The following is a 282,891-nucleotide window of genomic DNA, read 5'->3' on the forward strand; positions in this document are numbered from 1 at the left end:
ATCAGACAATAAATGCGCCCTTTATGGCCCTAAGATCTTAAATCGAGAAATTGGTTTATATTGCAGCTATATCAAAATTTGGACCGATCTGGGCCAAATTGAAAAAAGATGTAAAGGAGTCTAACACAACTCATTGTCACAAATTTCGGCGAAATCGGACAATAAATGCGTCCATTTATGGGCCTAAGATCTTAAATCGTCGGATCGGTCTAGATGGGGGCTATATCAAGATATAGTCTGATATAGCCCATCTTCGAACTTAACCTGCTTATGGACAAAAAAAAAATTGTGCAAAGTTTCATCTCAATATCTTTATTTTTAACTGTTGCGTGATTTCAACAGACAGACGGACATTCGGACGGTCATGGCTAGATCGTCTTGGATTTTTACGACGATCAATAATATATATACTTTATAGGGTCGGAAATGGATATTTCGATATGTTGCAAACGTAATGACAAAATGAAGATATTCCCATCCTTCGATGGTGGGTATAAAAATGATTGGATACAAATTGCGACCTGTACTTTGTTCACAAATTAACAAGGACGCACGTTTCGTGTTTTGTTTCACGGCCAAATATCTTCAGTTTGGTCTATAATTTAATCATGAATCGTCTTACAAACGAACAGGGCTTGCAAATTATTGAATTTTATTATCAAAATGCGTCTCTGTTAAGAAAATTCATCGCGCGCTTCTTCCATTCCATCGATGATGGTAATTTTTGGCTAAATAGATACGCTTATAATCAGAATTGTCGATTTTGGAGTGAAGATCAGCCAGAAGCACTGCGGGAGCTAGCAACCTTATTCTAGGCATTTTGTTTATAAAATTTCAAAAGATTGTTTTTCTTTCTCTCCTTAATTATATTCTTGATCGTTTTCAAATTCTAATGCGATCTACCCAAGTTCGTCAGTATGTCAAAATCGAAAGCTTTATGAGTCCGACTTTGGCTAAGAATTGGTGACCATTTCTGATGTTCACTCTTCCTTAATGAGGTGAAATTATTTAAGAAAATTTAATTTTTTTTAAGAAAACTTTTTCAACCTTCGTTTGTAATGTCTGTAATCCTCTCCTCTCTAAGCATACCTTTACCCTTAACGAAAGTGATAGTTTTTTTTATATTTTCATTTCGATGTCCATTCTCGTCAGCATTTCGTATGTTCCCAAATGCCAACTGGCATTGTATAACGATGCTGTCACCCTCATCGAAACATTTATTCATTCATGTGAACTGGACCTCGTATTGTCTCTTAATGGTGAGTAATTAAAGCGGTTTGAAAAACAAACATTAGGCATTAGTCAATTGCCATCCACCCACTATTATCCACCTACAATCGGTGATTGAAATTTGAATTCGAACAAATATTTTAAGCTATTTGTTGTGTTTAGTGCTTATTTTTTGTTAGCCACTCTTGTTTGAATGAATGAAAGAATCATTTCGGCGCGCATGTGCGTAGTCTATGACCACAACTTCAAGACTTTGACTTACTTAAGAGTCTTTTGGAAACAATTTTTAGTGGGTGTCTGAATTTCCAACACACTTGGTTGCTTGGTTATAGAAATGTTTCGAGATTGATTTTACTTTTGCTCTAATGCTCTTAGCCTAGACTGCCTACCCTCTGCCTAGCTAAGTTGGGGGCTATATGAAGTGTTTCTGTCATTTGTAATGGAACAACTTGTTGTTACAACCTGTTTGACAGCTAAAAGACGCAATTTGTGGAATACCTGCATCCATCGATGGTTGGTACAACAGCAAACATATCTATGGAATGGAACATAACAAAGCGCAGTGTAACCTGAAAAAGACAGTGTTGCCACTAATGGCAACTATCACTTGGGTCGTATATGGAGTGGGTGTTGAAGGTGATAAATGTTCTTTACAAATCAGCTTTCAAACCAAACCGGATAAATACTGAGGGGTCTTTTGCAGGATTTGACACAGTGAGAATATAAGGCCTATGGTGTATTTACGAGGTCTAAAGCCGCCTTGATAGGACACAATTATGGCATTGACTTTAGATTTTAACCTTTCACACAGTACGCTTCACATCATGGGATGAGGCGACTTATTCCTCTGTAGTTGGCACATAGAATGCTGAGGTTTCAATCATCGTATAAGTGTTCTTTAAGCCAGATCGCTCAGACGAGCTGATGATAGTTTATGATAATAATTTAGATGACAATCTATCGGCTCCTACTGCCTTGTTGGACTTCAGTACACAGAAAAAAATGGGTTTCAATTACGAAATTTATTTATTTATTGAAACTGCTTCAATCACGAAAATGTTAATATGGTAATAATAAAATGAAAATAATTACCCCTTGAAGGCACATAAAAAATTTTCGTTAGATTACTTTTAAATAAGGAAAAATTAGTTGTATTCGCCCATTCTATATCTCTTCCAACCAAGGTCCCCAAGGATACCCATTTCGATACTAATGTTTCAAGTAATTTTGTGTCAGCATAAGGTTCACCGAATATCCATCGTCATAGAAACTCAAAAGATTGATCCAGCTTAATTCAATGCCGTTTTTACTTGTTCAAGTAAATGGTAATTGCAATTACTGCAAGTAATAACCTCCTCATTGGAGTTGCACTTCAATGATCTGTTGAAATTTTTATACCCACCACCGAAGGATGGGGGTATATTCATTGGGTCATTCCGTTTGCAACACATCGAAATATCGATTTCCGACCCTATCTAAGGCGATCTAGCCATGTCCGTCCGGCTGTCTGTAGAAATCACGCTACAGTCTTTAATAGAGATATTGAGCTGAAACTTTGCATAGATATTTTTTTGTCCATAAGCAGGTTAAGTTCGAAGATGGGCTATATCGGACTATATTTTTTATTGAAATTTGGAACAATGAGTTGTGTTAGGCTCTTCGACATCCTTCTTCAATTTGCCCCAGATCGGTCCAGATTTTGATATAGCTGCCATCTAGACCCATCCGCCGATTTAGGGTCATAGACCCATTTTGCTGAAATTTGGGACAGTGAGTTGTGTTAGATCGGTCCACATTTAGATATAGGTGCCATATAGAACGATCTCTCGATTTATAGTTTTAGACCAATAAAAGGTGATTTTATTGTCCGATTTTGCCAAAATTTGGGACCGTGAGTTGTGTTAGGCCCTTCGACATCCTTCTTCAATTTGGCCCAGATCGGTTCAGATTTGGATATAGCTGCCATATAGACCGATCTCTCGATTTAAGGCTTTGGACCCATAAAAGGCGCATTTATTGTCCCAAGTCGCCGAAATTTGAGACAGTGAGTTAAATTAAGCCCCTCGACATACTTCTGCAATATGGCACAGTTCGGTACAGATTTTGATATAGCTGCCATATAGACTGAGCTCTCGATTTAAGGTTTTGAGTCCATAAAAGGCTCATCTCTAGTCCGATGTTGTCGAAATTTGGGACTGTGTGTTGTGCTAGGACCTTCGGCGTTCTTCTTCAATTTGGCTTAGATCGGTCCAGATTTGAATATAGCTGCCATATAGACTGAGCTCTCGATTTAAGGTTTTGGGGCCATTAAAGCTGCATTTATTGTCCGATTTCGCCAAAATTTGGGACAGTGAGTTGTGTTAGGCTCTTCGATATTTTTCCGCAACTTGGCCCAAATCGGTCCAGATTTGGATATAGCTGCCTTATAGACCGATATCTCGATTTAAAGTCTTGACCCCATAAAAGGCTCATTTATAATCGGATTTCACTGAAATTTGCCACATCCGTGTCGTATATGGTTCAGATCGGTTTTTTTTTTTTTTGAGATAAAGCTACTAAAAAGACCAATATTTTGTTATGCTCAATTGAACAATGACTTGTATTTATTGGTATTTGAGCAAAATCGGAACATATTTCGATATAGCTGCTATGGGGCATAAGGTATGCATTTTTCACTGGATTTTCACAAAAGGTGGTTTACATATACATATGCCCGAGGTGGTGGGTATCCAAAGTTAGGCCCGGCCGAACTTAACGCCTTTTTACTTGTTACGTTTATAACATTAATAAATTAAAATTAACATTTAAACTCTTTCCTTCCCTGAGTTATCGAATACATTTAATGAAAATTGACTAATCTCGAAAAAGTACCAAATGATTTGCAAGGGTACCGTTGTACTGTTGATGTTTAAAAAGTGTCAAAAAAAGTACCAAAGTATCAAAATGATAATCCCTGGTACAACCAGCTGCCATGGGATTGTCTGTATACAATAGAAGCGTTGGATATATTTGACTCATTCTCACTTCTTTTCGTAAAGGATATGTGCGAAAGAGACCACAATATCAATCAATGCACAATTTATACTATTAAATAACAATTTAATTCTTACAATTAAAAATATGTTCAGCGTATGCCTTGTTTGCCAACCACACAAAAGAAAATCGAATTCCTATGACAAAAATTATTAAAGCAATTAACACCTCGTTTGAAAATTTTCTTATATCTCAATATCATATTAAATTAGTAAAATTTAGTTCAATATTTTTCTGTGCATAGAATATTTTGATATTTGATTTTGTTCATTGTCTTTCAAGTCGAGCTTAATGACCAAGCGAATGCAACATCCAAAGCAGAGATTGATAATTGAGTCTTGAAGAAAAGAAATTGCCAGTTCCTCAGACAGTTCCTTGGTCATTAAGCTCGACTTGAAAGACAATGAACAAAATTGACTCGCATGACCGGCCGTTAAAAGCCAAACAGATGAAAAAGATAATATTTGATTTTTATAGAAGTTGAAATTAAGAAACGGCAACACTGGTCGCAGCACCTGTAGGTTCTCCTACGCTTTTTGTTTACTGATGGAAATTCAGGCTTTGAATTACACGTTAACTGCAAACTCATAGCCAAAAAATAAAACATTTTAGTATAAATTGAATAGAAATTAGATTTTATTGATCGTTTTAGTATATATTTTGTATTAATATTCTTCTCAGTGAAATGATCTAGCAATGATCTCTTAATGACACACATTTTTCATCACTCCTTCGTTACAGAGACTAGTTTAAGAGGTTTTCTTTTCTCTTTTATACCATAAAACCTTGTACAGTCACAGTATAAGTTACTTTTAGAGTTACGGTCGCTAAGTCAGGTTACCGCCTGCCCACCCACCTTACCATTATTGCTTTAAGACACAAGTTTGCCACGAGCTTCACCTCTAGTTGGGGTCGCGTCACAACTTCTTGTCAACTACATTTGAGATTTGTTTTGATTTAATTCGTTTTGTGTTTTAAACTTGAGTTTGGAAATCATTCCACCATCATGTTTACAACTTTGTTGTGATAAGCTTTTTTTCATTCAATTTCGCCCACTGGTTGGTTTATGAAGGCTTTATGATAGAGAGACTTTTTATATGTCTGTCTGTCCATTTGTTTAATGCAATGTAAATGATTTTTTCATTTTCTTGAAATGAGACCAATATTTTAAAACGGAAGTTCGTTAAATGACTTCCCTTGAATATGAATAAAATTAAAGTTGACATTGATATATATACCTACAACATTGTTTGTGAGCAAATTGTTAAAAAGTAGCAATAGATTTTTTTGTTAATTACTAATTGAACATATGTACAATACATATTTCTGAAATTATAAAAATAAATAAAACATAACAATAGACTTAAAACAAATAATATCTTCTCAAAATTTCAATAAATAATTTTTTTTCTGTTCATTAATATTATGAGAAGTTTTATTATATTAATGAAAAAACATTCATATTATGAAAATTTTCTATGCAAAAAAAAATCTATGAATATGATCGTTAAGTTCTTATGTTTGTGAAATTTTGTTTCATACCTGTCATACATTTCATAATATTTATAATTTTTTACACCCTCCACCATAGGATGGGGGTATACTAATTTCGTCATTCTCTTTGTAGCTCCTCTAAATATTCGTCTAAAACCCCATAAATTATATATTGGGTTGCCCAAAAAGTAATCGGATTTTTTAAAAGAAAGTAAATGCATTTTTAATAAAACTTAGAATGAACTCTAATCAAATATACTTTTTTAACACTTTTTTTTCTAAAGCAAGCTAAAAGTAACAGCTGATAACTGACAGAAGAAAGAATGCAATTATAGAGTCACAAGCCGTTGAAAAAATTTATCAACGCCGACTATATGAAAAATCTGCAATTACTTTTTGGGCAACCCAATACATTCTTGATCCTCGTAACATTCTAAGTCGATCTAGCCATGTCCGTCTGCCTGTCGAAAGCACGCTAACTTTAGAAGGGGTAAAACTAGCCGCTTGAAATTTGGACAAATACTTCTTATTAGTGTAGGTCGGTTGGGATTGTAAATGGGCTATATCGGTTCATGTTTCGATATAGCTGTCATATAAACCGATCTAGGATCTTGACTTCTTGAGCCACTAGAGGGCTTATTCTTATCCGATTTGGCTGAAATTTTGCATGAGGTGTTTTATTATGACTCTCAACAACTATGCTGAGTATGGTTGAAATCGGATGATAATCTGATATAGTTGTCATATAAACCGATCTGGGGTATTGACTTCTTGAGCGTTGCAATTCCTAACCGATTTGGATTAAATTTTGCACGACGTGTTAAGTTATGGCTTCCAATAACTGTGCTAAATATGGGCTAAATCGGCCAATAACCTGATATAGCTGTCATATGAACCGATCTTGATTCTTGACTTCTTGAGCCACTAGAGGGCGCAATTCTTATTCGATTTGGTTGAAATTTTGCATGACGTGTTATGTTTGGACTTCTAATAACTATGCCAAATATGGTTCTAATCGATCCATAACCTGATATAGCCGCCATATAAACCGATCTGGGGTATTGATTTCTTGAGCCTCCAGAGGGCGTAATTATTATCCGATTTGGCTGAAATTTTGTACAGCGGCATGACCTTCAACATACCAGTAAAATAAGGTCCGGTCTATAGCCTGATACAGCTCCCATATAAACCGATCTCTCTATTTTACCTCTTGAGTGCCTAAAGGGCGCAATTCTTACTCGAATTGGCTGAAATTTTACACAATGACTTCTACTATGGTCTTTAACATTCAATTCAATTATGGTCCGAATCGGACCATAACTCTGTTATCGCAAATATCACCTATATAGAATCTGCTTCCGCATCAGAGTTGGGTAGGTCCGGTTGGAACAAGTTCATTGGAATTTCGGCAACTTGTTCTATCTTTTTCTTTCTTATAGTTCCTTTGTCTTCTATTAACACCAATCCAGTGCGGGGGTTCTGGGTTCGATTTCCACCAGGGTTTTTGGTCTGGTCGGGTCAAATTTGACACGTTCTTAGAAAGAAAAAAAATTACGCCCCCTAGAGGCTCAAATATTCAAATCAGGCGTTTGGTTTATATCGGAGCTATATCAGGTTATAAATCTAGTTTGGCTAGTTTCCGTCAAATCGGGTGATATTTGCGCCTTCTAGAGGCACAAGAAATCAAATCTGAAGATCGGCTTATATAGCAGCTATATCAGGTTATAAACCGATTTGGACCATAATTGCAATAGTTAGAAATCAAAAGACCTCATGCACCTCATTTCAGTCAAATCGAATAAGAATTGCGCCCTCTAGAAATTCAAGAAGTCAAGATCCAAGATCGGTGTACATGGCAGCTATATGAGGTTATGAACCGATTTATAAGATTCTTAAAACAGTTATGGGAAGTCAAAAAAACAAAATACATCATGCCAAATTTCAGCCTCGTCGGATAAGAATTGCGCCCCCTAGAGGCTCAAGAAGTCAAGATCCGAGTTCGGATCTATCTATCAGGTTATGAACCGATTTAGACCATCCTTGTCAAGGTTATTTGAAATCAAAACAAAATACCTCATACTAAATTTTAGTTACGTCGGATAATGCCCATATGGGGGTAGGGATCTGCCTACATAATTAAAAAGAAATCCGAATTCAATTAAAAAATTATTGATTCAATTAATTTTTTAATTAAAAACATACTCATTTTCAATTAATTTTTAATTGAAAAATTTTCGTGATATTTTTTTCTGTGTTAAGTAAAAACATTTGACATTATTATTTGTTGTTATATACTGAGGCGGCAGCCCTTAACAACGGCAGTCGCGGAAAATCAGCGGTATTGAGCGGAGAAGTCTTAGTGAGAGGCCGGGCGGCACCGGCTCGATATGACAAGGCGAGTTATTGCCAACTTTGAGTAACCAATGGCCACCCTGTTCCCTTAGCGATTGATTCTTTGAGGCGGAACGAGCTTGCTCACCTACAGGAGCTTGATGAGGATAGCCATCAGTGTTGCCACTTAAGAAAAATTGTTCCTACCAAATGTAAGTAAAATACTACCAATCTCGACTAAAACCTACCAAATGTTTTACAAGCTAAGTATGCGGTATAAGTTTTTAACACCCACCACCGTAGAGTTGGCCATTTGCCGTTCCATTTGCAACACATCAAATTATACATTTTCAACCCTACAAAGCATACATAGTACTAGATCGTAAGATATTCATAGACCTGTACGTCCGTGAAATCAGTCTACAGTCTAATATTTAAAGAAGGCCTACATCTTAATATGGCGGCGGTTGCTAAAGCTGGCTACATTTGTGAGGTATCCTGCCATGTTAAAACTTCTCTACCAAGTGGTGTCGCTATGCGGCACGCCTTTCGGACAAGGCAAAAAAGGGGGCCCTTTATCCGTATTCCGTTCATATTAAGAACGGCACTCATTGATATGGAAGCATCCTTTATAACGATCTCCCGATAAGAAATCTTAGGTTCATAAAAGTCGTATTATTGCCCCGCCTTCGACGAACAAACAAATGTGAATAAAGCTATCTTGCAATTTAATTGTTTGAGCCCAGAAATACGCTTTTACTACCCATTTTCGGCGTGGACCCTTCAACATATGAGTATAGACCAGGTCTGACCATATTTGTATGTAATTGCCATAAAGCCCTGCTTTCCGATTGAAGGCATTGAACGCACAAAAGCAGTATTTCTTTCTCAGAATTTACTAAATTTAAAAGAGATCGCTTAACATTTGTACCAGTTACATTCAATATCGAAATTAATGCCCATTTTCCTGAAATTTAAAGTTGTGAGACCCCTTGTAATAGTATTGGCCCCTTGGCATCCATGATTTTATTCTGCACTCTCAACGAATACACAGAAACGACAGGAAGTGGAATAATTTTGAGTTTTTTATACGTTGGGAAAACCTACCAAAAATTGAGGCCAGCCTACCAAGAGAATAGAAAACTACCAATTTTGGTGGGAACATTCCAAAATTGGTAGGTTCGATATTGTACGTAAATAAAAGTACAAGAGTCTGGGCCACTCACAAGAAGGGGTTAATGGCCAAAATGTTCAAGCAAATTTTATATTTACAAAATTTTCTATGGAAATAATTTTTCAAATTTTTGTATGAAAATTAAATTTTCATGAACATAAATTTATAAACCATTTAGGAAATTGGGTTTTGAACTTCATTTCAATTTCACTTTCATACATAGGTCATCAAAGGCCAATCAGACCAAGTCGATCAATGGTTTTGCAGACAACAAAAAATACTCGCCTTTTTATTTGAAGAACAATTGTTCTTTGGTTTTTTCTCTTCCCCCTACTCCAGCGAGCTATGCCAAACAATTGCAATAAAATGAGTTTTTTTTGTGTGTGATGCAAACCCCAAATTAATGGGGGATTGTAAATCGATTTTAGACTCGCTATTGTCTATGACAAGCCAACAATCAACAAGTCAGTCACTCAACCATTTACCACTTTCAATGAAGCAGCAAACTAAGGCTTATGATGATAAGGTGCGGTAGGTGGGTGGGTGGGTGTTGTTTTATTGATTTTCCTCCTTCCCATATGGCTATAATGGGTCATTAAATTTTGTGTGTTTTCTGAATGGGTAACATCTCCGGACGATGGAGGACCGACCGTGGCCATACATACATACATATGTGTGTGTGGGTGGGTGCGCACGCACTTCATTCAACATGTCGTCATGCGTATTATGTCAACTTGATAACAGTGAAGAAGCAACCAAAACTAAACAAACTTTCAAATAGACTCAACCACTACTCACCATGGAAACATAGTAAGCTCACACATATGTGCATATGTGAGTATGGATAAGCTTTACTTTGCGCAGGCGTTTTGATGTTTTGTCATCGTGTCACATCCATGATCGCAGCCATCCATCCATCGATTCATCCCCGCATTCGATTTGTTCAATTCAATTTATGGCTTATGGCTTTGTTATGATTGTTCTTGGTTCGTTTCGTTCATTTAATGCCATATAAACTAAAATTGGTTGTTCGAAATTTAATTTGCAATCAAGCGAATACTTATTTATCGGAGCAGCCAATAGCACTCTCCGTCACTCGTTCGCCCATGCACACATATATGGTCACCTTATGTGATTTTTGAAACATTCGGTTTTAAGCGGGCTTATTCGGCTGTATATGTATGTATGTGTGTGTGTGTGATTGTGTTAGGTTTTAAAATTAGTGGTGGGTGATCAAGTCGCACGTAGTATAGCAACTCTTGGATTGATGCATGCATTCAACGGATGTGTTGCCGCTGCTGCTACTTCGTCCAAATGGACAGACAGACATGCGACGCCTGTTGACCATTTAAGGTTTTATTTGAAAAAGAAAACATTGATGACATTTAATTAAGAACAGAACACACCACCAAACAATTTGTTGCTTTGACCTAAAATGAATTCCAAGATTTTCGATGAATCCATGACTAATGCAGCCAGGTTTGAAAATGTGTTCTTGGTACTCAAGAAGACGAAAACAAATGAAATTTATTGAATTTGTTGCTATCCACCCCCAGTTTGGGAATCATTAATTAAACTGAGCCCCTCTAAAAATTAGGTCTACAAGGAGAAAGAAGATTTTTCCAAATACTTGTACAATAATAAAAACTTGTTTTACTTTATTTCTTTCTTTTTGTTTACTACGTAAATAAATCTTTACCCACTTTTTGGTAAAAGACAATGCGGTGACAAATATACACTTTCCATATCCACCCATACATCTGTATGTATGCACGTACGATAATTATTTAAAACTAGGCAAATCTAAAATCATCATTTTTGATTATCTCATAAAGTTTTTACCCCTCTTTTGTAACTGTTCACGATTGATTTGCTTAAAAGTACGTTGTTTGCGTTCATCATTATTCATGTTCTTGTAATAGCCAAAACCTCCACCGCCAACGCGTTTCTCTGGCCTCTGACGTTTGGCTGCTCCCACCTTCAAATCGACTACGGGTGGTACCAGGAATCCAAAACTTTTGGCCACTGTCTGCAAATCCAAAGTGTTGACATCGAAGATGGTTTTCAATTGATGAGAGTCATAGGCTCGCACATAGGATTTGAAAGCCTCTTTGGCTGACTGATTTAGGAAATAGTTTTTGGCAATAAGTTTCTCCAGCTGAAATGAAATATTTGAAAAAAAAACAAAATGTTAGTTTTAAAAACAAAAATAATCTCGCATAACTGTGAAGTTAAAGTCAGGAAGGACCTATGCTTGCCCTATCCATATTTTTGTTGTATAAAGAATGGAAAAGGGTAAATAAAGAGTAGCCGGTAATAAAGATGCGTGGACAAACAGCGGTATCGAACGGATAGTCTCAGTGAAAGGCCTCGAGGATCGGCTCTTGCACAAATACTGAGTGCCTATGATGCTCGATATGGCAAGGCGAGTTATTGGCGCCTTTAAATAACCAATGGCCAACCTGTTCCGGCGGCGATCGGTCCTTTGGACCGGAACGGCTTGACGAGGATCGCCACCTCTATATGCAAATGTGGCTATAACAACAACAGCATGTTATGGGGTAACTGCAATTGCGGTCTCGGACCGCCAGCAGTATCGAGTGGATAGTCTAATTGAAAGGGCGGGTGGTACCGCCTCTTGTTTAAATACTGAGTGCTTGATATTCGATATTACAAGATGAGTTATTGGTGCCTTTAAAAAAACCTATGGCCATCATGTTTCGCATGGCCAACCACATGGGAGTTGCTTGTACGTATCGGATTGACCAGGTGAAATCTTCATCGGCAAGGGCTGCCGTGAGTGTGTACGTGTTCGTCCTTTTTTCGTCGTGGGAGAGGCATATCCCGGAGTACCTTCTCCGCACGGTTCTGGTCCGTGCCGGGATTGAAAAGAACCCCGGACCCTGGTTCTGTTCGTTTTGCCAGTACCACCTTCATCATCGGTCAGTGTCGGTGAGGAGTAACCGGTGCATGGAGTGGGTACATTTCCATTTCTTGCTCTGGCCTTACGTCACTACGGGAGTATAGTCATACTGAATGTGTTGCATAGACAGCAGTGGGTCACAAGCGTCGTCGCCTCGCGTTGGACTATGTGAGTCCCCCGACCTCTTCCGTGCGGTAATATACGCAACAGCAGCATCACATCCCCAATATTGCCAGGTCAGTGCCGGTAAGTGTATCATTTTTGCAATTGAATTGCAACGGTCTCCGAGGCAAGATCGACGAGATAGTGGATTTTATGAGTTGAAAGAACATATTGGTTGCAACGATCCGGAAGACAAAGCTGACCAACACCAGCATATTGCACAGTTGTCACTGATACTATGTAAGGATCGCTTAAGGAGGTGGGTGAATCTTGTCCTTGGAGAAAGACCGCCACTCATTACACCCAACCGAGTCAGACTCAGATTCCTCTGGATACATCCCAAATTAATCGCAGATTTCCTTTATCTGAATATTCTACAGAACTAAGCAGACGAAAGATAGAACACAACTACAACAACAATAACTAACCTGATGTACATAAACAGACAAGCGACGCTTAAGGCTGAGGCAAATGGGGGCTGAGAGTTAGTTATCAATTGATCGTTCATGAGTGCTGATAATGCTTTAGAATTTGCGAACCCTGTGCGAGCTTTTTGGTTGGAAAGATGTCTGTAGGTTGCGAGGTCCTATGACCGAGTTTTTCACAAAACAAAACTGTACTTATCCTGGGGCAGAAGAAGCATAATCTAGGGTAGTAGTTTTTAATGTCGCTCTATTAATAAGGGAGAGGCGAACTTCAGATTGTTTTGTGCAGTTCAGGAAGGATTGACTGTGGTAAAGCACCTTTTGTGTCAATGCCCTTCATTTGCGGACTAAGGACTGTTGGAAACTTTCGTTTCTTTTTTCGATCACTAGCCTTCTCTAGAGGCTAGTGATCGAGGTTTCCAAATACAAGCCCTTCGACCTAAGCTTAGTACTCGGCTATGTTGGTCGGTAAGGCTGCATTTCGACATGTCTGCAAGTTTTGCTACTTTATAAGATGACAACAAGGTGTCTTTGTCCATACTCCTAACTGCTGCTGGCTAGCGAGTTGAGAACCTTATTCCTTGGTTCTTTCGTTATGGATTGGCGATGGGAGGAGAATGTCGTGGGCCACATTTAGCTTCTTCGGGTGGTTAATCGAAATTCTTTGTTCATCGGTTCCACGGAAAAACCTTACACCCTTAAGCTCCTCCAGCGATCGAATCTGTGCGATGAAACAACTTTGGTCCCTAAAAGAAACTTTCCAAGGATCCCTACGCCCAAATTCATGTATGTGGCTAAAACAACAACAATCGCAAACCTTACGAGCAAGTAAAGGTTGTTGTTAATTTGTAGGTGGAGGTCGCGATCCTCGTAAAGCTCTAAAAGTGCGTAAGCTCGATCCGGTTCGTACGAAAGAGCTGAAAAACTATCGATAATTGCAACATTCGATATTTTCGATATTTCTAATAATAAATATCGATGTCAATGCCCATAACCCTCATTTCAAACAGTTGAAAGTCATGAGAGAAGTCATCGTATAAAATGTTAGCCGAATCTGATGTTTGATGGATGTATCTTAAAGGATACATCCAGTTTCAAACTGCTTATTTTTGTTCAATATTGCAAAAAATTTAACTTTGTCGATAGTCTCGATAGGAAAAATATCAATCGATATTCAGACACGATAGTCAATGGCGTCAATAACTCGCCTTGTTGTATGGAATATCACAGGCACTCAGTATTTAAACAAGAGCTGCCTTCTCACTGATACTCTACACTCGATATCGCTGATTGTCCGCGACGTTTGTGTCTTCACCTTAAATAGGTTTTCTATGTACTATTTAAAGTCCAGAAAAATCATGATTGGCTGGACATATAAAAAAGTGGCATATGTCTGAACTTAGTTGAACCACAATTAGTCTGGTTTATTGTCGTTAATTTAATCAAATACCGGTATTCACTCGGTGTTTATCGTTTTCGCATAAGTTTACTGAGTCAGTATCCCCTGACCGACCGATTAGGATTTCATCGGGTCAATTCGGTACATATCAAATGCATTATATGGATGTAGTAGACCTCCAGGATATGCCTTACCTTGAATGTAACAGGCACTCCGTGATGTAGCTCAGCCAGAACGAAAAAAAAAACAAAAAAAAAACGTACATTTAGGCGGCAGACCCTCTCTGAGGAGAACATCATCGGTTCAATCCGATACATAAAACCGGCTGCCTTTGGATTGCATTCCACTAAGTAGTATTTTATGGCGGAGCTTCCCTACGATACTACTCCTAAATACCTTCTTTTTGAAGTCAATATGCCTACATGTCTGTTCGAAAAGTTATTGGAAGCTTTATTTTTATTTATTGGGTTGCCCAAAAAGTAGTTGCGGATTTTTCATATAGTCGGCATTGACAAATTTTTTCAACGGCTTGTGACTCTGTAATTGCATTCTTCTGCCAGTTATCAGCTGTTACTTTTAGCTTGCTTTAGAAAAAAAGTGTAAAAAAAGTATATTTGATTAAAGTTCATTAAAGTTTTATTAAAAATGCATTTACTTTCTTTTAAAAAATCCGCAATTATTTTTTGGGCAACCCAATATTTTATGATTTTGTAATTTTAGAGCTCCGTAGAGCTTTAATCCAAATTTTGAATGTCATATTTGCCATTTACTCCCAAATACTCTTCATTTGAGCCCCATAGTGTTCTCATTCACATCTCATACCGAGGGGTAAGAAATGCACTTCCAAAACTTTTTACAACAAAATTAACATTAGATTAGAGTGCGGCGAAGAAAGCTTCCCTGTGCTTTGCCTACCGAATTTTGTTTTCGTGTATGTTTCAGTTAAACTGTCTAGGATACATAGAAGTTTTAAAAATGATGGAAAGGATATCAAAAATCGAGAAAAAAAAATTTTTTTGAAACTTGATTTTTCAGGAACTTAACGTTTTAGATCAACCTCTCTACTCAATCACTTATTCACCAGGGGCTACCCGCCCATAGTATTAAACTAGAACTTCTTTGAAATGTGAAAATTTTCTATAGCTCATTTTATTTCGTACTTACCTGCAATTGAATATCAGCAATCTTATTCCATGAAAACTCAAATTCGTTTAGGGGAACTTTGGCTGCCTTCAGATACCGCAAGAAACCCAATTCTTCAGGGCGCAACATTAATAAGGCATGACCTGAACTGCCAGTACCTCGAGCAGTACGACCAACACGATGAATGTATTCCTGAAAGATTAAGAAATATGATAAAAAGAAAACAAAAATCGAAAAGTTGTAAAAGCTCACTTTTGGATCATCTGGGGGATCGAATTGTACAATCCAATCCACTTGGGGAATGTCCAAACCACGTGCAGCTACATCCGTACAAAGTAAAATACCCTCAGCAGCATTGCAGAATTGGAAGAAAGTTGTGGTACGTTTGGTTTGTTTTTGTTTACCCTATAAAAACAGATATGTACATTATAATCAGATTTCATATACATATACAACAAATAGTTGGAGCATACATGTATCGATGTCACTGGCAAATCAATGTAATTGAAAAGCTCATGATGATATTTCACAGACATGCAGGAAGAAAAGAATACCATGACCTTCTTCTTGCGATTCTTTTTCAGAAAAGTAAACAGCACTAATAAACGCTTTTCCGAAGGACACACAATATAACCTTGTTCCAAGCCACTTACAGTGGCGGTGTCCTTATTGTCATCAACACCCACATAAATGGGTTCCTTTTTCAAGGCCAATTTCGAGAGGGCGTCAATCTTTTCCGTTTGTGTGGCAGAGAATAGCATTGTTTGACGACGTTCTGTTGGTCAAGCAAAAACTACATTATTATGTCAAAATACTATGCAATTTCTCATACTTACTCGGCAACAAATTGACAATTTGTTTAAGCTCCTCCTCAAAACCAATTTCCAAAATACGATCAACTTCATCTATTACCAAACATTGCAGATTTTTATACAAGAAATCAGGAGAATTTTGCAAATGATCCAGCAAACGTCCCGGAGTGGCTACTAAAATATTAACACCTTTGCTAAGTTTATCATTTTCCACCTGTCGATTGGATCCACCCATAACCAAGCCATAGGTATGATGATGGTAAGCCATTAATTCCTTTAAAACTCCAAAGGTTTGCATGGAAAGTTCACGTGTGGGAGATATGATAATAACGCCTGTACCATTGCGAGGCATAAAACGTAGCTTGTATATAAGTTCAACAGCTGGTATTAAAAAGGCCAACGTTTTTCCTGACCCCGTTTGAGCAGCTCCTACCAAATCACGACCTTGCAGTAATGGCGGTAAGGATTTTGCTTGAATTTCAGTCATATCGGAGAAACCCATTTGTTCAATAGCTTTAAGAGTAGCATCCGAAACGATGCCCTTGAGTGAAGCAAAAGAACGATCAGCGTTATCGCGTCTAGATAAAGCTTCAGCGGCAGCAGTAGGATCCAGCTCATCAAAGCCTTCTGTTTCAACTTTCTTCGGCTTTTTCTCTTTTTGCGAAGAATCTTTTTTGAGTTTTTTCGCTGGGACTTCTTCTTCGTCGTCTTCATCACTTTCTTCGGAATCTGCAATGGCGAAAAAGGAAGTTAATTGTATAGTAAAAGTTCAAGTATTTTAACTTTTTTGTTTTATTTTATAAAATCAGTAAATTTTCATTATAATCACATGAGGTTATAGTCTCAAAGAGCTTAACTTGTCTTGGACTTAACTTCGAATTCGCCTTTGAATCATCATTTGACTGAAGTAATCATGACAGCACAAAATATGTACAGTTGCGGTTAAAATAATAGCAACGCAGCAAAATCATTGTTGATTTAATTGTTTAATACAGACTTTCTCCAATGCGACCACTGCATTTACCTTTACGGTATGTCAGTGCAAAACAGAATCTATTATATAAAAATGAAACTGTTGCGCTTTGTTTGTTAGTTTGCCTGTTCCGTATAGACTCAAAAACGGCTGACTCGATTTTCATGAAGGAGATGCGTCCACCGATTTAAGCGATTTAATAGTTTCCAAAAAACACGAAATTGGAACAAAATTTTGGAGTCAACTAACTTGGGGCGACGCCCCATCTGAAAACCCACCCGATCGGACATGTTTACCGACTGAGACAATATGGGTATCAAATAAAAGGTATTGAAGATTAGAGTACGAACTTGGCATAAAAATGTCACCCTTAGTGTCGGGGCGGTTCCCCACCTCCAAAAACACCACCCAACTGGACACTTAACGCTTTGTATCAAATGAAAGGTATTTAAAAGTAGAGAACAAATCTGACATAAAAATATATTCCTTGGTGTCTGCGGAGCCCCCACCCATCAAAACATATTTACCGATTGGGATAATATGGGTACCAAATGAAAGGTGTTTGGTTGAGTACACGTCTGCTATAAAAATTTGCCAAAACGGGCAAGAATTTCCAACGTCACAAAAAGGGTATAAAATGAAAGGTCTTTGAGTTCGTGTGTACTCTACTACCAAACGCCTTTTATTGCTGTCCTATTCTATCCATGACAGTTTATGGATAGATTAGGACAGCAATGAAGTCTTTGGTAGTAGAGTACAGTTTTTACCCTCAAATTGGGATGGATAGAGGAGAACCTGTGGATCTTTAAAAATGTGCTACCCGAAGAAGTAGTTTTAAAATAGGATATGAGTTTGGAACTGAACGAGACCCGTAGCCTTGAAGACCTTGATCGCCACCATAAAAATGCTTGACATTACGGGGCTCAAATAAAATCTTGCTCTAGCACGATGCTGATATTATTTCAGGGACCGCCCCCAAACTCCCTTCAACCCGGTCATGTTTGCGAACTAAGGGGGCAATTAGGCGCTCAAATAATGGATATTTGATAGTGGAAAACGAATTTGATATTCAATTTTGAGACCAAGTGTTTGGGGGTAGTCTCATCCCATAAACTCCCCCTTAAACAATTCCAATTGTGGCTCAAATAAAAGGAAATTAATAGTTGAGCACGATGCTGACATTTTTCAGCGCTAAGTGCGTGTGTGGGTGGCCACCCCACCCTATATACACCTCAACCTGGATATATTTGTGGATTATGGCAAAAGGGGCTCAAATCTGAAACCTGTTTTATGGCCAAGTGTTTCAGGGACGACTCATCTCATAAACTCCCACTGAACCACACATATGTACCGACTATAGTAATGTTTTTCAAATGTGGTTTTTGGGTGTAGAATATGAATCTGATAACCCCTTGCGGGGCAAAGGGTTTGCTGGATTGGAGTAGACAAACCACTCCAATGCAGCCAACCCAAGCAGAACTTTTTTCCTGACCGTGCCAGTACAGAACTCAGATAAAATAATAGAGTGAAAAAAGGCGGAATGTTGGTACAATTGTTCAACGTATTGGAGTAGTTATACTCAAAAGGCAGTCAAAAAATAGAAGTGAAAATATTGGAAAAAACTCACTACATATCAATGTTTTTAATCGAATTTGAATTGGAACGGTAAAAGAGCATCTCGTGTGTTATTTTTGGCTAATAATATTGAGATAATTTAAAATAAATTTGGCCGGAGAAAACATCGGAATGGGGACCCCATCGTTGGGTAAAAAAAAAATTTATAACTGAAGTAACAACTTACAGAGAAGTTTAAGTTTTATTGAGTTGTTTTGCAAAAATAGGAATTTATTTGTTGGGTTGTTTTGAAAAAAATTCCAACAGTGGGAAATAGACAAAAGTATTTAAAATAAAATTCTATTTTCCTACCAAAGTTAGACAAATTTGCAGACTTCGGCCGTGTTTGAGATTTTCTCCTCCTCCACATGTTCAGCAGTAAGAAATAGCAAAAGTAATTTGAATTTGATTTCATTAATTTTGAATTTTTTTTTAAATATGTATTTCTTTTAATTTAGATTCCTTTTACAGCGTAACTTCTTGCATATTCGTAATCTACTTGTTCATACCTTTGATTTGACACACTTATTGCCAATGTTTAAGAGGATTCCAAATTCTCCAGACCCCGTAGGTCTTTCCGGGACAACATTTCGGACCCTTTCATTTCATACCCATATTGCATAGGTTGGACTACTTCCCACCACAGGCCCGAACCCCAAAAACGGACATCATATTCGGGTTCCTGAGTTAGGGGGTACGCAAAAATTTGATATTTTTGCGAACTACCCCGTAAAATATATTGTAGTTCAGCCTCCAGGATACACGAAAGATTTCAATTATTTGTATTCCTTTCAACTGAGATCTTTGATCTGCTGCACTGCTTTTTTTACTTGTCTTAAAAGCGTCTTCAATGCTCTCCGACTAGTTCGACTTATTTTGCGCCACCTCTATTCATTCCAATTTGCACTTACCATCACCACTTTCTTGTTCATCTTCCTCCTCTTCGCCGCTAACATCATCATCGTCATCATGTTCCTCCTCCTCCTCTTCATCATCATCATTGTCATCACTGTCGGAATCTGAATTAACGACTTGCATTTGCTGTTTCTTTTTGTTTTGCTTCTGTTGCTTATTTGGAATCTGTTGTGGCATCTCCTGGAAATCATTATCAACTTCATCTGCAAAAAATAATGAACCAAGTCTCGGGCATCTTCTCGTATTGACTACAAGCAAAACTCACCATGATTTCCATTTTTAAGACTTTGATTCTTCATTTTTGCTGCTCCCTTTTTCTGGGCTAATTCCTTCTTCATTTTCTCACGTTTTTTAATCTTTTTCATTAACAATTTCTCTCGTATAGACATTTTTTTTAAATAAATTTCTTTAAAATTACTCTAATGTGTTTAGATGCGTTTGCACGTGGGATCTAAAAATCGATTGTTGACCAACCAATTCATCGACTTCTTTGTCAAAAAGTCGACTTTTAGTAGATAAAAATATCGAGAAGTCAACTGTGTTTTGGATAAAAAAAATCCATTAGTTATAACTTAAGTTTTACAAATTGATCATTGCTCGTATGTGTGCTGACAAGAAAATAAAATTTTGTCAGGACAACAAGAAAAAGACCTTCAACCAATGCTTCAATTATGACTGACTTCGCTTGCCGATAAAAGTTTATCGGAAAGGGTAATCGATTAAATAAATATACATATACCACCATCATGCTGATGCTGAGTGCAAAAGCAAAATACAAGAGGGTGAGGCAAGCCCGAACTTTCCGACTTCTGAGAGTAAACGAGTTGGTAATCCTTCAGCTGCCAAAAAAAAGACGAAAGCAATTGCTTGTTGCTTGTGAGTTGTTCAGATTTCAGCTATAGACTTTCGTAAATGTTAATCGAGTTGATTGTCGCACAATTTTATATTAAATAGTGATAGATTAAAAAAGTTATTAAGGTAAACTAAAGTCTTTTATTGGCAACAACAACTAAAGGGGTTCATAATGTTAAATTAATTAACGGAAAAACAAAATATTTATAAAATTGAAAAATGGGGTAGAAATTTTAATTTAAAAATATTTGGAAAAAGATTTCGAATGCAGAGTTAGGTAAGAGTTATGGCTAACAAGGCGCATAAAAAAGGCGTATAAGTGAGCTCCTAATTCTATGGGTCCCGTTATGACACCAAAAGTATACTGACCCCCTTCTTACCTCCTTTCAGTAATAGCCTCGTCCTCTCACGATCCGGATCACCCCATAGGATTTTCGTCGTCCTAATGACTATGTCGCTGTTCCAGTGTTACATGCGCGTTCGTCCCTCATGCCCTTAACTCAGACTTCGTCGACCCGAAAGGCTTGGGTTACAGAAGTTTATTAACGGCAGTCCTCTGGTCTTCACTGCCAAATCGTTTCCTTTTTACACTGCAAGACTGTTTGTTACCTTACCATGCTGGTTGTTATTGCCCTTATGGCCTGTTTACTGCCCGTAAAGATGTTCGTACACGATGCCCTCGCGTTAACACCACACCACCTAACGCATTCCGTAGTCGGACGGATCTCCGACTGCAGGACCGTATTATGATCAGGCAGTCTTTAAACAGATCGCAGTTCCTGGGTTCTCAATGTAGACCACCAGACCCACTTTGTCCTCTAGCTTTGAACCGTCCGTGTAACATGATGTTACAGATGGCAATACTAATAATACAATACTCGACCTTAAGTGTCGTCTCAGGCATCCGATCTGAAATGTCTTCAATTCCTTCCAGGTCTTTATCGTCACCTCGATTATAACGCGATGGTATGGCCCTACAAACATTTTTCATAATTTTGGAAGAGCACTCGTTCTCGCGATAAAAAAAACAATCTTCTGGAAGATTTTTGCGCAATTGTTCTTCCGTATGAGACGCAAAACAATCTTCTACGATGTTATTGGGCAATCTATTGCGTGTGAGGATGTTTTCTTACAACCCATTGCATTATAATCGTCCGTATGACTCGTTAAACACTCTTCTAGGTTATCATTGGACAATCCATTGCGTGTGTGGAAGTTTTAGCAACTCTTCGCGACGATTATTGAGCAAACCATAGATTTTAATCTCCAGAAGATTTGTTTATAAATCGCCTTGGTTAACTTTTCGCTATTAGGTTTGTTTTTATGCCAGGTGTAATTAGGACTTGTATCCCGGCACGAAATGCTGTGTGCACCACACGAGCTGGAACTTTGAGGTCCGATCTGTGTGGTGTTCTTTGATGTCACGAGAAGCTTAGCTACTAGCTAAGGGGCGGTTGCGAATAGTGGAATGCTCAACAGGTTGCGGATAGTGGAATGCTCCATGCAGAGCAGTTGCAACGGCAGACGCGGTATCGAGCGGAGTGGTCGCGTAGCACCAGCTCTTGCACAAATACTGAGTGCCTTTGATGCTCGATATGACAAGGCGACTTATTGGCGCCATTAAATAACCAATGTCCACCCTGTTCCCGGGGCGATCAGTCCTTTGGACCGGAACGAGCCACCTCCACATGAAAATGTAGTTACAACAACAGGATTTGTATTGAATTATGTTATTCGATATTTTGTCTTGAGTGGACATCTTCTACAACACCACTTGATTTAGTATGACGAATATGATGTACCGTAATTGATATTTGGAGTTTTGAATCAATTAATTTTTTATACCCTCCACCATAGGATGGGGTTATACTAATTTCGTAATTCTTTGTAACTCCACGTCCGTCTGTCTGTCGAAAGCACGCTAGCTTTCGAAGGAGTTAAGCTAGCCGCTTTAAATTTTGCACTAATGCTTGTTATTAGTATGGGTCGGTTGGGATTGTAAATAGGCTATATCGGTCAATGTTTTGATATAGCTGCCATATAAACCGATCTTGACTTCTTGAGCCACTAGAGATTTCAATTCTTATCCGATTTGGCTGAAGTTTTGCACGACGTGTTAAGTTGTGACTTCCAACAACTGTGCTTAGTATGGTTTAAATTGGTCTATAACCTGATATAGCTGCCATGTAAACCTATCTGCGGTCTTGATTTCTTGAGCGTCTCTAGGGCGCAATTCTTATCCGGTTTGGCTGAAATTTTGCATGAGGTGTTTTGTTATGACTTCCAACAACTATGCGAAGTATGGTCAAATCGGTCCATAACCTGATATAGCTGCCATATAAACCGATCTTCAATCTTGACTTATTGAGCCACTATAGAGCACAATTCTTATCCGATTTGGGTGAAATTTTGCATGACGTGTTTTGTTATGACTTCCAACGACAGTGCCAAATATGGTTTTAATTGGTCTATAACCTGATATAGTTGTCATATAAACCCCAGATGGGTCTTGATTTCTTGAGCATCTAGAGGGCGCAATTCTTATCCGGTTTGGCTGAAATTTTGCATGAGGTGTTTTGTTATGACTTCCAACAACTGTGCGAAGTATGGTTCAAATCGGTCCATAACCTAATATACCCGCCATATAAACCGACTTTCAATCTTAATAGTCTTTCATTAATAATAGAGCGCAATTCTTATCCAATTTGGCTGAAATTTAGCAAGAAGTGCTTTGTTATGACTTCCTACAACTGTGCCAAATTTTAATTGGTCCATAACGTGATATAGCTGCCACATAAACCGATCTCGGATCTTGACTTATTGAGCATCTAGAGGTCGCAATTATTATCCGATTTGGCCTCATGAACTTTAAAATACGTGTCAATTATGGTCTGGATAGATCCATAGCTTGATACAGCTCCCATATAAACCGATCTCTCTATTTTACTTCTTGAGCCCCTAAAGGGCGCAATTCTTACTCGTATTGTCTGAAATTTTACACAATGACTTCTTCCATCGTCTCCAACATTCAATTCAATTATAGTCCGAATCGGACCTTAACTTGATATAGCTCCAAAAGGATAAAAATAGATATCGGGAAAAGAACTCGACAAATGCGCTCTATGGTGGAGGGTATATAAGATTCGGACCGGTCGAACTTGGCACGCTCTTACTTGTTTTAATTGAAAACGATTGTAATACATTAGAAGATGTAGAAATTCGCCAGTTATAATGCAACGGCGGGAACTAAAAGGTATTCTCGTGGTATTACAATGGTCTAAAATAACGAAGTGTGTCCGATTACAGACATGCCACTAAAATCTAATATAACCTCCATTGAGTTACTTTCAACCATATTCCATACCATCGTCCAACATACGTGTATGTCATGATTCAGGATTGAATCCTTCGTGTATGTATGGTTCGATTGGGTTTATAACCAAATTAAGCGTCTTGAGAACCTGGAGGTGGTAATTCAAATCCAATTAGGGATAATACTTTAAAATAGAAATCGCCCAAAACTTGTTGAGTGTGATTAATGGTGGGATGTTTGTAAGAATCTGCCCTAATGAATATAACGCGCAGAGTTTCATGTGGATTGAATTAATTGTTCTAACATTTTCTACTAATGAACTGGTTGATAATCTCACATAATATATAAAAAAGTTGAAACAAGGGTTTGGAAAAGGTTAATGTTGTGTTTTTTTTTTAATTTGGCGTTTTAATACTTTATTTAACTTTCTTATTTAATATTGTGGCATTTTTAATTTCCTCACTGCTTTGGTCCTTATCACCCCATCCCCATATGGGATGGCTACCATCACCTGTGCGCTCTACTCGATTTCTAATCATTTGCGGTGAAACTGTCTTCAAATCATAAGCCCAACCGATTTTCGCAAAGAAATCAATGAATGTCGCACCCAAGTTCAAGGCATAGTGTCCCAACTCGCTTGCCTTATAATCCCAGGGGAATACGTGATGATAATTATGAAAGCCTTCGCCCACAGCCAAAATATTTACAATATTATTTTCAGTTGGATTATAATTCCTGAGAATAAAGAAAAATGTTAATGAAACAAAGTAAAATCTTGTAGAAGGACATAAAATGCTTACTTGTCGTATGGCCTATTTCCGTAGAGATGAGCAACACTGTTGATGGTGCCTATGCCATGGACGGTGCAAACATGACGCAACATTACAGACACAAAGAACGCATTCAAAAACGTTTCATTCCAAAAGTAAATTGGCACTATCGTGGGTATGATGTAACAGGCAAAAAGGGTCAAAATAAAATAATGTCTGAAAAAGAGAGAAAAAAAGAATGGATGGATTGCCATGATATTCTAAGTTGATGTGGCCATCTCCGTCCCTCTCCGTCTGAAGAAAATCACCACTAAAATCACTTTAGGGACTATATCGGGTTATTGTTATGGTGATTGAAAAATTAATATGGTAGCGCAGCGGTTAGCATGTCCATCTAGGACGCTGATCGCTTGGGTTCGAATCCTGGCTGGAACATCAGACAATTTTTTTAGAGGAAATAACGGTGCCAATAACTCGTCTTGTTATATTAAAAACCATAAACACTCCGTATTTTAGTAAGAACCAGTACCGTCTAGTTTCTCACTGAGACTCTCCACTCGAAGCGCTGATTGTACGCGACTGTAGTTGCAGCCACTTCGTATACCTACGGAACGTTCCACTATTTGCAACCTCTGGAAATGTCCGGTAGATCTAAGCTGGGTTTTCCATGATAAAGATGAACACCACAGAAATCCGAGTTCAACATTCCAACCTGTGCTATGCTCATAGTTAGCCTGGGCAGAATTGATCTATTGTTTTGATTGCTTGAGGCACAAGAGGGTGAAATTTGGCTGAAATTTACATCTTTGTACACCTCCTGTCATAACCGATCTACCGATTTGATTTTTGAGCGCCTACCGAGCGCAATTCTTATCTCAAAATTATAACGTCCAATGAACTATCCATCAGGGATGGAAAAGTCAGTACTTTAGCACTTTTTTTCAGTACTTTTTCCACCCGAAGAGTACCGAAGTACCCCCGTGACCGATTTAGTAGCTTTTGATGCACTAAGAATTGTTTTTAAGTATTCGGATGTTTTCGTATTTAGATAAAACAAGTTACAGTGTGCTAAGTTCGGCCGGGCCGAAACTTATATATCATCCACCATGGATCGCATTTGTGGAGTTCTATGCGCGGTATCTCTTTTTAGGCAAACAAAGAATATTGAATAAGAATTGTTATGCTATTGGAGCTATATCTAGTTAGAGTCCGGACCATTAAAGAATGCTGAACATTGTAGAAGTCATTGTGTAATATTTCAGTTCATTGGAATAATAAGAATTGCGCCTTGTAAGGGTTCAAGAAGCAAAATCGGGAGATAGGTTTATATGGGAGCTGTATCAAGCTCTTGATCGATTCAGACCATGTATGTTGAAGGTCATGAGAGAAGCCGTTGTACAAAAATTCTGCCAAATCGGATGAGAATTGCGCCCTCTAGAGGCTCAAGAAGTCGAGATCCCAGATCGGTTTATATGGCAGCTATATCAGGTTATGTTCCGATTTGCGCCATACTTAGCACAGTTATTGGAAGTCATAACAAAACACCTCATGCAAAATTTCAGCCAATCCGGATGAGAATTGCGCGCTCTATTGGCTCAAGAAGACAAGATACCAGATAGGTTTATATGAAAGCTATACCCGATTATGAAGCGATTTGAATCATGCTTAACGCAGTTGTTGGAAGTGATACCAAAACAATACGTGAAAAATTGCATTCAAATCGGACGAGAATTGTGCCCTCTAGAGGCTCAAGAAGTCAAGACCCAAGATGGGTTTATATGGCAGCTATGTCAAAACATGGACCGATTCAAACCATACTTAGCGCAGTTGTTGGAAGTGATACCAAAACATCACGTGATTTCAGTCAAATCGAACGAGAATTGCGCCCTCTAGAGGCTCAAGAAGTCAAGACCCAAGATCGGTATATAACGCAGCTATATCGAAACATGGACCGATTTGGTTTATTTACAATCCCAACCGACCTACACTAATAAAAAGTATTTGTGCAAAATTTCAAGCGACTAGCTTTACTCCTTCAAAAGTTAGCGTGCTTTTGACAGACAGACGGACGGACATGGCCAGATCGACTTAAAATGTCATGACGATCAAGAATGTCATCCATGGTGAAAGGCTATCCATGGTGAAAGGTATATAAGATTCCCCCTGGTCGAACTTAAAAATTTTCTGTAATTTTCCCCACCATGATATAGCTTACCTGTGTTGAAACATGACAAGAGGATTATTGAGCACATCCGAGTAATCAATGCCTTTGGCCTTTTCTTTGACCTCTTGTTGTTTTTTGACTAACAACCAACCAATTTGCGAAAAAAAGAAACCCCGTTTTGCATTGTGGGGATCAGCTTCGGTTTCTGTATATTTATGATGGACTCGATGATCACGCACCCAATGATATACGGAGAGGTGAAAACACATTGTCTGCATGTAAAGTATGAGCAATTCCAAGGGCAGATTTACTTTAAATGCGCGATGAGAATATAAGCGATGAGATCCAACTGTGATGCCCAGAGATGCAAAAATTCCTAATAATAAAGCTGTAAAGAAAGAATACATAAATAATTAAGTCTTCTTAAAATATTAGAAACCAATTAAAAAAAAAAACATTAAATTCGGCCGGCGATCACGGAATGCGTTAGGTGGTGTAGTGCTAACGCGAGGACGTCGAGTATAAACATCTTTGCGGACAGTAAAATTGTCATAAAGGCAATAACGACCAGGACGGTAAAGTCACAAATAGTCTTGCAATGTAAGAAGGAGATTAACGCCTTCTCTAAGGATGGCAAAATCCGTTTTTTTTTTCACCCCAAGCCTATCGGGTCGACGCCGCCCGAGTTAAGGGCGTGGGAGACGAAAGCGCATACAACCCTGTGGAACAGCGAAACGGTCGGTAGGACGGCGAAAATCCTATCGGGGATCCAGATCGTGAGAAGAAGAGGCTGTTACTTTTTTTTCCCACGTAACCAACACGAAGGGGATGTCTCCTATATATGCAGTGCATTGCGCTGGCAATTAGGAAAGTTAAGTGTTGGAGGGGGAAGGAAGGAGTAGTGTTTATTGATATTTGTCTTAAATTTCTAAACGTCAATGTCGGTGGAAATGACGTTCGGTCGACTGGCCAATTCATTACAAACGGATGTGAGTTCCTGGCAAACATTGTATTTCTGGTGAACATCCTAACGTCAGGGATAAGAAGACGAATATCCCTGGAACACAAGCCATGAAAATAACGAGAGCAATACAACGTTACCCACATTCCGGCGATGTTCAAGAGAAGTAATAGATTGGATACTTTACTGTCCCCAATCAACACCATCGCTCTCCGTTGAACCCGGTCAAGTAGCTCCAAGGATGATTTTCGAGCTCCTGCCCATATATGAGAGTTATGTTCCATCCTCGGCTTGATGTAGGTAGTATAGATATTGGGAAGATCAGAAGAGGTGAAATATTTCTTGCACCGCTTAAGAAAGCCCAAACACTTGAATGCTTCCTTCGACACTACATACGTGTTTTGATCAACGGACATCACATTGCAGTCAGATGCCCAGAACATCAAGAGCATCTGACTGCTTAATATCTATACCGTCGATAGATATCTACGATTGTAGTGGGTCAATGAATCGCTTGTGAGACAAGAAACAGCACTGCGTCTTCTGTACGTTAAAGTCTACTCTTTTCATTCTACCCCACTCGGAAATGGCGAACAAATCCTGGGAGAGCGTCTCATCCATAATGCGCTTCCTGTCCGCAATTTCTTGAGGACTGGGCCTATGGTCGAATGAATATGAATGACACAGACAATTGTCAACGGCAAATGAGAAGACTGGATTCAAAGTCTGACCCAATAGATCGTCTATGAAAATAATAACAAGTAAAAGCGTGCTAAGTTCGGCCGGGCCGAATCTTACATACCCTCCACCATGGATCGCATTTGCCGAGTTCTTCTCCTGCCATCTCTTCTTAGGCAAAAAAGGATATAAGAAAAGATTTGCTCTGCTATTATTATATTATTAAATGTTGGAGACCTGTGTAAAATGTCAGCCAATTCGAATAAGAATTGCGCCCTTTGGGGGCTCAAGAAGTAAAATAGAGAGATCGATTTATATGGGAGCTGTATCGGGCTATAGACCGATTCAGATCATAATAAGCACGTATATTTATGGTCATGAAAGGATCCGTAGTACATAATTTCAGGCAAATCGGATAATAATTGCGACCTCTAGAGGCTCAAGAAGTCAAGATCCCAGATCGGTTTATATAGCAGCTATATCAGGTTATGGACCGATTTGAACCATACTTGGCACAGTTATTGGATATCATAACAAAACACGTCGTGCAAAATTTCATTCCAATCGGATAAGAATTGCGCACTCTAGAGACTCAAGAAGTCAAGACCCAAGATCGGTTTATATGGCAGCTATATTAGGTTATGGGCCGATTTGAACCATACTTGGCACATTTATTGGATATCATAACAAAACACGTAGTGCAAAATTTCATTCCAATCGGGTAAGAATTGCGCACTCTAGAGGCCCAAGAAGTCAAGATCCCAGATCGGTTTATATGGCAGCTATATCATGTTATGGACCGATTTGAACCATACTTGACACAGTTGTTGGATATTATAACAAAACACGTCGTGCAAAATTTCATTCCAATCGGATAAGAATTGCGCACTCTAGAGGCTCAAGAAGTCAAGACCCAAGATCGGTTTATATGGCAGCTATATCAAAACATGGACCGATATGGCCCATTTACAATACCAACCGACCTACACTAATAAGAAGTATTTGTGCAAAATTTCAAGCGGCTAGCTTTACTCCTTCGGAAGTTAGCGTGCTTTTGACAGACAGACGGACGGACGGACGGACATGGCTAAATCGACATAAAATGTCGCGACGATCAAGAATATATATACTTTATGGGGTCTCAGACGAATATTTCGAGTAGTTACAAACAGAGTGACGAAATTAGTATACCCCCCATCTTATGGTGGAGGGTATAAAAAGGGAAATGACAGAGCCTTGTGGCACACCTGCGATCAATGTATACTCATCGGATGAGAACCTATCTACAACAACTCTAATGGTGCGATCTTTGAAAAAGATCGAAATAAATCGAACACAGTTATTTTCGACTCCAAAAGCGACAAGCTTTGATAAAAGTGCACCGTGCCAGACCCTATCAAATGCCTTGGAGATATCCAGAGCCACGACCTTACTCTCACCAAACTAGTGGATGGAGCGACTCCATCGTTCCGACAAAAATGCAATTAGGTCTCTCGTAGAGCGATTTCTCAGAACCCAAACTGTCTATCGCTAAGAAGTCCATTGGACTCTAAGTATCTGACAAGATGATGGTTAACCATACTCTCCATACCTTGGAGAGCGCGGAGCATATCGCAATTGGCCGGCAAATCGTAGGGTTGTTCGCCCCACCTTTTCTGGGGATGGGCTAAACGTTCGCAACCTTCTTACGCGCCGGGAAAACTCCCGCACGGTAAGCAAGGTTGAAAAGGTTGCGTAGTGGACGAGCAAGCGTCGAAGAACACTTAAAAAGGACCATTGTTGATATACCGTCCGGGCCCTGAGATTTATTAACGTCGAGATCCGCATAGGACTACGAGCTCGCTTATGTAAAATCGATGCGGCAAGTGATAGCATGTGTAGGGCATGCGGGAAGATGATGAGACGTTTCCTTTGTCATTGCCCGGCTTTCGCGTCTAACAGATAACTGCACTTAGGTGGGGACACAATACTAGACATGAACCAACTTAGGGGCGTGGCATGGAAAACAATTTAGGAGTTTGTAAGTAGCACGGAATTCTTAATTTAGATTTTCTCTTTCAAGGTTACTTTTTTTCGAGTGTTTAGAGCGCATAACAAGCCGATTACTGGCTTTGCGGATTAACATCCGCATCCTTATTTCAACCTAAAACTATTAAAATAAACAAGCTATGAAAAAAATTTTAAATCCAAACAAAGCATTTGACGTTCTAATGAGATTTGGATACAACTCTGCAATTGGAAAATTCCATCAGCTGGCAATTGACCTAACATTTTGTGAACCCTGGTATGCAGAGGGAGTAGAGATTAGGAATTTCAAGTGAAATTGAAAAGTCGACTTTTCGACTTCAAAGTCGATTATTCGTCTTTTTTAAATAGTGAAAGTAGACTTCGACTTTTTTTTCAAGATCTCTACTAGAGATAGGTAGAGAATCGTTAGGATCACTTTAGGGGGCTACAATTTCTTATCCCTAAATTCCACATACGATTGGCGACCATACAAGTAATTTGTGTTCCAACGTTCAATCTTGGCTGGGGGGGGAGACGTTGGTGATGTCCTCTAAAGACTCGCCATATCGAAAACATCGATAGATCTAGGTATACTTGGTTGAGAGGATGTTAGTCTTCGGGCTTACCGACCCTCATATTTGAAAAATTTCAACCTGACTACTCCTTGTTGTGTCCCAAAAGTCTTAGCTACTGGTATTTGCGGAAAAATAATTTCGAATGATATTCATTACTGTAACCATTGTACGACTTAAGTAGTGGGTTTACCCTGCTAATTTACATAAGTGGGATTAAACGTGTCCAAAGATAGATTGAGGTACTAGAATCTCGCTACACCCAACTTCCTAAGCAACAGTGGAGAAATTTCGTCGGGCCCCAGCGTCTTGAATGAAGTTCAGTACTTTGAAATTCTTAAACCTGACTTGAGAGGATTAGTCCCTCAAGCGCTTTGGCTTTAGCTCTATTTTAATCGAATCCACTTCTGTGTTCAGTCTATCGATCCGAATTGAGGACAGATGATGTTTGTAACTTCACCATTGTGAATTGTGGAGGTTAGGCGTCGGCCCTGAGAACAACGTTGACTAAAGACAGCTTAAGGTCCTTGGACACTCGAATTTTTGTCAATTCCCAGTTATTCGATTTTCTACTCTCCTTCTCCACTTACTTACACCTAGATTCGAAATGTCTTTCTCCAATTGATCTTTCCATCGGAGTTTTCCTCTTACCCTTTTGCATTTACCACCATTTTATCATTTTCTTCATTCTGATAACCATAAGCTTAGAAAGGCCTCTAGAGGGAGCTTAGCCCATGGTCTAAGGCTTAGCAGGGGTAGCTAAATTTTAGCCATCGGGGGCCCTTAGTACCATTTACTGTTCTAAATTTCAGCGAAATCAGAAAACAAATGCTACTATGGGTTCAAGACCAATAATAGTAGCATATATTATATGGCAGCTACATCCAATTAAAGTCCAATTTGATCCGGGTCTGTGCCAATTTCAACTCAATGTCTCAATTTTTGAAGACTGTGGAGAGATTACAGCAGACGGACAGATACACGTAATATACATATAAAACTTGAAAAAAAATAAAACAAAATTAAAAGTTGATTTTAATCAGACACAAACTTAAAAAAATTTATCTGGGGTTTGCGGTCCCGCACCAAAACCCCTGAGTAAATATGAGCGTAGAGAATGAACTTGACATGTACACTTGGAGTTAAGATTTTGCTCTCACCTTACAAATCATTGGAAATTTCTGATTCGCAATTTTATTATTCATATTAGACACTTACCAAATATGTTAGTCTGCCATTTAGCTGAGACCACTGAAAGATAGGCTCCATAAAATCCTCCAATATGTACGATAACAAAAAATAATACTCTTAGCCATATAATCTCCAATTTCTTTTTTTCGGCATTCTTCATGGATTCTATATCCTTAGCTAAGCCACCATCGTTGGTTTCAACATCCTCTTCAAACAGAACACCAGTTGTTTCAATTTCCTTTTTGGAGTATTGAGATGAACTAGTGGGTCTTTCGTGTGGTGCCATTTTTACTTAAAACATTCACAGGAAATTCTGGAAAAAATGTAGAAAATAAGAGAACCAAGTTGAAAAACAATCTTAATGGCTGAAAAAACATTCTTTAAATTTGGACGAGAAAAAAATCTTAATTTTGAAGATTTCTTCAACTGAATTTTAAGAAACCTAATTTTTCACGGTAAAAAAATTACTTTGGTGGAAGATTTTTTACTTGTTATTAATTAGCGTTTTCTTTAATGATGGAATTTAATGTCCTTAATTTAGTTTTTATAAAAGAATGCTGTTTTAACAAAGTATTTTTTTTAACAAAGGTGAAAATATTCTCAAGAGTTAGAAAATTGAGTTTGGGAAAAGACAAAATTTTACCTTCGTTTAGAAAAAAACCTAAACAAGTAAAAATGGTAGGTTCCTACCAAAATTGGTAGGCTCGTAGGTTAAACACTACGAGCAAATTTTTAGCCAAATCAGATGAAAATTGCGGCTTCGAGTGGCTTAAGATTTCAAATAGGGAGATCGATTTATATGGGAGCTATATGTGTAAAATTTTAGCTCAATCGTATAACAATTGCAACTTCTAGGAGATCAAAAAGTCACTTCGAGGGACCACTTTTTGTAGGAGTTGTATCCAAATCTGAACCAATATGGCCTATTTGCAAAACCCGATCTACCTCGATAAGAAGTATTCGTGTAAAATTTCGAGCGGCTAGCTTATGCATTCATCTGTTATCGTGATTCCAACAGACAGACGGACATGCCAAGAGCAACTTATGAAGTCCTGGCAAGAACGAGAGAAAAAATTTTCAGCGATGGTAATCCTTTTCTTGTGCTAGCGTCATTCGTTAGGTATTAGCCATATAAGAACTTCCACTCAAAAGGTGTTCTCTTTCTAGGCGCTAGTCAAAAATATCCTTGGTTGTCCTTGTCTGTAGGGGCATGGACGCAAATAAGGCTGATGTTGAAGAATTTGCCCTTCTTGCGGATTGTGGCTAGCCTCTCATCTACCGGAATAAACCTGGAGACAAGGTGTTTAATTCTCCGACAAACCACAAATCCACAGTCAAATCCCTGCCTCTTCTCATGGCGGCTATAATAAAGCGCGTCACCACACGTTGTTGTTGTAGAGCCCTTCTCGAGCCATCGCACTTCCTGTATGGCAGTAATGTCAGTTGTACTTCTCCTATAAAGAGTGCCAGATTCAGACACGCAAATCATGGTCCTTAAAATGTTTGCGGGGCCGTCATCAACATGGGGGGGGGGGGTCCGTATTTTTTCCTTCTTCGTTTTACTCAAAATAATTCATTCAGGTTTTGCGGGTGATGAGCTACTAACCCAACGCCCAAACCCATATTTTTATCGTCTACAGGTGAACTCGTGGCTCATTTTACCTAGGTGACATCTCGGGGAGGTTTATGTCCACATTTGAGATGAAGGAAGACCAATATATGCCTGGAATTTGCCAAGTCAAAACCAATCAGAAATGTTGCTTGGTTTCCAACATCCCCAAGTCAAAGTAAAGGATCTATTATTCGTATATTTCTATATTTTCACACTATTCAGGATTTAGTTTTGTTTGGGATTCTTTTTGATTCCTCTTCTGTATTAAACGATATGCACCACTACACATACCTTGTACAGAGTATTTGAAGATCTTCCTGCCTGTTTTGATTCTGTGAAACCACTAAACTGGCCTAACAACTGAAATTGGGTTTTTATCCATACAATTTAATGCACAATTGTATGGATAAATTTGAATGCTAATTATTCAATATATGATATATGAAATAATTAAATTTGCCTAAACGTGTCAGGGTTAAATGTAAGTTTATATATAATTGCAGAATTCAAATTCGAATGGCAAAGTTACACTGTGGAAAACAAAAATATAATGAAAAGAAAAAAATGAAAGAGAAGTTCAAAATATTGTAGAAAACTTGAATCAACGTCTTAAAAGTTTACATCGACGACAACCTCTTCAGGCGCCACCTTGTTCGTTGGAGAGTTTCCCGAGAAATGTGATTCAACGAGTAGTTCTAGTGTATCTTCACTAGACATTGTCCATACATTCTCTGGCGTCTGGATGTATCCTACCATAATACACTGAAAAAATAGAGTATCGTATTATGCAGTAACAAGTAAAAGCGTGCTATGTTCTGCCAGGCCGAATCTTGGGAACCCACCACCATGGATTCTGCTACAAATGTATACAAAATAAATTAAGTTGTATTCTACATACCAATCTTCTGTCAAACCAGCAAGAAGTTTCTAGGAACCTAATAAGGATGACCGAGAGAAAGGTATACATGGGAACTATATCAGGTTATAAACTGATTTTGGCTGTACTTGGCACAGTTTTTGGAGGTCATAACAGAAAACTACATGCAAAATTTCAGCCAAATCAGACAAAAATTCTTGAGCCCCCCTGGAAGCGGCTTCTAATCGGGAGATCGGTTTATATGGGAGATATACCAGGTTATAGACCGTTTTAGATCGTACTTGGCACAGTTGCTGAAAGTCATAACGAAACACTACATGCAAAATTTCAGACAAATCGGGCAGACATTACGGCTTCCAGATGGTCAAGAAGTCAAATTGGGAGATTGGTTATATGGGAGCTATATCTAAATCTGAACCGATATGGCACATTTGCAATCTCCTACGATCTACATCGATAGTAGGTATCTGTTGAAAATTCCAAGCGGCTAGCTTTACGCGTTCGACCTCTATCGTGATTTCGACAGACGGAGGGACGGATATGGCTAGACCGATTCAGAACTCTCTTTTGTAAAGAAATTTTGCTAAACTACGGTAGAATATCTTATTTTCAAAGAAATTGCAAATATTGGGTTGCTCAAAAATTAATTGCGGATTTTTCATATAGTCGCCGTTGACAATTTTTTTCACAGCTTGTGACTCTGTAAGTGCATTCTTTCTTCTGTCAGTTATCAGCTGTTACTTTTAGCTTGCTTTAGAAAAAAAGTGTAAAAAAAGTATATTTGATTAAAGTTCATTCTAAGTTTTATTAAAAATGCATTTACTTTCTTTTAAAAAATCCGAAGCTACTTTTTGGGCAACCCAATATTTCATCAAGTCGGATTTAATAAGGTGGTCTCACGTTAACAGCCGGCAGGCATTAACATGTCAGATTTTTGTTTGCATTCTCTTTGTTGTTAACTTCTTTCTCGCATATTCTCTGCTCATTTTCGCACATGTATACACACACGCAAACAAATTTCTGGCGGATTGCTCCATCCCTGCAAACATTGTCTATCGTGCGAGTCACTAAATCTGCACTCAAGGAAGTTGAAAAAAATCTCAGCCAATGTCATTTTTTACTCTAATAGTGTCTCGGTACGGGAGAAAACGTGCCACTTGGCTATATATACACATGAGTGATTAAATAGGAACTAATAAAAGTTTAAAATTCGATTATCAACGTCATTAATAAAAATAAATTTTTATTTGCCTAATATTTTTTTACCTTAAAATAAGCCTCACTCTAGGCTTATTTTTATTTCTCTTTCTAATTTATTTTTTTTCCAAATCAAGATTAATAATCGAAGATTTCACTTGAAATGATTTTCCCTGACTGGGATTTGAATAGCCAACCTTACGATTGTGGGGCGTATGCTATCCCTCTGTGCTACCGGCCTAAGTAAACATACATTCTCTTGTGTGGGGATTTTTGAGTTAGCGTCCAAAACAACAACAAAAAATCTATTTTTAAATTTTGTAGCAATAACAGTTGATTATGGGAAACTAATTAGCGAAACATGAATGATAAAATTCCGGCAGTAATGTATTTTGTTGTTTTCAATCATGAAATCTCTAAAAACTATCATACAAAAGGACCTAAAAAGTGACTATTCTGGGAGGGAGTGAGAAACTCGCTTCTAAATGTTTGGAGGGATGTGATTTGTGGTTGTTGTACAAATGAGACCACCATCAATTGTTTCGCCATGATAGTTCATATACTTAAAATGTGTATGGAAATTTCCTAAAAATTTTTCTTCATAACCAGTTTAAAAATCTTAAATTCTCGTTCAAAAATACTTGCGGAAGGCAACATTACATCCCAAATTGTAATCTGTGACATACCAAGACAAAATTTGAGTGGAAAAAATTTTTTTTGCTAATTTTTCTGAAGCTTATTGCCATATATTTTGAGGGCATGTCAGTATAAAGTCCACCACGTTGTAGAAGGAAATTTCGTATTAACCTTTTTAGTTAGTGGGGAATAAAATATGGTATACATGATCCTAAAAATATGTAAATGCACTTTTAAAACATTTTCATCATGCTTTTTTTTCAAAAATTTTATTAACGAAACTAATTTAGTTCATTTCAAGTTTTTTGCCTTGTAGGGCGAGAATAATTAAATGTCTAATTTAGTTTTTTAGGAATTTTTTACACACACTAAAAACAAAATTCATTTGTGTATAGTCAATTGTTTATGATTAAATTTATATTTTTCATAAATGGAGGGAAATGGTGCTGATCACAAGAATCCTAGTATAATATTTTTACAAGATTTCAGCAAAGTAGATGACAACTTCTTGTCAACAAATTTTTCTATTTCTCTGAATGTGTATATGTATGTTGATATATTTTGTCTGCCTTTGTATGTGTTGGGATATTTCGGCAGCGGCAGGAGTGAAAAGTGTGACTATATAACCAATTAAAGATGTAGAAGGAAAATTAGTAAATTGTTGTAGCAGTCTGCTTTTGTTGTTTAAAAGTAATTAATCCGAAAGGAACTTTAATTAATTTACTAACAAATAGCATTTAATTTTCAAATAAATTTATAGATTCGACTGGAGCATAAATATATTTTTCACAACACCTTTTATAAAAATAACATCCAACTTCTTTCAAGATTTCTGGTGCACCGAATGCAACTAAAAGCAGGAATTCAGGTAAATCCTATTAAAATTATTTTTATTTTTTGTTTGTTTATATATTGGGTTGGCCAAAAAGTAATTGCGGATTTTTCATATAGTCGGCGTTGACAAATTTTTTCACAGCTTGTGACTCTGTAATTGCATTCTTTCTTCTGTCAGTTATCAGCTGTTACTTTTAGCTTGCTTTAGAAAAAAGTGTAAAAAAAGTATATTTGATTAAAGTTCATTCTAAGGGGGCTTAAGTCTACCTGTCTTAGGTGTCGTGTGGTGGCATTATGGCTAACTCCCCATTGTGGAGTTTACTGCAACCCTTCCCTTCACCAATCAGTTCTGAGGTCCACCATGACTGTCGATGTTAAACCATTGGTGGACCTCAGAACTGATTGGTGAAAGGAAGGGTTGCAGAAAACTCCACAATGTGCAGTTAGCCATAAGACCACCACACGACACCTAAGACAGGTAGACTTATGTGAGTTATTCAGGGCTTTCCTAATCCCCTTGACCATTATGCCAATTCCTCCTCAGTTTTCAGCTTTAGTTAATTTCCGTTCATATAGCTTGGAATTATTATTCGAATTTTCGCAACTATAAATTAAAAAAAAATTTTAACCTTAATAGGTTTACTGTATGCTGTTCAAATATTCAAATAAGAATACCTATTGTAATAAATTCATTCAAATTCATTCAATATAAATACTATGCCTACATGAAAAGCCTATTTAGTATTTGGTCGCGTGGTAAAATAAATTAATTTTTAATTATACTGCTCGATATTCCGATAGATCCGGAATATTCGTATTCAAATATCATTACAATACCTAATGAATGCAAAAAAAAAAAACAATTCAATTGAACAAATGAAATCGTAAGTATATTTGAATTGCTTCATTCATTTGGTTATAAGCCCACAAGTTGCGGCTAGGGAAACTTTTAAAACATTTGTCTTAGAGCCAGAGACGATAACACTTAAAGCATCCTTGGTGTCGGTTTAGATGATCTGAAGATTTTTAAGAAACGTTGGGATACCTAACGTTATAACTTAAACTTTAAGGATAATGGTAAGCCAAGTATAGTCACATTGGTAAAAATATTCATTTAATTACATTTTCAGCCCATATTGTGATGTAAATGCTATATAAACCTATTTGCAATTTAAACAGCTTGCAAATGCAAGTTTTCCCATGAACATACCATTAAGGAACAGGGGCTAACATATCAATGAGTGCTGTCCGATTCAAGTGTAAGCTCAATGAAAAGGATTCTCCTTTTTATAGCCGAGTCCGAACGGCGCACAGTGTTGACTCTTAGTGTATTCGTTGAACAAAAATAGTTTGAAATTTTTCCTTTATAAAATCATCTGACGAGATCCTTAGATCCGGATTTAATGATTTACAACGTGCAATCCCATAGCCGCCGGTTGTACGTATCGGATTGACTCGATGGAGTTCTTCATCGGCAAGGGCTGCCCTCTCAATTTATAAGACACTATTACAACAACAACAACAAGTACGTGCAAACATTCAGCCAAATCTACCAACAATTACGGCTATATGGCAGCTATATCCAAATATGGTCCGATCTGGACGATATTTAACAAACAGGTGTAGAGGTTTATCAAAACGCACTGTTTCATCAAAACGCACTGTTTCTTCGTCGGCAAGGGCTACCGTCTCAATTTATAACACACTGTTACAACAACAACAACAACAAGTACGTGCAAACATTCAGCCAAATCTACCAACAATTACGGTTTTAAGGGGATCAACAAGTCAAATCGGGTTTTTAGTGGGTTTATTTTGTAGACCCTACCACCGGGTCGGTCTATATGGCAGTTTTATCCAAACATGGTCCGTTCTGGACGATATTCAACAAACAGGTGTAGAGGTTAATCAAAACGCACTGTTTCAAATTTCATCCAAATCGGATGAAAAATGCTTCTTTTATGGGCTCAATACTCTATATCGAGAGATCGGCCTATATGGCACCTATATCCAAATATGATCAGATCTGGAAGATATTCAATACAAAGTTTCAGAGGAGTACCGGAATTCGATGTGCCAAATTTCATCGAAATAGGATGAAAAATACTTTTTTATAGGCTCATTACACAATATCGGGAGATCGGTATATATGGCAGCTATATCCAAATATGGTACGATCTGTATCACATTGGACAGGAACACATTGTGCTAAATTTCATCGAATTCAGGTAATAAATGGATTTTTTATGACCTCAATACCCTATATCGGGAGATTGGGTGGTTGGTCTATAGGGCAGCTATATCCAAATATAGTCCGATATGAACCGCATTGCACAGAAATGGATAGGAGTCTACCAGAACTGACTGTGTCAAATTTCATCGAAATCGGATGAAAAATTACCAATTTATTGCTTTAAGACTTTAAATCTGGAGATCGTTCTATAGACCGGCTATATATAACTAAAATCCGATTTTATGAGATCAGATGGTCAATGTTTTTATACCCAAGATAACTGCAAAATTATAAAAACCCAACTTTTGGGTATAAATGGGTAAATACCCGGCAATTTACCCAATTTACCGGGTCAATACCTTTTGGGTATTAACCCATCGCATATCTCTACGAATGTGATACACAACAAGTAAGAACGTGCTAAGTTCGGCCGGGCCAAATCTAATATACCCTCCACCATAGATCTCATTTGTCGAGTATAGAATAATGGATAAGAATGGTTATGCTACTGGAGATATATCAAGTTATAGTCCGATTCGGACCATAAGTGAATTGAATGTTGAAGGCCATAGTATAAGTCATTGGGTAATATTTCAGTCCATTTGATATGAATTGCGTCTTGTAGATGTTCAAGAAGCATAATCGGGAGATCGGTTTATATGGGAGCTGTATCATATTGGACATGTATGCCGAAGGTCATGGGAGAAGCCGTTGTACAAAATTTCAGCACAATCGAATAAAAATTACGCCCTCTAGAGGCTTAATAAGTCAAGATTCCAGTTCCGTGTTGTCATATGGTTCTGAGGCATGAGTATTTGAGAGAAAGATTCCTCGTAAAATATTGGGTTGCCCAAAAAGTAATTGCGGATTTTTTAAAAGAAAGTAAATGCATTTTTAATAAAATCTTAGAATGAACATCAATCAAATACACTTTTTTTACACTTTTTTTCTAAAGCAAGCTAAAAGTAACAGCTGATAACTGACAGAAGAAAGAATGCAATTACAGAATCACAAGCTGTGAAAAAATTTGTCAACGCCGACTATATGAAAAATCCGCAATTACTTTTTGGGCAACCCTAGATGGACGGACCAGTTTGCGTTAATGGAGAATATAGGCCACGTATGAACCACGAGCTGTATGACGACGATAGCATTAGTAACACATAGCAAAATAAAACGCCATGTTGTCAGAATAGATGAAGAAGTTCAAGAGACAAACACGGTGGTACACGCAAACTGTACGATTATAGCATCCAGCACCCACAGAATATCCTGCTGGTAGGTCCCTAAATAGATCCAACCACCGTATAAACCGAAAACATTCATCGTTGTCTGACCTTCTATTCTACAAAAAGCATCCTTGGTCTGCTGATGTAGAGACTTTGGCCCCTAAAAGGTTAATTTTTAACCCGTTTCGTTAAAATTTGCAACAGTGAGTTGTGTTTGATCTATTGATATCCGTGCCAGGTATCAAGACCCAGATTGGATGATTGAAATACTATAATTATCGCAATTTCCAGTTGCTATCTTTGACATGAAAAATCTGACTTAACATTGTGTTTTTCGCCCACATTTCATGTTTGTCAATTATACTAGAATTGTTTCATGTAAATGCACTTAAACTAACATTTCATTAGCATGTGCTAATTTTGTAACCCAACACAAGTTGTGTTGAATGTAAAACTGCATAATAGCAAATTAAAGCGTTACATTTACAATGGATCATTTTAAGTTTTAAGCAGTAATTTATACAAATAGAAACGAAGAAATAAATACACCATCGTGAATTATATTCACTATATATAGAAAAAAGCTTTGATGAAGTCGGTGGAATGCCATTTACAGGATCCGTATAAAAACTTCTTTTTAGATGTTGTTCTAAGTAGCCAATGCTTATTATACCCTCCACCATATAATAGGGGGTATACTAATTTCGTCATTCCGTTTATAACACCTCGAAATATGCATCTAAGACTCCATAAAGTATATATATTCTTGATCGTCATGACATTTTAAGTCGATCAAGCCATGTACATCTGTCTGTCGAAAGCACGCTAACTTTCGAAGGAGTAAAGCTAGGTGCTTGAAAATTTGCACAAATACTTCCCATTAGTGTAGGGCGGTTGGGGTTGTAAATGAGCCAAATCGGTTCATGTTTTGATATAGCTGCCATATAAACCGATCTTGGGTCTTGACTTCATAAGCTTCTAAAGGGCGCAATTCTTATCCCAATTGTCTGAAATTTTGTACGTGGTATTTTGGCATCACTTTCAATAACTGTGCTATGTATGGTTTAAATCAGTCCATAACCTGATATAGCTGCCATATAAACCGACCTTGGGTCTTGACTTCTAGAGCTTCTAGAGGGCGCAATTCTTACCCGATTTGGCTGAAATTTTGCATGAAGTGTTCTGGTATGACCCCAACAACGTATGTAAGAAATCGGTCCATCACCTGATATAGCTGCTATATAAAGCGATCATGGGTCTTGACTTCTTGAGCTTTTAGAGTGCGCAATTCTTATCCAATTTGGCCGAAATTTTGCATGAAGTTTTTTATTTCGACTTCCAACAACTGTGTCAAGTATGGTCTAAATCAATCCATATCCTGATATAGCCACCATATAAACCGATCTCCCGATGAGATTTCTTGAGCTTATAGAGGGCGCAATTCTTATTCAATATGGTTGAATTTGTGACATGTCGTTTTGGTATGACTTCCAACAACTGCTTCAAGTCTAAATCGGTATATAACCTGATATAGATGCCATATAAACCGATCTCCCAGTGCCTCTGGAGGACGCAATTATTACTCGATTTGCCTGAAATTTTGGATTGTGTTTTTTTATGACTGGTGCAGATTGATAAGATTCGGCCCGGCCGAACTTAGCACGCTTTTACTTGTTACATACTTATCTCTTCTCGTTGTGAGTGCCCCCTGGAGGCACTGTTTCCAGGATATTCATTTGCTTTCCCATTTCCCTGCAGTTTATTCAGTGATTCCATGCACTCTGTCATGCACTTGGACCTTATCGACTGAAGTGCTTGAGTGCCACAATATTGTAAATATTAATACCGATTTATGCGGTTGGTAGATCCCATTATTTCGAATGCGGCACATATATCTGATATCAAGATTTAGCCATTAGTGAAGACTAATCATTAGTCTAGATATCCCTACACAATTTTTCTTGTCGGACATAGGGATCCCAAAGTCGACTTTCGACTAATCGATTAGTCGACTTTTTTTGATTTAAAATGATTAAAAATCCGAATAATCGATTTTGAAGTCGAATAGTCGAAAATTAAGCTGCACAAAAAAAAAAAACTGCACAGAGACAAGTTTGGCTTTGCTAATGTTGCTGCTAGGTAAGAACTCTTTCCAATTTTTCGATTCATTGCTTTTTGGTTCACTCTTGTTGCCATTAATAACTCGTGCAAAAGTTTATGTATATCCAGCCAAATTTTGGGATTACGTCATTATAAGTGTAAGATTCAGTTTTATGTTTATGGAAGCTTAAATTTGGCATAAATGTGTTTTTTTCCATTAACCGTTTATGTTCGAGGATGGGCTGCGTGAGACTATATCTTTTCATTGTCCCCGCATAAACTGGACTCCAGATTTGAATTAGAAAATTTTGCAAATTTTTGACAAAAAGTCGTAACGTCCACTTTTTGCAACATTCGATTTTTGATAAAGTCGAAATGTCGAATTTTGGAAAGAAAAGTCTAAAAGTCGTCTTTTGCCATTTTGATAGAAGTCAAAAAGTCTCAAAGTCGACGTGGGATCCCTAGTCCGACATAAGATTCTTGAAGACGACATCTTACATCAAACTCAGTGGCAGGTACTCTGACCCTTCGTTAGTTTTCCCACCGTATCCAGATTGGAATTATGAACAAGCTTGTTATCTTTTAACAGCTTAAATGGGTTCGTCAATAAGCAAAATAGTCGTTATTGGGCAGACGAAAATCCATATGTGATTCATGAATCAACACTTCATCTTCATCCGCAAAAAATAACTTTGGTGCCGTTTGCATGCTGGCGGCGCCACTGACCTATACTTCTTCCTCAATGTTGCAAATCGTCACAATGAATGAGCACCATGCTCACTGATTATAAGAAGATATTAACCTGGAAATTTTTGATAAAAATTACTGTACTACTATTCCTGATAGAAACGATTGGAACTATCCTACACATTCCAGGGAATGTGGGTATGCCTCTAGTGACATGTAAGCTAAGTTTTCAGGAAGGACAACGAATGATAGATGGTTACAAAGAGGGAGCTTTGAGCATTCAAAAACTATGTGACCTAATCTAGACTGGAAGAGGTCCACCGCTTTTCTGCCATTGGCTAGAACAGGCGTCTCAGTCATTGTGTCCGTCATGACAGGTCACTGTCTAATCGGAAAACATGCTGACAGACTGAAAGTCTTTTTCAGAAGATGTGAGGACATCGAAGAAAAGAATACTATAGAACACCTTCTGTGTGTGTGTCCAGCACTAGCAGTCAGAAGGAGTTTCACTATAGGTTCTCATTTCTTTGAGAACCTGTCTGATTTAACGGATGTGAACATTCGCAAGTTATTGGGCTTTTTAAAGCGAACTGGATGGTTCAACGGTAGGAACTAGAAGGTATCTTCCTTCTTCTGTTGCTGTGGTATAACAATGGGCGAAAACGTCGAAGTGAGTCTGGTGGCAGACTGCCACTTAAACCTTACCTAACTTAACCTTATCTGGACATGTGCACGCCATTTATTGAAGACCAAGTTTGATGAGCGTGTTATCTCTAGAAATGGCCCAGTCGATTGGCAGCCTCGTTCGAGCTATTTGTTGGGGCTGCATCAAGTCATTAGTCGATGCTAACAAGCCGACGACGTTGGAGGAGCTTAGAGCCAAAAAAAAGTGGGGCAAAGAAGTGACTTGTAATAAATTTGATGGCAAAACGACGGAAAATGTACCATGATCACAGGAAGACACGGACGGACGGTGTAGTGTGTCACTACACATTTTGTTGCCATGCATTGTTTGATGTCTTGTTTTATTAACGCTGGTCAAGTGTTCAACGAGTTCAATGCATAGTTTCTTTCTTTTGATGTTCACTCATATGTAGGACATTATTTTAGAGTTCCAATTGAAATTTAGATTCGTATTGAAATGAGTCATTGGCCAATGGGAATGAGGAATATCCCAACAGTAAATTCATGGAGTAGATTATTTGAATAGAAAATTATGAGTGACTGAATGTATGTTGAGATGATCGATATTGAGTACTTTTGTAAATATGGAATCAAAGATCGTACTCAATGCTGGATTTAAGAACTCAATGTTAGATTCAAATTTTGTAAAGGGTGATTTTTTTGAGGTTAGGATTTTCATGCATTAGTATTTGACAGATCACGTGGGATTTCAGACATGGTGTCAAAGAGAAAGATGCTCAGTATGCTTTGACATTTCATCATGAATAGACTTACTAACGAGCAACGCTTGCAAATCATTGAATTTTATTACCAAAATCAGTGTTCGGTTCGAAATGTGTTCATTCACCGTAACGTTGCGTCCAACAGCATCTTTGAAAAAATACGGTCCAATGATTCCACCAGCGTTGCTCGTTAGTAAGTCTATTCATGATGAAATGTCAAAGCATACTGAGCATCTTTCTCTTTGACACCATGTCTGAAATCCCACGTGATCTGTCAAATACTAATGCATGAAAATCCTAACCTCAAAAAAATCACCCTTTATATAAATAGTTGCTTGCAAAATTAAGAGACCAGACTGGTTTTGAAGACTTGTCTGAACAACTCACAAGAATTGCTCTACATTCATTACAACAGCTAAATCGCATCGGGAAATCATTTGTCCATCTAATAAAACCCGCAAAAGGATTCCGCTTCCTCAAAGAGGCATTAATATAAAAGGTGGTTTTTAAACGAAAAATACGGGATGGCCTTGACCAAGATTAGGGTGCAACATGTGATTAATGCAGTTTACAACCTCATGACATATTATGTTCATACTTTCAAACAACTCTTTGTCAAGGCAACCCGCATTATCTATCGATATTGAAAATGTACTACGGTAATCTTGCTGAACGCTAAAGCAGTTAAATTAAATGCCTAAAATTATGTTTTGGATAAAAAGTTCACAAAATATTGGCATTTTTTGGTTAAGATGGGAAAATTCATTGCTGCATGCAAAGAGACCTAATATATACATATGAAGGATCTTAGGCGAAAAATACAGGATGACCAGTAACCAACATTACTGTGAAATATTTGGATAATGGAGTTTACAACGTCAAGACCAAAGAAGGAATAATAATTATTGATAACTCTTTGATTTTAACGAGCTAATGACAAATTTTATCTATGTGAACGCGGAATCGGCAATGCCAATTCCGGCATAATTTCAGGCATTTGATGTAAACTGTTTTAGCAACCAAAGTTGTTTGACACCAAACATGGCAGCCAAACGAAAAATCAACTCAAAAAACTTATAAAATGTTCTATATCGTAAACGACATGTTGCACCCTAATCTCAGCCTTCTTACAATATCGCAAAGAAGAAGCACATAAACACTCTTTATAATTAATCTCTATTTGTTCTTCCCTAACAACAGCTAGAATATTCCTATGATATCTCTTTTTTGACAACGTTTAATATAAGAAATACTTTTAGGCACAAAGGTAATGCCGGTAACAACGGTTATTTCAGATACAACCGTATCATCAGTCAGTGTACTTTTTAGTACTGTGCAGTGCAAATAATGAGGCACACTTCTAGGCACTACACTAAAACCGGTAAGAACAGTTTAATAATATAAAATTATTGCAGATACATATATCAAGTAGTCGATAAGGCCATTGCATTCTTTTAATATATTGCAGTGCTAAGTATATAAAACCAATCAAAGAGTTAAGAGTTAGCGTCAAGTTGTTTTACATGCATTTTATATGGGAAAGCAAAAAAACTGACGCGGCTAGAGTCAGATTCTAGCGTCATGACGTTGAAATAGAATCTATTCTATTTTGACAGCGTCGCTCTTAATGTTCTCTTCTCTCAGCACATTTCTCACTGAAAATGTTGCCACATTTTCATGAAAATTCGTTACGTTGCCAACAATTTTCAGATAATTTTACTAAAAATATGGGAATCTTATATGAAAAAAATTAAATACTTACAAATTGCAGATGTTTGAGTGTTTAATTTACCAATAAATTAAAATTTTTAAGTGGTAAAATTACAATTCGGTTTAAATGCATTTTCGCATAGTTTAAAGTTATTAAGAAGTATAAAAACTATGATAATTAAATCATTTCTTTTCCATTTTCGCTGTTTCTTTTTCATCACTCAAATTTGACTCCAGACACCACTCTATTATTTGGTTTCGCCACTAGCGTTTTCTTTCGACTCTAACTCTTGACTGTTTGGTTGGGTTTAGACTCTAAGCCATCCAATGGCAAACTTGTACTGGATATTTAAGGGACATTTTCCAGGGGTATGATACGAATGCCGACCATCTGTCTGTCTGTTCGACTGCTCATGCTAATGGTCACATTTTTCACCCGGTTCCCCAAATTTGTAACAAAGGAATCTCTTTGGCTCTAGCTGGTGAATTTCCTAAAATGGGAAGACCAAAACTCCAATGGAAAGACCAAGTGATGTAAGATAGGAGCAAGAGAAGGACCACAGAAGATAGAGACGCTTGGAAATCAATTCTACGTTCGGCTAGTGGAACAAATGTTTTGTAATGGATATAGCTCCTATTTAATTTTATTACTCGATCTACACTTATAAAGCCTTAGCAGCAAATTTTTTATCCGATCTGTAACTCTTGGATATATTGTAATAGGATCTTTGCAGGAACAAGGAGGCCACTGTAGCGCAGAGTTTTACATGTCTGCCTACGCCGCTGAATGCCTGGGTTCGAATCCTGGCGAGAACTTCAGAAGATAATTTTTTCGACGGTGGTTATCCCCTACTAATGCTGATGACATTAGGAGAGGATATACTAAATATTTGAAAACATGGTATGACAGCCATGTAAAAAATTTAACCCAGAGAGGTGTCGCATTGCGGCACGCCGTTCGGACTCGGCAAAAAAATGAGGCCGCTTATTATTGAGCTTTCACTTGAATCGCGCAGCACTTATTGATATATGAGTAGTAGTTCCAAACCTGAACCAGATTTACACGAGAATCAGATGATGATCGACGTGGTGGTTAGTTGAGGGAGATGGTGGAAGGGAAACTTTCTGCGAGAATGGTTCTTTTTTGGTCAAGCCCGTGTTCAAGAGAAATCGTAAACCCATTAATCCGAAGCACACAAAACAAAACAAAAAACGGAAATGTTAATATGGCAACAGTGTAAAACAAGACTTCGTAAAGGTATTTATATGCTAAAGAGAGGCTCTATCCCCCTATCCTACGGTGGTGGGTATAAAAAAGTTGGAACCGGTGTTTAGAATAGGTAAATGTTTTGTATTTTTTATTGACGGTTTAATACTTTATTTAACTTTCTTATTTAATATTGTGGTATTGTTAATTTCCTCAATGCTTTGGTCCTTATCACCCCATCCCCATATAGGATGGCTACCATCGCCTGTGCGCTCTACACGATTTTTAATAATTTGCGGCGAAACTGTCTTCAAATCATATGCCCAACCGATTTTGGCAAAGAAATCAATGAATGTCGCACCCAAGTTCAAGGCATAGTGTCCCAACTCGCTTGCTTTGTAATCCCAAGGAAAAACGTGATGATAATTATGGCAGCCTTCGCCCACAGCCAAAATATTCACTATATTATTTTCCGTTGGATTATAATTTCTGAGGATAAAAAAAAATGTTAATAAAATAAAGTAAAATCTTGTAGAAGGTAATAAAATGCTTACTTGTCGTATGGCCTATTTCCGTATAGATGAGCAACACTGTTGATGGTGCCTATGCCATGAAAGCTACAAATATGGCGCAACATTACAGACACAAAAAAGGCATTCAAAAAGGTTTCATTCCAAAAGTAAATTGGGAAAATCGGGGGTATTACATAACAAGCCAAAAGGGTCAAAATAAAATAATGTCTGAAAAAGGAAAAAAAAAGGAATTGATGGATGAATTCTCGATTGTCTTGATATTCTAAGTTGATGGAGTAATGTCCGTCCGTCTGCCTTAAGAAAATGGGGCTATATCAGATTATGGACCGATTTGGACCACACTTGAAACGGTTATTGAAAAACAAGAGGTTGTGGGTTTTAACCCGCCAAGGTCATACACCTTAGTAAGTAATCGGTTTTTCGTGCATTCTAATCAATAAAAAGTAAAAGCGTGCTAAGTTCGGCCGGCCGAATCTTATATACCCTCTTCCATGGATCGCATTTGTCGAGTTCCTTTTTTAAAGGTTAAAAGAAAATAATTGCTATGCAAAATTTGCACATTTTGCTCATGAACATTCAACTTAGGAACTGAGGCAAACTTCTCACATATCAATGAGTGAAGTCCCATTCAACTTTAAGCTCTTTGATAAGGGGCCTCCTTTTTATAGCCTAGTCCGAACGGCGTGCCGCAGTGCGACACCTCTTTAGAGAGAAATTTTACATGGCATAGTACCTCACAAATGTTGCCAGCATTAGGAGGGGAAAACCACCGCTGAAAATTTTTTCTGATGATCTCGCCAGGATTCGAACCCAGGCGTTCAGCGTCATAGGCGGCCATGCTAACCTCTGCGCTACGGTGACCTCCATAATTGCTACGCTATATCAAGTTATGGCCCGATTCGGTCCATAATTGAGTTTAATGTTGGCGACCATAGTAAAGGGTGATTTTTTTGAGGTTAGGATTTTCATGCATTAGTATTTGACAGATCATGTGGGATTTCAGACATGGTGTCAAAGAGAAAGATGCTCAGTATGCTTTGACATTTCATCATGAATAGACTTACTAACGAGCAACGCTTGCAAATCATTGAATTTTATTACCAAAATCAGTGTTCGGTTCGAAATGTGTTCAAATTTTGACAAATTTTGTTCAGCGATGAGGCTCATTTCTGGTTGAATGGCTACGTAAATAAGCAAAATTGCCGCATTTGGAGTGAAGAGCAACCAGAAGCCGTTCAAGAACTGCCCATGCATCCCGAAAAATGCACTGTTTGGTGTGGTTTGTACGCTGGTGGAATCATTGGACCGTATTTTTTCAAAGATGCTGTTGGACGCAACGTTACGGTGAATGAACACATTTCGAACCGAACACTGATTTTGGTAATAAAATTCAATGATTTGCAAGCGTTGCTCGTTAGTAAGTCTATTCATGATGAAATGTCAAAGCATACTGAGCATCTTTCTCTTTGACACCATGTCTGAAATCCCACGTGATCTGTCAAATACTAATGCATGAAAATCCTAACCTTAAAAAAATCACCCTTTAGAAGTCATTGTGTAAAATTTTAGCCAATTCGAATAAGAATTGTGAGTTTTAGGGGCTTCAAAAGTAAAGTAGGGAGATCGGTTTATTTGTGAGCTGTATCAGGCTATAAACCGATTCAGATCTTATATTGAAGGTCATGGGAGAAGCCGTTGTACAAAATTTCAGCCAAATCGGATAATTATTACGCCTTCTAGAGGCTCAAGAAGTCAAGATTCAAGATGGGTTTATATGGCAGCTATATTAGGTTATTGACCGATTTGAACCATACTTAGCATATTTGTTACAAGTCATAACTAAATACGTCATGACGAATTTCAGCCAAATTGGATAGGAATTGCGCCCTTTAGAGACTCAAGAAGTCAAGATCTAAGATCGGTTTATATGACAGCTATATCAGGTTGTGGACCGATTTCAACCATTCTCAGCACAGTTGTTCGAAATCATAACAAAACTCGTCATGCCGAATTTCAGCCAAATCGGATAGGAATTGCGCCCTCTAGAGGCTCAAGAAGTCAAGATCTAAGATCGGTTTATATGACAGCTATATCAGGTTATGGACCGATTTGAACCATACTTGGCACAATTGTTGGATATCATAACAAAACACATCGTGCAAAATTTCATTCCAATCGGATAAGAATTGAGCACTCTAGAGGCTCAAGAAGTCAAGATTCAAGATGGGTTTATATGACAGCTATATTAGGTTATGGACCGATTTGAACCATACTTAGCACATTTGTTGAAAGTCATAACTAAATACGTCATGACGAATTTCAGCCAAATTGGATAAGGAATTGCGCCCTTGAGAGGCTCAAGAAGTGAAGATCTAAGATTTGAACCATTTGAACTTAGCACAGTTGTTGAAAGTCATAACGAAACACGTCAAGCCGAATTTCAGCCAAATCGGATAGGAATTGCCCCTTCTAGAGGCTTAAGAAGTCAAGACCCCAGATTGGTTTATATGACAGCTACATCAGGTTATGGACCGATTTCAACCATTCTCAGCACAGTTGTTGAAAATCATTACAAAACTCGTCATGCCGAATTTCAGCCAAATCGGATAGGAATTGCGCCCTCTAGAGGCTCCAGAAGACAAGATCTAAGATCGGTTTATATCGCAGCTATATAAGTTATGGACCAATTTCAACCATGCTTAGCACAGTTATTGGAATTTATAACGAAATATGTCATGGCGAATTTCAGCCAAATCGGATAGGAATTGCGCCCTCTAGAGGCTCTAGAAGTCAAGATCCCAGATCGGTTTATATGACAGCTATATCAGGTTATGGACCGTTTTCAACCATACTCAGCACAGTTATTGGAAATCATAACAAAACACATCATGCAAAATTTCAGCCAAACCGGATGAGAATTGTGGCCTCTAGTGTCTCGGATTTTCTTCGTCACTCCTAAGTATGGGGGTATATTCACCTTGTCATTCCGTTCGTAACACATCGAAATATTCGTTTCCGACCCAATAAAGTATATATATTCTTGATCAGCGTAAAAATCTAAGACGATCTATCCCTGCCACATAAAAGCCACATTTATTATCCGATTTAGCTGAAATTTGGGACAGTGAGTTGCGTTAGGCTACTCGACATGCAACTTTGGCCCCGATCGGTTTAGATTTGGATATAGCTGCCATATAGACCGGTCTGCCGATTTAGGGTCTTAGGCCCATAAAAGGCAGTGAGATGTGTTAGGCCCTTCAAAATTCTTCTTGGATTTTGGCTCAGATCGGTCCAGATTTAGATATAGCTGCCACATAGACCGATTTCTCGATTTAAGGTTTTGGGCCCTTAAAAGGCACATTTATTATCCGATGTCGTTGAAATTTGGGACAGTGGCTTAAGTTAGGCCCCTCGACATCTTTCTGCAATATGGCACAGATCGTTCCAGATTTGGATATGCTACCGTATAGACCGATTAAAGGTCTTGGGCCTATAAAAGTCGCATTTATTGTCCGATTTTGCAGAAATAAGGGGCAGTGACTTAAGTTAAGCCCCACGACATCTTTCTGCAATATGGCACAGATTATTCCAGATTTGGATATAGCTGCCATATAGACCGATCTTTCGATTTAAGGTCTTGGGAGCATAAAAGGCGCATTTATTGTCCGATTTTGCAGAAAATTGGGACAGTGAGTTGTGTAAGGCTCTTTGGCAACTTTCTGCGTTTTGGCCCAGATCGGTCCAGATTTGGGTATAACTGCCATATAGACTGATCTCTCGATTTGAAGTCTTGGTCTTTCACTGAAATTTGACACAGTGACTTATGTTAGGCTTTTCGATATCCGTGTCGTGTTAGATTGGTATATATTTGGACCAAAAAGACCAATATTTTGTTCTGCAAAATTGAACAATAACTTGTACTTATTAGACCACTCAATATCCATGGCGAATTTGGTCCAACATATTAGGACATATTTTAATAAAGCTGCTATGGGGGCATAAATTATGCATTTTTCACCGGAAAGGTGGTTTATATATATACCCGAGGTGATGGGTATCCAAAGTTCGTCCCGGCCGAACTTAACGCCTTTTTACTTGTTTAAAATGCGTTTTGACAGTTCTTTGGGCGAAAAGTCGAAGTCAGTACTTGGCTTTAACGTCCAACGAACTTGACTAACACAATCCATTGTGGAAGGTATATAAGATTTGAAGCAGCCTAACTTAAAATATTTTTATTAGTTTCTCCCCCATTATATTTCTTACCTGTGTTGAAACATCACAAGAGGATTATTGAGTATATCTGAGTAATCAATGCCTTTGGCCTTTTCCTTGACCTCTTCTTGTTTTTTCACTAACAACCAACCAATGTGCGAAAAAAAGAAACCCCGTTTTGCATTGTGGGGATCAGCTTCGGTCTCTGTATATTTATGATGGACTCGATGATCACGCACCCAATGATATACAGAGAGTTGAAAACACATGGTCTGCATGTAAAGTATGAGCAGTTCCAAAGGCAGTTTCACTTTAAATGCACGATGAGAATATAAGCGATGAGATCCAACTGTGATGCCCAGAGTTGCAAAAATTCCTGATATTAAAGCTGTAAAAAAAAAAAAAACAAGATATGGTCCGGTTCGGACCACAATTAAATTATATGTTGAAGACCTGTGTAAAATTTCAGCCAATTCGAATAAGAATTGCGCCCATTGGGGGCTCAAGAAGTAAAATAGACAGCACGATTTATATGGGAGCTGTATCGGGCTATAGACCGATTCAGACCATAATAAACACGTTTGTTGATGGTCATGAGAGGATCCGTCGTACAAAATTTCAGGCTAATCGGATAATAATTGCGACCTCTAGGGATCAAGAAGTCAAGATCCCAGATCAGTTTATATGGCAGCTATATCAGGTTATGGACCGATTTGAACGTTATTTGACACAGTTGTTGAAAGTAAGAATAAAAAACGTCATGCAAAATTTCAGCCAAATCGGATAAGAATTGGGCCCTCTAGAAGCTCAAGAAATCAAATCCCCAGATCTGTTTATATGACAGCTATATCGGGTTATGGACCGATTTGAACCATACTTGGCACAGTTGTTGGATGTCATAACCAAATACTTCGTGCAAAAATTTATTCCAATCAGATAAGAATTGTGCCCTCTAGAGGCTCAAGAAGTCAAGACCCAAGATCGGTTTAAATGGCAGCTATATCAGGTTATAGACCGATTTGAACCATACGTGGCACAGTTGTTGGGTATCATAACAAAACACGTCGTGCAAAATTCCATTCCAATCGGATAAGAATTGCGCGCTCTAGAGGCTCAAGAAATCAAGACCCAAGATCGGTTTATATGGCAGCTATATCAGGTTATGGACCGATTTGAACCATACTTGGCACAGTTATTGGATATCATAACAAAACACGTCGTGCAAAATTTCATTCCAATCGGATAAGAATTGCGCACTCTAGAGGCTCAAGAAGTCAAGACCCAAGATCGGTTTATATGGCAGCTATATCAAAACATGGACGGATATGGCCCATTTGCAATACCAACCGACCTACACTAATTTCAAAATTTCAAGCGGTTAGCTTTACTCCTTCGGAAGTTAGCGTGCTTTCGACAGACAGACGGAAGGACGGACGGACGGACAGACGGTCGGACATGGCTAGATCGACATAAAATGTCGCGACGATCAAGAATATATATACTTTATAGGGTCTCAGACGAATATTTCGATTAGTTACAAACAGAGTGACGAAATTAGTATACCCCCCATCTTATGGTGGAAGGTATAAAAAAAATTATAAGATTGCATTAAATTCGGCGAGTCTGAACCATGACTACTACCCATGGAGGTGGGCATAGATTCTAATAAAAATTTCTTAAAAAAATAGTTCAGTTTATTTAAGATTATTTCGAAGAGTGTATCAAGGATTAAATAATGCTTCCGGGTGTTAAAAATGTTGAATGTGGGCAGTAACTCATGATCAACCCATCATCTGGGCTGTATTGAATGCAATCCAAACTCAACAAATCGATTGAGGTTTCCAGAGGCCTAAGGGTCAAATTGGTAGAGCTGATTAAATGGGGGGCTATATCTATTTAGGAAACTTTCTAGTTTGTAGCGGTTTTAACAAACCATTATTCATTGGCTAGGTTCTGTTTAAAATGCAGATCGAGGAACTCTGTTGATGGGTGGGGTACATCTAAAGTGATATGGTTATATGTTTGGTAGAATTTGATGCACAGATTAGCAAGCGACGCAATTCATGAGGTATCTGGTCACAAGCGTGACACGATGGCATCAATTCCAATAGGAATTGAGGCGATTGTTTTTGCAGCAGCTTAGTTGTGCCTGAAATACTCTGGTGGGGCTGTAGTGGGAATTAACTGGCTGGCTGTAGTGGGAATTTAACTTCTTAAGGCGCTACAGGCGGCTCATGGTCTTCAAAACCAGCATTCAGGCGCGACTGTGTACAGCTACCATATCCCCTTCTTCCCTGTTTTGTGCCTATTTGCCACGCTGCTAGATTTAGAGGCTCATTTTGTAGCGCTAAGCCGCTAGATAATGTATCTATCCTAACGTATCTGGCAGCCGCCCAGAAGATTTAACAGCATTTACTGTTGCTGTTTTCTCAGCGCTATCCACATCACCATCTCATGGATGGACAACCGAGTAGAACATGACAACTGAGTAGAAAAGTTGTCTCAGTTCCTAGCTTGTCGCTTAGCTCGTGAATCCACACCCCTCGCCCCAATTGTTGCTGACATGGGACTTGAGACCCATACTTCTATTACAAACTTTGACACAAATTGCAGTAGATTTTACGGAGGACCTGTAAAGACTGTAAAATGGTGGTCTGACATTTGTTTTACATTCACTGTACATTTATGTTAGTGAACATTGTGGCTTAAGAGTAGGTGTTGCATATCATTAAATTTCTTGCATTGAAATAAGATCAATAAGTTAGAGGATTAACGTGTCGCCGTTGTCATCCAACAGGAGGCCTATAGCCATGAAAGAAAAATCCAAGATACATTTATTGCAGGTAGGAGTAGTTGGCCAACAAGAAAATGATTAGTAAAAGCAACTCTAATTTTGACTATGAAACTATTTCCGCCATTTTTGGTTGTTTGTGTGTTTTTTAGGGTGCCAGATGTGCCTTTACCCTGCCCTTAAAGGGCATTAAGCAACGTGTCTGGAGATAGATTGAAGACCTTGATCAGATACTAGACTGTTGGTACACCCAACTTCTTAAGTCACAGTGGAAAAATTCCTTCGAGTCCCAGTGAATTGACGTATGTTCATCGAAATTCTTTAAACGCAAACGCTTTAGCTCTGAGTGGCTCTCTTTTAATCGAATCCAGTTGATAAGTGTTGAGGACGGATGACGTTTGTAGCTTCGTCCATAGTGAATTGTAATGGTTAGACGTCGGCCCGGACAATAAGGTTGCCAAAAGACAGACTAAGAACCTTGGACACTCAAATCTCGTCACATCTAAATTTGTCAAAATCTTACTTACTGACTTACTTGTTTGGCTACCACAGCACATTTACAAGTGCCGCGATTTTGTGAGAGCCTTCTCCAATGGTATTACCCTTTGTAATTTGCCACCAATGTTTGTCTTCTGAATCTGGAGGTTCTTCATTCATTCTGATAACCATAAGTGTAGAAAGGTCTCTGCAGGGTGCGTAGCCCATGGGCTAAGGTTTAACAGGGGTAGCTTAATTTTAATTTAATTTTTGTACAAAATTTCAGCCAAATCGGAAAAGAATTGCTCCCTCTAGAGGCTTAAGAATCAAGATCCCAAATCGCTTCATATGGCAGCTATGTCAGGTTATGCACCGATTTAAATCATACTTAGCACATTTCTTGGAAGTTATAACAAAACACTTCATGCAATATTTCAGCCAAATCGAATGAGAATTGCGCCCTCTGGTGGCTCAAGAAATCAAGATCCAGATCGGTTTATATGGAAGCTATATCAGCTTATGGACCGATTTGGACCATACTTAGGACCGTTATTGGAAAACATAACAAATCACCTCACAACTAATTTCAGCCAAATCGTATAGGAATTGCGTCGTCTAGAGGCTCAAGAAGATCAAAAATAGCTTTATATGGCAGCTGTATCAGTCAAGAAGTCAAGATCAAAGATTGCTTTATATGGCAGCTATATCAGTTTATAGACCGATTTAAACCATACTTAGCACAGTTGTTGAAAATCATAACAAAACACCTCATGCAAATTTCAGCCAAATCGGATGGGAATTGCGCCCTCTAGTGGCTCAAGAAATCAAGATCCCAGATCGGTTTAAATGGTAGCTATATCAGGTTACAAACCGATTTGAACCATACTTAGCAGAGTTGTTGAAAGTCATAACGAATCATTTTATGCCAAACTTCAGCCAGATCGGATGAGAATACTTTATTTCGAAAGTAAGCGTGCTTTCGACAGACGGACGGACATGCCTACATCGACTTAATATATCATGACGAATGTTTCGAGGTATAACAAACGGAATGACGAAATTTGTATACCCCCATCCTATGGTAGAGAGTATAAAAACAACTGAACCTTTAAAGACGCCCCTATGTTTAAGGCTATTTCGCGACTTAAACTAGCTTTCATTGGTATGGAGACCTTAATTTCAGATTTGGGTGCGAGTCCTGGCACGACCATTAGAACATTTTTCAGCGGGGGTTATCCCCTCCTAAATCTGGCGACATTTGTGAGTTACTTTGCCATGTAAAAACCCAAAAAACTCTCCAAAGAGGTGTCACCCTACGGCACGCTGTTCGGACTCGGCTATAAAATATCCGCCTGTTCATGACCTTACCCTCCTGTTTGTTATTGTCCTTATGGCCATTTTACTGTCCGTAAAGATGTTCACATGTTAGTGCCACACCACTTCACTCATTCCGTGACCACCCGGATCTCCGCCTGTAGGACCATATTAAGGTCAGGCAGTCTAAAACAGATCTCAGTCACATTTTTTGACTTGTAACTCCCATAACTATCGCAACAGAAAAAAAGTAAATTTTATTAGCTTTCCAAATCAATTAAAAAAATTTGAAATCGGTTCCGAAATGCTTTCACAAGCAGTAAAAATAAAAGACCAGCTTCTGGGAAAATTTCAAAAAAAATTGTTAGTCAAATTTCTACGACACTATAAATGATATCCCACACATTTGGGCCTGTGTTTTTCCAACCAAAAAATTGGACCATAAATGCGATTTTGACAGCCCAAACTAAATTTTGTAGGGCCGAGGTGACCAACTTTGAAGGCCCACCAATGGGCCCCTGGGATTTCTCGAGTTCTAAAATTACATATAACTCCATATAAACTGGATAACACCTAAGCTATTAAATTAGGTAAAATTTCATAAAGATACCTCTATCCGTTCCCCTCGATTATATAGCGATGGTATGAGCTGTTCCCATCCTAAATCCATTCTCCCATCGCTTTAAGTCTCATAGGAGCAGTGGCTGTCTCACATTTAGACACATGCACACACTTACCAAACATGTTAGTCTGCCATTTGGCTGAGACCACCGCAAGATAGGCTCCATAAAACCCTCCACTATGTATGACAACAAAAAATAATACTCTTAGCCATATAATCTCCAATTTCTTTTTTTCGGCATTCTTTATGGATTCTATATCCTTATCTAAGCCACCATCAATGGTTTCAACATCCTCTTCAAATAGAACACCAGTTGTTTCAATTTCCTTTTTGGAGTATTGATATAAACTAAACGGTCTTTCGTGTGGTGCCATTTTTCCTTATATTTCTGGAAAAAAAAGTAGAAAGTAAGAGAAACGAGTTGAAAAATAATCTTAAGGATGAAAAAATGCTTTAAATTTGGACGAGAAATATGTTGTCTTAACTTAAAAGATTTCTTCAACTGAATTTTAGGATACCCAAATTTTCAAAAAAAAAATTCCTTTGTTAGAAGATTTTTTACTTGGTATTAAAGTATTTTTTCTTAATTTATAGTTTTTAATATCTTTCATTTTGTTTCTTTTAGAGAGAGTTGGAAAATTAACTTTGGGGAAATGACAAAAAAAAATCCTAAACAAGTAAAAATGGGGTTAGATTCGACTAGGCCTTATCTTGGCAACCCACTATCATGGATTCTGCTAAATTTATTTAGCAGAAGCTTAGTCGAAGGTTGAGCTTAGTTGAAGGGCAAACGTGTATTTTAAGTACAAACTTTCTGCTAAATCGACCAAAAATGTAAGCTTCTAGGGGTCGTAGAACACTTATTACGACATGGGATTATATGGGAGCTAAGTCAAATTATTGACTGACATTGAAAATAGTTACTATAGATTTTGGAAGTCATAATAAAACACTACGAGCAAATTTTAAGCCAAATCAGATACAAATTGCAGCTTTCGGGGGCACAAGATGCCACATCGGAAGATGAGTTTATATGGCAGCTATATATGCAAAATTTCAGCTAAATCGGATAACAATTGCAACTTCTAGGTGTACAAAAAAGTCAAATCGATGGACTAATTTATGCGGGAGCTGTATCCAAATCTCAACCAATATGGCCCATTTGCAATCCTCGATGACCTACCTCGATAAGAAGTATCCGTCCAAAATTTCGAGCGGCTAGCTTTACGCATTCGACAGCTATTGTGATTTCCACAGACAGACGGACCTGCTTCGTTCGACTTATAAAGTCCTTTCCTAATTCTAGCAACATTCGAACTTCCACTCAAATAGGTGTCACTCTGTGCTGACTCGACTATAAAAAGAGACCCCTTATAACTGAGCTTAAACTTGTATCGGACAGTGCTCATTGATATGAAAAAAGCTTAGCCCCTAGTTCCTAATGGAAATTTCGTAGGCAAATTTGCAATTTAGTTTTGCGGACGCACCCTTTTAATACCCTCCACCATAGGATGGGGGGTATATTAATTTCGTCATTCTGTTTGTAACTACTCGAAATATTCGTCTGAGACCCCATAAAGTATATATATTCTTGATCGTCGCGACATTTTATGTCGATCAAGCCATGTCCGTCCGTCTGTCCATCCTTCCGTCTGTCTGTCGAAAGCACGCTAACTTCCGAAGGAGTAAAGCTAACCGCTTGAAATTTTGCACAAATATTTCTTATTAGGGTAGGTCGGTTGGTATTGTAAATGGGCCATATCGGTCCATATTTTGATATAGCTGCCATATAAACCGATCTTGGGTCTGGACTTCTTGAGCCTCTAGAGGGCGCAATTCTTGTCCGATTGGAATGAAATGTTGCACGAAGTATTTTGTTATGATATCCAACAACTGTGCCAAGTATGGTTCAAATCGGTTCATAACCTGATATAGCTGTCATATAAACAGATCTAGGGACTTGACTTCTTGAGCTTCTAGAGGGCGCAATTCCTATCCGATTTGGCTGAAATTTTGCATGACGTCAAATAAGGTTCAAATCGGTTCATAACCTGATATAGCTGTCATATAAACCGATCTTGGGTCTCCACTTCTTGAGCCTCTAGACGGCGCAATTTTTATCCGATTTGACTGAATTTTGGCACGAAGTATTTTGTTATGATATCCAAAAACTGTGCAAAAATGTTCAAATTGGTTTATAACCTAATATAGCTGTCATATAATCAGATCTGGGGACTTGACTTCATGAGCTTCTAGAGGGCGCAATTCCTATCCGATTTGGCTGAAATTTTGCATGACGTATTTTATTCTTACTTTCAACAACTGTGCCAAGTGTGGTTCAAATAGCTTCATAACCTGATATAGCTGCCATAAAAACCGATCTGGGATCTTGACTTCTTGAGCCTCTAGAGGTCGCAATTATTATCCGATTTGCCTGAAATTATGTACGACGGATCCTCTAATGACCATCAACACACGTGTTTATTATGGTCTGAATCGGTCTATAGCCCGATACAGCTCCCATATAAATCGATCTCTCTATTTTACTTCTTGAGCCCCCAAAAAGCGCAATTCTTATTCGAATTGGCTGAAATTTAACACAGGTCTCCAACATATAATTTAATTGTGGTCCAAACCGGACCATATCTTGATGTCGCTCTAATAGCAGAGCAAATCTTTTCTTATATCCTTTTTTGCCAAAGAAGAGTTGCCCGGAAAAGAACTCGACAAATGCGATCCATGGTGGAGGGTATAAAAGATTCGGCCAGGCCGAACTTAGCACGCTTTTACTTGTTAATCAGCTTGTTATGCGCTTTAAATACTAACAAGTAAAACGGTATTAATTTCGTCCGGGCCGAACTTTGGATACCGATCACCTCGGATATATATTAAGCACATGTCGTCATAATACGTTGAAAAATGCATCATTTATGAGCAGCTATGTCTTAAGTCATAGTCCGATCGCCACCATATTCAGAAGGGCTATGTAAGGGTCTGAATATGTGGAATGGGAGCGTAATCTCTGAAGTTAGAAATAAACACCAATGAGCGAAGAACAAAGACACAAACTATGGAGAATTTGTTTGCTTTGTTCCTCAAATTGGGTTTATATTTGCAAAACCCCGAAGAAGTAAAGGGATAGAAAATTAAGAACACAACACAGAGTTAGGATGGGTGTAACAATTTTGAATTTTATTAGATAGACGAATAGGCGATCTTACCAGTTGAATGATTGGAAATGAACAAGAAGGAGTTCACGCCAAAATGATTGTCAAATCTTTCGTCAAAAATATATGCTATCCTCATTGATAGCATGAAGTTGAATTTGATGTTAGAAAGCGAAAGTAATTGGGAATTTCTTTAAAAAGTGTAGGGTTCGCGGTGTCAGCTTAAAATCACCTGGGATTTATTTTTTTGAAAAGAAAAAAACGTGTTTCGACGTAAACAGGGTCTTACACAGAAAATGCACCTTTTATGGTCCTAAGAGCTTAAATCTGGAGATCGGTATGTGTATGTAACAGCTATGTAAAAAAACATAGACAGATCTGAACCATATTAAACTTCAATGTCGAAGATCCAAACACGGACTACTGTGTTAAATTTCAGTGAAATCGAGCAATAAACGTGCTTTTATTGTCCCAAGAACTTTAATCGGGAGATCGGTATATATGGCAGCTATATCCAAATATAGCTCGAACTTGACCATACTCGGTACGAATGTCGAAGAGCCTTACAGAACTAATTGTGCTGAATTTCAGCGAAATTGGTTAATAAATTCACATTTTATGGGCCTAAAAACTTTAATCAGAAAATCGTTATATATGGCAACTACATCCAAATCTGGACCGATGTGGGCGGTATTGAACAGGGATATCGAGAGATCAACATAACTTACTATACCAAATCGTACAATAAATGCGCCTTTTAAGGGCCCAAGCCCCTACATCGAGAGATCTTTTTATATGACAGCTATATCTAAATCTAGACCTATCTGGGCCGTATTGAACAAAGTTGTCGAGAGGCTTAACAAAACTTATTGTCCCAAATTTCTGCGAAATCGGCTGATAAAGGTTGCTTTAATGGACCAGAGACCTAAAATCGGCAGATCGGTGTATATCGGGGCTATAGTCCGATGTAGCCCATTTTCGAAAACTGAACTTTTTTAATCCAATTTGAACATTTCTTCACTTTGGTTAGGGTTTCTAAAAGTCACTAAAAGTCACTCAGTTGCAAATTTCCCCATATTAATTACATTTAGGAACAGGGCAAACTTCTCACATATTAATGAGTGGTATCCGATTCAATGATAAGGGGCCTCCTTTTTATAGCCGAGTCGGAACGACGTACAGCAGTGCGACACTTCTTTGGGGAGAAGTTTTTTTTATCCGTGTTGCTTGAACTTCCAGATGGCAATACCTAAGTTCCTGTCAATCCAAGACTGTGCCGCTGGGAGCAATCCCATAGCCGCTGTGATTGCCTCACATTTAATCTGTATTTCTATGGGTCTGATGGCTGGAGTAGTCTCCAGTCGCCTAGTTGGTGTGGTCCTCATTGACCAGTCTATTCCAAGACAATATGCTCTATAAGCCTGTTGTATTATACTTACGTTGCATCTCCATCGAAGTCTACCAAACTACTGAGATAGTACTGAGTAAGTAATTATTAGTCGAATCACGCTCCTGTTGAGCAAGTGAATTATTTTCGGATTTTTTGTTTTTTTTTTTCAATCAACCAACACGCAGGGGATGTCCCCTATATATGCAGAGCATTGCGTTGGAGAGGATATTTAAGGATAGGAGGCGGAAAGAGGGAGTAGTGTTTATCGACACTTGCTTTGCATTTCTGGATATCGTAAGTAGCGGGAAAAACATACGCCGGAAGTTGATTCCACATACGAACCGTACTTGCGAAAAAAGAATTCAATCCGATCAGCTGGCCAATCGATTACAAACCGGTGCGAGCTTCTAGAAAATCTTGTATTTCAGACAAACAACCGCAAGTGAGGAATCAGAAGACGGATTTCCGAAAAACACGCACCGTGGAAGAATCGATAGAACAGCGCCACACAACCCACATTTCAATGCTCAAGGGAAACAATAGAGTTGGATATCCTACCATCTCCAATCAACATCAACGCCCGCCTCTGCATACGGTCAAACAAATTCAAGAATGATTTTGGTGCTCCGGCCCATATATGAGAGTTATATTCCATCTTCGGTCTGATGTACGTAGTGTAGATAGCGGAAAAGCCAAGAGGAGTTATGGACATTAAATCCCCAGCGACAATGATTTCACTGTCCGGAAATCCTCCAAAACTCTCGTTATAGAATCCGAAAGAGCGTCAAAACCATTAAGCCAGGAAGCCTACCTTTCCGTATTTGGATTTCTATATATAAAATCCGAAATCTATAATGTGTGTATCAATCCTGAATTAGATCTATAGGAAGTAAATTCTGTATCCTGTGAGTTCAGCTGTTGCCGTCTTTGTAACACTACAACGTTACGGGCATATACCCCAAGACCTTTGTGAGAAATAACAAGTAAAAGCGTGCTAAGTTCGGCCGGGCCGAATCTTATATACCCTCCACCATGGATCGCATTTGTCGAGTTCTTTTCCCGGCATCTCTTCTTAGGCAAAAAAGGATATAAGAAAATAGTTGCTCTGCTATTAAAACGATATCAAGATATGGTCCGGTTCGGGCTACAATTTAATTATATGTTGGAGACCTGTGTAAAATTTCCGCCAATTCGTATAAGAATTGCGCCCATTGGGGCTCACGAAGTAAAATAGAGAGAACGATTTATATGGGATCTGTATCGGGCTATAGACCGATTCAGACCATAATAAACACGTTTGTTGATGGTCATGAGAGGATCCGTCGTACAAAATTTCAGGCATATCGGATAATAATTGCGACCTCTAGGGGTCAAGAAGTCAAGATCCCAGATCGGTTTATATGGCAGCTATATCAGGTTATGAACCGATTTGAACCTTATTTGACGCAGTTGTTGAAAGTAAAAATAAAATACGTCATGCAAAATTTTAGCCAAATCGGATAGGAATTGCGCCTTCTAGAAGCTCAAGAAGTCAAATCCCCAGATCTGTTTATATATGTTGTTTATTATATGACAGCTATATCAGGTTATGGACCATACTTGGCACAGTTGTTGGATATCATAACGAAATACTTCGTGCAAAAATTCATTCAAATCGGATAAGAATTGTGCCCTCTAGAGGCTCAAGAAGTCAAGACCCAAGATCGGTTTATATGGGAGCTATATCAGGTTATGGACCGATTTAAACCATACTTGGCACAGTTGTTGGATGTCATAACAAAACACGTCGTGCAAAAATTCTTTCAAATCGGATAAGAATTGCGCACTCTAGAGGCTCAAGAAGTCAAGACCCAAGATCGGTTTATATGGCAGCTATATCAGGTTATGGACCGATTTGAACCATACTTGGCACAGTGGTTGGATGTCACAACAAAACACGTCGTGCAAAAATTTTTTCAAATCGCATAAGAATTGCGCACTCTAGAGGCTCAAGAAGTCAAGACCCAAGATCGGTTTATATGGCAGCTATATCAGGTTATGGAATGATTTGAACCATAGATGGCACAGTTGTTGCATATCATAACAAAACTCGTCGTGCAAAATTTCATTCTGATCGGATAAGAATTGCGCACGCTAGAGGCTCAAGAAGTCAAGACCCAAGATCGGTTTATATGGCAGCTATATCAAAACATGGACCGATATGGCCCATTTACAATACCAACCGACCTACACTAATAAGAAGTATTTGTTCAAAATTTCAAGCGGCTAGCTTTACTTCTTCGGAAGTTAGCGTGCTTTCGACAGACAGACGGACGGACGGACGGACGGACGGACGGACAGACGGACATGGCTAGATCGACATAAAATTTCGCGACGATCAAGAATATATATACTTTATGGGGTCTCAGACGAATATTTCGAGTAGTTACAAACAGAATGACGAAATTAGTATACCCCCCATCTTATGGTGGAGGGTATAAAAAAACAAGTAAAAGCGTGCTAAGTTCGGCCGGGCCGAATTTTATATACCCTCCACCATGGATCGCATTTGTCGAGTTCTTTTCCCGGCATCTCTTCTTAGGCAAAAAATGATATAAGAAAAGAGTTGCTCTGCTATTAAAACGATATCAAGATATGGTCCGGTTCGGACCACAATTAAATTATATGTTGGAGACCTGTGTAAAATGTCAGCCAATTCGTATAAGAATTGCGCCCATTGGGGCTCACGAAGTAAAATAGAGAGAACGATTTATATGGGATCTGTATCGGGCTATAGACCGAGTCAGACCATAATAAACACGATTGTTGATGGTCATGAGAGGATCCGTCGTACAAAATTTCAGGCATATCGGATAATAATTGCGACCTCTAGGGGTCAAGAAGTCAAGATCCCAGATTGGTTTATATGGCAGCTATATCAGGTTATGAACCGATTTGAACCTTATTTGACACAGTGGTTGAAAGAAAAAATCACAAGATATGGTCCGGTTCGGACCACAATTAAATTATATGTTGGAGACCTGTGTAAAATGTCAGCCAATTCGTATAAGAATTGCGCCCATTGGGGCTCACGAAGTAAAATAGAGAGAACGATTTATATGGGATCTGTATCGGGCTATAGACCGAGTCAGACCATAATAAACACGATTGTTGATGGTCATGAGAGGATCCGTCGTACAAAATTTCAGGCATATCGGATAATAATTGCGACCTCTAGGGGTCAAGAAGTCAAGATCCCAGATTGGTTTATATGGCAGCTATATCAGGTTATGAACCGATTTGAACCTTATTTGACACAGTGGTTGAAAGAAAAAATAAAAAACGTCATGCAAAATTTCAGCCAAATCAGGTAGGAATTGCGTCCTCTAGAAGCTCAAGAAGTCAAGTCCCCAGATCTGTTTATATGACAGCTATATCAGTTTATGAGCCGATTTGAACCATTTTTGGCACACTTGTTGGATATCATAAAAAAAACATGTCGTGCAAAATTTCAATCCAAACTGATAAGAATTGCGCACTTTAGAGGCTTAAGAAGTCAAGACCCAAGATCGGTTTATATGGCAGCTATATCAGGTTATGGACCGATTTGAACCATACTTAGCACAGTTGTTTAATATCATAACAAAACACGTCGTGCAAAATTTCATTGTAATCGGCTAGAGGCTTAAGAAGTCAAGACCCAAGATCGGTTTATATGGCAGCTATATCAGGTTATGGACCGATTAGGACCATACTTGGCACAGTTGTTGAATATCATAACAAAACACGTCGTGCAAAATTTCATTCCAATCGGATAAGAATTGCGCACTCTAGAGGCTCAAGAATTCAAGACCCAAGATCGGTTTATATGGCAGCTATATCAGATTATGGACCGATTTGAACCATATTTAGCACAGTTGTTGGATATCATAACAAAACACGTCGTGCCAAAATTCATTCAAATCGGATAAGAATTGGGCACTCTAGAGGCTCAAGAAGTCAAGACCAAGATCGGTTTATATGGCAGCTATATCAGATTATGAACCGATTTGAACCATACTTGGCACAGTGGTTGAACATCATAACAAAACACGTCGTGCCAAAATTCATTCAAATCGGATAAGAATTGCGCACTCTAGAGGCTCAAGAAATCAAGACCCAAGATCGGTTTATATGGCAGCTATATCAGGTTATGGACCGATTAGGACCATACTTGGCACAGTTGTTGAATATCATAACAAAACACGTCGTGCAAAATTTCATTCCAATCGGATAAGAATTGCGCACTCTAGAGGCTCAAGAATTCAAGACCCAAGATCGGTTTATATGGCAGCTATATCAGATTATGGACCGATTTGAACCATATTTAGCACAGTTGTTGGATATCATAACAAAACACGTCGTGCAAAAATTCATTCAAATCGGATAAGAATTGGGCACTCTAGAGGCTCAAGAAGTCAAGACCCAAGATCGGTTTATATGGCAGCTATATCAGATTATGAACCGATTTGAACCATACTTGGCACAGTTGTTGAACATCATAACAAAACACGTCGTGCCAAAATTCATTCAAATCGGATAAGAATTGCGCACTCTAGAGGCTCAAGAAATCAAGACCCAAGATCGGTTTATATGGCAGCTATATCAGATTATGAACCGATTTGAACCATACTTGGCACAGTTGTTGAATGTCATAACAAAACACGTCGTGCAAAATTTCGTGCCAATCGGATAAGAATTGCGCACTCTAGAGGTTCAAGAAGTCAAGACCCAAGATCGGTTTATATGGCAGCTATATCAAAACATGGACCGATATGGCCCATTTACAATACCAACCGACCTACACTAATAAGAAGTATTTGTGCAAAATTTCAAGCGGCTAGCTTTACTCCTTCGGAAGTTAGCGTGCTTTCGACAGACAGACGGACGGACGGACGGACGGACGGACGGACGGACGGACAGACGGACGGACATGGCTAGATCGACATAAAATTTCACGACGATCAAGAATATATATACTTTATGGGGTCTCAGACGAATATTTCGAGTAGTTACAAACAGAATGACGAAATTAGTATACCCCCATCTTATGGTGGAGGGTATAAAAAGTGAGAGGGTGTAATACCCAGGAACGTAAAAAGGCCATTGGATCTGCATCCTCACGCACCTGGGTTTGTGTGAATATGTCTAAGTATTTGACCTTGCCGGATATTGAAATAGTTCTGTTGGGGAAACGTCTTGCGTCAAATTTGTCCACTTCGTCTCTACCTAGAGAACAAGAGGATTCAGTCTTCTCTTTGTTAACATTCAGACCCCTAGGTCTAGCCTAATTGCTTGCCATCTCCTAATCACTTTTTGCATAGCTGATTCGGATCCCTATCCCAGAAGTATTACACCGTAATAGGTTATTTAGGAGTGTTGATAAAATTACCCCTGTGGCGTGCCCTGTGCCACTTTCTCCCTTATCTTTATGACATAGGATAAATTATGCGACCCACAATTAATTCACATGGTTCTTAGCATGTGGTTTGTCATATTGAGTAATAGTTGCATGATATTTTGACAATGCATTCTATTCATCAAAACTGGATTTTTTGTCGATTTAAATGAATTATTCACAAAACTTAATGAAGCCTTAAAATTTATTCGCCAGTCCTATTAAGGAAATCTGTCAAATAAGCCTACTTCAAATGTATGGGTTGCCCAAAAAGTAATTGCGGAATTTTTAAAAGAAAGTAAATGCATTTTTAATAAATTTTAGAATGACCTTCAATCAAATATACTTTTTTTACACTTTTTTTCTAAAGCAAGCTAAAAGTAACAGCTGATAACTGACAGAAGAAAGAATGCAATTACAGAGTCACAAGCTGTGAAAAAATTTGTCGACGCCGACTATATGAAAAATCCGCAATTACTTTTTGGGCAACCCAATACATTAAGTTTTGTAAATACCGATGTTTATGTTTTCAGTTTGTTTGCTTAAACCCCGTTTACACTGCTCTTTAAATCGGGATTTAATGGCTCGATCATCTGTTTTCTCTTTATAAAATCAGCTGGCGAGAGTTTTAAATCCAGATATAATGAACAGTGTAAACGCGGTTTTAATATTTTATGGAAATAAATATAATTTAAAACCGATTGTCGAAATCGTGACAATATGCTTTTAAAATGATCAGCCTATAAGTAGTGTTTTGGCAAGCAATCCATAGTTAGGCACTTATTGTATAATAAAATATCACCGTCGATGGGTTCATTCCTCGACCCAGCAGTGACCACAATTTTCTCATAAAAAATTTGAGAGTTTTTTGATTCACTTCAAAGTTATAGAAGGATTTTGAAAATATTTCGATTTTTCCTGTTTGCAAGAATTTTATCTTTCTTTACCTAAATTGTACCTTAAAGTTAGGTTGTCCTTTTCCCCCAGTCAACTTCCTTAACTTTCAACAACATTTTCCACTTTCATTACAAGAGTTACTGAAAGTAGAGTAGCTTCTATTCATTTATTTATATATTCTCACACTATTCAGAATTTTGTTTAGTTTGGGATTTTGTACTCAAGATTTAGTTTAGTTAAGGATTCTTTTTGATACTTTTTCAGTATTACACACGTACCTTGTCCTGAGTATTTCAAGATCCACCTGCCTCTTTTGTATTCGTGAAACCACTAGACTGGCGTTTTTACCGAAATTGCATTTTTATCCATACAAATGTGCATTAAGGCTTTAAATGCTAATTATTCTGTATACGATCTATGAAACGATTAAGTGTGCCTAATCGAGTCAAGGTTAAATGTAAATTTATACATAGTTGCAAAAATGCAAATTTGAATGGCAAAGTTACACTGGAACACAAAAATATAAATACAAGAAAGAAAAGGTTATTTATGGAAGATAAGTTCAAAGTATAGTAGAAAACACGAGGATCAGCGTTTTAAAAGTTTACATCGTCAACGCCTTCTGGCGCCACCTTGTTCATTGGAGAGTTTCCCGAGAAATGTTTATCAACGAGTAGTTCTAGGGTTTCTTCACTAGACATTGTCTGGCTTCTCGATGTATAAGGGATTGCAATGGGATTGAAGTCTAGGAGCTGCAGAATCCACCCAGGATTTGTTCTGAGCCATTTTCAGCCCGACCTATTATTTTTCCATTTGCCAATTAGTTCTGGGGTCGCTCATGACGGTCGAATATTGGGAACCCATCACCATGGATTCTGCTAAAAATGTATGCAAAACAAATTTAGTTGAAGGACATATTTTTATTCTTCATACCAAACTTCTGTCAATCCAGCAAAAATTAAAGCTTCTTGGAACAGAACAAGAATAGGATCGAAAGACCGGTTAAAATGGGAGCTACATATATCAGGTTATAGACTGATTTGGACCGTACTTGGTGCAGTTGTTGAAATGTATAACAGAACACTACAAGCAAAATTTCAGTCAAATCGGACAAAAATTGCGGCTTGTAATGGCTCAGGAAGTCAAATCGAGAGATCGGTTTATATGGGAGCTATATCAGGTTAAAGACCGATTCAAAACGTATTTCGCAAAGTTATTGGAAGTTTTAACAGACCACTACACTTTAAGGGCTGAAGGGGTCAAATCGGAAGATCGGTGTATATGGGAGCAATATCAGGTTATGGTCCGTACTTTGCACAGTTGTTGGAAGTCGTAACAGAACACTACATGCCAAATTTCAGACAAATCAAACAAAAATTGCGGCTTCCAATGGCTCAAAAAGACAAATAAGGAAGATCGGTTTATATGGGATACAGTGCGCTAGCAAAGTTTGTCCCATTTTTTATTTCTTTTTTAGTTAAATGTCGACAATAAGCGATGTTTCTAATAGTTCCTACATTTGAACCGTCCAGATCGCTTTAAAAAGCTCAACAACTTGCAAATGTTCCCATCCGCTAATTCCCAACTAAATGAGAACTTAATGTGGAACTCCTTCTGACTGCCAATGCGGGACACACACAGCTGATGTTCTACAGTTTCTTCTTCTTCGACGTCATATACACATTAGTGGAGCCATAACAAAAAATGTGAGCGAGCTCAGCCACATCTCGAAATGTATACCAATGGATGGATCAGGTAGATTCTTTACAGTAATATTCCACAAATTAAATTCATCTTCTCTTTTAAAAGAAAAACTCAAAATGCCTAAAGTAACAGGCAACCATAAAAAATGGCATAAAAATTTTTTCGGTAGACTTGTGCACTCTAAACAGCAGAATTTTTAAGTTGAAAAGCAATAAGAAATGTTTGCCCATATATCAGCCTTATGTTTGCTGAAGCAGCAGTGATGTCTGCTTCAGCAGACAAAAACTGTTGTTTTAGCAAACATTTTTGCCTTTTTTAATAGCAAATTTCGCTGAGTGTACTAATCGTCCATTAGGAGATGTTTGGGCTGGATGCCTTTCAATACAGAACGGTAGTTATCGACCTTACACATATCCTCGTTGCTCTCCATATTCAGGAAGGCTGTCATGGCATACAAATTTTACTTCTGTTGGAGATTCGTCTTGACATCTCGCACCACTACGTGTTGCAAAAATTGCTTACTTTTAGCCAATTAATTGCTGTATTCTATTTTAGTTCTGGTTAGATATGCCCTGAAGGGCAATAAAAGTTTCCAGTGCAAGTCTGTTTGCCCTGTAGTGGTAATGCAATTTGCCAACCTGTCAAAAATATTTGTGAAATTTATAACTAAAATTTGTAAAACGTATGTGGGCATAACATTCAAATACAATCTATGCATGAAATTGTATAAATAATAGGTTTTAATTTCATTTTACCATTCACAATGGAGGTATTTTTGTAAATGGCCGCTTATTTGTATGTTATTTGTTTATATGATGGCAATCCTGACAACAGGAAAATAGCTGATTTTAACGATTTCGGTTATCGTTCAAAGTGGCTACTGAATTAGAGCTGGTAAAATATCGATGGCACTATCGATATTCAATTTTTTGACTGAATATCGATTGATATTTTTCCAAAATATCAATCAAAACCAAAATAAGCGATGAGCCACGAAATCTATCTTTTAAGATGAACTGCGATTATAGAGGGCGCAATCTTCATCCGATTAGTTTAACATTTTATACAATGATTTCTTTCATTTGATCTGTCCATTGGCATTTCTTCTACATAAATCGAACTCCTGATGTTTATACCCACCACCGAAGGATGGGTGTATTCATTTTTTCATTCCGTTTGCAACACATCGAAATATCCATTTTCGACCCTATAAAGTATGTATATTCCTGATCAGCGTAAAAATCTAAGACGATGTAGCCATGTCCGTCCGTCTGTCCGAATGTGGTCTAAGGCCCATAAAAGCCACATTTATAATCCGATTTTGCTGAAATTTGCGATATCTTTCTTCAATATGGCCCAGATCGGCTCAGATTTGGATATAGACCATATAAACCGATTTCTCGATTTTAGGTTTTGGGTCAGTGAGTTCTTTTGTATTCGTGAAACCACTAGACTGGAGTTTTTACCGAAATTGCATTTTTATCCATACAAATGTGCATTAAGGCTTTATATGCTAATTATTCTGTATACGAGTTCTGTGAGGTCAGCAAACATTCTTCTTCAATTTGGCCCAAATCGGTCCAGATTCGGATATAACTGCCATATAGACCGATCTCTCGATTCAAGGTTTTGGGCTCATAAATGGCGCATTTATTGTCCGATTTTGCCGAAATTTGGGACAGGGAGTTGTGTTAGGCCCTTCAACATTATTTTTTAATTTGGTTAAGATCGGTACAGATTTGGATATAGCTGCCATATAGACTGATCTCTCGATTCAAGGTTTTGGGCCCGATTTCCCCGAAATTTGGGACCGTGAGTTGCGTTAGCCTTTTCCACAGTTTTCTTCAATTTGGCCCACATCGGTCTAAATTTGGATATAGCTGCCATATAGACCGATCTCCCGGTTTAAGGTCTTGGGCCCATAAAAGTCGCATTTATAGTCCGATTTTGCCGAAATTTGGGACAGTGAGTTATGTCAAGCCCTTTGCCAACTTTCTGCCAAATCGGTCCAGATTCGGATATAGCTGCCATATAGACCTATCTCTCGATTTAAGGTCTTGGCCCCATAAAAGGCACATTTATTGTCCGATTTCGCCTAAATTTGATTTGGGACAATGAGTTGTGTTAGTTCCTTTGGCTTCCTTCTTCAATTTGGCCCACATCGGTCCAAATTTGGCAATATAGACCGATCTCTCGATTTAAAGTCTTGGCCCCATAAATGGCACATTTAGAATCCGATTTCGCTGAAATTTGATACAGTGACTTATGTTAGGCTTTTCGACATCCGTGTCGTGTATGGTTCAGATCGGTCTATATTTGGATATGGCTACGAAAAAAAAACAATATTTTGTTCTACAAAATTGAACAATGACTTATACTTATTAGAGTAGTCAATATCCGTGTCAAATGTGGTCCAAATCGGACCATATTTCGATAAACCTGTTAAGGGAGCATAATTTAAGCATTTATTACAGGATTATGACGAAAGGTGGTTTACATATATATCCGAGGTGGAGGGTATCCAAAGTTTGGCCCGGCTGAACTTAACGCCTTTTTATACCCTCCACCATTGGATGGTGGAAATATGCGTCTGAGACCCCATAAAGTATATATATATTCTTGATGATCATGTCATTTTAAGTCGATCTAGCCATGTCCGTCCGTCCGTAATATCTACCATGGGCGTCGCCCCAATAGTACCACCCAAAATAAAAAGTGACAATAAAGGACTCGGGAGTAGAATACGAATATGATTCAAAAATTTAATCCAAGTAAATAGGGGCCAAAATCCAAAGTGGACCGATGGGGACAATATTGGACTCCAATGAAAGGTATTTGAGAGTAGATACGAGTTTGATTATTGAATTTTAGAAATTGGGTGTGATTACCAAAGGGGAGCCGCCCCAAAACCAAAACCGTCTCAAGTGGGCATATTAGGCGAACATGATAATATGGGACTCAAATAAAAGGTATTCGTGAGTAGGCTACGAATATGGTATTACATCTCAGATTCAAGTGATAGGAGGCTGCCTACCCCTCAAAACTCCTCCTTCCTGACGTGGTTATTGCGTTTAAGGGATGTTTCTCTCTTAAAGATATACTTAAGGAAGCCTTACGTACGACAGCGAAGTGGCTTACCGAAAGTGGTCTAGGTGATGTTCTTTTCTGCAGGAGACTTGAATTGTAATTCAAGTCCAACATTTTGGAAAAGGCAAGAAAGGTAACTATTAGGCTAGGTTAGTCTGAAGGGCACGCGACAACTAAACTCACGCTTCACCCGTCCAAATGTGGTCCATTGTGTTCACCCTAGAAAAATGTAGAATAGAAGAAGGAGGAGAAAAAAAAGATAAGCATGCACCACGGAACGATATAATGAATCTAATGTATAAGACAAGAAGAAAAAACTCACCGTTGAGAATATGATCCAGTGAGCCAATTCAGGCCTTTACAGAACTCCAAATTGACAAGAAGGTTAAGAGCCTGTTGGGAATACGGGCTTGGAAAGAGGTGTTCACCCATCCTGTGTCTTCACTTTGCAATAGCGGGGCTGTGGGGCAAAAGGTGCTCGATCGTCTCGGGCTCTTCTTAGTCATCGCATATCCTGCAAAAGTTAGTCTCTATCTGCGCTCAACGACATGCTTTCTCAGCCCCAGGATAAGCGACGTTCGGGTTTATCATGACAATCTGATCGGCCAGCCGCTCTCACATCCACCTGATAGACGATGCACCCGTCCAGAAGTCTTTAAGATTCCCTGATTCTAATTTGGATCAATCCTAGTATGTATTGCATAAACAAGGAAGGAGTGTCCTGGTACATAATCAGTCTGGCGCCACGTGTCATCATCCTCTCCCGCAGAAAAGAAATTAGAGAAGCTCCATGTACCTTATTTCCTTTGGAGAGTTCGAGAGAAATATTAAAATAAATGATTTTCCCAAAAAAAAACTAAGCTGATGTCTAAGGAATACACATTTGATTTTATTTTAATGACGATATTTGGTGAGTCACCCCTTCATTTTATAGATTTAATAAATATCTCAGTTGGACCGAGTTTTTCATTTGCTCTGTGTAGATATCATTATATTTTAAAGCCCATCAGAGAGATCAATGACGTTTTTCAAGAATAACTGCATTCGCAATTTCTTCTGGCCGTTGATCTTTATCGCCCCAACCCCAAATGGGATGACTTCCATCACCGGTTCGCATAATGCGTTGCTTAATAATGTCCTGGGGAACGGTTTTCAAATCATAAGTCAATCCGAATTTAGCACAGGTCTCAATGAATAAGGCACCCAAATTACTCATGGATCCACCCAACTCTGCAGTCTTATAATCCCAAGGAAAGACATGGTGGTAGTTATGGAAACATTCTCCTAATGTAAGCCAGGATATTTGGTTATTTTCTCCGGGATTCAAGCGTCTGAAAGAAAGAAGGTATGCTTAAGAATGCTTAAATTTCATGTTATTGTAAGGAGGCCTTACTTATCGTATGGTTTGTTGCCGTACAAATGGCAAACGCTGTTTATACACCATACCCAGTTGACCGAATAGAACCAACGAAGCAGCGCACTTACATGCCAGGAATTACTGAAGGTTTCACCCCATAAGTACATTGGTATTAGAGTTGGAATAACAAAGCTCAGCAATGGCATTAAAATGAAATAGTGTCTGAAGGAAAATTAAATTGTAAGTAACGAAATTTAAATTCTCTGTGGTTCTATTAAAATTAAGAAAAACGGTGGAAAATTGTCAAGATTGTTTTAAATTTATGTCAAATAGGTTTTTTCTTTGTTATTTAAAAAAGCTAAAGGGTGATTTTTTTGAGGTTAGGATTTTCATGCATTAGTATTTGACAGATCACGTGGGATTTCAGACATGGTGTCAAAGAGAAAGATGCTCAGTATGCTTTGACATTTCATCATGAATAGACTTACTAACGAGCAACGCTTGCAAATCATTGAATTTTATTACCAAAATCAGTGTTCGGTTCGAAATGTGTTCAAATTTTGACAAATTTTGTTCAGCGATGAGGCTCATTTCTGGTTGAATGGCTACGTAAATAAGCAAAATTGCCGCATTTGGAGTGAAGAGCAACCAGAAGCCGTTCAAGAACTGCCCATGCATCCCGAAAAATGCACTGTTTGGTGTGGTTTGTACGCTGGTGGAATCATTGGACCGTATTTTTTCAAAGATGCTGTTGGACGCAACGTTACGGTGAATGAACACATTTCGAACCGAACACTGATTTTGGTAATAAAATTCAATGATTTGCAAGCGTTGCTCGTTAGTAAGTCTATTCATGATGAAATGTCAAAGCATACTGAGCATCTTTCTCTTTGACACCATGTCTGAAATCCCACGTGATCTGTCAAATACTAATGCATGAAAATCCTAACCTCAAAAAAATCACCCTTTATAAAAGAACTCAATTGACAAATTTCAATTAATTTGAATAAGAAACGCAGCTTCCAAACGCTCAAGAAGTGAAATGGTGTCCATATTAAGGCAAGTCCTGCATTGCTCATTATCAACACCAAGCGACCTGTGTACATAAAATACTAGCTGAACCGGGCCCGCTCCGCTGCGCCTTCTTTAACATTTTAGTATCTTTTTAGGGTGTGGACACTTCGCCCTGAATGCGGATATCGAATTCGTGACATTGTAGCCTTTGACGGTGAACGCGTTCGAATCTTGGCGAGAACATCAAACAAAGCGGTGTTTATCCCTTCTCAATGTTTGCGACATTTGCGAGGTACAATGCCATGCATGGTCATTCAAAAAATTTTCCCCAAAGAGGTGTCGCACCGCGGGACTCGGCTATAAAAAAAGGTCCCTTATTATTGAGTTTAAACTTCAATCGAAAAACACTCATTGATGTGTGAGAAGTTTGCCCCTTCTCGGTTCCTATTGGAAATGTTCTTCCTTAGGGTAATGTTCTCATTAGGGGAGGAATGGCACCTCAGACATTTCGACTCAAATATAGATATCAAATTCGTGCTGCACTTCCAAATTCCTTTAATTTGAGCACCATTTTGCCACAGCCGATGGCTTGCCCGCTCGGTACTTGGACCCAAATTTTAATACCATATTCATTTTCTGGTCTCCAATACCTTTCATTTCACACCCTTATTGTGCCCATCGGACCACTTTTAGATATACGTGGCGTTTTTGTCTTCCAGACAAACGTACACAATCTATGAAAATTTTAAAAAAATCGGTTCAGCCAAGTATCATATAGTCATAATGGGTCTAATGGCGTTTTTGAGGGGTGGCGTGACCCCCTATACTTCGATCTACTCCCGAATACCTTTCATTTGAGCCCCATATTGAAATGAACGTCAATATGTCTGTTTGGGGGAGTTTCCTGGTTGGGGCACCCGATGGGTACTTAAACTCAAATTTTAATACAATATTCGTATTCTACTCTCTAATACCTTTCATTTGATACCTATATTGTCCCGATCGGTCCACTTTTGATTTTCGGTTACATTTTTGGCATAAGGGGGAGGGCCTGTCCCCTTCTGATATCGAAAAATTGTACAATATATCCTATGTTTCCTTCCAGACCAACCTACACAATATGCGAACATTTTGAGAAAATCGATTCCGCCGTTTTTCACTCTATACGGAACAATCAAACCGTGATTGGCTAATGTGCCCATTTTGGGCGTTTTTGTGGGGTGGAGCGACCCCCTATACATCGACATGAATTTGTATGCTAGATTCGTTATCTACTCCCGCATTCTTTTCATTTCCTACCCATATTGTCCTTATCGGTCCACTTTTGATTTTGGGTGGTATTTTTGGGGTCCGTTATCAATAAATTAAAAAGCCTATTCCTACTTCCTGACTATATTCGTAATCTACTCCGGAATACCTTTCATTTGAGTCCCATATTGTCGTGATCGTCAAATAAACCTATTTAAAGGGGTTTTGGCGCTGGGGTGGCCCCCACGTACTTGGACCCAGCTTTTATTATGAAATTCGAAATCTACTCTTGAATACCTTTCATTTGAATCCCATATTGTCCCGGTTAGTCCACTTTTCTTTTGGATGGTACTTTTGGTGTTAAGGGGAGGGTCCGCCCTCCTCCCGATATCAAAAAATTATATAGCCTATGTTTCCTTCCACACCAACCTACACAATCTGTGAACATTTCAAGGTAATCGGTTCAGCCGTTTTTGAGTATATACGGAACAAACAAACAAACCGACAACCAACCAAACACAAATTGAATTTTACATATAAGGGATTTGTGAAAATTTGGAGCAGATAGTTTAATTTCTTCAAAAAAAGCGTGTTTTCGATAGACAGGCGAAAATGGCTAAATTCACTGAGATTGTGGTGAGGAATAAATTTTATTTATCTTCACATATTCCTTACCTGTGTTGGAACATCACCAAAGGATCACTTTTCAAATCCGACATATCTATACCTTTACCCTTAGCCTTCACATCAGGATGTTTCTTGCACAACAGCCAACCAACATGCGAAAAGAAGAAACCACGCATAGCATTGTGAGGATCGGCATCGGTCTCGCTATACTTGTGATGCACCCTATGATCACGAGCCCACACATAGACGGAGTTTTGGTAAGCAACCGTATTGAGGATAAGTAAGAAAATCTTAACAGGCCATTTGGCTTTATAGGAACGATGTGTCCAAAGACGATGTGCACCAGCCGTAATTGCCAAACCGGAGGAGTACGATAGTATAGTAGCTGAAAATAGAAAAAAATATTCAAAATATTTAAATTAACTAATCATTTGATAGGTAAATAAATAGAAATCGACAGTATGACTTCTAAATTTTAACATGTTAGGACGGACTCAAGTCGGATAAAGCCGACCTTTTGATACCCTACACCACATTGGGTAAAATTTGTAATGTAGAATTTCAACCAAAATTCGTTCATATCGTTAAAATCGGAGGCCACCGTAGCGGAGAGGATAGTATAAATACGCTTTCGTGGCAAATTTTTTGAGGATCGATTAGGTTAGGTTAGGTTGAAAAGAGGGTGCAGATATTAATCCGTCCCATGCCACTATGGACATACACCTAAGCCAGTAATCGGCATGTTGTGCACTCTAAAAACTATAAAGTAACCCCTAAAAACAAAATTTTATGTTAGGAATTCCGTGCTGCTTACAAAATCCTTAATTGTTTTCAATACCACTCCCCTAAGTTGGTTCATGTCTGGTATTGTGTCTCCGGTATCTGTTAGACGCGAAAGCCGGGCAATGACAAAGGAAATGTTCCAACGTTTCATCATTTTCCCCGCATGCCCTACACATGCTATCACTTGCCGCACCGATTTTACATAAGTGAGCTCGTAGTCCCCTATGTGTCCCGTTATGATACCAATAGCTATATTGAGCTCCTTCTTGCTTCCTTTCAGTAATAGCCTCGTCTTGATCCTCCCATAGGATTTTCGCGGTCCTACCGACCGTTTCGCTGTTCCACAAACTTGCATGTGCATTCGTTGCCCAAAGATGTTCACACTCGACGTCCTCGCGTAAGCACCACACCACCGCAGGACCGTATTATGGTCAGGCACTCTAAAACAGATCTCAGTCCCTGGGTTCTCAATGTAAACCCCAGGCCCTCGCTGTCCTCTAGCTTGATCCATCCGTCTAACACGATCTTCGAGATGGCAATACTAGGGTTCCGTCAATCCAATCGACTTCAAGGTTCATCTCAAGTATCCGATCGGAAACCTATTCCCTTCATTCCAGGTTTCCTATCGTCGCCTCGATTATACCGCGATGGTATGAGATGCTCCCATCCTCAATCTATTCTCCCATCGCCTGAAGTCTCATAGCCGCAGTGGCTGCCTAACACTTAATCTGTATGTCAATGGGTCGGATATCTAGATTAGTCTCCAGTGCCCTAGTGGGCGTGGTCTTCATCGCTCCGCCTATGCCAAGACAACAGACAAGGGCATAATTTTATTCGACATGCCAAACTTCTGTTAAACCAGCAAAAATTAAAGCTTTAAGGAACCGAACAGGGATACTTGTGATGTTTTAGACTGATTTGGACCGTACTTGGCACAGTTGTTCGAAGTCGTAACAGAACACCGCATGCAAATGTTTCATCCAAATCGGACAAAAATTGCGGCTTGTAAGGGCCCAAGGAGTCAAATCGGGAGATCGGGAGCTATATCAGGTTATAGACCGATTTGGACCGTACTTGGAACAGTTGTTGAAAGTCATAACAGAACACTATATACAAAATTGTAGCTAAATTGGACAAACATTGCGGCTTTCAGGGCCTCAAGAAGTCAAATCGGGAGACCGGTTTATATGGGAGCAATATCAGATTATAGACCGATTTGGACCGTACTTGGCACAGTTGTTGGAAGTCGTAATAGAGCAATACATGAAAAATTTCAGCCACTTCGGACAAATATTGCGGCTTGTAAGGGTTCAAGTAGTCAACTCGGGAGATCGGTTTATGTGGGAGCTATATCAGATTATAGGCCGATTTGGACCGTACTTGGCACAGTTATTGGAAATCATAACAGAACACTATGTACAAAACTGTAGCTAAATTGGACAAATATTGTGTCTTCTAGGGGCTCAAGAAGTCAAATCCGGAGATCGGTTTATATGGGAGCTATATCTATTATAGACCGATTTGAACCATTCTTAGCACAGTAATTGGAAGTCGCAATAGAACACCGCATTCAAATTTCAGTCACATCAGACAAAAATTACGGCTTGTAAGGGTTCAAAAAGTCATATAGGGAGATGGATGTATATAGGAGCTATATCAGATTATAAACCGATTTAGACCGTACTTAGCACAGTAGTTGGAAGTCTATCTTATGACACTATCTGTAAAATTTTAGCAAAATCGGAAAAAAACTGCGGCTTCCAGGGGCTCAAAAGTCAAATCGGGATATCGGTTTATATGGGAGCTATACCAGGTTATAGAGCGATTTGGACCGTACATGGCACAGTTATTGAAACTGGTAACAGAACACTATGTACAAAATTGTAGCATAATCGGACAAAAATTGTGGCTTCCAAGGTCTCGAGAAGACAAATCGGGAGAACAGTTTATATGGGAGCTATACCAAGTTATAGACCGATTTGGACCGTACTTGGCACGGTTATTGAAAGTCTTAACAGAACACTATGTACTAAATTGTAGCAAAATCGGACAAAAATTGCAGCTTCCAGGGGCTCAAGAAATCAAATCGGGAGATCAGTTTATATGGGTGTTATATGGGTGTATATATAAATTTTTGCCAAATCAGACAAAAATTGCGGCTTCAAGAAATCAGATTATATACCGATTTGGGCCGTACTTAGCGCAGTAGTTGGAAGTCATAAGAGAACGCTATCTGCAAATTTTTAGCCAAATCAGACAAAAATTGGGGCTTCAAGGGGCTCAAGAAGTCAAATTGTGTGATCGGTTTATATGGGAGCTAATCAGGTTATAGAGCGATTTGGACCGTACTTAGCTCAAAAGCTCACTGAAAAAGTACGCGAAAACACCTCATATTACACAGCAATCGGTAAACGAAAACAACTGATATTGTATTATAATGGTTTAAATTTGTCGGGTCGATAAGTCACTTACCGACACCCATCTACCGGTTAAAGTTTATAGATAGAATAAGTAATAATCGTATAAAGTGTGTTAGTGTACTCAAAAATATGTACAAATTTGCACAAATTGTTACTGGAAGTCGTTCGCGTACTCTATTTGCCAGCAGCAAAGAACGGGAGAGTGCGTGAGAGCGAGCAAAATTGTGAGTATTTGGTAATTGAGAGCTTGCAAATTTCTACTGGACGTTTTTCGCAGCAGAAATTTGCAGCATTGATCAGCTGTTTAATGAAAACCAGCTGTTCAATTCAAACAAATAGCAAAAGAGAGTAAGGGCTGTTCTTACTCTTCTGCAAATTTTTACAGGCTAATTTTTACTAGAAAAGTACGTGAAAAACAACTTCCGTTAACAAGAAGAACAACGATACGAAAAATTGTAACCGGAGAATGAGAATCTGGCTCTTAAATAAACAAACTTTTTATACCCACCACCGAAGGATGGGGGCATATTCATTTTGTCATTCCGTTTGCAACCCAACGAAATTTCCATTTCCGACCCTATAAAGTATATATATTCTTGATCAGCGTGAAAACCTGAAGCCACATTTGGATATGGCTACCAAAAAGACCAATATTTTGTTCTGCAAAATTGAACTTTGACTTGTACTTATAAGACCACTCAATATCAATTTTCCATTTTCACCGGATTATGATGAAAGGTGGTTTACATATATACCCAAGGTGGTGGGTGTCCAAAGTTCAGCCCGGCCGAACTTAACGCCTTTTTACTTGTTATTTGTTATAAAATTTACCCACTTACCAAATACAAAGGTTTTTAATTTCACCGAATTTGTCAAGAGCAGGTAAACCCCATACAATGATCCTAAAGCAACATAGGATATGATAATAATATTTAGCCACGCTGGCTCCAATTTACGTTCTTTGGCACTCTTCAATACTCGAATATCTTTTTCCAACGCTGTTTCGGTCACCTCTAGGTCTTCTTCATTTAAAATTCCTGTTACACTATCAAACTCCTGTTGATTTGAGACCTGCTCAACATGGGAATGCATATTTCTGAAAGCAAAAAGAAGAAACGCATATATGTTGAATAAAAGAATAAATCATTTTATTAAGAGAAAGACAATAAAAAAAAAACTTTTTACTAAGCATAATCCTAGAGATAATAAGTCGTTGACTTTAACCTCCACATTTGTGAAGCAAGTTTGGTATTTACTTTCTTGATAATAACTCCGGAAAACATTGCAATTACACAGAAAAAAATTTGTTCTAATTTACTTAAGATTCGGTGCAAAGTTGCCAAACTTAAATTAAAGACGCACAATTTTCCAGGAAACAATTCTTTGGTGAAGTATTTTCTACTTCATATTAAAGCATTTTTTCTTATAACTAGTTTCATATATTCTTAACTTTTCAAGTTATTTCTAAAGACAACAATATTTTAACGAAGTTAAGAATATAGTTAAAGATTAAGAAACTGACTTTGCAACAAATACAAAGTTGTTCCTTAGGGCCACTGTAGCTCAGAGGTAAACATGTCCGTCTTTGACGCTGAACGCTAGGGTTCGAATCTCGGCAAGAACTTCAGAACAAATTTACAGTGGTGCTTATCCCCTGCTGCCGACACTTCTGAACTAATTACCTTAGGTAGTCCGCCGTGTAAAGTTCTCATATTAGTGGTGTCGCTCTGCGACAAGCCGTTAGGTACCTTATGAGAGAAGTATCCCCGCTGTTCCTTAATGGAATGTTCCTGAACAAATTTCCATTTACTTTTCGTTAAGGGCACAGAAATTCCTTACAAATGAGAGCGTCTTTAAATGTTTAAATTATTACCGAAATTCGTCCATTAAGGAAGCAATCTTTAATTATTTGTACACTTTTTTGTGAATGAATTCGTATGCGAAAAGCGTAGACCAAAGAGATTACATTACCCTCTATCAATTAAACCAGGTTCTTATAAAGCTAATGTATGCCCTAGCCTCAAAAAATTAATTTAGACAGATGATGTTTGATAGATTATTATGAAAAAAATTTAAAAAGGTGCATATTGGACAGTCCAAACGAAAAGCACCTGCGGATACTTTGTGGAATATAGTAAACGGAAGTATTAAGAAAAACAACCCAAATTCTAAAACGAAATTTGACCCCAATTTGATTGTCTCACAAATAGCATTTATTTTTAAGGTACATTTTTTAGGTGCAATCTTACACTTTTTTGAACAATAAAAATCACCATTGGTTTTCGCGTGATGTAAGAGAAGATCCAGCGGTGCGTGCTGAGCTACTTCCTCAATGAAAATATATTCATCTACATTTTTAAACAACTATTGGGTTGCCCAAAAAGTAATTGCGGATTTTTCATATAGTCGGCGTTGACAAATTTTTTCACAGCTTGTGACTCTGTAATTGCATTCTTTCTTCTGTCAGTTATCAGCTGTTACTTTTAGCTTGCTTTAGAAAAAAAGTGTAAAAAATTAAATTTGATTAAAGTTCATTCTAAGTTTACTTTCTTTTAAAACAATCCGCAATTACTTTTTGGGCAACCCAATAATTTAAGAGGATCACATGTGATTTCTAAGACTACCACAATTATAACGAGACAGTCAGTCAGTGTTTTGTTCAACTTTTATAAAAATGATCACAATTTTCGTAAAAATCACATTTAACAAAAATTTTAAATTGTAGATAAGAGTATCTTTACAAATGTTTTTTTTTTATTAATTTTTGTTTGTTTGTTATTTGAATCTATGGTCTTACAGCCTTATTCACAAAACTTAATGGAGCCTCAGAATAGATTTATTTGACAATTCTATCAAATCTACATTAAATTTTGTGAATACCAGCGTTAATATTTATATTTTATCACTCATTGACACACCTACTATTCGAGCCTTTAATTTTCTACTGTGTATTCCAAGACAACTTCTCGTCTCGTTCGAGTTTAAACTACTAAACTGGCCTTGCAATTGAAATTGGATTTTTATGCAAAATATTGTATATATGTAGCGGTATATGCAAAATTTTCCATACCCATTAATATGCAAATTTCTTAAAAGTAATTCAACTATAGTGTCATAATATTTCAGTAAAAAGTTGAAGTAGGCTTTCTTTGATTTAATTGTAAATTTATGCAATTGCAAATTTTAAATTCGAATGACACATAGTAATTGTTGGCTATCCTGCACAGTAGATCCGTATTCGCTGTCATATTCCTAGTTGAAATAAATTTCTGAAGTTTGTAAAAACATAAATTGGGACCACCGTAGCTCAGAGGTTAGCATGTCCGTCTTTGATGATAAATGCCTGTGTTTAAATTTCGATGGTTATTCCGATATAGTGCTGGTGAGACTTGTGAGGTATTTACCTTAGGCAAGGAGCCGTGTTAACTTTCCTACAAAGTGGTGTTGCTCTGCGACAAGCCGTTCAGACTCGGCAATAGAAACCGGGTCCCCTATCATTGAGCTTAAATTTTGTATCGGACTTCACTCATAGATATGAGTGAAGTATGCCTGCTGTTCTCTAATGGAATGTTGATGGGAAAATGTTCAGTTTTTCTTTTATATAATCTTTAATCTTAAAATAATAATTGTTAAGAAGGCTCTTCATTGTTAGCCTTTTCAGTTTCCTTATTAATAATATTGTAGAACAACCAATATGGCGGTGTTAGAAATGCGATGTTTCCTCTTATTAGATGATTGAAACTACACTAGAATTTGTATACCCTCCACCATAGGATGGGGATATACAAATTTCGTCATTTTGTTTGTAACTCCTCGAAATATTCGTCTCAGACCCCATAAAGTATATATTGTGTTGCCCAAAAAGTAATTGCGGATTTTTTAAAAGAATGTAAATGCATTTTTAATAACATTTAGAATGAACTTTAATCAAATATACTTTTTTACACTTTTTTTCTAAAGCAAGCTAAAAGTAACAGCTGACAACTGACAGAAGAAAGAATGCAATTACAGAGTCACAAGCTGTGAAAAAATTTGTCAACGCCGACTATATGAAAAATTCGCAACTACTTTTTGGGCAACCCAATATATTCTTGATCGTCATGACATTTTGTGTCGATCTAGCCATGTCAGTCCGTCTGTCTATCGAAAACACGCTAACTTTCAAAGTAGTAACGCTAGCCGCTTGAAATTTGCACAAATAATTCTTATTGGTGTAAATCGGTTGGGTTTGTAAATGGACCATATCGGCCCATGTTTTGGTATAGCTGCCATATAAACCGATCTTGAATCTTGACTTCTTGAGCAACTACAGGGCGCAATTTTTATCCGATTTCTCTGACATTTTGCATGAGGTGTTTTTTTATGATTTTCAACAACTGTGTATTGTTGAATCGGTTCATAACCTGATATAGCTGTCATATAAACCGATCTTGAATCTTGACTTCTTGAACCACTAGAGGACGCATTTCTAATTCGATATGACTGAAATCTTGCATGAGGTGTTTTGTTATGATTTCCAACAACTGTGCCAATTGGCGCAATTTTTATCCGATTTCTCTGACATTTTGCATGAGGTGTTTTTTTATGATTTTCAACAACTGTGTATTGTTGAATCGGTTCATAACCTGATATAGCTGTCATATAAACCGATCTTGAATCTTGACTTCTTGAACCACTAGAGGACGCATTTCTAATTCGATATGACTGAAATCTTGCATGAGGTGTTTTGTTATGATTTCCAACAACTGTGCCATGTATGGTTGAAATCGATGCATAACCTGATATAGCTGCCATATAAACCGAATCTTGAATCTTGACTTCTTGAGCCACTAGAGAACGCAATTCTTTGAATGGCATTTTGCATGAGGTGTTTTGTTATGATTTCCAACAACTGTGCCAAGTACGCGTTAAAGCGATGACTAACCTGATTTAGCTGTCATATAAACCGATCTGGGGTCTTCACTTCTTGAGCTTATATAGGGCGCAATTATTATCTGATTTGGGTGAAATTTTGTACAACGGCTTCTCCCATGACCTTCATCCTTTGCTTTGCTTTGCTTTCATTTCATTTCATTTCATTTCATTCATTTCATTCATTTCATTCATTTCATTCATTTCATTCATTTCATTCATTTCATTCATTTCATTCATTTCATTCATTTCATTCATTTCATTCATTTCATTCATTTCATTCATTTCATTCATTTCATTCATTTCATTCATTTCATTCATTTCATTCATTTCATTCATTTCATTCATTTCATTCATTTCATTCATTTCATTCATTTCATTCATTTCATTCATTTCATTCATTTCATTCATTTCATTCATTTCATTCATTTCATTCATTTCATTCATTTCATTCATTTCATTCATTTCATTCATTTCATTCATTTCATTCATTTCATTCATTTCATTCATTTCATTCATTTCATTCATTTCATTCATTTCATTCATTTCATTCATTTCATTCATTTCATTCATTTCATTCATTTCATTCATTTCATTCATTTCATTCATTTCATTTCATTTCATTTCATTTCATTTCATTTCATTTCATTTCATTTCATTTCCTTTCATTTCCTTTCCTTTCCTTTTCTATTCTTTCCTTTTCTTTAAGTAAATGCCCCTCATACTATGTTGTAAATTTTACCGTGGATTTTTTTCTCTTCTAGTTTCACTGTGTATTGTGCAACTTTTTTTGATATTAATCAATGAAGACTTTGTTTTATATTTTGACGCGTGACAAAATAAATTATTTATTAATTGCTTTGCTTGATCATTTATCATTTAAATACCAAATGAAATACAAACGTTTCAAAGTTATTATCATAACCCATATATTGTAGTTTAGCTCAAGCGACTTACAAAACATTTGTCCCAGATCCAGCGAGGAGAAAAAACTTTCATAAAAACATTCCATGTGGTATTTCGTGTAAATTCGTAGAAAATTGTTGTAACTACGCACTTTTAAGTGTAAATCGTGCGGATTATTGATATGGAAGCTACATCCAAATTCATAGCTTTTGTCTTTGGGCTTAGAAAGTGATATATAGTTATAGCATAACAACACATGCAACATTTCTGCTAATCAGGAATAATTGTAGACCAAATAGCTTGATCAAGACGGTTAATGAGGGATAGTAGAACTTATTCATATACCCACCACCACAGGTCATTCCGTTTGCCACACCACGGAATATTGATCTGCGACCCCATGAAGTATGAACGAATGAAAATATAAGTATATATAGATATTTCTTATTCAAATATCGTTGGGGATTGCAAATGGGCCATATAGGTTCAGATTTGGATATAGCTCCCATAGTAAGTGGTGTTGCTGTTACAGCAGTGTGTTTTATCTCATCCATTCGTCTGCTGAGTTCTGTTAAGTATCCTGACCTAGGAACTTTGCGAATGAGTTAAGGAGAATCCAGTGGAATCTGGAATCTAACACGTCGGCATCAATCTTAGGAGTTGAGGCTGCTGAACCGAAATTAAGTCAGAACTTCTCCGAGAGGAGAAGAGGGGCTAATCTCTTCAGGTGCCATGGGAATACTAACTGGACTGCCTGACGTAGAGGTTCTCCTTTGCAGCGCTGAACCTCAAATCATATAGATTCTTCCTGATATCTCTGGACGGTGGATGGGATGGTCTCTGCGATAGTAGCCCAGTAGATAGTGCAGTTAGGGACTCATATGCAAAACTAGTGCTTATCATTCTGAGCCATGTGTGCTTTTGATAATCCAAAAATATTTTATTATCTATACATTACATGAGCTGCTGTAGGCATGTCTATCAATGTCACCCACTTGTGATGTCCATATTTTATTATGCAAAAATAAAAGCGTTCGGTCGGGCCGAATATTATATACCCTCCAACATGGATCGCATTTATAAAGTTCTTTGCCCGGTATCTCTTTATTAGAAGAACAATGGATAAGAATTACTATGCTATTGGTCCGATTCGGGGCATACTTGGTTTGGATATAGGAGACCATAGTAAAAGTCATTGAGGCCACCGTAGCGCAGAGGTTAGCATGTCCGCCTATGACGCTGAACGCCTGGGTTCGAATCCTGGCGAGACCATCAGAAAAAATTTCAGCGGTGGTTTTCCCCTCCTAATGCTGGCAACATTTGTGAGGTACTATGCCATGTAAAACTTCTCTCCAAAGAGGTGTCGCACTGCGGCACGCCGTTCGGACTCGGCTATAAAAAGGAGGCCCCTTATCATTGAGCTTTAATTTAAAATCGGACTGCACTCATTGATATGTGAGAAGTTTGTCCCTGTTCCTTAGCGGAAAAAATTTCAGCAAAATCATAAAGGAACTGCCCTCTAGAGAGAAGTCAAGACCCCAGATTGGTTTATATGGTAGCTATATCAAACCATGGACCGATATGGCCCATTTACAATCCCAACCGATCTACACACTTTACTCCTTCGAAAGTTAGCGTGCTTTCGACAGACGGACGGACTTGGCTCAAGAATATATGTACTTTAGGGGTCTTAGACAAATATTTCGAGGAATTACAAAAAGAATGACGAAATTAATATACGCCCATCGTATGGTGGAGGGTAAAAAAGAATCTGATAATAATTGACGGTCTTACCAATCTTATTCTGATTACAAGTTTTATCGAGTTATGAACCGAATAAGAGCATACTTGGCGCAGATGTTAAGTCATAACAACTGGACTCAAAATTGCGTGCTCCGTGACATGACAATTAAAACCATGAAGGAAGGGTAAATGTCGGGCGGAGCCGACTATATATTGTAATACCTTATACCACCGAGTCTACGTACTACTTGTAATATATAGAACTTTTCCCCAAATCTAGTCAGACTTTAATTTTGCATACCTATTGAAATATCGAATAGAACCTTGTTAGATTTTTTAACGATTGCGATTGCTAATCGGCCACTTGTGGCTTATATAATCAGCCATTTTTTAAAGCCGAGTCTAAATGGCGAGTGGCTGGACGACACTAATTAGTAGAACAAATTTACAGGAGGGCACAAGACCAGCAACCTTTGTTACTAGCCTTTTCACTCGCAGACCTTAGATCCATTGTGTTCGTCTTAAAAAAGGGGAAAAAATAAGACGAAGAATACAAAGATCCACAATGGTAAAACGAAAAAAGTTAAAGTTTGGCCGGGCCAAATCGTGACACACATATGAACTTAATTGAAGGGCAAATGAGTACTTTGAGTACTTTGAATCCTATTTCAGCCAAATCGTATAAGATGGCTTCCATGGGAAGAGATTAATTCGGGAGATTAGTTTATAACTAGAGAGGTTATAGACCTATTTGAACCATTCTTAGCACGGTTGTTGGAAGTCATATTAAATCAATACGAGCAAAATTTTTAAATTTTATGATCAAACAAGGAAATACAAATTTTACATGCAATCGAATGTAGGGCAAATAAAAAGCCTTTTTTTGATCTAATAGTTAACGCTATTTGATCGGTTTTTATGTAAACAAAATGTTTCTACTTGTATAAAACAAGTAAAAAGGCACTAAGTTCGGCCGGGCCGAACCTTAGGATACCCATCACCTCGGGTATATATGTAAACCCCCTTTCGTCACAATCCGGTAAAAATTGGATAACTAATGCACCCAAATTCCGTACGGATATTGAGTGCTTATTCGAAATCGGGTAATAAATAAATCTTTTATGAGCTTCCAACCCTTTACCGGGAGATCGGTCTATATGACAGCTATATTTAAATATAGTCCGATCTAAACCATATTTGGGACCTATGTAAGCAGGCCTAAAACTACTCACCGATTCAAATTCCAGCGAAATCGGTTAAAAAACAAAGGTTTTATTGGCTTCAAACCCTTAATCGGGAGATTGGTCTATATGGCAGCTATATCTAAACATAGTGCGATCTGAACCATACCACCAGCGAAATCGAATAAAAAATAAAGCATTTATGGGCAGTAGACCCTTTATCGGCCGATCGGTCTATATAGCAATTATATCCAAATAGGGTCCGATTTGGCCCGTTCAAGAACTTAACCAGCGTGCATCAAAAAGACGTACTTGTACCAAATTTCAGTTCAAAATCTCAATTTTTGAAGGATGTAGAGTGATTACAACAGACGGACATCATTAAATCGTCATTCTACGACTATCTGAAATATATTTACTCTGTAGGGTCGGAAATTGATATTTCGATGTGTTGCAAACGAAATGACCAAATGAATGTACCCCTCATCCTACGGTGGTGGGTATAAAAATCATGTTGTGTTTGTTTGTGTGTTCCTTATAGACACAAAAACGGGTGAACCGATTTTTTGAAATGTTCACAGATGGTCCATAATGATCCCGTCGTGAAAAAGGGTATTACATTTTTTGATATCTGAAGGACCCTCCCCCTTACCCTAATTCTCAGAAACGCCAGATCTCGGAGATGGGTGGTGCATTTTAAGCGAAATTGTGTGTGCTCTCTTATAGTAACCTAAAAATAAAAATTGGGTATCCAAATTTCGAATGGCGTACCTAGGGGGGCCGCCCTACCCCCAAAACCTATCAAATATATATATAGACAAATCACGACAATATGGGACTCCAATGAAAGGTATTTATGATTATAAAAAGGTATCTGATATCCAATTGTCGGATCAAGTGTTTGGGGGACCACACCAACCCCCAAAACACCCCCAAATCGGACATATTTACCGACCATGGCAATATGGGACTCAAATGAAAGGTGTTTGCGAGTAGAATACGAAATTGATACCCACTTTCAGGACCAATTTTCTGGGGGTCTACGCCTTTTCCAAAATACCCCACAAACAGCAATTATTTACTGACCATCGCAATATGGGGCTCAACTAAAGGTATTTGGGAGTAGAATACGAATCTGATATTCAAATGTGGAACCAAATGTTTGGGGCAAATATTTACCTATCAATATGTTGCCAATGGCAATATAGTGTTGAAATAAATGGTATTTGAAAGAAGAGCACGATGCTGATACTTTTTCAGGGCCAAGTGTCTGGGGGACTGCCTCAGCCCTGAAAGCACCCCTAAATCTGACATCATGAGAATATGGGACTGAAATAAAGTCTTTTAAGAATGGACTTAAATGACATGAAACCCTCCGAGCGAATTCGTAGTCCAATGAAAGTCATATGGGATTCAGATAAAGGCAATTTTAATTTAATACTGTTTGTCTAACGATATAGATATACTATTGGGTTGCCCAAAAAGTAATTGCGGATTTTTTAAAAGAAAGTAAATGTATTTTTAATGAAACTTAGAATGAACTTTAATCAAATACACTTTTTTTCTAAACCAAGCTAAAAGTAACAGCTGATAACTGACAGAAGAAAGAATGCAATTACAAAGTCACAAGCTGTGAAAAAATTTGTCAACGCCGACTATATGAAAAATCCGCAATTACTTTGTGGGCAACCCAATATTTTCGTAGCATGGTATTTCACCAAAAGCTCTTTAATTGTCGAAAATAAATATTCAAAGTGTAATTTTGTTTCCTGTAAAGTAAAAGAAGGCGCAGCGGAGCGGGCCCGGTTTAGCTAGTTTAATATAAAATCATTTTATTAATCTGAACGTACCTTAAGGCACATACATTGTTTAGTAACATTTACTCGATAAAGAAATATCCATCCCAAAGTAGATATTTAAATGTGCAAAATCAACAACTCCCATAAGTAATTCTTGTTTGTTTCATTTATAGCATAACGAATACAGCAGACCACAATACAAAACCATAATGGAGTTGTTCAAAAATGCAAGTCTTTTACTGTTATTGTGTGTCATAACATCGACCTCTTCACTAAATCCACCGTTTTTCTGAAAAGAAGTTTACTTGGCGAAAATTTCCGTAATGTGAAACAAATAATTTTTTTTGCGTGAACATATGGCAATTCGTATCCAAATATATTAAAAATTCATGGGGATTTATTGTTTTCACCTCCCATTATCCTATGAAAAAAAAGGTTTCGAAAATTTAGTTTCTAGTATATAACTTAAATTTTTGCAAACAAAAGTTGTAGACTAACATGAGTTATTAGACACAATGCGAACCAAGTATAAAGTTAAATCCAAAGTTGATTCTCATAATTTTAGTTTTAGCCAGTTTAGTACTCGCTATAGGATGTTTTAAAATATAATTGCACTTTTAATTTCCTCGATGCCTTGATCTTTATCGCCCCAGCCCCAAATGGGATGACTGCCATCACCTGTCCGATGCACACGGTTTTTAATCATTTGCGGTGAAACAGACTTCAAATCGTAAGCCCAACCAGTTTTTGCAAAGAAATCAATGAATACAGTACCCCAATTCAGGGCATAGTGTCCCAACTCGCTTGCCTTGTAATCCCAGGGAAAAACGTGATGATAGTTATGCCATCCTTCGCCCACAGTCAAAATACTGGCTATAATATTTTCAGATGGATTGTAATTTCTGTAAAAAAGAAAATAGAAACTAAATGGAATATGGCGAAAACAGAGCTTCACTTACTTGTCATAAGGTTTATTTCCGTATAGATGCGCAAAGCTATTGATGGTATTTATGCCATGAAAGACGCATATCCAACGCAACATAGCAGTTACAAATAATGCATTGGAAAATGTTTCGTTCCAAAAATAAATTGCTGCCATTGTGGGCATGATGTAACAAATAATAAGGGTTAAAATGAAGTAATGTCTGAAAAATAGAAATTAAGTGAATTTTAACTGCTTAGTCTTTGAACCCACCAGGATGTGATTGTGGATACGTATACTAATTGCGTCATTTTGCTATCGAAATATAGTTAGATTTTAATAATAGTAAATATTACCAGCGAACGAAGCTCCCTGTTGCTCTGTCGTCCATGATGTATGTAAGGGATTTGTCTCGTCTAAATATAATGCATTTTCACTTGTTTTTGAATTACATTTAAAACTAGCTGGACCGGGCCCGGTCCCCCATACAACGAAAATAGTATATCGCTTGCCTTTATCTGAATCCCATATGAATATGGGTCTTGAAGATCCAAATTGCCTTGGTGAGCAAATACGTCCTATTTGGGGGTTGTTATGGTGGTGGGACGTCCCCTGGTCTACTCCCAAATACCCATCATTTGAGCTCCATTTTTCCATAGTCGACAAACATGACCGGTTTGGGGGATGTTTTGGGGGCGGCCACTCAGGGACTTGGCTTACAAAATATATATCAGATTCGTGTTCTACTCTAAAATACCTCTTATTTGAGCCTCATATTGCAATGGTCACCAAATACTTCCTATTTCGATGGTGTTATGGGGGTGGGGTATCCCCATAGAAACTTTTTCCGAACATTGATATCAGATTCGTGCTTTACTTCCAAAGACCTTTCATTTAAGCCCCATATTGCTTTGGTCGTAAATTAGTCTTCTTTGGGGGATGTTCTCGGGGATGGGCGGCCCCTCAAATACTTGGTCCCACATCTGGATATCAGATTCGTGTGCTACACTCAAATACTTTTATTTAAGCCTCATATTGTCATGGCCAGTAAATAAGTCCTGTTTGGGGGGTGTTTTGGGGAAGGGGTGAACAACCAGAAACTTTGTCCCAAATTTGGATATCAGATTCGTATTTTATTCGCAAATACCTTTCATTTGAGTCCCATATTGCCATGGTCGGTAAATATGTACGATTAAGGGGTGTTTTGGGGGTTGGGATGGTCCCCCAAACACTTGGTCCGACAATTGGATATCAAATACGATTTCTAAACTTAAATACCTTCCATTTGAGTCCCATATTGTCGTGATTGGTGTATATAAATATATTTGGTAGGTTTTGGGGTGGGGCGCCCACCCTAGGTACCCCATCTGAAATTCGGATACCAAATTTTTTTTTGTAGGTTACTATAAGAGGGCACACATAATTTCGCTTAAATCGCACCACCCATCTCCGAGATCTGACGTTTCTGAAAATTAGAGTAAGGGGGAGGTTCCGCTCCCCATTCAGATATCAAAAAATTTAGTACCCTATTTTCACCACGGTATCATTATGCACCATCAGTTAAAATTTCAAGAAAATCGGTTCAGCCCTTTCTGAGTCTATAAGGAACACACAAACCTACAAACACAAATTGATTTTTATACGAATTTTGAATTATATAAGCCCTTTGTACAACGTTCCCAATCACAGTATTTCGCCATAACCCCCATTGCTGATCATTGCATTATTAGCATGACGACTTCAACATCATTTTCTCTTCTGATAATCTTACCTATGTTGAAACATTACCAGAGGGTTGCTTTTCAAATCAGAAAAATCAATTGATTTTGCTTTGATTGTCACTTCTGGCTGTTTTCTGTATAAAAGCCAACCAATTTGAGCATAAAGGAAACCTCGTTTAGCATTATGTGGATCAGCATCGGTCTCCGAAAATTTATGATGAACTCGGTGATCGCGAGCCCAATGATATGCTGAAAACTGAAAGGCCATTGTCTGAAAGAAAAGTATCAGCACCTCCAAAGGTAGTTTTGCTCTAAATGCACGATGAGCATATAAACGGTGGGCACCAACAGTAATGCCTAGAGATGATAATATTGTCAGGATGAAAGCTGTAATTAAATACAAAAAAAAGAGAAAGCTTTTTGCATAAGACCCCTTAAAGTAAAAAATATTTATTCCTCATCATCAAACAGAAAAAATTAAAAACTTTGCTCAATTAATACCAGTAAGGAAGGGCAAAAGTCGGGCGGTTCCGACTGTATGATACCCTCCACCTACCATATATGTACAGTATGGGAGTTATATCCAATTCTTATCCAATGTTGATGGACTTCGGCGGATGTTTTCGGATGAGTTATTAAACAATCCGTATCGAATTTTGAGCAAATATGTTCAAACTGTAATAACTACGGTTCACAAATAAAAACATTATTGCAAATTACCCAAAATCTGATTTATCATAAATATGGGAGCTAAATCTAATTCTGAACCGATTTCGAGCAAACTTCTCAGATAATGTAGTAGTCGTCGAGGAATGCGTTGTGCAAAATTTTGGCAAGATTGATCAAAAAATGCGATTGCAATGGCTTTAGAAGTGAAAATCGGGCGATAAACATATTAGACAGTAATATTTAAATCTGGGGCGATTTGTATGAAATTGACCAGTAATATCGAGAGTCATAAGAAAATCCTTCCTGCCAAATTTCAAGAGAATCGGTTAAAAAATTTGCAATTTATTACAATATTTCTCAACATCTAACGAACGAACATATATAAGGGAGCTGTATTAAAATCTGAACCGATTTCGAATTAACTTCGCAAATAATGCGATAGTCGTCAGGGAAAGCACTGTACAAAGTTTAGGCAAGATTGGTCAAAAAATGCCAAAATCGTGCACAACTCTTTCCTCGATGCCGACAACAATATCTAAGAAGTTTGTTCAAAATCGGTTCAGATTTGGATACAGCTCCCATATATATTCGCCCGATTTGCAGTAATAATGCAATAAAATGGTCATTTGTTACCCGATTCTCTCTAAATTTGGCAGGAAAAATTTTCTAATGACTCTCGACATTACATAAATTTCATGAAAATTGGTTCAGATTTAGATATAGCTCTCATATATATATATATATATATATATATATATATATATATATATATATATATATATATATATATATTTTTGTCAAACGCATGTTATGACGACACTAAAAACTTCAACTTTTTTTCGCATATATAGGTTCCATTTGCACCCTTTATTATATAAATGTCGAATTTTCACTCCTCACACCTCGAATTTATTAACTTTTACTGACATTTCGGGAATCGTATGATGTGAACCTTTCTTGCGACTTTCTGCATGTTTTGGCGACATTTGTCTCAAAACGTTGTTGCCACATTTTTGGCAACATTTAATCATTTAACGCCGTGATGGTCAATCGGCTTTGAATTTCAGTCATTGTTTACAATTATATTTACGGTAGCACAACATGTAAAATAAATCAACGAAAAAAAACCTGTGGGGATCATAGTCAACCCGTGCGTCCCGGCTTATTGAGTTGGAAATCCGAGCTACGATTTGTTTGGTGTTCATCGTCAATACAACAAGCTCAGCTGGGAGCTACCGGGCGCGTCCACAGAAATTTGAGAAATTCGTATTCATCTAGTAAAAAAGCTTTAGGATCGCCCGAGCCGAACTTTCGATACCCACCATCTCGTATATAGTATACGTTAACCACCTTTGGTCATAAACCTGAAAAAATTCATAATTATGAACACATTGTAGCTATATGGAAACATGATCCAATTTGGACTGATGAATACAATTCACTGTTCAGGTTGCTAAAACAGAATATTGGACAATATAGCAGCTGTATCTAAATATAGAATGATATGAACCATATAGGGCACGGACGTCGAAAAGTCTAGCATAGGTCACCATGCCGAATTTCAGCGAAATCTGATAATAAATGCGGCTCTCATGGGCCCAAGACCTTAAATCGGAAGATCGCTCTATATGACATTTATCCAGATATAGATCATATTGAACGTGGATGTCGTAGGGCCTAACACAGCTCACTTTACGGGTCCGAGGACTTAAATTGGGAGATCGGTATATATGGCAGCTAAATCTAACTATAGACCGATCTGAACTATATAAGGCGCAGAAGTCGAAACGATTTATATAAGCCACCGCCCAATTTCATCGAAATCGTATAATAAATAGGCGTTTTATGGGCCCAAGACCCTAAATCGGGAGATAAGTCTATATCAAAGGCCTGCGCTACACCATTACTAGTGCTTTCAAGACAATAATAACTATGAGTACTTCAATACCTAACATGAGCATTTCAAGACCTAAACTCTTTGTTTAAAAAACAACATTGTATGAGAATTGAGAACTGAGTTAAACAGATAATAATTGTTAACAGGCAACAATTGTTACCTGTGAACAATTCGTCGGCTTAATGCTATCTTGTTCCATTCGCTATTTTTGAGTTAGGAACGGTTTGTGTAAGATTAAGAACACTTTTTCACGTATCGCATTTAGTTTTCGACAAATTGAGGTTAAATTATGCAAAAAAATATGACCTATTTCAATGCATTTGGCAAACATAAAGTGTTTTCATCTCAAAATAAACACGTTAAAGTGCATTAAGTTCGGCCGGACCGAACTTTGGATGCCCACCACCACGGGTATATAATAAAACCAACCTTCGTCATAGTCCGGTGCAAAATTCATAGCTCAATATCTCTGTTGTTGTTGTAGTGGCGACATTTGCATGTGGAGGTTGGTGGCGATCCTCGTCAAACTCTTATAGATGGCAAGGTCGCCCCGATCCAAAGGACCTATCGCCGCAGGAACATGATGGCCATTGGTTATTTAAAGGCGCCAATAACGCCTTTAAGCCTCGAGCGTCATAGGCACTCAGTATTTTTGCAAGGGCCGAGCGGCACCCATCACTGACACTCTCGACTCGATACCGCTGATTGTCCGCGACTGCAGTTGCAGCTACTCCGTATATGAAGCATTCCACTATCCCCAACCTGTAGACGCACCCGGTAGCTCCTAGCTGAGCTTATCGTAATGACGATGAATACTACACAAATCGGAGCTCAGGGCTACAATCCGCGTGATGCTCAGTCATCCCGTGCCGGTAGTTGAATATCTCCATTTTAAAGACTGTAGCGTGATTTCAACAGACAGACGGACATAGCTAGATCGTCTTAGATTTTTACGACGACCAAGAATGTATGTACTTTATAGAGTCGGAAATGAATAATTCGATGTGTTGCAAACGGAATGACAAAATGAATATACCCCTATCCCTCAATGGTGGGTATAATAAAGTGGCGTACGGAACAAGATAGCATGACAGCGACGAATTGTTATCTGTTTATTCAGTTCTCAATTGTCTCACACAATATTGTATTTTAAACAAAGAAATAAAGTCTTGAAATACTCATGTTAGGTCTTGAAGTACTCATGGTTGTTAGTATGTTTTGAAAGCCCAAATGAAGTCTTGCGCAGGCCTTTGGTCTTATGGCAGCTATATCCAAATATAGCTTAATCTTAACTATACCAAGTACGAATGTTGAGGAGCCAAACGCAAAGTATTGTGCTAAATTTCAGCGGATAATAAATGTGGCTTTAATGGACATAAAACCTTAAATCGGCCGATCCTTCTATATGGGGGCTATATCAAGATATAATCCGATATAGGCCATCTTCGAACTACACCTGGCTACATACAAAAAAAAAAGAATCTATGCAAAGTTTCAGTTAATTATATTAATTTTTAAAGCATGTAGCGTGATTTCTGCAGACAGACGAATGGACATGGCTTTATATGTTATGGATGCCACCGTAGCGTAGAAGTTAGCGCGTCCGCCTATGACGCTAAACGTCTGGATTGGAATCCTGGTAAGACCATCAGAAAAAAATTTGTAGGGGTGGTTAGACCCTCCTAATGCTGGCTACATTTGTGAAGTACTAGCCATGTATAAACTTCTATCCAAAGAGCTGTCGCACTGCTGCACGCCGTTCGGACTCGGCTATAAAATGGAGGCCCCTTATTATTGAGTTTAAAACTTGAATCGGACAGCACTCGAATGATATGTAGAAGTTTGCCCCTGTTCTTTAATAGAATGTTAATGGGAAAATTTTCATTGTGACAGACGGACACGACGCGATCTATATTTTATCATTGGATTCCCTCTTATCGATAGCATCTATTAATAAAGGATAAAAACTGCATATCATAGAGCGGACACATGTTTTTCACAATTTTTGAACACCTTTAAATTTGGGCCCCAGGAACACAAATCTAAAGCGTATTTTTGGAACAACGGCGGGTGAGCCTTCGTAAACTCCTCTGCAATAACTTGCATACATTCCGCCTTGTTTAGCTTTACAAGCCTTTGTCACATAAAACACACATCAGATACTTGTTCCTGGAGTAAAACCACATCTCTAACTTCTAGAAATTTAATTTTTGCTCGCTTGTGTAATATATACATGGTTGCGAAGGTATGTTTTCAAGTATTCAAATTATCAAGGTATACTTAGGCAAGGTAGGATTAACACATTGTACAATAATAGAAGGTATCGTCACGAGCCCAACAACAACGAAATCAACTATACAACCCTGTGGGGTTGGGGGTAGAATTTCCCACTCTTCTGTCAAATTTCTGTACACTGTCAAATTGACATTCTAGTTTTTATTTGCAAATCCACGTGCAGCAGCCAAAAAATTAAATGATTTGTGATTAATAATATATAAATTATAATTATAAATTAAAACAATAAAAATATCGAAAAATAAACAATTTGTTGAAAACAATTTAAACTCCAAACAAACCATTTGACATAAGAGTGTATTTGGGTACAACTCTGAGATTGCAATATTTCATCAGCTGGGCAGGTGATGTTACCTTCTATTATTGTACAATGGATTAACACTAAATGCTGGTACATGTTCGTTTTCGTTCCCACTGCGAAAGGTTTTATGTACCGGAACGATATAGCCTTCTCAGAGGCTGGTCAAGGATCGCTACCCCCCTTCCACACGCAAGGGTGGCTACAACAACAACATGTTCGTTTATCGCGATGTTATGACATATGCTTTGTGGTTATTGTACAAAAGAGACCACCTTATAAATCAGTCTTGTTGTTATCTTTATTCTCTCATATTCTCTGCTCACGTACGCACAATTTCTGCACACGTACATACTCACGCAAACAAATTTCTTTGTTTGTGTTGGCAAAACGGCGATCAGCTTGATGGCAAGATGGCGAATTCCCCATATGATTTTTATGTTGCTGTACAAATGAGATCACCTTTAATTGTTCCGTACAAATTATTTTACCGTACAAATTAAAGGCTAGTACTAACTTTGTTTTTCACCGGTGAAAACCCATATTTTTCGCCGGTTACTTTTTGGAAATCTACACATTTATCAATATAAAATAAAAGTTTTATTAAAATTTTACAGTAAAGGTGGGTATTAACTTCCTGTTTCACAGTGAAATACCCATGTTTTTCACGATTACTTTTTTGAAAAACTACAAAAATCTTACTAAAAACATGAAACTTTATTTTATATTTCATAATGAATGAAATCTGCACGTTTTTTTGCTTCAAAATCTATTATATAAAAAAGTAATCGTGAAAAAATATTCATTTTCACGGTGAAACACGAACTTAATACCCACCTTAAGTAATGAAGAAATATCCACTGAATAAAATCAGCGTGGTTTTTTGTTTTAAAGTCTGTTATCTAAAAAAAGTAACCGGCGAAAAATGTGATTTTTAAAGGGTAGTACTATGTTCGGTTTTTACAGTTGGAAACGCATGTTTTTCGTGGTTACTTTTGCGAAAAACTAAAAAAATCTTAATGATAACATAATAATTTTAATAATATTGTTTCATAAACTAAAAGGAAATGTACTACTGAATAAAATCAGAAAGTTTTTTTGCCTTTAAATTTACTATTTAAAAAAAGTAGTCGTGAAAAAATTTCGCTAAAAGCGAACGTAGTACCGCCCATAACGGTGAAAAAGAAGTTAGTACCAGGTAAGTACTATGTTCGCTTTTCACAGTTGAAAACAAAAACAATGTATATATAAAGATAAGTCTTCACTCTCCCACTTTTTTGGCGTCTAGCTGCAACGATTAGAAATCTGACGTTTTCTTTTGTGCTATTCGTAAGAGTCACCTCAAGAGAGAAAAAATAGAAAATCAGTGAACATAAAAACTATTAAAAACATAATTAAATTAACAAAAATAAGCTAACAACAAAGTTAACAAATGTTTTGTAAAAATAATGTTATGTTTAAAAGCAAAATAGTGTCCACAATCGACTGAAAACTAGCCAAATAAGTTTTATTGCTCATTAACGGTACTCTCAAAATGTCTCTCTTCTCTCAATTTTCTTCGCTTATTTCTAATCTTTGCAGCTAGCGCAAAAAAAGAGTCGCTTGGCATATCTGTAGTATCTACCGTCTATGGTTGAAAACGCATGTTTTTCGTGGTTACTTTATTGAAACACGATAAAATGTGAATGATATCGTAATAAGGGCGGTACCAACTTCTTATTTCGCAGTATTTTTCGCTGGTTACTTATTTTAGATAAAAGATTTTAAAGCAAAAAAACACACTGATTTCATTCAGTAGGACATTTCCTCACTACTTACGGCGAAATTTTAATAAAAATGTTTTTTTTATCATTGATATTTGTGCAAGGTGGATTTATGAAGGTGATCTCACGCGAACAGCTGAAAGCAGCCAGCCAGTTTGACGGTATTTAGATGTCCGTAGTGGAATTCAGTACGGGGTTTTATCGAAAATCGTTTCGTTAAAAAGCGATAGCAGAAATTTTAAAGAATTTGGTATTCAGTACCCTCTTTTAACGATCATCGACATCGTTAAAATCAACTGTTTTCGTCAACGTATCGAAAATCGAGAACTAAACGATGGAAAATTATTTGGTGTTTACTTTGGCGAAAGAAATAAAGATAATTATTTACAATGGATTAAGGAGCAATTATTCTCTTGTTTTTTTTTTTCTTAAAACATTTAGGATATGTGTGTGTGCAATAAATTAACAAGCCTGGTGGCGTTCTTTTCGTAATATAAAAAAGTTTTATAAATTGGTATTGATAACACTTTGCCTAAATAATTGTGTACATTTTATTTAGGTTTGTGATGTTTTTATATTAAATAAAAGAAGAATTTCAAGCTTTCAAAAGAATTTCTTATTATTTTAGTCAATTCCTCTTTGTGCTTTTCGTTGTTTTTGGGAGAGTTGCCGGAGAGAAAAACTAGATAACGATTTCTTTTAATGAGGAATTAAGGCCAGTGTACACGATACGTTTGATTGACAATCATCGAGTGTACGTGTTGATTACAGGTTTTGCCAAAAACGATACATCGATTTTTTTTCTTTTCTTTGATTTTATTTCATTTTTCATAGTTTACTTCTCATTTTATTGCTTTAATTGGCACATAATGTGTTTTCCAATATCTGCCAATTATTGATTACACATTTCTTTGTAAACTGTAATCGATAGGCGTCATTCATCGAAAAAATCAAAGTGATTTTGATTTTTGGCCATGACTGATGATCATGTGTAGGTGTGACGCATACACCTTTGTTTTTCACTAATACTATCACAATGATCATCAATCAGACGTATAGTGTAAACTGGCCTTTAGAGAATAACATAATCGTTAGTGCAAACGAATTTTTTGTCGATTAATTTAACTAAACGAACTTCGTTATAAGTTACAGAATTGCGGTACAGTTCTGTGTTAACATTGCGTGTGTTCGCGTACTCAAAGTGGCAAATTTTGATTGGAAATGTACGCGAACAGAACTATTTACAACAACGTTCTTTTTCAGGGTTCACAAAGAGAAGGTTAGGTCACCTGCCCACAGGGCTGCCAGTCGTGACGATTTTACGTCATTTTGACGATTTTTTATCCAAAATTTGGCACTTTGACGCTTGACGATTTTGGATTTGAATCCCTTTATAAGTTGACGATTTTTTTGTTGCTCTATTTGCATTGACATTAGCCTCAAATTAGAAAAAAAAGTTCAGAATTGTCTTTTATAGCTCACTTTGTGTGACAAATCCGTATCATTTTAATGTGAAAAATGGTTAAGTTTTAAGGGCGATGTAGATTTTGAATTACTTTAGCGTGTTACTCTTTGTGTATATTTCCATAATTAAAATTGTGAAAAATTATATATTTATGAAAATAATTATATATTTAGGAAAAAAACTAACACCCGTATTCACAAAACTTAAAACAGCCTTATAGTAGGTTTATTTGACAGTTCTATAAAGGAAATCTGTCAAATAAGCCTACTTTAATGCCACTTTAAGTTTTGTGAATATGGGCATAAAACTATAATAAAAAAATTAATTAACCCCCAATATTTTTGAAGTAAGGGCATTGGTAAACTTTCTATTAGCTCGTTCACCCTTTGAAAATCTCACAATTTAATTGATTTTGACCAGTTTTATTTACCGAAAATTTTTGACGATTTTATTTCTCAATTTTGACGATTTTTTGCGAAAAAGACCTGGCAGCACTGCCTACCCAGCTGAAAAAATTTTTTGCAATTCCAGAGTTGTTACAATCCCACTAGAACGTCAAATACGTTGTTTGGATTTTAAATTTTTTCACATTTTGTTAATTTCTTCACATTTTAGTTGCTTTAATTTGTAATTTACACGTTTATAATCATAGATCTGATGATCTTGTGGCTGCTACACATTCTAATGCAAATAAAAACTAAAAGAATTTTGACAGCCTAGTGGGAATTTGCGCCACCATCGCCACAGGGTTGTTTAGTTGATTTTGTTGTTGTTGGGCAGATGACCTAACCTTCTGTTAGTGAACCCTGTTCTCTTTGATTGTGTCTCTCTTTCTCTTATTTTACCTGCACACGTACACACACCAGCGCAAATTTCTTTGGCTGTATTGAGAACAATGTCATTTTTGAAATGACATTTAGATGACGAGATGGCGGACTGCAACATATGATTTGTGGTTGTTTTACAAGTGAGATCACATTTAACTGTTACACCATGATATTTATGTAGTAGCTGTGTTCGTTTACTTTCCAGTAAATATTTGCCAGTAAAACTTTGCAGGAGAGTAAGAACAGCCTCTATTCTCTTTTGCTATTTATTTCAATAAAACAGCTGAATTTCAAAAAACATCTGTTCGATGCTGCGAATTGCAGCTGGGAAAAAACCTCTAGCAGAAATTTGCAAGCTCTCATTTACCAAACTCTCAAAATTGTGTTTGCTCTCACGCACTCTCCCGCTCTCTTCTGCTGGCAAGTAAAGTACGCGAACGACTTCCAGTAAAAATTTGTGCAAATTTGTACAAATTATTGGGTAAACGAACACAACTAGTTTTTCAAAAACGTAATCGCCAAAAATGTGGGTTTCATCGGCGAAAAAGGAGGTTAGTACCAGCCAATACTTTGAATAAAATTGTTTCATAAGTTAATAGCGGTACTAACTTCTTTCTTCGCAATATTTTACGCTGGTTACTTTTTTAGATAACAGATTTTAAAGAAAACAAACACGCTGATTTCGTTCAGTAGGATATTTCCTCATTACTTACGGTAAAATTTTAATAAAATTGTTATTTTATCATTGACATTTGAGCAAAAAATTGCAAATTTTGCCCATGAACATTCCATTAAGGAACAGGGGCAAACTTCTCACTTATCAATGAGTGCAGTCCGATTCAAGTTTAAGCTCAACGATAAGGGGCCTCCATTTTATAGCCGAGTCCGAACGGCGTGCCGCAGTGCGACACCTCTTTTGAGGAGAAGTTTTACATGGCAAAGTACCTCACAAATGTTGCCAGCATTAGGAGGGGATAACCACCGCTGAAAATTGTAAGATGGTCACGCCGGGATTGAGCAGTTTTTCAAAAAAGTAATCGCGAAAAATATAAGTTTTCATCGGTGAAAAACGAGGTTTGTACCAGCCTTAATTAATATTTTTCGCGATTACTTTTTTCAAACACTAAAACATATCAATGATTAAATAACAATTTTATTAAAATTTTAGCGTAAGTTATGAGAAAATGTCCTACTAAATGATATCAGTGTGTTTTTTTTTTTTTTTTGCTTTAAAATCTGTTATCTAAAAAAAGTAACCAGCGAAAATTGTGGCGAAAAAAGAAGTTAGTTCCGCCCTTTAGAAGAAACGTTTAAAATTACATAATAATTAAACAACATTAACAAATCGCATGATGACAAAATACAAGCGAAAAACAAACACCACCGTAGCTTATTTTAACAGACATAATTCGGTGCATGCGCATTTTTAGTAACTGTTTAAAGACTATTACTCATGGTACAACTAAGAGGTAGCGTCATTAGCAGAACAACAAAAATCGACCACCAAAGAATCTACCTTGAGCGGCAAATACCGTAATGTCTTGTTTATGTCTTGTTTACACTTAAAGGTGGGTATTAATTTCGTGTTTAAAGGTGGGTATTAGCTTCCTGTTTCACAGTGAAATACCCATGTTTTTCACGATTACTTTTTTGAAAAACTACAAAAATTTCACTAATAACATAAAAATGTATTTTATATTTTATCAAAAGTATTGAGGGAATGTCATAATGAATGAAATCTGCATGTTTTTTTGCTTCAAAATCTATTATATTAAAAAAGTAATCGTGAAAAAATATTCATTTTCACGGTGAAACACGAACTTAATACCCACCTTTACCGTGAAAATGTAGTTTTTCAAAAAAGTAATCGTCAAAAACATGGGTATTTCACTGTGAAACAGGAAGTTAATACCCACCTTTAGAGCAAATCTAGATTTGCGACGAGCTTTCGCAAAACTCGTGTTTTGCGACGAGGTTTTCCATGATAATACGTCAAAGGAACGTGACAAAGATAGTGCCAAAGACCGAGAGTCTAATACTATCTTTTTATAAAATCTGACATTCATTTAGAATGTCAGATTGGGGAAGAAGAAGAAGAAGAGGTTTTCCATACATTTTGAGTGTGAGCAAATCTACTTATTTGAGGTGATTTGCAGCAAACCTCCTTCGAAATTGAAATGCAACACTGCGTTTGTATCGAATACCGGTATTGGTAGTTTTGGCCAGCAGTTTTTGTCAACATCTGACAATTTCTTATTGAATTTATAAAATTTGGTGTTAAATTTAATAAAATCGTTTCACACATTTAATTGCAGACCACAATATATGTGTTAAACACAATAAAAATTCTGATCACCATAAAAATGCTTTCAAAAACATCCCTGTTGATAAATGCAAATCTCTTTAATCGTAGTGTTAAAACCCCGTTTACATTGACCACTAAATCCGGATTTAATGTAAACGTGCTTTAACGGTTTTGGGAGATTATCTCAAATCAAGTAGATTTGGATGCTAGTGTAAACATGATTTTACACTACAACCCAAATCTACTTGATTTGAGATAGCTTTAAGTAATGAAAAAATATCCTACTAAATAAAATCAGCGTGTTATTTTGTTTTAAAGTCTGTTATCTAAAAAAAGTAACCGGCGAAAAATGTGGATTTTCACCGGTGAAAAAGAAGTTATTACCAGCCTTAAGTTGGTGTTATGTGTGTTTTATGTAATGTAATTGTCCTTAAATGGGCACTTGCGACGTTGACGGTTGTCAAAACATTACCTTCGTTATAAATATCATTGTCGCCAAAATTGTCTATTCATTGGCTATAACCCCGTTTACATTGGCCACTAAATTTTTAATGGCTCGATCACCTCGATTTAATGGCTCGATCACCTGTTTTCCCTTTATAAAATCAGCTGACGAGAGCCTTAAATCCGGATTTAGTGGCCAATGTAAACGGGGTTATAGCCAATGAATAGACAATTTTGGCGACAATGATATTTATAACGAAGGTAATGTTTTGACAACCGTCAACGTCGCAAGTGCCCATTTAAGGAATGCATAGTGGTCAAGCTGTGGGTACCAATTACAGCGACTACTATAATCACTTACTCTATACGCTTACATATCTATCTCTAACGGGATTTTACCGTTCGAAACGAACATTCTAGAAGTAGAAATTCGCGAGAATACTCTCGGTTTTGATTGTATTATGAATACAGTATTCCAGTGTTCTTTCCTGTGTTAAAACGTTCGGCATTGGCGTGACTTTGGTGCTCATTTGCACATCCATCGTTTTTAATTTTATTAAAAACAGGAGGACAAAAGAGAAGAGTAAGTAATGTGATATTTAAAAGAAATTATTAATGTTATAGATTGATTATTGATGTTTTGATTCTAATTTGAATACAGTATTCCAGTGTTCTTTCCTGTGTTAAAACGTGCGGCAATGGTGTGGCTTTGGTGCTCATTTGCACTTCCATCGTTTTATTAAAAAAATAGTTTATCCTTTTATTAAAAAAAGAGGACAAAAGAGGAAGGGTAAGTAATGTGATATTTAAAAGAAATTATGAATGTTATTGTGGTAGCGATCCTCCTGCATATATGAGCAAGCTTGTTCGGAAGCTTTTTAGGAAGAGTCGGTGAAGGCCGGCTTATCGCTGGCACTACTTTGTACCGATGATTGTACGCGACTGCAATTGCAGCCACTTTCAACCGTCCGCAACCTGTGGACGCGGTGACGATGAACAGCGCACAAATCGGTGAACAGGTGCTGATAGTCAAACAATTAATTTCTAAGTGGCAAGCAAAACAAAATAAGTGTCTTTGAGTATTTTTCATATAAGCACTCAAGAGTGCCATGAGGTCTGATGCAGTTCTCTGATTTGGATGTGGAGATGGCGATTCTCGTCACATTAATTTGGGCTTTCTGTCAGCATGATTTCATGCACTCATGCTCACGGACGAAGAATTTCAATTCAATCAAGCTCACGCACGATCACGTGACTGGATTTGGATCTCACTCACGAATCACGTGACTCATGCGTGACTCACAATTGATTTCATCTGACTTAAGTTTTTCGACTACCAACTATTCTAAGCTAACACAGGTACTCGGACGAGGACCTGCGTTATTTGTCGTAGGAATTTGAATTATATATTTACCCCAGAGTTGTCGACGTCGGATGCAACAGTGATGAGGCAGGGAGACTGTGGAGCATACCTGGCATCACTTTATCTACCTTTCGACTCTCCGACACCGCCACCCACGTCGGAGCTGCAACGGCTGGCGCAAGATACGACGGGACTCACGGAGACACCGGAATCTGGGAATGATGGGAGTGATCGAAGGATTCGCATCACAGAATTTATGGTAAAGGAAGCCCTGAAGAGCTTCAAACCTTTCAAGTCACCCGGACCTGATGAAATATTTCCGGCGTTAATACAGAAGGAGGCCGACTATTTGGCGCCCCATCTGGCCAATATTTTCACAGCGTGCCTTAGACTTGCATATACTCCAAAAGCTTGGCAGGAGGCAAGGGTGGTATTTATACCCAAGCCAGTTGTGCAACACCAAAGGCCTACAGACCTATAAGCCTTACGTCCTTTCTACTCAAAACCATGGAACGTATTGTAGGTACTATGATAAAGAGTAGGACATTCAGCGAACTGCTGACTGTGAAGGGGTTTGAATCCGTCTGCCACGCAGACGATATTATAATACTTCTAAGTGGTATGGATCCGAACCAACTATGGAGAAGGGCCGAAAAAGTCTTGCATATGGCATACGACTGGGATAGACCTAGATGTCTACAAGGTCAAATACTTAGGAGTGATCTTGAACAAAAAACTGAATTGGAAGTGTCACATTCAGGAACGCGTCAAGAAGACTTACAGATGTTGGGCACTACGCAGACGGGCCGTAGGCTCAAACTGGGGCCTGAATCCAAGGACAGTCCACTGGCTCTACAGGAGCGTGATTAGACCCAGGGTTACCGTTGACATTTTTCGGAAAAGGGTCAAAAAAGGGTATATTTTTTGAAAAAAAAAGGTCACAAAACGCTATTTTTTTTTCAAAAAAAGGATCAACCCCTTTTTTTTTAGTTGAATCTTCTTGTTTGACCCATCTATAATGAAGTTGGGGACTATTGTAGCTAAGAGATTACATTCCCACCTTTGACGCTGAACATCCTTTTTGAATTTGGCTCAGATCGGTTCAGATTTTGATATAGCTGCCATACAGAACGATCTTTTGATTTAAGGTATTGGACTCATAAGCTGGTTTACATATATACCCGAGGTGGAGGGTATCCTAAGTTCGGCCCGGCCGAACTTAATGCCTTTTTACTTGTTTCTAATCCATTTATATTAAAATCCGTATTACAGATGTATTCATTGATAAGAACCACCAACCAACATTTGTTGGTGGTTGAATCGAAAAGCATTTCTGGAAATGGAACCAGAAGTGTTATATTCCAAAAAGGGGGAAAAAGGCACGTTGGACTTGTTGTATGCAAATCTAGTAAGTATGACCATCATTATGCCAACTTATATATTATATTTCTGCATAATAGTTGCATTAAAAGAAATTAAAACTCTTTATGTTCATTTAACAGATAATTACAATTTTATAAATGAAAGAAAACATCAGGAAGAAAAGGGTAAGTTATATTTCATTTAACTATTACCAAATATCTATCAGCAAAAATTTACGAGATTTTTAACTTTTTAGGCCACTTACAAAAAACAAAGCCGCTAAGCACTAAATCAATCAATGAGGGAGGTCGCCCATCTAACGAGGAAGAAAGTCGTCTAAACAAAGACGAAAGCACAATTTCCAAAATTACACCTGACATTGAAACTAAAATCGGTAAGTAGTAACATCAATTAAAGCCGTATTTATTTATTACAAATCTTTCTTATTTAAACAGCAGTATTTACAAAAAGTGTTTATTATAGGTTTAAAATCAGTTTTACATACTATTCACCTTTTACTTAATAGACTGATTTTAAAATTTCTCATTCAAAAACATATAATCAATCTACGACGCCCTCGCCTTAGACTGTTTTGAAAGTCTTCACATTTACCATTTACCATCATTGAGCTTAAACTTGAATCGGACTGCACTCATTGATCTGTGAGAAGTTCGCCCCTGTTCCTCAATGGAATGTCCATGGGCAAAATTTGCATTTTTACATTTACCCAGTTCGGTCAAAACGTTTTCCTTTCATCCGCCATACATATTTTCAATTTATAGACATGTTTTTTTGTGAATACGGCTGTTTTTTGTACTGAATACTTAAAATATCAATCAATTAATTTTCAATTTGGTTTGTCTACATATTTCACTTTCCTTAGAAAAATTATACACATCAAAAGAGGATAATGGTCGACCAAACAATGAAAGAGAAAGCCATTCAACTAAGAAAGAAAATTTTCCAACCAAACACGTCCCAACAAATAACATAAAAGCACCGCAAACTCAAGTTAAGTGCAGTAAGTAAATATACATACATATATAAAATTAAAGTAGTATTCATAGTAAATGTATAACATAGATGTAAATTTTTTTTCAAATATTTTTACTCATAGACGTACTCTAAAGTAAAACAACAAAACATTTTCCAATACGACTTATTTTTATCCGAACCTTTTTTGAGAACTCGAAACCAAGGTACAAGGCGTATTAAATTAGTCTTTCCAAGGCGTATTTAAGAAGGCGGGCACATCAGCACAGCTCATGGAACGTCAATTAAATTTCAAAAATTCAAAATTTAATTTTTTGTGTTTTATGATTGTTCTATTAATTGAATAATTTTAATAGTTCCTCAGTACAAAACCAGACATTAAAATGAAGAAGATTAGAAGCCAACATGCATGACAATACGGCGGTTAGGCGGTCTGGAGAAGTTTCCTCCAATCTGCCATTTAAAGCACCTACCCCTACAATTTCAGGGCAGTGACACTATGGGTGCTAAACCTTCTATGACCCCTCGTCATCCCCACAAATCAAGCCTAAATCTGCCATATGTCCAGCGCGACGTCAAAGTCTTGACATTGCAATGGCTTCTCAGGACTCAGTAGGGAGAGTGGCAGATCCACAATATCTAGGAGAGGTCCCCTAAACACTAAGTTAGGACATATTGGTGGATAGCACTAACTTCATCTATCATGTACTACTAACGGCCATACACCAATTCGCCGATGCTCCCCCTTATTAAATACGCCTTGCTCGTGACATCTCAAATTTTCGAGAAATTTGCTTTGACCAATCAGAAAAAGTTTTATTTATTTTTGAATGTAAAAGGAGGAAATAATAAATTTGAAAAATGCACACAATTCTCATTAGCTCTAACACTGGAGTTACATACCATGCACAGAATGCGTACTTACGCAATCTAATGCGCCCATATGCGTTTTCAAGGTTGAATCACGTACCATGCGGCTTTGGCTGCACACGATCATCCAAAAATCAGCTTTTTTTATGTCATTTCCAAAGATAGGTTAGGTTAGGTTAGAGTGGCAGTCTGCCATCAGACTCACTTAGACGTTTTCTTCCATTGTGATACCACAGGAACATGAGAAGGAATATGCCTTCTAGTTCCTAACGTTGAACCATCCAGATGGCTTTAAAAGCCTAACATCTTGCGAATGTTCACTTCCGCTAAGTCGGACAAGTTCTCAAAGAAATGAGAACCTTAAATGGAACTTCTTTAGACTGTCAGTGCAGGACACACACACAGCAGATGTTCTATTGTCTCTTTTTCCTCATAGCTTCGGCAAAAGTCGTTGGTGGCAACCTTCAGTCTGTCAGCAGGTTTCCGATCAGACAGTGACCTGTCATGACGGACACATTGACTGAGACTTCTGCTCTAGCCAGTGACAGGAAAGCAGTAAACCTCTTCAAGTCTAGATTAGGCCACATAATTTTGGAATGCTCAGGCCTCTTCGTGACCATCTACCATTCGTTGCCCTTCAGTGCATCAGATGGTGTCGTCCTCAGTGCGGCTGTGATGCTCAAGCAAGCCATCCTTTGGATCCGGTTGAGTATTGAACAGAGGGTTGTTGTTGTTGTTGTTGTAACCACATTGGTATGTGGAGGTGGCGATCCTCGTCAAGCTCCGTATGTGAGCAAGCTAGTTCCGGTCCAAAGGACCGATCGCCGCGGGAACGTTTAGGCCATTGGTTATTTAAAGGCGCCAATAACTCGCCTTGTCATATCGAGTATCATAGGCACTCAGTATTTATGCAAGAGCCGGCGCCAACCGACCTCTCACTGAGACTCTCCACTCGATACCGCTGATTGTCCGCGACTGTAGCTCCAGCTACTCCGTATATGGAGCATTCCACTATCCGCAACCTGTGGACGCGCCCGGTAGCTCCCAGCTGAGCTTTTCGTAATGACGATGAACAGCACACAAATCAGAGCTGAGGGTTCCAACCTGTGTGGTGCTCATAGTCATCCCGTGCCGGGTGAACAGAGGGTGGACTTTTGAAGCGCCGTCAAACTACAGTATACACCAAGTGCATGACGCGCGGTTTAAACCCCCCACTTTGCCAATGGCTCTTTTGCAGGTATATAGGGCAAGAGTGGCCTTTCTTGCCCATTCCGTAATGTTGAATTTGAAGTTCAATTTCTTGTCCAGCAAAACATCCGCATCGTATTAGCCTAAAAGAGAAGCGGACTTCTCTAAATTTGTGATGATAAGAAGTTATAGTTGAGTTGAGCACTATAGTTATAGTTGAGTTGAGCACTATAGTTATAGTTGAGCACTCATTGTGCCGCTGTGTGTCACATAGTTGACGAGCCCACAATGGCGTTGCATAACTTACCATGAACAGGCCAATTGCTCTGTATGTGTAAACATGGTCTCTTTAACAGCACCCCAAGTGCTTGAGGTGCATTCTAGGTTTCACTACCATGACACATTTTGTTATTAATATCTATGTTTCAATCATGCACTTTCCCCGCAACTCAGTGCCACAATATTTGCTTAATCGTAAATAACTCCTCATTTCCACAACTCCTGGATTAGTTCATTCAAGTCCATTGGCCAATCTTGGCAGCATACTATATGCACTCTTAACGGCCACACACCAATATAAAAAAAGCCATCCTCGTAACCAACAAACTTTAACCTCTTGCTTTTCAAATGACCTGAAAATCCCACAAATATTTATTAGCCTCAAAAAGGGGTTCTCATGAAGGGTAACCGTCCTGTGGTGATTGGGTTCTAGTCACAATATTCCTATTTAAACCTATCATCTTGGTGGTTTTGTTGGTAAAGTCTCTGGAGCTTAGGGTAATTTTGAAAATTATTAAATGTTTTTTTTTTAGCTTGACACTCATAAATAAATAAACTTCATTCTTCTTGCTCTGATTGGTTGAAGTAAATTTGCCGTAAATTTGATATGCTATTCACCCAAGGTGTATTTATAAGGTGTGCGCATCAGCACAGCTGATGGAACTGCAGATGTCAAAACAATTTTGAATTCGCCGTGCGAAATTAAACTTTTAAAAATTCAAAATTAAATTTTTTGTGTGTTTGTATGATTTTGTATGTTCAATTAATAGAAGCTGATAGCTACCGGTCATGACCACAGCCCAGCGGAAAAATGCGGCGACTTAGAGGCCTGATATCATTCCTTGTTTTGCATCCGCGAGGCCTGATCTTCCCTTTCCTTGTTCATATCTTTTTAACATTGTGTGACATTGCCAGGATAGTACTTTCCAAGTACTTAAAAACATCAGAAGTCCAATAGACACTCACATGTGTTTCATATATTTTATGGGGTACTTCAGAAGGAATGCATAAAGACGGGAGAGGCATCCCTTGTCAAACATTTAGAAGTTACAAGGTAGTCCTCTTGGAAACTTCATTTTGGGAGGCATACGGTCCTTCTATTAGAAGGCCTTCAAGAGCTGTTATCAGTATTTAAGTGTATGTAGGAGACCTATTTCTGCGCAACAGCGCTAAGTGTATCAGAGGAGGAATAGCTGCCGAAAGAAATGCAAATCCTGTGTTAGTTCGCCTCTCCATGTGTCCAGCGCTATTATATAGTGAACATTAGTTAACCCTGCTATCTTGGTGATTTTGTAGGGAAAGCCTTTGGAGCTAATGGGAAATTTAAAAAATTTTAAATTTGTTGTTTTGCTTTGACACTTAAATATAAATTAATTTCTGGGTCTCTGATTGGCTGAATCAAATTTGCCTTAAATTTGAAATGTCAAGGCGAATCGAATTTTATTCGCCTTGCTTACAAGTTTTGACATAACGAGTTCCCAAAAAAGATGCTTTGTTGTAGCAATTCGCCGATGAGCACACCTTATAAATACGCCTTGCTATTCACCAATATGTAGTAACTTGGTGTGTTTAAGGGACCCTTCCTAGATATGGTGGAGCTGCCACTTTCACTACTAAGAGTCCTGACAAACCATTGCAATATCAGGACTTTGGCGTCGGACTTACGCTTGATTTGTGGGGATGAGGAGGAGTTATAAAAGGTTGAGCACCTATTGTGGCACTCAGCTGGGAGTTACCGGGCGCGTACACAAGTTGCGGATAGTTGGATGATTCATATACGGAGTAGCTGCAACTGCAGTCGGACAATCAGCGGTATCGAGTGGAGTCTCAGGCACCGGCCCTTGCAAAAATACTGAGTGCCTATTATGCTCGATATGACAAGGCGAGTTATTGGCGCCTTTAAATAACCAATGGACATCATGTTCCTGCGGCGATCGGTCCTTTGGATCGGAACGAGCTTGCTCACCTATGGGGATTGATGAGGATCGCCACCTCCACATAATGTGGTTACGACAAAACATTAAATAATATGAACTATTGCTGTCGATTCAAATAATCGCTTTCTCTTCGTTATTGGAAACAACAGGACGACTATCATGCAAGCGGCAATGCGTTTCATCACAAGAAAAATTAAATTAAGAGTAATAAGCTCTTTAGCATGAAATATTAATTTAGACATCTATTTTTGACAACATTTTGTGCGATGTCAGTACTAATGTTTCTTGTTATTATCGATTATTATTAAAGTTTGTTTATACGATTACACCTGGCAAAACTCAAAGCGGAGTTTACACGATACATAAAACTTAAAGTACGTTTACATTGGCCACTAAATCCGGATTTAAGGCTCTCATCAGCTGATTTTATAAAGGGGAAACAGGTGATCGAGCCATTAAATCCGGATTTAGTGGCCAATGTAAACGTACTTTTACATTCGTCGATTTTCTGTTGCTTTTTTATATTGGATAAACAAGACATGAAGAGTAAAAATGAAACGCAAAAATATTAATATAAATATTTGTAATCTATATATATAAAAGAGACGCGTGACTGACTGATTGCTGACTGACTGACTGATCATCGCCCAGCCCAAACGGCTAAAGCTAGAATCATGAAATTTTGCACGAATGTTGGTCTTGGGTCAAAGGCACGGTATAAGGCTGGGTTTGGCGAAATTCGTACGTTAAGGTACGAAAAAGTACCGAAATGGTACTTTTTTTGCCCAGCGCGAACGGAGAGGGCTAGGCGAATGATTTTGGGCTCAAATTAAAGAGCGTCTCGAAAAAATAAGATCTGGTCAAAAAAATCGTACCGGAAGTGGGAGAAAAAGTACGTTTAGTACCAAAATTGGTACCATTTGGTACTTTCTTTGTAAATTGAGCTAGAGCTCTGAATTTTAGAACTTAGGTTCACCATGGCAACCTAAATTAGGTGACTATAAGAGTTTTTAAAAATTTGTACATTAAGGTACTAAAAATAGTACCAAAAAGGTACGAAATTGGTAAACTTTGTACAGGACGGATAGATAGAGGTAGAATTTGGAAATTTGACTTAAAACACATATGGTCTAAAATGATAAAGGTGAAAAGAAAAAAATTAAAAAAAAAATTGGCGGCGGGAGAAAACGTACGTTTAGTACCGCAGTTGGTACCATTTTGGTACTTTCTCTTCATGTGGTTGATAGTAGACAGGAGTAGTAGGAATTTGGTAATATTTTAGAGGAACATCCATTTATCAAATGTGGATGATAGTAGATATGAACTGTAGGAATTTGGTAATATTTTTTATTACCATCCATTTATAAAATGTGGTTGATAGTAGATGGGAGCCGTAGGAATTTGGTTATATTTTATATTACCTCCCATTTATAAAATTTGAATGATAGCAGATAGGAACAGTAACAATTTGGTAAAACCTTATATTCATCCATATTGCAAATCTGGGTAATAACAAATCGGAACTGTAGGAATTTTATAATATTTGAAACGAACATTCATTTTTCAAATGTGAAATTTTATGCGCAATTTTTAGAAAACTTGATAACTTTATAAACTGAGTGACTACCTATTTCAGAAGTCCTATACTAAAAAGCGGACTTCAAAAACGAGTGTGGCGAAGCCTACCACCGGGACGCTAGTTTATAAATAAAATTTGAAAAACATGTGAGAACATAAAAGTCAAATAAAATTTATTAGGATATGTTCACTTCATTTCATAAATAATTGGTTTAGTTTTATTTTGCCATTGACTATAGAGGTGTTTCTGTGTAAACAAGCTTTTAATTAATATTGGATGTGTTTGTGCAGTTCAATGAAATTTGTATGAAAATTACATCTATCCAGGATAACGAAGTTCTAGATAGATGTCATTTTCGTTCATATTTCATGGCCCTGCACTATATATGAGCGAGTTAAAAACTCGCTAAAGTTAAACAATATTTTTTTTTTATTCAGTAATACTAAGCCTACTCGGCCTGAAATTCGTATTACACAGTATAATTAACCTAAGTGTATAACAACATAACAATACGATAATAATAATTTGACGACTAATTTGTAATTTTGACGACTAAAAACACTAATTCACGTGAGGCAGCACAGAATGAATAATATGTGAATGAATATGTGTTTGTAAGAAAAAGTTTGCCCCTGTTCCTTAATGGAATGTTCATGGGCAAAATTTGCAATTTACAAAAAAAAGTTGAAATTGATTGTTGTTGTAGTAACGACATTTGTATGTGGTTGTGGCGATCCTCGTCAATCACTATAGGAAAGCAATCTCGTACCGGCCAGTAGGACCAATCGCAGCAAGAACTTTATGGCCATTAGTTATTTAAAGGCGTCAAAAAACCGCATTGTCATATCGAGCATCATTTGCACTAAGCATTTAAGCAAAAGCCGGCGCCGCCCGACCTCTCACTGAGACTCTCTACTCCCAATGCCGATTGTCCGCGATTGCAGTTGCAACTACTCCGTATTCGTAGAATGTCACTATCCACAACCTATGAATGCGCAAACGTATTTGTCTTTCGTACTGTCTTGTACAGGACTAGGCAAATGTTGTCTTTACCTTTTTAATTGTACCAGGTATAGCCTATGGAGTTTTTGTAAATTTAATCTAGTTATCGATAACAGTAATGTCATCGCATGGATGTTTTGATTAAATACGTTTAACGAAAGCGCCGTTTTAATAATAAAGTTGCAGGATTCTCCCAAAATGCGTGTATTACTACGACAAAAAAACAAACATAAATATCCTTGAGGCTGGTTTAAACACACGAGTAATGTGTGTTTGGTTTAATAGGCTATTGATTGCTAATCTTTTACCCAAAGGAGTCAGTGATAGGGGACGGTTTCAAAACAAGATATAAACGGAATAACTCCACAGGATGAAATGTGAAAAAATGGATAATAGAACAGCATAAACCCGTCATATACATACATACTTTCTTTGGAAACGGTGAGTGTGGAATAAAAGCATTAAGCAGGTGCTATTCAAACATATAGTTACTCATAGAAGCCGCCTTTCCCCACTACATATCACCAGCGTAGACGATGTAATGCATTTTTGAATTTGCACCCTTTATAACTATATTCTGATAAGAATTCTTCTACTTTTATCGTATTTTGCATTTATTATCCATTTTCGCCGTAACAGTGAGTAACATGGAACTCTTCACATCCGAGTATGGATTATATCCGCAAATGTTTGTATGTAGCTGCCATATAGCCCTATTTCCCGATTGATGACATGACAAAAGTTCCTTTTCTTACCCAGAATTTACGGAATCAGTAAAAAATCCCTTGGCACTCGTACAAATTACAGTCAATATTATTGCTTCCGCTCTTTTTTCTCCGAAATTTTAAACAGCGAGAAACATAGTTGTTATAACAGTTGTAGATTGTCCAAGCATAGAAGACATTGACGATAATGTCAATAGAACTATCTTTCGAAGATAGTTGTCCACTTCGAGAAAGGACATCAGCCCAAGAAAAATCCTGGATGACCAGGGAGATTCGCAATAAAGGGAAAGAGGTCTGCAGACTTTATAACAGAGCACGTAGTATATTGGGATATGTATTATGCACGTCTCAAGGAATACAATGAGACTACCAGAAAGGCAAAGCGTGCCTCCTGGGGGCTTTTCTCCTCTCAGGTCCTTAGCGTTAATGACGCCGTCAAAATGAAAAAGTTTCTCTCAAAAACCCTTGTCCAAACTGAAACGTTAGTGGACGACATGGGAGTGAGAGCAGAGATAACGGAGGATATGTTGAGGCTTTTGATAAAAACCCGTTATCCACAGGATACGACGGGACTCATAGACACACAGGAATCTGGGAATGATGGGAGTGCTCGAAGGATTATCCTCACAGAATTTATGGTAAAGAAAGTCCTGAGGAGCTTCAAACCTTTCAAGTCACCCGGACCTAAAGGAATATTTCCGACGTTAATACACTCATAGAAATTTGTTAATAAAAACAGTAAAAATGTTTGCTGAAACAGCAGAAAGTCTTCTGAAAATGGGAAAGCAGTAATTTGTTGCTGAAACAAGTAACATTTTCTGCTGTTTTCAAAATTTAAAAAGTTGAAAAAGGCTCAAAAATGTCGTAAACATTTCAAAATTTTGTATATTCCATCTTACTTGTCAATGTTACAAGCATATAAGTTAAAGTTTTTTCAAATTTCCTACAATTTGGTAACTTTTGATAGAATTTACACAACAGCAGACAAAATAACTACTGCAGTTATATCATTATATTATATCGCTTTTAAACAAAAAATTAACGCCTAAAATTAAAAAAAATTTTAATTTTTATGTGTAGCAAATGCCTGAATTGTTGCTTAGAAGTTCAAAAATGTATTCAATACTTACTAAATTTTTTTTAATTTTTAATTTAATAGCAGCAGACAGTGTTTGCTGATATCAGCAGACTAATTTTTTTGGGTGTACAGAAGGAGGCCGACTATTTGGCTCCCCATCTGGCTAATATTTTCACAGCGTGTCTAAGACTTGCATATACTCCGAAAGCCTGGCAGGAGGCCTTTCTACTCAAAACCATGGAACGTATTGTGGATACCATGATAAAAAGTAGAACATCCAGCGAACTGCTCAAATACAAACAGCATGCCTATGTCAAGGGAAGGTCGGTGGAGACCGCTCTGTACGAGGTTGTGCTTAAAATAGAAGAATCCTTAGATGCCAAGAAGTACACATTGGCGGTATGCATTGACATCGAGGATGCTTTTAACAAAGTGCGGACCGACACACAGATCCAATCCTTAGACCAGTACCGGGTGGACCGGGTCCTTATAGACTGGTCCTTATACATCATATGCTAAGGAACAGGTGGATAAATTGTTGGTCCCATGACATAAATATAAGGGAGAAATTGGCACAGGGCACGCCACAGGGGGACATTTTATCGCCACTCGTATGGGTGACCACCATTTATAACCTATTATGAATGCTGACGGAGGGGAGATTTGAACCCGTCTGCTACGCAGACGATGTTATAATACTTCTAACGGGTAAGGATCCGATCCAACTATACAGAGGGCCGAAAAGGTCTTGCAGATGGCATACGACTGGGCTAGACCTAGGGGTCTCAATGTCAACCCAAAAAATACCAAAATCTGCTTGTTCACGAGGAATACATAGGTGGGCCAATTTGACGCACCACTTTTCCTCAATAGAACGATTTCGATATCTGACAAGTTCAAGTACTTAGGTGTGATCTTGGGCAGAAAACTGAATTGGAAGTGTCACATTCTGTAGCGTATTAAAAAAGGCTCACAGATGTTGGGCACTAAGTAGCATACATAGGGTCGTATGCTCGAAATGGGGCCTGAATTCGAGGACAGTCCACTGCCTCCGGAAAGTAGGATGGAGCCCAGGCTCCTTGACATATGTATAGAGACACTCGCCACCAGTTAGATAGTTGGGTTCCTTGCATGGTTGGTATATTAAAATATGATCTTACGAAAAACAGAGTAATTTGAGAGAATTATATTCAGGCCTGTTCCGGTTTTCGAAAAAGCAAAACGAAAGAATTTCTTTGCCTTATTTCTTGCAAACCTCTTAACGTCGATGTTTGAATGCATACTCTAATCAAAGCTCTATATAGTTAGAGCAACCTCAAGTGATTTCAAATCTTTAAAGGAAGGGGTTTATAAAATATAAGCAAAATAATATTTTGCGTTTTGCGAATTCGGAAACCGGAACAGGGCTGATATAAAATGAATTTGGTCTTGAAACTCACGGTTATTTTAAAGAAATTTGGCAAACAACTTAAGCATTATAAAAATACAATCTTATTTCTTTTATAAGTGCAAATTATTAATGATTATCTATATATGTACATATGTATGTCAGTAAATCTTAAATTTAAATTTAAATCTATGGGTCGATTATGGATTGCAACCCAACTTCAGTTAAGTTGACAATGGCCAAATTTGTTATAGGAATTTCCATTTCTGTATTAAATTGCATATGTTTTTCAAATCTACTTAATAGCTGAACGCTCAAAACACTGATATTGAATGAAACTGGGAAAAATCATTGTTTTATGTCTTGGCAACGCAACTTTAGTTGCGCTACCATTAGGGTTTTGCATTTCCCGGCTTTTTTCATTCCCGGGAAAACGGGAAATAAAAACTCTTATATCCCGGGTTCCCGGGAATTCCCGGGAATTTTTTGGATTTATTATTTTCATTCAAAAAAACACAAAATCGAGGTAGAAAAATAGTTTTTATTTTAAAAAATTTAGCAAAATTGGCGTTCAACGTGGAGGTAAAAATATTTACTTGTTTTCGCTAAAAGATATTGTTTTTTACAATAATTTCAGATGTTTTTAAAATAATGTGCCTTTACTACAACCAAGGCGTTTAGAAGTTTACTTGACATAAGATTTCTAGTTTTAGTGAAAAATTTCCAGCAATGGAAAATGTTCTTTCGCATTCTACCAAGTAGGTTTTATTGATAAAAAGTAAAAAGCGTGCTAAGTTTGGCCGGCCCGAATCTTATATACACTCCATTTTGGATCGCATTAGTCAAGTTCGTTATCCGGTATTTCTTTATAGGCAAACAAAGGATAATGAATAAAAATTGCCACGCTATTGAACTTATATCAAGTTATAGACCGATTCGGACCATGCTTTGTTTGGAAGTTGAAGACCATAGTAGAATTTATTATGCAAGAGGCTCAAGAAATATAATCGGGAGATCAGTTTATATTGGAGCTATATAAGGTTAGAAACCGACTTAGACCATACATAGCATAGCTGTTGGAAGTCAAAACAATACACTTCAGGCAAATTTTCAATCAAATCGGATTACAATTGCGCTCTCTAGAGGCTCAAGAAGTAAATATCCAAGATCGATTTATATGGACCGATATAGCTTATTTACATTACACTAGTAGAAAGTATTTGTGCAAAGTTTCAAGCGCCCAGCTTTATTCCTTCGGAAGTTAATGTGCTTTCGACAGACATACAGACGGAAAGACATGGCTAGTTCGACTTTAAAAGTCATGACGATCAAGAATATATGTATATGTACTTAGTGGGGTTTAAACGAATATTTCCAGGTTCTACGAACGAAAAGACGAAATTGGTATACCTTCTTCCTATGGTGGAGGGTATACAAATTAATAAAATACCCATATATCAATATTTTCCGTTTTTCCCGGGAAAAATTAAAAAATTTCTCGGGAATTCCCGTCCAAAAAAATACGGGAATTCCCGGGATTTCCCGGCTCGGGAATTCACGTTGCAAAACCCTAGCTACCATCCATAATCGACCCCTTAAACTCATTTTGTTTTTGGATTTACTTCCAGCTTAGACAAATGGGATGAATTTCTCCTGCACAGTGCTTTTTGCACAACAAATTTGCCTAAACTTTCTAAATGGTTTTTGTTGTTCTGATTTTCTACGATATAGAAAACAAATCCATTGGTCTACACTTGACGTAAATCCAACAATAAAATAAAATAATTTTGTGACCAAAATAAAAAAGATCAAAATAACATAAATTAAAACTTGGAAACTTTTGTTTGAAGGGGTTAACCAAGACAAATCTAGTCTGAATGTCGTCATGATCGCTGCTGATATTACAAAAGTTGTAAAACAATCAGATACTCCAGTTTTAATTTCACCACCAACATCAAAAAACTGCTTACGTCCATCAAAGTCATCCTGCAATAAAAAACCACACCGTCATCGAACTCAGGACAAATGCAGTAATATTGGCATGATTGCGGCAGATTTTGCAAAAGTAGGAGAGCCTTTCCTCCAGGACAATTTGTCTACTATAAACACTGCTCAGAAACTAGACCTATGTTCGTCGCCTAAAGAAGATCCTCCAGGTATAACAAATACTTTAGGATTGTTTCAGAACTCTCTTGTTATACCTTCAATACCTAAAACCCACTTGCCTCCGAAACCATCAACGTCCTCCACCAATATAAACTCAAGATCGACGAGTTCAATTTACTTGGATTCCCAGGACAAATCTGGATTGGATATTACCTTAATTTCTACAGATACTAAAAAAATCAATTCTGCTATTAGATTTCCAATAAACCAAGATGATTTATCTACTTATGACACTATTCCGAAACCAGAATGTAATTTATCTCTTGAGAAAATCATGCGCACTGAAGAGGATCCTCCAGGCATTACAAATACCTTAGGATTGGTTCAGAACTTCAAGCTATGCTCGTCAAGAGAGAAGTACCTGAACATTAGAGAGGATCCTTCAGTTATTATACCTCCAGTACCTGAAAGCCACTTAACTCCTAAACCATCAACGTCCTCTTCCAATATAAACTCAAGATCGACGAGTTCAATTTACTTGGATTCCCAGGACAAATCTGGATTGGATATTAGCTTAATTTCCACAGATACTAAAAAAGGCAATGCCGCTATTAGATTTCCAATAAACCAAGATGGTTTATCTACTTATGACACTATTCCGAAACCAAAATGTAATTTATCTCTTGAGAAAATCATGCGCACTGAAGAGGATCCTCCAGGCATTACAAATACCTCAGGGTCTGTTCAGGACGTCCACCTGAACAATAGGGAGGATCATCTTGTTAATGTGTCATCAACTCAGCCATGTTTAACGACATCAACGTCTTCCTCAAACATAAATTTCAACTCGACATTTTTGTACGAAGGGATTTCTCAAGAAAAATGTAGTTTGGTGGATGTTAGCTTAATTACTGCAGATACTTCTAAATGCAATACAAGCGTTGAAACCTCATTGAACCAAGAAAATACGTCTACTTCACAATACGTTCCAGACACCGATATAAGCTCGGCATTAGAGCAAAGCACACAAATTATAGAGGAACCTCTTAATATAAATCTGGTCACGGTTCCCCTTACAGGCAAAGTGAAGAAAAAGCATTATTGCAAATTTTGCGGTTCATTGCAAACTCAAATTGGAAGGCATTTGCTTTTGAAACATAAGTCCGAGAGTGAAATAAAAACTGCGAGCAGGCTGCCTGCAAAGAGTAGTGCTCGAATGAAAATCTTGGAAAAGTTGAGGAAAGAAGGGGATTTTGTGCACAATACAAGTAAATCCATAAACACCGGCATATTAATTGTGCCAAGAAATGCACAAAAAAAGTATAAAACAAGTAAAAGCGTGCTAAGTTCGGCCGGGCCGAATCTTATATACCCTCCACCATGGATCGCATTTGTCGAGTTCTTTTCCCGGCATCTCTTCTAAGGCAAAAAAGGATATAAGAAAAGAGTTGCTCTGCTATTAAAACGATATCAAGATATGGTCCGGTTCGGACCACAATTAAATTATATGTTGGAGACCTGTGTAAAATTTCAGCCAATTCGTATAAGAATTGCGCCCATTGGGGCTCACGAAGTAAAATAGAAAGAACGATTTATATGGGATCTGTATCAGGTTTTGAACCGATTTGAACATCATTTGACATAGTTGTTGAATGTAAAAATAAAATACGTCATGCAAAATTTCAGCCAAATCGGATAGGAATTGCGCCCTCTAGAAGCTCAAGAAATCAAATCCCCGGATCTGTTTATATGACAGCTATATAAGGTTATGGACCAATTTCAACCATACTTGGCACAGTTGTTGGATATCATAACGAAATGATATATAGCAAAAATTCATTCAAATCGGATAAAAATTGTGCCCTCTAGAGGCTCAAGAAGTCAAGACCCAAGATCGGTTTATATGGCAGCTATATCAGGTTATGAACCGATTTAAACCATACTTGTCACAGTTGTTGAATATCATAGCAAAACACGTCGTGCGAAATTCCATTTCAATCGGATAAGAATTGCGCACTCTAGAGGCTCAAGAAGTCAAGACCCAAGATCGGTTTATATGGCAGCTATATCAGGTTATGGACCGATTTGAACCATACTTGGCACAGTTGTTGGATATCATAACAAAACACGTCGTGCAAAATTTCATTTCAATCGGTTAAGAATTGCGCACTCTAGAGGCTCAAGAAGTCAAGACCCAAGATCGGTTTATATGGGAGCTATATCAGGTTATGGACCGATTTGAACCATACGCAGCACAGTTGTTGTATATCATAGCAAAATACGTCATGCAAAATTTCATTCCAATCGGATAAGAATTGCGCACTCTGGAGGCTCAAGAAGTCAAGACCCAAGATCGGTTTATATGGCAGCTATATCAAAACATGGACCGATATGGCCCATTTACAATACCAACCGACCTACACTAATAAGAGGTATTTGTGCAAAATTTCAAGCGGCTAGCTTTACTCCTTCGGAAGTTAGCGTGCTTTCGACAGACAGACGGACGGACGGACGGACGGACGGACGGACGGACAGACGGACGGACATGGCTAGATCGACATAAAATGTCGCGACGATCAAGAATATATATACTTTATGGGGTCTCAGACGAATATTTCGAGTAGTTACAAACAGAATGACGAAATTAGTATACCCCCCATCTTATGGTGGAGGGTATAAAAAAAGCTATTGATATGGTTTGTTGCTCCATTTGCAAAGGTTTTTTTTCGAAATTGAGTTTTCGAACACACCGGAGAATCTGCAGCAAATTCAACAAGATTAGAAGGAAATCAACTATAACGGCGGGCAAAGAGCTAACTCAATTTTACCATCCAGCGGCCAGTCCAGTCCTAAGAACAAAGATTTTACCGGTTCTTAAAGACGACGCAGTAACAGATTCCATAAGGTTCGATGAACTTATCATTAAATATGGAACAAAGTTGGCACATAAGTACACATCCCCCCACAATTATGAAATGATTCGTGCGCAGTTGAGGTATTTAGGCAGGTTTAAGATTGAGGCTAAAGTATTAGACAATGAAATCACTGAATTTAAAGACGTTTTTAGACCCCAAAAACATGATTTGTGCATAGAAGCTATAAAAAAGGTGGCAAGTTGGAATGAACAATGGCAATGGTATGACCATCCACAAGTGGCCATAACACTTTCATCATTAATTAAAAAATGTGCGTACACACTGCAAGCAGAATTTGTCAAAGAACAGTTGGAGGAGAATAAAAAAAACGTCAGTGATTTTATCTTATTATGGGAAGAGGAGGCGCCCACGATGATAAATAGAAAAGCCTTTGAAGATCAAAATAATCAAAAGCGCGTAAAAAAAATTGTCTTACCAACAAAAGAAGATATTCAAAAATTGTATAATCATCTGAAAAATCTAATGGTCGGATACATGTCGAAATTGACACACTTCGATATGCAAAATTACATTGAATTAACTAAATGTACTTTAGTGCTTGTACAAATATTTAACAGAAGAAGGGCTGGAGAGGTTGAGCGTATCCAAATTGCTAATTATACCAATAAAGAAATTATTACAGAGAGAACGGAAAAAGAGCTTCTAAGCAATTTATCTAATGATTCTATACATTTTGCTAAACAATATGCGCGACTAGCTCTAAGAGGTAAACTCGGCAGAACAGTGCCGGTTCTTCTCAGCCCATTAGTCGTGAAGGCAATCGATATCATATTAAAATACCGTAAAAAAGCAGGGATAACTGATAAAAATCCGTTCTTATTCGCAAACCCTTCTAAATCTACATGCCAATACTTTCGAGCATGTACTTTGATGAGAGAATTCTCTATTGAATGCGGGGCAGAAATGCCAGAAAGTCTTCGTGGAACCAAATTGCGCAAACACATCGCAACACATATGTCTATGATCAACGCGGAAGAAGCCTCCATTGACAAGTTGGCTAATTTTATGGGACACCATAAAGACATACACAAGAATGTATATCGCGCAACAATTCCAGCAGCTGAAGTTAACTGCGTATCACAAATTCTGATGGCGGCAATAGGAATTAATGATGGCGGTGATGAAAGCGATGAGGAATGCGGTGGAGATAATATAGACAATAGAAATGGTGGTGGTAATGTTGATGATGGAGTTAATGTTGATGATGGAGTTAATGTTAATGATGGAGGTAATGTTAGTGATGGCAGAAATGTTGGTGATGGAGGAAATGTTGGTGATGGAGGTAATAGAGGTGACCAAGACAATCAAAGCCATGGAGGAGAATCATGCGATCAAAGCGATCAGGATGAGGAAGAAGATCCGACTTGCAATGCAAAGAAGAAAAGAAGAAGTAGTAAGTGTTAAAGCTGGTACTATGTTCGTTTTTCGCCGATTACTTTTTTTAGATAAAAGATTTTAGAGCAAAAAATAAATAAACTCGCTGATTTCATTCAGTATGACATTCCCTTATTCCTTTAGTAGAATTTTAATAAAATTGTTATTTTATGATTGATATTTGCATATTGTTTCACAAAAGTAATAACGAAAAAAAAACGGTGAAACACGAACATAGTACAATAGTACCTTTACGTGTTTTTCGTAGCTTTTAATCAAGGTTTCTGATAGTTAACAATTTTTTTTTGTCAAAAAATATTTTATATATATATATTATATTTTTATACATATTTTATGCATATTTTAATATACAACTTATATTTTTAGCTTCACCCTATGGGAAAACTAAAAGGAGAAGATGGTCGCCAGAGGAAATTCATGTGCTTCGCTCGGAGCTGGGAGATCTGGGAACACTGAAAAAACTTCCTACAGTAATGGAATGCCTCAAACTTAAAAGTAAATATAAAGTTTTGGAGAAAAGAACTCCCCATCAAATAAAAGCTTATATAGACAAACAAAAAAGGCCATATAGGGACCAGGCAAAATAATTTTATTTAAACATTTTGGGTTTTGAGCCTTATACAAAGAAGCTAATTAATAGTATTCTTGCGTTGTTGTTGTTGGTGTTGTTGCTGCTTGTGTTGTTAGTTTTGTTGCAGCGCAGCAATGTGTTGTGCACTGCTATAAGCTTAATATGATTTAAATCAATAATTCATTACTATTAAAAAGAGACTGCTAATTGTAAATTTTTATTATCTTTAAATATATATAATAAGTTTACCATTAATAATTTGAAATAAAAGTTTTGCTTTGTAATGTTTGTTCAATGGATGCTTTTAGAGAAATAATGAAAACATTGTGAAGGATTATAAGGTAAGTTAAATCTCTACATAACAAATAGTGGATAAACTGATCACCACAGACAGCTAATGCTAGATAGACGGCCTAGACCACTAACTATTTTTCTTTTTGTCACTCGATTCGTTCGCCAAGTCATTGAAAACAGCAGCGGTCTAATTACGGTATTCGTGATAGCGTAAAATCATTCGAAATCTGCCTATTGTGAATTGTGTTTCTTTATTAAACAAAATTTATTGATTTTTTTAAGCAAATGTTTAAATCGATCATAATTTTTAAACAATATGTCATTAAAATATGTATTAAAGTGGAATAAACTCCAAATAATACGATAAGAAATTTCATTCGATACGAAAGCGTACTCAATCACTGATGCGTTAATTAGACCCCTGATTTTGTTAAGGGAAAACAACTGTTTTTCATGACATGGCAAACGAATCGAGTGACAAAAGAAAAAAAGTTAATGGTATAGGCCGAGAAGAACCACGTTAATTTGGTTGACTGTTGTATTGGGGCGGGCAATCGCCATGGCTCAATAATAAAGCTGTCTCATGTAAACAGGTCAAAAAAAAAAGTCATCATCCGGCCAAATTTTACGGCACAAGTTTATAAATAGCAGCACAATTTAATTTATGTACTATTATATGATTTTTTGTTGTATTTAACCATGGGAATAAGACTGTGTTTGAGAAATTAGTGCAATTTCTATTTCTATAAAAAAAGGCGCTGATACTAACTGCCTGATCATTGCCCAACCCAAAAGGCTAAAGCTAGTATTTTGAAATTTAGCATGAATGTAGGGTTTAGATATAATCCCCCTTATTCCGGTTGTCGAAGGCGTAGTCGAATTTCGACAAATGTTAAAAATGGTATTATGGTTGTCGAAGACGAAAATAGTTGGTATCACCTAAGGAGCATTCGACTATTAAATTTTGTGAAAACGATCGATTTAAAAGTTAATTTCACTCCAAAAGACATCACACCTGTTTCTTGCAAGAGTATGGAGCCTACTTTTATATTATTTTGTTATTTACTACAATTTGTTTCTGTTACCAAAGTGTCGAAGGCAATAAAGTTACAGAATACCACGAAATGAAAAATTCGCCTTCGACTACGACTGCTGTCGATTTTCGCCTTCGACAACAGGAATAAGGGTGAATGATTTATCATAGTCCACAATTGCTTCATAAACAATGGGTTAGAAAAACACGTACAGGAAAATGTTAATAGGTTGATTATGCATTGCAACCCAACTTCTGTTGATTTTCCACATCCGTATAGAAAGCATACTTTTTATATCCTACACCACTACTGTGGTACAAATCGTACATTTTGGCACCAAAAGAACTAAATAGTACAAAATACAAAATAGCTAAATAGTACAGTAAAGTATATGTTTGACGATTAGAAGATTATTTTGAATTCGTAAATTTTGTTACTAAAACGTACAAAATTGTTCCTTCTTTACGGATTGAGCTTCTTGGCAGTATATATTGGGCGACTCGAAGATTTTTTGAAATTTGTACATTCAGGTACAAAATGGTACTTTCTTTATGAATTAAGTCAGAGCTCTGAAATTTAGGACAGAGGTACGCCTTGGTGGTATATATCTGGCGACTGGCAGTTTTTTTTTGAAATTTCTACACTTAGGTACTAAAACGTACAAAATGGTACTTTCTTTATGAATTAAGCTAAAGCTCTCAAAATTGGGATACAGTTACAACTTAAAACAATAATCAAAATGACGAAACAACATACTCCTAATGTGCTTCGTATTATGGCAAACGATATGAAGATTCGTTACACATACTTCGCGATGTTCTATTCATATAATCCAAATCGCCATATCATCATATTTATAATTACAATTATCACCTTTAAGATTCTGTGAAGGAAAAGAAAAATTTGTGATGCCTGTTTTTCTTATAGGACTATTTGCCTTATTATCAGACAAAATATATTTTGTACTCCACAGGATTTTATTTATTTTATTTTGAATTTACATATATCATTTTTTCGACATTTCTAATGCATTTTCATTTGCTTTGGCAAGTTAGTAGAACAGAGTTGTAACCCAATTTTTATACCCTCCACCATAAGATGGGGGGTATACTAATTTCGTCATTCTGTTTGTAACTACTCGAAATATTCGTCTGAGACCCCATAAAGTATATATATTCTTGATCGTCGCGACATTTTATGTCGATCTAGCCATGTCCGTCCGTCTGTCCGTCCGTCCGTCCGTCCGTCCGTCCGTCCGTCCGTCCGTCCGTCCGTCCGTCCGTCCGTCCGTCCGTCCGTCCGTCCGTCTGTCTGTCGAAAGCACGCTAACTTCCGAAGGAGTAAAGCTAGCCGCTTGAAATTTTGCACAAATACTTCTTATTAGTGTAGGTCGGTTGGTATTGTAAATGGGCCATATCGGTCCATGTTTTGATATAGCTGCCATATAAACCGATCTTGGGTCTTGACTTCTTGAGCCTCTAGAGTGCGCAATTCTTATCCGATTGGAAAGAAATTTTGCACGACGTGTTTTGCTATGATGTCCAACAACTGTGCCAAGTATAGTTTAAATCGGTCCATAACCTGATATAGCTGCCATATAAACCGATCTTGGGTCTTGACTTCTTGAGCCTCTAGCGTGCGCAATTCTTACCCGATCAGATTGAAATTTTGCACGACGTGTTTTGTTATGATATGCAACAACTGTGCCAAGTATGGTTCAAATCGGTCCATAACCTGATATAGCTGCCATATAAACCGATCTTGGGTCTTGACTTCTTGAGCCTCTAGAGTGCGCAATTCTTACCCGATCAGAATGAAATTTCGCACGACGTGTTTTGTTATGATACCCAACAAGTGTGCCAAGTATGGTTTAAATCGGTCCATAACCTGATATACAGGGTGGCTGATGAAAGCCGCTACCAAAAAAAAATGTAATAACTTTTTTTCTATTTAATAATAATAATTTAATAATTAATTTAATTAATTAATTAATTAATTTAATTAATAATAATTTAATAATTAATTTAATAATTTAATTTAACATGAATAAAAGAAAAATGTATTCCATACACCGAAAAAAAAATGTAGCAATATTCATCATTGTAGCAATATTCATCAGCCACCCTGTAGCTGCCATATAAACAGATCTTGGGTCTTGACTTCTTGAGCCTCTAGAGGGCACAGTTCTTATCCAATTTAAATGAATTTTTGCACAAAGTATTTGGTTATGATATCCAACAAATGTACCAAGTATGGTTGAAATCGGTCCATAACCTGATATAGCTGTCATATAAACAGATCTGGGAATTTGACTTCTTGAGCTTCTAGAGGGCGCAATTCCTATCCGATTTGGCTGAAATTTTGCATGACGTATTTTATTTTTACTTTCAAAAACTGTGTCAAATATGGTTCAAATCGGTTCATAACCTGATATAGCTGCCATATAAACCGATCTGGGATCTTGACTTCTTGACCCCTAGAGGTCGCAATTATTATCCGATATGCCTGAAATTTTGTACGACGGATTCTCTCATGACCATCAACAAACGTGTTTATTATGGTCTGAATCGGTCTATAGCCCGATACAGATCCCATATAAATCGTTCTCTCTATTTTACTTCGTGTGCCCCAATGGGCGCAATTCTTATACGAATTGGCTGAAATTTTACACAGGTCTCCAACATATAATTTAATTGTGGTCCGAACCGGACCATATCTTGATATCGTTTTAATAGCAGAGCAACTCTTTTCTTATATCCTTTTTTGCCTAAGAAGAGATGCCGGAAAAAGGACTCGACAAATGCGATCCATGGTGGAGGGTATATAAGATTCGGCCCGGCCGAACTTAGCACGCTTTTACTTGTTTTTTTTGCATCTAACTATGCAAATTTGCCCATGAACATTCCATTAAGGTACAGGGGCAAACTTCTCACATATCAATGAGTGCAGTCCGATTCAAGTTTTAAGCTCAATGAGGGGGCCTCCTTTTTATAACCGAGTCCAAACGGCGTGCCGCAGTGCGACACCTTTTTTGAGGAGAATTTTTACATGGCAAAGTACCTCACAAATGTTTCCATAGGAGGGGATAACTACCTACGGTGGCCTCCTAAATATACTTTTTTTTATTTACCTTGATTTAAACTTTTTATAAATCGCTGCCTACGACAAATACTCCGAACAAACACTTCCACTGTCGATGAAGAAGTCCGGAAAAGAAAATAAACTTGGTTGGGTCATATCATAGCGAGAAATGTCTTACACTTGAACCCGTCGGACAGCGAAGGGTGGGACGCCCGAAAAAAAAAACCGGCGCATATATCGTGGAATCAAGCCAAGGCTTTGACCAACGATAGAGCTCGATGAAGAGTGCTTGTTGATGCCCTATGTTCACATTGAACAGTTAACTATTGGTCGCATTTTATTGTAATCAGGGATTCGGCAAAAATGTTTCCATTGGCCGTGGAAAAATCCTAATTAAGTGACAGTTCTTAAGTTAAGTTGCCATTAGACGAGCCGACAAGTCATATGCAATTTCAAAAATAGCCACGCTGAAAGTTGTACACATCCTGTGATACGTCAAAAAATTTAACATGACAAATGGATTTTGGAATAAATATGCAACTTTTTCGATTAAATCGATCTTTTATTTCATCGAACATACATGTAGACACATGTCTATAGAAAAAAAGTGCAATACATACGACAATACATGGCGATTAGAGAGCACTCTATTCGTATTTGACGTACATAAGACAAGTTTACCTCCTAGTCAGAATGAGGTGCAAGTAGCAGTGACCCGACTGAAAAACAACAAGGCTGCAGGAGCCGATGGGTTACCCGCTGAACTATTTAAGACCGGAGGCGACACGCTGATAAGGCGTATGCATCAGCTTGTCTGCGCGATCTGGCTAGAAGAACGCATACCCGATGATTGGAGCCTCAGCATATTATGTCCCGTACACAAGAAATTAGACAAGACGGTATGTGCCAACTACAGAGGAATAAGTCTCCTCCCCATCGCATATAAGATACTCTCGAGCGTACTGTGTGAACGTTTAAAGCCTAAAGTCAATGAGATAATTGGGCCCTATCAATGCGGCTTTAGACCTGGTAAATCCACCATAGACCAGATATTCACACTGCGCCAAATCCTGGAAAAGACCCGAGAAGGACAAATCAACACCTACCATCTCTTTGTCGACTACAAAGCCGCCTTCGATAGCCCTATACGTTCAAAGGTATTTCAAGCCATGTCTGAGTTTGGTATTCCTGCAAAATTAATAAGACTCTGCAGGATGACACTTGCTGAAACACGCTGCTCAGTAAGAATAGGAAAGAATCTCTCCGAACCATTCAATACCAAACGAGGTTTCAGACAAGGAGATAGCCTATCGTGTGATCTCTTCAATATCCTGCTAGAGAAGATTATACGAGATGCAGATGTGAATAGATATGGCACACTATTCACAACAGAACACATGCTACTCGCCTATGCCGACGACATCGACATCATAGGTCGGTCACCGAGAGTAGTAACTGCAGCCTTTGAAAGAATCGAACGAGAATCGGCGAAAATGGGTCAGGCAGTAAATGGAGATAAGACGAAATGGTTGGCATCAACTAACAAAAAGCCTAGTACATCCAATCAGATAAAGGAAGTGGAAAAAGTTGGGAACCACAACTTTGAGATAGTCAAAAACTTTATCTACCTAGGCTCCGCTGTAACCGAAACTAATGACACCAATTTTGAAATAAAGCGAAGAATAATACTGGCGAACAGATGCTACTTTGGACTAAGTAGACAGTTTAAAAACAAGGCCACCTCTCGACAGACGAAGATTACGCTATACAAGACACTGATACTACCCGTGTTGTTATATGGTTCTGAGACATGGGTACTTGTGAAAGCAGACGAGGCAGTGCTTGGAGTGTTTGAGAGAAAGATTCTTCGTAAAATATATGGACCAGTTTGCGTTAATGGAGAATATAGGCGTCGTATGAACCACGAGCTGTATGAGCTGTATGACGACGATAGCATAGTTACACGTATCAAAATACAACGGCTGCGTTGGCTAGGTCATGTTGTCAGAATGGATGAAAGAGCTCCAGCAAAGAAGGCTTTTGAAGCCAAACACAATGGTACACGCAAACCGGGACGACCAAAAGCCCGATGGAGAGATCAAGTGGTGGGAGACACCTCGAAACTTGGTGTCAGAGATTACAAAAAGAGCGCAGAAGATCGAGGCGCTTGGAACGATATTCTACGTTCGGCTCATGGAACAAAGTTCTGTAATAGCCATATAAAGTAAAGTAAAGTAAGACAAGTCTTATGATTACAGAAAGTGACATATCGTATGACTTGTCGGCTCGTCTAATTGGGGCTTTAACGACTCAAAGCACTCTTCCAGACTAGCACAATTATAGATCTAAGATCGTTTTGTACCAAGTGTGGAAGGCCTATCGGCATCACGGGATCTAACCATCACTGAAAACCTCTGGGGCATAAAAAACAACGTCGACATTGAGAACGAGTATGATCTAGATCGCACAACATTACGGCATAGTTGTATTAAAGATCAATCTACCTATTAAGGGTCTTAAGCTCATAAGAGGCGGAATTACTACCCGATTTCGATAAAAATTGGAATAGTGAGTTTTATTATGAACGTCGACATCCACATCGTATGTGGCCGAGGTAGGTACATGTTAGGATATAGTTGTCCCGATCTGCTGATTTGGGGTCTTAATATGATAAAAAGCCTTATTTCCCTATTTGGCTGAAATTTAGAATAGTTGGTTTAGACCAATTTTCCCTTTGGCCGAACAAATTTGGTCCAGATTAGATCATATTTTGCTATAAACATGAAACATGGAGTTGCATTCGGCCACCCGGCGTCAGAACCTCATATGCTCCATATCAGACCAAGTGTGATCTAAAGCCATAAAGTCCTTATTTATAACCTAATGTTTGTAACTGTGTTTAAGGCTTGTGGCACTAGAACCGAATATGATCAAAATTGGCCCACACGTGGACATTGAGTAAAATCGGAACAGAGACGGATTTAGACCATACTTGGCATGGATTTTGGAGGTTATTGGAAAAATTGTTAAGAGAAATATGTCAGCCAAATCGAATAATAATTGGGTCCTCTACAGGTTTACAGGAAGTAAAATCGGCAGGTCGGGTTATACGTTAATTTTATCACCGGCTTAGCCAATATGTGGCGAGTATGTTAGAGAAATTATGAAAAATTTCAGACATATCCGATAGAATTGCGCCCTCTAGGGGCTGAAAAAGCACAATCGAACAAGATCGGTTTCATTTCATTTCATTTATTTCATACAATGTAATTCAAAGTCAGAAAATTCTTAAGACCTAATATCGTATTACAATATCCTAACTATCTAAAAAATACTACTAATAAAAGTTAAGTAATAATTTTTAATTTAATTTAATTTAAGACTAAAAACATAAAATAAAATTAGAGAATTAAAGAGATATGAAAATTATAGAAGAGATAAAAATCGGCTCCCCAGCCATAGAAATAAAAAAAGTGGAAAGAGAAGCTAAAATCCCCCATCGAATGATTTCAAGAACTATACTAAAACTATTACAATAGTAATCAAATGATACAATAATATTAGGCAGCTATATATGGTTATTGAGCAATTGATACTATACTTGACAAGAATGCAGGTCACAAAAGAAACCAAATTGTGCAAAATTTCAGACAAATCGAATGGAAACTTCGCCCTCTAGAGGCTCAAGAAGTCATTTCGGTAGATCGGTTTATATGGGGATTTCATAAAGATATAGTCCAATATAGACGACGATCTAGAATACATATAATCGGTCTTATATATTGCTTGATGACAAAATTAAAATATCGCTTGCCCCATGACGATGTGTATAAAAAGAAAAAAAGAGGCAGTAAATAAACAAAAATGAAAAAAAAATTTAATTAAATACACCCAAAATCCAGTGAATTTGATTAAACAAAAAGGACCTCAAGCCGAACAAAAATCGCATAAATAAAATTGAAAAATAAAAAATAGTCAATTTAAATATAAAGGAGCGGGAGTGGAGCGGAGCGAAAAATTTTTTGCCGGAGCGGAGCGGAAAAACTTTTGTCGGAGCGGGAGCGGAAAAAAGGTACCCGCTCCGGATCCCTGTTTGTAATATGTATATTAATTATACTCCAACTGAAAATAAAGGACATATTTGCAAAATGAAACCTCAGTTTAGAATATACATACACACCAAGTATGATCGGAATCAATCATTAGTCTGATAAGCTTCCATATAAACTAATTGCCAAATTTACCTTTTTAGGTACACTCATAGGAAAAAACCTGCTGATAGCAGCAAACATTGTCTGCTGACTGTCTGCTATTACAGCAGTAGTTCTGCAATTTCAAAACAGCAGGCTTACTGCTGAAAAGTCTGTAGTTTGCTGAAAATTACTGCTGCTTTATCATGAAGGGGATATTAGAAGAAACAAGTAAAAGCGTGCTAAGTTCGGCCGGGCCGAATCTTATATACCCTCCACCATGGATCGCATTTGTCGAGTTCTTTTCCCGGTATCTCTTCTTAGGCAAAAAAGGATATAAGAAAAGAGTTGCTCTGCTATTAAAACGATATCAAGATATGGTCCGGTTCGGACCACAATTAAATTATATGTTGGAGACCTGTGTAAAATTTCAGCCAATTCGTATAAGAATTGCGCCCATTGGGGCTCACGAAGTAAAATTGAGAGAACGATTTATATGGGACCGATTCAGACCATAATAAACACGTTTGTTGATGGTCATGAGAGGATCCGTCGTACAAAATTTCAGGCATATCGGATAATAATTGCTTCCTCTAGGGGTCAAGAAGTCAAGATCCCAGATCGGTTTATATGACAGCTATATCAAGTTATGAACCGATTTGAACCTTATTTGACACAGTTATTGAAAGTAAAAATAAAATACGTCATGCAAAATTTCAGCCAAATCGGATAGGAATTGCGCCCTCTAGAAGCTCAAGATGTCAAATCCCCAGATCTGTTTATATCACAGCTATATCAGGTTAAGGACCGATTTCAACCATACTTGGCACAGTTGTTGGATATCATAACGAAATACTTCGTGCAAAAATTCATTCAAATCGGATAAGAATTGTGCCCTCTAGAGGCTCAAGAAGTCAAGACCCAAGATCGGTTTATATGGCAGCTATATCAGTTTATGGACCGATTTAAACGATACTTGGCATAGTTGTTGGATATCATAACAAAAGACGTCGTGCGAAATTCCATTCCATTCGGATAAGAATTGCGCCCCCTTGAGGCTCAAGAAGTCAAGACCCAAGATCGGTTTATATGGCAGCTATATCAGGTTATGGACCGGTTTGAACCATACTTGGCACAGTTGTTGGATATAATAACAAAACACGTCGTGCAAAATATCATTCCAATCGGATAAGAATTGCGCACTCTAGAGGCTCAAGAATTCAAGACCCAAGATCGGTTTATATGGCAGCTATATCAGGTTATGGACCGATTTGAACCATACTTGGCACAGTTGTTGGATATCATAGCAAAACACGTCGTGCAAAATTTCATTCTGATCGGATAAGAACTGCGCACGCTAGAGGCTCAAGAAGTCAAGACCCAAGATCGGTTTATATGGCAGCTATATCAAAACATGGACCGATATGGCCCATTTACAATACCAACCGACCTACACTAATAAGAAGTATTTGTGCAAAATTTCAAGCGGCTAGCTTTACTCCTTCGGAAGTTAGCGTGCTTTCGACAGACAGACGGACGGACGGACGGACAGACGGACGGACATGGCTAGATCGACATAAAATGTCACGACGATCAAGAATATATATACTTTATGGGGTCTCAGACGAATATTTCGAGTAGTTACAAACAGAATGACGAAATTAGTATACCCCCCATTTTATGGTGGAGGGTATAAAAATAAGATACAAATGAAAATGTGAGTCTCAGTGGACGTTTATAATCACCACTGGATATAAACTTCCCATAACGTTTTTTCTTTAAATTTAGATACAAAAGGCCATGCCAATCATATATACATTAGTAAAGCATTCGTCTACAGTAATATTTCACAAATTAGAATCATCTCTTCCAACAAAATTTCAAAAAAAGTAAAAAAAATGCCTTAAGTAACCACAACAAGTACCAGGCAAACATATAAAATAGCACACAAATTTTTTTTTCAGCAGACTTGTGTGTTCAAAACAGCAGATTTTGTTTGCTGATTCAGTAGTAATAAAATGTTGTTAATTCAGCAGTCATAAGTTTGCTGAATCAGCAGTAATGTCTGTTTTCCCATTTTCAGCAGACAAAAACTGCTGTTTTAACTAACATTTCTGCTGTTTTGAATAACAAATTTGGTTGAGTGTACATGGGGGCGCATTTTTCCACTCGTTTTGACTGTAAATTTTGTATATATACGGTTCATAGGCTGACCGATTGTCCACTTTAACTTCTTGAGCGCCTGAAGAACCCAATTCTTATTTGATTTAGGTAAAATTTTGCATGTGGGGATCTGTTGACTTCCAAGATGCATGTATTGTCTGAACAAACCTAAAGCTTAACATAACACACATGATCAGCACACTATAGTCTCTCATATTCTCGACATTTGTAGACAACATAAGTTTTTGGCCCATTAGCGTACCCAGTCAATTATCCTGGAGGGCAAAAACCCTCTGAGAAGCAATAAAATAGGCCAATTTTGTCTAAAACAACGCTACAACTTTTCAAGGGGATGGTAAGCGCACCCCCAGAAACCTTTCTACGCTTATGGTTGGCCCCTATGTTTAGTAAAGAGTACGCAAGCTGGCCACTTTTTACCGCCAAACCTTTCTGGAGGCTATAACATTTATCTACTGACCGATTTACATATTTCTTTTGCAAAAGAAAGCTCTTGGTAAAGAAAACAGCTGTACAAAGGAGTTTTCAACAATTTAAACTGTTCTATTCCAATGAATCCATTAATGAGGGTGATCTAGGCAAATTACAAAAGATTTTTAATTACATTCATGGTTAAACAACAATTACTACTTTACATTTTGTTGAACACTTGTGAAGTACGCATGTTTGTTAAACTTTAGAAGAAAGTATTATATTAGAGACAGTAAGAGTACAGTGTTGATAAGTAAGAAGGTAAGCAACGGCGCTAAATTCATGAAAAAGTGGCAAGGCCGGTTGTGAAAATTTGTCAAAAATGTCAATGTCGTCGAAACATACGGTTGGCATGCAAAAAGTTTGGAGGCTGGGCTCAAAACATACGAATGTCGTCAAAACAACCATTTTACCGAAAAAATGGGCTCAAACAATGCGGTCAACAAAAATATATATATATATATATATATATATATATATATATATATATATATATATATATATATATATATATATATATATATATATATATATCGCCCGATTTTCACTCCTAGAGCCAATACAAGCGCATTTATTGACCAATCTTCCCAAAATTTTGTACAACGCTTTCCTCGGCGACTTTCACAATGTCTATAAAGTTTGCTCGAAATCAGTTCAGATTTAGACATAGCTCTCATAGATATATTCTAGCAGTAATATTGCAATCAAATGGTCATTTGTTAATCGATTCCCTTGAAATATGGCAGGAAGGATTTTCTCTTGCTTCTCGACATTATAGATGAATTTCATAGAAATCGGTTCAGATTTAGATATAGCGCTCATATATGCATATCGCTGGATTTTCTCTTCTTGAGCCACTGCAAGAGCATTTTTTGACCAATCTTGCCATAATTTTGCACAACGATTTTCTCCACGAGTACCACATTATAAAATTTTGGGTAATTTGCTATAATGTTGTCATTTGTGAACCGTTGTTATTACAGTTTGAATATATTTGCTCGAAATGTGATACGGATTGTTTAATAACCCGTCTGAAAACATCCGGCGAGGTCCATCAAATTTTGTTCAGAATTATACATAGCACCCTCTTTGTACCTATAAGGTAGTCGTAGGGTATTATAAAGTCGGCACCGCCCGACGAGGGCATGGCGGATAACCGCAGCACTATAAAATATTACGGGCTCATCCGTCAACCACTCGCTTTCACTCAAAACATTGCAAATGTTGATGAACCTCAAGGTGAAGTGGGGCACAACACGCATACATCAAGGGTAAGACAAGGTAGGCGTCCCTCCACGTGGTGGTAAGAGAGTTTGAGACGTCTCTTCGCCAGAAGCTTCAGGCCATGTTCCCTTTGCTGGATATTGAATTCCTATTTGATCTCAACAAGATAAAAAGCATATACGGTTGTGGTGTTAACGACGATCGTGATCATGGAAACGTCAACGTGGAGACTGCAGCGATGATCTACGAGAAATGAGTTGTGGATCTATAGCTTTTCAATTTGAAGAGCAAAATACCTAGACCTACTTCTCGATTCCAAGCTGGGTGGGAAAAGGAATGCAAAAAAAGAAGCACACGATGCAACTTCTACTTCTGCAGAAGGATGTGAGGCAGGAATTGGGGATATAGATCAAAGATGAAAACATATAATGAATACTTTTCACTTTCACAGATGATGTTTGGATACAATTAACAACCATTGCTGTCATCCCGAAAAACTTAATATCATAAATAGATAAATCATCATTCTATTTAGAAGAGCTGTTGATATACCTGTTTACTATACTCAAATCGATAGCGGAACTAAATCTAAGAAGCTTGAAAAGGATGAGTTGGCACGAATCTATTATGGATAATATACATGCGCAGGGTAATTGTAGCAAGATCTGAGACTACGTAGCACAAAAACCAATTGGATATAGCATGCTCAAGACTCGTTTTCCCAAAAAAGAGGACTGGGAAATAGATTTTTTGTTTGAGGAAGATATGGCCTTGTCAACGACACGGTTGGAGGTCTACTCCTAAACACTCGATATCGGTATCTCGTTGAAACTGATGGACGCATTTTCGTTCTTTCAATCAGTGGTCTGTCCATTTGGTCTGTGGATATACCATCTCAAGGCTTTGGAGTAAGGTCGAGGTGCTTGACGGAAGATTTAGAACAGCAGGCTAACATGCAAAAAGTTTAGAAATTGAACCCACCAAACCTAGGGAATAAGAACACCATATGAAAACTATTGACGGGTATATTGCTACCACCTAATGGTGGTCTATGGGCTTTTGCCCCAAAAACGATACCGATTAGGGTCAAACCTAGTCTGCATACCAAATTTCATCGTATTCGTCATCTTGGGTGTAGAGCTGGCAATCTATCGATAATAGCAACATTCGATATTTTCGATAGTTTTAATAATAAATATGGATAGTATCGATACTATAGTTTTTGCCCCAATAACGATACCAATTAGGGTCAAACCTAGTCTGCATACCAAATTTCATCGTAATCGTCATCTTGGGTGTAGAGCTGGCAAACTATCGATAATAGCAACATTCGATATTTTCGATAGTTTTAATAATAAATATCGATAGTATCGATACTGTAGTTAATTTCCCATCACCCATATTTTAAACGAAAATGAGAAGTAAAAGTAGGATATCGATATAATGAAGTCAGTTGGAAGTCATGTGAGAAATCATTGTACAATATGTTAGCCTAATCGCAATGTATCTTAAAGGATACATTCGGTGTGAGATTGCTTATTTTTGTTTAGTATTGCTAAAAATTTAACTTTTTCGATGCTATTCATCGGAAAAATATCAATCGATATTCAGTCAAAAAATTAAATATCGATTGTGGCCTTGATATTTTGCCAGCTCTTCTTGGGAGGCGGGAGATATTACTGACATATTTTTAGGTGATTGTAAAGATAGGATGGTTCCGCCAGGGGACGCAATGATGTTGATGGTCATATTTGAGAAATTTGTATTCAAAGTTCGACCCGGCCGAACTTAATTTTTTTTTACCTCTTATGATATAACTTACCAAAAATGTTAGTCTGCCATTTTGCCAAGACTACTGCTAGATAGGCACCATAGATTCCAGCAACGTGCGTAACTACAAAAAATACTACTCTTTGCCATACTAGCTCCAATTTTTTATTGGCACTCTTAAAAGCTTCAATATTCTTATCTAATCCGCCATCGGGTGTTTCAGCTTCGTCTTCGAAGAGAACACCAGTTGATTCGATTGTATTCTTTGAGAATTTGGTGCATGTTCTTGGTTTCTCGAAAGCGACCATTTTTCCTTTGAAAAAAAAAGAGAAAATTAATTAAAATACAGAAAAAACATGTTGTATATATGTATGTTGCGGCAACATTGATGAATAGTGTTTCCAACTATCCGAGTAAGTGCTTAGGCTAAAAATCTATTCATAAGCGCATTCCAAACTAAAGTACTGAAATATTCCACATCCAATATTCACCCAGCAAAAACTCTCATCACCTTGAAACCAAAAAGGTATGCTCATTCAAAAACTAACTAATTATTTTAAGGCATCGTTTCTAATTACTTTTACATGATAATGTCCTAGAAGGAATGTTCTTCCGCACAAGCAACCACCTCGTTCTCAATACTCAGTTTCTTTAAAGACAAATTTAATTTCTTTAGAATTACATCCACAGCATGTGGAATAATCGAGGGATTTGTGGGGAAGTAGAAAAAATTAAAAATATTTTTTATATTAATAACACCACAGTATTTCCCTCCTAAATCTACTAAATGGTGTCCCTTATCATTGAGCTTAACCATGTAGCGGATAGCACTCATGGGTACAAGAAGTTTCTTAATGGCATTTTTCTCACTACCAAGTTTATAATAATGATTTTTTTCCATTATTACAAATAAGTGATTATTCTTCAACTTCATCGAATGTTGTATGTAATGAGTACTACCGGTAACACAGATGGTATTCATGTTGATGACACGTTATATTTTAGCAGCTAACAAATCTGAAACTCCCAACATCTGACCCAGCAAAGGATTTATTTTGATTCTGTACAACTTATTGGCATTTTTAATGGCGAAAATTCTTTAAACTAAAAATGTCGACATTTCTAATCATTATGATTTAAGGTTATTTAAGCTCATTTTTTTATTATTTTGAACTATTTTTTTTTTTCTTTTTTGCAATTATTTACTCCAAATTATCATCACTTGTCTGACTCACAGCCTGCTTTTTTAATTTTTTTTTAATTCCTTCAAATTGTCTTCCAGTTCTATGGTACTAAGCAATTTGTGTACTACTTTACTTTTTATGGAGCCTTCCAAGACCTTCTAACTTCCTTCCGAAATAAAAAACAACTATTCTGTCCCCACAATTGTCATGTGTTTTTATCGATAAAGTGTTACATTTTTCCTACATATGTAAATTATTTTGGATTTATGTAATGCAAATGTTTCTGAACTATGGTGACATCTATTTATCCCAACAGTGCAGTGTAATTGAAGTGCAAAAAGGAGTACATGTTTAAGTAGCTTCAAAGCTTGTTTTGCATTTAACGTTTTAATGTGTGTGTTTTAACGACTAAAAACTCGGTGGTATGCGACTCGCTTAAATGCTACAGAGCTGCCTCTTAATAGTCGCATCTTTCGGTATATGTTTCCGAATCTGTTTTCCAATTGGATAGGTCAGCAAAGAACGGTAAAACATATCAATGTAAAAATTCCCAACGGGAATGTTGGGGAGTAAAATGTGCTTACAGAATGCCTTATTTTGGAGATAGGAGACATGCCAGGACCCTCCCTACTCCTTGCTATTTAACAAGGCGTGTCCAAAAAGGTCTTCCCTTCTCATATTCAAAAGTAGGACTTACAGAAGGACGTATGCCGAAGGAGGTTTTGAAGGTGTGGGACAACAAAAACAAAAAACCAGTAAAAGCGTGCTCAATCGGCCGGGCCCAATCTTATATACCCTCAAACATGGATCGCATTTGTCGAGTTCTATGCGCGGTATCTCTTTTTAGGCAAACAAAGAGCTATATCAAGTTATAGTCCGATTCGGATCATAAATGAATGCTGATCATTGTAGAAGTCATTGTGCAATATTTCAGTTCATTCCGATAAGAATTGCGATTTGTAGGGGCTCAAGAAGCAAAATAGGGAGATACGTTTATATGGGAGCTGTATCGAGCTATTGATCGATTCCGACCATATTAGACACGTATGTTGAAGGTCACGAGAGAAGCCGTGGTATGAAATTTCTGCCAAATCGGATTATAATTGCGCCCTCTAGAGGCTCAAGAAGTCAAGATCCCAGATCGGTTTATAGAGCAGCTATATCAGGTTAAGTACCGATTTGCGCTATACTTAGCAAAGTTATTGGAAGTCATAATAAAACACCTCATGCCAAAATTTCAGCCAAATCGGATTATAATTGCGCACTCCAGCGGCTCAAGGAGTTTAGATCCCAAATCGGTTTATATGACAGCTATATCAGATTATGAAACGATGTGAATCATACTTAGTACAGTTGTTGAAAGTGATACTAAAACACTACGTGCAAAATTTCATTCCAATCGGATAAGAATTGCGCACTCTAGAGGCTCAAGAAGTCAAGACCCAAGATCGATTTATATGGCAGCTACATATATCAAAACATGGACCGATTTGGCCCATTTACAACCCAACCGACCTACGCAAATAAAAAGTATTTGTGCAAAATTTTAAGCGGCTAGCTTTACTCCTTCGAAAGTTAGCGAGCTTTCGACAGTCAGACGGACGGACGGACATGCACATAGTGTTTTAGTATCACTTCTAACAATTGTGCTAAGTATGGTTCAAATCGTTCCATAACCTGGTATAGCTGTCATATAAATCTATCTTGGATCTTGACTTATTGAGCCTCTAGAGGGCGCAATTCTCATCCGATTTGACGGAAATTTTGCACATAGTGTTTTAGTATCACTTCTATCTTCTGTGTTAAGTATGGTTCAAATCGGTCAATAACCTGGTATAGCTGCCATATAAACCGATCTTGGGTCTTGACTTCTTGAGCCTCTAGAGAGCGCAATTCTTCTCCGATTGGAATGAAATTTTGCACGACGTGTTTTGTTATGATATCATAACCTGATATAGCTGCCATATAAACCGATCTGGGATCTTGACCTCTTGAGCCTCTGGAGGTCGCAATTATTATCCGATTTGCCTGAAATTTTGTACAACGGATCCTCTCATGACCATCAACATACGTGTTTGTTATGGTCTGAATCGGTCTATAGCCAGATACAGCTCCCATATAAATCGATCTTTCTATTTTACTTCTTGAGGGCGCAATTCTTATTCGACATTTGGCTGACATTTTACACAGGTCTCCAACATATAATTTAAATGTGGTCTAAACCGGATCATATCTTGATATCGTTCTAATAGCAGAGCAAATCTTTTCTTATATCATTTTTTGCCTAAGAAGAGATGTCGGGAAAGGAACTCGACAAATGCGCTCCATGGTGGAGGGTATATAAGATTCCGCCCGTCCGAACTTAGCACGCTTTTACTTGTTACATATTTGAAAACGTAATTTGCTATCGCCGGGATTTGATCTACTGAACCTTTGTTTGCTAAACTGATGTGCTATCTACTGGGCTATCGCCCACCGAACATCAGCCTAATCTCTATTTGATAACGGCTGGCTTTTTGTTCGAATTTTCTATCTAGCCATGTCCGTTTGCTGTTGCATACTTACTTTGTGTTGATATAGGCCGTTGAGTATTGCATATGGGTCATATCGGTATAGTTTTATATATAGCCCCCATGTAAGAAGGTCTTCGTCGACATGACTTCGTGGGCCCCTAAAGCCGCAATTTTCATCCGATTTATTTAAAATTTGAACGGAGTGTTTAGTTATGACTTCCAACATCCCCGTTAAGTATGTTGTAAATCGGCCTATGACCCGATATTGTAGCTTCTATATACACCGATCTCCAGATTTGAGATCCTGAGCCCCTAGAAGCTGCAATTGTTATCCAATTCGGCTGAAATATCACACGTAATGTTCTGTTATGACTTCCACATCCGTATTAAATGCTGTTTAGATGAATATAGTTCCAATATAGATCAATATCCTGATAAGTAATCTACGACCCCAAGAGGCATCTATATTTGACTCATTTGTTAGAAATTTTATACGTAAAGTAAACATAAGTCCTTCAAGTAAGTTCATTTTTGTAAATTTAGTAGAATCCATGGTAGTTGGTTCTCAAGATTCATCTCGGTCAAACTTAGAATGTTTTACTTGCTTTACCCCTTTATATTCTATTCCCTTATAGTACCACATAAAGCTTATATATATACCACATATAAATCTCAGTCACTTACAAGTGCTTTTAATAACGTCAATAAATTACATACTTCAATTGTAGATAGTTTATTAAATTAAGTCAAACTCTTAGAATCATAATTCTAAGAGCAGTTTAAAATACTACGAAGAAAAATTGTTTTTTGTGCTTAATTTATGCATATTTGCTGGAGTTACCGTTCATTTCTGCCCATGTGTTAAGTCGATAAGAGTTTTTGCCTAAATAACTGAGCATGATCGAGGTGTTATATTATTAGATTATTGCAGATTTATAAAACTAAATTGTTGATAACGCCAGTACTTTTATTATTGGGTTGCCCAAAAAGTAATTGCGGATTTTTCATATAGTCGACGTTGACAAATTTTTTCACAGCTTGTGACTCTGTAATTGCATTCTTTCTTCTGTCAGTTATCAGCTGTTACTTTTAGCTTGCTTTAGAAAAAAAGTGTAAAAAAGTACATTTGATTAAAGTTCATTCTAAGTTTTATTAAAAATGCATTTACTTTTTTTTTAAAAATCCGCAATTACTTTTTGGGCAACCCAATATTTTAGTACACTGTAGTGCAAATAATGTAGCATATTTCTGGGTCCACGATTTATGTCGATAGCAACAATTTATTCAATATCAAATTAAAGCACGCAACAACGTTGAAAAGACAATGAGTTGTCGATAAGACAGCAACTCTTGCTTCATATTGCTCTATTGCAGAAAGTTAAGCTATTAAAAATATTTACTTAAAGCTCTACAAGCTGCGTACGGGTATATAAGCATATTTCTCCGCCGCTATTATGACAATGTCAAAGTACATACATGCAGTGTTTGCCAGGATGTTTTTTTTCTTGCCACCAAATTTCGAATTCTTTTTGCGCAAAAATCCCCAACTACAAGTTAACTTCCACAAATCAGTACCCCAAAAATTTTAGAAATAGGCCCAATCATTTTTTTTCGAAACGAGCTAGTGATCTTAGAAGGAAAAAGTCTTTAGTTGGAACCATAGTTCTGTTCGGGTACTTTTCCAGTAAGAATTTGCAGGAGAGTAAGAATAGCCTTTAATCTCTTTTTTGATTTATTTGAATTAAACAGATGGTTTTCAAAACACAGCTGTTCTTTGCTGCAAATTTCAGCTGGTAAAAATAAATTTTCCACATACATATATATAAACTTTTTTTCTATACGACTACCTTCCCATGGCATACACATTTGAATTGTTCATCTCTTAGAAGTTGTATTGATGGCTTCGAACGCTAGACAACGACAATGGCATTTTTTTATTTGTATTAGTATTAGTTTCTTGGGCTAGAATATGTTTTACATTATTCGGAGCAATGCCCCTTCCCTAAATACCCCCAAAGGCCAAAGGATACAAATTTAACGACCATGCCAATATATGGCTCAGTAAAGATATCCGCATGTAATTTTGAGCAGATACTTCGTTTTGATTAAGGCCGTTGGGGATTGCAAATTGGCTATATCGGTTTAGAATTGGATATAGCCCCCATATAAACCGATCTCCGGTTTATATGATGCCCTAGAGGCCTCAATTTTCATCCGAAAGTTCTGTAATTTGGTATAGCCCCCAAATAAACCGATTCCTGGATTTTACTTTTTGAACCCCTAGAAGTCAACATTTTTAACCGATTTGGCTGAAATTTTACCATGTCAACTTTGACACCCCCAAAGTATAATATTGGCGAATATGATCTACTTTGGGCTAATTAAGATGAAGTTCGAGTTCAAATCCAAATCTTGGCAAACGAAAATTAGGCTCTACAATTCTTCAGATGTTATTTTATGGATCAGCAGCAAGGCAATCGTTCAAAAGCACATAAGGCAGTATTTAGGATGTTCGAAATAAACATTCAATATAAAAATTCTTAAAAATAAAATTCTTAAGGCTTTTTTATTCTTATACAGAGAAATATATCCGATAATGTTTAATGTGGAATTCTTTATCTGTTTTCCTTATAAAATATAGACAAATAACTCAATTGAACCAAGGTTTCCATTAGTCAAGTCTAGATATTGTCCCATCGTTAAGCTCATCATAGAGCTTAATAATGTTTTCATCGAATAACTGCATTTTGGATTTCTTCCAGCTTTTGATCTTTATCGCCCCACCCCCAAACAGGATGACTCCCATCGCCAGTGCGCATAATACGTTGCTTAATAATATCCCTGGGAACGCTTTTCAAATCATAAGTCAATCCGAATTTAGCACAGGTCTCAATAAACAAAGCACCCAAATTATTCATCGATCCACCCAATTCACCAGTCTTATAGTCCCAAGGGAAGACATGGTGATAGTTGTGATAGGATTCTCCAAATGTTAGCCAGGATATTTGATTGTTTTCGCCGGGATTCAAGCGTCTGAAATATTTGAAATCTATATAAATTTAAAATTATTTCAATGTAGTCTTACCTATCGTATGGTTTGTTGCCGTACAAATGGCAAACGCTGTTTATGCACCAAACCCAGTTGACTGAATAGAACCAACGAAGCAAAGCACCTACATGCCAGGAATTACTGAAGGTTTCATCCCATAAGTACATTGGTATTAATGTTGGAATAACAAAGCTCATCAAGGGCATCAATACAAAATAATATCTGAAAGAAAAATTTCAATCAACAAAAAGTACATGCGGATTTTTTAAAAGAAAGTAAATGCATTTTTAATAGAACTTACAATGAACTTTAATCAAATATACTTTTTATACCCTCCACCATAAGATGGGGGGTATACAAATTTCGTCATTCTGATTGTAACTACTCGAAATATTCGTCTGAGACCCCATAAAGTATATTTATTCTTGATCGTCCTGAAATTTTATGTCGATCTAGCCATGTCCGTCCGTCCGTCTGTCTATCGAAAGCACGCTAACTTCCGAAGGAGTAAAGCTAGCCGCTTGAAATTTTGCACAAATACTTCTTCTTAGTGTAGGTCGGTTGGTATTGTAAATGGGCCATATCGGTCCATGTTTTGATATAGCTGCCATATAAACCGATCTTGGGTCTTGACTTCTTGAGCCTCTAGAGTGCGCAATTCTTATCCGATTGGGATGAAATTTTGCACGACGTGTTCCGTTATTATATCCAACAACTGTGCCAAGTATGGTTCAAATCGGTCCATAACCTGATATAGCTGCCATATAAACCGATATGGGGTCTTGACTTCTTGAGCCTCTGGAGTGCGCAATTCTTATCTGATTTGACTGAATTTTGGCACGACGTGTTTTGTTACGATATCCAACAACTGTGTCAAGTATGGATCAAATCGGTCCATAACCAGATATAGCTGTCATATAAACCGATCTTGGGTCTTGACTTCTTGAGCCTCTACAGGGCGCAATTCTTATCCAATTTGGCTGAAATTTCGCAAGATGTTTTTTTATTGTTAATCAACAACTATGTCAAATAAAGTACAAGTCGGTTCATAACCTGATATAGCTGCCATATAAACCGATCTGGGATCTTGACTTTTTGAGTCTCTAGAGGTCGCAATTATTATCCGATTTGCCTGAAATTTTGTACGACGGAATCTTTCATGACCATCAACATACGTATTTATTATGGTCTGAATCGGTCCATAGCCCGATACAGCTCCCATATAAATCGATCTCTCTATTTTAATTTTTGAGCTCACAAAGAGCGCAATTCTTATTCGAATTGGCTGACATTTTACACAGGTCTCCAACATATAATTTAATTGTGGTACAAACCGGACCATATCTTGATATCGCTCTAATAGCAGAGCAAATCTTTTCTTATATCCTTTTTTTTGCCAAAGAAGAGATGAGATGGAAAAGAACTCGACAAATGCGATCCATGGTGGAGGGTATATAATATTCGGCCCGGCCGAACTTAGCACGCTTTTACTTGTTTTACACTTTTTTTCTAAAGCAAGCTTAAAGTAACAGCTGATAACTGACAGAAGAAAGAATGCGATTACAGAGTCACAAGCTGTGAAAAAATTTGTCAACGCCGACTATATGAAAAATCCGCAATTACTTTTTGGGCAACCCAATATATATTGCTTCAATTATAACGCGATAAAATCCCGTTTACACTGCTCTTTAAATCCGTATTTAATGGCTCGATCATCTGTTTTCCCTTTATAATATCAGCTGATGAGATCATTCCGTATTTAATGGCTCGATCATCTGTTTTCCCTTTATAAAATCAGCTGATGAGAGCATTAAGTCCGGACTTATGAGCAGTGTAAACGGGGTTTAAGATCGTGAAACACTACACATCATAAGTGTATATTGAAATTAAAATATTTCATAACTCCCTTATAATGGAGAATACTGCTATTTGTGTTTGTGTTGCAATTTTTTAAGTAGAAATTTCACTAGGCCTTCCTACACACATTCCTTACCTGTGTTGGAACATAACCAAAGGATCACTTTTCAAATCTGACATATCGATGCATTTACCCTTTGCCTTCACCTCGGGATGCTTCTTGCACAGGAGCCAACCAACATGTGAAAAGAAGAAACCACGCATAGAATTGTGAGGATCTGCATCGGTCTCGCTATACTTGTGATGTACCCTATGATCACGAGCCCATATATAGACCGAGTTTTGGTAAGCAATTGTACTGAAGATAAGTAAACCAATTTTAACAGGCCATTTGGCTTTATAGGAGCGATGTGTCCAGAGCCGATGTACTCCTACCGTTATGGCAAACCCAGAAGCGTATGATAGTAAGAGAGCTGAAAATATAAGGAAAATTTTTTAAGTATTGGACTTTCTAAAAATCTACTTCTTAAATTTACTCGGATGAGGCTCAAATTGATTTTGGAGCATACCGAGGGAGATCACAAATGTTGGGCAATATTTAGACGAGCCGTAGATTCGAAATGTGGCCTGAATCCGAAGATAATCCACTGGCTATACACCTCTGAAGTTGTGGACTGGACTGGATAGTGGACTGCTATGAAGAAAAAGTGCAACTCAAGGATTATGCAATAGGGTCATAAAACGTGTTATCTTAGCGTAGGCGGGGCGACAAGGACCGTGCCCACTAGGGCATTGAAGTAAGAAAGAGCATGAGAGCGAAACACATTTGAAGAGTTTTGTAAATGAGAGGTTGCCAATTTCAGCTGGAGGATTTATGTCCAGCAGAAATTTCTTACTCTCCTTCAAACTTATACTGGCAAATTTTTTACTTAAAATGTTTGTGAATATAACTAATATTATGCCGCAAAAAAACAGCTGATTGTATATTAACATCTGTTTCAATTGATCGGGTTGATAATTCTCTAATTGGCGTTCATCTGCAGTTCAATGCAAAGTTTACAGGGCACATCTGATGTATGGTCATTGTAATAGAATTGATGAAAACAAAGGTGTATGCATCACATTTACACATAACCTGCAGTCATGGCTGAAAAATCAAAATCGTTTGATTTTTTTCGATGAATGGCGTCTATCGATTACCGTTTACAAAGAAATGTGTAATCATTAATTGATAGATATTGAAAAACACGTTATGTGCCTAATAAAGTTATAAAAAGAGAAGTAAAGCATGAAAAATTAAATAAAATCAAAGAAAGGAAAAATTCGATGTACCATTTTTGGCAAAAGCAGTAGTCAGCACATGCACACGACGAGTACGATCATGATGTGTCGTCTAAAAGGGTCATAAGGTTTATCGAAATGTTTAATCGATAGCAATAAGCATATATAGTAGAGATGTGCACGTGAGTGATTTTTCGCTCACGCTCATAAAACAAAAAAATTATTCACGCTCGACTTTTTAATGTTAACTCACGTTCACGCACACTCACGAGACAAAAATTTTAATCACGCACGACTCATGAGAAAAATTACGGCTCACGAAAAACTTGCGAATCACGGTTGAAATTTTTTTTCACAAAGCGAAAAATAATCCTTTTTGCAAACGTTGGCGAAAAGTAAGAAAAAAATATGCGAAAAATAGTACCTTGCTTATAGTAAGGAAAATGACATGCAAATGCATCCTAGGAGTTCAACATCAGAAAAATTTGTCAGCGGTGGTTATCCCCTCCCAATGCTGGCGACATTTGTGAGGTAAAGGGTGATTTTTTTGAGGTTAGGATTTTCATGCATTAGTATTTGACAGATCACGTGGGATTTCAGACATGGTGTCAAAGAGAAAGATGCTCAGTATGCTTTGACATTTCATCATGAATAGACTTACTAACGAGCAACGCTTGCAAATCATTGAATTTTATTACCAAAATCAGTGTTCGGTTCGAAAGAAAGATTAACGCCTTCTCTGAGGTTGGCATGATCCGCATTATTTGGGTGTCGGCGATAGAGAAGGAAATGAAGAAAACCACGATTTCGAGTTGAAGTCCAGAGGACTGTTTTCAGTAAACTTGGCTTATTCGAAGTCTTTCGGGACGGGTCAGACCAAGTTAAGCGCAAGGGACGACGAATGCGTTCTATAGGCCGACGAAAATCCTATGGGCGATACGGATCATGAGAAGACGAGGCTATTACTGAAAGGAAGTAAAAAGACGATCAGTATAGTTTCCGGTATCATGACGGTACACATAGAACTACGAGCGTATTTATGTAGAACAGGTGCGGCAGGGTATGTGGGGAAGATGAAAAGTTAGAGCATTTTCTATGTCATTGCCCGGCTTTTACGGCTAAGAGAGACACACTTACACTTAGGTAGAGACACAATACCAGACTTGAACCGACTTAGGAGCGTGAAATGGAGAACAATTAGAGATTTTTTAAATAGCCGGGAATTTCCGATTTATATAGTTTTTTGAGGTTAGGTTACTTGAAGCCTGAAGCGTCACACCTAATATGGTTCAAAAGTAGTGGTTCTAAATAAAGACGAAACACGTCCCACAATGGTTGGTGTGTGTTGCGATCTCTGGGTTTCCTTTTCCATTTGCAAAGAAAATCTCCAATCATTGAGCTCGTCTCGACCGAGAAACAAAAAGAAATTGTAAAATTTAATAATCTTTGCCCTAACAGGCAAAAAAACTTGAAAAGGTTTTTTGGTTACTCTTATACCACATTTGAGTTTTATAGTTTTTGTTTTAAATATTAACACACTTACCATATACAAAAGTTTTTAATTTAACAGAATTTGTGAGAAGCAGGTAAACGCCATACAATGATCCTAGTGTCACATAGGATATTATAATTATATTTCTCCAGACTAGCTCCACTTTACGTTCTTTAGCATTTTTTAATTTTAGAATATCTTTGGCCAAGGTCACCTCGAGGTCTTCTTCATTTAAAGCTCCAGTAACAATATCAACCTCCTGTTGGACAAAAACCGGTTCAACATGCGAATGCATAATTCTGAAAAAAAGGACAATTTCAATGAGAGCTTACAAACAAGTAGATGAAATCATTTGACCAGCTGACAGATTTGAAGTTGCTGATTTTAATCATTACTTCCATTCAAGTTTACTGTTTCATGAACGTAAGTGGAGAAGAGTGTAAGCCAGAGAAGGATTATATGAAACCTCAACAAGTTAAATCGCATTTAGTTCGGACGGGCCGAAATTTGGATACCCACCAGCGGCGAAAAATACACCATTTATGAATCCTAAGCTGCAATGTGGTCCGATCTTGACTAATGTCAACAGTGATGTCGAGACATCTATCACTTTTCACTATCCGAGATTGGTCTACAGGATCTACACTATATTCAAGATGTGTAGGTGTCTAACACAACTCATTCTACCAAAATTCAATGAAATCTGGAAATAAATCCATCTTTTATGGATTTCAGTATATATGACAGCTATTTCCAAATATACCCCTATCTAGATTATACTCGGTACAAAAACCAATTTCGGCGAAATCGGTTAATAACAAACTATATATACTCTTTATCGTCTTGTGTCGTCTAAGTCGTTATAGCCATGTCCGTCCGCCCGTTTGTCTGTCGAGAACGGACTAACATCCGAAGAAGTAAAGCTAGGTGCTTGAAATTTTGCACAAACACATCTTATTAGTGTTGGTAGGAAGTCGAACTTAATGCCGTTTTAGAACTCAATGTTAACTCTAACTATTTTTGTCGAACAATTATGTGAAAAGGCAACTCTCTGCGATGCAGTCCCAGTTAAGAACGTGAGCAACGAACGCGCATTTACCTCTGTGGAACGGTGAGATAGACATTATGACTACGAAACCGCTAGGGGGAAATCATTCGTTTAAAGACCAGCGTTTTTACCAAGAGGGAGTAGAAAGAAAGTCAGTATGGATTTTCATATGGCGTCTACACGTTTTTACGACAAACAAAATACTTTTATCACGAAATTTTTCTTTTATTGTAACCGTGTAACGTTTCGCTACAACATGTCAAACTTTAACCATAAACGTAGCATTGCAAATTTTGCCCATGAACATTTCACTAAGGGACAGGGGCAAACTTCTCATGCCCTACGGTGGTCTCGCATAGCATTATCGAACGTAAATAACTTTATTTATTGTTAACCTTTTAGCAGCTTTGCCTACGGTAAAAGGACCTTTCTTTTGTTGTAAAACCAAAAACTTTAAATACAAAAGTGTTTCTATGGCAGCAAACGATTATTTGTGTACCGGACCAATAATTATTCTCTTGGGTCCCTCCTACTAAAGAGAAAGGGTATAGAGAGAAATCGTATAGACCAGTGATGGGCAAAAGCACTCACACTCTTGCACATTACTTTGTACGTACGCAAGGAAATAAGACAAACCAGGACCATGGAATTGCAAATAATTACAATTGGGTGCTGATATAGACACATTCTCACACACATATTTTTCCTCCTTTTTTGTTTTGACTGAGCAAAGAGCAGTCAACATATTGAGCAGCTAGGTAAACTCTGAAAGTGACAAGTTTTAAAGTTTCGCCTTAAGTACAACAAGCAAAAAGGCATTAAATTCGGCCGAACTTTGGATACCCACCACCTAAACCCCCTTTCCTCACAATCTGTTGAAAATTGGAGAGCTTATGCACCCAAATTCGGCACGGATATTGAGTGGTCTAATATAAATGTCACTATTCAATTTTGTAGAACAAAATATTGATCTTTTTGGCAGATGTATCCAATTATACCCATCTGAACCATATTAAAGTAGGATATCGGAAGACTCAGAAAAACTCACTGTTTCAAATTTCGGCCAAATCGGGTAATAAATAGAGCTTTCATGGGGACATGTGCCAAGTCCCCTTATCGGCAGATTGGTCTATATGACAGCTATATCTAAATAATGTCCGATCAGAACCATATTTAGGTCGGATAATGCGAGGCCTTATTTCAGTTAAATCGGGTAATGAATAAAGCTTTTATTAGCTTCAGATATCTTATCGGTAGATCAGTTTATATGGCAGCTGTATCTAAATGTAGTCCGATCTGAACCATATTTAGGTCGGGTGTCAGGAGGCTAAAACTAACTCACTTTTTCAAAATTTAGCGAAATCAGTTAAAAAATAAAACTTTTTTGGGCATCAGAACCTTTATTGGCAGATCGGTCTATATGACAGCTATATCTAAATATAGTCTGATCAAAACCATATTTGGGTCGGATATTTGGAGGCTTACAACCACGCACTGTTCCAAATTTTGGCGAAATCGGATAAAAAATAAAGCTTTTTTGAGCATCAGACCCTTTATCGGCAGACCGGTCTATATGACAGCTATATCGAAATATAGTCTGATCAGAACCATATTTGGGTCGGATATTGGGAGGCTTGAAACTACGCACTATTCCAAATTTCAGCGAAATCGGATAAAAAAATATAGCTATTATGGCCTTCAGATCTTTTATCGGGAGATCGGTCTATATGGCAGCTATATCCAAATATAGTCCAATCTGAACCATATTAAGGTCAGACATCGAGAGGCTTAAAATAACCCACTGTTTCAAATTTCAGTAAAATCAGGTAATAAATAAAGCTCTTATGGCCTTCAGACCCTTTATCGGGCAATCGGTCTATATGGTAGCTATATCTAAATACAGCCTTATCTGAACCATATTTGGGTCAGTTGCGTGAAGCCTTAAACTACTCATTGTTTTAAATTACAGTGAAATCGGATAAAAAATTAAGCATTTATGGGCATTAGACCCTTTATCGGCAGATCGGTCTATTTAGCAGCTATATCCATATATGTTCCGATTTGGCCCGTTCAAGAACTTACCAAACGTGCATCAAAAAGAAGCATCTGTGCCAAATTTCAGCTCAACATCTCAATTTTTGAAGGCTGTAGAGTGATTACAACAGATGGACGGACAGACAGACAGACACACGGACATTGTTAAATCGTCTTAGATTTTTACGAAGATCCGAAATAAATATACTTTGTAGGGTCGAAAATTGATTTTTCGATGTGTTGCAAACAGAATGACTATAAAAATAAAAATACTGGTATGTCAAATGACAAATATCATTAGAGCAAAGCACAAATGGCTCTCAGGTACAAAGAATAAAAGAAGAATTTCTAAGGCATATACATTGTTAGGTACCATATACGAGATAAAGAAATATCTATCCCAAAGTCGGTATTTGAATGTGTGAAAACAACAACTCCCAAAGTAATTTTTTGTTTTATTTATAGTAACGAATACAGCAGATTATAGAACAAAACCGTAATGGAATTGAGCGAAACCGGAAGGCTTTTAACTTAATTGTCCTTCATAACATCGACATAAATCCAAATTAACTCTAAAATATTTTCAATTACCAACTGAGATCTGCTTATAGTTGGTAAAATATTGAGTTTGAAGTAAGTTACAACATTACATCCAATTGGGATCATTTTCAATAAGCACAACCATTTTTATAACAAGTAAATGCGTGCTAAGTTCGGCCGGGCCGAAATTTGGAAACCCACGACCATGGATTCTGCTAAAAATTTATACAAAATAAATTTAGTTGAAGGGCATAATTTTATTTTACATACCAAACTTATGGTAAAGCCAGAAGCCCAAACAAAATATTGGGTTGCCCAAAAAGTAATTGCGGATTTTTTAAAAGAAAGTAAATGCATTTTTAATAAAACTTTGAATTAACTTTAATCAAATATACTTTTTTTACACTTTTTTTTTTAAAGCAAGCTAAAAGTAACAGCTGATAACTGACAGAAGAAAGAATGCAAATACAGAGTCACAAGCTGTGAAAAAAATTTTCAACGCCAACTATATGAAAAATCCGCAATTACTTTTTGGGCAATCCAATATTTTGTTTGGGCTTCTAGGAACCGAATGATCAAGAGACCGGTTTTTATGGGAGCTATATCAGGTTATAGGCTGATTTGGACCGTAATTGGCACGGTTGTTGGAATTCGTAACAATTCAATACATGCTAAATTTCAGCCAAATCGGACAAAAATTGCGGCTTGTAAGAGATCAAGAAGTCAAATCCGGAGATCGGGAGGAATATCAGCTTATACACCGATTTGGACCGTACTTGGCGCAGTTGTTGGAAGTCATAAGAGAAGATTATATGCAAAAATTAAGCCGAATCGAACAAAAATTGCGGCTTTATATGGGAGCTATATCAGGTTATAGACAGATTTGGACCGTACTTGGCACAGTTGTTGGAAATCATGACAGAACGCTACATGCAAAATTTCTATGTGTCCTGTTTGCAAATGAAATTTTGCTAACATTCCATTGTGGAACGGGGGCAAACTACTCACAAATCAATGAGTGCTGTCCAATTCAAATTTAAGCTCAATGATAAGAGAACTCTTTTTTATTGAAGAGGCAGAACGGCGTGCCGCAGGCGACGCCTCTTTGTGGAGAAGTTTTTACATGGCATAGTTCTTAACAAATGTCGCCAATATCAGGGGGGATAACCACGGCTGATGTTAAGGGTCATAGGTGGACTTGCCAACCTCTTCGCTTAGGTGTCCAGGCTTGCAGTTGTATTTAATTCATGCGCCAAGAAGAGTTTGATTTGTTTCGGGGATTGATGATCTGCACTAATTTTTTTAAATTAGACGACATTGCTCGTCAATAAGATACAATCCTTGCAGGTATCCAAACCAGTTAATTTTTCATATCCACTTATAAATTTAAATGATTATATTTTATTTTTGAAAGGGCTTGCTATCTTCTATTTTTGGAAAAAAACAGTTACCACACATATTTATAGCACTCATAATTTTTAACTGTAATTTATTGATATATATCGCACATATCCGATTTTTTATGCATGTCTTACTTTTGTTATGGAACTTTTATTTATAATATTTTAAAACCTTCTTGACTTCACTGCGGCTGAACAACGACTTAGTGTGCTAAATGATGTGAATGGACTTTTATGCAATATGTTACAAATATTACAACTATGTACCAGATGTTTTGCATTTTTAAAGACACATAAAAACATTACGTTTTGTCTTCGCAGCACAGTACTTCATTATGAGCTTATGCGAATGAAAATATTGTAGCCTCAACAAATAAAAACAGACTTAAAAGCTCACTTGGAAGCAATCAGTCAGTTTTGAAAGCAACCAACATATAAATCATAGATAGTTTGTAATTGGATGCAACCGTGGCGCAGAGGTCCGCCTATCGCCGAAAGCCTGGGTTCAAACCCCGGCGTGAACACCCTTACTTATGGTTCCTACATTTATGAGGTATCCTACCATGTTCTACCTACGATTCTCTACCTACGATTTAAGGTTATGGCCCCAAAACCTTAAATCGAGAGACCGGTCTATATGGCAGCTATATCCAAATCTGAACCGATCTGGGCCAAATTTAAGAAAGATGTCGAAGGGCCTAACACAACTCACTGACCCAAATTTCGGCGAAATCGGACCATAATTGCGCCATTTATGGGCCCAAAACCTTGAATCGACTCACCTAACACAACTCACTGACTCAAAATTTTGACAACATCGGACAATAAATGCGCCTTTTATGGGCCCAAAACCTAAAATCGGCGGATCGGTCTATATGGCAGCTATATCGAGGAACCTAACACAACTCACTGTCCCAAATTTTAGCAAAATCGGATAATAAATGTGGCTTTTATGGGCCTAAGACCCTAAATCGCCGGATCGGTCTATATGACAGCTATATCCAAATCTGGACCTATCTGGGCCAAATTGAAGAGGGATACCGAGGGGCCTAGTACAATTCTCTGTCCCAAATTTCAGCAAAATCAGCTAATAAATGTGGCTTTTATGGGCCTAAGATCCTAAATCGGCGGATCGGTCTATATGGGGGTCATATCAAGATTCAAACTTAACCTGTTTATGGACAAAAAAAAAAAGAATCTGTGCAAAGTTTCAGCTCAGTATATCTATTTTTAAAAACTGTAGAGTGATTTCAACAGACAGACGGACTGACATTGCTAGATCGTCTTTGATTTTTTCGCTGGTCAAGAATATATTTACTTTACTAGCCGAACCAGGCCCGCTCCACTACGCCTTCTTTAACTCTCTAATATCTTTTTAGGGTGGGGACACTTTGCCCTGAATGCGGATATCGAATTCGTGCCATAGTAGCCTATGACGCTGAACGCGTTCGAATCCTGGCGAGAACATCGAACAAAGCAGTGTTTATCCCCTCTTAATGTTGGCGACATTTGCGAGGTACAATGGCATGCATGGTAATTTAAAAAATTTTCCCCAAAGAGGTGTCGCACTGCGGAACGCCATTCGGACTCGGCTATAAGAAAAGTCCCTTATCATTGAGTTTAAACTTGAATCGAAAAGCACTCAATGATGGGTGAGAATTTGCCCCTTCTCGATTCCTGGTGGTAATGTTCTTCCTTAGGGTAATGTTCTCATTAGGGGAGGAATGGCACCTCAGACATTTCGACTGAAATATAGATATCAAATTCGTGCTGCACTTCCAAATCCCGTTCGTACTCTACTCTTGAATACTTTTTATTTGAATCCCATATTGTCCCGATGGGTCCACTTTTATTTTTGGGTAGTAATTTTGGGGTAAAGGGGAGGGTCCGTCCCCCCCCCCCGATATTAAAAAATTACATAGTCTATGTTTTGTATGCCTGCAGCATCATTGGGCCATACTTCCTCGTAGTCGATGCCAATCATCAAGTTACGAAAATGGACGAAGCTACCGCACCATGTTCACTGATAATGACCTGGACGACATGTGGTTTCAACAGGACGGTGCCACAAGCCACAGAGCACATGTTACAATCGATTTATTCGATGAGAGTGTTATCTCAACAAATGGTCCAGTCGTTTAGCAGCCTCATTCGTGCGATTTAACGTCTCAAGAGTATTTTCTATGGAGCTACTTCAAGTCATTGATCTATGCCAACAAGCCGACTACTTTGGAAAAGCCCAGAGCCAACATTGAACGGAAAATAGCGACCATTTCGGCTTCAATGTGTGGGAGAGTCATCAAAAATTAGTTCCCACTTATTGACAGACGCAAACATGACCGCGGTGGCCATATGAACGAAATTCAATTCCATTCATTAATGTTTTGATTGAACTTCAAACCCAAAATAAAGTTTTTGAAATATTTCAAAAGGTTTGCATTTTTTTAAAAAAATAGTACTTTTTGGAAAAACCGACATATGTGGTGATATGATGAGTGTTTGCCCAAAACAAGGCAATTTTAGTTTTAACATAAAAAAAATTTTAAATGATGAAAATCGGAATTCAGAAACGAAATTAAAAATTAGCAAATTTTAAATCAATTTCAAGTTGTAAAATCAGTGCCGCAATTTTGGTTTGAGTCAATGTGTTGCGTTGATGCGGTGTTTCCATTCTCGTCTTACATTCCCTCATAACACTCCTTTGGCCATATGCGATATTAAAAGCGGTGGTAACACCGCGATATGTTATAATACCGCATTTTTACGAGTATACCGCAAATTAAAAAAAAATACCACCGCTTGCTATTCTCTGGTTAGCATGTCCGTCTATTATGCGTAAAGCCTGTGAGGTTTTCAGTCATGTATAACATGAGCTTCGATTCAAGTTGAAGCTTAATGATCAGGGGCCCCTTTTTAAAGCCGAGTCCGAACGGCGTGCCGCAGTGCGCTACCTCATGCCATAGTACCACACAAATGTTGCCTGCATTAGGGGGGGAAAACCCTGAACATTTTTGTTCATGGTCTCGCCGGGATTTGAAATTACTAACAAAATGCAAAATCCATGATTTTTGATCCACATCTTGTAGACGTAGGTTGTGCCCAAGATATATTCATTTCCAGGTAGTGGCAGTTGCCCAACAACATAATTAGTGATTAGCGCAACTCTGATTTTGAGTATGTTACTAGTTCGCGCCATTTTTCGATGTTTGTGTGTGTTATGGTTCTTAACTTTAATACACGCACACAACCAAAACTCGTTGACAGATAGTGCACTTAACGAGAAAAAATTGTACTGTAGCTGTTTACGGTACACTACCTGGTAATTATGTCATAGTTGTGCCTAAATTGAAGGTTATAATCCTTTTTAACCGTAAGACCAAGTGATAAAAACTTATGACGGAACACATTGGGATGATAGGCTTCGATAGGTTTCGGTGTCATTATATATATATATATATTCATGTTCCTTTTAACCAAATCTGAGAAACAAAAAATCGTTTTGGATCACTGAAAGAAAATGCAAATAGTTATATAATTACATGCACGGTGACAAAATACCCTGGCATACATTTCCAAATGAAATATTAGCCCATAATGTATGCCAAAATTACCATTCCATTAGAAGTGCATTCATTCTAGTGAACTGGAAGTGCAATTAATCTTTTTTAATGTACATTGAAATAAATGAGTAACAGGAAACTCTTTTAAAGGCTATTAGCCCCTCTCCACAATATAGATATTTTTTCAAAAGATTTCCCCAAAGTCATAGGTTCAGAGCGCAATTCAGAAGAATATTTTGGTTTTTTACCATGAACTAAAAAATTTCCATTTAGAATAGAAGATAAAGACTATTTGTCTAGGAATTTGCGTCGAAAGAAAACCATTTTAAAACTCTTGGTTTACCGAAGACATTTGTAGAGGAAGTCATACGCTTTCAACAACAAGTAGTTGCTGTTACAGTTGGACCATTTTTCACAACTCTAACCTTCTGAAACGCTAGCACAATGTTAATGAGCTGGCCTCCGAAAGTATTTTGGGAAATGGGCACAATTAAGCCTGATGAGAAACTATTAGGCTACTATACTCATCATCGTTAGCTTCTCATACCACCTCAAGTTAACTACAAATCCACAATCACACTCATGTCTTATTTCATGAACTTTACTTTAGGAATACGAGTATGAACAAAAATTATAAAGTTTGTTTCTCTTTCGAGACGAGCTCAATGACAGCATATTTTCTTTGCAAAGGGAAAAGGAAAGCCAGAGATCGCAACACACACCAACCATTATGGGACGAGTAGTTCCGTCAATTGTTAGAAGGCTTTTAACCGTGTTGGGAGTGACGGCTACAAGGGCCGTATGTTGGTATATTTCACTTGTATCGTATTTATGATTCTGATTCTGTGCATCTGTTGGAAGTTGTATTCATGGCTACGAACACAATATAATACAAATTCCAACAGATGCACACAATCATGTGCATACCATGGAAATAGTGTAATTGTTGCAGACAAAAAATCTGTCATAACACGCAAACACATGCATTGGGAAAAGTACAGCTAATAGACAGGGTTGTTGTGCGTGGTCAATGGTGTATTTGTATCACAGAGGCGTTTGCGCAAAAGTACGATACAAATGCAATATACCAACGTAAGTCCCTTAAAGCCGTTGTGAGGTATCCTCCGTTCGGACTCGGCATAAAAAAGGAGGCCCCTTATCATTGAGCTTAAACTTTAATCGGACTGCACTCATTGAGTAAAGTATCCCCTGTTCCTTAATGGAATGTTCATGGGAAATTACAATAAATAAGTAAATTTGGTAAGTAATTTTACTTAACCAAAATTCTATGCAACAAGTAAAATATTTCTTTTGTTGACAACGCTTTTATTAACTCACTAGCTGACACGGGCCCGCTCCGCTGCGCCTGCTTTTACTTTATATGGAACAAAAGTTTCCTTGGAATATTTATTTTCGACAATTAAAAGCTTTAAGTGAAATACCATGCTACGAAAATAGTATATCGCTTGACTAACAATTTAACAATATAAGTGCCTTTGTCCGAATCCCATATGATTTTTATTGGTCTACAAATTTAAGTTTGGATGTAAAGTATACTCCATTCTTTAAATACTTTATTTCGGCCCTCTAATGATATATGATTTAGGGGTGTTTTCAGGGGTGCGGTGGTCTCCCAGGCACTTGGCCCTGAAAATATCAGCATCGTGCTCTTCTTTCAAAAACCATTTATTTAAACCCCATATTGCCATTGGTTTAGGGGATGTGTTTGAGAAACCCCCAAACACATGACCCAAAATAGGTTATCAAATTCGTTTACTAATCTTAAATACCACATATTGGCATGGTCGAAAATTTTTATACCCACCACCGAAGGATGGGGGTATATTCATTTTGTCATTCCGTTTGCAACACATCGAAATATCCATTTCCGACCCTATAAAGTATATATATTCTTGATCAGCGTAAAAATCTAAGACGCTCTAGACATGTCCGCTCGTCTGTCTGTTGAAATCACGCTACAGTCTTTAAAAATAGAGATATTGAGCTGAAATTTTGCAGAGATTCTTTTTTTGTCCATAAGCAGGTTAAGTTCGAAGATGGGTTATATCGGACTATATCATGATATAGCCCCCATATAGACCGATCCGCCGATTTAGGGTCTTAGGCCCATAAAAGCCACATTTATTATCCGATCTTGCTGAAATTTGGGACACTGAGTTGTGTTTTAGGCCCTTCGACATCCTTCCTCAATTTGGCTCAGATCGGCCCAGATATGGATATAGCTGCCATATAGACCGATCCTCCGATTTAGGGTCTTAGGCCCATAAAAGCTACATTTATTATCCGATTTCGCAGAAATTTGGGACAGTGAGTTGCGTTAAGCCCTTCGACATCCTTCGTCAATTTGGCTCAGATCGGTCCATATTTGGATATAGCTGCCATATAGACCGATCCTCCGATTTAGGGTCTAAGGCCCATAAAAGCCACATTTATTATCCGATTTGCTAAAATTTGGGACAGTGAATTGTGTTAGGCCCTTCGTCATCTTTCTTCAATTTGGCCCAGATCGGTTCAGATTTGGATATAGCTGCCATATAGACCGATTTCTTGATTTATAGTTTTGGGCCCATAAATGCTATTGTCCGATGTTGCCGAAATTTGGGACAGTGAGTTAAGGTAACTTAACCTTAACCTCGCACAGATCGGTTCAGATTTGGATATAGCTGCCATATAGACCGATATCTAGGTTTTAGGTTTTGGGGCCATAAAAGACGCATTTATTGTCCGATGTCGCTGAAATTTGAGACAGTGAGTTTGGTTAGGTCCTTCTTCAACTTTTCCCAGATCGGTCCAGATCTGAATATAGCTGCCATATAGACCGATATCGCGATTTAAGGTTTTGGTCCCATAAAAGGCGTATTTATAATCCTATTTCACTGAAATTTGACACAGTGACTTATGTTAGGCTTTTCGACATCCGTGTCGTATATGGTTCAGATCGGTTTATTTTTAGATATAGCTAGTGTACTTTTAGTATTTGGTCCAAATCGGAACATATTTTGATATAACTGATATGGGACATAAGGTATGAAATTTTCACCGAATTTTGAAGAAAGGTGGTTTACATATATTCCCGAGGTGGTGGGTATCCAAAGTTCGGCCCGTCCGAACTTAACGCCTTTTTAATTGTTACCCTTTGCGGGGTGGAAGGGGTGATTCCCTAAATACATGGTCCTACATTTGGATATCAAATACGTATTCTACTCCCCATATTCCCATGGTCAGTAAATAAATCCTGTTTGGGGGGAGTTTTGGGAAAGGGTCCACCCCCAGAAACGTGGTCCCACATTTGGATATCAGATTCGTATTCTACTCGCAAATACCTTTCATATGAGTCCCATATTGCCATTATCGGTAAATATGTCCGATTTAGGGCTGTTGTGGGGGTGGGGTGGCCCCATAAACACTTTTCCCAAATATTGATATTAGATTCGTGCTTTACTCCCAAAGACCTTTAATTTGAACCCCATATGGCTATGGTCGTAAATTTGTTCCCTTTGGGGGATGTTTTTGAGGAGAGGCGGCCCCCCAAACACTTGGTCCCATATTTGGATATCAGATTCTAATTCTACACTCAAATACTTTTTATTTAAGCCCCATATTCCCATGGTCAGTAAATAAGTCCTGTTTGGGCGGTGTTTTGGGGAAGGGGTGGACCCCCACAAACGTGGTCCCACATTGGATATCAGATTCGTATTCTACTCGCAAATACCTTTCATTTGAGTCCCATATTGCCATGGTCGGTAAATATGTCCGATTTAGGAGTGTTTTGGGGGTTGGGGTGGTCCACCTAGCACTTGGTTCGACAAATGGATATCAGATACGTTTTCTTATCCTAAACACCTTTCATTTGAGTCCCATATTGTCGTGATTGGTCTTAACATATGTTTGGTAGGTTTTAGGGTGGGGCGGCCCCCCTAGGTACCCCATCCGCAATTTGGATACCAAATTTTTATTTTTAGGGTACTATATGAGAGCACACAAAATTTCGCTTAAATCGCACCACCCATCTCCGAGATCTGGCGTTTCTGAAAATTAGGGTAAGGGGGAGTATTTATATCATTAGTATTTATACCCCGCACTACCACTGTGGTACAGGATATTATATCTTTATGCATTTGTATGCAACGCTTCGAAGGAAAAGAGCTTAACCCATTGATAAGTATACCGATGGGCTTAGAATCACTTCCTAATTTCCGATTTGTCAGATTGTTTTAAGACTGTAGTAGCCATAATTTTTTCCAATCTTTACAGAATTTGGCATGAGTTGCTTTATTTGACGTTTTCGTATGCGTGCAAAATTTCGTCAAAATCGGTTCAAATTTAGATATAGCTCGCATATTTAACTTTCATTCGATATGGAATTTTATGGCTGTAGCAGCCACAATTTTGATTTGATCTTTACAAAATTTTGCATGAGGTGTTTTCTTTCATTAAAATTGACCCATATTTAGATATAGTTCTCATGCATATCTTTCATCCGATATGGCCTTTTAAGGCTCTAATAGCCACAATTTTTGTCCGATCTTTGCAAAATTTTGTACAAGAGTTTCTACTTAATGTACAATTATGTGTGCAGTAATTTATCAAAACCGGTTCAGATTTAGATATACCTCCCATATAAACCTTTCATCCGATTTGGACTCTTAAGGCTGTAGTAGGCACAAGTTTGGTTCGATTTCAACAATATGTAGCATGAGGTGTTTTATTTAAAGTCCCAATGCGAGTGCAAAATTTCAAAGAAATCGATCCAGATTTAGATATAGCTCCCATATATATCTTGTATCCTATATGGCCGATTAAAGCTGTAGAAGCCGCAATTTTGGTACGATCTTTACTAAATTTAACGTCCTAATTAGTGTACTAAATTTCATAAAAATCGGTTCAGATTTAGATATGCCCTCCATATATATATATATTTCATCCGATTTGTACCTTTAAGACTGTAGTATGCACAATTTATACAAAATGTAGCGTAAGGTCTTTGATTTAAAATTCCAATTCGAGTACAAAATTTCATAAAAATCGGTCTAGATTTAGATATATATTTCATCCGTATGGACTTTTAAGACACAATTTTGGTCACATCTCTGCAATATTGGGCGTGAGATATTCCAGTGTAATCATAAATAAAAGCTCAACCCAAAGGGATATGAGGTTGTAAAAAGTCATCACCCTAATATACATATATATTTTAAAGGCTCGGAAATAACATGACGATGTTTTGCATACAGAATGACAAAATGAATAGTCCTCCATCCTTCGGTGGGAAAATTATTTTTTGGTTATTTAGTGTATAAAATTGTTATTGTTATTTATTTTGTAATATTAATAAACTAAAATGTAATACTATATATTGTTACAATATACCATAGTATGAAACTTTGGAAAATCTCGAATGTTCATGATTTTTTCTTAAGTCTTATTGCACTTTTGATTTCTTCCTCACTTTGATCTTTATCGCCCCAACCCCAAATTGGATGACTTCCGTCGCGGGACGCATAATACGTTGCATGACAATGTCTTTGGGAACGGTTTTCAAATCATATGTCCAGCCAATCATGGAGAAACATTCAATAAACCAGGCACTCAAATTATTCAGCGATCCACCAAATTCAGCAGTCTTATAATCCCAAGGAAAGACATGGTGATAGTTGTGATAACATTCGCCAAATGTAAAAAGGGATATACCTCCATTTTCACCAGGATTATAGTCTCTGTGAAAACAAAAATAATAATAAAATATTCTAAACTAATATATTGGGTTGCCCAAAAAGTAATTGCGGATTTTTCATATAGTCGGCGTTGACAAATTTGTTCACAGCTTGTGACTCTGTAATTGCATTCCTTCTTCTGTCAGTTATCAGCTGTTACTTTTAGCTTGCTTTAGAAAAAAAGTGTAAAAAAAGTATATTTTATTAAAGTTCATTCTAAGTTTTATTAAAAATGCATTTACTTTCTTTTAAAAAATCCGCAATTACTTTTTGGGCAACCCAATATCAAAGCATATATTTAGACATCGTTATATCTTACTTATCATAGGGTTTATTGCCATACAAATGACAGACACTATTTATACACCAAGTCCAATTAACAGAACTAAACCAACGAAAGAGAGCGCAAACATGCCAGGCATTTTTCATGGTTTCACCCCACAAGAACATGGGTATTATCGTGGGAAGAACAAAGCTTAACAAGGGCATCAAAATGTCATAATGTCTGAAAGAAATATTTGCAACAAAAGAAAATGATCTTAATTAGAAGAATCTTTCTCCGGACAGCTCTATCTGTCTGTTGTCATGTAAAATTCTGAATTTTGTCCTCATTTGAGGTTTTCAATGGGCATCTTACCTATGTTGAAACATAACCAGTGGATTATTTTCCAAATCTGTCATATCTATGCATTTACCCTTGGCCTTCACCTCGGGGTGCTTTTTGCACATTAGCCACCCGACATGCGAGAAAAAGTAACCACGCATTGCATTGTGAGGATCTGCATCGGTCTCAGTATACTTGTGATGTACGCGATGATCTCGAGCCCACTCATATGCAGAATTTTGGTACGCAACGGTATTGAAGATAAGCAATAATATTTGAAGTGGCCACTTGGCCTTATACGATCTATGTGCCCAGAGACGATGTGCCCCTGCTGTAACACCAAAACCAGTGGCGTACATAAGAAAGAAGTCTGAAAATATAAAAGTAAAAAAGAAAAACCTGCCTGAGTTGAACTTCTGCATCTAAGAAATTCAAACATTTTAAGTTATCAAACAATTAAAAACAGCCAAAGTTCGGCCGGGATAAATCTTGGGTACTAACCTTCATAGATAGATTCAGCCACAAATGTTCCTTAATTAACTCAGTTACTATTGGAATTATTGTGATTATACTGCCTATGGTATAATATTATACTATCTTGGTCATTCCGCTTGTAATATCGCGAATAATTGGTTTCAGATTCTATAAGGGTAATGAATGCCTTAATTGGCTCACCCGGTTAATGCGCTCAATAATAGCCTTCGCATGTGCTTGAACTGTTGAAGTCCGGTATAACCCTCTTTCAATATACTAACCTAACCCAGATAATTTGACTTTCTGAAGCCCTTGAGGACACATATAGTATTCAATTTGTAACCTTATGATTCGTATAGCCACGAAAAGTATGGTCTACAACGGTTCACAACGTGATGTATTGGGTTGCCCAAAAAATAATTGCGGATTTTTCATATAGTCGGCGTTGACAAATTTTTTCACAGCTTGTGACTCTGTAATTGCATTCTTTCTTCTGTCAGTTATCAGCTGCTACTTTTAGCTTGCTTTAGAAAAAAAGTGTAAAAAAAGTATATTTGATTAAAGTTCATTCTAAGTTTTATTAAAAATGCATTTACTTTCTTTTAAAAAATCCGCAGTTACTTTTTGGGCAACCAATAGTTTGAAGCCCTAAAATAATTTGCCGATAAGATTTCTTCAAAATTTCCCATATAGCTGATCTGATTTGTGACCTAACTTAGTACATCTTTACTTGAATTTTGAGTTGTGTATCATAGCGGGCCGAATCTTATATACCCTTCACCATAGATAGCAATTGTCGAGTTTTTTGCGCGGTATCTCTTTTTAGGCAAACAAAGAATAATGGATAAGAATTGTTTTGCTATTGGAGATATATCAAGTTATAGCCCGATTCGGACCATAAGTAAATTGAACGCCGAAGACCATAGTAAAAGTCATTGGGTAATATTTCAGTTCATTCGGATAATAATCGCGCCTTGCAGGGGCTCTAGAAGCGTAATCGGGAGAACGGTTTATATAGGAGCCTTATCAGGCTATAGATCGCTTAAGACCATATTAGACACGTATGTTGAAGGTCATGGGAGAAGCCGTTGTACAAAATTGCAGGCAAATCGGTTAAGAATTGCGCACTGTTCCGATTTGAACCATACTTAAGATAGTTGTTGGAATTCATATCATAAATATTTCGTGTTAAATTTCAGCCAAATCGGATAATAATTGCGCCCTCTTGTGGCTCAAGATTTCAAGATCCAAGATCGGTTTATATGGCAGCTATATCATGTTATGGACCAATTTGAAACATTTGGCACAGTTGTTGGAAGGCATAACAAACAACTTCATGCAAAATTTCAGTTAAATAGAATGAGAATTGAGCCCTTTATTGGCTCGAGAAGTTAAGATACAAGATCGGTATATATGGCAGCTATACCAGATTATGGACCGATTTAAACCGTACTTAGCACAGTTGGTGGAAGTGATACTAAACCACTACGTGCAAAATTAAAGCCAAATCGGATAATAATTGCACCATCTAGTGGCTTAAGAAGTCAAGCCCCAAGATCGGTTTATATGGCAGCTATATGAGTTTATGAACCGATTCACTTCCGTATCACTTCCAACAACTTAGCACAGTTGTTGGAAATGATACTAAAACACTACGTGCAAAATTTCAGCCAAATCGGATAAGAATTGAGCCCTCTAGATGCTCAAGAAGTCAAGACCCAAGATCGGTTTATATGGCAGCTATATCAAAACATGAACCGATTTGGCCCATTTAAAATTCCAACTGACCTACACTAATAAAAAATATTTGTTCAAAATTTCAAGCGCCTAGCTTTACTCCTTCGAAAGTTAGCGTACTATCGACAGACGGACGAATGGACTGACAGACAGACGGACATGGCTGGATCGACTTAAGAGTCATGACCATCAATAAAATATGTACTTTATGGGGTCTTAGACGCATATTTCGAGGTGTGGGTATAAAAACAAAAAAAAATGTTCAGCGGTGGTTATCGCCTCCTTATGCTGGCAACATTTGTGAGGTACTATGCCATGTAAAAACTGCTCCCCAAAGAGGTGTCGCACTGCGGCACACCATTCGGACTCGACTATTAAAAGGAGGTACCTACCGTTAAGTTTAAAATTTGAATCGGACAGCTCTCATGGATATGTGAGGAGTTTGCCCCTGTTACCTAATCGAGTTTTCATGGGCAAATTTGTGTATGAAACCAGAAGGAAAAGTCAAAAGTCGGGCCGTACCCTACACCTACACTATAGATACAAAGTGGGAGCTATATCTAATTCTGAACCAATTTTGATGTATCTCGGCTGATATTTTCAGATCGGTTATTAAACAATCCATATCAAATTTGGAGCAAATATGTGCAATAAATACGGTGGAAAAATGACAACATTTGGCAAATTAGCCAAAATCTGACGAATATATATATGGAAGCGAAATCTAAATCTGAACCGATTTTGACCAAACTTCGTAGACATTGGAAAGAGTTGTGCACAATTTTGGCAAGATTGGTCAATAAATGTGCATGTAGTGACCATAGAAGTGAAAATCGGGCGATATATATATGACAGCTATATCTAAATCTGAACGGTTTTTAATAAAATGCACCAGTAATGTGGAGAGTCATTTGAAAATCTTACCTGCCGAATTAGGCAATCGGTTAACAAATGACTATTGCAATATTTCTCAAAACTGGACGAACATATACATGGGAGGTGAATCTGAACCGATATCGACTTTATAGATATTGTGAAAGTCGTTGAGGAAAGCGTTGTACAAAGTTTTGGGAAGATTGGTCAATAAATGCGCTTGCAGTGGCATATTTATATATATATATATATATATATATATATATATATATATATGTATATATATATATATATATATATATGTACATATATATATATATATATATATATATATATATATATATATATATATATATATATATATATATATATATATATATATATATATATATATATATATATATATATATATATATATATATATATATATATATATATATATATATATATATATATATATATATATATATATATATATATATATATATATATATATATACATATATATATATATATAAATGGTGATTTTTTTGAGGTTAGGATTTTCATGCATTAGTATTTGACAGATCACGTGGGATTTCAGACATGGTGTCAAAGAGAAAGATGCTCAGTATGCTTTGACATTTCATCATGAATACACTTACTAACGAGCAACGCTTGCAAATCATTGAATTTTATTACCAAAATCAGTGTTCGGTTCGAAATGTGTTCATTCACCGTAACGTTGCGTCCAACAGCATCTGTGAAAAAATACGGTCCAATGATTCCACCAGCGTACAAACCACACCAAACAGTGCATTTTTCGGGATGCATGGGCAGTTCTTCAACGGCTTCTGGTTGCTCTTCACTCCAAATGCGGCAATTTTGCTTATTTACGTAGCCATTCAACCAGAAATGAGCCTCATCGCTTAACAAAATTTGTCAAAATTTGAACACATTTCGAACCGAACACTGATTTTGGTAATAAAATTCAATGATTTGCAAGCGTTGCTCGTTAGTAAGTCTATTCATGATGAAATGTCAAAGCATACTGAGCATCTTTCTCTTTGACACCATGTCTGAAATCCCACGTGATCTGTCAAATACTAATGCATGAAAATCCTAACCTCAAAAAAATCACCCTTTATATATATATATATATATATATATACATATATATATATATATATATATATACATATATATACATATATATATATATATATATATATATATATATATATATATATATATATATATATATATATATATATATATATATATATATATATATGTATATGAGAGCTTTATCAAAATTTGAACCTATTTCTATTAAATTCACTACTAATGTCGAGAGTCATTAGAAAATCCTTCCCTCAAAATTTTGAGAGAATCCGAGAATCTGTTAAAAATTATCATTTTATTGCTTTATTACTCCAAATCGGACTAACATATATATGGAAGCTATATCTAAATCTGAACCGATTTTCTCCAATTTCAATAGGATTTGTCTCTTGGCCGAAAAACATGCCTGTACTAAATTTGAAGACGATCGGATGAAAACTGCGACCTGTAGTTTGTACACAATTTAACATGAACAGACGGACATAAGTAAATCGAATCAGAAAGTGATTCTGAGTCGATCGGTATACTTATCAATGGGTCTATCTCTCCTCCTTTTGGGTGTTACAAACAAATGCACTAAGTTATAATACCCTTCACCATGATGTAGGGTATAATTATATTTTACTTACAAAACGCATACGTCTTCCCTTGTATGGAATTTGTGGCGAAAAGATACAAGCCATAAAGTGAACCCAGAGTAACATAGGCAAATATGATAATATTCGACCAGACCAGTTCGATTTTACGTTCATCTGCTTTCTTCAGCATTTTTATATTTTTGGCTAAGGCTCCATCGGTGGTATCGGCTTCATGTTCACTCAAAACTGCAGTCGCTTGGTCAGCCTCTTCAGTTCTGTTTAAAACATTGTCCAGAGTATCGGTTTCAGCATGTGAATTGGGAGGCATAATTCTGAAATAAGCAAACAAATGTTGAAATATTATGCTTGGAAACTCTTATTTAAATGAAGAAAGCTTATCGCTGCCGACTGGACTCAAACGTAATACAAAATACCGCATAAACATAGATTTAAGCGTTATGAGGACTGACTGGATTTAAGCATGATTTGCATCCCCGCATAAACATTAGGGCATTCAATGCATCTAAGATGATTTAAAAATGCCATTATCATAATTCCAAAAAACTCAACAACTAGAATGTTTGACAAAGAACTAATCCCTTGCATTAATTAAAAAAAAAACATGATGAAACTTTCATGTTCCACTATTATGAACTACTACGCGTATCTCATTCATTAAGTCAGAACTTTATTTTAGCCAAATGTCTATTTCCCATACCGGTATTTGCCTATTTCTCTTTATTCATCAAGACGAATATATTTTCCTCATTAAGTAAAGCTTTGACATAAAAACATAATAATACAATCATTGAGCGAATAAAATTGCTATCGCTGAATAAATGTATGTTCTAAAAAACAATGCGCGCGAACTTTGCATAGTGTATTATGTATTAATTATTTTTATTGTCCTATATGCATTTGGGAAGAATTTGAATATTTATGTTCACGTTTGAGTTATACTTCAGAAATTCCTAAAGTGACATTTATGCTTATTCTTGTTTAATTTAAGTAGAGCATTTGATGAAAATTATATATGTATATGTAACTGCTTTGAGAAAGAGAATGAGCACAAAAGTTTCATAGTAAAAAGCAATTTAAGGATATGTATAAATTGTTTGTTACCTTGGATGACTTTTTAAAGGCTTGCAAAAATGAGCCTTTTCAGTAAAGTACCTGTTTCTCACACGTTTATGTTAGGATGTAAATAGAAAACTTTGATAAATAACACCTGCTGGAAGAAAACAAAATTTTATGAAGGAAATAATGATGTTACATTTTATGCAAAACAAGTGCTAAGGCCGAATCTTTTATACCCTCCACCATGAATCGCATTTGTCGAGTCCTATGCGCGGTATCTCTTTTTAGGCAAACAAAGAATAATGAATAAGAACTGTTGTGCTATTGGACATATATCACGTTATAGTCCGATTCGGACCATAAATGAATGCTGAACATTGTACAAATCATTGTGTAATATTTCAGTTCATTCGGATAAGAATTGCGCCTTGTAGGCGCTCAAGCTATTGATCGATTGAGACCATATTAGACATGAATGTTGAAGGTAATGAGGGAAGCTGTTGTACAAAATTTCCGCCAAATCGGATGAGAATTGCGCCCTCTATGCTGGCAACATTTGTGAGATACTATGCCATGTAAAGCTTCTCTCCAAAGAGGTGTCGCATTGCGGCACGCCGTTCGGACTCGGCTATAAAAAGGAGGCCCCTTATCATTGAGCATAAAAACTTGAATCGGACTGCACTGATTGATATGTGAGAAGTTTGCCCCTGTTCCTTAGTGGAATGTTCATGGGCAAAATTTATTATTTAGAACGTTTTGACGAGCGCTATTTGTGTTGCTTACAGTAACTTAAAATGTTTCATCTCGCCCAAGAACTGGAATTAAATCTTGAACATTTTTATACTCACCACCGAAGGATGGTGGTATATTCATTTTGTCATTCCGTTTGCAACACAACGAAATATCCATTTCTAACCCTATAAAGTATACATACTCTTGATCAGCGTAGGCCCATTAAAGCCACATTTATTATCCGATTTTGGTGAAATTTATGGATAGTGAGTTGTATAAGGCGCTTTGATATTCTACTTCAATTTGGCCCAGATCGGTCCAGATTTGGATATAGCTGCCATATAGACCGATCTCTCGATTTAAGGTTATGGTCCCATAAAAGATGCATTTATTGTCCGATTTTGGCAAAATTTGGAATAGTGAGTTGTGTTAGGGTTTTCTGCAACTTGGTCCAAATCGGTCCAGATTTGGATATAGCTGTCATATAGACCGATCTCTCGATTTAAGGTATTGGGTCCATAAAAGGCGCATTTATAATCCGATTTCACAGTGACTTATGTTAGGCTTTTCGACATCCGTGTCATATATGGTTCAGATCGCTTTTCTTTTTACATATAGCTACTAAAGAGGCCAATATTTTGTTATATACAATTGAACAATGACTTGTACTTATTAGTATTTGCTCCAAATCGGAACATATTTCCATATAGCTGCTATGGGGCATAAGGCATGCATTTTTCACTGGATTTTGACGAAAGGTGGTGTACATATATACCCGAGATGGTGTGTATCCAATGTTCGGCCTGGCCGAACATAACGCCTTTTTACTTGTTTTTTGTTTCAACTTTCGACGTGGATTAACTCAACAACAATGCATCGATGAACTTATTTAAATTTTTGGCGATGAAGCTCCCTCTAGGACCAGTGTTTATCACAGAGGTGGTAGTTCACTCCATGACGAATTTCGTGAAGGTCGTCCAAAATAATTTGTTGTTCCAAAAACCATTGATTCTGTGCACCAACTGATATTGCAAAATCGTCATGTGACCTATCGTGAGCAGTGTTGCCGTTTTTGGTAGGTTTCTACCAAAATTGGTAGGTTTTTATTCTTTTGGTAGGTTGGTGGGTATACCTCAATTTTTGGATGGTTTTCTCGTTAAGAGCGCAAAATAAAATCATGGATGTCGAGGGTCCAAATACTGTTACAAGGGGTCCCACTGCTTCAAATTTCAGGAAAAAGGGACGAGCTTTAAGGTAACTCTACATTTCGTAAATTCTGGGTAGGGAATGTGACTTTTGTGCATTCAACGTCTTTAATCGGATACCAGATTTCTTTTCGGGAGATCGGAATAAAGGGTTCTATATTAAGATGGAGGCCACCGTAGCGCAGAGGTTAGCATGTCCGCCTATGTCGAAAAAAAATTTTCAGCGGTGGCTTTCCCCTTCTAATGCTGGCAACATTTGTGAGGTAATATGCCATGTAAAACTCCCAAAGAGGTGTCGCACTGCGGCACGTCATTCGGACTCGGCTATAAAAAGGAGGCCCCTTATCATTGAGTTTAAACTTGAATCGGACTGCCCTCATTTGCCCCTGTGGAATGGAATGTTCATGGGCAAAATTTGTAAAAATATTAAGATATACGTCCGACGGACGGAAATGTCTCGATTCTCTATGAATAACGACGATATAGTAATTTGTAATGTTTAAACGTTATTTGTGGTGTGGCAAATGGAATGGCATATACCGAATTTTTAGCGTGTAACACATTTGGTAGAATTTTTCTTAAAATTTGGTAGAAAACAATTTTCTTCAGTGGCAACACTAATCGTGAGATAGAGACAACTTTAGGCATTAGTAGAACCAGCACACATTCAATATTGCATGACCGTCAAAAAAATTTGTTCGCATTGGATAGTTTGTCAATCGGTCAAAAAAGGCTGGTGGCGATTGGTCGAAAGAAATGCTCCAAAAATACGAAACAACTGAATTTTTGAGCACTCAAAACATAGATTTGATGAGTCATCCGCCGCATAGTCCTGCCTTGGCACCGAATGGCTTCTTTTTCGTAATCCTGCTGACAATGGTTTCTTTGCTTTAGGAATCAAAATCATGTTGCCAAAGTCTTCCTAGCTTTGTCCATTTATTTTTCACCTTTTATTTTGAAAGCTTATTGGATTCATGCCTAGCCAAGCTAGGTTTAACATGTTATGTTTAAATAAAAATTTGGCATTTACGAAAGTTACATGAAGTTTTTTTGTATCCACACAAATCTTCTTTACTTCAAACTACCACTCACTTTTTTGTATAGTTAAACGATTTTGAATTTTTTAATTTAATTTTTGAGTTTTTCCTTCGTTTTAAATTTTTTATTAACTTTTTGTTCTAGGACACCATTGCGTCCTAAATGTGACTGAATAAGTTTGATAGTTGCATGGCCTATTTGTATTCCTCTATTCAACAATGTGCTTTGGAAAACATGTTTCTTTCCAGGCAGGTAGGCATTAAAACATTGTTCTGAATTTTCAGGTTTTTCCCTCATCCAGCATGAATGAAGCCAGAAGTTCAGTATGCAAAACTAAAACTGGTGCACATCATGCAGTTGAAATGACAACAGAAAAGGCAGGTCAACATTTGGCACTGCATTTTAATTAAGGAATAAATTTAAAGCTTTCTATTTTATTCAAAGTTTCTAATTTATTTTATTGCATTTTTCGATTATTGGATAACTTTTATACAGTGTTATAACTTTGGGCATTTGTATACAACTCCTGGAATGTTAAGTATATCGATACACATAAAGATATATAAATCGGCTTTTGGAAAAATCTTAAAAAAAAAATATTGCATATTCAATTAAAAAATGATTGATTGATTATTTTTTTAATTGATACAATACAAAAAATGATTCCAATTTTTGGAATTTTCAATTAATTTTTTAATTGATCCAATTAAAAAATTATTAAAATTTTTTGACAATTGCAATTACAAAATAGTAGGCTATTTTGAATTTACTTAAGCATCATATTTAAAATTATTTAAGATTCGGTTACAAATTGAGTGGTTGATAGAAACATATCTTAGGGCAAAGATCCCTGGAGATCGCCTGTCGCGACAGCATTGTACATATAGTAAAGGCAAATCCACTGAAACAGCCCTTCACGACCTAGTCGGCTACATAGAGGGTTCTCTCGCTGTCAAAGAATATACAATGGGAGCATTTCTTGACATTCAAGGTGCTTTCGATGATGTAAAACCGACGTCAATCATGAAGAAGTTGGAGTTTCTAGGCATCAACTCTACCGTAAGAAAGTTTATTAATAACTTACTTACTAAAAGATGCATTACGACAGGCTTGGGATCTGTGGATCTAAAAAGATGGGTCAGCAGAGGAACTCCTCAAGGAGGTGTACTGTCTCCTCTATTTTGGAATATAGCCATTAACAATATATTATTGTCTCTGGAAGAAAAAGGCATAAAAGAGGTCGCGTATACTAATGGCGTGGCAATTGCGGTTAGGGGAAAGTTTTCGAGCACTCTAAGAGATATACTTCAGGAAGCTCTACGTGCAACAGCAAAGTGGGCTACCGAAAGTGGTCTGGGTATAAATCTGTGCAAGACAGAAGTAGTTCTTTTCAGCAGGAGATACATGTTGTCTACAGTGGACCCTGTCTCCTTGGGTGGAGAGAATGTTCCATTTACAGAAAGCGCAAAATACCTGGGCGTTTTGCTGGACAGGAAATTTAACTTCAATTCCAACATTTTGGAAAGGGCAAGAAAGGTCATTGGCAAAAGTTGGGAATTTATACCGCGTGTCATACATTGGGTATATAATGCAGTTGTCATACCTATTTATTATGCTATATGGTGTTGTGGACGGCGCTTCAAAAATCTACCTACTGCTCAATACTTAACCGGATCCAAAGGATGGCTTGTTTGTGCATCACAGCCGCACTGAGGACGACACCATCTGATGCACTGAATTTAATGCTACATATTATGCCTCTAGGCATTGTGACTACCCAAATTGCAGCGATCACTGCTGTGAGGTTAAGGGAGCTTTCTCATTGGTCATGTGGCGGCTACGGACACTGTGTTATCCTTGATACAATATCCGATGTTCCCTGCAGTGTGGATTACACCCTACGTGAACCGCTTATTGATAAAAATTACTGCACCACTATTCCTGTTAGAACCGATTGGAACTACGATATCCCTCGTAACAGAAGTTACATAGACTTCTATATGGATGGTTCCAAACTAAGGTTAGGTTAGGTTTAAGTGGCAGTCTGCCATCAGACTCACTTAGACTATTTCGTCGATTGTGATACCACAGGAACAGAAGAAGGAAGATGCCTTCTATGAGAAAGTGGAACTCCTTTAGAGCTATTATAGGCAAATAGAATAAAAACAGCATTTTAATGATAAATTTGAACACAATTTGATTGTTTTTAAAGTTTTTAAAGTAAAAAATAACGTTAATTGCAACAGTAAATGTTGTTCTAAAACTTAACACAAAAGAAAAGTATTCATCATTTATAAATAAATACTAATTGGACTAATTTTAGTTAAATTTTTGACAATATTAGGCCATTCCTCGATTATAACATATTGCATTAGAGTCTTGCTCGAAAAATTATGTTTTCTCAATTTGGTGTTCAGATGTTTCCATAGATGTTCAAAAGGGTTCAAGTCAGGACTTTGTGTTGAGTTTTAATTACTTTCGGTTAATTTACAACATCCATATCTTGGTATTTAAGGTATTCAAGTCAGGACTTTGGGTTGAGTTTTAATTACTTTCGGTTAATTTACAACATCCATATCTTAGGTATTTAATGCAAAATGCTTGAGGTAATTATCTTGACAAGGAATGGAGTTGGGGAACAGGACTTAGTGAAACACCATTCCATGCGATGTAGACCCATCTCGCCTTCGACTGGAGCTAGTGACCCAGCATGGAGTGCATGAGGATAGTAGTCAAGTCCGGTATTGCCGAGATAGAACTATACAACATATACATACCGGCAGTTGGTAGTTTTGACCCAGTTAATGGGCAAGCTTACAAGCCCGACATAAATGGCCTTCTGTCTGGCCATAACCATCTGGTTCTAGGACACCGAATACAGCTAGAACTGTGTACCGTGCTTGAGCCGGCACACAGCATTCGACATTTAAAAGGAAAACTACAACATGATGACTACTCAGACCAAATGATAGAATACAGCACAAAGCTTTCCTCGTGTAAAAGCAAGTTGAAGCAATTTATTGTCCAATAAAATCAAACAACTAATCACAGCTAATTTCTTTATGATACGAGATACAATAGTAGCCGTTAGTTCGAAATCCACACTACATATTTAAAACGAAATAATACAACTCCTATATCGAGGAAGGTAACTGCATTATAATAGACTTGCTTTTTGTTTTCTGTATAATATTAGGAATGACTAGGTTTCGCCGCTAAATCAAAGTTCACATGAGATATACAGCCAGCTAGTTGTTGTTGTAGTAGTGTGTTACACACTGAGGCGGCAGCTCTTGCCGTTGGAGAACTCCATCGGGTCAATCTGGTACGTAAAATCGACTGTCAAGGGATTGCGTCAGCTAGTATAACCAATCGGCAATGGTTTATCAAAAATTTATCCCAGCAACACGTTGATCGGAGGAGATGGCAATAATCCTAAAAATGGTTCTTGAAAACTAACCTCTTTTGTTGTTTTGTTGTTGCTTTTTATCAACTTGTATCAGCTGATCCTTTAACAACACGGCTAGCGGTAAACATCAGTAACAGCCAATGACATTGCAATGGCAAATGCTTATGCATAAGTCTTTGTTGTTGTTTTTTAACTATTTTTTCATTTAACTAAGTTAAGAAAGAGAATAATCAAACAAATGGACCATTTGATATTTGTAAAATTGAATGTTATGTTTATTGTTTACAATTTTATTGTGGGTTCTATAAAAGGTAGGTACAACAAGAAAAAACAAATCAATCAAAAAACTTGTTGCTTGAATTAATTGACCAAATTAGCTTTAGATGTAGCTCCTGTCTTTCATTATCAATACCAAACCACCAAATACACAATGCATACGGAATGGCCGATTAAAAGGCAATCACCTGGATTACCGCAAAGTTTAATAGGTGATAACCATCACCACGAAGGCGGTGACAAACATGGGCAGCAGATATCCTCTGCAGTGGCTCAGCCACAATCAGCAACTTTTTATATAGCACCCATGGCCGCCGTGTCATTATTCAAACCTCCTTTAGCACCACCAACACTAAAACCTTCTGGGAAATCTGTTGGTACCAAGGCTCCACAGGTATTTTTTAATCCCTCTTCATCAACATCACAAAACACCATGTTCCCCAATAAACTATTTCCATCGGATAACGAAGAAACTCTTAATACCAATTTAACACCTCTGAATCCCGCACCTATGCTGAAACCAAATCCCTTTATCAATCATCAGGGTCAACAAATACAATTTGCCAGCACAAAAGCCAGCAATGGGGCTAGCGATGGTGTCAGCAGTAACAGTTTCGCCAATAATAAGGGTCTGCCTCAACGCCAGGAGGAGGGATCGTTTTGTCGACGCAGTTTTGATGGACGCAGTGGTTATTGCATTTTAGCCTATCAATGTCTGCATGTCATACGTGAATATCGGGTGCATGGCACTAAAATCGACATATGCACATATCGCAGAAACATACCGGTGATCTGTTGTCCGTTGGCGGATAAACATATCGATGATCAGAGGATAAGTGCCCAAAGTAAGCAAAAAAGTAAAAAAATTCACAAATACAGTAGAAGCTAAGCTTGGAGGATTGAAAAATTAAGTTGCCATTGACCTTCTGTAAATTTTTAGTTGTCTAATATTTCTCATGGTTAATAATTCCAGAATGCCAGGAATACCATGAAGCGGTTAAAGGTATAAAATTGGGTATGCCAAGAAAATTATCAGGCAAAATGTGTGTTTCCAGTGTACCTCTTATTGTTGGCGGACAAGTGACCCGTAGTGAAGATTATCCTCATATGGTAAGCACATATCCATGGCTTAAAAAAAATGTTTATTAATGCCATTGTATTTTTCCAGGCTGCCCTGGGATGGACTCAAAGTGACAAAGAACTAAAATGGGGATGTGGTGGTACTTTGATAAGTGACAAATTCGTACTAACAGCAGCCCATTGCGCAACTTCTGGAGGGTAATTTTCATTAATGTTATAAACACATTGTAGGTTGGCATGTCATCTTTTGTTTCGAGAAGAAGGCATATACTATACTAACCTAATCATTCCGTTTGTAACACCTCAAATTATTGATCTGCGACGCCATAAAGTATATATTCTTGATGTCCGTCCGTCTGTCGAAATCACGATAGCGTTCGAATACATAATGCTGATCTCCCGATTTATCCGCAATTGTTATCCGATTGGACATAGTGTTCTGTTAAGAAGTAGCAACCGTGCCAATTACGGTTGAAATCGCTCTATATTCTGATATAGCTCCCACATAACCGATCTCACGATTTGATATATTTAGCCCCTAGGAGCCGTAATTGTTATCCAATTTGTCTAAAATTTTCCATGTGGTGTTGTGTTACGACTTTCAACAACTGTGCCAATAACAATTGAAATCGGTCTATAACCTGATATACCTCCCGTATAAACCGATCACTCGATTTCACGTCTAGATCCCCTGGAAGCCACAGTTTTTGTCCAATTTGGCTAAGTGTTGTTCTGTTACGACTTCCAACAATTGTGCCAAGTACGATGCAAATCCACTTTGACCTGATGTAGCTCCCATATAACCCGATCTCTCGATTGTCCCCTTTGGTTCCTAAAAGCTTTCACTTTTGTCTGGTTCGGCTGATAGGGGGTATATTAGCTTAGGGCTATATTCATTTAGTCACTCCGTTTGCAACACATCGAAACATCAATTTCCGACCCTGCAAAGTATATATATTTCGGAACGTCGTAAAATTCTAAGACGATTTAACGGTGTCCGAGCGTCTGTCCGTCCGTCTGTTGTTATCACTCTACAGCCTTCAAAAATTAAGATATTGAGCTGAAATTTTGCACAGACACGTCTTTTTTATGCACGCTGATTAAGTTCTTGAACGGGCCAAATCGAACCATATTTTAATAAAGCTGCTATATAGATCGATCTGCCCATAAAGGGTCTAATGCCCATAAATGCTTTATTTTCTACCGATTTCGATGAAATTTGAAACAGTGAATAGTTTTAGGCCTCCCGACATCTGATCCAAATAGATTCAGATCGGACTATTTTTCGATATAGCTGTCTTATAGACCGATCGGCCGATCAAGGGTCTGAAGCCCATAAAAGATTTATTTATTACCCGATTTTGCTGAAATTTAAAGCAGTGATTTATTTTAAGCCTACCGGCATCCGACCTAAATATGGTTTAAATCGGACTATATATGGATATATCTGCCATATAGACCGATATCCCGATAAAGGGTCTGAAACCCATAAAAGCTTTATTTTTTACCCAATTTTGCTGAATTGAACTGAAATAGTGAATTATTTTAAGCCTCCCGGCATCCGAACTAAATATGGTTTAGATCGGACTATACTTGGATATAGCTGCCATATAGACACATATAGCTGTCATATAGACCGATCTGCCGATAAGGGATTTGAAGCCAATAAAAGCTTTATTTATTACCCGATTTCGCTGACATTTGATACAGTAATATTCGATCCAAATATGGTTCAGATCGGACCCTATTTGGATATAGCTGCCATATAAACCGATCTGCTGATAAAGGGTCTAAAACCCATAAAAGGTTTAACTATTACCCGATTTCACTGAAATGTGAATCAGTGAGTAGTTTTGAGCCTCCCGATATCCGACTTAAATATGGTTTAGATCGAACTATATTTAGAAATTGCTACCATATAGACCGATCTCCCGATAAAGGGTCTGAAGCCCATAAAAGATTTAACTATTAACCGATTTCGCTGAAATTTGGAACAGTGAGTTATTTTAAGCCTCCTGGCATCCGACCTAAATATGGTTTAAATCGGACTCTATTTGGATATAGCTGCCATATAGACCGATATCCCAATAAAGGGTCTGAGGTCCATAAAAGCTTTATTTATTACCCTATTTCTCTGAAATTTGAAACAGTGAGTTGTTTTGATCCTCCCGATATTCGAGTTAAATATGATTTAGATCGAACTATATTTAGATATAGCTGCCATACAGACCGATCTCCCGGTAAAGGGTCTAAGGTCCATAAAAGCTTTATTTTTTATCCGATTTCGCTGAAATTTGAAACAGTGAGTAGTTTTTGGATACCCGCCAACTGACCCAAATTTAGATATAGCTGTCATATAGACCGATCTCCCGATTAAGGGTCTGAAGCTGATAAAAGCTTTATTTATTACCCGATTTCGTTGAAATTTGAAATAAAAAATTCAACAGTGACTTATATTTGGTACACCACTCAATGCCCGTGCCGAATTTGGGCGCATAAGGCTTCCAATTTTCAGCGGATTGTGACGACAGGGGGTTTCCATTTATACCCGAGGTGGTGGGTATCCAAAGTTCGGCTCGGCCGAACTTAATGCCTTTTTACTTATTTTATTGTGTGTCAATTTTACGCAGAATCCATGGTGATGGGTTTCAAAGATTCGGCTCTGCCGAACTTAACACGTTTTAACTTGTTTAATCTCGTGATTGCCCTGTCTTTCGCTCTCTTTTTGATATCATTTCAGAAAACCTCCCGATATGGTACGTTTGGGTAGTCAAAACCTTAATGAAACATCCAAATATCAAAGAGATATTAAAATCTTGATTATTATCCTGCATCCCAAATATCGTTCTTCGTCCTATTACCATGACATAGCCCTCCTAAAGCTGACCAAACGTGTACGCTTTTCAGCCACCATACAACCAGCATGTCTGTGGCAATTGCCCGAAATGGAAATGCCTTCGGCCATTGCCTCAGGATGGGGTCGCACCGAGTTCATGGGTCCAAAATCGAATGATTTGCAAAAGGTCGATTTAAGCATTATCGATCAGAAGACATGCAAGGATATTTATCGCAAAGAACGTCGTCTGCCGCGTGGCATTATAGAGGGCCAGTTTTGTGCTGGCCACTTGGAAGGCGGTAAGGATACATGTCAAGGTGACTCGGGAGGACCACTTCATGCCGAATTGCCAGAATTTAATTGTGTGAAATTTGTCATAGGCATTACATCGTTTGGTAAATTTTGTGCAGCACCAAATGCTCCGGGAGTATATACGAAAATTTATTCCTATCTTGATTGGATTGAAAAAATTGTGTTTCGTGATTAAACATTATGTGTGAGTGTGTGTGTGTGTGCATCAGTAAATGTAGCATAATAAGAATGACCAAATATAGTTTTAACAATAATTTCAAATTCTATTGATAATGCCAAAGAGTTTTTTTATAATGAACTATTTTTGAGGCCTAGCCTGGGAGTTTCAGGTTTTTTATTTAACATTTTGTAAAAAAAATTCAAATATGTCAAATTTTTAAAAAGTTTCTCAAATATGATTTTGAAAATGGTTTCATTTTTAATTTCAACATTTTTCTCTTATCATAATCTTCTTTTTATTATTTCCCTATTGTGTTCTGTAATTAATTCCATACTTCTTCTTCTATCCATTCGATGAAATTTGATATCCGAGTATAAATGCTGGGCACTCCTGTGGCGCAGCCTTCTCCGAATGACGTAAGACCCACAATGTAGGGTACATAGGTATTATATTTGGCAACATACATTAGTAAGGGTCCACCAGAGTCACCCTAGAAGTGTAAGTTAAGTAGAAAAGTATGAAACAAGAGTTTACAAACCTCTTACCTGACATGTATCTCTTTTTCCCTGGGCATCACCTGCACAAATTTGTCCAGCATCTATGCCATGCGCCAATTTGTCTCCAGATTTATAGTAAGAATTGCAATTCTCATTGGTCAAAACACTTAGTTGTACTTTGAGAAGACTATTCGATGATGGTCCGGCTGAAAAAAAATATTTTTTTTTTTTATTTGTGGTCATATGTTTTTGTTTTTTTTTTTAATAAATATTATACCAAATTTTGTTTGTCCATAGCCCAAGGCCGTTAGAATTTGTTGAGGCAATCCTTCGTTCGACCACAAACATGCAGGTTGTTCTCTGGAAAGTACAATTCGTTAGTCTATTAATAAATAAGCAAAAAGGAGTTAAGTTTGACCAAGCCGAATCTTATATACACTGCAACATGGATAGCGGGTTTTAAGTTCTCTGGACGACTTCATCTTTCGTTCCCATATTCACACTAGCAATTTAATGCAGTTTGTGGGAATATCCCGTTTCATACTTCTCCTTGCCTACAAAGTGAAAATAGCCGTAGGTAAAATTGAGCAGAGGGAATCGGAACTATAAGAAGAAACTCAAAGAGCATTTTCCCTTTTATTAGGTAAGTTTCAAATTTGCTCATGAACATTCCCTTAAGGAACAGGGGCAAACTGCTCACATATCAGTAAGTGCTGTCCGATTCAAGCTCAAAACCAATTAAAGGGGATAACGCCAATCGTAGTGCAGAGGTTAGCATGTTAGCGCTTATAGCGCTGAACGCATGGGTTCGAATTCTGCCAAGAACATCAGGAGGTTTTCTCCTCCTGGTGCTGGCGACATTTGTGAATGAACTATGCCATGCATAGATGCCATGTAAACACTTCGCCGTTGGGACTCGGCTATAAAAAGGAGATCTCTTATTATTGAGCTTCAGTAGGTAAGTGAGGTTAGGTTAAAGGCCATCGCAGTTGCCAACCGCTTTACCCGGAGACCTCTGGCCCATTGTGTTCGTATTAGAAAATAAATGAAATAAGAGAGAGAGAGAGAGAGAGAGAGAGTGGGAGAGACAAAAAGCGGTAGAAAAAGACAGTAAATCCGGCAAAGAGACCGAAAGAAGTCTCACCGAATAAGCCCAAGTCCTTAAAGAAGTCCAGAATGACTCGGGGGTCGAACCATTGTAGGGAGCTTAGTGAAGAGAAGGGGTGTTTACCCATAATCCTACTTTTTTTCCCCGCCATCGAGGGGCATTGGCACAGCAGGAGCTCGATCGTCTCCAACTCCTCCACATTCTCACAGAGCCTGCCGAAATCTTCTCGCCCCGAGCCCATCGCCATGTCAGCCACCTAATATCGCAATGTCCGATCAGGACACACACCACACCAACAAGGTAATATTTCCCTAGCCCAAGGACAATCGACGTCCTCGTTCCAGAGCACCTTGGCCATAGTGCCTCGACAACTTTGCAGTCTACAAACCAAGCTCACGCCAAGTTTGTGCATTCGCCGTAGTAGGCATCCACCACCCCAAACAGATGGGTTCACCATCGACGTCGTAATAAACGCATATCTGCGAACCAAACCTGGCCAGATTAGCAATCGCTTCGATCCTCGCCACCCCTTGATGGCCCAGTACCAGTTCAATCTGACAACAGCCCCCAAACGTTCGAGATGCTGTGTGCATCTCCCGAGAAACTTCAACTACACATGGCTCATAGGAACCAGGGCTTTCAGCGCCGCCTGACTCTCCACATGCCTCGTACACCCACTTTCTCGAGAGCCCGGTGCCGCTACACCTATCGGAGTTTCGGCCGAACTACACCAGTGTACATCCAGTGGACCGTACTTAGCCTTAGTCCTCAGCCCCCGTTTGACTCAATCCTTAACATTTATTCACAAGTTAAATTTCTGGTCAAGAATAACGCCCTGGGGATGGGCCTCCTGAGAGAGTGACAACTCCATTTCATCTAGGACCGGTCCCTTGAACTCGCCATATTTCCTCCTTTTTAGCGAACAACACCAGCTCTGTCTTCCTGGGGTTTATACCAAGCCCATTGGTTTTCGCCCATCTAGATGAAAGACCTGAAAATATCATTGATAACCAAGAGTCACAGGATAGGGTTTAAATCCCTGAATATCCCTGATGTACTCATCCAACAATCCCTTAAGTGTTTTTAAGACGAATGACTGATTGGCCTAAAGTCCTTGGGCCGGAAGGAGGTCAGTTTTCGCCGCCAACTAAAGCTCCATTCTACCATCAAGCACAGTGCCAATGGTTCGAAGCTTTACATCGACGCTCTTGGTAGCATAGCGGTTCCTATCAGTTCTTCTACGATTACTATATGGTGACCCCTTTAAGAAAAAACAGTTACCATGATTTTGTTAATCTGCAACTGGAATGTCGTAACTCTCTACAGAGAAGGTGCGTCATGCGTCCTGTCTAATATAATGCTATAAAAGTACAAGGCTGGCATTACCGCTTTAGAGAAAGCGCGATAGAAATGGGAAAGGCCTCACAACAACTCTGAAAGATAATATGTTGTATTAAAGCTGTCATGATACAAGACATGAAATTGACTGCGGATATACGATTAGTTGAAGACTAAACACCTAAATGCCGGTGGCAGAAAGGTTAGCCACAGTTCGCATAGATTCATAATTCTTTTATATCAGTCTCATAGATGTGCGTGCCCCCGGCAGAAGACATGGGCGAAAAAACCAAGTATAAGAGATTTCCTTTTTTATAAGGAAGCTTTTGAACCGTGTTAACCATTACTACATACCTAGAACTCTTCTCCATCTTAACCACAGCAATATCATTGTAAGCCATATTGGAGTCATAATTAGGATGTTGGGTGATGCGTTTTATTTTAATGATTTCAGCATGGCGTTCTTCCAAATCAACACCACCCAAACGAACCACTGAAGGGGATTCCCTGTATGGGTAGAACAAAGCCAAAGCAAGATACAAAATAAATTTAAAAATTTTCAATTTATAATATTCTCATTAGCATTTACCCCCCTATAGTGGCACAGTGGGCAGCGGTTATTACGTATTTTCGTGCTATTAACACACATCCACAATTATACGAAGTATCAGCATGTTTGGAAGATGATTTACGCCAGCCAAGAGCACACTTTCAAGAAACAAGGTGAAAACAAGATTAATATAAATCTATTTAATTTCAAATGCCTTGGCATGAGCTCTTACATACCATATAGGGAAATTCATTTTGATAGGTTTGGCTCCCACCAACTATTTCGATATCATCCAATTTTTTCTTTACAATAACTTCCTCTTCAACGGGCTCAGATGTTGCTTCTTCTTCGGTTATACTGGGCTGAATACCATTGGCGGTAGTATTAGTTTCTGATCTTTTCGATCTATGACGTCGTTTAGATTTTGATTTTTGTTGATATATGGAAGAGCATTCTGGAAAGTAGGATATTAGGAAAGAAAAGTTGGTTACAAAAGAAAAGTTTGTTATTGTTATTGTCTAACACACAACACACTTTTTCAACTCTCAACGAAATCGGGTGATAATTGAGAGTTTGTGGCCTCACGACCCTATATGGGGAAAGCGGTTAATATGAAAGGTATATATTATGATCCGAGGAGATCCATATATGGAGTGGATGTCGAGAGTTTCAAAGTTTCAGCGCATTCGGGTTATAAACGCTCATTTTATGGACTCAAGACCCAATGTGGAACGGCCTCCCTTATGCAGTTGGATAGTTTTGACTTATTTGGCAGTCGCTTCGCTTGGTTTCACAAATTACCCAATGCACACAAATAATGCAGATATTTGCACTTACCTTGTTCACTAATACGTTGCTCTTGAGTGTCATAGTTGCCATAGCCACTAGGCAAAAAAGGATTTGTGGGCGAAGGATAAAACAATGGCTTTTGTATTGCAGCCGTTGTCGTCGTTACATAAGCCTCAGGACAACAAATAAAATTCTCTGTGCCCCTATAATAACAATTGAATGGCATCTGATGATAATATTGCCAATTTAGTACAGCACTAGGACATTGATTGTAGGCTACACAACGACCCCTAAAACTAAATGAAGTTCCATAACAATTGCCCAAATAGTCATAGATTATGGGGGAAGCTGCTGAATGATATTGAGTATGTATATCCACATCGTCACGGTGAACCTGCTTACGTCCTGCAAAAAGATGTTTAAATTACAAATCGTAATATGTCTATGAGACACCATAGTTACCCGATGTCGGAAGTGCACACAATGCTGTAACAACAATCGCACACAAGATTTGACGAATCATTTACAAACAATTTCTGCTTTAATTAATTGTATACGTTGTTAAATGACTCAGTTTACCGCTACTACTACGCGATGTGATAACAGTGATCTTTACCATTCGGAGTCTGTATGAGAAATGTGCGAACTTTCTCAATTGATTGTTTTTTTCTGCCTCGCTTTGTTTTGATGTTGGGTTCTTTTGCCATTGTTGTTTAAATCTGAGTGCAGAATGATTGAATTGTTGTAGATGAGTGGTGTGTGAGTTAATTGCCATTTCAATTACCTAGGTTCTTTTTTAGACATATGAAACAAAATCTGCTAACATATGGATATTAGGGTGTTGGGAATTACTTCGATTGTTTCTGATGTAAAACCTACGAATATTGATTTGTAATATCCAGTTATGCGATTCTCTAAAATTTTTCTTTATCGAACCGACACCGTTAATTAACGAAAAACAAGTAAGAGCGTGCCAAGTTCGGCCGGGCCGAATCTTATATACCCTCCACCAAGGATCGCATTTGTCGAGTTATTTGTGCGGTATCTCTTTTTAGACAAACAAAGAATAATGAATAAGAATTGTTTAGCTATTGGAGATATATCAAGTTATAGTCCGATTCTGACCATAAGTGACCTGTAGACCATAGTAGAAGTCATAGGGCAATATTTCAGTCCATTTGGATAAGAATTGTGTCATGTAGGGTCTTAAGAAGATCGGTTTATATGGGAGTTGTATCAGGCTATAGATCGATTAATACCATATTGAACATGTATGTTAAAGGTCATGGGTCAAGCCGTTGAGAATTTTGCCTCTAGAGGTTTATATGGCAGCTATTGGGTTGCCCAAAAAGTAATTGCGGATTTTTTGAAAGAAAGTAAATGCATTTTTAATAAAACTTAGAATGAACTTTAATCAAATATACTTTTTTTACACTTTTTTTCTAAAGCAAGCAAAAAGTAACAGCTGATAACAGACAGAAGAAAGAATGCAATTACAGAGTCACAAGCTGTGAAAAATTTGTCAACGCCGACTATGTGAAAAATCCGCAATTACTTTTTGGGCAACCCAATATATCAGGTTATATATCGATTTGCGCCATACTTAGCAGAGATATTGGAAGTCATAACAAAACACCTCATGCAAAATTTCAGCCAAATCGGACGAGAATTGCGCCCTCCAGCGACTCAAGAAATCAAGGTCCAAGATTGGTTTATATGGCAGCTATACCAGGTTATGAACCGATTTTAATCATACTTAGCACAGTTGTGCTAAATTGCAGCCAAATCGGATAAGAATTGCGCCCTCTAAAAGCTGAAGAATTTAAGACCCCAGATCAGTTTATATGGCAGCTATGTCAGGTTAAGAACCGATTTAAACTATACTTAGCGCAGTTATTGGAAGTGATACCAAAACACCACGTACAAAATTTCAGTCAAATCGGACGAGAATTCCGGCCTTTAGAGGCCCAAGATCGGTTTATTTGGCAGATATATCAAAACATGGACAGATTTGGCCCATTTACAATCCCAACCGACCTACACTAATAAAATTTCAAGCGCCTAGCTTTACTCTTTCGAAAGTAAGCGTGTTTTCGACAGACAGACAGACGGATGGACGGACGGACCGGCATGGCTAGATCGACTGAAAAAGACATGACAATCGAGAATATTTATAAATACTTTATGGGGTCTTAGACGCATATTTCGAGGTATTAACAACAGAATGACGAAATTAGTATTCCCCATCCTACGGTGAAGGGTATAAAAATTGATTGATTAGGTTATTCCATAATCTAAGCTTACCGACAAGGCGTATTTATAAGGCCGCATCGGCGAATTTCTACAACAAACCTTTTTTTTGGGAACTTGATATGTGAAATTTGGGAACAGGGCGAAGAAAATTCAATTCGCCTTAACATTTAAAACTTTTATTAATTTTTGAGTGTCAAGCAAAAAAAACAAATTTAAAAATTTTCCAGATTTGTATTAGCTTTAGAGGATTTACCCACAAAACCACCAAGATGGCAGGTTTAAATAGTTTTCACTAGGTTATTGTGGCGGTAAAATAGCTACCAAGTGAATGCCTTTAACCACCCACGGTAGACCAGGATAGTTTTGGCTCATTTCCAAATGGGCTGGGATTAATAAATCCCAACTTCATAGACGTGTGTCTCGATTATAACCAGGGACCACACATTACACGGGTCAAATGCATGACTCTTTAGTGGACATGAGGATTCCTTCTGGATTGAGTTCATACGACGCTGATGAGCAGGATATTTAGCGTTCCACTAGCAAAGGGCTCAAATAGGAATATTGTGACCAGAGCTCAAGGACGGGTTTTGTACCCCTGTTTCATGCTCTTGCATATTCGTGGCATTTTGAAAGGTAAGGGGTAAAAGTTTGTTGGCTACGAGGATGACGTTTTCATCTTGGTGTGTGGTTGTGTCAAGATTTGCTAAAGGGGTTGACGTACATCACCGAAAGATAAAGTTGGTGATATTCCCCAATATGAGGTAACTTGGTGTGTTCAGGGGACCCCTCCAAGATGGGTGGAGCTACCGTTCTCACTACGGATAGGGTTCCTGACAAGCAATCGCAATGTCAGGATTTTGACGTCGCGCTGGACTCATGGCGGACTTACGCATTATAGACGGTTAAGCACCTATTGTGGCACTGCCTGAAATTGCAGGTAGGTGAAGGACTATGGCTAAACGAACACCTTTTGTCCTTTCTAAATTATTATCGCGCACATAGTCCTTTCGCCATTCTTGACTACAATAGGGGGCTTGAAATGGTAGATTGAAGGGAACTTCTTCAGCCCGCCTTGCCCCCTTTATTCTCATGCATGGCTTTGGCTTCTTATCTTCTTCTCGGGCTATCGGACGGCCATGACTAAGTCGAGTCAGGAGGAACTTCTGCTTCAAATTACACATTTTATCACAGCCACAGTAGAGGTGCATGGCACAGTTTGCGTTTTTATAAAAAATTCGACATCAATGCTCGCTTTATTAATCAGTTCCATGCTAGAACCTAAAATACTGAACTGGATTCCTTAGAAAGCTCTGCATTCAACTTTGGATGTAATTCGGCACGGGTTATAGTCAACCAATAGTCATATTTCGTATTTTACTTATTGGGATCAAAAGGAAACAAATTGAGGAAATGAGTTTATCTACAAAAAAAAAATCTCCCTTGTAGCAAGGGATAGCGGTTAAAGTACATACATCTGCCACGACTGTTCTCAACTTCTTTTTGGGGCGCTTTAGTCATACCAGCGACTAACATATTTGCAGGGATATAGGCCATAAAATAATTTTTCAGTTTTGTTTTGTCGCTTAACCTTATTTCCTGCAATTAACACAAATACATTGAAAAGTAAATGTTTGCGTGGAATGCATGCGGCGATGTATGTACACATAACCAAATCGTTAATTTAAAAGTATATATAACCGATGCATTCAACATCTATGGTTAATTCAGATAATTTTAGCTATTAATATGATTTAATTTTAACATACACTTTATTTATATTGAAAAACACTGCATTTTTAAAAACGTATTCGAGTTATTTAGCCGTTTGATAGTGTTGTTACCCCCTAATCATGGGACACATGAGAAGAAATACAACCCTGCTGTTCTGCCAGCTGAGCTTTGCACACAAGTACACCTGATATGAATTTTGCAAAACCTCTTTCCTCACCCTCTTAAAAATACACAACCGTTCGATCTTCAACAAGTTGATCCACATACCTTTATTTCTTTTCTGCCGGTCGGATGTTCATTTCTTTTGTTCTCATTGGTGTTTGTCGGTTTGTCTTAGATTTTGTGAGTTAAAAGTGCAATTATTTGCTGCAATTTTGGAATAAAAATTAAAATATCTATATTTGAAGTGATTTATCGACAATTTGTTTAAAGTGTAAAATTCTAACAATTACAAAACTTCTTGCGTAGAAGGGCATGAACGTTTTTGCTTCAATTGAAGCTTGCATTTGTGTATTGAGTGAGCAAGGCGACAGTTTTTAACTGCCGGGGCTTCATAAATCAATGCAAATAAGAGTGATTTGTAAGAAAATGTTCGATTCTTTTTAATCAAATATTGAATTTAAACTCAAATTCTTTTCTTATGGCAAAAGTTTCCGTTGCAAGTTTGGGAATTTCATCACAATCCACAACGGCAGGACTTGCAGAGCCCCAACTGCAACCACAACATAAAAATCAAAGTGGAGCCGTAGCCAACAGCTCAGTTGCGGGGGGTGGTGAAACAGAAGGAGACGACAACAAAAAATCCAGTGTATTGGAGCAGGTTTTCAATCGTGGACGTCGTAGGGTAGCAAGATGATGCTTCAAACAGGCTGCAATGATGCTGAGCTAAATGATGCTTGCAGCACACCAAATTATTTGTGCCATAGAAATACTCCCAATGATGAGGAGGCGGGAATTGGAAATTTGGACAATCTTTGCAGTATAAGGTAAGTATTTCAGGTTCATAAATATGTATACCCTTAATGTGCATATGTTTGTGCAGTTATAAAAACGATGCTGTACATCTTTTTTAAATTTTTGTGTTGCCAATTGCAGCTTCGAAGATTTGCTCTCTCACCAGTGTCAAGGTGAAAGCACGCTTCCTCCTGTAGAAACGGTTCTACCTCGTTATGAATATATTAATGCCACCACCACCTCCATAACTCCACCACCTTCGATACCTTCTCCTTCTATATTTGCTCCAAACACCTTCGACCTTGTCACAACAAACACAACACAACCTCATACTCAACATAATCATATTAACATAAAACCCATGACGAACCCAAACATGCTTTATCAAATTAGTGCCAATGCGAACCCAAACATGATTCAGCCTCAACAATTCAATCATATGCGTTCAACCAACAACATATCATCCACAGGTGTTCAGCTGTTAAATGTTGTGGATCATAATTTGTGAGTATTTGTTTTGATTATCTACTTTATTAGTTTTGTTGTGGTTTATATTTGTTGGTTTTTTTCTTTTTCATTCCTTATTGTTTGCTTCGCTGAGTTGTATGCGAGTATTTTTCTGCATTTGCAATCGTAACACATTCCGTTTAATTTAAAGTGGAATTAAATATGGACACTACGGGATTTCTAATTTTCCCCAAGTTATTTAAAATAACTATAGTTGAATGAAGTTAATGTTTAAACGTTGTGTTCTCAAGAGGATCTTATGTTATTGCATTTAGCGATTAGAAATGGCAGCCGGTTGTATGTACCGGATTGACTCGATGGATTTCATCATCGGCAAGGGCTGTCGCCTCAGCAACAACAACAAAGATTTACATTTTGTTTATCGACGAGCTCTTTTTTTGGGAGTGAAAATAATTATAGGTCCCACTTTCACACATCCTTCCCCCTTGAAAAAAAAACTTAAATCACATTGTTGGCAAAGTACCGCTGACAGATATGTGAGTGTCGAAGGCGTAACGACTTTGACCATTTCACATTTGACAGTCCTTACAGACATCCACATTTAATGCACAATTCAAGAGCAGAATTAGGGTCCTAAAAACGCTTGTGACAACATAGTATAATATAATTAACGGGTCAGTTGTAAACTATGCAGTAACCTGGTTGAGATCAAAGAGTTATTAATAAGGCAATAGATAACTCTTTGGTTAAGACCCATATTTGAGACCATTTATGGGACACAAAGCAGTCCTTGTGCTGTGCAATTCGGGAAATTCGGAACCACCGTAGCGTATTATTACTTCTTATTTTCATTTTAAATATAGGTGATAGGAGGCCACCTATGACGCTGAACACCTGGGTTCGAATCCTGGCGAGATCATCAGAAAAAATTTTCAGAGGTGTTTTTCCCCTCCTAATGCTGGAAACATTTGTTAGGTGCTATGCCATGTAAACTTCTCTCCAAAGAGGTGTCGCACAGCGGCACGCCGTTCGGACTCAACTTTAAAAAGGGGGTCCCTTATCATTGGGCTTAAACTTGAATCGGACTGCACTCATTGATATGTGAGAAGTTTGCCCCTGTTCCTTAGTGGAACAGGGACGGGAATACTGCATATTGATCCAGGAACTCTGCGACTAAGGTGCAGTGTGTTCAGGAGGATCTTGATCTTTGTCGAGTAGGTCAGGACATACATCCTCAACGTTTGTATTGCTTGATGCGACTGCTTCTGCTGCACCGTAATTGAGCCAGAACTACTCTGGTTTGCAAAGGGAGGTTCATTTATTCAGATGCAACGGATGTCTGTATGAAACCGGATGGTTGATACATGTTGAAAATTTTAGAGATGTGGTCTGATCGCAATAAACTGAAGGGATACCAGGAAACGTCATTTACCAGACCCGGCGATGCAGATGTCTGGCGACCTACTGTAATCATCCATAATTCTATTAGGGCCATTAATTCATTAATCTTATATCCGAACAAAAGTTGACAGATGCCACTCTTATAATCAGGTGTATATACCGCCAAACGGCTTTTAAGATAAGGAATTCGTAGGGAACGAAAGCGTGAAGCGGTGCGGAGTGGTCAAAGCACCGCTCCGGCTCTTACTCCCATCCGCTTCGAATACCCGATTATGGTAACATATACCTTGTATGAATCGAGGATTTTCTACTAAAATTTTATTTGCAAATCGATTTTTAATCAGTTAGTTATTAATAAGTTCAACCTTAGAGCCAACAACATTGGCTTATTGCAGATATATCTATTTTCCTTGCGCTAATATTTTATTCCAGCATATACTTTGCTTTCATTTTTAACATATCAATACCAAGTTCTGGAAATTTTACATAAAAATCATGCCATTCTTCTCTCTTGCACATATCATCGATGTTTTCCAATATAAATTCCAACGAACGTGTTTTTAAGTCATTGTCGCTGTGTTGATATGCCAAAATGGCAATGGAAATAGCGTTATCCTTTGTGATGTGTTGTCCAAGTTCGTCGCTACACATTTTTTTAAGATTCTTCAAAGAGTATTTGTCCGCTGCTACCAACAGATCTTGAGCCATTGCTTGAATATTGGGTGATTTGCCAGTATAAATGAAATGCAACATTTCTTTTACGGTGCTTTCGCTTAGATCGTCTATAATCACGCGATTTGACATGTTTTCCTGCATGTCTTTATGCTCGAACATGGCCGCAAATACATCACTTCGCAGAGACAATATCACTTTGTGTGCCCTTAATTCTTTTTCACCCACCACAAGTGCTATATCACTGTGTTGACTAGTTTCCAGCAGCTTGGATAAATCCTCCTGCTCAATAGGTTTGGTAGACCAAGCTGGTATGTCCTCTATACTGTTTATTATGTGTAATAAACATAGTATTGTTACAGTGGAGTATGGGCTCTTGAAGCTGAAATAAGCTGATTTCATAGACTCTGTAGAGACGTACGTGTTTCCCAGTATGGCGGAATACACATTTTTTCCACTGCCGCCAAGAATTTCTGTCCCATCCTTGCACCGTACACAATATCTCATACTGTAGTGAACTTCTGGACGATTACTGGAAACCAACCATGGTTGTAAGTATATCAAACTACTCTCCGATTTTAGAATACTTATACACCATTTCTCATTCGCGTTGTTTTTCGATGAAAATTTTTTTTTTTTTTTTGGACTTTCAGAAAGAATGGCGGAGACAAGTCTCACATATGCCAGGTTATATCCAGGAGCAGCCGTCCACACTGCCAAACTTAAACGATATCACAAAGTGATGTAGGTGCTAGATCCTCCAAAAAGCTCGTATTAATTCCAATTATATGCTCCTTTTTCGTCAAGAAGTGTTGAAAGTGGTTGAGTCTATCGTCAAGATTGTTGTACGTCGAGGGTGCTTATGCTATTAATCGAGAAGATGCAATAGAAAAAAATTAGCATCTAAATATCACATTCGCCCAAGAGGGCATATATCACAGATCCATTAAACTACTGCAAGTAAAGTGGTAAGGTGAGTGTACAATGAGATGGTGGTATGGACAAAAAAAGCATCAAATAAAGAAGCGAAACATGTAACAGCATACATGAAGCGATCAGATTCATTCATCAAACATCAATTTTGGCTTCTTGGATGAAGCACAATAAACATTTATATTCAGGTACTTGTTTACACTCAAGCAGGTCCTTGAGATTGGTATATTTACTAAAAATACTAAAACGAGATCGCAGTGAGCGATATTTAGGGCACTCAAAAATCATGTGCCCCACAGATTCCCGACAGCCACATTTGTCACAAAAGCATGACAAACCGGGGTTAAATCTATGCAAATAGGTTTTATCATAGGTGTGTCCTGTAAACATTCTATTAAGTATCTTTTTCTCCGCAGGTTCCAAGTCAGCCCCTAGGAACCAGGGACGGGAGGGAATATCAGGAAACAGCTCAAAGAACTTTCTGCCTTTTTCAGTAGATTTCAAACGATAGTCACGATTCCAAATATCATATATCTCATCCTTTATACGCCTTAACCCTTCCTCGAGGGTGTAATCAAAATTAACAGGGGCACCAAAATCTGCTGCATACTTAGCCAGCCAGTCAGCAGTCTCATTGATTTTAATACCAACGTGGGCAGGTGTCCATACAATATGGCATTTGTTGATATTAGAGAAATTCAGCTTCCGAAAAATTCCAGCAACAAGGTGATTCTTCGTACGAGGGGCACTCAGCAGTTTGCAGGCATTTAGACTATCCGTAAAGACAACAAATTCACAGCAGCCATCCTCCACCGCAATCTCAACTGCCTTAAACAGCGCTATTAACTCAGAGAAGAGGCTTGACGTCTTCCCCTGAATTCTAAACAGGAACCGCTGATCCCGCGTGGCATTAAAAACGGCGCATCCAGCACTCCCAGCTTTCACCGATGCATCCGTGGCAAACACAACAAAACCATCATCTTTATACTCCGCTATCTCTTTGCAATACATTTTCTGAAAAATCTCTTTAGCAACATTGGCTCTGTCTCCACAAACAATCGAAGACCGCACCGTCAGACTGACAGGCCTGCACTCTTCCTCTACAACGGAAATCACATCAAAAATCTCATGAAACATGTGATAAACATGACTATAGCTGGAGCGTACATACGGGTTTTCCGCAACCATTGCGTATAAATCTGGGTTCATAGATTTCACTCTTAATAACTCCCTAGCCGTCAGCCACAAACTGCGCTCCGCGGCAGGCATCTCATTTGCAAGGGCATAGATAACATGAATTGGCGTAGAGGGCGTCACTCCCAAACATCTTCTCAGAGTGGCATTCTGAGTTGTCATAATCTTCTTATTTATACTCATCGGAGTATGGGCTGCAGTAGCCCTCGCATACTCCAGCTTCGATCTTATCAGAGAACGATATAGATTAAGAGCTACGGCCGGATCCAGACCTCCCTTAACAGGTGTCAGAAATTTAAAAACATTTTTTCTTGACTCAACTTCCTTGGCAATTCGCGTGTAGTGGTCTTTAACGGATAACGATGCAGTTATCGTCCTTCCTAGATACTTAAGGGTCTTGACTTGTTGAATCACAGCTCCATTAACAGACAGGCTCACCTTCTTCCTGCTGCCCTTCGCCAGGTACATAATCTGGGATTTATCCGCCTGAAAGGAAAGATTTAATTCTTTGCATAGATCATAAAAGGCTTGCACCTTCGTCTGAAGCTTCTTCTCCGCTTCATTAAAGTCTTTATCAAACACCATTATCAAGAAATCATCCGCATACTGGTAAACCAAGCTAGACCGATCTTCTATTTCGTGTAGGTTCTTCGTGTAAACATTAAATAGCAGCGGGGATAAACAGCTCCCTTGCGGCAGACCATCGACAACAGTGGTTGTGCTTTTGCCAAGACACAAAATCCTATTTGACAAAAAATTGCGTATCCACGCTATATAATGCATCTCCAAACCACAACCAACCAAAATCTTGCTCAGTACCTCAATCTTGACACAGTTATAAGCATTAGCGATGTCTAGGGCCACAATCATAACTTTAAAACCATTCGCCTTAAGAACCGCAGTACGGTGCAATAAATCATTAACACAGGATGAGGTAGACCTCCCACTCCTGTATGCAAAGCATCGCTCAGGCAAGAAACCCATAGCCTCCAGAAAGCAAGCAACCTTATCCTTAACCATAAGATTAATCATTTTCAGGAAGACAGCTATTAAAGAGATTGGTCTGAAATTCCTATAATCCTTCAAATCTTTGCCCGGCTTAGGCACCGGCACAATCTTGATCCTTCTCCAGCCATCTCTGATTAGATTATTCGCAAAGCAATTATTAAGGGCAGTAAACAGCACGCTCTTAGAGATATCCGGAAGTGCTTTGATCATGTCATACGTAATGCCGTCACAGCCACCAGCCGACGCCTTTCTTTTGCCATTCAGCACTCTCTCAAAATCCTCATATTCAAACTTTACAGCCCTAGGGCACACCAGATCCATTACAGCTACATCATCATCACACGGCACTTGTTCCTTGAGAAATTTCAAATATGCCTCATTATTTTCAGCATTCCACGAGCTGGTAGCACCGATCTTGCGCCTCCCAACCACATTTTTAACGAAATTCCAAGCCTGTTTCGTTCCCGGGTCAGCATTCAGACCAGCCAGGTTAGCCTTAAAACTTTCTCTCTTTGCATTTGATACTGCCAACTTCCACTCTTTCCTAGCAGTGCTCGCCGCTTCAATATTCTCCAGCGTAGGATATCTTTGACATTTCTTAAAGGCAGCTTTTTGAGATCTAAATAAGACATCCAAGTTCTTCTGCCACCAGAACTTGGGAACCCTGTTATCTTTAATCTTGAAAGTAGCACTATTTATTTCATTCAAAAAGGACTTTTCAATCTCATCCATATCAGGCCCAAAAGAAGTTCGACTTAAGGCGTCCGCCAGCAAATTCTTCGCTACAAACTTGCCATAGGAAATCCTATCCGACTTGATTGTAATCTCAATAGGAAAGTGATGGCTTCCACCAATTAAAAAGGATAAAGTGCTCCATTCCATCTCCGACGCACCATTAGCAAAACAAAGGTCTAAAACAGTACCATTATCATCAGCCAAGGATCTCTTGTAGGTATGTGCACCATTATTAAAGCAAATAAAGCCAGCATTGTCAGTTAGCTGCTGCAGGATCCGACCTTTAGGCATGGTGACACTGTCACCCCAAGCCAGGCATCTCGCATTAAAGTCACCAAGCAATACAACATCATTCAAAGTCTCCAGGTAGTTCAAAAGAGTCGACATCTCAAGCTCGAAAGCAGGAACCGATATAGACGGAGGACAATAAACAGCACAAAAGACAAAGTTCTTCTTCAAGTTCAGAGTTTTGACAATCACAATATCCAAGTCAGTAACAAAGTCTAAAGTTTTAAAACTAATATATTTTCTTAGGCCAATGGCCACGCCTCCGTAGCCATCACCACGTTTCTTTTCCGCCAGGTTAAAGTTAAAAATTTTATTATTCTTGTTAACGTCATCATGAGAAAAAGTCTCACATAAGCAGCAAATATCAAAACCATCCTTGTTTAGCAAATATTCTAATGTAGCTTTGTTCTTCTTCAGCGATTGCACATTATACTGTAATATTTTGATTGTCATTGTTACTGGCCGTAGAAATCAACTGAACATCATTACTAATTCCAACTTTATTAACACGCTCTGAAAAATGCCTGACAGCCACCAGGCCCGCATCACTGCCCACTTGCGTAAAATGATCCCGCATAAATTTCAGCAGCTCTTGCATGATCTTCTCCAGCTCACTCACCCTGCTGTAGCCAGGGTACTGGTATACTGGCTGAGAGGGAGACACCTCATCAAACATTCTCGGATGTATCTGCGCGCCCTGCGCCACAACCACCTCCTTACGCGCATTAGAAACCTTCTTCGCAACCGCATTATACGCCCACGGCGTCAAAATCCTGTTAGACTCTCTGACTCTATCTCTAACATTTCTTCCTCCCCCTTGCATCTGCGGGAAATCCTCATTGTCCATCAGCTCCTCAAATCTATTAGTTCTTACTTGTCCAAACGAATCCAAAACCTCCGACCTCGACATCTTGTTCTCAGCCATCAACTTGTTGATCCTTGTCTCTTTCTGCCAAACTTGGCACACATCTCTGTTAGACGCCAGATGGCCAGTCTTCCTACAGAGCACACACCTGATGATCTCACAGTCTCCTCCGCATTGATCGCCCTCTACGCCACATTTCAGACATCTTCTGCTGGACTTACAGCCCATCTCCAAATGCCCAAGCCTTCCACACTTCCTGCATTGCCTTACACTCGGATAGAACGTATGCACCATTGTCCTCGTATAATTCACCTTCACATCTCTTGGGAGTGCACCCCCGCTAAAACCAACCTTCACCGACCCAGTAGGAATCATCCTTGTTCTATCATCCAGATCTCTTCTAGTGAACCTCTGTACAGACATCAATTTAAGAGGGGAATCCTCTATTGCTAAGCATCTTCTTACATCAGCAGCAATTTCGTCCTCAGTAATCGACAGAGGTACATCCCTGAGCACACCAAAAGTTTCCACAAAATTACGTGGAATGAACGCCTTCAAATTCCTCTCAGCCAATCTCTTGTTACTAACAAACTTGTTGGCTGCCACCGCAGTAAAGAACTTTATCTTATACATTGTACGCCCCACATCCTTAATCTCATCAATGCCATCACTAGCAGAAATAATATCTTTAATTTTCTCGTACAGATATAAACCATTTCTTCTTCTCGTATTTCTAATTTCATCAGACTTTGATGTATCGACAAGGACAGCAAAGTCACCAACATGCCCCTCATTATAAGTAATTATCACATTCTCCTCTGTTCTTCTTCTCTTATTCTGCATATCATCTTCCCCCTCCCGTCCTCTAGATACCCCGTTACCTGTTTTAGCGGCATCCTTCCTTCTACTTCCAGTCGCAGCACTCACACCAGCACACATCTCACCACTCATACCACTAGCAACATTGCTTTCCAATATCTTGTCGCAGCTCGCACCAACACTTCCAATACTCCCAACGGTACATTCAATAGCAGCACCCTCAGCAATCATTTCACTTGCACACGCTTCATCCATATTTTCCTCAAGCATTCTCCTATTGACATCATACAATTTCTCCTTAGTCTTAATCGACTTGAAATTATCAGACACCACATGCGCCAAAATGAGCGGCTTAGCCGCCATGGCGCTTTCTTTCTTCTTCACTCCCAACGACAGCTTCCTGGATTCACACCACTCCAGCAGAAGCCTCCACCAACAGCCACACCACAGACCAAATTCCTCCAAAAGCCACTCAGCACCACACGCTTAGCAAAATCACGCTTCCAGAACAAAAGATACCAGCACGAAAAAGTACAAACGTGTGTGTATGTAAGTGTGTATATGTGGTTGAAACAGTAATATTCGCAAAGACCAAAGAAAACGATGTACACTCACTGACAGCCAAATACGTAATGGATGAAAATTTTGGTGATAATCTAACTCCGTGTATGAAAGATAGATATTGCAAATTTTTAAATTCCCATGCAAAGAGGATCTTGTCCACATTCACTGCGGTGGTATGTATGTGAGTAGGCGGATATGCCTTTATTTCTTCCTCTACCGTTAACTTTTGTTTGTTGTTTGTAGACATGATCCGTTTTCGAGTACTAAGAAAATAAAGTAATAAAATAATTAAATTCAAAGACCTATTCCAAGTTGGAATTAAAAAGTCGATTACGAATTTAAAGACAAAAGACTGAATTTTTGGAATCGAGTAACCGACTTTTGGTGGAAAATTTCAATTGATCCTATTTTTCTTAAGTGGTGTATACATTATTCAACAAGTTTGGCATACAAGCAGCGTTACCGTTGTGCCACTTTGGTATCAAATTTGAGACTTTTTTCGGATGATGCCACTTGTGCGCCACTTTTATATTTTGATAGTAAATGCCATACTTTTAACATTTTTGCGCTACTTTTCCATCTCTTTGTGCCACTGACAACTATGTAGCGATTATCTTTTGTTTGTCGTCCAACAAATCGCATATAAATGTTAAATTTTTCGAAAAATTTAAATTTTTGGAGCTGAATGAAAGTAACTGGAAAAGAAGTTTGTATATGTTTGTGAAATATATCACCCACACCGCAACTCTTTAAAACATTTATTATAAAACCAACATATATATGTACTGTAGTTCATAGATCGATTTTGCGAAGACCTTCGTCCGTACAACTTTGAATTTGGCTTTTTGGTTACAAAAAGTCTTGACAAAGAAATTTGTGTGCGTGTGTGTATACGTGTGCGTACATGAGCAGAAAATATGCGAGAAAAAACATAACAACAAAGAGAATGGAAAAAAATTGTCATCTTAACACCGTCAAACCTATTAACAGCTGTTTGCGTAAGGCCACCTTTTTAAATCCGCCTTGGATTTGGATTGAGCGAACTTATCTTGTATACACCTTTTTTATGTTATTTGTAAAACAACTGAATTTTTTGTTTTTGTTATACACGTTTTATTTTTGTTTTTTTTTTATGAAAAATATTGTGCTAAACTTTGCACCAATTTAAACAATTTTTTTGTGTTATTTATGTAAAAAACAGAAGGTTCACTGAATGCTTTTGTTTTTGTTACTCCTAGTTTTTTTGTTCGTTTTTTTTTTAATAAAAACAAAAAAAAAATCACAAATTTTTGTGCCACTTTTCAAAAAAAAAAAAAAAAATAAGTGGCACTTATTTTTTACAAATGACACTTTTTGTGCCACTATTTGAAAATTACCAACGGTAACACTGCATACAAGTTATACAGAATGACACAAACAGCCACACAATTGGTGTTTTATTTTAAGTGTGGTGCCAAGGCGGATTTAAAAATGTGGTCTCACGCGATCAGCTGCTAGCAGCCGGCCAGATTTGACGGTATAAATATGATAGATTTTTGTTTGCATTCTCTTTGTTGTAATCTTCTTTCTCGCATATCAGCAGGATTCAGTGAATCCTGTATTATCTGCACAAATTTCTTTGTGTGTTGGCAAAACGTCGATCAGCTTGATGACAAAATGGCGGATTGCATCATATGATTTGTTCTTGTTCTACAAAAGAGACCACCTTTAATTGTTTCGCGATGGTGTGGTACTATATTCGCTTTTTTTCATGATTACTTTTTTATATAATAGATTTTGAAGCAAAAAAACTTGCTGACTTCCTTCAGTAGGACATTTCCTCATTACTATTGGAAAATATTCATAAAAGTATTATGTTATCATTGTTTTTTTTTTTACCTGTGAAACACGAATATAGTATCAGCCTTTCGTCAGCGGTAGTTATCCCTTCCCAGTGTTGGCGACAACTTAAGCAGAGTATTCTGTTCAGCTTTCAGAATTTTTGCGAAAAACTTTAAGGGCAGTTATTGTTATTGTAGCCACATTTGCATGTGGAGGAGGCGATCCTCCTGTAGTGCTCACAGCCATGACATAATTACCAGGTAGTGTACCTTTAACAGCTGAATAAAATTTTTTCTCGCGAAGTGCACTATCTGTCAACGAGTAATGGGTGTGTCTGTGTGTTTTATAAAGGGTGATTTTTTTGAGGTTAGGATTTTCATGCATTAGTATTTGACAGATCACGTGGGATTTCAGACATGGTGTCAAAGAGAAAGATGCTCAGTATGCTTTGACATTTCATCATGAATAGACTTACTAACGAGCAACGCTTGCAAATCATTGAATTTTATTACCAAAATCAGTGTTCGGTTCGAAATGTGTTCAAATTTTGACAAATTTTGTTCAGCGATGAGGCTCATTTCTGGTTGAATGGCTACGTAAATAAGCAAAATTGCCGCATTTGGAGTGAAGAGCAACCAGAAGCCGTTCAAGAACTGCCCATGCATCCCGAAAAATGCACTGTTTGGTGTGGTTTGTACGCTGGTGGAATCATTGGACCGTATTTTTTCAAAGATGCTGTTGGACGCAACGTTACGGTGAATGAACACATTTCGAACCGAACACTGATTTTGGTAATAAAATTCAATGATTTGCAAGCGTTGCTCGTTAGTAAGTCTATTCATGATGAAATGTCAAAGCATACTGAGCATCTTTCTCTTTGACACCATGTCTAAAATCCCACGTGATCTGTCAAATACTAATGCATGAAAATCCTAACCTCAAAAAAATCACCCCTTAGTTAAAAACAATGCACACAAAAACAACGAAAAATGGCGCGAATTAGTAACATACACAAAACCAGAGTTCCATTAATCACTGATTTTGACGGATAGTGCACTTAATATTTTATTGTTGGACAACTGCCACTACCTGTATATGAATATATCTTGCTTACAGCTATCCCGTTAAGGGCAGTATGCACCCCTGGCGAAATTTTCGTTACCATAAGAAATATATTGACATATCCTAAAGGTGTAGCTACATAATGTTTGTTTAACTTTTGCGCGTTGCTTTTGTGGGACTTTATCTTGACATAGCCCCCATATAGACGATCTGCTGATTTAAGGCCCATTAAAGCCATATTTATTATCCGATTTCACTGGGACGGTGAGTTGTGATAGGCCTCTCAACATCCTTATTTAATACAGTCAAGATTGGTTCATATTTGGACAAAGCTGCCATATAGACCGTTCTCTCCATTTAAGGTTCGGACAATAAATGCGCCATAATAGTAGCATTTATTGAATTAAGAAGGTTATGTAATTTGCCCAACAACAACGAATTCAACTATACAACCCTTTGGAAAATTCCATCATCTATGCGAGGCACTTAACCTTCTTACTTTATTCATGGCTGTAGCGAATTATACTCTACGCCACTATTGTGATACAGGGTATTACAACTTAGTGAATTTATTTGTAAACACCTAGAAGGAAGATGTATACCATTGATCAGTATACCGATCGATTCAGAATCACTTTCTGATACGATTTAGCTATGTAAGTCTGTCTGCCCATGTTTATTTGTATACAAAGTACGAAATTGGTTCAAATTTGGATATAGCTCCCATATATATGTTCGTCCGATTTGGACTAGCATGGCAATAATTTGGACATTTGTTAAACGATTCACACGAAAATTGGTACAATGGATTCCCTTATGACTCCCGCTATCGCTATTGAATATAATGGAAATCAGTTCAGATTTTGATATAGCTTCCATATATATTTTCGTTCGATTTTGAATAATACTCAATAAATTACTAATTTGTTAACCGATCTTCAAAAAATTTTACACAAAAGGTTTCTCTTAAAACTCTTCTGATGGCTGATGAATTTGATCGAAATTTGTTCGGTTTTAGATATAGCTCCTATATATATGCATCTCCCGATTTTCACTTTTAAGGCCTTTGCTAACGCAATCGATCTTCTCAAGAATTTGCATACGGATTTTGATCGAAATACTAGCAATCAAATTTAAGCAAATTTTAAATTCGACGACTTAGATTGCATATCGAATGTGGTGTAGTGTATCAAAAGCTCGGCTTCGCCCGACTTTAGCTTGCCTCATTGTTTTACACCAAAATTTGTGTGTGTATGGGGGGATTAACATTCTAGTTATATTAAAAATCGATAATAATCGAATATGCCGAAATCGATTTTCTATTCGATTAAAGTTGTTTACTTAACGTTTGACGCAGGCAAAGAGAACAAATAAATTTTAATACATTCATTTATTGAATATTTTACTTTTTAAAAAATATATCAAACTACAGCATAACTTTTATATACATTAAAACCATTTGGTAGAGCACTCCCCACAAAAATGCGTAAGAAGAACAACCGCAAGAGAGCACCTAAAGATGACGATGGGTGAGTTGGGGAAATCTTTGTGTTAGTTTGGTTTCACTTGCTGATAATCTTTAAAAGGCCGACCCAGACCCCAAACATTGGATGTCACAACCGTCTGTCTGTTATTTTTCCAGACCATCCAAAAGATTCTTCAAGTCTTCCCTCACAAAGATTAGTTTCCAAAAACCCGACATCCAAATTCTATGGCATTTCGGAAGTGTTGCTTTTTGTGTCTGCTGCTGTATTTCTTTTGACAGTTTTCCAGCACATAGTTCAGTTCATTCAGTGGACGCTATAGTTGTAAATAGGTGATTGGTGTGGACAGCGCTAAATTCTTTTTTGTACCAATTGTTGTTATGTGTTGTTATTATTTATGTGTTTATGGAATAAGTCAATTGGTATGTGCGTTTTTGTGAAGGACCTTCCAAACTTAACAAAATTTCTTTGTTTCCATATAGGGCGTAGCTTTGCTTCGAATTCACTTCTTAGCTAAAGTGGTTGACATAGGACAATGCTTGTTAAGGGTGATTTTGAATAGATATAGGAAAGTTTTTTATACCCACCACCGAAGGATGGGGGTATATTCATTTTGTCATTCCGTTTGCAACACATCGAAATATCCATTTCCGACCCTATAAAGTATATATATTCTTGATCAGCGTAAAAATCTAAGACAATCTAGACATGTCCGTCCGTCTGCCTGTTGAAATCACGCTACAGTCTTCAAAAATAGAGATATTGAGCTGGAACTTTGCACAGATTCCTTTTTTGTCATAAGCAGGTTAATTTCGAAGATGGGCTAAATCGGACTATATCTTGATATAGCCCCCATATAGACCGATCCGCCGATTTAGGGTCTTAGGCCCATAAAAGCCACATTTATTATCCGATTTTGCAGAAATTTGGGACAGTGAGATGTGCTAGACCCTTCGACATACTTCGTCAATTTGGCCCAGATCGGTCCAGATTTGGATATAGCTGCCATATAGACCGATCCTCCGATTTAGGGTCTTAGGCCCATAAAAGCCACATTTATTATTCGATTTTGCTGAAATTTGGGACAGTGAGTTGTGGTAGGCCCTTCGATATCCTTCGTCAGTTTGGCTCAAATCGGTCCAGATTTGGATATAGCTGCCATATAGACCGATCTTCCGATTTAGGGTCTTAGGCCCAATAGAGCCACATTTAGTATCCGATTTTGATGAAATTTGGGACAGTGAGTTGTGTAAAGCCCTTCGACTTCCTTCGTAAATTTGGTTCAGATCGGTCGAGATTCGGAATGAAAGGTGGTTTACATATATACCCGAGGTGGTGGGTATCCAAAGTTCGGCACGGCTGAACTTAACGCCATTTTACTTGTTTCTAAAAAAAAACATAAAATTCCGAAAAATTCATAAAATCTTGAAATTTGAATAGATATTGGGTTGCCCAAAAAGTAATTGCGGATTTTTCATATAGTCGGCGTTGACAAATTTTTTCACAGCTTGTGACTCGGTAATTGCATTCTTTCTTCTGTCAGTTATCAGCTGTTACTTTTAGCTTGCTTTAGAACAAAGTGTAAAAAAAGTATATATAAAAAAGTTTTATTAAAAATGCATTTACTTTCTTTTAAAAAATCCGCAATTACTTTTTGGGCAACCCAATATTTTGACCTGATATAGTCCCCTATAAACCGATCGCTCGATTGGGCTGAAATTTTAAAGGTAGTATTTGTATAGCTTAATGAATGTCCATAGCTAGATGAATGCCCTATATATTTGTAAAAGTCATAGTCAACGAAGGAGAAAAGTGCCAACCATGGTGGAGTGTAAATAAGTTTCGACTTAATTAACGAGCTTTTACTTGTTGTGCTCTCCGCCATAGGATGGGGGTATACTTATTTCGTCATTCCGCTTGCAACACATGGAAATATTGATCCGAGACCACACAAAGTATATATATTCCTGGTCGCCTTGACATTCTAATTCGTTTTAGCCATGTCGGTCCGTCTGTCGAAGGCACTGTAAGTTTCGAATGAATAAAGCTGGGCGCTTGAAATTTTTTAACAGTCCAAATCCAACAGCCGTGCCTTAATAGTCCTATGATTTCCAACAGATGTACCACGTATATTCCAAATCGGTCTAAAACTGTAAAGCTTCCATAGACGCCGATCTCCCGAATATACTTCTTAAGCCTGTAGAGAGCGCAATTCTTATCCGATTTGGCTGAACCTTTGCGCGATGACTTCTCCTATAACCCTCAAAAAATTTACTAAGTACGGTCCTAATCGGCCCATATCATATATCCATATTGGATTTTGCACGTGGTGTTTTATTGTGACTTTTAATAACTGTGGCATAAATGGACCAAATCGGTCCATAACCTGATATAGCTGGCGTATAAACTAATCTTAAGATTTATCTTCCTAAACCTCAAAAAGCCGCAATTGCCACTCGATTTAGACGAAATTTTGCACGTAAAGTTCTGCTTATAGACCGATCACCCGATTTGTATCTTGAGTCTCTATGCAATTATTATCCAATTTGGCAAAAATTTAAACGTGATTTTTCTTATGACCCACATTCCAAAATATGTTTCTTACTACCCCATGTATCTCTTCAGTACAATTTGTTGATCTACTATCAATTACATTTTATTGAACCCCATATAGCCATCGACAAATATTCACATTTTGGAAGATGTTTGGAGGGTAGGTACAACCTGCTATCACTTGGATCTCATTTTTAATACCATATTCATAATACAATCCTGAATACTTTTCATTTGAGTACCATATTATCATGATCGTCATATTTACGCCCATTTAGAAAATTGTTGGGCTTGGAGCGGCTCCTTAGCAATTGCTCCCAATTTTTTATATTCGATAACCATATTCGTACTGTACTCTCGATTACCTTTCTTTGGAGTCCCATATTGTCCCGATAGTCCACTTTTGATTTTGGGCAGTAATTTTGGGGCGGTTCGATGGCACTATCGATACTTTCGATATTTAATTTTTTGACTGAATATCGATTGACATTTTTCCGATGGGTACTATCGGAAAAGTTTTTTGTTTTTTGCAATCAAACAAAAACAAGCGATGCGACACAAAATGTATCCTTAAAGATGCATTGCGCCTATAGAGAATGCAGTTTTCATCCCCCGGCACGGGATGGCTGTGAGCACCACACAAGCTGGAACATTGAGGTTCGATCTGTGTGGTAGTCATTGCTGTCACGAGAAGCTTAGCTGCGAGCTACCGTGCGCGTCCATAGGTTACGGATAGTGGAATGCTCCATCCGGAGTAGCTGTAACTGCAGTCGCGGATAATCAGCGATATCGAGTGGAGAGTCTCAGTAAGAGGTCGGGTGGCACCGGCTCTTGCACATATACTGTGTGCCTACGATGCTCGATATGATAAGGCGAGTTATTGGCGCCTTTAAATAACCAATGGCCACCTTGTTCCCGCCTTGGCGCCTTTAAATAACCAATGGCCACCTTGCTTACCTTCAGGAACTTGACGAGGATCGCCACCTTCATATGAAAATGTGGTTACAACAAAAACAATTTTCATTCGATTAGTTTAACATTTTGTTCAATGATTTCTCATGACTTCCAACTGATTTTATTACTCCTGGTTTCATTTGGTCTGTGCATTGATATTGCTTCTATATAAATCGATCTCCTGATTTTTAGTTCTCATTTTCGCTTCAAATATAGATGGAAAATTAACGATAGTATCGATATTTGGTATTAAAACGATCGAAAATATCGAATGTTGCGGCTATCGACAGTTTGCCAGCTCTATGTTGTGGACTTGGTGCGGCGCCCTAAGTACTTGTACTTCTTGTACTTCTTCTCCCGTACTTCTACTCCCGAAAACCTTTGGTTAGAGCAATCCCATGGCAGGAGGTTGTACGTACCGGATGGACCCGATGGATTCCTTCATCTGCAAGGTCTGCCGCCTCAGTGGCCAACACACTGCTAAAAATCAACAACCTTTCATTTGAGTTCCATGTTCTCCTGATGGGCCACTTTGATTTTCTGCGGTAGTTTTGGGACGGTTTTGGGCTTGGGACGGGTCCCTAGATACTTGGACCCAATTTTTAATATTACCTCTCCAGAGGCAGGGAGGTTTAGGAGAACTGGAATCAAAGATTAAATTAAAGAAGAGGATGTTTTGGATGAAGTTACTACTTTGATAATCAATTTTGTGAAAAAAGTATACGTTCACTATAGAGAGTCCATATTTGTATACCCTACACCACTACTGTGGTACAGGGTATTATGACTTAGTGCATTTGTTGGAGGCCACCATAGCGCAGAGGTTAGCATGTCCGCCTATGACGCTGAACGCCTGGGTTCGAATGCTGGCGAGAACAATTTTCTGCGGTGATTATCCCCTCTTAATGCTAGCGACATTTGGGATTTACTGTACCATTTGGTATGGCAGCCATGTAAAAACTTCTCCACAAAGAGGTGTCGCACTGCGGTATGCCGTTCGAACTCGGCTATAAAAAGGAGGCTCCTTATGATTGAGCTTAAAAAACTTGAATCGAACAGCACTCATTGATATGTGAGAAGTTTGTCCCTGTTCCTTAATGGAATGTTTATGGACAAATTGGCATATGCATTTTTGTATTTGTTTGTAACACCCAGAAAGAAGAGAGATAGACCCACTGATGAATTTATCGATCGACTCAGAATCACTTTCTGATTCGATTTAGCTATGTCCGTTTGTCTGTCCGTCCATCCATGTTAATTTGTGTAGATTAGTATAGGCCGCAATTTCCCTCTGATCGTCTTAAAATTAGGTACAGGAATGTTTTTTGCGGCCTATTTAAATTGGAAAAAATCCATATATATGTTCGTCTGATTTAGACTAATTTGGCAGTAATGTGGTCATTTGTTAAACGATTCCATCGAAATTGCCAGGTCGACTCTCGACATTACTGGTGAATTTCATAGAAATCGGTTCAGATTTAGATATAGCGCTCATATGTATGTATATATCGCTCGGTTTTCACTTCTAAAGCTACTGCGAACGCATTTATTGACCAATCTTGCCAAAATTTTTTACAAAGCTCTCCTCGACAACTACTATAATATCTATAAAATTTTGGTCGAAATCGTTTCAGATTTAGATATAGCTCCTATATATATGTTCCTCCGATTTTGAGAAACATTGCAAAAAAAAGTTTTCATTTGTTAACAGATTTTCTTGAAATTTGGCAGGAAGGATTTTCTCTTGACTCTCAAATTGCCAGGTCGACTCTCGACATTGCTGGTGAATTTCATAGAAATCGGTTCAGATTAGATATAGCGCTCAACAACTTCTATAATAACTATAAAATTTGATCGAAATCGTTTCAGATTTAGATATAGCTCCTATGTTCCTCCGATTTTGAGAAATATTGCAATAAAGTTTTCATTTGTTAACAGATTCTCTTGAAATTTGGCAGGAAGGATTTTTTCTTGACTCTCGACATTAGTGATGAATTTCATACAAATCGGTTCAGATTTAGATACAGCTGCCATATATGTATGTCGCCCAATTTTTACTTCTAGAGCCACTGAAAGCCCATTTATTGACCAATCTTGCCAACATTTTGCATAACGCTTTCCTCGACGACAACTACATTATCTTAGAAGTTTGGTCAAATTTTCAATAATGTTGTCATTTGTCAATCGTAGTTATTACAGTTTGAACATATTTGCTCGAAATTTGATACGGATGGCTTAATAACCCATCTGAAAACATTCGCCGAGGTCCATCAAAATTGGTTCAGAATTAGATATAGCTCCCACTTTGTACTTCTAGGGTAGGTGTAGGGTATTATGCAGTCCTCACTGCCCGTAGTTGTAGTTTTACCAATTGTACCTTTTCCTATATCATGCTTGCAAGAATAATAAATGTTTTAACACAAATATTTTAAGCTGTTTTCATTTTTATTTATTTTCAGTTCAAATAATAGCGAACCAAATTCAAATACATTGGAAGCCTTACATAATATAAGCCAAATGTCGCCTGATAATGCCACAGTATATGTGTCAGATGCTTCAACAGTGGATGCTTCGGAAAATGACTTGTTGTAAGTTTGATAGCAGCTACCCTTCAATATATTTTGCTTTAGGACGTTTAAAGATTTATTTATTTTTTTACACTTTCTTCTTAGAACTGACGAACCATTTACTTACTTGCAAAATTTAAATGTAAGTAATGCTTTTCCCGTTTTTACATATTTTTATTAAAAAGCAAATTTTTCCTTTATTTACAGTCCGACAATTTGATGAAATTTAGTCAGGTAAGTTTACAAGATAAAAGAAATGCTTAAAATGATTTTAAGCAAGTGGGCTTTTAATTCAAAGTAAATCCAAAACCGAGGACATTTTAAGGCAAGAATAACCGATTTTTTCTTTCTCAACCTGATCTTTCTCAATCACACATATTTAAAAAAGCATTGCGCTCATCAGAAGCTAAAGGAGAAAAATATATCGTATAACTGTTGGTTGAGCACCTATGGAAGTGGTGCTTCACAAATTGCTCCAAAAAGTAGTCGAAAACGAGATTGGGGTTCTACTCCTATAGACTTAATATTTGCATGTTGTTGAGTATGCCGTTCGAGTGGACTGTCTTTCAGTCGAACCTCTGTATCATTACAAATGATATCCGCAACCGAAATCCTGGCAACGGGACTTTCTCATATGCATAAAAGAATGGGCAAATTGCTGTCTTTCCACAAGAGGTCTCTGATCAGGTCTCTCTTTTATAGAAATTAAAAATCGTCGCTTGTGCCATAAGCCCTATTGCGGCGTACATGGAAATCCGGCATAATTGTCGTATTTTATTCGTTTCTTATTATCTATTAATAGGCAACCCTATCGCCTGGGTTCAAATCCCGGAGTCAACATCAAACAATTTTTAGCGGTGGTTATCCCCTTACTAATACTGGCTATATTTTGGAGTCGCTATGCGGCACGCCATTTGGACTCGGCACAAAAAAGGAAACCTCTTATCATTGAGCTTAAAACTTTAATCGGACTGCACTCATTGATAAGAGAGAAATATCCCCTGTTCCTTAAAGGAATATTCATGGGAAATTTAGATTAAGATTATCTATAATTGTATATTATCGAAAACTTGCCATTACAACTTTGCACTGATATTTTATCCAGAACATCTGACTTGCACTGAATAATACAAAAAAAGTGTATCATTAAAGGTGGGGACGAGACGAGCCCATGTCAGCAGGAACATAACGTCTCCATTATGGGGAGCCATTTCTTTTTCGATGTAGGATATTACATAGGTATTTCTTAGAGGACCCCACAAATAATCGACAGAACGGGAGATTTCCGACAGGAGACGTCCCACTCCCAGATTTAGACACTTAGATTGGCGTGTATCAGTGTTTCTCTTGGGGATGAGCTTATACCTATATAAATATATGGGCATATTGGATAAGCTTTTTCTCTAATATGATGACTCACACCTCTTTTTAACTTCTCATACACTTCCTTTGAATGGTGTTTCATAATTGAACAAACCTGGCGTCCGAGTGAACTCACCTTTAGGTCGGCTACCCATTCAACTGAGTCAAACCTATAGTATACAGGGGATTAATTCGATAAATCCCATCGCGTCAATGAGTGTCGACGCAGGGCCAGAAAATTAGGTTCCACATTTGCATGTGGAGGTGGCGATCCACGTTAAGTTCTTATAGACGAGCAAGTTCGTTCTGGTCTATACGTCCGATCGCTGAGGGAAAATGATGGTCATTGGTTATTTAAAGGCGCCAACATCTAGCCTTGTTGTATCGAGTATCATAGGAACTCAGTATTTAAGCAAGAGGCGGCGCCACCCGGCTTCTTACTGTGACGCCACGCGATACCGCTGATTGTCTGCGAATGCAGTTGCGGGAACATGATGGCCATTGGTTATTTAAAGGCGCCAATAACTCGCCTTGTCGGGCGAGCATCATAGGAACTCAGTATTTTAGCAAGAGCCGGTGCCGCCCGGCCTCTCACTGAGACTCTCCGCTTGATACCGCTGATTGTGCGCGACTGCCGTTGCTGCTACTCCGTATGAAACATTCCACTATCCGCAACCTGTGGACGCCCCCTGTAGCTTGCAGCTAAGCTTCTCGTGACAGCATTGAACATTACACAAATCGGATCTCAATGTTCCAGCCTGTGTGGTGCTCACATCTATCCCGCGCCGGGACTTCTGACCTTGTCGCAAGTTGCAGTGTCGTATGCGCAGAATCTATAGAGTCTGTCAAAGGTGACCCTAAGTAATTTTGGGATAGTTGGTCGTCGATATTCGTATGCCTTCGACTATCTCATTCAACTCCTCATGCATCTCTGCTGCCTATGTGGTTGAAGATTAAAATGTCTGGCAGCGAAATAAACGGCAATATCTGCGAGGTAGTTATTCAACTTCACGCAGATATCATCATCCGAAGCAATGATCGCACAATCGTCCGCATATTATACGATCTCGACGCCGTCTGGCGGGTGTGGAATAAAGGCGAGTTCGCTTGAGTGATTTTTCACACCCGCTCGCGCGAAAAAAAATGTTACTAACGTACGCCCACGTCCGACTTTTTTATGTCGACTCACGTTCACGTACGCTCACGAGACAATCATTTTAATCCCGCACGACTCACGAGAAAATCATATCCCAATACAACATGAAAAATCTTTGACGAGTTCCAACGGGACCTCATCGTGTGTTAACACAGGTAAAATGGACCAGGTAAAAAGGCGTTAAGCTAGGCCGGGCCGAACTTTGCATACCCACCACCTCGGGTATATATGTAAACAACCTTTCGCCTAAATCCGGTGAAAAATGTTCAATTTAAGGCCCCATAGCAGCTATATTGAAATATGGCCCGATTTAGACCAAATTCGGCACGGGCATTGAGTGGTCTAATAAGTACAAGCCATTATTCGATTTTGTAAAACAAAATAATGGTCTTTTTGGGATGGTACAGATCGGTCTATATCCAAATATAGACCGATCTGAACCATCAGAATCGGATTTTAAATGCGCTTTTTATGGGGCCAAGACTTTAAATCGAGCGATCGGCAGCTTTATCCAAATTTGAACCGATCTGAGCCAAATTGAAGAGGGATGTCCCAAATTTCGGCAATTTTGGGCAATAAATGCGTCTTTTATGGACCCAAAACCTTAAATCGAGAGATCGGTCTACATTGCAGCTATATTCAAATCTGGACCGATCTGGGCCAAATTGAAAAAGGATGTGTAACATAACTCACTGTCCCAAATTTCAGCAACTTCGTACAATAAATGTGCCTTTTATAGGCCTAGGCCTTAGATCGGCGGATCAGTCTATATTAAGATATAGTCCGATATAGCCAATCTTCGAACTTAACCTGCTTATGGACAAAAAACAACCTGTTCAAAGTTTCGGCCCAGTATCTGTATTTTTAAAAACAGTAGCGTGATTTAAACAGACTGACGGACGGACATGGCTAGATCGTCTTAGATTTTTACAACGATTTTTACTTTATAGGGTCGAAAATGGGTATTTCGATGTGTTGCAAACGGAATGACAAAATGAATATACTCCCATTTTGTCATTGTAAAATCGCACAAAATCAAAGAATCGGGCCAAAACAGGTTATGGAATACAGGAAGTTTTGGCATTCTACGTCAAAAAACTTGGATTCTACAAACTAAGAATTTGGGAAAGGTCTCTAGGCACCTTATCGTCTATCGAAGTGTTAATACAAAATTTTATTTTACCATTATACCTTTATAACCTAATATTTTTTGTACCTTCTGGAGCGCATATTTTGCTAATTTTTATGATTAATTAATTACACAATTTTTTAGTTTATCGACTAGATTTATTAATTTATTGCTTTCTAGTCAAAAATCTCCCCCTTTAAATCGAAAACATAATCAGTTTGATTCAACAAATTCATTCTCTTTATGACGTCGTATAACACAGACATAAGCCAACATTATGGCCAAATTAAAGACGCACACCACTATCATCAGACCAATCGTAATCAGTAGAAATTTATCACATCTCGAACGTTTGCTCCATGGTATGGTATAAGATTTTTGAGATTCTACATCTAAATTGAGTTCCATTGTCATTTGTGAATTTTGGGAATTTCTCTTTGAGTGAAAATTTGTTTTATTTCAATGAGAATCTTAGTGTCAAATCACTTTGAATGAGAATCAAAAGAAAACTTGTGACAGCAGATAATACCTAAAAAAGAAAAGAAAAGAAAGAGAGTTGGTAGGATAATGTAAAAATTTGCATAAACTGTTGCTGGAAGTTGTTCGCGTACTGTATTTGCTACTAAAAGAGAGCGGAAGAGACAACAAAATTTTGAAAGTTTGGTCTTTGAGAGCTAGCAAATTTCTACTGGAGATGGAGCTATTTTATGAAAACCAATTGTTAAATACAAACAAATAGCAAAAGAGCGTTAAGGTGGAGTTGCATGCTAGGCGCGCGCATTAGAAACTTACTAAAAATGCAACTCTGCAAACAAATCTGACATAAGCAACGCACAAAAGTTAAACAATTTTTAACTTTGACGCCTAGAAACACTACTTCACGTATGGCAACATAGAATGCAGCTCGAGTTCAATCGTCAAATTTAAAATTGTTCAACTTTCACGCGTTGTATTGTGGGATACGTTTGCAGAGTTGCATTTTTAATGTGCGCTCTTAGTATGTAACTCCACCTTAAAGGCGGCAAGAGCTGCCGCCTTAGCGTACAACACACTGCTACAACAACAACACAATCTTCTAAAGTCTTCTTGTACTTACATCATGCATTAAACTAATATTGATTTCAAGTAAGCCCATTGGTTGTATTTTGAATTGTTGCACAAATATTTGTAATGAAAATCTATCCACCGACTGGCGAAAACGTATATCACAATTATTCAGTCTGATGCGTTTTAGAATCAACGAAGTTTCACGTATCTGTAATGTAGGAATAAAAAATTCATATTTGAATATTGAACATAATTACCTGTATAAATAGAAGTTATAGAGTATTGTTGGATGAACATGTCATTATTTACCCACCACCCTCTTGGATCTGCTGGAAAAGTCTTTTCACATAAATCAAAAATATATATTGGGTTGCCCAAAAAGTAATTGCGGATTTTTCATATAGTCGGCGTTGATAAATTTTTTCACAGCTTGTGAATCTGTAATTGCATTCTTTCTTCTGTCAGTTATCAGCTGTTACTTTTAGCTTGCTTTAGAAAAAACGTGTAAAAAAAGTATATTTGATTAAAGTTCATTCTAAGATTTATTAAAAATGCATTTACTTTCTTTTAAAAAATCCGCAATTACTTTTTGGGCAACCCAATAGAATTAAGAGTGTTTTGGCGGTTACAGTGGCTTGAGAACAATTTACGCCTACTTTTGGGCAAGCGTCGCATCTCTCGTAGACCACAAGGTCCATTGTGTTTGTCCTATAAGTTATCTAGTCTTTTTTCCATTAGACATACTTACAACCTAGTATTGGAGATATCCCCTAGCATTTGTCGTTTTTACATTAGATATCCTTATAAGCTAGGATTTGAGAAATTGCCTAGTACTGTGTGTCTTTGTCTTGACCGTGTCGATGATCCAATATGTTTTCGATCATTTCTAGTTTTGTTTTGTCCCATTTGCAACTGGCCTGTACATATCGAGCGCTTCAGAAAATGATGTAAACGCCACATTTTCGATTTTCGTTTTTTGATGGAGATTAGTAGAGAACCCTTAAAGTATCAGAGCTGTACCATAAACCGTTATGAAATGAGAGCAAAAATGATTTTGATTTTAGCGCCATTAACGAAAAATTTGGTAGAGATTGGTGAACAAATGCCCACATTATTGCATTATTCTTCAAAATCGGCAAATAACTTGAAAAATTTAAAAATTCGGCAGAGCCCGGCCAGGATTTGAACCTGGGCACACGGAGCAACAGCGAAGCCATTGCCGTTGTCTTAGCGTTCAAAGCCATCAATACAACTTCCAACAGATATACAAAATCAAGTGTAGTACGGAAGAAGTGTAATTTCTCACACAAAGAATGTCTGTCATTACACAAAAACACATGCATTAGGAAAAGTACAGCTAATAGACAGGGTTGTCAAGTGCGGTTAATGTGGTAATTGTATCATAGATACGTTTTCGCTATTAATGCGATTCAAATACAACATACCAACGCACGGCCCTTAAAGCCATCTAACCAAAGACGAAACGCGTCCCATAGCGGTTGGTTTGTGTTGCTATCTTTGGCTTTCCTTTTCCATTTGAATCTCCGATCATTGAGCTCGTCTCGAAATAGAAACAAAAAAGATTGTAAAATGTAATGATCTCGCCTCAACAGGCAAAAAAACTTGAAAAATGAAAAATTCGGCAGAGCCCGGCCAGGATTCGAACCGGGGCACACGGAGCAAAATCGAGAGCCATTGCCGTTGTCTTAGCGTTCAAAGCCATCAATACAACTTCCAACAGATGCACAAAATCATGTGCAGTACGGACGAAACGCGTCCCACAGTGGTTGGTGTGTGTTGCTATCTTTGGCTTTCCTTTTCCATTTGCATCTCAGATCATTGAGCTCGTCTCGAAAGAGAAACGAACAAAAATTGAAATGGCAAATTTCAAATGAATGGTTTGGTGAGTTAATGAGGGAAATACACCGTACTTTCCTACCAACAAAATTAATGATATTGTTACGCAATACATTCTTTACAAGAAGTAAAAACAAACAACAATAAAAAGATAGTGTCAAAGTACCATAAAAAATAAACATGTAAAGTTCAGATAATAAAAGTATGTATCCCCTGCTACATGCACACTCTCGCCAGAATTCGAACCCAGTCATTCATCATCATAGGCGAGCTTGCTAGTCTCTATGCTGCGGTGGTCTTCAACGGTTCATAAACAAAATTTCTGCAGGTATTAAAAATATGTGCCACAAAAAACCCAAAATAAATCCGTCAAAATTCAGAATTCGTTACGAATTCTATCAGAACTGTCGGCATAAAAAGTCCTAACGATTCAAACAAATTACTATGTTAAAAACGAGCACAAAAAACAAAAACATCAAACACGGAGTTAAGACTTCGCCCAGAATTCATTCCGAACTGTCGGGAGAAAAACTAAAAAAACCCCATACGAAAAGACGGTCAGAAATCGTTCAGATTTCCTTTAGAACAAAAATTCCTTCCGAAAAACAGTGCAGAAATCGTTAAGAATTCCTCCCAAACTGTCGGAAGACAAATTAAAAAAAAAAACATATTAAAATATGGTCAGAAATCGTTCAGAATTCTTTCAGAGCTGTCGGAAAAAAAATTCGTTTAGAATTCATTCCGAACTCTGTCGGAAGAAAAATTTAAAAAAAAAACCCATACGAAAAGACGGTCAGAAATCGTTCAGAATTCTTTCAGAACTGTCGGAACAAAAATTCCTTCAGAAAAACAGTGCAGATATCGTTCAGAATTCCTTCCGAACTCCGTTGGTAGATAAATTAAAATAAAAAACCATACGAAAAGGCCGGCAGAAATCGTTCAGAATTCGGTAAGATCTTGTTGGAAGACTTCAGAATTTCTTCAGATTTGGCTGACATCAGACATTTGGTTTGCTGCGGCAAAAAGTTAATTTTTCAAAATGAGTAAGAATCGCAAGTAATTATAAAACTTGGCAACCCTGATTACTAGGAAACAGCTGATAATGTTTACAAAATTTAAACAAACGGTTAGCAGAAAACAGCTGAAATTTCAAGTATTTCGTTGGTTATATATTCTTTTAAGGAGTTTGAATTTCAATAACTTTTTTATATGGATTCTAATGACAGAGGTGAGTACTTTAAAAATGTGATAAACATTGTCAATATTTTTGTTTTGATAGTTGTGTTTGGGGTTTATGCTGTGATATTTTTTTGTAGAACACGAAATGTTAACATTTGTTACTGATAATTCCCAGTGTTTATTGGGCCTGCACATTTTTACATAACTTAATTTTATTTAATGCCCAAAAAAGGGCATATTAGAGGAAAGACATTTATGGAGCTATATGTAAATCTGAACCGATTTCACACACACGTATTACGACGTCAAAAAGATCTCTTTGTACCAAATTTTGCAATGATCGGAACAAGATTGTGGTTACCACAGCCAAAAAGGGCAAATCGGACAAAAATATATATGGAAGCTATATCTAAATCTAATCTGATTTGGTATATTGCACAGGTGTTTCGTTATCAAATAGAATATCTCGTGCAAAATTTGAAACAGATCGGAGCAAAATTATGGCTTCTATAGCCATAAGCAAATATCGGGTAAAAGATATATATGGGACCTATATCTAAATCTGAACCGATTTTTACCAAAATCATTTGTTATCGTTTTTTTTGATAAGACACACTAATTTACAATGTCTGGAAACGCTAGCTTGATTGTATATAATTTTCGTCGCAAATTTTAGATTTGAGCCCATAGTGCATTGGTTTATTACTGTTTGTGGTATTTTAAAGTATCAGCGGTTTGGTTGTTTGTTGTTGTCCATTGCACTCTTTAGTCACAGAGTTGTGACGATATTTTATACTCTGTTGTTAGGCTACATAATATTATGATTATGCTACACCTATTTTCCACTCATACTTACAGTTTCCATGCAATAGTTTGCTATCATACCATACAGCACCATATCCATAATTGATATCAGCAAAAAAACTCCATTGGTCACAGCATCAAATATATCATAGGTCTGCCTATTGATGATGACACTTGCTATGGCCGAATATTGATGAAATAAGCCAGATGTTATGGCTAATAGATTAGAGAGTAAGGCTGCTAGCAGGGGAACTGCATGTATATCCACATATTGCAGAGTTTTTAGACATATCAATGAATATTTCTCCGATAACTCCTCCAAGAGATCCGATAGATTGCAAAATATTTGCATGCGATGATAGGGCTTATGCAATGCTATCTGCCGTTCATTTTGATAAAAATTTGCCTTTTCTTCTAGAGCCTTGAGTTGCATGTTTAAGGCCTTTATTGAATGTTCACACATGACCATAATTCCAAATACGCAATTGGGCAAAAAATTTGAAATGACCACAGGATAGAGAGTATAAAGAGTTTTCAGGGGACTCTCTTTGGCCTCCTCGCGGTAATGACGTAGCAACAAATTGCATTCTATTATCAATGGGAATATAATGATCTTGAGGAGTGCCAATGCCACCGATGACCCTAAAGCCTTTCCATTTATCTTTAAATATTCAATAAGGGAAAAGAAGGGAACCGTATTTAGAAAATCCTTTGTCACCTTGACCTGCATTAACTGGCAGTTATAGTTTATAATAACACCAACAACATTGACATAATAATAGAGTTGTGAAGCCGAAGTTAAATCCATTTGTTTCTTCTGCCAGTCGGTATAGAATTGTTGGACACTTGCAATAGTTACAATAATTGTTACCAAAGTGCTCCAAAGCATAAGCAGTGGGCTAACATAGAAACGTTGGCGTGCTTTCGAATACATGCAAACCAATAAACCCAAACTATAGGCTATTCCAAACACTAGACCAACTATATATTTCAGTTTTTCCTTGTCCATATTCTTTTGTAAGATTTCCTGCAACAACTGTCTATTGACTACTATTTTTAATCTCTTTGTACGTTACTGCTTTGCTAGTTGTAGTTAATGAATTTGGTTTTCATTTTGTTTCAAAATAACTTTGTGATAATATCAGGTGTCTCTTTTCATCTATGCTTTAATTATAAATCAATTTGTCTAGCCACGGCCTACAGACGCAATAAGTATGGAATTAAATTCAGTGCAGCTCATGGTGTTATCCTTAGTGCAGCTGTGATGCGCAAAAAAGCTACCCTTTTGATCCAGCCAATTATAGGGTAATGAATGGTTTTTTGAAGTAGTGTCCACTAGGTCACAAAACCATATACCTGTCACGGGATAACTATGAATACCACAGGCTGGAACTTTAAGCTCGGATCTATGGGGGGGGGGGGGGGGGGGTTCATCGTTATCATGAGATCTCAGCTGAGTGCGTCCACACGTTGCGGATAGTGGAACAGAGTGGTGCAACTGTAGTAGCGCACACCGGTCGATATGACATTTGGTGCCTTTTAATAACCAATGGTCATAAAGTTCCCGCGGCTATTTGTTCTATGGTACGAGCTTTCTCACATATAGGAGCTTGACGAGGATCGCTACCTTCATATGCAAATATGTGGCTAATACAACAATAACAACACTATATACCTTAATAAAGGTGGTATTACACCATATGTATCCCCATATGTTTATATACCCACCACCACCATAGGATGGGGTATACTAATCTAGTCATTCCGTTTGTAACACCTCGAAATATTGGTCTAAGACCCCATAAAGTATATAAATTCTTGATCAACTCGTCGTTCAAAATCGATCTAGCCATGTCCGTCCGTCCATCTGTCGAAATCACGATTAAGGTCGAACGCGTAAAGCTAGCCGCTTGAAATTTTGCACAGATACTAAATATCGATGTATTGCCCAAAAAGTAATTGCGGATTTTTTAAAACAAAGTAAATGCATTTTTAATAAAGCTTAGAATGAACTTTAATCAAATATACTTTTTTTCTAAAGCAAGCTAAAAGTAACAGCTGATAACTGACAGAAGAAAGAATGCAATTACAGAGTCACAAGCCGTTGAAAAAATTTGTCATCGCGACTATATGAAAAATCCGCAATTACTTTTTGGGCAACCCAATAGATCGTTGGGGAATGGGACATATCGGTTCAGATTTAGATATAGCTGCCGTATAAACCGATCTCCAGATTGACTTCTTGAGCCCCTGGAAGCTGCAATTTTCATCTGATTTGGCTGAAATTTTGCATGTAGTGTTCCGTTACAACTTCCAACAACTGTGTCACCTGCGGTCCAAATTGGTCTTTAACCTAATATAGCTCCCATATAAACTGATCTCACGATTTGACTTCTTGAGCCCCTGGAAGCCGTAATTTGTGTCCGATCTGGCTGACATTTTGTAAGTAGTGTTTTGTTATAACTTCCAACAACTGTGTTAAGTACGGTCCAAATCGGTCTATAACCTGATATAACTCCAATATAAACCGGTCTCTCGACCATCCTTTTTTTTTTCTGGTTTGACAGAAGTTTGGTGTGTAGAATAAAATTATGATCTTCAACTAAATTTAGTTTGTATAAATTTTTAGCAGAATCCATGGTGGTGGATTCCCGGCCGAACTTAGCACGCTTTTACTTGTTTTTTCAAATATGGCAACTCTGGAAGTTGTACACAACAGGTGTACGAAAAATTTAATATGAACAACCAAAAGCGTGCCCGGTACCTTTTTATGGACAAACAAAGGATAATGGATAAGAATTTCTATATTCTTGGAGCTTTATCTGGTAATGGACGGATTCGGGGCATACTTAGTTTGTATGTTGGATACCATAGTAGAAGTCATTATGCAAAATTTCAGCCAAATTGAATATGAATTGCGTCTTCTAGAGGCACAAGAAATAAATTTTGTAGATCGGTTTATATGGAAGCTATATGAGCCCTACGGGAAATGTGTAGTTAATTGTCCCAAATATACCGGTCCTAAACTAGAGAATAAGTAACCTGTCATAGGACATATCCTACAGGGAATGAAAAGTTTAAATTGTCATAACTTATAATTCTTAATTATTTTTGAAAAAGCCTCTGATTCAGGTTAGAGGTCATTGGATAAGTGGTTGACCCCAAAACTTGAACTCTCGGCCTACATTTGATGTGGATAGTTGTAATCATAGGACAACTCTTTAATGCAAATGTAAACTTTCTTAGTTTAAGGAATAGAGCGCACAACAAGCCGATACTGGCTTAGGTGTATGTATATAGTGGCATGGGGCAGATTAATATCTGCACCCTCTTTTCAACCTAACCTAACCTAGTTTCAGGAAGCAAAAATCGAATAATGAAGATTGTTCGCGTACTCAAAAATTTATGCAAATTGACGTTCGCAACTGAAAGTCGTTCGCGTACTTTATATGCCAGCAGAAAAGAGCGGGTGAGTGTGTGAGAGCGAACAAAATTTTGAGAGTTTGTTAATTGAGAGCTTGCAAATTGCTACTGGAGGTTTTTTCTCAGCAGAAATTTGCAGCATCGAACAGCTGTTTTATGAAAACCGGCTGTTTACATCAAATAAATAGCAAAAGAGAGTAAAGGCTGTTCTTACTCTACAGCAAATTTTTATTGGAAAAGTACGCGAACAGACCTATCTATTGTCTGTCTGACTAACTTGTCACGGAAAATAAGTGATTTTTGTTCGCTGGTATGTCAAAATCAGCTGATTTCATAAGGGAAAAACAGACGATTGTGTGAGTCGAGTCGACACATTTAAGTGACACAGAATTAGTGGTGGGACTGGGCATTATTAAACTTATAAATTTCTTTTGTACACTTACCTTCTCAATACACTCATTCGCCACCATACTAAGTAGGGCGATTTCCGAAAATGATATCACCAAGAAAACCCCATTTGTCATGGCATCGAAGAGATTGTAACTCTCCTCGTTGATCATGGTATCGGCAATGGCATAGTACTGCTGAAAAAATCCTGCTGTAATGCCAAAAAGATTACTCAGCAGGGAAAATAGTATAGGCATGGCACCCAGTTGCATAAAAGCCGTGGTGTAGTAACAAATCGAAGTATAGTGACCCGCAAGCACATCAACTTTATCAGATAAATCACAAAAGATTTGCATGCGATAGAAGGGTTTGTGTAGCGTCATCTGTCTGACATCCTGATAGAAATTGGCCTCTTTTTCGATGAGTCTCAGATGACCTCCAAGGGCTATCATGGTCTCACGGCAGATCACAAAACCAGAAAATATACAATTTGGCAGAAAATTTGCCAACACCGTGGGATAGAGGGCGTAAAACGTTTGCCAAATATTAAAGTCTGGGCCGGTGTGCATCTCCCGCACTAAGAGATTTATTTCGATTATAATTGGAAAGAGGATGACTTTTACAAACACCAATATGCCAGAGGATCTAACGGCCTTTGCAGTAATGTCCAAAAAGCGTATTGTCTCAAAGAGTGGCACCGAGTTGTAGAAGTTCATAATGGCCTTGGTCTGAATCACCTGAGAGACATAATTGGCCAGCGAGCATATGATGTTCATGTAATAATACAGGCTGCTAGCATTCTTAAGGTCGATTTGATCCGATACATAGTCATCGTAGATATTTTTCACATACAACAAAACAAATGTCACATTCACCAGCATGCCCCAAATGATGAGTGGCAGGCTTATATAGAAACGTTTTCGACGAAACGAGTACATGGTGCCCAATAACCCCACAGCACTTACAATGCCAATACATAGTCCTATAAGGACTTTTATAAAAAAATATTTGTCCATATTTTGGGGGAAAAATTTTTAGGCAATTCTTCAAAATTAGTTTGTTGTTGTAATTATAAAATAAAATATTGTACATTAAACTTATACTAAGGACATTAACTTGTAATTCGCAAGAAGTTGCTGTTGGTCTGCCCTTTGCGCATGATTTAACTGGATCTTGATTTGTAATGGTTGCTGCTTATTTATTCATGTTGTCAAAAAGTCTATTAATTGCACTTTAATTGTCGAAATTAGTATCATTTAGTGAAGATCTAGAAATTGATTAAAATGTTCAATTATATGGGATTGATTACAGCGGAAAGTTTCATTACTTGTCCTTTTTCCAGGGAGTATCAATGTTGCATTTAGTCAGTGTTTCGGCCAGGAAGGTATTTCGACTAAACCATACGGATTTCCAAAATTTTTTTAGGCAATGGGACAGCGAATAACAGCAACAATTGCAAGGTTTTTGAATTCTCCGAAATTGTTAAAGCTACAGTTTCTTGCTGATAGGCCTATAACAAAGTGAAACTAAAGTTTTATGGTAGTGGTAAGAAACATGGGGCCCACCAACCTTGCGGAAATTAGTTACCAGCAGGATGAAGCTCAAGGAGTACAAACCATTGTTTGGTTTATGCAGATTGAAACGCCCAACACTCACCCGAAAAAAATCAAATATCAACAAAAGTAAATATATGTTATTTTATGGGTTGCCCAAAAAGTAATTGCGGATTTTTCATATAGTCGGCGTTGAAAAATTTTTTCAACGGCTTGTGACTCTGTAATTGCATTCTTTCTTCTGTCAGTTATCAGCTGTTACTTTTAGCTTGCTTTAGAAAAAAGTGCGCGAAATTTTGTTTACATTTGTTTGTTTGGCGTCAATTTTAATATGGAGACCACAAAGGGGCATTTTCGTCATATTTTACTTTATTATTTCCGTAAAGGAAAAAATGCGGAGCAGGTTGCTAAAAAGTTACGAGATGTGTATGGTGATAAAGCCTTAAAAGGAAGACAGTGTCAAAATTGGTTTCGCAAATTCCGTTCTGGAGATTTTTCACTTAAAGGTGAGCCACATTCTGGTCGGCCAAATGAAGTTGATGATGACCAAATCAAAGCATTAATCGAATTGGATCGTCATGTAACTGAGCGTGAGATAGGAGAGAAGTTAAATATACCAAAATCAACCGTTCATTATCACATAAAAAGTCTTGGACTGGTGAAAAAGCTTGATATTTGGGTACCATATGTATTGAAAGAAATTCATTTAACAAACCGAATCAACGCTTGTGATATGCACCTTAAACGCAATGAATTCGATCCGTTTTTAAAACGAATCATAACTGGAGATGAAAAATGGATTGTTTACAACAACGTTAGTCGAAAACGATCATGGTCCAAGCATGGTGAACCAGCTCAAACCACTTCAAAGGCTGATATCCACCAAAAGAAGGTTATGCCGTCTGTTTGGTGGGATTGGAAGGGTGTGGTATATTTTGAGCTGCTTCCAAGGAACCAAACGATTAATTCGGATGTTTACTGTCAACAATTGGACAAATTGAATACAGCCATCAAGGAGAAGCGATCAGAATTGGTCAATCGTAAAGGTGTCATATTCCACCAGGACAACGCTAGACCGCACACATGGTCACTCGCCAAAAACTGAGACGCCATCAGACTACCATTTATTTCGATCTTTGCAGAACTCCTTAAATGGTAAAACTTTGGGCAATGATGAGGCTATAAAATCGCACTTGGTTCAGTTTTTTTGCAGATAAAGGCCAGAAGTTCTATAAGCGTGGAATACTAAATTTGCCAGGAAGATGGCAAAAGGTTATCGAACAAAATGGCAATTATATATTTGATTAAAGTTCATTCTAAGTTTTATAAAAAATGCATATACTTTCTTTTAAAAAATCCGCAATTACTTTTTAGGAAACCAATAATTGAAATATAATTATTTAAATTCTTAGCAATTTTTATATCCTTCATGGATGGGGATATACTAATTTCGTCATAGCGTTTGTAACACCTCGAAATATGCGTCTAAGACCCCATATATATTTTTGATCGTCGATCTAGCCATGTCCGTCCGTCTGTCGAAAGCACGCTATCTTTGGAAGGAGTATAGTTAGGCGCTTGAAATTTTGTACAAATTAGTGTAGGTCGGTATTGTAAATGGGCCTCATCGATCTATGTTTTCAAGTAGCTGTCATATAAACCGTTCTTGGGTCTTGACTTCTTAAGCCTCTAGAGAGCACAGTTATTATCCGATTGGGCTGAAATTTTGCACGTGGTGTTTTGGTATCACTTCCAACAACTGGGCTAATATGGTTCAAATCGGTTCATAACCTGATATATCTGTCATATAAACCGATCTGTGGTCTTGACTTCTTGAGCTTCTAGAGGACGCAATTCATATCCGATTTGGCTGAAATGCAAAGTATGGTCTAAATTAGTCCATAACCTGATGTGTTAGGTATGGTTCAAATCGGTTCATAACCTGATATGGCTGCCATATAAACCGATCTCCCGATTAGATTTCTGGAGCTTATAGAGGGCGCAATTCGAATCCGATTTGGCTGAAATTTTGCACATATCGTTGAGGAATGACTTCCAACAACTGTGCAAAGTATGTTTCAAATCAATCCATAACCTGATATAGCCTCCATGTAAACTAATCTCCCGATTAGACATCTTGATCATCTAGAGGACGCAATTCGTATCCAATTTGGCTGAAATTTTGCACATATCGTTGAGGAATGACTTCCAATACCTATGCAAAGTATGGTCTAAATCAGTCCATATTATGATTTGTTAGGTATGGTCCAAATCGGTTCATAAATTGATATAGCTGCCATATACACCGATCTCCCGACTAGATTTCTTGATCTTCTAGAGAGCGCAATTCTTATTCAATTTGATTGAAATTTTGCATATTTCGTTTTGGAATGACAACTTTCAACAACTGTGCCAAGTATGGTCTAAATCGGTTGATAACCTGATATAGCTGCCATATAAACCGATCTCCCAATTTAACACTCTGAGACACTGAAACGCGCAATTCTTATTCGATTTCCCTCAAATTGTAGAGTTGGTATTTTTCTATGACTTATAATAGCTATGACAAATAGGGTCCATATCAGTCAATAACTTGATGAAGCTCATATATAAAGGGTGGTTTTTAGCTATAATCTTTTTGGCAACACTGGTTTAAACACCTCACGCTCGTTTCGTGTTTTGTTTCACTGGCAAAAACATCTTAAATTTGGTCTATAATTTAACCATGAATCGTCTTACAAATGAACAACGCTTGCAAATTATTGAATTTATCAAAATGAGTGCTCTCTTAGCTAGTTATTCGCGCATTTCTCATTTCTGGCTCAATGGGTACGTAAATAAGCAGAATTGTCGATTTTGGAGTGAAGATAAGCCAGAAGCATTGCAAGAGCTATCAATGCATCCAGAAAAAGTTACAGTTTGGTGCGTTTTATGGGCTGGTGACATCATTGGACTGTACTTCTTCAAAGATGATGCGAATCGTAACGTAACTGTGAATGATGAGCGCTACCGTGAGATTATATCCAACTTTTTTTTTTGCCCAAAATGCAAGAGCTTGACTTGCATGACATGTCGTTTCTATAAGACGGTGCCACATGCCACACAGCACGCGTAACAGTGGACTTATTGAGAAGCGAGTTCGGTGAACATTTTATTTGGCGTTCGGGACAGGTCAATTGGCCGCCTAGATCGTGCGATTTAACGCCTTTAGACTATTTTTGTAGAGGAATATTAAAGTTCATGTTGATTCAGACAAGCCCGCTTCATTTGACGCATTGGAAGAAAACACTGAAGCATTTATTCGTGAGATACCGGCCGAAATGGACCATTTCAGTCGCAGTCACTGTACACATTTGCATCAAATAATCATTAAGCATTAAATTATATGGTTTTATATCGTTCCAAATAAAGATTTCTTGAATTTTTCTGAATTTTATGTGTTCTTTTTTTTTTGAAAAACTTTTCTATAGCTCTTCAAAAATCACCCTTTATATTGAAAAAGTCATTCAAAGAACTTAACAAATGCTTTATGAAAAGAAAATTTTAAGCTAGGAATTCCATGCTACTTACGAATTCCTTAATAGTTCTCCATACCACTCCCCTAAGTTGGTTCATGTCTGGTATTGTGTCTCAACCTAATTACCGATGACTTTTAGCCGCGAAAGCCGGGCAATGACACATGAAATGCTCCAACGTCTAATCAACTTCCCAATATGCCCTACACAGGCTACCACTTGCCGCATAGATTTTACATAAGCAAGCTCAAAGGCCTATGTGTCCCGTTATGTTACCAAAAGCTATACTGACCTCCTTCTTACTTCCTACGTTATCTATTGAAGAATGAAGACTATCGGAAAATCTGGAAAACACTGTATCCGTTAAATTTCAGAACGTTAAGATTCCTTACAGTGGGTTAAAATCGATGACAAAAGTAACAAATCTGCCGTTTGATAACCGGTAGAAAGTTAAAGGGATTATGTGCAAAATTTCAAGGCCATAATTCGTCCGGTCTCCTCTCTACAGACACTTCGGCATTTAAAAATCTTAATTTTTGGTCCAATTTTTGTGGAAACCCCAAGTCTGCTTGGGGTCTACAATATCTCTTTCGGTCTCGGGGATTTTTGACTTTTATTTTTAGGAATTTTTTGCTGGGACAGGCTTTCTAAAAAATGTTTGAACCAGACAATATTTGGAGCCTCCTCCACCATCTTTGTCCGAAATGGGTATTTGGGTGTTTTAGTGTTTTATATTTTGTTGTGTTTTTTTAAGGCGGTTTTATCCGCAAAATACAAATTTTTCGTTTTCTAAAAATTCAAAAATTTTGAAAACCGGACCACAAATGAAGGTTTGGTTTTTGGTGCTTGACAAGAGTTGCCCGCACCACCTAGCGTCTTCAAATTCATAATCTCGTTAACACCTCAGCTATAACCATTCAAAATTGTATAAAGCGTTATCTCCACACGGTAGATTTTTTACCACAATTTTTTCGTTTCTATCTCACTGCGTGTTTGTTTATTTTTGCACTAACGGTGTTTCCCTATAACGTAGTATTTCGTCGGTCCTCAACTGCTTTGTTAAAGAGAAGTTCGACTGTATTTCATTTGGGCATCACAAATAGTGCAAACAGTACTTGCCCTTGGGTGGACTGTATAAACTTGCAAGGCCGGGAATTCCTAGCTGGCAACAGGTTGATACTGAATGCTGGCTGTATTCTGTTGGGATACGCACACATACAAGTACACTTTGACATTCCAATTCAATTAAGCATAGTTGAATCATCTGGTTCTAGGGTTGCCGTATTGTAATTTATTACTATAGTCTTAAAAGTCTTTTTGAACAGAACATTTGCAATTTTTTTTACATTTAAAGCTGGCACCATGTTCCCTTTTCGGGGATTTTTTTTCGCGTTTACTTTTTTTAGGTAATAGATTTTGAAGCAAAAAAAAAAAAAAAAAATGCTGACCATTCAGTAAAACATTCCCTCCTTATGTTATCAGTTTTGAAAAAAAGTAATAGTGAAAAACATTGGTTTTCAACTGTGAATTAGTTTTAAAAATTATCCTGCAATGGAATCTCATAAAAATTAATTTTAAATTTTATTATTTTTGTAGTTATTTGCTATGTCGCAGGATATCTGACAATTACTTTTCAGTAATAATCTAATAACTAAATAGGCACCAATTCCCTTGTAACAAAATTTGATTTTAATATAAGATAGCATATTGAATGCTTATTTTGTGTCGAATAATATTTTTTTAAGTGTTTTTCATTTTTTACCTTTATGTAAATCCATTAAGTGACATTTCAAATCATTGTGCAGTAGTGTAGACGTTTGTTCCATACGATGATTTCTTGCTTGTTTCAGTTTCACTGCTCCTATGCCCAATCAGGTATTTCGATGATCATTCAAAATTCAAAATTTTAAATCAAATGGCAACCCCAATCTTGTTTTTACAACAACAACAATGACTCTTGGGTTTGCACTCGTATCTTTTGGATCTGGGATACCTTTTCTTATTTCTTCTTCCTCTCTCTCTCTCCCGCCCAGTAGAATTATTTCGCAAGCATGCAAAATCATGCTCATTGCTTGGGGTTTTTACAGCCTGAATGAATGAATAAATGACGTCATAAACCACACATCGTCATCATGTGCACCACCATCATGAGTATTGCTTTTGTTATTATTTTTGTTGCTTAAATTCGTTTCTTGTTGTCGTCGTTGAGTCGGCTTCATGGTGAAATTGTGTATTTGCTAACATACAGACGAACAATAATGAACCCAAAGCAAACTACTCCACAAGGATTGCAACAGTTGAACAAAACACATCGCAGCAACAGATTGCTGACAAACTTGCAACCATGAAGTTATTAACTTTTCAAAAGTGGAGAGTGTGTGCTATTCTTGCCCCTAGTGACAGAACGAAATTAATTTTTATTTTAGTTTTTTTTTGTTATTATGATTAACATTTGGCCTTTTTCTTGTTTTTGTGATTTCAGCAATCGGAAATAATGCATTTGATGGATCAAATGGTGGAACCAAAAATGGTGAGTATGAGCTTAAGTCGATGCTGTTTTTTTTTTGGTTTGTTCGAATTGAGATTTTCGTTTTAGACCAACAATTGCATTCCACTGGCAGAGGAACATGATCAGGCTGGTTATGATTTTCGCATTCAATTCAATTGTGGTAACACTTCATCGCGAGCTGTCCTGTACTCGAAAGACACAAAGAGGCTCTATGTGCGTCCCCACGAAAATGTAACCTTCGATTGTACCTTTAAGGTTAAGATGCCCATACAACCATTGAATGTGCGCATTTTGCCCATTTACACCAAGGACACCAGTGAGCCGGTATTGCGTTGTGCAAATCACATCAGCAAAGACACAGGTAAGTTTGTAACACTGGAGGAATGTTTTGCAAAAAGAAAAAGTTTGGAGTTAATGATTGAGATGGCGGACATTGCAGCAATGGAAGTGTTAGTAAACTCTGGAGTATTTCTTCTTTCGAAATTTTGATAAAGAATTGAATTCATAGAAAAAAACATAACAAAAAAAAAAACTGAAAATTTATAAAAAAAATTTTTTGAAAATGAATAGCCATTAAATAAAATATTGATTGAAGGATTTTTTAGTGAATCAGAATTTCTTGTCAAAATAAAAATGTTTGATATTTTCGACTTTTTGATTGAAAAAAATAATTGATGCAAACATTTTTATAAGTGAATATAAATTTTTATATCCCCCACCGAAGGATGGATGGATTAATTTTGTCATTCCCTTTGCAACACATCGAAATATCCATTTCCGACCCTATTAAGTATATATATTCTTGCTCGGCGTAAAAATCTAAGACGATCTAGCCATGTCCGTCCATCTGTCCGTTTGTCTGTTGAAATAACGCTACAGTCGTTAAAAATAGAGATATTGCGCTGAAACTTTGCACAGATTCTTTTTTTGTCGCTAAGCAGGTTAAGTTCGAAGATGGGCTATATCGGACTATATCTTCATATAGCCCCCATATAGACCGATCCGCCTATTTAGAGTCTTGGGCCCATAAAAGTAACATTTATTATCCGATTTTGCTAAAATTTGGAACAGTGAGTTGTGTTAGACCCTTCGACACCTTTTTTCAATTTGGCTCAGATCGGCCCAGATTTGGATATAGCTGCCATATAGATCGATCCGTCGATTTAGGGTCTTAGGCCCATAAAAGCCACATTTATTATCCGATTTTGCTGAAATTTGGGACAGTGAGTTGTGTTAAACCCTTCGACACCTTTTTTTCAATTTGGCTCAGATCGGTCTAGATTTGGATCCAGCTGCCATATAGACCGATATCTCGATTTAAGGTCTTGCGCCCATAAAAGGCGCATTTATTATCCGATTTTGCTGAAATATGGGACAGTGGGTTGTGCTGGGCCCTTCGACATCCTTCTTCATTTTGGCTCAGATCGGTCCAGATTTAGATTTAGCTGCCATATAGAGCGATCTCTTGATTTAAGGTTTCCGGGCCATAAAAGGACTATTTATTGTCCGATTTTGCCAAAATTTGGGTGAGTTGTGCTAGACCCTTCGACATACTTCTTCAATTTGGCTCAGATCGGTCCAGATTTGGATATAGCTGCCATATGGACCGATCTCTTGATTTAAGGTTTTGGTCTCATAAAAGACGCATTTATTCTCCGATGTCGCCGAAATTTGGGACAGCGAGTTAAGTTAAGTCCCTCGACATATTTCTGCAGTTTGGCCTAGATCGATCAAGATTTGCATATAGCTGCCATATAGACCGATCTCTCGATTTAAGGTTTTGGGCCCATAAAAAGCGCATTTATTGTCGGATTTCGCCGAAATTTGGGACAGTGAGTTGTGTTAGGCTCTTCGACATTTTTCTGAAACTTGGCCCAGATCGGTCAAGATTTGGATATAGGTGCCGTATAAACCGATCTCTCGATTTAAGGTTTTGGGCCCAAAAAAGGCGTATTTTGGTCCAAATCGAAACATATTTCGATAAAGCTGCTATGGGGCATAAGGTATGCATTTTTCACCGAATTTTGACGAAATGTGGTTTACATGTATACCCGAGGTGGTGGGTATCCAAAGTTCGCCCCGGCCGAACTTAACGCCTTTTTACTTGTTTTATTAAAATTAAGAATATGATCTTAGGTCAACATTTTTACAGCCGAATTCACAGCGAAACATATATTAACACAGAGCAGCGTCCTTGTATCCTTAGTTTTAAACATAGAAGCTTTCAAAAAATTTGTATTTTGATAGGTTAAATTTCAATCCTTTTATACCTATTTAGATCAAATTAATTAAATCACTTTTAAAATAATAAGTCCTTGTTTAGATATACGTTGCTCTTCGATTTAACCCCTTAGACCTCTGGAGGGCCTAATTTTTTTTCCGAATGGCTTGTAATTTTACTTTTTATTCCATGATAAGTATTATTCAAATCCCATCTTACAATTTAACTTTTTGATCTCCTATAAAGCTCAGTTCATATTCAAGATTTCTTATATGCTGAGTTATAATTTCCAACATCTAGTCAAGGTATAGTCCATTACCCTATATGGCTCCTTGACAAAACTTCAGAACGCTTTTCCCAATCGCATTGGATGAAATTTTGCACTTGGACTTTTTGTTCGATATTGGTGATTGTCTTTTAATCTTAAAACTTTTTTTTTTGTTTCAGAACCCGATGAAATTATTCGCAGCAGTCTGTTACGCTGCGAAAATCTTGGTGCCATTTACCATGGTAGTGATACGGGCAAAAGTATTAAGGAGCGATATTCGGTAGTCGTACCTCTAAATGCCGCTGTCAAGGTGAATGACGGCAGCAACTATTTGAAGCAACAGGTCATCATAAGCTTCACATGTAATAATTCTTGCAATGGGCGCAAAGAGATTGCAGCCTTATTCCTTTTGGAGACTATGAAGTAAATTGAACAATATTATTGTAATGATTTATGGAATTCCCTAAAATATATATTTTTTTTTGTATTTTTTTAGCGGTGATATCTTAGCTCAGCGTGAATTGTCTGTTAAAATATCCACATGTCCCAAACGTGACCGAAAATTATATGAAAAGACAGAAACAGTTAGAAAACGTCCGCCCAATGGTAAGCTTTATTTTATTTATAATTAGCAATGCTTTATTCGGCAGGAAGCGAAAAGGGATTTGCAATAATTAACGCATTTGGATAGAAAATTTCCAATTTTCGTTACCGGAATAAAAAAATATGGATGAGGAATATTGAGTTGATGTTGTTGTTGCTCTGGTTGTTAGCGATCTTCTTCAAGTTCCTATGAGTGGTTCTGGTACATAGAACTGACCGTCACGGAAATATGTTGACCACTGGTTGTTGCTGTTGCTTATATTGTCGCACGGGAGAGGTGGGAGGGGTCACATAGTTCGATGACGAGGACACCTAAGGCGACGATGACTACGCTTGTGATCCACTGCTGTCTATGTTCGCACAACACCTTGCAACATATTCAGTGTGACTATGCTCTCGTATTTACGTAAGGCCAGAGCAAGAGCGGAAATTCACCAGTTACTCCCCACCGACACTGACCGATGATGGAGAAGGTACCAGAACCAGGGTCCGATGTTCTCAATTCCGACACGAACATGAATCATGCGGAGAAGGCACTCCGGGATGTGCCTCTTCCATGGCGTATAAAGTACTAACGCGCATAAAGAACTGGCTGCGCATCGAAAGGAGTCTGAATGCAACCCAACGAACAGGGAGCCGATGATGGTACCATCACCTACTCCCAAGAAGCCTATTTACTTAAGATTTGGAGGCAAAGATCCTAGTATTGAAACATCAGGCAGTACAGGGAAAGGAAACCCAATACAGCTTAACGAACAGGGACCCGACGATGGAACCATTACCGACTTTATAAAAAAATCGGAAGACTAGACTAGACAAATAACCTAAAACCATGATATCAGGCAGTGCAGTGACAGGAAAGTCAATGCAGTCTAAAGAACAGGGAGCAGTGGATGAGATCATCACCCACTCTCAAGATGCCCATTTATTGAAGGACTAATGATTGAGGTAATCCAGATAAATCTCCACCGAGGCGAGACTGTTACACATGCTCTGATGGAGAAAATTAGCAAGGGCAAGATTCATTTTGCCTTAATTCAGGAGCCACGGACGACCTGGAACAAAGTTTCTAGACTGAACCATATAAACTACCAATTATTCTATGCTAACACTGGTACTCGGCCGAGGATCTGCGTTATTTGTCATAAAAATGTTAATTATATATTTTCCCGAGAGTTGTCAACGTCGGATGCAACAGTGATGAGACAGGGAGACGGTGGAGCATACCTGGCATCACTTTATCTGCCTTTATTACACACGGCTCAAGGAATACAATAAGATTACCAGAGCGGCAAAACGTGCCTCCTGGAAGCTTTTCTGCGAACAGGTCGATAGCTTTAATGACGCCGCCAAGATAAAAAATTTTCTCTCAAAAACCCATGTCCAAACTGAAACTTTAGTAGACGACATGGGAGTGAGAGCAGAGACAACGGAGAACATGTTGAGGCTTTTGATGAAAACCCATTTTCCACAGGATAGGAAGGGACTCACGGAGACACCGGAATCTTGGAATAATGACGTTGATCGAAGATTTATAAAAACGGAACTTATGGTAAAGGAATCCTTGAGGAGCTTCAAACCATTTAAGTCACCCGGACCTGATTGACTATTTTCAGCGTTACTACAGAAAGAGGCAGACTATCTGGCGCCTCGTCTGGCCAAAATTTTCACAGCGTGCATAGGACTTTCATATACAAGACAAGGGTGGTGTTTACACCCAAGCCCGGCAAGGCAAGTTATGCGACACCAAAGGCCTACAACCCATAAGCCTTACATCCTTTCTACTCAAAACCATGGAACGTATTGTGGACACCATGATAAAGAGTATGAAATCCAGCGAACTGCTCAAATACATACTGCATGTCTATGTCAAGGGAAGGTCGGTGGAGACTGCCCTGGACAAGGTTGTGCATAAAATAGAAGAATCATTCGATGCCAAAACGTACACACTGACGGTATGCATTGACATCGAGGGGGCTTTTAACAATGTGCGGACCGACACACTGATCCAATCTTTAGAACAGTACCGGGTGGACCCGGTCCTTAGAGAGTGGTTAAACCACATGCTAAGGAATAGGTGGATAAATTGTGTGTCGCATGGCATAAATATAAGGGAGAACGTTTCGAATGTCATCCGTGGCGCCAAATCATCTAAGGCGTTGGGATCCGGCGGAATCTCTACACTGATGCTGAAGATTCTGGATCTAACTGGAGTTGAGTACCTTAATACTGTCCTCAACCTGTCTTTGAACACTCTTATAGTTCCCCATATCTGGAAAAAGGAAAGATTGATGGCGCTATTGAAGCCTGGAAAGAGCCCGAGTTTAGGGGAGTCGTACAGACCGATCTCCCTTCTCTCACCAGTAGCCAAGATGCTTGAGGCATTATTCCTCCCGAGCCTCGTAAGATAATTTCCATTCGCCGAGCATCAACATGAATTCCGAGGACTGCATAGCACAAAAATTGCTTTGTATGCCAACACCGCATACATTTGCTGTGGCTTCAATCAGCTCAGGACATGTGATAGGACATTCCTCGTGACACTAGACTTATCGAAGGCATTCGACACGGTCAGCCATGCCAAACTATATGAGGTCATCGACAACACGTCCCTTCTGCTAAACCTGAAACGCTGGGTCGCGAATTATCTGTGTGGTCGCCAGTCATTTGTGGAATTTAGGGATAAGAAGTCAAAGCACCACAGAGTGAAAAATGGAGTTCCCCAAGGCGTGGTGGGATACTCCGACACTGTTTAACCTTTACCTATCCTCCATTCCACCCCTCCAGACAGCACAGAGATCGTATCATATTGTTGGTATCTGCCATGGGTTGAACGTCTACCTCAACGAACTTGCCTCATATTCCGCTGCAAAAAATCTGAAGATATCTGCCACCAAATCTTCAGCCCCATTGTTCACTACAAATACGCGTGAGGTGAATGACGCCAGTGTGGTCTCGTCAGTTAAATAATATTCAGAACTGTCAGAATGCCGCTTTTCGAATTGCGAAGGGCTGTCTCCTCAGTTCTTAAGTGGACCACCTCCATCAGGAGACAAAGATCCTTTCCGTACGAAGACATAACTACATGCTGTCTAAGCAATACCTTTTGGGCTGTTATCGCAGTGACCATCCAAATCATCATCATGTGGATAGGTATCCACCGTCCAGAAGCCTTAAGTTGGATCTACATGATCTAGAGCGCGAGGTTCAAGCGGCATATCAGGCCGGTCTAGACAACATTCATGCAGACGCGGTATATAGCTGCCGGGTGAATGTAGTCCTTGGAGACCGAACGCCTCCCATTCCACCTGAAGAAATTGACCTCCCCCCCCGCAAACCAGAGCAGTTCTGGCTCAATTACGTTCCAGCAGATGTAGCCGCCTCGACTGATACAGGGCAAGCATTGATGCCGACTTGTAAGATGTATGTCCCGATCCCGGTACGGAATAACTATGAGCACCACACAGGCTGGAACTTTAAGCTCCGATCGGTGTGGTGTTCATTGTTATCACGAGAAGCTTAGCTGCGAGCTTCCGGCCGCCTCCACAGGTTGCGGATAGTGGAATGCTCCACACTCAGCGGTATCAAGCGGAGAGTCTCAGTGAGAGGCCGGGTGGCGCCATCTCTTGCATAAATACTGAGTGCCTATGAAGCTCGATATGACAAGGCGAGTTGTTGGCGCCTTTAAACAACCAATGGCCATGATGTTACCGCGGCGATCAGTCCTTTGGATCGGAACTAGCTTGCTCACCTATAGGAGCTAGATGGGGATCGCCACCTCCACATATAGACATGTGGCTACAACTACAACAACATGTATGTCCCGATTGTGACCAGGGCCCACATGACACACGCCATCTATTTAACTGCCCAGCCAGACTCATTCGATTCAGACCCAGATCCCTGTGGCGCATCCCATATTTGTCGCAGAGTTCCTGAATCCTGAATGGACACTCAACAGAATCAAGCAGACGAAAGATAGAACACAATAAACTGCTACAAAAACAACAACAAGGGAATTAAGGGAAATGTTTAGGGGCCGCCCACAAAAAAAATCCCAAACGGGCAAGTGCTTACATTTCGGGACAAAATAGGTCTTTGGTAGAATACAATTTTTCGCTCAAAGTGCTAACGTAACAAAAACATCAAACTAAAAGTCTTTTCAGGATTCTAAATAGAAACTATGAATGGGTTGTGGCTTAAGGTCCTTGGTAATTTCCAGTGAAGACAACTTTCGTCACCTACCTGATCATAGATAGAAACTTTCTCTTTTTAATTAAAACACTTCTCTACACCTTTATTCCAAAGAGAATGCCGTCTAAATTTTTTTTTATTCTAATTTATTTTCTCTTTCAGAACCTGAATTCATTCACGAGCCCAAAATGCCCAAATTCGATGAGTCGTACATTAAAGATGAATTTAGTCGTAGCAGTTATGGTGAGCCAAGTGATGATGAAACCAGTGGACCGGCTAATGGTGATTGTGGTAGAGATGATATTGATGTCTCTTTAGATCCAGACAATGGGGGTTATGTGCTGAAGTTACGCTACAGAACGCGCCAACAAATGTTGGATGTTTTAAGGGTATTATACAGCAATGCTGTAAGCAATGAGGTATTCTATAAATCTACTGTTCGAGGCAAAAGGACAAGGGATAGTGAGCAATTTAGAAGATGTTATGGTAAGTAAAGAAGAAAACTGTTAAAAATAAAAAAAACTAATGGACGGTTTTTTTTTCTATTTATTAACAGAAAAAAGTTTGAGGCTTTCGCAACATCCTGACCACCAACAACCATGATTGTATCAATTATGTTGTATTAGCTATTAGGTTATACGCTTTAAGGTTTTCTTTTTTAAGTTTTCATTGTTGAATTCACCATAATGTCATGTCATAAATTTTGTAAATTTTTATGTTTGATCATTGAAATTTTTTTTATCTATGCATTATTTATCTTCTAAAGGAAGAGAGATGGTCAAGCTAATTTAACCATAAGAATGAAAAACGCCAGAATGAATGATTTTTTTGTGGATTACAGAAAATACATTAACGGACTATCTCTCCGTCTGCGGAACTATAATTTATGACTTGTTCATTTGTGATAAAGGCGGTTCAGTCTCAGACAATACAGTGGAGGTTTCTGGTAAAGACATTCTTCAGTACAAACTTGAAGCTTACCTTGGTGATGTTAGCAATGGACCTACCATGGTGATGTTAGCAATGGAGGTAGCAATCCTAGTCGAGCTCCATATGTGAGCTAGCTTGTTCCGCTGTATATGACCCATTGCCGTGTGAACGTTATGGTCATTGGCTATTTAAAGGCGCCAATTACTCGCCTGGTCATATCGAGTATAACAGGCACCCAGTATTTAAGCAAAAGAGCCGTTGCCGGCCGGCCTCTCACTGAGACTCTCCACCTGATACCGCTGATTGTCAGCGACTGCAGTTGCCGCTACTACGTATGGAACATACCGCTATTCACAACTAGTGGACGCGCCCAGTTTAAGACTGTGTGGTGCACACACTCATGCCGTGCCGGGATATTTTCATGTAATCCGCTTCTGCATACCAATTTAATTTCTATAATCAATACAAGTCTTTCATTCTTGGAGATTTCAAAGGATATTCATTCTTTTGGCTAAATTTGCTTGACTTTGTCCCCGTTTGGGAGTTAAGTATTGTAAAGCCATGTCTTAATGTTTACAATTGGCTTACATGTAATTGTAAATGATTAGGAGAGGAACTTCACTTCAAATTTTGTTTTTGATTTCGACTAGTTTCTATTGTTTATTATTTCTTTTTCGAAATTTGTTTTTTTGTTTTTGTATAAGCCAAACAACAAACTTGCAGCAATATGCGAATATTGCTGTTTAAGCATTAAATAATTTGGCAAAATTGTTTGTATTTAAAAAATGAAGTTTAATTGAACCTATGTGCAGTTTTTGAGTTGCCTTTCTTTTTGTAGTTTTTTTTTTTTCTTCAAGTGCTATTTTAACACAAAACATCAAAGAACAAATTCCAAAAAAAAAAAAACAAAAATCCGCAATGTACATCGTCTTGTACGAGGTATCTAAATGAATTAGTTTCTTGTACAATAAGTAACTAAAATATTAATTTTTATAAAATATATGTTAATAAATAAAAAGCCTTTTTTCCACGAAAATGAAAATGCATATAAATGTAATCGTAAAATGAAGAAGGATTTTATTTAGGCAAAAGAGGTGAAGCTTTACGCTCGGTAAATGTAAAGGATTTAAAGCAATAACGCAATCATCGTTAGCACTAACAACATAAGCTCACTGTGGTTAGGACCACCGAGAGAATATTGGATAATCGGTCAGATTATATACTAATATACACATATAATATACAGAGATTTTCATGCCTAGTACTATGGACACAAAGACCAGTTTCAGAGGCAAAGAGTCCATTTTTGTATCCATAAATGGAATGTTTATGGGAAATTTGGCAGTCGTTAGTATTATGGCAGCCAGTTGATCTGATCTGATTTGATTTATTAGCTTCTTTTCACATACAACAAGATTACAATAATCTTATTGGGTTGCCCAAAAAGTAATTGCGGATTTTTCATATAGGCGGCGTTGACAAATTTTTTCACAGCTTCTGACTCTGTAATTGCATTCTTTCTTCTGTCAGTTATCAGCTGTTACTTTTAGCTTGCCTTAAAAAAAAACAGTGTAAAAAAAGTATATTTGATTAAAGTTTATTCTAAGTTTTATTAAAAATGCATTTACTTTCTTTTAAAAAATCCGCAATTACTTTTTGGGCAACCCAATATATTTACATATGATATACAGAGATTTTCATGCTTGGTACTATGGACACAAAGACCAGTTTCAGAATCAAAGAGTACATTTTTGTATCCATAAATGGAATGTTTATGGGAAATTTGGTAGTCGTTAGTATTATGGCAGCCAGTTGATCTGATCTGATTTGATTTATTTGCTTCTTTTCACATACAACAAGATTACAATAATCTTATAATTATAGTATGCAAAGTGAGTGAAGGGGCAGTTAGTTCTATACGCTGATTGCATTTGCAAAGAAATGCCATTCAGAAATTAATAGGCGATACCGAGCTTGGATGATTAAATTTCTTCGGTATGTTCGTCCAAATTAAAGCTTTTCATATATTGGATTGCCCAAAAAGTAATTGCGGATTTTTCATATAGTCGGCGTTGGCAAATTTTTTCACAGCTTGTGACTCTGTAATTGCATTCTTTCTTCTGCCAGTTATCAGCTGTAACTTTTAGCTTGTTTTAGAAAAAAAGTGTAAAAAGAAGGTATATTTGATTAAAGTTCATTCTAAGATTTATTAAAAATGCATTTACTTTCTTTTAAAAAATCCGCAATTACTTTTTGGGCAACCCAATAGATATTTTGGACATTTTTAATACCCACCACCAAAGGATGGGGGTATATTCATTTTGTCATTCTATTTGTAACTCCTCGAAATAATTGTCTAACACCCCATAAAGTATATAAATTCTTGATCGTCAGAATGACATTTTAAGTCGATCCAGCCATGTCCGTCCGTCTGTCTGTCGAAAGCACGCAAACTTTTGAAGGAGTAATGCTAGCCGCTTGAAATTTTACGCAAATACTTCTTATTAGTGTAGGCCGGTTTGGTATTGTAAATGAGCCATATCTGTCCATGTTTTGATATAGCTGCCATAAAAAACCAATATTGGGTCTTGACTTCTTAAGCTTCCCGAGGCCGCAATATTTATCCGATTAAGCTGAAATTTTCCACATATCGTTTCAGTATGACATCTAACAATTATGCTAATTTTGGTTGAAATCGGTACATGACCTGATATAGCTGTTATACAAACCGATCGGGGGTCTTGGCTTCGGGAGCCACTAGAGGGCGCAATTCCCATCCGATTTAGTTGAATGACGTGCATGACGTGTTTCATTATGATTTCCAACAAACAACTAAGTATGGTTAAAATCGGTCCATAATCTGATATAGCTGCCATATAAAGCGATATTGAATCTTGACTTCTTGAGCCACTAGGGGGCGCAATTCTTATCCGATTTGGTTGAAATTTAGCATGACATGTTTCGTTATGATACGGTTAAAATCGGTCCATAACCTGATATAGCTGCCATATAAAGCGATATTGAATCTTGACTTCTTGAGCCACTAGGGGGCGCAATTATTATCCGATTTAGCTGAACTTTAGCATGACGAATTTTGTTACAACTTCCAACAAATGTGCTAAGTATGACTGAAATCGGTTCATAACCTGATAGAGCTGCCCTATAAACTGATCTGGAGTCTTGACTGCTTGAGCCTCTAGAGGGCGCAGTTCTTATCCGATTTGGCTGAAATTTTGGTTAGAATGTTTACCTCCTAGTCAGAATGAGGTCCAAGTAGCAGTATCCCGACTAAAGAACAACAAGGCAGCAGGAGCCGACGGGTTACCCGCTGAACTACTTAAGACCGGAGGCGACACGCTGATAAGGCGTATGCATCAGCTTATCTGCGCAATCTGGCTAGAAGAACGCATACCCGATGATTGGAACCTCAGCATACTATGTCCCGTACACAAGAAAGGAGACAAGACGGAATGTGCCAACTACAGAGGAATAAGTCTCCTCCCCATCGCATACAAGATACTCTCGAGAGTACTATGTGAAAGATTAAAACCTAAAGTCAATGAGATAATTGGGCCCTATCAATGCGGCTTTAGACCAGGTAAATCCACCCTAGACCAGATATTCACACTGCGCCAAATCCTGGAAAAGACCCGAGAAGGACAAATCAACACCTACCACCTCTTTGTTGACTACAAAGCCGCCTTCGATACTCCTTTACGTTCAAAGGTATTTCAAGCCATGTCTGAGTTTGCTATCCCTGTAAAATTAATAAGACTCTGCAGGATGACACTTGCTGATACGCGTTCCTCAGTAAGAATGGGAAAGAACCTCTCTGAACCATTTAATACCAAACGAGGTTTCAGACAAGGAGACCGCCTATCGTGTGATCTCTTTAATATCCTGCTGGAGAAGATTATACGAGATGCAGAAGTGACTAGATATGGCACACTAATCACAAGAGAGCACATGCTACTCGCCTTTGCCGACGATATCGATATCATAGGTCGGTCACCGGAAGTAGTAACTGCAGCCTTTGAAAGAATCGAAAGAGAGTCAGTGAAAATGGGTTTGGCAGTAAATGGAGATAAGACGAAATGGATGGTGTCCACTCCCAAAAAGCCTTGTACAACCGAGCAGATAAAGAACATGGAGAAAGTTGGGAACCACAACTTTGAGATAGTCAGTAACTTTATCTACCTCGGCACCGCCGCAACCGAAACGAATGACACCAGTTTTGAGATAAAGCGAAGAATAATACTGGCAAACAGATGCTACTTTGGACTAAGTAAGCAGTTTAGAAACAAGGCCACCTCTCGACGGACAAAGACTACACTTTACAAGACACTGATACTACCCGTGCTGTTATATGGTTCTGAAGCATGGGTACTTGTGAAAGCAGATGAGGCAGTGCTTGGAGTATTTGAGAGAAAGATTCTTCGTAAAATATATGGACCAGTTTGCGTTAACGGAGAATATAGGCGACGTATGAACCTCGAGCTGTATGACGACGATAGCATAGTTACACGCATCAAAATACAACGGCTGCGTTGGCTAGGTCATGTTGTCAGAATGGATGAAGAAGCTCCAGCAAAGAAGTCTTTTGAAGGCAAACACGGTGGTACACGCAAACCGGGAAGACCAAAAGCCCGATGGAAAGATCAAGTTGTGGGAGACACCTCGAAACTTGGTGTCAGAAATTTTAGAATAAGCGCAGAAGAACGAGGCGCTTGGAACGCTATTCTACGTTCGGCTAGTGGAAGAAATTTTCTGTAATAGCCAATTAAAGTAAAGTAAGTATGGTCTATTAAGGATGTAGAAGCCACAATTCCGGTCCATGCATGAGATATTTCATTTGACGTTGCAATATGTGTGGAAAATTTCATAAAAATCGGTTTAGATTTATATATAGGTCCCATATATATCTTCCATCCGATATACCCTCTTAAGGCTTTAGAATCCACGATTTTGGTTTGATCTTTATAAAATTTAGCGTGAGGTGTTTATTTGTCCAGATTTAGATATATGAAAGTAGGCGGGCTATAGATCTTAAGAATCCAAATTTTTGTCAGCATTGTTTTGATGACCTCATATTCGCTGGTTCAAATTTTAAAGTCGTAGCTGCTCCTTGGCCATTGGAAGCATTGTGCAATGGGTTGTTGTTGTTGGTGTGCAGTGTGTTTTGTTCTATGTTTCGTCTGCTGGTTTCTGTTGAATATTCAGATCCAGGAACTCTGCGTCTAAGGTGGGATGCGTCCAGGCGTATCTAAGTCTGAGACGAGGGGTCTGCCAATTTCGTTCGTTCTCCAAGGACCACATTCATACGATAGCTATTCACCGGGATGGGAATTTTTACGTCATACCGAATTGAGACCGAGTTCGTGGACTATTTCGGACCGATTTCTTTACGAATTTCTTTTTAAATGCCTTACAACAGATCAAGCAAAACAAAAATTCCAAGACAACAGTTAATGGCACCACCCGCAATTCCAAAAAACAAAATATCCCCCCCTCCACCACTTGTGTACATTCCACACACTTGGTGACGAAATGGTGCTTTGCAAAAGGCGTTAAGTTCGGCCTGGGCGAACTTTGGATATCCACCACCTCGGTTATATATGTAAACCACCTTTCGTCAAAATCCGATGCAAAATTCATACCTTATGCCCCATAGCAGCTTTATCAATATATGTTCCGATTTGGACCCAATACTAAAAAGTACGAGTCATTGTTCAATTGTATATAACAAAATATTGGTCTTTTTAGTAGCTATATCTAAAAATAAACCGATTTGAACTATATACGACACGGATAACGAAAAGCGTAACATAAGTCAGTGTATTAAATTTCAGTGAAATCGGATTACAAATGCGCCTTTTATGGGGCCAAGACTTTAAATCGAGAGATCGGTCAATATGGCAGCTATATGCAAATCTTGATCGATCTAGATCAAATTGCAGAAATATGTGGAGGGGTTTTACTTAACTCTCTGTCCCAAATTTCGGCAACATCGGACAATAAATGCGCCTTTTTTGGGCCTATGACCCTAAATCGGAGTATCGGTCTATATGGCAGCTATATCCAAATCTGGACCGATCTGCGCCATAATGCAGAAGTATGTCGAAGAGCCTAACACAACTCACTGTCCCAAATTTCGGCAACATCGGACAATAAATGCGCCTTTTTTGGGCCTAAGACCCTAAATCGGAGTATCGGTCTATATGGCAGCTATATCCAAATCTGGACCGATCTGTGCCAAGTTGACGAAGGATGTCGAAGGGCCTAACACAACTCACTGTCCCAAATTTCAGCAGAATCAAAATAAATGTGGTTTTTATGGGCCTAAGACCCTAAATCGGAGGATCGGTCTATATGGGGGCTATATCCCCTTACCCTAATTTTCAAAAACGTCAGATCTCGTAGAATGGTGGTTTTTCGATTTAAGCGAAATTTTGTGTGCCCTCTTATAGTAACCTAAAAACAAAAAAATTGGTATCTAAATTTCGGATGGGGTAGCTAGGGGCGCCGCCCTACCCCCAAAACCTACCAAATATATATATTGACCAATCACGACAATATGGAATTCAAATGAAAGGTATTTAAGTTTAGAAAACTTATCTGATAACCAATTGTCGGACCAAGTGTTTGGGGGACCACCCCAACCCCCAAAACAACCCTAAATCTGACATATTTACCGACCATGGTAATATGGGATTCAAATGAAAGGTATTTGCGAGTAGAATACGAATCTGATATCCAGATGTGGGACCAAATGTCTGGGGGTCCTTCCCTGAAGTAGGACTTATTTACCGACCTTGGTAATATGGGACTCAAATGAAAGGTATTTGCGAGTAGAATACGAATCTGGTAAATCGGAGTATAGGTCTTAATGGCAGCTATATCCAAATCTGAACCAATCTGATCCAAATTGGCGAAGGATGTCGAAGAGCCTTACACAACTCACTGTCCCAAATTTCAGCAAAATCGGAAAATAAATGTGGCTTTTATGGGTATAAGACCCTAAATCGGAGGATCGGTCTATATGGCAGATATATCCAAATCTGGACCGATCTGGCCAAAATTGACGAAGGATGTCGAAGAGCCTAACACAACTCACTGTCCCAAATTTCAGCAGAATCAAAATAAATGTGGTTTTTATGGGCCTAAGACCCTAAATCGGAGGATCGGTCTATATGGGGGCTATATCCCCTTACCCTAATTTTCAAAAACGTCAGATCTCGTAGAATGGTGGTTTTTCGATTTAAGCGAAATTTTGTGTGCCCTCTTATAGTAACCTAAAAACAAAAAAATTGGTATCTAAATTTCGGATGGGATAGCTAGGGGCGCCGCCCTACCCCCAAAACCTTCCAAATATATATATTGACCAATCACGACAATATGGGATTCAAATGAAAGGTATTTAAGATTAGAAAACTTATCTGATATCCAATTGTCGGACCAAGTGTTTGGGGGACCACCCCAACCCCCAAAACAACCCTAAATCGGACATATTTACCGACCATGGTAATATGGGATTCAAATGAAAGGTATTTGCGAGTAGAATACGAATCTGATATCCAGATGTGGGACCAAATGTCTGGGGGTCCTTCCCTGAAGTAGGACTTATTTACCGACTTTGGTAATATGGGACTCAAATGAAAGGTATTTGCGAGTAGAATACGAATCTGGTATTCAAATGTGCGACCATGTGTTTGAGGGGCCGCCCCTTCCCAAAACAAACTCCAAACAGTCAAATTTACGACCATAGCAATATGGGTCGCAAATGAAAGGTAAAAAGGGAGTAAAGCACGAATCTGATATCAATTTTCGGGACAAAGTGTCTATGGGGCCACAATACCCCCATTACAGCATCTAAATAGGATTTATATGCTGACAATTGCAATATGGGGCTCAATTAAGAGGTATTTTGGAGTAGAACAGGTCAAGTCCCTGAGTGGCCGCCCCATCCCCCAAATCGAACATGTTTGCGTCTATGGAAATATGGGGCTCAAATGAAAGGTAATTGGGAGAAGACCGCGAATCTGATATCAACATTCGGGACCAACTGTCCAGGGGACGTCCCATCCCCACAACAACCCCCAAATAGGACGTATTTGCTCGGCATGACAATTTGGGTCTTAAAGAGAATGGAGCTCGATATTGATAGTTTTTAGGGCCCATACTTTGCTTTCTTTTGCAAAAAGGTATTTGAGATTATAAAACGAATTTGATATCCAATATTGAAGCCAATGACAATATGGGGTTTAAATAAAATATGATATTTGAGAGTAGAGCACAATGGCTTAATGTTTGAGCGACCACCCACTCCCTAAAACACACCTAAATCGGACATATTTACCGACCAGGTCATTGTGGGGCTCAAATGAAAGGTATTGGGAAGTAGAGCATGAAATTGCAACCCCCGCGACCAATTTTCTGGGGGTCTACCCCTTCCCCAAAACAAAGAGCAATTATTTATTGTCCATCGCAATATGTGACTTAAATAAAGGTATTTGGGAGTAGAATACGAATCTGATGTCCAAATGTGGGACCATGTATTTGGGGCACCGCCACTTCCCCTAAACACCCCACAAATAGTACACATTTATCGACCATGGCAATTATGTGGCTCAAATAAAAGGTATTTGAGATTAGAAAACGAATTTAAAAACCAATTTTGTGGCCAAGCGTTGGGGTGAGGCCTCATCCCATAAACTGTCCTTAAACCAATGGCAATATGGGGTTGAAATAAATGATATGGTATATTAGAGTAGAGCACGATGCTGATAAATTTTTTTAAGGGCTAAGTGTCTGGGGGACCTTCTCAACTCCGAGAAAACTGCTAAATCGGAAATATGGGGCTAGAATGAAAGGTATTTGGGAGTAGAGCACGAAATTCATACCCACTTTCAGGACCACGTTTTCTGGGAATCCACACCACTCCCTAAACCCTCCAAACACATTCCTGGGGACTTTCCGACTCCCAAATCCCCATGAGAATGTCGGGCTCAAATAATGTATTTTAAGAATGGAGTACATCTAACGTCCGTACTTAAATGACCCTAAAATCGCCGAGCGAATTCATAGACCAATAAAGATCATATGGGCTGAAGATAAAGGTATTTATATTGTTAAACTATTAGTCAAGCGATATACATATTCTATTTTCGTAGCATGGTATTTCACTATAAGCTTTTTTATTGTCAAAAATAAATATTCAAAGAATAATTTTGTTCTATATAAAGTAAAAGAAGGCGCAGCGGAGCGGGACCTGTCCAGTTAGTCTTATATATAAAATTGATTTTGTGTTTGTTTGTTCCGCATAGACTCAAAAACGGCTGAACCGATTACCTTGAAATTTTCACAGATTATGTAGTTTGATCTGGAAGGAAACATAGGCTATATAATTTTTTGATATCGGGAGGGGGGCGGACCCTCCCCTTTACCCCAAAAGTACTACCCAAAAATAAAAGTAGAGCGATCGGAACAATATGGGATTCAAATGAAAGGTATTCAAGAGTAGAGTACGAATTTCAAAATAAAAGTTGGGTCCAAGTACCTGGGGGGCCGCCCCAGCCCCAGAACCCCTTAAAATAGGTTTATCTGACGATCATGACAGTATGGGACTCAAATGAAAGGTATTCGGGAGTAAATTGCGAATGTGGTCAGGAAGAAGAAATATGTTTTATAATTTGTTGATATCGGAAGGGGGCGGACTCCTCTAAACAGAAATATTCGACGTTCCTATCAATATGGGATTCAAATGAAAAGTATCCGGCAGTAGATTACAAATATGTCATAAAAAATTAGGTCCAGGTTGAGAGTAGAAAACAAATTTGATATCCAATTTTGGGGGGTACGCCCTAAATCATCCTTGAACTGAATTTTATTTCCGTCTGTAACAATGTGGAGCTCAAATCAACGGCTTGGGAGCCGCCCCACCCCAAAATACCTCCCTATTATATAAAAGCTATTTGGGGTGGATATTTATTGATTTTCGGGAAATTCATATTCATTTTCGGGACAAAGACCCTGGGGACCACCACACCTTCAAACACAACTTATTAACCGAGTCTGACATTATGGGACTCATACGAAATGTTTCTGAAAATAGAGCACGAATCTTATATTTACTTTGATGGCCAAGTGACCACCCCCGAAATACCCCCTAAACGAGAAATATTTACCAATGCAGTAATATGGGGCTCAAAAGAAAGACATTTGGGAGTAGAGTAAAAATTTGCCCAGGAACAGAGCGGGGGCAAACTTTTCATACATCAATGAGTGCTTTCTGATTCAAGTTGAGTTTATCAACGATAAGGGATCTTTTTTTATAGCCGAGAATTTTTTACATGTCTATGCATGGTGTTGTACCTCGCAAATGTTGCCGCTTTAAATTTTGTCCGAAGTTCCGCCTGGATTCGAACACAGGCGTTCAGTGAAATAGGTGGACATAGGCTACAGTAGCACTTCAGGGCGAAGTATCCCCACCCTAAATAGATATAAGAGAGTTAAAGAAGGCGCAGCGGAGCGGGCGCTGTCCAGCTAGTTTTCTATAAAAATGAAGTTTTTGCAAAATATTCTTAAAAAATACAATTTTGAAAAAAATTTTCAAATTGTCTATAGACATAAAATTGTTGACAAGTTTGTAGGAAAGTCAATATGTATATTAAAATTAATTTTTACAAGCGTTTTTAGGAAAATCCAATTTCCTTGTAAAAGCAAACGCTTGCGTAAAGTATCCATTAATGACTGTCTTATATTCTCTACTTCTTCTGTCATGTTCACCACATGTGAAGTTAGCGCGAGACAGACCTGTTGCCCATAGAAATCGTATGCGTAGCTTTCAAGAATTGTTCACAATAAATGTTGCGTTTGCGCAGGTCATTGACATGTGGAGTCACAAATATTGCGATTAACCACAAATGTTTACCAGATGACACAAAACATTTCAAAATATTCAAATATAAATTTTTGAGCATTTGTTTTTCGAACGACAATTTTTGCCAGAAATTAACATCTGCATTGTTTGGTCTAGGCTCGCAAACGGACAGACAGATAGATAGTTTGTAGCTGATGCAACGCGTGCAACACATGCCAACCATTATCATCATTATGATCATCAAATTCAGCAGTCACAGAGTGTCTTGCATTACACTGCACTGCTGGCACGCATGCGCAATGAGCAAATGCAATAATTTTGCGTTTTATTTATGTTCACATTGCAGAGATGTCGTCTAGATGTGGTTTTTCAAATATAAACAGACTGTCGACTGTTGTCTCTGAGTTTAAGACTTTAAGTCATGTTGGCAGCAGCCTGTTGGTCTATGGTTCATTGGCCCAATGGAAGGAACATGTGGAGCTCTTAGACTGCTAGACTGGCAGGGACATCATAATTTATCTCTAGTTGCGTTGCAACATTTTGTTTTGCAAAAAAAAACGTGTATTTGTCGTTTAAAGTACAGTTTAAATTTGGAGTAGAAAGCAAGAAAATGATTATTTTGTGTATAGTTTATTTTTAAAAAAATTAAGTGGAAATTTTATATTAATAGAAAAATTTTTTTTCTATAGAAAATTTGGCAGAATGGTAAATTTTTTCAAAAATTTTTTATATAGGGTTGCCCAAAAAGTAATTGCGGATTTTTCATATAGTCGGCGTTGACAAATTTTTTCACAGCTTGTGACTCTGTGACTAAAGAAAATTTTGTTCAAAATTTATTTTTGTGGAAAATCTTGTCAAAATTTTATTTTCGTAAAATTTTTATCAATTTTTTTTTTTAAATTGTCAAAATTTTATTTCGGCAATATTTTTTTCCATAAAATTTTTTTTTTTCAAAATTTTATTACTATAAAAATTTTTTCAAATTTTATTACTATAAAAAATTTTTCAAAATTTTATTACTATAAAAAATTTTTTAAAATTTTATTTCTACAGAAAATGGTAAATTTTTTTTGTAAAACTTTTTTCAAAATTTTATTTTTATAAAAATTGTCGTCTAAATGTTTTATCCTAAATAAAATGTCCAAAATTTCACCTTTCATTTGAGCCCCATATTAATATGTTCGGGGAATAAGTTCAGTTAGGGTGCTTTAGGCTTTACCCATAAAAACTTGGCCCCAAAACTGTATTCCTTTTCTACTCTTAAATACCTCTCATTTGAGTCCCATATTGTCGTGATGGATCAAATAACCTATTTAAGGTGATTTAAGGAGGTAAAGCGCCATCTAGATACCATATCACAAATTTCAATGCCATTTTCATACACTACTACCAAACTGGTCGGCAAAAATATGCCCATTTGGGGGTCCAAATTGCATGGACTTATTTTTTTTGCCATATTCGTAATCTTCTCCCGAATGCCTTTTATTGTAGTCCCATATTGACATGAACATCAAATATGTCTGTTTGAGAGAGTTTTAGGGTTGGAGCGGACCGCAGGGTACTTAGGCTCAAATTTTAAGACCATATTCATATTCTACTCCCCAATAATTTTCATTTGATATACATTTTGTTCCAATCGGTTCACTTTTGATTTTACATGATGTTTTTGGGGTAAAGGGGAGGGTGCGTCCCCCTTCCGATAACAAAAATTATAAAGTCTATGTTTCAACCTACGGTTCAACCTACATAATCTGTGATAATTTCGAAAAAATAGGTTCTACAGTTTTTGAGTCCATACGGAACAAACAAACAAACCGAGTCCCATACAGTAGTGATTGGCTTACATGTCCATTTGGGGGGTGGGATGACCCTCTATTGCTCAACCTGATTTTGTATGCCAGATTCGTAATCTATTCCCGAATACTTTTCATTTGAGCTCCATATTGATATGGAACATCAATTTGTCTGTTTTGAGAACTTTTGGTGTTAGGGCGAATTCCTGGGTACTTGGAGCCAATTTTTAGCACCATATTCGTATTCTACTCTTCAATACGTTTTATTTGACATCCATATTGTCCTTATCGTTCCACTTTTGATTTTGGGTGGGGTTTTTGAGGAAACGGGGGAGAGTCCGCTCACATCCGATATCAACAAGTTATATAGCCTATTCCTTCTTCCTGACTATATTCGTAATCTACTCCCGAATACCTTTCATTTGAGACCCATATTGTCATGTTCGTCCAATAAACTTATTTTAGGGGGTTTTGGGGTTGGGGCGTCCCACCAGGTACATGGACCCAACTTTTATTATGAAATTCGTACTCTACTCCCGAATACATTTCTTTTGAGTCCCATATTGTCCTGATGGGTACACTTTAATTTTTGGGTAGCACGTTTGGGTTAGGGGGAGGGTTAACCCCCCTTCCTATATCAAAAAATTATGTAGCCTATGTTTCCTTTCAGACCTGTGAAAATTTCAAGGTAATCAGTTCAGACGATCTTTTTTGTCCATAGGCAGGTTAAGTTCGAAGATGGGCTATATCGGACTATATCTTTATATAGCCCTTATATAGACCGATCCGCCTATTTACGGTCTTAGGCCCATAAAAGCCACATTAATTACCCGATTTTGCTGAAATTTGGGACAGTTTGGCCCAGATCGATTTAGATTTGGATACAGCTGCCATATAGGCCGATGTCTAGATTTAAGGTCTTGGGCGCATAAAAGGCGCATTTATTGTCCGATATTGCCAAAATTAGGGAAAGTGAGGTAAGATAGGCCCCTCGACATCTTTCTGCAATATGGCACAGATGGGTTCAGTTTTGGATATAGCTGCCATATAGACCGATCTTTCGATTTATGATTTTGGGCCCATAAAAGGCGTATTTATATGTCGCCGAAATTTAGGACAGTGAGTTGTGCGGGGCCTAACCCGCGACATCTTTCTGCAATTTGGCCCCGATTAGTCCAGATTTGGATATCGCTGCCTATAGACCGATCTCTCGATTTAAAGTTTTGGGCCTATAAAAGGCGCATTTATTATCCGATTTTGCCGAAATTTGAGACAATAAGTTGTGTTAGGTCCCTGGAAATATTTCTGCAATATGGCCCAGATCGGTCCAGATTTGAATATAGCTGCCATATAGAACGATTTCTTGATTTAAGGTTTTAGGCCCATAAAAGGCGTATTTATTGTCCGATGTCGCCGAAATTTGGGATAGTGAGTTGTGTTATGATCTTCGACATTCTTCTTCGATTTGGCTCCGATCGGTCCAAATTTGAATATAGCTATCATATAGACCGATCTTTTTATTTAAAGTTTTGGGCCATAAAAGTCTCATTTATTGTTCGATGTCGCCGAAATTTGGGACAGTTGGTTGTGTTAGGCCCTTCGATATCCCTCTTCAATTTGGCTCCGATCGGTCCAGATTTGGATATAGCTGCCATATAGAACGACCTCTTAATTGAAGGTTTTGGGCCCATAAAAGGCGCACTTATTCTCCGATGTCGCCTAAATTTGGAATAGTGAGTTGTGTTAGGGCCTTCGATATTCTTCTTCAATTTGGCTCCGATCGGTCCAGATTTGAATATAGCTACCATATAGACCGACCTCTCTATTTAAAGTTTTGGGGCCATAAAAAGCTCATTTATTGTCCGATATTGCTGAAATTTGGGACAGTGAGTTGTGTTAGGGCATTCGACATTCTTCTTCAATTTGGCTCTGATCGGTCCATATTTGAATATAGCTACCATATAGACCGATCTCTCTATTAAAAGTTTTGGGGCCATAAAAGACTTTATTGTCCGATATTGCTGAAATTTGGGACAGTGAGTTGTGCTAGGATCTTCGACACCCCTTTTCAATATGGTGTATATCGGTTCAGATTTGGATATAGCTGTCATATAGAACGACCTCTCAATTTATGGTTTTGGGCCCATAAAAGGCGCACTTATTCTCCGATGTCGCCTAAATTTGGAGTAGTGAGTTGTGTTAGGGCCTTCGATATTCTTCTTAAATTTGGCTCCGATCGGTCCAGATTTGAATATAGCTACCATATAGACCGATTTTTCTATTTAAAGTTTTGGGGCCATAAAAAGCTCATTTATTGTCCGATATTGCTGAAATTTGGGACAGTAGATTGTGCTAGGATCTTCGACATCCCTCTTCAATATGGTGTAGATAGGTTCAGATTTGGATATAGCTGCCATATCTTTCGATTTAAAGTTTTGGCCGCATAAACGGCGCATTTATAATCCGATTTCGTTGAAATTTGACACAGTGACTTATGTTAGGCTTTTCGACATCCGTGCGTCTATTGTTCAGACCGGTCTATATTTGGATATAGCTACCAAAAGGACCAATGTTCTGCTCTACAAAATTGACCAATGACTTATTAGACCACTCAATGTCCGGGTCGAATTTGGTCCAAATCGCACCATATTTCGATATAGCTGCTGTGGGGGCATATATTATGCATTTTTAACCGAATTATGACGAAAGGTGGTTTAAATATGTATACCTGAGGTGGTGGGTATCCAAAGTTCGGTCCGTCCGAACAGATCGCCTTTTTACTTATTATATATAAAAAGATTTATTAAAATTTTTTTCTATAGTAATTTTGTCAAAGTTTTTTATTTTATAGAAATTATAGTTTTAATTTTTAACCTAAAGAGAATATTTTTTTCCAAAATTATATCTGCTGAAATTTTTGTCAATTTTTTTTTTAAATTTTGTCAAAATTTTATTTTTGTAAAATTTTTATCAACATTTTTTTTATTGTTTTAAATTTGTCAAAATTTAATTTCCATAGAATTTTTTACATATAAAATTAATGTCATTAAAAAATTTTGAAAAAATTTTATTTCTTTAGAAATTTTTGTCAAAATTTTATTTGTATAGAAAATTTTGTCTAAATTGTATTTCCTTAGAAAATGTTGTCAAAATGTTATTTCTATTGAAAATTTTGTGGAATTTTGCCTATTTCTTTATAAAAATATTTAAAAATTGTCCATATTTTTGAGGCATTTATCCCTTCTGTTGTTCCATGTTTGCTTGAGTTCAATGATTTCAATGCATTCATTTGAAAATAAAGTCACATATGGTCAAATGCCCCAATATGCCCATACTCAAGCTCATGCACATGCATGTAAATGGGTAACATACACAATGGCACCTGTTTTATAGGGTTTCCATTTGCTTAAAAGCCAAAACGTTTTGATATGAAGCTGATGGGCAGACGACCAATAACCACCGGAAGCCCACAGCGTAGACTCGCTGAAAATTGACACTTGTTGCCTTATTCAGTTACAGCGGACAGCGAGTCAATGTTGTAGCCTTCCTTGCTTTTTTAGAGTATCTGACTCTTTGATGGGCTTTGCATGATTGCAATGTGATTTTATAGAAATATATTTTATTTGTTGTATTGCTTATTTTTCAATATCTTTAACTAAGTTTTTACATCTACTACGTGCCTGGCATAAAATTTTCACTATTTCTGTTAGGTTCTCTTATTCCCAAGCTCATTTTGCAATTAACTGACAACAGGCAATTTGAATGAGAAAGTTCGAGGGAGAGAGAGAGAGATCGCTATTTATTTACTCATATTATCTCACACAAATAAGTTAATTGCAATATGGGTTTGAGAGATTGGGAGAGCAGGAGTACCTAACGTAGTTGATTTGAGTTGATTAATTTTCTTTGAGTGTTTGTGTGTGTGTGTGTGTGCATTGCTAGCAAATTTTTTTTTATTATTGATTATTTTTTTTTAAAGCAAGCTAAAAGTAACAGCTGATAACTGACAGAAGAAGAATGCAATTACAGAGTCACAAGCTGTGAAAAAATTGGTATAAACATTTGGGGTCAAATAACCTGGGGGGACTCCCCATCCCGAAACCCCCAAACGGACATGTTTAGCGATTGGGACATCATGGGTATCAATTGAAAGGTATTTATGAGTAGAATACGAACTTGGTATACAAATGTCACGCTAAGTTTTCGGGGGTCCTCCACCCAACAGGACACTTTAACCGCTTCGGGCAAATTGGGAATGGAAGGCATTTAAAAGTAGAGTACAAATCTGACATAAAAATGTATTCTTTGGTGTCTAAGAAGCCTCCCCCACCCTCCAAAACCCAACAGCAGGACATATTTACCGATTGGGACAAAATGGAGATCAAATGAAAGGTATTTAAAAGTATATCAAAAAGCTGATATAAAAATGTATTCCCTGGGGTCTAAGGCGTCCCCCATCCCCCCAAAACCCCCCAGCAGGACATATTTACCGATTGGGACAAAATGGATATCAAATAAAAGGTGTTTGGAAATTGAGTACACATCTGTTATAACAATTTGGTCCAAAGTGTCTGCGGGACCTCTCCAATCCCCAAAACGGGCATGAATGTCCAACGTCACAAAATGGGTATAAAATGAAAGGTCTTTGAGAGTTGACTACGAACCTGATATACGCATTAGGGACAGAGTCTGAGACGAAAGACGTGTAGTGCAATCGGGAGAATTTGGGAATTTAATGAAAGGTCTATGTCAGCAGAGTTCGAATCTAATGTAGATATAAGGATTTAAATATCTGGGTCACGTCCTGGCGTCCTGCCGTTCAGCCGGACATTTAGATCTCGACGTTAAAGTATTCAAATTAATTGTCTTTTGGGTCTTAGCGTCGGGGTGACCGATCCTTTCCTACCAATAGAAACAACAACAAACAGTCATATAGGACGACTGAGAATATATTGTATTCAAATGAAAGGATGCGTTGGAGGGCAATAAAAGGTCTTTGGTAGGAGAGCACACTTTTTACCCTCAAATTGGGATAGACACAGGAGGAACTGCGGATCTTTAAAAATATGGAATCCCAAGTGGTAGCTGTGAAATATGATTGTAAATCAAGATAACCAATAAAAACAAAAATTAATTAGTGTGGGTCTGAATATGACCCGTAGTCATTATGGGGCTCAAACGAAATTGTGCACTAGCACGATGCTGATATTATTACAGGGTCCGCCCCCTAAACTTCTTTCAAACCATCCATGTTTGCTACTATGACAATAAGGGGCTCAAATTTTGAGGCCAAGTTTTTGGGGGTAGTCTCACCCCACAAAGTAAGAGGTAGATCCAACATCTAAACTTTAATGGGGGACCCTCCTCTTACACTATTTTCAAAAACGACAGATCTCGGAGATAGGTGGGGCGATTTAAGCAAAATTTTGCTTGATTATAATAATTAAAAAACAGAAATCTGGTATACTTATTTAAGGTTGGGGATGTCTAGGGCGGCCGCCATCTCCAAAGCCCGCCAAATGTGTTGCTACCTTTGGTTTTCCTTTTCCATATGCATCTTCGATCATTCAGCTTGTCTCGAAAGAGAAACAAAGAAAAATGACAAAATTTTAAGCTCAAATGAAAGGTATTTGAGACTAGAGCCAGAATCTGATAAATGGGGGTCCACCTCATCCCTAAAATCACCCCCATACCGGACAAATTTACCGACCATAGCAATATAAGGCTAACACAAGTAAAAGCGAGTTAAGTTCGGCCGGGCTGAATCTTGGGAAACCCACCACCATGGATTCTGCTAAAATATGGGAGGCATATCTAGCTATAGACCGAAATGGACCGTAGTTGTCGCAGCTGTTTAGAGCTATAATAGAACGCTTTATGCAAAACTTCAGCCAAATTAGATTAAAATTGCGGCTTCCAGGGGCTCAAGAAGTCAAATGGGGAGATCATTATATATGGGGTCTATATCAGGTTATACACAGATTTAAACCGTACTTGGGACAGTTTTTGGAAGTCAAAACAGAACACTATGTGCAACATTTCAGCCAATTCCGACAAAAATTGCGGCTTCCAGGGTCGATGGAAGTTAAATTGGGAGATCAATTTATATGGGAGCTATATCAGGTTCTTGACCGATTTGGACAGTACTTAGCGCATCTGTTGATCTGTTGAGAGCCATAACAGAACGCTATATGCAAAACTTCAGCCAAATCGGACAAAATTTATGGCTTCCGTGGGCTCAAGATGTCAAATCGGGAGAGCGGTTTATATGGGAGCTAAATCCACATCTGAACCGATATGACCCATTTGCAATTCCCAACGACCTACACCAATGTAAAGTATCTGTGCAAAATTTCAGTCGGCTAGATCTACGCGTTCGACCGCTAACGTGATTTCGACAGACGGACGGACGTGGCTATTTCGAATCAGAATTTCGAGACGATCAAGAAAATATATACTTTATGGGGTCCTAGTTCAATATTTCGAGGTGTCACAAACGGAATGATTAGATTAGTGTACCCCCATCCTTTGGTGGTGGGTATAATGAAAGAAATTTGGTACAAGAGCACCAATATGATATCCCCATTGGGGCAAAATTTTTAAAAGGCCGCACCAGTATCTCCAAACAGGACTTTTTTTCTGACCGTGCCAGTATAGGATTCAGATAAAATAAGACAGTGAAAGAAGGCGCAGCGGAGCGAGTCCTGACCAGCTAGTATATTATATGAAACACAAAGAGTGCTTGTTTGTCTGTTTGATTCGAATAGACTCGAAAACGGCTGAACCCAATTTCTTGAAATTTTCACAGATTGTGTAGGATTGTCTGGTAGGAATAATAGGCCATAAAATTGTTTGATATCCGAAGGGGGGCGGATCCTTCCCCTAACACCAAAAGCACCACCTAAAAATAAAAGTAGACCCATCGGGACAATATGAGACTCAAATCAAAGGTATTCGAGAGTAGATGACTAACTTCATATAAAAAATTGGGTCCTCGTCTCTAGGGGCCCGCCTCGACCCCAAAACACTCTCAAATAAATCAAAAATTGGACGATAAAAGCAATATGGGACTCTAATGAAAGATAAAGGGTGATTTTTTTGAGGTTAGGATTTTCATGCATTAGTATTTGACAGATCACGTGGGATTTCAGACATGGTGTCAAAGAGAAAGATGCTCAGTATGCTTTGACATTTCATCATGAATAGACTTACTAACGAGCAACGCTTGCAAATCATTGAATTTTATTACCAAAATCAGTGTTCGGTTCGAAATGTGTTCATTCACCGTAACGTTGCGTCCAACAGCATCTTTGAAAAAATACGGTCCAATGATTCCACCAGCGTACAAACCACACCAAACAGTGCATTTTTCGGGATGCATGGGCAGTTCTTGAACGGCTTCTGGTTGCTCTTCACTCCAAATGCGGCAATTTTGCTTATTTACGTAGCCATTCAACCAGAAATGAGCCTCATCGCTGAACAAAATTTGTCAAAATTTGAACACATTTCGAACCGAACACTGATTTTGGTAATAAAATTCAATGATTTGCAAGCGTTGCTCGTTAGTAAGTCATGATGAAATGTCAAAGCATACTCATGATGAAATGTCAAAGCATACTGAGCATCTTTCTCTTTGACACCATGTCTGAAATCCCACGTGATCTGTCAAATACTAATGCATGAAAATCCTAACCTCAAAAAAATCACCCTTTATTAGAGAGTAGGCACGGATCTCCCTTACCCCAAAGTCACCATCCAAAAACAAGAGTGAACTGAACGGGACAATATGGGACTCAAATGAAAGATATTCGGGAGTTGAGTACTAATTTGATAATAAACATTGGGTCCACGTGGCTAGGGGGCCGCCCCGACCCCAAAGCACCCTCAAATAGGCGAATTAGACGATAATGACAATATGGGACTCAAATGAATGGTATTGGGGAGTAGATTACAAAGAGCAATAGGCTATATAATCTGTTGATATTGGAAAGAGGCGGACCCTCCCCCTTACTCCAAAGGCACCACTCAAAAATAAAAGTAGACTGGAGGGGACAATGACAATATGGGACCCAAATGAAAGGTATTCGAGAGTAGAGTAGGAATTTGATATTAAAAACTTGGTCCAAGTACCTAGGGGGCCGCATCGACCTGAAAATCCACTCACATGGGACGATCATGACTATATGGGACTCCAAAATGGCAGGCCATAATATGAAATCTTTATGGGATCTTTGGATAAGAATTGCTTTCTGTATTTGGTCAAGATATGTAATCGAGAGGTCGGTATAAATAGAACCTACGTAAAGTTATGAACCGATTTAGGCCATATCTGGTATGTATTGGGTTGCCCAAAAAGTAATTGCGGATTTTTAAAAAGAAAGTAAATGCATTTTTAATAAAACTTAGAATGAACTTTAATCAAATATACTTTTTTTACACTTTTTTTCTAAAGCCAGCTAAAAGTAACAGCTGATAACTGACAGAAGAAAGAATGCAATTACAAAGTCACATGCTGTGAAAAAAATTGTCAACGCCGACTATATGAAAAATCCGCAATTACTTTTTGGGCAACCCAATATATAGGAGGTCACTCCAATATTTAGGAGTAAAATGGGGATGTCGATTTTTATGGGAGATATATAGGGTGAAAGAACGACTTGGACCAAACATGAACCGATTTGGCCCATTTACAATCATAATCGGACTACACTTATAAGAAGTTTCTGTTCAAAATTTTAGACACTTAGCTTTACTCCTTCCGAAGTTAGCGTGCTTTCCACAAACTGATAGTCAGACAGACGGACGGACATGGCTATGTCGAATTAAAATGTCTTAACGATCTTAGATGCATTTTTCGAGGTGATACATAAGGAATGACGAAATTAGTAAACCCCATCCTATGGTAAAGGGTATAAAAATATGCCAGTACGTATGAGTTGAAGAAAGCCATTGTACGGCAATGGGCTAAAATTCTGAAATTTAGATTGCTTCAACACAAAAAACATTCCACAATTGTTAATACTTCGTGTCAGCTTCCCTGTATGTGCCCCTAAGATGGTTTAAGTCTGATATTGTATCCGCGCCTTAGTGTCGTAAACTGTTAGTCCCGAAAAGGGGGTCATTGACGCGGAAATGTTCCAACGTTTCATCATATTTTCCGCATGCCCAAGGCACTCTGTGAAGAAAAACCCTGGCTTACGGATATGGTTTCAAATAGCATAACTGGCAACCCGTCGGTTCTTGTTGCCTTGCTATTTTTTTGTCAGGTCACTTCTATACTCATCTCAATCTCATCTTTAAACTCTTCCAATTTCGAAAAAGTTTCGTTTCTATATCCTCAGAACTTTTTCTATTAATGTTATCAGAATTCTATCTATATATCTGAGGTGTATCCGTCATCAGTCTGAAGTTTCATACTTTGATATAATTTTCGAAATTTATTTACAACTTTCCATTTCCCTCTTCTACTAAACAGATGTTCCTTCTCCCTTCCTTTCCCCCGACATATCACCAAGAGGCGATTAGCTAGGTTTTTGTTTTCCTATCTGGTGACATTCAAGTGGTTTTATGAATGTTTAGTGTTGGAGTTGAGTGCTGCGTGATAACACGAACTCTATAGCCTCATAACTTGTTCAAATAATCTTTGTGCCGGCTAAATTTTCCCATTAATCGCCCCCCTTAATGTCATGGCCAGTGTGCTTGTCCTCACCTTCGTTTGGGCTAAAGCCACAAATAAGACTTATGATAAAAAATTTGGTTTTAATGCAAATCGTAGCCGCCATCTCATTCACCAGACAAAAAGGTCTAGTAAAGATTTTTGTTGAATATTCTATGAATCCCATGGAATTTATTTTCCAACATTATTGTCATAACAACAGGATCGCATGCATAGAATTTTGTTGATTAAATTAGCGATGTTTGACGCAATTCACTTAGGAAACATTATTCTTCAACAATGTAAAATGGCATAGGTACAAAAGAAAAATAAAATGTTTAATGGCGTTTGCAACACTAGTTTGAGTTTTTCACTTTTTTCACATTGTTCACAAATCGCAGGAGATATCGCAGGGGTACGTACGCTAGATCACCCAGATCGCAGAAGAACCGCATTTCTAGAAAGGTGAGTCTGCGTTCCCGTAGAGCGGAGCAAGCGCTCAATAGTCTCCTCCTCATCCTCATGAAGACAACTCCTGCAGAAGCCATTGTGCGGTATTCCTTTGAGCGCCGCCATAGGAATTCCTATGTGACCTCGTATCGAACTTGAATAACTCCTTCGTTGCTCTCCTTGCGGCGACAGGCCAGAGCGCCTTAGCGGTCCGGCAACCATCCGCTGTGTACCATCTCGCCACCGGCCCCGCTTTGGCCCTCTCTTCTATTATGTTCAGTAGTTCGACAGATGTCACGTAGGCAAGATTAGCGAATGCTTCGTCTGTCGCAGACGAACCTCACCTGGCGCATTAGTCCGCTCCTTCATTCACTGGACTCCCTTTATTTCCGGGAATCAAGCATCAAATTTAACATCAAATCGTGGACCCGGATCCTATCCAGGGACTCCCAACAATCCGCCACACACCTCGACATTTCCGTCGTCGGACCCAAGGTCTTTAGCCCCGCCATGCTGTCCATATTTGTAAGTCCAGAGTTTTGAGGGCGGTATATCCCTTAGAAAATTTTCTCCTGCGCGAACGGTAATGGCGCAGACCTCTGCTTGAAAGACCGTGCAATAGTTCGGTAGTTTCAGAGACATATTGATGTTGAGTGCGTCGGATTCTGTCCCCGTTCCCATCTTGGACACTGATGGCTGCAAGATCGAGGTTTCATACCCATTAAACACAGCATTCGCCCTCCATTCATCTCGATCTGGAAAACGAATCCTAAATGTCCTTATCCCAATCGGTACCGGTGACAGAAAGTCGGAGATTCTCCGCAGTTTACCCTCTGCATCAATAGCGCCGAGGATAGGGTTGTGACCACATCCACTCCAGCGCAGGCTAATCTCTGGACCTTCTCGAACTCCCTTGTACGAGTCCTCTTACTGTCCATAGGTCAGTACTGATTTTGCAATGGCTGTATACGTCTTATAAATCATCCACTTACTACCAAACCTCCTCCTGCGCAGTGGCTTACGGCTCCTTTCCTCTGTATTCCTCTTTCAGGGTACCTTCGAATCGAGCACTATACCAAGGAACTCCACCTCCTTCGACAGCTGCAGGTTGATTCCTTCCAAGGACGGAAGTTTGAAGCCCGGTATCTTGTATCTGCTAGTGAAGAATACCAGCTAAGTCTTCCTTGGGTGTATTCTCAACCCATTTCTGGTACCCCATCGCGACTATAATCTCGCTAATTGTCGACAGAAACTTGCCTCGGATCAGCAACACGACGTCGTCCGCATAAGCGATTATGCCATCTCCGCAGAGATCCAACAGGATTTCATCATCACGAGGTTCCACAGAATCGGTGAAAACACCTCACCCTAGGGCGTTCCTCTTTTCACCCGACTTCTGACCACACTATCTCCCAGGTTCGCATAAATAATCCTGACATAAAGCATATCATTAGTCCACTTGGAGATATCAGGGTGGATTTCTGTGCGGCTACTATTGATCCTAGCTCCACGGCCGCCATAGTGTTTTCATTCTGCCGGAGGGACGTCTCGATCTCTCGCACCACTTCGGGAAGGGCCGTTTCCATCGACCTACCTTTGAGGTTTGCGTGTTGTGCCCACCTGAATTGCTTCGGCTTCAGTCCCTCTCTCACCTTCAGGTCTATCAGTCTCTCCAGTATGACGAGTAAAAACGATGACAAACTATAATCCTTCGTTTATTTTTCTCGCTTTGGGGATAAAGACCATCCCGAACTCCCTTCATGCCCGTGATATATAGGACCATGTCAGGCAAGCCCTTAAAAATCCGTTCGAGCCAGGGCGAAGTGATTCCAAGAGACCCCTGCAGCAGTACTGGGATAATACCGTCAGATCCGGTACTGCTGCAGGAGTCTCTCGTTATCAACAACGCCTGATGAGGTCATCCGCCTAGGCCGCATATGTAGGTGAAACGGCCTTTTTAGGCCGCCCGGAAAATACATCTCCATTAGATGCTACACAGTCTTCTGACCGTTCTCGGTATAAGTCCCGTCGTGGCTGCTCAAGGAGCTAGGCGTGCTAAGACTCTACGAGCAGTCTAGATGCCTCACTAGTGTTTTCCGAATCTCCACAGAATTTTGCCCAGAAACTCATCTTCGCACTCCTCGTCCGATTCTTGAACCTGCCAAGGGCCTCACTATATTTGTCCCAGCTGTCTGCCATTGTCTCTCTGTCGTGGTCTGATTAAAAAGCCTCATGCTCTCCGCTCTGAGTACCTTCAGTTCCGGTGACTTCCATGACTGGCTGGTTTTACTCGGTGATACTCGTTTGGTGTATGTTTCCAAAAATGCCTCATTCAGGTATCCCATAACAAGATCTACTGCGGTCCCTGGTTCCCTTGCGTCCTTCAGTGACTCTTAGGTGGTCCAGCTTCTGTATTTTTTCCCTGATCTTCTTCCAGTTAGTCCTTCTCGGTAGGTATCCTCCTCCTCATCTAGTGCTCGACCTGAAAATAGCCTGTATTGACTCGAAAAGGAGCATTGGGTGGAGACATTCCAGCCCAAAACTTTCACCGAGTCACTGTTTATCACAAGCGTTATATCTATAACCTGTTCCCTTATCCGGTTGTAGAAAGAGCTGCATTGTCCCCACTGCATAAAACCAAGTGCGTGGATAAAATGTTATCAAAAAGTGATTCACACCTAAAGTTGATATCTATGCTTCTCAAGAGTGTGCACTGGCGTCGCGCCCCTTATCCCCCTAGCTCTCTAGATGGCGTTGTCATCATCGGAGGGCAGGACAGTTCCAGTTTTAAAGCGAACTTGATCTTTCCAAGCGAGGACTTCAGGAGTGACAAGGAACCAACCCTGATCCAGAAATGCTTGCCATTACCTTTATCCCTTTCTCGTCCCCTATATAATCGTTCAGTCTTCCGCCAGAAAATATTCTGATTTTTAAAGCGGTCTAAGTATGGCTTCATCCTTCATCAACTACCGAGGGATAGCATTTATCCCTTGCTCCTCCCCTTACAATCGTCCAGTCTTCGGCTAGAAAATGTTTGTTCTGCGCTTTTAGCAGTTTAAGCATGGCTTCATTCTCCAATCCAGGATTAGATCCTTCGGGACCAGCTCTATCTTAATTTCAGGCCAAGCAGGATAAAGGCCTCCGATACAGCATCCAATGACCTTGACGCCCTTCTGCCACTTGGCGCCAACGAAAGCCAAGAAGCAGTCATCCTCGCCTTTTCCAATGGCTTTCGATAGAGCTCTTCCTCTCTCTTCTCAGCCATCTTTCCGTACATAGTTAGCCTTCAGTATTGCTCCGGTCCAAGATTGTCACTTGTAGTTCAGGTGCAGATGGTGAACTGTAGTGTTCTTCATAGACTCGTATTTCCGGAGGTGGAACCTATGTTTGCGCATCAAACGCTTGTCACGGATTGTGAGGGTGGATGGCTCAACATCCTCCCTCTTCTTCAAATACCGTTATTTGCGTTTGTAGCCCTTTTCCGTCTCTGCTCGTCCGTCTTTAGAACTTTCCGCGTATTCCCTTGCTTGGTACCCGACTCTCCATCTGGAGTTGTAGTTCCAGCTGAGGGAACCATTTGGATATTCTTCTCATCCGTTTCGTAAAGCTGGATTGTTCCAACTCCCGAAGGTCCATCGCAGGTGTCCTCTCAAGGGGAAAAGTCAAAGTTGTCGTGTCGGACCAGGGTATTGTTTGTAGAGTTCGAATTGGGTTTTGTTTTTGTTGTGTATAACATGAGGTTGGACCTTGCAGATAATGCGTCCCTGGCGAACCTTTTGGTTCAGATGGATTTCCGGTGATTAACCGTTGACCACTTGTAGAGTTTCCTTCAGGTTGGATCCGAAATCCTTGCGTTCATCCAGGCGTCCTAAGGCAGAATGATTTTCCAAGTGACTGCATTGACCCTAGATTTAAGCATTAAGCTAACGCATCGCGACAAGATTGCTATCCCTCATGGGATGTTCATTACCGCTAACTCTTTAAAGTCTTCAAAGTAATAAGAGCCTTCAGTCGGGCTTCTGCTGCTCGTCAAAGGTTCTGCAGTTTCCTCTTTCTTGACGTCGCTGGGGAGTATGGTTTCGTTCGAACCACATTGGAATATAACTGATGTACAGACCGATCAACCGACGTAGGGTCTTGAACCCAAAAAAGGAGTTTTTATTACCTGACAGATTAGAGAATGGATAAACCATATGCTAAGGAACAGGTATGAATATAAGGAAGAAAGTGGTACCTGGCACGCCACAAGGAGCATTTTATCACCACTCCTATGGGTGACCACCATAAATGACCTATTACGGATGTTGACTGAGGAGGGATTGAACCCGTCTGTTACGCAGACGATGTTATGACACTTAGAACGGGTAAGGATCTGAACCAGCTATGCAGAAGGGCCTAAACCGTCTTGAATGTGGCATATGACTGGGCTGGACCCAGGGGTCCCAATGTTAACCCAGAGAAGATTGAAATATGCCTGTTCATGAGGAAGACGAAGGTGGGCCAATTTAACGACAAGATCAATTACTTAGGTGTGATGTTGAACAGGAAACATTATTGGAACTGTCACATTCAGGAGCGTACTGAGAAGGCTCACAGATGTTGGGCACTATGTAGATGGTCCGTAGGCTCAAAATGGGGTCAGAATCCGAGGATAGTCCACTGGCTCTACAGGAGCGTGATAAGACCAATACTTGTTTACGCCTCAGTAGTTTGGTGGACTGCTATGGAGAAAAGGTGCAACATAAAGACCATACAACAGGTTCGGAGAACACGTTGTCTTGGTATAGGGGGAGCGATGAAGACCACGCCCTCTAGGGCACTGGAGACTATTCTAGATATCCGACCCATTGACATACAGATTAAGTGTGAGGCAGCCACTGCGGCTATGAGACTAAAGGCGATGGGAGAATGTATTGAGTATGGCAGCAGGTCATACCATCGCGGTATAATCGAGGTGAAGATAGAATATATGGGAAGGAATAGGAAGGGAAGAGGTTTCCGATCGGATACCTAATATGAACCTTGACGTCGAGTGCGATGTACTGCTGCCAGCGGCATAGTTTTGGATGGACGGGACTCTAGCATTGCCATCTGGAAGATCATGTTACACGGGTGGATCAGAGCTAAAGGACAGAGTGGGCCTGGGGGTCAACATTGAGAAACCAGGGACTGAGATCTGTTTTAGACACCCTGACCAGCAGGGAGGAAGGCAAGAGGTTTCCGTTCGGATACCTGAGATGAACTTTGAGGTCGAGTATGAGGCACTGCTGCCAGCGGCACAGTCTTGAATTGACGGGACTCTAGTATTGCCATCTGGAAGATCATGTTACACGGATGGATCAAAGCTAGAGGACAGAGTGGGCCTGGGGGTCTACATTGAGAACCCAGGGACTGAGATCTGTTTTAGACTACCTGACCTGCAGGCGGAGATCCTGGCGATCACGGAATGCGTGAGGTGTTGTGGTGCCAACGCGTGGACGTCGAGTGTGAGGTAAGGTCTCAAACGTTCTTGCAGTGTAAGAAGGACATTAACGAAAAATCCGCATCGTTTGGGTGCCGGGCCATAACGAAGTAAGGGGGAATGAAAGGGCAGACGATTTGGCTGTGAAGCCAGAGGATTGCCGTCAAAAGACTTGGTTAACCCGAAGCCTTACGGGTCGACGCAGTCCGAGTTAAGGGCGTGGACGATGAATGCGCAAGCAACCCTGCAGAACAGCGAAACGGTAGGTAGGACTGCGAAAATCCTATGGGGGATACAGATCGTGAGATAAAGAGGCTATTACTGAAAGGAAGTAAGAAGGAAGTCAGTATAGCTATTGGCATCATGACGGGACTACGAGCTCACTTATGTAAAATCGGTGCGGCAAGTGATAGCATGTGTAGGGCATGCGGGAAAGATGTTGAGAAGTTGGAGCATTTCCTTGGGCACTGCTCGACTTTCGCGTCTAACTAATACCGGCACTTAGGTAGGGACACTATACCAGAGATGAATCAACTTAGGGGAGTGGCATGGAAAACAATGAAGAATGTTGTAAGTAGCACGGAATTCCTAACTTAAATTTTTTATAGACGCAGTCTGAGGTAATGGCGTGGGCGAAGAATGCGCATGCAACCCTGCAGAACAGCGAAACGGCTGGCAGGACGGCGAAAATCCAATGGGGGAATAAAGATCGCGAGAAGACGAAGGAAGTTAGAAAGAGGTCAATTTAGCTATTGGTATCATGACGGGACACATAGGACTACGAGCTCACTTATGTAAAATCGGTGCGGCAAGTGATAGCATGTGTAGGGCATGCGGGGAAGATGTTGAGACGTTGGAGCATTTCCTTTGTCACTGCTCGGCTATCGCGTCTAACTGTTACCGTTACTTACGTGGGGACACTATACCAGACATGAACTAACTTAGGGGAGTGTCATGGAAAACAATGAAGAATTTTGTAAGTAGCACGGAATTCCTATCTTAGATTTTCTTTTTTGAGGTTACATTTAGAGCGCCACAACAAGCCAATTACTGGCTTAGGTGTATGTCCATAATAACATGGGGCGGATTAATATTTGCTCCCTCTTTTCAATCTAACCTATTACCTGATTTCTACGAAATTTGGAATAATGTGGTGTTTTGGACTCTTTGATCTGATCTAGACTATGGAGAGCAAGGTCAATATCGTATGAACTTTTCGGATTAAAAATATGTTTTTTGTCAACGAAATTTGAAGAAGATAATAAAACATCCCTGTTGGTGGGTGTCCGAAAGGCGGCCCGGCCAAACTTAAAGCGTTTCCACTTGTTTTCATTCAAGTTTTGTTTGTTTACTGTGAAGTGATTTTTTATTTTTATTAGCATCAGTAATTTGATTTGTCAGTCGTCATGTTGTGTGCGGTTGCTGGCTGCTCAGCTTGGGGAGATAATTCGATAACTATGAGAAATTCATGGATTTGAATGACAGTCATAAAGAAAATAGAATAGGTTCTTAAGCAGACACATACATACATACGCATACATTTGTATTAATTTTGGATATTACTCAGAAAAGCTACAGCAACTTAGACAGACATGCTATAAATACAGTACATATATATAATAAATTGCGGTTGCTACTCAAATGACTGTTAATAGCAAAATTATATTAAACAATAGGCAGCCAACAAAAGATTTAAGGTATACAACTTTTTCTGCAAAAAGTGTGCAATGCAATGACACAAAAGCGGCTGGGGGAATTTTACTCGATTTACACAGAAAACTTTCACAATTTGCCACCGTGTTGGCATATCATACAAATGGCAAACACAAGTGGGAGATAAGAATGCCATGGCTTAAGTAAATCGTTTGCCTTTTAAATTATAAATTTTTATTTCACTCAATGTCAGTCTGATCGAAGTGTCAATATTGAGTCTGTGGCAAATTTATCCTTAAGCTATAGGAGTAAGAACAAATAAAAGCGTGCTAAGTTCGGCCGAAACGAATCTTGGGAACCTCCACCATGGTTTCTGCTAAAATATGGGAGCTTTATCTGGTTATAGACCGATTTGGAGCTTACTTGGCACAGTTGTTGATAGTCCTAACAGAACACTATATGCAAAAATTCAGCCAAATCGGATGAAAATTGAGGCTTCCAGGGGCTCAAGAAGTCAAAGTCGGGAGATCGGTTTATATGGGAGCTATATCATGTTCTTGACCGATTTGGACCGAAATTGGCACAGTTGTTGGGAGTCATAATAGAACATTTTGTGCAAAATTTCGGTCGAATCGCATAAAAATCGCAGCTTGTAAGGGCTCAAGAAGTCAAATCGGGAGATCGGTTTATATGAGAGCTATATCACATTCTTGGCCGATTTTGACCGTACTTGGCTATGTTGTTGGAAGTCACAACAAAAAACACTATGTGCAAAATTTCAGCCAAATCGGAGGATAATTTAAACTTCCAGGGGCTCAAGAAGTTAAATCGGGAGATCGGTCTATATGGGAGCTATATCAAGTTATGCACAAATTTTTACGGTACTTAGCACAGTTAATGGAAGTCATACCACAACACTGGGTGCCAAGTTTCAGCCAATTTGGATGAAATTTGAGGCTTCCAGGGGCTCGAGAAGTTAAATCGGGAGATCGGTTTATATGGGAGGTATATCACGTTATATACCGATTTAAATCGTACTTGAAACAGTTAATGGAAGTCATACCACAACACTGGGTGCAAAATTTCAACCAAATCGGATGAAAATTGTGGCTTCCAGGGGTTTAAGAAGTCAAATCGGGAGATCGGTTTATATGGGAGCTATATCAGGTTCTTGACCGATTTTGACCGTACTTGGTGCTGTTCTTGGATGTCATAAAAGAACTTTATGTGCAAAATTTCAGCCAAATCGGACAAAAATTGCGGCTTCCAGGGGCTCAAGAAATCTAATCGGGAGATCGGGAGCTATATCCAAATCTGAACCTATAAAGCCCATTTGCTGTCCCCAATGACCTATATCAATACTAAGTATCTGTGCAAAATTTCAAGCGGCTAGCTATACGCATTCGACAGCTATCGTGATTTCGACAAACGAACGGACGGACATGGCTAGCTCGACGCAGAATGTCGAGACGATCAAGAATATATATACTTTATGGGGTCCTAAATTAATATTTCGAGGTGTTACAAATGGGATGACTAGATTAGTATAGCCTCATCCTATGGTGGTGGGTATAAAAATATCAACAAAGTATGGGCAAATTTGACTTTAACCACTAAAGGTGGTAAACAGTTGTAAAGTTGATAGCAAAGAAATTATAATATTTGCAACAATGTACCATCATCTTTAAGCTTTTTAAACCAGAAGATACTCGTATATTAAATCTTGAGTTCCAGTACCCATCGGAAAGATCCAACCCTAAAACTCCTTCAAACAGACATATTGGAGTTCATGCCAATATGGGACTCTGATTAAAGGTATTGGGGAGCAGATTATCAAGTCCATTGGACTTGGACTTGATTTGTATGTCCCCACCTCCAAAAATCCCTCCAAAGGGGCATATTAGTCGACAATGGCTATATGGGACTCAAATGAAAGGTAGTTGGGTGAAGATTACGAATATGACATTAAAACTTGTATCCAAGTATCTAGGTGGCGCTTCACCTCCTAAAATCAGCTCAAAACCGGAAATGTTTGGAGGTCCCATAACACCCTCAAACGTTACATATTTACCAACAATGGAAATATAGGACTCAAATTAAAGGTATTTGGGAGTGGAGCACAAATCTGATGTCTAAGGCAGAATTTCCCACCCCAAAAAGAACTCCTTTTTATGCTAATTTTCAAAAATCCAAATCTCGAAGATGGGTGATCCAAGCAAACCAACTTTTATACACACCACCGAAGGATGGTGGTATATTCATTTTGTCATTCCGTTTGCAACACATCGAAATATCCATTTCCGACAATATAAAGTATATATATTTTTGATCAGCGTGAAAATCTAAGACGATCAAGCCTATGTCCGTCCATCTGTCCGTTGAAAACTCGCTCCAGTCTTTGAAATTAGAGATATTGAACTGAAACTTTGCACAGTTTCTATTTTTTTGTCCATAAGCAGGTTAAGTTCAAAGATGGGCTATATCGGACTATATCGTGATATAGCCCCCATATAGACCGATCCGCCGATTTAGGGTCTTAGGCCTATAAAAGCCATATTTATTATCCGATTTTGCTGAAATTTGGGACAGTGAGTTGTATTAGGTCCTTCGGCATCCTTCTTCAATTTGGCCCAGATCGGTTCAGATTTAGATATAGCTGCCATATAGAGTCCGATCCACCGCTATAAGGCCTTAGGCCCTTTAAAGACACATTTATTATCCGATTTTGCTGAAATTTGCGACAGTGAGTTGTATTAGGTCCTTCGGCATCCTTCTTGAATTTGGCCCAAATCGATCCAGATTTGGATATAGCTGCCATATAGACCGATTTCTCGATTTAAGATCTTGCGCCCATCAAAGGCGCATTTATTGCCCGATTTTGTCAAAATTTGGGACAGTGAGTTTCGTTAGGCCTCTTAACATCTTTCTGCAATTTGGCACAGATCGGTCCAGATTTGGATATAGCTGCCATATAGAATGATATCTCGATTTAAGGTTTTGGGCCCATAAAAAGCACATTTATAGTCCGATTTCGCCGAAATTTGGGGCAGTGAGTTAGGTTAAGCCCCTCGACATACTTCTGCAATATGGCACAGATTGGTCCAGATTTGGATATAGCTGCCATGTAGACCGATCTCTCGATAGAACGGACTTGTCTAGATCGACTCAGAACGTCGAGACGATCTAGAATATATATACTTTATGTGGTCGTAGACGAACATTTCGAGGTGTTACGGAAACGGAATGATTAGATTAGTATACCCCCATTCTATGGTGGTGGGTATACGTCAGATATCGTGGTGGATACCCCACCACCTCGGGTATAAATGTAAACCACCTTTCGTTAAAATCCGGTGAAAAATGCATACCTTATGCCCCATAGCAGCTATATCGAAATATGTTCCGATTTGGAAGCAATACTAATAAATACAAGTCACTGTTCAATTGTGTATAACAAAATATTGATCTTTTTAGTAGCTATATCTAAAAATAATCCGATCTGAAGCTTATACGACATGGATGTCGAAAAGCCTAACATAAGTCACTGTGGCAAATTTCAGGGTAATCGGACTATAAATGCGCCTTTTATGGGGCCAAGACCTTAAATCGAGATGTCGGTCTATATGGCAGCTATATCCAAATCTGGACCGATTTGGGCCAAGTTGCAGAAGGATGTCGAAGAAGCTAACACAACACACTGTCTCAAATTTCTGCAAAGTCGGACAATAAATGCGCTTTTTATGGGTTCAAGGCCTTAAATCGAGAGATCGGTCTATATGGCAGCTATATCCAAATCTGGACCGACCTAGACCAAATTAAAGAAGGATATCGAGTGGCCTTACTCAACTCACTGTGCCAAATTTCAGCAAAATCGGATAATAAATGTGGTTTTTATGGGCCTAAGACCATGAATCGGCGGGTCGCCCTATATGGGGGCTATATCAAGATATAGTTTCATTTAGCCGAACTTTGAACTTAACCTGCTTATGGACAAGAAAAGGAATCTGTGCAAAGTTTCACACATTTATTATCCGATTTTGCTGATATATGGGCCAGTGAGTTACGTTGGGCCCTTCGACATCCTCCCTCAATTTGGCCTAGATCGGTCCAAATTTGGATATAGCTGCCATATAGACCGATCCTCCGATTTAAGGTCTCAGGCCCATTTATTATCCCATTTTGCTGAAATTTGGGTCAGTGAGATGTGTTAGGCCCCTCGACTTGTACTTATAAGCATTTGGTCTAAATCGTTTGATGCATTTTCACTGGATTTTGACGAAAGGTTGTTCACATATATACCCGAGGTGGTGGGTATCCAAAGTTCGGCCCGGCCGAACTTAACGCCTTTTTACTTGTTAAAGATTGTAGCGTGATTTCAACAGACAGATGAACCGACGGACGGACATGGCTAGATCGTTTTAGGTTTTTACGCTGATCAAGAATATATATACTTTATATAGGGTCGGAAATGGATATTTCGATATGTTGCAAACGGAATGACAAAATGAATATACCCCCATCCTTCGGTGGTGGGTATAAAAATAAAGAATCCTATGGTGGAGGGTATAAAAATAAAGAATTGTAAGTGGGGACATTCCCTTTATTAATTGTTCATAAATATTTATTTAGACATTATACTTGAGTTCCCCCATTAGTTTCGAATTTGATTTTATTTTGTACTTGTGTGGATTGCATAAAAATACCTTGGCAGATAAAGTATTGCGAGCTATTTTTACAGTTTCATGGATGAATTGCTTAGACAAATGCAATGTTAATAAACTTGAGTGTTTTGTTCGTTCAATGGCCTAATGGGTGTTATCTTAAGTAGATATTAGTTCTTTAAAACAAATAGTCATAGCTTCCACAAACAGGGAACTATTTTGCCGATTAACTTTAAAAACCCTAAAAGAAATTGAGAAAAAAAACCATTGCAGATAGAGGCAGTGAAAGCACAGTGTTTTGGCAGTAAAGTCTTAGATAAAACAAGTAAAAGCGTGCTAAGTTCGGCCGAGCCGAATCATGAAAACCCACCACCATGGATGCTGCTAAAATTTATAAAAATTAAATTTAGTTGAAGGACATAATTTTATTCTATATACCAAACTTCTGTCAAACCATCAAAAATTAAAGCTTCTAGGATTCGAACAAGGATTATCTAGAGACCGGTTTACATGGCAGCTATATCAGATTATAGACTGATTTGGAACAGTTGTTGGAAGTCATAACGGAACATCACTTGCAATGTTTCAGCCAAATCGGATAAAAATTGCGACTTGTAAGGGCTCAAGAAGTCAAATCGGGAGATGGGTCTGGGCGCAGTTGTTGAGAGTCCTAACATCGGGCAACAATTGTGGCTTCCAGGGGCTCAATAAGTCAAATGTGGAGATCGGTTTATATGGTTAGGTTATGAACTGATTTGGACCGTACTTGGCATAGTTGTTGAGAGTCGTAACAGAACACTATGTGCAAAAATTCCGCCAAATCGGACAAAAATTGAGGCTTCCATAGGCTCAAGATGTCAAATCAGGAGATCGGTTTATATGTGAGCTATATCTTGATGTAAACCGATATGACCCATTTGTAATCCCCAACGACCTACATCATTATTAAATATCTGTGAAAATTTTCAAGCAGCTAGCCTTACGCATTCGACCTCTATCGTGATTTCGGCAGACGCGAGGACGGACATGGCTAGATCGACTTTATGGGGACTATGACGAATATTTGGAGGTGTTCCAAACGGAATGGCTTGATTTGTATAAAACCCTTCCTATGGTGGTGGGTATAAAAACTGAAGTTTCACCACTTTGTCACTTACATTCATCCTTTTGGCGGATATAGCCCACTATGTTTGTCTTACCTACTTTAATTGACTATAACAGAACATTTGTTCCACTAGCCGAACGCAGAATAGCGTTCCAAGCGCCTCGATCTTCTGCGCTGATTATTAAATCTCTGACATCAAGTTTCAAGGTGTCTCCCACCACTTGATCTTTCCATCAGGCTTTTGGTCTTCCTGGTTTGCGTGTACCAGCGTGTTTGCCTTCAAAAGACTTCTTTGCTGGAGCTTTTTCATCCATTCTGACAACATGACCTAGCCAACGCAGCCTTTGTATTTTGATGCGTGTAACTATACTATAGTCGTCATACAGCTCATACAGCTTGTGGTTCATACGTCGCCTATATTCTCCATTAACGCAAACTGGTACATATATTTTACAAAGAATTTTTCTCTCAAATACATCAAGCACTGTCTCATCTGCTTTCACAAACACCCATGGCTCAGAACCATATAACAACACTGGTAGTTATCTCAAAACTGGTTTCATTCGTTTCGGTTACGGCGGTGCCGAGGTAGATAAAGTTACAGGCTCAAAGTTGTGGTTCCCAACTTTCTCCATTTTCTTTATCTGCTCGGTTGTATAAGGAGGTGATCGACCCATAATGTCGATGCCGTCGGCATAGGCGAGTAGCATGTGTTCTCTTTTGATTAGTATTCCATTTCTATTCACATCTGCATCTCGTATAATCATCTCCAGCAGGATATTAGAGAGATCACAAAATAGGCTGTCTCCTTGTCTGAAACCTCGTTTGCTATTAAATGGTTCCGAGTTTGTCAGGCGCCCTTTTAACCATCTGAAAAGGGAATACATATTTATAAAATTTATAGAGTTAGTATGTTTATTAAACTGGCTTCATGGCTTCATACCACTGTGTCACAGCAGCCAACGGTGTTATGTATACTCACAATGAATAACCACAACCTGGCACTTCATTCATAGGCTCACATACAACTTTGCGCTTATCTTAAAAATTAATGGAATTTTTGTTTGCAAGGGGTGAAGTAAGAATGCAGGTGTTCATGATTCTTTCGAGCAGTCAGTCGTTTGAGCATCTCGCTCTCATAATTTATCGATTCACAAATCTCCCATTGAAAATAAGAAAACTCTCTCTCTCTCTCTTTTTCTCTCGCAACCACATCAATTGAGTGAGATTCATTGATCATAATGAGCAATCACTCATTGGTGGGAGCTGAATAAAACTAAAGTCAGGCTGTGTTAACTCACCATCATCATTTGCGAGAGGTGGATAGTTTCGAACTTCAATGTTCAGACATTAATGAATGTCTTGACATCACAAAACCCAAAACATGATTCGTGTTAAAAATAAAACATACAAGACAACGATCAATAGCCATTATGATAAGGTTGGAGGAGCTGTGCTGCCACAGAAATACTATACTTTTGCGAATGTTTTGTTTTCGTTTTTTTTTGTTTTTGTATGAATAGAGAGGAGTTGCACTTACCGACCCACATATATGGGTAGTTTGTCTGTACACACGTATGCGCATACATACTTTCATACAACTCAATATGCGGATATAGTTGAAGTGTTTACCGGCAGTAAACTGCAAACCAGAAATCGCATTAACGCAACAACAGACGCGTAACAGGAGAAGCTGTTTCATGATAGCTAGCAGCCTTTTCAAGGAGACATAATTATTTACCCAAGAATAAAAATTGATGGACAGTGGTTACGAGAGAAAATTTGTGGGAAAAATAGGAATAGGAAAAATATTAAAAAATAAAATTATGAAACTTATTTAAAAAGCCTTGACTCTTCATGTTTTATTAACTCAAGGAATCAAAGGCCAGTAAGCTTAACTCAACCGAATATGACGCAGAGCCTGCCCAAATCAAAATCGCTTTCTTAATATCGAAAACTCTTTAACACTCGACAACTCCTTAACCAGCGTGACAAGATCCTCTCTTGTAGACTTCCTTAATTCATTCTTATAGGCTCTTAGTTTGTCTGTAAAGATCTTCAAAAACTCCTTTCCAAAAATCTCTTGGTCACATTGAACGCCATCCATTCTAGGTGGTTTTTTAATAGGTCTGTTAGCGTACTTTTCCAGTAAAAGTTTGCCTGTAAAAATTTGAGAGGCAAAATAGTCTGTAAAAAAAAGAGAGTAAGCACAGACTTTACTCTCTTTTGCTATTTGTTTGAATAAAACATCAACGATTTTTGCAGGGAAATAACCTCTAGTGGAAATTTGCAAGCTCCCAATTATCAAACTCAAAATTTTGCTCGCTCTTACTCACTCTCCCGCTCTTTTCTGCTGGCAAATAAAGTATGCGAACGACTGCCAGTAAGAATTAGTGCAATTTGTCCTTTTTATAGCCGAATCCGAAAGGCGTGCCACAATGTGACACCTATTTAGGGAGAAGATTTTACATGCCTAGAGATGGGTTTCTACCGGGCAAATACTTAACGCTTGGGTATTTATAATTTTGCAGATATCTTGGGTATAAAAAAATTTTCCAAAAAAATTTGGATGATTTCGTATTCTTTGTATATAAACTTGATCTTCTGATCTCATAAAATCGGGTTTTAGTTATATATTGGGTTGCCCAAAAAGTAGTTGCGGATTTTTCATATAGTCGGCGTTGACAAATTTTTTCACAGCTTGTGACTCTGTAATTGCATTCTTTCTTCTGTCAGTTATCAGCTGTTAATTTTAGCTTGCTTTAGAAAAAAAGTGTAGAAAAGTATATTTGATTAAAGTTCATTCTAAGTTTTATTAAAAATGCATTTACTTTCTTTTAAAAAATCCGCAATTACTTTTTGGGCAACCCAATATAACCGCTATATAGATCGATATCCAGACTTAAAGTCTTGAGGCAATAAATTAGTCATTCTTAATCCGATTTCGATGAAATTTGCAACATTTAGTTCTGGTAGACCCTAATCATTACTGCGAAGTGCGGTTCTGATCGGACTATATTTGGATATAGCTGCCCTAAGACCGACCACCCGATCTCCCAATATAGGGTATTGAGGCCATAAAAGATCAATTTATTACCTGAATTCGATGAAATTTGGCATAGTGTGTTCTGGTAGACCCCTACCTATTCCAGTTAAATGTGGTACCAATCGGACCATATTTGGATATAGCTGCCATAAATACCGATCTCCTGATATTGTGTAATGAGCCTATAAAAGGAGCATTTTTCATCCCATTTTAATGAAATTTGGAAGTTCCGGTACCACATAGGAAATAAAAAAATAACTTCGAGCTCTGCATTAAATGCAATAACTTTTTAACCAAATTTTTATACCCACCACCATAGAATGGGGTATACTAATCTAGTCATTCAGTTTGAAACAACTCGAAATATTGATCTGCGACCCGATAAACTATATATACTCTGCATCGTCTCGACCTTCTGAGTCTATCCAGCCATGTCCGTCCGACTGCCGAAATCACGATAGAGGTTGAACACGTAACGCTAGCCGCTTGAAATTTAGCACAGATACTAACTATTGATGTAGGTCATTGGGGACTGCAAATGGACCATATCGGTCCAGATTTAGATATAGCTCCCATTTAAACTGATCTCCCGATTTGACCTCTTGAACCGCTGGAAGCCGCAGTTCTCGTTCGATTTGGTAGACATTTTGCAGATAGCGTTCTGTTAAGACTTCCAACAACAAGAACGGTCTGAATCGGTCTATAATCTGATATAGCTCCCATTTAAACCGATCTCCCCATTTGACTTCTTGAACCGCTGGAAGCCGCAATTTTCGTTCGATTTGAAGTTATGTATGTATTGCTCCGTTATGACTTCCAACAACTGTGCCAAATGCGGTCCAAATCGGTCGAGAACCTGATATAGCTCCCATATAAACCGATCTCCCGGTTTGAATTCTTGAGCCTTTCCAAGCCACAATTTTTGTCCGATTTGGCTGAAATTGAGCATGCGGTGTTCTATTAAGACTTTCAACATCTGTGCCAAATACGGTCCAAATCAATTTATAACACGATATAGCTCCAATGTAAACCGGTCTCTCGATTACCCTTGTTCGGTTCGTAGAACCTTTAATTTTTGATGGTTTGATAGAAGTTTGGTACTTAGAACATAACGTGCTAAGTTTGGCCGGGCCGAATCTTGGGAACCCACCACCATGGATTCTGCTAAAATATGGGAGCTATATCTAGTTAAAGGCCGATTTGATACCGTACTGGGCACAGTTGTTGAGAGTCGTAATAAAACACAATGTGCAAAATTTCATCCAAATCGGATAAAAATCGCTGCTTGTAAGGGCTCAAGATATGACATCGGGAGATCGGTTTATATGGGAGCTTTATCAGGTTATAGACCGATTTAGATCGTACTTGGCACAGTTGTTGGGAGCCATAACAAAACACCATGTGCAAAATTTCAGCCAAATCGGACAAAAATAGTGACTTTAATGGACTCAAGAATTTAAATCGGGAAATCGGAGCTATATCAGGTTGAGAGTCGTAACAGAATACAATGTGCAAAATTTCATCCAAATCGGATAAAAATCACTGCTTGTAAGGTCTCAAGAAATTAAATCGGGAGATCGATTTATATGGGAGCTATATCAGGTTATTGACCGATTTAGATCGTACTTGGCACAGTTGTTGGGAGTCATAACAAAACACTATGTGCACAATTTCAGCCAAATCGGACAAAAATTGTGGTTTTTATGAGCTCAAGAATTTAAATCGGGAAATCGGAGCTATATCAGGTTCTTGACCGTGCTTGGCACAGTTGTTGGATACCCACCACCTCGGGTACATTGGTAAACCACCTTTCATCATTAAATCAAGATATCGGTCTATATGGCAGCTATATGCGAATCTTGACCGATCTAGACCAAATTGAATAAATATATCAAGATCGGACAATAAATGCGCCTTTTATGGGCCCAAAACATTAAAACGAGGGATTGGTCTATATGGCAGCTATATCCAAATCTGGACCGATCTGAGCCAAATTGAAGAAGAATCACAAGGGACCTGACACAACTCACTGTCCCAAATTTCGGCGAAATCGGACAATAAATACGCCTTTTATGGGCCCAAATCCTTAAATCGAGAGACCGGTCTATATGGCATCTATATCCAAATCTGGACCGAAGTGGGCCAAATTGAGAAAGGATGTCTAAGGGCCTAACACAACTCACTGTCTCAAATTACAGCTAAATCGGAAAATAAATGTGACTTTTATGGGCCTAAGATCCTAAAACGGAGGATCGGTCTATATGGCAGCAATATCAAAATCTCAACCGATCTGGGCCAAATTAACGAAGCATGTCGAAGGGCTTAACACAATTCACTGGCTCAAATTTCAGCAAAATCGGATAATAAATGTGGCTTTTATTGGCATAGGACCCTAACGGATCGGACTCTCGACGGAACGGTGTATATGAAGGCTATACCAAGATATATAGTCCGATATAACCCATCTTCAAACTTAACCTGGTTATGTAGAAAAAAAAAGAATCTGTGCAAGGTTTCAGCTCAATATCTCTATTTTTAAAGACTGTAGCGTGATTTCAACAGACAGACGGACGGACATGTCTAGATCGTCTTAGATTTTTACGCTGATCAAGAATATACATACGAAATATCCATTTCCTTTTTTGACAACGTTACCCTTTGTTATACCCACCACCGAAATATGGGGGTATATTCATTGGTCATTCCGTTTGCAACACATCGAAATATCCATTTCCTATAGGGTCGGACTATAGGAAATGGATATTTCGATGTGTTGCAAACGGAATGACCAAATGAATATACCCCCATATTTCGGTGGTGGGTATAACAAAGGGTAAAGTTGTCAAAAAAGGGACAAAAATGCCCTTAAGGGTCACTACGGTAACGCTGTCCATGATAACTTGTTCGTTCGAAATCTATCTGACTTGCACTGGCTAGAGTGAACCAACTTCCTTCTTTTTCTGGATCTACTTTTTTATTTCTCCTCCGCCATTTCTTAAGTTTTGTTGCATTTTTTTATTTCTGTCCTACTCTAACTACTATGTTCTACTGTTCTCGACAGCCATCAAATCGTTGCTTTTGCCGCTAAGGCTTTTGTCTCAGCGCTCAGTTTCACTCGATATAAGTATGTCAAATATTTTGTTGTTATTAACCACTGTCTCTCCCTG

The 282,891-nt window shown here is 38.1% G+C and overlaps 13 protein-coding genes and 1 long non-coding RNA gene across 22 annotated transcripts; 5 read left to right on the forward strand and 9 right to left on the reverse strand.

Moving 5' to 3' along the window:
• Window positions 1–10,889: 10,889 nt before the first annotated feature.
• Window positions 10,890–20,100, reverse strand: LOC106082614 (probable ATP-dependent RNA helicase pitchoune). The gene is made up of 7 exons (XM_013245234.2): window positions 19,894–20,100; window positions 19,625–19,831; window positions 16,151–16,855; window positions 15,788–16,089; window positions 15,567–15,719; window positions 15,336–15,506; window positions 10,890–11,420 (listed from the first exon to the last, which is right to left on the reverse strand). Exons 1-7 carry the CDS (start codon window positions 20,015–20,017, stop codon window positions 11,085–11,087), a joined length of 1,998 nt encoding a protein of 665 aa, XP_013100688.2. The 5' UTR covers window positions 20,018–20,100; the 3' UTR covers window positions 10,890–11,084.
• Window positions 20,101–20,461: 361 nt separating this feature from the next.
• Window positions 20,462–184,391, forward strand: LOC106082590 (serine protease snake). 4 transcript variants are annotated; one of them, XM_013245209.2, is made up of 6 exons: window positions 20,462–20,606; window positions 37,219–37,326; window positions 180,430–180,730; window positions 180,859–180,995; window positions 181,054–181,163; window positions 183,706–184,389. In XM_013245209.2, exons 2-6 carry the CDS (start codon window positions 37,303–37,305, stop codon window positions 184,286–184,288), a joined length of 1,155 nt encoding a protein of 384 aa, XP_013100663.1. In that variant the 5' UTR covers window positions 20,462–20,606; window positions 37,219–37,302; the 3' UTR covers window positions 184,289–184,389. The 4 variants fall into 4 exon arrangements, with proteins under 4 accessions (XP_013100663.1, XP_013100662.2, XP_013100658.2 ...); XM_013245208.2 differs by lacking the exons at window positions 20,462–20,606; window positions 37,219–37,326 and adding exons at window positions 179,616–179,920; window positions 179,987–180,279 and having other exon boundaries at window positions 183,706–184,391; XM_013245204.2 differs by lacking the exons at window positions 20,462–20,606; window positions 37,219–37,326 and adding an exon at window positions 179,616–179,920 and having other exon boundaries at window positions 179,987–180,730; window positions 183,706–184,390.
• On the reverse strand, window positions 24,170–34,109 carry LOC106082595 (acyl-CoA Delta-9 desaturase-like). Its single transcript, XM_013245213.2, has 5 exons — window positions 34,040–34,109; window positions 32,164–32,449; window positions 26,779–27,115; window positions 24,594–24,779; window positions 24,170–24,528 (listed from the first exon to the last, which is right to left on the reverse strand). Exons 2-5 carry the CDS (start codon window positions 32,420–32,422, stop codon window positions 24,210–24,212), a joined length of 1,101 nt encoding a protein of 366 aa, XP_013100667.2. The 5' UTR covers window positions 32,423–32,449; window positions 34,040–34,109; the 3' UTR covers window positions 24,170–24,209.
• On the reverse strand, window positions 47,988–58,193 carry LOC106082594 (acyl-CoA Delta-9 desaturase). The gene is made up of 4 exons (XM_013245211.2): window positions 57,929–58,193; window positions 52,661–52,997; window positions 48,419–48,604; window positions 47,988–48,353 (listed from the first exon to the last, which is right to left on the reverse strand). Exons 1-4 carry the CDS (start codon window positions 58,185–58,187, stop codon window positions 48,035–48,037), a joined length of 1,101 nt encoding a protein of 366 aa, XP_013100665.2. The 5' UTR covers window positions 58,188–58,193; the 3' UTR covers window positions 47,988–48,034.
• Window positions 74,342–83,946, reverse strand: LOC106082596 (acyl-CoA Delta12-desaturase). Of its 3 annotated transcripts, none has more exons than XM_059363184.1 (5): window positions 83,842–83,946; window positions 81,763–82,019; window positions 77,769–78,105; window positions 74,868–75,053; window positions 74,342–74,805 (listed from the first exon to the last, which is right to left on the reverse strand). In XM_059363184.1, the coding sequence occupies exons 2-5, from the start codon at window positions 82,013–82,015 to the stop codon at window positions 74,490–74,492; spliced, it is 1,092 nt and encodes a 363-aa protein (XP_059219167.1). In that variant the 5' UTR covers window positions 82,016–82,019; window positions 83,842–83,946; the 3' UTR covers window positions 74,342–74,489. The 3 variants fall into 3 exon arrangements, with proteins under 3 accessions (XP_059219167.1, XP_059219168.1, XP_059219169.1); XM_059363185.1 differs by having other exon boundaries at window positions 83,846–83,911; XM_059363186.1 differs by lacking the exon at window positions 83,842–83,946 and adding an exon at window positions 83,721–83,743.
• On the reverse strand, window positions 92,062–142,067 carry LOC106082580 (acyl-CoA Delta-9 desaturase). The gene is made up of 5 exons (XM_013245193.2): window positions 141,728–142,067; window positions 141,138–141,398; window positions 94,157–94,493; window positions 92,423–92,608; window positions 92,062–92,365 (listed from the first exon to the last, which is right to left on the reverse strand). The coding sequence occupies exons 1-5, from the start codon at window positions 142,065–142,067 to the stop codon at window positions 92,062–92,064; spliced, it is 1,428 nt and encodes a 475-aa protein (XP_013100647.2).
• Window positions 106,634–109,937, forward strand: LOC131995137 (uncharacterized). The gene is made up of 7 exons (XM_059363187.1): window positions 106,634–106,652; window positions 106,731–106,859; window positions 108,705–108,840; window positions 108,935–108,979; window positions 109,051–109,188; window positions 109,678–109,815; window positions 109,912–109,937. The coding sequence occupies exons 3-7, from the start codon at window positions 108,705–108,707 to the stop codon at window positions 109,920–109,922; spliced, it is 468 nt and encodes a 155-aa protein (XP_059219170.1). The 5' UTR covers window positions 106,634–106,652; window positions 106,731–106,859; the 3' UTR covers window positions 109,923–109,937.
• LOC106095186 (uncharacterized) lies at window positions 124,616–127,040 on the forward strand. The gene is made up of 2 exons (XM_013262432.2): window positions 124,616–126,267; window positions 126,636–127,040. Exons 1-2 carry the CDS (start codon window positions 124,632–124,634, stop codon window positions 126,854–126,856), a joined length of 1,857 nt encoding a protein of 618 aa, XP_013117886.2. The 5' UTR covers window positions 124,616–124,631; the 3' UTR covers window positions 126,857–127,040.
• LOC106082597 (acyl-CoA Delta-9 desaturase-like) lies at window positions 147,387–172,420 on the reverse strand. The gene is made up of 5 exons (XM_013245216.2): window positions 172,200–172,420; window positions 152,513–152,760; window positions 149,825–150,161; window positions 147,868–148,053; window positions 147,387–147,815 (listed from the first exon to the last, which is right to left on the reverse strand). Exons 2-5 carry the CDS (start codon window positions 152,754–152,756, stop codon window positions 147,512–147,514), a joined length of 1,071 nt encoding a protein of 356 aa, XP_013100670.2. The 5' UTR covers window positions 152,757–152,760; window positions 172,200–172,420; the 3' UTR covers window positions 147,387–147,511.
• LOC131995138 (acyl-CoA Delta-9 desaturase-like) lies at window positions 166,467–167,744 on the reverse strand. Its single transcript, XM_059363188.1, is given in 4 exon segments — window positions 166,467–166,558; window positions 166,561–166,781; window positions 167,098–167,283; window positions 167,416–167,744. Coding segments are annotated over 4 exon segments (825 nt in total). The 5' UTR covers window positions 167,742–167,744.
• Window positions 184,353–189,394, reverse strand: LOC106082593 (serine protease snake). Its single transcript, XM_059363183.1, has 9 exons — window positions 189,340–189,394; window positions 189,018–189,274; window positions 188,604–188,960; window positions 188,003–188,220; window positions 187,806–187,924; window positions 187,571–187,723; window positions 185,048–185,130; window positions 184,819–184,976; window positions 184,353–184,763 (listed from the first exon to the last, which is right to left on the reverse strand). The coding sequence occupies exons 2-9, from the start codon at window positions 189,076–189,078 to the stop codon at window positions 184,596–184,598; spliced, it is 1,317 nt and encodes a 438-aa protein (XP_059219166.1). The 5' UTR covers window positions 189,079–189,274; window positions 189,340–189,394; the 3' UTR covers window positions 184,353–184,595.
• Window positions 189,395–192,789: 3,395 nt separating this feature from the next.
• LOC106082589 (cellular tumor antigen p53) lies at window positions 192,790–240,823 on the forward strand. Of its 3 annotated transcripts, XM_013245201.2 has the most exons (12): window positions 192,790–193,122; window positions 193,193–193,528; window positions 193,638–194,000; window positions 212,777–212,905; window positions 212,990–213,026; window positions 213,092–213,118; window positions 232,779–232,826; window positions 232,893–233,166; window positions 235,474–235,717; window positions 235,791–235,900; window positions 240,254–240,577; window positions 240,648–240,823. In XM_013245201.2, the coding sequence occupies exons 2-12, from the start codon at window positions 193,395–193,397 to the stop codon at window positions 240,692–240,694; spliced, it is 1,737 nt and encodes a 578-aa protein (XP_013100655.2). In that variant the 5' UTR covers window positions 192,790–193,122; window positions 193,193–193,394; the 3' UTR covers window positions 240,695–240,823. The 3 variants fall into 3 exon arrangements, with proteins under 3 accessions (XP_013100655.2, XP_013100656.2, XP_013100657.2); XM_013245202.2 differs by lacking the exon at window positions 193,638–194,000 and having other exon boundaries at window positions 192,796–193,122; XM_013245203.2 differs by lacking the exons at window positions 192,790–193,122; window positions 193,193–193,528; window positions 193,638–194,000 and adding an exon at window positions 206,680–206,855.
• Window positions 196,668–202,282, reverse strand: LOC131994925 (uncharacterized). Of its 2 annotated transcripts, none has more exons than XM_059362092.1 (2): window positions 201,764–202,282; window positions 196,668–196,902 (listed from the first exon to the last, which is right to left on the reverse strand). In XM_059362092.1, exons 1-2 carry the CDS (start codon window positions 202,240–202,242, stop codon window positions 196,872–196,874), a joined length of 510 nt encoding a protein of 169 aa, XP_059218075.1. In that variant the 5' UTR covers window positions 202,243–202,282; the 3' UTR covers window positions 196,668–196,871. The 2 variants fall into 2 exon arrangements, with proteins under 2 accessions (XP_059218075.1, XP_059218076.1); XM_059362093.1 differs by having other exon boundaries at window positions 196,670–196,902; window positions 201,942–202,282.
• LOC131994926 (uncharacterized) lies at window positions 199,010–202,364 on the forward strand. The gene is made up of 3 exons (XR_009396967.1): window positions 199,010–199,661; window positions 199,724–200,124; window positions 202,276–202,364. It is a non-coding gene; the product is annotated as an uncharacterized LOC131994926 (long non-coding RNA).
• Window positions 240,824–282,891: the final 42,068 nt, after the last annotated feature.

This window comes from Stomoxys calcitrans, chromosome 2 (assembly GCF_963082655.1).
Source record: "Stomoxys calcitrans chromosome 2, idStoCalc2.1, whole genome shotgun sequence".
Classification (NCBI taxonomy): Eukaryota; Metazoa; Arthropoda; class Insecta; order Diptera; family Muscidae; genus Stomoxys; species Stomoxys calcitrans.

What these genes read in the sequence shown, in the direction of transcription:
- LOC106082614 (XM_013245234.2), bottom strand. Translation starts at nt 20,017, where the DNA reads ATGTCTATACGAGAGAAATTGTTAATGAAAAAGATTAAAAAACGTGAG. An exon ending in TGAACAAGAAAGTGGTGATG is followed by an intron (nt 16,856 to 19,624) that starts GTAAGTGCAAAT and finishes TCGCCATTGCAG; the next exon opens with ATTCCGAAGAAAGTGATGAA. An exon ending in TTGCTGATATTCAATTGCAG is followed by an intron (nt 11,421 to 15,335) that starts GTAAGTACGAAA and finishes ATTTCATTTCAG; the next exon opens with CTGGAGAAACTTATTGCCAA.
- LOC106082595 (XM_013245213.2), bottom strand. Translation starts at nt 32,422, where the DNA reads ATGGCACCACACGAAAGACCCACTAGTTCATCTCAATACTCCAAAAAG. An exon ending in ATGGCAGACTAACATATTTG is followed by an intron (nt 27,116 to 32,163) that starts GTAAGTGTCTAA and finishes CTTTCTTTACAG; the next exon opens with CTTTATTATTAGGAATTTTT. An exon ending in CTTGTCATGTTTCAACACAG is followed by an intron (nt 24,780 to 26,778) that starts GTAAGCTATATC and finishes TCTCTTTTTCAG; the next exon opens with ACATTATTTTATTTTGACCC.
- LOC106082594 (XM_013245211.2), bottom strand. Translation starts at nt 58,187, where the DNA reads ATGGCACCACACGAAAGACCGTTTAGTTTATATCAATACTCCAAAAAG. An exon ending in CTTGTGATGTTTCAACACAG is followed by an intron (nt 48,605 to 52,660) that starts GTAAGAAATATA and finishes TTCCTTTTTCAG; the next exon opens with ACATTATTTTATTTTGACCC. An exon ending in GGAAATAGGCCATACGACAA is followed by an intron (nt 48,354 to 48,418) that starts GTAAGCATTTTA and finishes TTTTATCCTCAG; the next exon opens with AAATTATAATCCAACGGAAA.
- LOC106082596 (XM_059363184.1), bottom strand. Translation starts at nt 82,015, where the DNA reads ATGCATTCCCATGTTGAGCAGGTCTCAAATCAACAGGAGTTTGATAGT. An exon ending in ATTAAAAACCTTTGTATTTG is followed by an intron (nt 78,106 to 81,762) that starts GTAAGTGGGTAA and finishes TTCTATTTTCAG; the next exon opens with CTACTATACTATCGTACTCC. An exon ending in TTGGTGATGTTCCAACACAG is followed by an intron (nt 75,054 to 77,768) that starts GTAAGGAATATG and finishes ATTTTCCTTCAG; the next exon opens with ACACTATTTCATTTTAATGC.
- LOC131995137 (XM_059363187.1), top strand. Translation starts at nt 108,705, where the DNA reads ATGTATTCATTGATAAGAACCACCAACCAACATTTGTTGGTGGTTGAA. An exon ending in ACTTGTTGTATGCAAATCTA is followed by an intron (nt 108,841 to 108,934) that starts GTAAGTATGACC and finishes TTCATTTAACAG; the next exon opens with ATAATTACAATTTTATAAAT. An exon ending in TGACATTGAAACTAAAATCG is followed by an intron (nt 109,189 to 109,677) that starts GTAAGTAGTAAC and finishes CACTTTCCTTAG; the next exon opens with AAAAATTATACACATCAAAA.
- LOC106095186 (XM_013262432.2), top strand. Translation starts at nt 124,632, where the DNA reads ATGGTTTGTTGCTCCATTTGCAAAGGTTTTTTTTCGAAATTGAGTTTT. An exon ending in AAAGAAGAAAAGAAGAAGTA is followed by an intron (nt 126,268 to 126,635) that starts GTAAGTGTTAAA and finishes TTATATTTTTAG; the next exon opens with CTTCACCCTATGGGAAAACT.
- LOC106082580 (XM_013245193.2), bottom strand. Translation starts at nt 142,067, where the DNA reads ATGAATACCATCTGTGTTACCGGTAGTACTCATTACATACAACATTCG. An exon ending in TTTGTCTTTAAAGAAACTGA is followed by an intron (nt 141,399 to 141,727) that starts GTATTGAGAACG and finishes TTTTTTTCAAAG; the next exon opens with GAAAAATGGTCGCTTTCGAG. An exon ending in CTGGTAATGTTTCAACATAG is followed by an intron (nt 92,609 to 94,156) that starts GTAAGATTATCA and finishes TCTATTTTTCAG; the next exon opens with ACATTACTTCATTTTAACCC.
- LOC106082597 (XM_013245216.2), bottom strand. Translation starts at nt 152,756, where the DNA reads ATGCATTCGCATGTTGAACCGGTTTTTGTCCAACAGGAGGTTGATATT. An exon ending in TTGGTTATGTTCCAACACAG is followed by an intron (nt 148,054 to 149,824) that starts GTAAGGAATGTG and finishes TTTTTCTTTCAG; the next exon opens with ATATTATTTTGTATTGATGC. An exon ending in GGCAACAAACCATACGATAG is followed by an intron (nt 147,816 to 147,867) that starts GTAAGACTACAT and finishes CAAATATTTCAG; the next exon opens with ACGCTTGAATCCCGGCGAAA.
- LOC106082590 (XM_013245204.2), top strand. Translation starts at nt 179,848, where the DNA reads ATGGACCATTTGATATTTGTAAAATTGAATGTTATGTTTATTGTTTAC. An exon ending in TATTGTGGGTTCTATAAAAG is followed by an intron (nt 179,921 to 179,986) that starts GTAGGTACAACA and finishes TGACCAAATTAG; the next exon opens with CTTTAGATGTAGCTCCTGTC. An exon ending in GTGAAGATTATCCTCATATG is followed by an intron (nt 180,996 to 181,053) that starts GTAAGCACATAT and finishes GTATTTTTCCAG; the next exon opens with GCTGCCCTGGGATGGACTCA.
- LOC106082593 (XM_059363183.1), bottom strand. Translation starts at nt 189,078, where the DNA reads ATGATTCGTCAAATCTTGTGTGCGATTGTTGTTACAGCATTGTGTGCA. An exon ending in GCAACGTATTAGTGAACAAG is followed by an intron (nt 188,221 to 188,603) that starts GTAAGTGCAAAT and finishes CCTACTTTCCAG; the next exon opens with AATGCTCTTCCATATATCAA. An exon ending in CACTGTGCCACTATAGGGGG is followed by an intron (nt 187,724 to 187,805) that starts GTAAATGCTAAT and finishes CTACCCATACAG; the next exon opens with GGAATCCCCTTCAGTGGTTC.
- LOC106082589 (XM_013245201.2), top strand. Translation starts at nt 193,395, where the DNA reads ATGATGCTTCAAACAGGCTGCAATGATGCTGAGCTAAATGATGCTTGC. An exon ending in CTTACTTGCAAAATTTAAAT is followed by an intron (nt 213,027 to 213,091) that starts GTAAGTAATGCT and finishes CTTTATTTACAG; the next exon opens with TCCGACAATTTGATGAAATT. An exon ending in TTCCTTTTGGAGACTATGAA is followed by an intron (nt 235,718 to 235,790) that starts GTAAATTGAACA and finishes GTATTTTTTTAG; the next exon opens with CGGTGATATCTTAGCTCAGC.
- LOC131994925 (XM_059362092.1), bottom strand. Translation starts at nt 202,242, where the DNA reads ATGGCGGCTAAGCCGCTCATTTTGGCGCATGTGGTGTCTGATAATTTC. An exon ending in AGAAGAAATGGTTTATATCT is followed by an intron (nt 196,903 to 201,763) that starts GTACGAGAAAAT and finishes CTCGATTAATAG; the next exon opens with CATAAGCACCCTCGACGTAC.